Source organism: Astatotilapia calliptera, chromosome 19 (genome assembly GCF_900246225.1).
Source record: "Astatotilapia calliptera chromosome 19, fAstCal1.2, whole genome shotgun sequence".
Taxonomy (NCBI): Eukaryota; Metazoa; Chordata; class Actinopteri; order Cichliformes; family Cichlidae; genus Astatotilapia; species Astatotilapia calliptera.
In genome coordinates, this window is record NC_039320.1 from 14,387,506 (window position 1) to 14,651,283 (window position 263,778).

At 40.6% G+C, this 263,778-nt stretch overlaps 15 protein-coding genes and 1 long non-coding RNA gene across 42 annotated transcripts; 10 read left to right on the forward strand and 6 right to left on the reverse strand.

Moving 5' to 3' along the window:
• Nucleotides 1–343: 343 nt before the first annotated feature.
• Nucleotides 344–16,679, forward strand: kcnk5a (potassium channel, subfamily K, member 5a). Its single transcript, XM_026151369.1, has 5 exons — nucleotides 344–939; nucleotides 12,141–12,252; nucleotides 13,568–13,734; nucleotides 13,853–14,021; nucleotides 14,130–16,679. The coding sequence occupies exons 1-5, from the start codon at nucleotides 754–756 to the stop codon at nucleotides 15,053–15,055; spliced, it is 1,560 nt and encodes a 519-aa protein (XP_026007154.1). The 5' UTR covers nucleotides 344–753; the 3' UTR covers nucleotides 15,056–16,679.
• Nucleotides 16,680–29,694: 13,015 nt separating this feature from the next.
• On the forward strand, nucleotides 29,695–42,805 carry alms1 (ALMS1 centrosome and basal body associated protein). Its single transcript, XM_026151326.1, has 18 exons — nucleotides 29,695–29,852; nucleotides 31,058–31,190; nucleotides 31,525–31,636; nucleotides 31,742–33,599; nucleotides 33,704–33,863; nucleotides 34,033–35,202; nucleotides 35,427–35,542; nucleotides 35,950–37,048; nucleotides 37,151–37,270; nucleotides 38,215–38,370; nucleotides 38,602–39,563; nucleotides 39,902–40,019; nucleotides 40,316–40,495; nucleotides 41,449–41,693; nucleotides 41,871–42,036; nucleotides 42,220–42,277; nucleotides 42,386–42,485; nucleotides 42,698–42,805. Exons 1-18 carry the CDS (start codon nucleotides 29,838–29,840, stop codon nucleotides 42,740–42,742), a joined length of 6,813 nt encoding a protein of 2,270 aa, XP_026007111.1. The 5' UTR covers nucleotides 29,695–29,837; the 3' UTR covers nucleotides 42,743–42,805.
• A 208-nt stretch (nucleotides 42,806–43,013) lies between these two features.
• Nucleotides 43,014–76,589, reverse strand: LOC113011690 (dynactin subunit 1-like). Of its 16 annotated transcripts, none has more exons than XM_026151338.1 (32): nucleotides 76,528–76,589; nucleotides 67,895–68,146; nucleotides 66,214–66,292; nucleotides 63,862–63,893; nucleotides 61,820–61,864; nucleotides 57,948–57,965; nucleotides 55,667–55,687; nucleotides 54,244–54,414; nucleotides 53,551–53,574; nucleotides 52,874–53,071; nucleotides 52,256–52,460; nucleotides 51,975–52,053; nucleotides 51,712–51,871; nucleotides 51,486–51,590; nucleotides 50,774–50,965; nucleotides 50,547–50,663; nucleotides 50,255–50,407; nucleotides 50,007–50,167; nucleotides 49,647–49,815; nucleotides 49,324–49,392; nucleotides 48,932–49,144; nucleotides 48,618–48,779; nucleotides 48,052–48,183; nucleotides 47,820–47,948; nucleotides 47,420–47,562; nucleotides 47,184–47,350; nucleotides 46,941–46,952; nucleotides 46,181–46,308; nucleotides 45,713–45,896; nucleotides 45,256–45,329; nucleotides 45,024–45,113; nucleotides 43,014–44,878 (listed from the first exon to the last, which is right to left on the reverse strand). In XM_026151338.1, the coding sequence occupies exons 2-32, from the start codon at nucleotides 68,120–68,122 to the stop codon at nucleotides 44,741–44,743; spliced, it is 3,798 nt and encodes a 1,265-aa protein (XP_026007123.1). In that variant the 5' UTR covers nucleotides 68,123–68,146; nucleotides 76,528–76,589; the 3' UTR covers nucleotides 43,014–44,740. The 16 variants fall into 16 exon arrangements, with proteins under 16 accessions (XP_026007123.1, XP_026007122.1, XP_026007117.1 ...); XM_026151337.1 differs by having other exon boundaries at nucleotides 76,520–76,583; XM_026151332.1 differs by lacking the exon at nucleotides 76,528–76,589 and adding an exon at nucleotides 73,375–73,840 and having other exon boundaries at nucleotides 54,244–54,411; nucleotides 61,844–61,864.
• LOC113011712 (uncharacterized) lies at nucleotides 73,986–78,160 on the forward strand. The gene is made up of 4 exons (XR_003270602.1): nucleotides 73,986–75,137; nucleotides 76,569–76,677; nucleotides 77,462–77,508; nucleotides 78,100–78,160. It is a non-coding gene; the product is annotated as an uncharacterized LOC113011712 (long non-coding RNA).
• Nucleotides 77,519–81,598, reverse strand: nat8 (N-acetyltransferase 8). 2 transcript variants are annotated; one of them, XM_026151380.1, is made up of 2 exons: nucleotides 81,575–81,598; nucleotides 77,519–78,972 (listed from the first exon to the last, which is right to left on the reverse strand). In XM_026151380.1, exon 2 carries the CDS (start codon nucleotides 78,959–78,961, stop codon nucleotides 78,299–78,301), a length of 663 nt encoding a protein of 220 aa, XP_026007165.1. In that variant the 5' UTR covers nucleotides 78,962–78,972; nucleotides 81,575–81,598; the 3' UTR covers nucleotides 77,519–78,298. The 2 variants fall into 2 exon arrangements, with proteins under 2 accessions (XP_026007165.1, XP_026007164.1); XM_026151379.1 differs by lacking the exon at nucleotides 81,575–81,598 and adding an exon at nucleotides 80,140–80,771.
• Nucleotides 81,599–83,788: 2,190 nt separating this feature from the next.
• Nucleotides 83,789–92,070, reverse strand: slc39a8 (solute carrier family 39 member 8). The gene is made up of 8 exons (XM_026151370.1): nucleotides 91,370–92,070; nucleotides 90,663–90,825; nucleotides 89,544–89,713; nucleotides 89,275–89,397; nucleotides 88,392–88,553; nucleotides 86,687–86,894; nucleotides 86,091–86,275; nucleotides 83,789–84,189 (listed from the first exon to the last, which is right to left on the reverse strand). The coding sequence occupies exons 1-8, from the start codon at nucleotides 91,592–91,594 to the stop codon at nucleotides 84,043–84,045; spliced, it is 1,383 nt and encodes a 460-aa protein (XP_026007155.1). The 5' UTR covers nucleotides 91,595–92,070; the 3' UTR covers nucleotides 83,789–84,042.
• Nucleotides 92,071–93,874: 1,804 nt separating this feature from the next.
• Nucleotides 93,875–101,547, reverse strand: LOC113011697 (uncharacterized). Of its 6 annotated transcripts, none has more exons than XM_026151368.1 (15): nucleotides 101,364–101,547; nucleotides 100,908–101,022; nucleotides 100,654–100,698; nucleotides 100,384–100,548; nucleotides 100,176–100,276; nucleotides 99,685–99,818; nucleotides 99,473–99,593; nucleotides 99,228–99,366; nucleotides 99,023–99,127; nucleotides 98,849–98,938; nucleotides 98,589–98,734; nucleotides 98,019–98,126; nucleotides 94,845–95,511; nucleotides 94,289–94,392; nucleotides 93,875–94,135 (listed from the first exon to the last, which is right to left on the reverse strand). In XM_026151368.1, the coding sequence occupies exons 3-15, from the start codon at nucleotides 100,693–100,695 to the stop codon at nucleotides 94,030–94,032; spliced, it is 2,028 nt and encodes a 675-aa protein (XP_026007153.1). In that variant the 5' UTR covers nucleotides 100,696–100,698; nucleotides 100,908–101,022; nucleotides 101,364–101,547; the 3' UTR covers nucleotides 93,875–94,029. The 6 variants fall into 6 exon arrangements, with proteins under 6 accessions (XP_026007153.1, XP_026007152.1, XP_026007151.1 ...); XM_026151367.1 differs by having other exon boundaries at nucleotides 99,685–99,821; XM_026151366.1 differs by having other exon boundaries at nucleotides 100,122–100,276.
• A 651-nt stretch (nucleotides 101,548–102,198) lies between these two features.
• cdkn3 (cyclin dependent kinase inhibitor 3) lies at nucleotides 102,199–108,124 on the forward strand. Its single transcript, XM_026151381.1, has 8 exons — nucleotides 102,199–102,285; nucleotides 103,222–103,321; nucleotides 103,427–103,482; nucleotides 103,590–103,634; nucleotides 104,226–104,448; nucleotides 105,579–105,610; nucleotides 105,734–105,837; nucleotides 107,467–108,124. The coding sequence occupies exons 2-8, from the start codon at nucleotides 103,245–103,247 to the stop codon at nucleotides 107,554–107,556; spliced, it is 627 nt and encodes a 208-aa protein (XP_026007166.1). The 5' UTR covers nucleotides 102,199–102,285; nucleotides 103,222–103,244; the 3' UTR covers nucleotides 107,557–108,124.
• Nucleotides 108,125–110,060: 1,936 nt separating this feature from the next.
• On the reverse strand, nucleotides 110,061–116,538 carry cnih1 (cornichon family member 1). 2 transcript variants are annotated; one of them, XM_026151383.1, is made up of 6 exons: nucleotides 116,314–116,538; nucleotides 113,527–113,595; nucleotides 113,225–113,272; nucleotides 110,993–111,105; nucleotides 110,734–110,877; nucleotides 110,061–110,383 (listed from the first exon to the last, which is right to left on the reverse strand). In XM_026151383.1, exons 1-6 carry the CDS (start codon nucleotides 116,392–116,394, stop codon nucleotides 110,356–110,358), a joined length of 483 nt encoding a protein of 160 aa, XP_026007168.1. In that variant the 5' UTR covers nucleotides 116,395–116,538; the 3' UTR covers nucleotides 110,061–110,355. The 2 variants fall into 2 exon arrangements, with proteins under 2 accessions (XP_026007168.1, XP_026007169.1); XM_026151384.1 differs by lacking the exon at nucleotides 113,225–113,272 and having other exon boundaries at nucleotides 116,314–116,535.
• Nucleotides 116,539–116,891: 353 nt separating this feature from the next.
• Nucleotides 116,892–128,909, reverse strand: gmfb (glia maturation factor, beta). The gene is given in 8 exon segments (XM_026151382.1): nucleotides 116,892–120,192; nucleotides 121,652–121,725; nucleotides 121,836–121,918; nucleotides 122,080–122,129; nucleotides 122,343–122,392; nucleotides 123,002–123,098; nucleotides 128,810–128,836; nucleotides 128,838–128,909. Coding segments are annotated over 8 exon segments (525 nt in total). The 3' UTR covers nucleotides 116,892–120,120.
• lgals3a (lectin, galactoside binding soluble 3a) lies at nucleotides 128,574–135,092 on the forward strand. Of its 3 annotated transcripts, XM_026151373.1 has the most exons (7): nucleotides 128,574–128,862; nucleotides 131,094–131,111; nucleotides 131,202–131,496; nucleotides 131,542–131,915; nucleotides 132,894–132,982; nucleotides 133,403–133,559; nucleotides 133,991–135,092. In XM_026151373.1, the coding sequence occupies exons 1-7, from the start codon at nucleotides 128,860–128,862 to the stop codon at nucleotides 134,144–134,146; spliced, it is 1,092 nt and encodes a 363-aa protein (XP_026007158.1). In that variant the 5' UTR covers nucleotides 128,574–128,859; the 3' UTR covers nucleotides 134,147–135,092. The 3 variants fall into 3 exon arrangements, with proteins under 3 accessions (XP_026007158.1, XP_026007156.1, XP_026007157.1); XM_026151371.1 differs by having other exon boundaries at nucleotides 131,202–131,915; XM_026151372.1 differs by lacking the exon at nucleotides 128,574–128,862 and adding an exon at nucleotides 130,234–130,730 and having other exon boundaries at nucleotides 131,202–131,915.
• A 1,161-nt stretch (nucleotides 135,093–136,253) lies between these two features.
• synj2bp (synaptojanin 2 binding protein) lies at nucleotides 136,254–139,875 on the forward strand. The gene is made up of 4 exons (XM_026151385.1): nucleotides 136,254–136,499; nucleotides 137,026–137,162; nucleotides 137,339–137,434; nucleotides 138,120–139,875. The coding sequence occupies exons 1-4, from the start codon at nucleotides 136,436–136,438 to the stop codon at nucleotides 138,249–138,251; spliced, it is 429 nt and encodes a 142-aa protein (XP_026007170.1). The 5' UTR covers nucleotides 136,254–136,435; the 3' UTR covers nucleotides 138,252–139,875.
• A 1,760-nt stretch (nucleotides 139,876–141,635) lies between these two features.
• Nucleotides 141,636–150,902, forward strand: LOC113011711 (deubiquitinase DESI2). The gene is made up of 5 exons (XM_026151387.1): nucleotides 141,636–141,904; nucleotides 145,347–145,419; nucleotides 146,253–146,346; nucleotides 146,439–146,580; nucleotides 148,475–150,902. Exons 1-5 carry the CDS (start codon nucleotides 141,866–141,868, stop codon nucleotides 148,718–148,720), a joined length of 594 nt encoding a protein of 197 aa, XP_026007172.1. The 5' UTR covers nucleotides 141,636–141,865; the 3' UTR covers nucleotides 148,721–150,902.
• Nucleotides 150,903–152,753: 1,851 nt separating this feature from the next.
• srsf5a (serine and arginine rich splicing factor 5a) lies at nucleotides 152,754–158,512 on the forward strand. The gene is made up of 8 exons (XM_026151376.1): nucleotides 152,754–152,897; nucleotides 154,011–154,150; nucleotides 154,243–154,313; nucleotides 154,832–154,966; nucleotides 155,510–155,579; nucleotides 156,993–157,066; nucleotides 157,147–157,251; nucleotides 157,417–158,512. The coding sequence occupies exons 2-8, from the start codon at nucleotides 154,025–154,027 to the stop codon at nucleotides 157,724–157,726; spliced, it is 891 nt and encodes a 296-aa protein (XP_026007161.1). The 5' UTR covers nucleotides 152,754–152,897; nucleotides 154,011–154,024; the 3' UTR covers nucleotides 157,727–158,512.
• Nucleotides 158,513–161,948: 3,436 nt separating this feature from the next.
• Nucleotides 161,949–232,029, forward strand: pacs2 (phosphofurin acidic cluster sorting protein 2). 3 transcript variants are annotated; one of them, XM_026151355.1, is made up of 25 exons: nucleotides 161,949–162,317; nucleotides 210,151–210,238; nucleotides 210,528–210,617; nucleotides 211,419–211,544; nucleotides 213,186–213,348; nucleotides 213,639–213,712; nucleotides 213,839–213,919; nucleotides 214,683–214,742; nucleotides 214,830–214,984; nucleotides 216,362–216,452; nucleotides 216,818–216,877; nucleotides 217,129–217,253; nucleotides 217,397–217,529; nucleotides 217,997–218,101; nucleotides 218,265–218,371; nucleotides 218,463–218,617; nucleotides 220,335–220,445; nucleotides 221,302–221,410; nucleotides 222,036–222,068; nucleotides 225,292–225,334; nucleotides 226,584–226,626; nucleotides 227,113–227,248; nucleotides 227,928–228,148; nucleotides 228,996–229,109; nucleotides 230,257–232,029. In XM_026151355.1, the coding sequence occupies exons 1-25, from the start codon at nucleotides 162,199–162,201 to the stop codon at nucleotides 230,373–230,375; spliced, it is 2,661 nt and encodes an 886-aa protein (XP_026007140.1). In that variant the 5' UTR covers nucleotides 161,949–162,198; the 3' UTR covers nucleotides 230,376–232,029. The 3 variants fall into 3 exon arrangements, with proteins under 3 accessions (XP_026007140.1, XP_026007142.1, XP_026007143.1); XM_026151357.1 differs by having other exon boundaries at nucleotides 214,686–214,742; XM_026151358.1 differs by lacking the exon at nucleotides 222,036–222,068.
• A 4,600-nt stretch (nucleotides 232,030–236,629) lies between these two features.
• On the forward strand, nucleotides 236,630–253,287 carry dcaf5 (ddb1 and cul4 associated factor 5). The gene is made up of 9 exons (XM_026151362.1): nucleotides 236,630–237,056; nucleotides 238,072–238,215; nucleotides 239,836–239,872; nucleotides 239,992–240,131; nucleotides 240,641–240,770; nucleotides 243,935–244,148; nucleotides 248,050–248,116; nucleotides 248,860–248,987; nucleotides 251,242–253,287. The coding sequence occupies exons 1-9, from the start codon at nucleotides 236,849–236,851 to the stop codon at nucleotides 252,577–252,579; spliced, it is 2,406 nt and encodes an 801-aa protein (XP_026007147.1). The 5' UTR covers nucleotides 236,630–236,848; the 3' UTR covers nucleotides 252,580–253,287.
• Nucleotides 253,288–263,778: the final 10,491 nt, after the last annotated feature.

Sequence of the window (263,778 nt, forward strand, 5' to 3'; positions counted from 1 at the left end):
TTACCACAATACAATGTATGAGGTATCTATTGGCATTGCCACAAGTAGGACAATGAAAACAGGAAATGCCAATGAAATTGACATTAAATACATAAAATAAAATACATAATAACCTGACACTGAATAAAACCATCTGTGTGAGGACCTGGGCCTGCAGGCGACCCTGAAAATCGTAGCCAGACTTTTTCTACACCAATTTTCCACACTAATTTCCTGTGGGGCCCCTTCCTCCCTTGCTCTTGGCCACCCTGTTACAAAAAAAGATGAAAAAAAAACGTGGAAACGCCCCTGCTCTGGTGATCTCTTAAAATTTTTCATTCTTTTTGACTGAAGCTTCTGCGATTTAAAGAGGTTTGGATGTGTAAACGGTGTTCAGGAGTGCACCTGTAGGAAAAGAAAACAGGGAAAGAAGGAAGCGGATTTCAGAGTGGTTCACTCGTGGGCGGTGCTCGGTCCCGTTGTTCTTCATTTGCAGTCTGCTGCTCTCAGTGCTCAGTTTACCACTGGTTGCGCACGTGGACACATTACTACTCCTGCAGCTCCACGCGCGCGCACGCTCAACGAGCTTTTTGAAGCGCTTTTTTAAAGCTTTCCCTGTCCGGAGCCCGATGCTGTCAGCTGGTCTTTCTGGGAAACTTTTGGTAAACTTGCAGAGTATGAGCTCTGCATAGTTTCGGTTCCTGCTCTTATCTGCCCCCCTCCCTCTGTCTTTTTCCCCCGTCCCGCGCGCTCTCCGAGCCTTTGTGCAGAAGTATGGTAGATAAAGGTCCCTTGTTGACCTCTGCCATCATTTTTTACCTGTCCATCGGGGCAGCCATTTTTCAGGTGCTAGAGGAGCCCAACTGGAACCAGGCTGTAAAGCAGTACAATGCCCAGAAGGACAAAATATTGGAGAAATATCCGTGCTTGTCCGGGGGGGATTTGGACAGAATATTGGAGGTATGGACATCTTCATTCAAACGTTTCATTCTGTGTTTCACAGCTGCATGAAGATAACTTCCTGTTTAGTTTTACTGGAAGGCACTGGACACTTGAGTGTTTATTGAGCCCCAGCTGGTTTGTAAGCTTTTACGACACAAACCTCCTGGCCTGATTAACCAGCTGCTGTCAGACTGGCTCGCGCAGTTTCACTAATATATAAATTCACTACTAAACGGTGCCTATTTTTAGTCCTTTATAAATCATAAAGCAACAAATTTCCACGAGAAATTGATGCAGGGAAAAAGCTTAGCAGGAGAGATAACTTAGCTTTAACTGTTTACATGCTCCCAATCTTAAAATTTACAGGACCAGAACTCATGTAATAATTATCATCAAACCGTCTTATTATCTTTGCTGGCGTCCTGTTGTCCATGCCTAATGATTAGGATAATTATTTTATTACTTGTAAACGTGACAGTGTATCTAAAGCAGTGATTATGTGGGTGTGGATGTCCTAATCTGTGACCTCAGATCTTAAAATCTGCAGTACTTGTTGTTCCATTTACTTTCTTGTCACGGTGGCAGTTTCTTTACCAAAAAACCGGGGCCACTGACCTCTGTGGTTTCCCCCGTCAGCATGGAATGACCACAATATGTCAACAATCATGTAATTTTTTTGTTTGTTTGCCCCACGCAATGCTGTTTGTTCATTTACTTTGACTGCCAGAGCTTTATGACCTTTTGGTTTCCATTTGTTGAATCTGAACTTGGAGGGAAGTCCTACACTGGAGAAGAAGAGTGCTGAAACAAACTGTTTGGCCCGTATTTGCAGTTTTCTAGCTTCCTTGAATCAGCCAAAGATCCAACTTCATCGATTAAAATGGATTTTTCATTAATTGCATTTGGGCCCCCCAAAACTGGGAATAACCCATGCTGGCTCAGCATGGGTTATAAGACTGAACTCGTGCTCCTCATGAGAACAGCAAGGCAGCTGGGCAGGGGTTGATGGTGAGCTGAAGCCACCAACTGACACCTTTTCTTGGCATGCAATGCTCCCAGCGTTAGAAGTCCTTCCAAAGGATCACCTGCAGAAACGCACTTCTTCTAGAAGGATCTTGAAGACCAAAGCTTCTCCTTTTGTCATCTTGACACTTTAGATGAGCTAAACTGTGAATGAATTTGTGCTGTGTGAAAATGAATGCTCAAAGTATGTTTTATCATCATTACATGCTTTATCACAATCCATAGCAGTCATATTTGGGACATATTCAGGCTACTTGTGGCACTTTCAGCTCTGTTTCAGTGCAGGAAAGGGGTGGAAGGGCCTGACGCATCCTGAGTGCCAACACACCCAACAAGTGGCCGATATGATCTCTCAGATTATTTCAGAGTTGGGAGCATCAATAAAGGCCACAGAATACTCCCATATTTGGGCCAGGCATTCATTGTTTTCTGGGACGCATCAGAGAAAGGAGAGAAGCCTCACCATCTGCCAGAGGTGAAAATTTAGATGGTATCTGGGTCCTGTTTCTCACATTTTGCACTTGGAACATGTCTCAACCTGTTTCTACCCCCCCCCCCCCCCCTTCCAGTATTGGGGGGATTCTCCCCCCCCTCTCCTCCTTCTGCTTCTTTGTGGGCAGTTGAAAGAGTCTCAAACAGCCAAAACCCCTGAAGCGGCCAAATCTGCATATGAATGTAGTTGAGAATAATATGGCTGAGAGATTTTGGCAGTTTCCCTTTCAGCAGCAGCTGCTGCTATAAATCAGCTGAGAGTGAGAAGTTTATTTGGTGTTAGTAGCTGCTCAGCTGCAGCAGAAATGACTCCTGCTTCTGTTTTCTCTCTGAAGTCTTAGGCAACATGGGGTGTGTGGGTGGGTGGGTGGGTGGGTGGGGGGTCACATTGACATGTTCCCCCAGCTGCGCAGACAGTTGTTCTCCTCTTGTGGTATTATGTTTTCTCTGTTGCTGTTTGCTGAAACACCTGCTGCAAAAGCATTACAGTCATTTTAATAACAAGATTTTTTTTAAGAAGCAGATTCTATTAGATTTCCACTGTGGAAACTCTGCCCAGCTCGTTAACGATTAAATCAAATGTAAGCAAGCTTAACGAGAGACTGTAACACTATTGTAAAAGTTCTGTTTTATTAACAAGGAGTTTTACTATTAACTGCAGGAGCCTTGAAGTGGTCACAGTTTGCAGATTGGATTTTATGGCCCATCAAAGTTGGCTCTTGAGAGGCTGCTAAAAGTTCAGCAGGGGGGGGGGGTGAACATTATCTCTCCCACAAAAACGACTGAAGTTTCCTGAAAGCAGTAGCTGTTATAAGAGAAGTGGAAGCAGCGTGCTTTCTGTTACAGCCCAGAATAAACAAGAGGAGGAGGAGCTGAAATTTACACATGCAGGTAAAAAGTGTTCTGAGCTGCATTTGCAGCAAGTGGTGTTTTATTTGCTCGGGTTTGGTTTTTATCTTTAAGCAATTATGGCACAAATAGAAGCACATTTTGTTGTATTCTTCATCACCACTATACACTAATCTAGTAAGAGAAAAGATGTACAATTTCCATGTGTAGCCCTGAGGCCTGTGCACACAATATTAAATAAGTGTTAAAGTTTTTAAAAAGTGTGATGCATATTCTTGGTCTGCAAAATGAATCCAGTGCCGTAATGTGGTCAATCAGCATTCTTCTTAATGGCCACCCAGGGGGTAACGTACGGGTGTAAACAAAAATCATATTGTACAAAAGTCTGAGAAAATTAGCTAAATGAATCTACAGGCTTGCAAGTTTGAAGTCTTATGCAATACGATGTGATATTAATTTTAGATCACATTATCGTCAAGAGGATGTGATTTATGACAGTGCTAACTTGAGATTGACAGTTTGCTACCATATGAATATCTTTTAGTTTGCCAGGCAGGTTCACACCTTACTTGTCACCCTCAGCTCGATGTTTCAAAACCTGCCTTCTCAAACCAGTCGGTTACATCTCAGTGGCTATATCCATCTTTTATGTACAGTCTGCAGATTTTAACCAGTTACGTCATCATTATCCTGCCTATCATATACACTGAGATGGCTTCTCGATCACTTCAAACTGTACTATGTAGCACAACAGGTAACAATTTTAGGCCTTTTCTTTTTAGCCTTCTGAAAAAAAAATCAAGAAGTCAGCCATTTTTAAGGTATGTGACATCTCTTGGAAGAAAATTTATCTTGAGATGAAATCATCCAGACTGGAACGGCTTTGGTGTTAAGTCATGTTTTTAGAAGTCTTTCATTACTCAGAAGCCCCTAAATAGTTTGGTAAGAGGTACAGCTCAGTTGTTACTCCCATTGGCTGACGCTATAAATCTGACTCCCCACAATCCCCCCCCCCCCCCCCCCCCCCCCCCCAAAAAAAAGAAGGGGAAAAAAAAACACTCCACTCAAACTCTGTGTGGTTAGAATTCTGCAGTAAAATGACTTTAAATGATCTTGGAAAAAGGTGTCCACTTCCTGAAAATGCAAGTGAATTACAGGATTTTTGTTTGTTTCAAATGACTGGCTCCAGACAAACATACAAATTGTAGTGCTTGTATCCTCTGATTATCTGCTGCGTTGCCAGGTTAACCTTCAGTCTAAGGTGGGATTATGCTCTGTTGTAAACATGGAAAACTGCAGATAACCAGACCAGTGGTCACTCTTTGAAGTCCACTTGAAGAATGCATGTGTAGTTGGTGCTTTAAAGTGCAGTCTCTCCATGGATGAGTCCGAGTTTTAAAAGAAACTGGCAGGCACACAGCCATCCACACTAGCAAATTCACTAACATATATTTTAAGATTTAAGTATTTTTGAGTCTCTGATGGAAAGGTTTTTTTTTGTTTGTTTGTTTGTTTGTTTTTCTCTTTTTCTTGCTAAGAAAATTGGTATTTTTAGTTTTGGGGGGGGGGGGGGTGTCTTTTTTTTTTGAACTTTTAAAGAAAGAAATTTGAGTCTGAACAAGACGTTTTTAGCGCTTTCACGTAGGACGATATACGTTGTCTTGATATTTATTTTTTAAAGCCATAAAGTAAGAACAAAAAGAGTTCTTAGTCAAAGCTGTGTCCCAGATCTCACACAGGCACTTTTATTAACATACAGTGTAGATGTACATGAAAAAAATTACTCAGAAATAAATTATCAGCATTTATTAAATAATAATGCTCCATAAATAAAATAATGTTTTTGTGCATAACAAAAAACTCAGAACTGTGCAGTTAAATCTAAACTAAAAGACGCTGAGCATAATAACAAAGACCGATTTCGCAGCTGCTCTGTTCCCAAGTTCTACTGTGTGACTGACAGCCTTGAGTTTGAAATCCTCTTTGCAACCATGTCTCTTACAGGTGCCATTTGTGGTCCGTATATGCACACAATACAGTAATATTACGTTGAAGCACAGTACGTATCACTCCACGAGGCTCCTGACTACGATAGCCGTAATGCTCCGACAATCCATCAAGTGGTGCGACTTCGCAGCTTACCAAAGTCGTACTAAAACATTTTTTGACAGATTGCTGAGCACCACATAAAATCGGTTCGAGGTCAGTAAACACAACCAGAATTCATACATAAGGCTCGCTGTCGATTTTTGAGAAAATGAAAGGATTTTAGGCCTTGCAGCCCCCGTGTGTGGGAGAGACAAAAGTAGACGAAAGAGAAGCAAACTTGCGTCTCCACAAGTATAATTATGACGTAACATAGACTATCGATTTAAACTATATTGTTATATCTCAAATAAAAATATAAAGATATATTTAAAAACTCGATATATCGCCCAGTCCTGCTTTCACGCGTTTGGCAAGAAATTCAAAAGAAGCAGAAAAGAGAAGTGGCTCTCTGTTTTAGGGGACAGCTTATTTTGTCATGTTCCTGGAAATGTTGTCCACCGGTCACTGACTTGTGATAACCAAGACTTGGTTCCTCATTTTGGAAAGTGAAGAAATCACAGGGTGCGGCCCTGTAAGTTTCTGTAGGGTGTCGGTGACTCCCTTTAGGTGCTCTTCAAAACTCATACATTAGTCTCCAGGAGGTTAAACTGAGCTGAGTCCCAATTAAAGCCAGGATTGTTCTCCATCATGGGTGAGCACATGATTAGTTGTAGACACTGATCTAAAGGAGCCTTGAGTCTTAAATATTTGTACATTTTCAAGTGTGACATAAAGTTGGTAGTTGTTTGCGCTGACTAACATTAGGGCCAAAAATATGGAGTCCGGACTCATTCAAAAACAAAATCAAAACATGTGATTATCTAGTGCTCTAACAAATACAGTATTCATTCTCTAACGAAGCACAGCATCATAACATCTCGTGGAAATGGGATCTGTTTGTTTGTGTACATGGACAGAGGTGCCAGTGGGACCAAATTTTTTTTTATTTATTTATTTTTTTTTAAACTTTGGCCATGTTTAATATGAAAACCTGCCGTTTCACCAGGATATCTGAAAGAAAATGTGGGCAAGCAGAGTAGTTCAACAGAAATTTGTACATTAAGGTTTGAGGGTTGTGTTGTGCAGTAATAGCATGGGGAAACCCTGCTGAAGCAAGGATTAAATAATCTGTAGCGTTTATCCAGATAACGGCACATACTATACAGTGTCTGTACATGCTGATTCAGCATTTAGGTCAGTGCAGCCTCTCTCCAGATAAGGCCTGTTTCCTCTGAACCTTCAGTGAGCCTGGTTTAATTTACTTAAATACTAATAAACTCAATAAATTGGATAATAAAGAACGCACTGTGGTGTCAGTAAAGCAAGCCTGCTTCATGTGATGGTAACAACCTAATTCAAAGCAACCACTCACAAATCTTGATTTCACCATCTTGGATATAAAAATCTTTTCACTTTTACTGGCTTACAATTTTATTCCCCTTTTTATACATTCATTAAATCCATGAAAAAGATGGATAGTCCTTTTTTTCCTTTACTGTTACTTCATTTATCCTAAAAAAGTTTGAAGACGTTGTTGTTGTTTTTCCTCATGCTTGGATCTTTGGTTGCAGTACCGTACATGCAGTCAGATGTCAGTACTGTTACTCAGATGCATTGTTTGCAGCTTATCTGCCTCTTCCTCAGGAATAAATACATAATGAGACAGAAGAGCTTCAGTTTCTTCATTAATTGCAGCTCAGAAAGGGCTTTTGTACACTGCTGTTTGCTTCTGTTGTACTGAAAGTGGAAAAACACAGAAGAGCTGGAGTGGCATGTTGAGCTGCCGCTGTCCTGATAACAGTTTGTCATTGTGGAGGGTTTTTTTTTTTTCTTAACTGTTATTTTTGTTATCTGTGTCCTGCAGCAGAGTGGTAAACCTTCAGTTAGTTATACAGAAATGAAAGGAGCTTTTAGTAGAGGAGTGAACTGTGTTCTGTCATGCGATGTGTGTGTGATGAGTGTTAGTGTTGGGCTGGGTTGTTTGTTTTTACTTTTTTTTTGTGACACAGTGGTGTAATTTGAAATATTTAAAGATTTCATCTCTGTCTTTTCAGTGGACAAGATTGTAGCTCTGAATTACAAACAAAAAAAATGGCACACTGAAAACGTGAGACACAGAATTATGCTCTTCTCTAATTTTGGTGAAACAGATAATTGGTCCGGGAACTTTACGTGAGAGACACAAATGGTAATGTTAGTTATTTGTATATTGTGACGTAAAACGATGCACTCTAATGCTTTCAATAGTTCTGTCATTAAAGTCAAGGTGTGGTTGCTCATTACAGAAAGCGCTTGTTTGCATAGAACTGGGCTACTTTCAGTTGAAATGGAGTTGAATACAGACTTATTACATCCATCAGCTCAAGATGCATTAACATAAAGCTACATTTCTTTTTCTTTTCTTTTATTGAGGTGGAGTTGTTTCACTCCTTCTTTTGGGTGTTCAGGGGGCTGGATTAGGATGGTCCATGGGCTGATTCTGGGCCATGGGTTTTTGTTTGTTTGTTTGTTATGTGAAAAAGGTTATGGCAAGGGGTGGATTTTTTTTTTTTTTTTGGATTTTTTTTTTATTTATTTTCCTCTCTCTCTCATTTTGTGAATGAGGCAGTGGGGAGAGCGGTCGCGCACAGATCTCCATTTGGAAGATTTGAAGATATTGCCCAACTCCACAATAGTTAAATTTGTTTGTTCTTTCTCTAATTAATAAGCAGTCTTTGATTCCGACCTAACTAAAAGTGTGCCATTCAGAATTCCTCACATAAAACTTTATCATGATAGAGAGGCGTTAAAGCATGTTAAACCTGCTTAAAGTTACAAGCATCTTGCTGTCATTAATGTTATAGTCCGGTAATGCAATGAAGTCTTTGTGTGGTTCATTTTATTGAAAGCAGCATTTTATTCATTTTCCCTCATTTAATTTGTCATGTGCTCTGTGTGCAAATTGGGGAAAATGTAGTTTGCTTAACAAGATTTGCCAAATTTCTTTTTATTTTACCCTTTTTTTTTTTTTTTTTTTTTTTTTAATTTGTGCATTTAGAGATAAACGTTTTATAAATAAACTTTACATTCTGTGATCACTTTATTTGCAAAATAAGCTGCCCCGTGGGAGTTTAATCTGTGTGGTTTAGCTACTATTTGGACAGTGGCAGACATGTGATGAAGCCAGTTTAACAGCTTCCTCCTGAGCTTGTTTGGTCCCGTTTTGACACAAACACACTTTTGTGCTTTTTGCTCATTCCTCATGCTCATTAGTGACCTGAGGTGGCCTCTGGCTGACCTTTTAACCTTTCACGGACTTTTAGCTCTGCAGAGCTTGTTCGAGAGAAAGTTTAGTTGTGGAAACACAAGAAATTTGAAGACTTGCATTTTCAGTCTGCTTTAATTTTAGATGTCATCACATTTTCTATTTGACTGACATACACCGGAGGTATGTGGTACTTGCTTCCATGCGTCAGCCTTTGCTGTGCTCATTCCATTCAGGTGAATCAGTAGCTTTATATGTGCTAAACTTGAGCCATGTATATCTGCCAGACAGACTATGAACATCCTCAGATCTTCTGTATAATGCGAGAATGAGGTGAAGAGTTCACATCAGTTTCAGAGTAATGAACGAATCGCTTATTATTTATTGCTTCATCTTGAGATTAAATATCCACCATGATTTCCAGAAAGTTAGCTGTGTTATTAGAAATGCCATCACTCTGCATTAAAGCAGCCCAAGCTATCAAAGTCTGACAAAGAACAAAAACCAGACAGGTTTTTCAGGTCTAAAAAGTGCATTGCTCAGATTAGAGCTGTGTTTGTTGCGCATATTAGATTCTTGGAGAGTCGTCGTCATCATCTAGAAGATGACACGTTATATCTGTATCTAGAATTTATAAGGTTAAAGAGACCTTTGTTGATCAGCTGAATAGGTGCATTTTTTTTAATACACTCTATGACACAGCCTTTGAAAAGATTAGTGAGTAGTACTGTGGAACAAAGCACCTATGTGGGAGTCTCTGTTACACTTTCTAACATGATTCACATGCCTGGTAAGCTAGCTAATACCATGTGTTTTTCCCATCTGTTCATTTAGAGGCTGCAAAGCATCCTTCATCTTATTCAGGTTCCTCAGCTTGCTGGTTTCGGTGCCACCTGTTTTGTTCATCGAGAGAGGAGATCTGTACATAGATCTCTCCACCCTGGCAGCTTGCGTAATAGCTTTTTAACATGTGTTAAAACTTTCTAGTTTTTTTTGCCGACAGTGCAGCGATTGGGGATATGTTGCACAAGCATGGATGTGCAATGCATGCAAGAATTCAAAATCCTCAAACTTTTAGGGATCCTTTGATTGTGGGGGAAAAAGTGGACAAAAGTGAAAGAAAAATGGATCGCACTGTAGTCGCACGCGAGTGTAGGTGTACAGCTCTCCACTCAAGGTCAGCAAAATAAAAAGGATGATGGAATTAGCATATTTTTATACGTGCCCAAAAAAAGGCTGACCGTAGACTTGACCAAACATTGTTTATATCCAGCCAATTAGCCTGTTTATCTGTGACACATATTCTAAAAATCCTCTTAGATCCTAAACTCTTTTTCCTACCTCTAACCAAGAGGAGTCTGATACAATTAGGGATGGGTATCGTTTAGGTTTTATCCGATACCGGTGCCAAATCGCTACTTTTGAAACTGTGCCGGTGCTTAAACGGTGCTCGAACCGGTGCTTAAAGAATGGAGAACACAAACTTTGTCCAAAAACCTCCCATGTTCAGCTGTTTTGTTTTGTTTTTGTAAAAAGATAACAATGTGTGCCTTTTCTGCAGCTATGGGGCATATATGGTATCACTCTTGGCTGGAAGCAGTGCTTAAACAATGGAAAAAAAACACAAACTTTGTCCAAAAACCTCTCATGTTCAGCTGTTTCCCACTTTTTCTTTGGTCATTTTAGCCTTTTTGGCCAGGGTGAAGGGAGTATCTGCTATCAAACAAGAAGACAGCCGCATGTAGCTATGATGATGTTTGCTAGTTCACCTTACATGCATTAATGTAATAACGTGGTTAGCCTACTCAACGTAAATTACACACGAACAACATGAAGCTACTCACGCAGAGAAGAACGGCTGCTGCTGCATCATCATCCTCATCATTTCTGCTACACTGGCAGGGCTAGGGGCCAGGACTCTATTCTTCGGGTTTTTGGGGGATGTTGCTCCGGGTCCGATAACAGGCAACCCACCCAACGTGCACAGTGTGAGGTCTCGCAGCAAGCTATCAAATACGGCGCATTTCTCGGCTTTTAAAAAAAAACCGCTATGCGTCGCCAGGTGTTTCATCAGTTTCGAGGTGTTACCTCCTTTGACAGTATCACAGTATCAGCTTAAAGCACTTGTTGCAGGCTGCTGAGTTTGCATCTTTTGCTGTGAAGTACAACCAGACTTTTGACCGCTTCGCCTTGGACATTTTTAATCTGTAGCTCTGCTCTAACTGAACGTACGTACCTGGACCCGCCTACTATCCTGGGAAACGTAAAATGATTGGCTAGAAGTGTATCACAGCTCAGGAAAAAAAAGCACCGAAATAAAGCACCGAAATGTGCGCTGCTTTTCGGTCTGGTTACTACCGTTTATGTCAGACACCGGTACCCATCCCTAGATACAATACTACATTTTCTTTCTTTTATGCAGGTAGATTATTCTCTAAGTTAGATGCTTGCTCTGATCATCTGGTACATGCAGTTGCAGTTCCTGTAATCAGTTTTATGCAAGCAAAATTTAAGCCTCAACATGGCCAATAAGTAGTTTACCTCATGCATATAAATGTAAGCAGTCATTAGATGTGCTGGGTTGCTGGGAGGATTGGCAAAAGTGCGTAAGCGAACAGCAAACGACTGAGGTTTTTCCTCTTTAATTTCTAGTCATGGATTGAAAACAAACTTGGTCATCACCGCTGTCATCCTAAAGCCCAACAGTCCAACTGTGTTGTTTCAGAAGACAAAAGACTGGCCTCCCCTTGTTCTGGTAATTACAGAGGAGAACTGTAACAGGCCTGTTATTATTAGAGAACCAAGCATCTTTCAGGACTTGAGGGCTTATGTGAATTTTGCCAACGCCTGCACATTTCCCCCCTTTTCAGCCCTCTGGGAGAGAGAGCGTGGGGTAGTGCATTGTCCCGGCACACATGGTTGGGTGTTTGCTAATTCCCAGGAGGAAAAATTCAGTTTTTGTTGTGGTTGCGGATGGACACGTATGGTTGGGGATGATTGATTAAGCGCCTTTTGCCTCATCATCTGGATTTCAAAATGTCATTGAAAGAGTTGGCTGACATATTCCACACATAACTTGGTTAAACCGGGTTTTTGGGTCTTGGGAAAAGGAAAAACAGTCCAACAAAAGAACTGCTTTCAAACTACCTGATCTTTTTAATGCTGCATAATCATGCGATTATGAAATGGGTGTTTAGGTTTGCAGTGCTTGCCTTCCTGTTTCTCTACCAAAGTAAGCAAAGGCTTAGACTTAGAAGCCCTCAGGTTAAAGATGAGTCTCAAGGGTGCCAGAGTGACGTTTAAGCTCATCAGTAGTACTCTAGATACTGTCAGCATATCACAGGAAGGATGTGCTAGAAGAAACGCAGGTTGCACAGGATGCACTTCCTGCGTTCTTGTACTGAGCTCGGTGGACTGTTTTCTAAATGCTGGTTGATAGCACCCATCTGTTGTTCTATCTTTAATTCTCTCTAAGACAAAGTCCAGCCTTTTCTCATGCACAGTCTATGTTTATTGTCCCCAGGTGGTGTCAGATGCTGCAGGCCAAGGGGTCACAATAACAGGCAATAAGACTTTCAATAACTGGAACTGGCCAAATGCCGTTATCTTTGCCGCTACAGTTATTACCACCATCGGTAAGTTCTTCTGGATGTTTGACAGCTGGATTTATAAAACGGATGCAGGATCACTTTAGAGCTGGGCTCTTGGTGGTTTTTATATTTTAAATGTCTTTATATTTACACTCAAATTTAATCTTAAAGGAGCACCGTGTAAACTTAGAGGACAGTTATTAATGACACCAGATCGTGCTCGTTTGTATCAGTCAAAGCGACGAGATATACAGTCTGTCCTGTTTGTAGTGTATGTCATGCAACCACTTAGAGACTGAGCCGAGTATCAGCATATTGACGGCAGAGTTTACTTGGACATTGTGAAGCTACTGATCTCAGATGGTTTTGTGATTATGTAGCCAAGTAACAGATTGATGGGTAACAGTTTGCTGTAGAAAGCCAGTTTTAGTTGCTTTTCTTTGTTTTGTGCCATTACGTGATTTCTAAAATCAGTACTGTAGAGTTAAATATTGAAGTAATTTGGCAAACTAGTCAACTAGTGTTTCCACTCGGATATGCTTTTTCTTTTGCTGGTGATATCGTGAGCCAGCAAGCTTTTGGTGACTGGAAAATGGGCAGCTGAGTTGGTAGGGCAGATGCTAGCTAACATTTTAGCAAAATCTATGTTTTTAGTGTTGTCCTTTTAAGGACTTCGTGTTGTCCCGGGAGCTGAATGTTTGTTCGCATTTGTGATTAGTGAAGTGTTGCTCACTGTTGAAGCTGTAAGTGGAAGAGACACTTGGGAACAAACCTAAAAGCTTCACATCCTTTGGATTCCATTACACTGAATTTAGTCCAAAAGCTCTTGGAGGCAACAGAGCAACTTACAATCCATTCAGATGTGAACAGTAAAATTGTTTATTGCTTGAAAGTAACATTACATCATGCATTTTTATACGTTTCAGCAGTGTGCTTATCTTCAAATTGTAAGAGATGCTCAAGTGGCGTCTTGGAGTCTTTTATAACTTGCTTACCTCTAATGTAGGACTCTCAAATCCTCTTAAATTATCTTTGCATGTTTCATTAAATGGCCTCTTGTTTTCTGATTATACAACGCAGGACATTTCAGGGAGTAGTCAGGAACCAATAGGTTGTCCAAATGTAAGCATGCTGTTAGGAATGATAATAAAAGTAAATTCAAAGATAAATCAGAAAAACAAATTATTTACAAATTAGCCAACAGGAGTATCAGATGTTGTAACTCTGACGGTAGTCAGTCCGCATAGTTTTGCAGATTTGATCATGAGCCACTTATTTGTATAATACAATGGAGGTTGTTTTGGGGTTTTTTTTTGTTTGTTTGTTTTTTACCCCCCTCTCTCTCTCTCTCTCTCTTAAGGCTATGGGAACATTTCTCCGAAAACATCAGCAGGACGTGTGTTTTGCATCTTCTATGGCCTGTTTGGTGTGCCCTTGTGTCTTACCTGGATCAGTGAACTGGGGAAGTTTTTTGGCGGTAGAGCCAAGCACCTGGGCCTATTTTTAACCAAAAAAGGCCTATCACTGGTATGCTGATACTCCTTTTTTTTTTTTTTTTTCCCCCTCACTCCCTTCTTTAATTTCTTTGAAAAGTACTTTAATCTGTTGTTCAGCTGAAGTAACTTTTTTTTTTTCTTCCCTCCAGAGGAAATCTCAGTTTACCTGCACGGCTATCTTTCTTCTTTGGGGTGTCCTGATCCATTTAGTCCTCCCGCCTTTAGTCTTCATGTCTCAGGAGGGTTGGAGTTACATTGATGGCTTGTACTTCTCATTTGTTACCTTGACCACAATTGGATTTGGAGACATGGTGGCAGGTAAGCTGGCTTCTAAAATTTAGACAGTTAAGTTAGTATAGTAAAAGGTGCCTCTTGATGACCTTGAACTTCAATGCAAATCACTCACACTGTTCTTTGTCCATGCAGGTGTGGATCCAAACAAACAATATCCACCTCTGTATCGTTACTTTGTGGAGGTTTGGATTTATCTAGGCTTGGCCTGGCTTTCTTTGTTCTTTAACTGGAAAGTTCGGATGGTGATTGAAGCCCACAAAGCCCTGAAGAAACGCCGCAAGCTGCGCAAGCTATCTCTCGAAGAGCTCCGCCACTACAAAGAGTCTAACAAAGTTTCCCCTACTTCGCCTCCCACTCTGAATGATGTCAACATTTTCAGCTTCTTGTCCAAGAAGAAGGAAGGCTACAATGACCTGATTAAACAGATTGGCAACAAAAAAGATGGCAGCAAAACGGTCTGTAACTCTAAAGAGATCGGTCGCTCGAAGAGTTGCACCGATGCTCCTATGTTTAACGGCCATACCATCCTCAGCCTGGACCGCTCGCCACGTCAAAAGAGGCGCTATAGCTTTAGTGACTGCGTCACTGTTGCATTTTCTAAGTCTAAGAACTACCTCCTGGGCTCAGACAATGGTTTACTGCTAAAGGAAGATCAGGTGGAGGGTGACCTAGAACTAAACCATGATCAAATGTTTGAGAACCAGCTTGACAAGGATGTGAATCTGGAGAATGGAGGAGAGAGAGAATGTGTATCAGTCGGTCACAGGGCGTGGGACTCCAAGGAGTACCATTCTCTAATGTTCCAAAATGCCAACATCACCTTTATCGACGAGGAGAACTTCCTCAGCAATAACTCTGAGGAGCTCGAGGACGACGACGACGATTCTAAAGCAAAACTCTCCATCACCACGTGCGACGAAAACATTGAGACGAACTCCAAGGAGGAGCAAAGCTCCGAGTCCGAAGGATCTGTCTTCACGAGTGACGGTTCAGAACACAGCCACTCGTACGAGAAACTGGTAGAGGAATATGCAAAGGAGGAAAACACAGACTCCTGACACGTGAAGGCAACACACGTGAAGCATTGTAATGTGAAGTGTTTGAGAGGAAAGTTGCATTGCACTTTGAAGGGGTCTGATCATGAGAAGTCAAGATCAAATTTCAAATCAAACTCTTGAGCACGTGTTCTTTGTCTTGCTGAATCTGAACTGCAAAGTACGTGACACATAACCCCAGGAGTATTTAACGACTGATCTGTTTCTTTGTTTTATACGGTTTGGAAAAACTCTAAGCAACATTTTGTCATGTCCAAAGAAGCAAGTATTTCTTTGTTTTGTTTTTTTCTACTTTCACATGGGATTTCTTCTGATTTCCTGTATTTTCATGTATTTATAATCACCATATTGGTGTTTTGTTTTGGTTTTTAATATATTTATTCAAATGAAGGAAAGGGTAGCTTTTATTCAGTGGCTACGTGGGTTTATGTTTCCCGTTGCACAATTCCACCAAGTGAGGATAGACCAAAGTTCATCCCAGTGCACATTGTTCTTTATATAATCTGAGCCAAGCATGTCTTAAAAAAAATGAAGGGCCAAATCTTATTGCTGTGTCTGAGATTTCAATTTATTTTGACTGTAAGAAACAGATATGACTGTACTCTGCTACACATGCGTCCTAGAACAAACGTCTTTGTGAACAGACTCCAAACTTGTGAAGTTGTGGGGCGGTGTTGTGGTTTTGTGCACATCTGTTCGATCCCTCCTTAGGCATTTGCTTCCTAAAGTTGGTATTTTGACTTGGGATGGCGCTGCCTGACTGGAACAAGCCTTTAACAGTAAAAACATTCCTCCTTACCACTCTTACACGATTTTTATTTGCCATGTAAATATTGGCTGAAGGCCCGTCAGTAGCCTCAAACATGGCTCGGGCTTGGGACGCGGCCTTGCTACTCATGTTTGCCTTCGGGGGGCTCGCACTGCCGTCAATGATTGAAGTGCCACTTGTGAAAGGGAGCCAAGGTTAACTCGGAGCAGATCGATCCTCTTTGACGCATGTTTCAGCCGTGCCTGCACAGGCCTGTCAGTTGTTGATGTCTGATGCGTCTCAGCCTTAATTATTTCTGCCTTTTTTGCACGTGAACTGGCACACAAACTTGAAACAGTATTACTCCGAATGGTAAAATGGCAGAGATCCAGTGCCACAAAGGGCTACTTTAAATCTAAAGCCAACTAAATTTAGTAAAGTTCATTAAAAACTCATAAAATACACATTAAAACGTTTTGTTTTGTTTTCCTCATGTAAACATGAAAACTGCCTTGCAGGTGACCGCCATCACCTGAAATGGCTTTAAATCCACTGTGAAGCAGTAGATGAACATCACTGTAACATCTGTTGAATGTGACTCACTGAAAAGTTCTTTCACACTGGGTGAAAGAAGATGAGGAAATAAGTTCTGCTTCCTCTCTTGTGTTTCATCAGAGCCACTTTTTATTTTTCTTTCTTTTCACATTTTCTGAGATGTGTTAGTGCAGCATTGGTGTGTGTGTGTGTTTGTGTGTGTGTGGACTGAATTTCTAGCAAAAAATGATTACTTAAGAACAAGTTAGGTAGATTTAGGGCCATTGTTCATTGTTTCCTTCCTAATGTTGCTCCATGGTGTAATAAAACTCCATTATACTCGTCTGTAAGTTTCTTTTTGTTATGATTAAGTTATTCATGTTTTTGTGTAAATTTTGTATATGAGTTCTGAACAAAACTGTATATTTCGTTAAAAATAAACACTGAATGAAATCTTGAGGTTTGTTTGTTTTTTGTTTTTTTTTGTTTTTTTTCCCCCTCCATTTATTGGACTGGTAATGCATTGATGTCTTTTCCAGTGGTGGAGGTATGAGGTAGCTCTTAGTTCATGGTTGGCTGTGGCCATGCATCATATAACTGAAAGAGGGAGGGGGGGGGCATTTTGGTGCAGATATTTTAAGTTTTTGAATGTAACTTTGCACTGCCCTTTGTTTTGAAGGGCATTTCCTCTGCGCAGGTAGTAATACACAGTTCAAATTATGCTACATTTGTAAACCCTATTTTCACAAATAAGGAAAAACAGTTGGATACACCAAATATCCTTTCCATCACTAGCTGCATTCCAAATGTTGTAGTCATGGGTGGTTTAGGGGATTAAATAGTCCTGTATTTTTTGTGTATGCTGCCCAAAAATGACCACAAATCTATCCTGGTCACCCCACTGTGTGTGTTTTGTTTTTTTTTGGGGGGGGGGGTTTCCTGCTCATATCATGAAATGATCTCAGATGGTTTCCTCACGTCTTCATGTCTCAGCTCTTGAGTCATGCCACAATAGACGAACGGTGTTTTAAAAACTGTGCTGTTGTAAAATTTTGGCAACCATAACATGCAGGTTATGGTTGTATAGCTAAAAATAAAAGTGCTTTGTTCTTGGTAACACTTGCTCGACTAAATGTACTTCAGAGGGCAAGTTACTTAAAAAAAAAAATAATTACCCCTATGTATTTATGAGAGAAGTTGAAATTTTGGATTAATGTTCTTTTATACTTCAGCAAGCCATGCTAATTGTGTGGATGCTTTAAGCATCCACACTATTGAGTTCCTCTTGGGACTTCCGTACACTTTTTGGCACTTAACTACTTCCACAATTTTCAGCCGATTTTCACCGTTCAAATTTTAAAATATTCTGCTATTTCTGCTAATTCCTGCTATGTCTTTTGGTATTTTTCACTATTATACTTTTTAAAACATTAAGCTTAATTTGTCCCATTGAAATGAATGGGAAACTTCTGCAATTCTGCTAAAATTTGCTTGTTTCTGAAACTTAACTACTTCCTCATATTTTCACGTAGAACAACCATTCAAACTTTAAAATGTTCTCAAATTATTGGGCTATTCAGGTATGATTCAGCTTTTTCAAATCTTTTACCGTTTTACCTTTATGCCTCTTAAAGTTTTCAGTTGCAAAATTGTGATTTTTCACAAAATACATGCGTTGTTATGGTTGCTATGCACTTGGCTTCCAGTCTGCCACTGAAGGTTTTGCAGTCTTCTCTTCATGTCCGAACAACTTCTTGCTACTTGCTCAATCTTCACTCAACTTCCACAAATTATACATCAAAACGTAGGTATTTTTGCTGGGTTTCCGAAAATGTCACTATCATTGTTGTGGGGTTTATAGAATTTTGGCAAATCTCCTCAGACCAACACAAAGTCGCAAAACTCTCCATAGAAAGTCAATGGAGAGCTTGTTCAAAATCACCGCTTGATTTCTGTAATGAGAGGCATATTCGAATCGTCATATCTCCTTAACGAAGCAAAGTTAAGACATAAGGCTTGTCCCGATATATCTTCAGACACTCCTGATGCTCACAATTCAAGAATTATTTTCTCACCTATTACCGTTCTGAGATGAGTTAGACTTGTTTGAGGGAAGGAAATTTGTCCCTCGCTCAGATTTCATCAGATTTCAAACTCTGGAAATGAGGCACTTTTTTCTCTCATCATATCTTTTTGATGGATTTCCACAGAGCCCTGAAAATTTCCATGACTGTTCACCAAAGCCTGCTGTTTCTTACGGTGAAAGAATGATTTTGATGCTCCATATAGATTTAGAGTAACCAAAGGTTGTTTGAGAGCAAGTCAAGGCAGTTTTTGCTTCGCCTCTACTCAGTTACAATGTATTACAAGTCATATATCTTTAATAATTTATATTTTATCTCTGAATTATGAAGACCTGAAGATTCCCCCATCTCTTCTGAACAAAACGATGTCTGAATGACCGTTCTAGCCTCTACGGTTAGGAAATTATGGCCATTTGTTCGAGGGGAATCCTGAATGTCAGAAATACACTGAAGAAAACTCACACCTCTCTCTGTGTCTGTGTGTGTAAGGGCTGACTACAGCAGGTGCAGCTAATTTAACTGACCTACATATACCAAGCCCAGACTCTCCACAGCTCCTGTTCCCTTTACTGTCTATGTATGTGTGTCTGTGTATCAGTATTTCTCCTATGTTTAAGTATTACTCCTCAATCATAGTATTTCTGCTAAAGCAAAGTACTTCTACTACATCTTAGTACTTCTGCTAAATCATAGTATTTCTGCTAATTCATAGTATTTTTGCAAAAATCATGGTATTTGTGCAAAATTATGGTTTTGAGGCCAAATCATAATATTTCTGTTATTTTATAATATATGTGCTGAATATATTATATGTGCCAAATCATAGTATTTATCCCAAATTATAGTATTTATGCCAAATTACAGTATTTCTGCTAAAAAGCAGAAATAGTCCTTTTTAGCAGGAATTTCTGCCAAAAGATAGTATTTATGTTAAAACATAGTATTTCTGCTAAATCATAGTATTTGTACTGAAACATAGTACTTCTGCCCAATCATAGTATTTGTACTAAATGATAGTACTTGTGCCAAATCATAGTATTTGTGCCAAAGCATCGTATTTGTATGGAGTCATAGTATTTTTTCTAAATCATAGTATTTCAATCAAATCTCAGTAGTTGTTGTTAAAACGCAGTATTATTGCCAAATCATAGTATTTGTACCCAATCATAGTATTTCTGCTAAATCATAGCATTTGTGCCAAATCATGGTATTTGTGCAAAAACATAGTATGTCTGCAAAACCATAGTATATCTCTTATGTTATAGTATTACTACTAAGGCATAGTATTTCTGCCAAATCATAGTATTTGTACTAAATCATAGTACTTGTGCCAAATCATAGTATTTGTTGCACATCATAGTATTGGAACCAAAACATAGTATTTGTCCCAAAGCATCGTATTTGTATGGAGTAATAGTATTTCTTCTAAATCATAGTATTTCAATCAAATATCAGTAGTTGTGTTAAAATGCAGTATTATTGCCAAATCATAGTATTTGTACCCAATCATAGTATTTTTGCCAAATCGTGGTATTTGTGCCCAATTAATAATTCTGTTATGTTATAGTATTACTACTAAGTCGTAGAATATCTGTTATGTTATAGTGTATCTGCGGAATATAGTATGTGTGCCAAATCGTAGTATTTATACCAAATCACAGTATTTGTGCTAAAACATAGTGTTTCTGCCATATTGTGGTATTTGTGCAAGAACATTGAACTGTTATGTTATAGTATTACTACTAAGTCATAGTATTTCTGCGTTGTTATAGTATTTGTGCTATAACAACACAAAAACATGTTTGAGGGGTGGAAATATGTCCTCCTCTCATTTTTCAAACTCCAAAAATGAAGCCGTTTCTTCTCTCGTCATATCTCCGCGACGGATATACAAAGAGCTATGTAAATCGCAGTCAAAGTACACCAAAGTCCGCTGATTCACCCAGTGCAAGAATTATGCTTCTATCCCACCTAGTTTTTGAGTTACACAACGTTTTGTAACTCCAAAAAACGGCGTTTTTCGCATCTCACCGCGATCTAATTCTGACTCCTCATCACCCTTTTTTTCGAGGCACCCTGCCCCCTTAGAGGCGCCGCGATTGGTAATGACACGGCTCTTCAGACCAAAGGTTATGGGTTCGATTCCACTTTGGCCCACATGTTTTTTTTTAACTACAAATTTATACACTATCACAGACCGGTAATTCATATTGATAATTTATTACAATTCTGCAAAGTTTAATAATTTTAGCAGCTTTTCTAATATGGACCTCAGATTCTTGTTAACAGTCTATGGCAGAAATACATACAAGTACACAGCCTGATGAAGCAGACAGAAGCAGTACCTCTGATTGGTTCAGCATTTTCACCTCTTATCAGCACAAATCTCTGCCTCTTCTGCTGTTTTCATTAGAATTTGAAGCTTTTCCACCTTTTTTCAGTTACGTGAGAACCAGTTTGGCTCAATGAGTAGCTGAAAAATATCAGCCTCTTGTGCTGTTTTAGCAGGATTTCAGAGTTCAGCTTTTTCACTTGTTTTAAGCACAGATTTCAGTTTCTTTACCTCATTTCACAACAAAGTTCTTCCTCTTCACCTCTTTTCTGCTAATTTGAGCTTCTGCTCCACAGTGCACATTTTCCGTCTCATCATATCTTTGCTTGTGACCAGAACTCGTTTGGCTCAGAGGGTAGGGCAGCTGCCGTGAGACCCGGTGGCAGAAGTTCGAATCCTACCTGTGACAGTTGCTACACATGTTCCCTGCTTGCATGCGCTCTGCTTTCTTGACACTCTCCAGTGTGTCATTACACATACAGCCATCTGCAGCAAGCACTTCTGCTTCTACACCTCTTTTCAGCTCATCTTTTTGCTTCTTTACCTCTTTTCAGCAGAAATTCTTCTGATTCACCTCTTTTCTGCAAAGTCTTCAGCCTTTCCACCTCTTATCAGCACAATTCTGAGTCTCTTCTGCTCATTTCAGCACAATTGTCAGTCTCTCCACCTCTTCTTTGTGAGAAAGAGTTTTTTGTTTTTTCAACTTTTTCAGCTTTTTTCAGCAGACATCTTCAGCGTTAAGGCATCCACACAGCATTTTCGCAGGAAATGCAAATTTTTCTAGTTGCCAGATGAGTTCCACAGTATTCCCACTTCCATGAATGACAAAATTAAACTGGATGGTGAATCCTCAATGAATTGAATGCTTCCATGTTTGCAGACAATAAATTCCAGGGATGGTATCATTTCAATGATGAGTGACCGTGTAATCTGCCATTTCCCATTTTGTAACAATTTCATACCAGTTGTAGCTCAAGCCTAAATATAAACTGGTCAGAGATCTAAAGCATTTGGTGTTGCATGCTGCAAAATTTGGACATTTAAACACGCAAGTCTGGGCATTGACTCACTTTTGGAGCCAGCCTCAAGTGGCCGTTAGAGGGAAAAGTCCAGCTTTTGGCATTGTGCACCCATTATAGCTTTCTTCTTCTTCTGTTATTTATCTATGCTAGGAGCAAAAAAATGGATTGCAAACATGTTTTTAACACCATCTTTGCTATGCAGCCCCAGAAGTTGTGTAGCACACATAGACTATCCATTAAAGTGGGCATAATTTGTTTTTCCTTCTCAACACCTAATTTATGGAGTGAGTCAAGGACACTCACTAGTTCCAACCATTTTCTGTTCTATCTTATGATAGTGAGAGCCAGTCGATCAGAAGAAAGTTGGCTTAAAATACTAAACTAAGGATTCAATAAAATTATGAGATAAATAATACTAAATTGATAATTTACTTTGAGTTGTGAATCTTGCAAAGCTACTCTGGAAATGAGCAGAATGACTTCCTTTTAAACTGAATCCATATTGGAATGCATCTTAAGTATCCTTCAAAGGTTTAATGATACTTTCATTTCATCTTCTACAGTCTGTCCTTTATTATAAGAACGTAACGCTTCAAGTTACATTTACAGTATTAAAAATACTGTAATTGTGTTATTTCCCCCCTTTTTTTGGAAACACTAATTCAGTCTGTACAGGGTCATGGTCATGCTGGCAGACAACAAGTAAACACAGACACAGCAGCTAAAAGCAATAAAAGCAGCTATGATAATGACACTCAGTTTATTCATAAGGGTGGAGCCAGGCTGCTGACATCTCCTGATCTGCTAAAAGAACATAAGGTTAATGTTTGCTTGACAACCAGTTTTTGTTGGCACAGTCGCCCACAGAAACTATGATCGTCTTCCACTTACAAGAAATCTGCTCAGAGAGCCTCCAAAAAGTTGTAGAAAAGGCTTAAAACGGACAGCGGCTGATATTTTTAATCTCTATTTAAAACTTTTTTTCTTTTTCTTTTGTTGCGTCTCCGTTTGAAGGTGTGTGAAAATGGTGTAAGATGAACATCATGTAGTTGGGGGAAATTAATAAAACAGCACACTGACACTGAGCAATAGTGGAGCAGTGGTTAGAACTGTTGCATCATATTAACAAGGTCATGGGTTCAAATCCACCATCTCAGAGGTTATAACAGGGGGTTTTACTCAGAAGTGAGAATAATGAGTTTCTTAACTGTTGTTATGTCCACTGACCTTTTAGCCTCTTCTTAGAAGAGAGCTGCTCTCCCTCCCTCCCTCTCTGTTCCAGGTTACCACACCCGTTTGCCACAGCAGAGCAGCATCAAGATCATTTGTGGAAAAGTACATATAGCTCTAGCAACAAGTGCTTCGCCCTCTCTTTTAACCATTAAGTGCTGGGAAGTGTTGCGTTAGTCCTGTCTAGCTTCAGTTGTTATTGAAGATTAAGGTGGCAAATTTGTGGGACGTAGTTTGTTTCTCCTGTTTTGTGGCCAGCCAGTGTGCCCCCTATACTTCACAGACAAGGGAGGGGTCATAACACCTGTCTTTCTCACTTGATGGGAGAAAATGTTGCAAGTGGCACCAAGTGTAATTACATAGTTAATGAAATCACTGAAATAATACTCATCGTTCAAACACTTAGATAAACTATTAACGTTAGAACAGATTATTATTCATACATATCTGCTACACTGTAGAGTTACTGCATGAGCTGTGACAGATTTCCCGTATCTGTCGTTTGGGTAGCGGAGCCGAAACACAATTTAAAGATCCGAAAGTGCTCACACTTTGAATATGAGCCGATGCTGAGCACTGATGATTCTCACTGAACCGAACTAAAAGGAGAGCTCAGCATGAAAACGTGCTGAGCGTGGCAGAAACACAAACGTCTCCTATTACAGTGCGGTTGAAGCAAAACTTAAATCATCACTCTGCAACTTCGTCAAAACGACTCAGTCTGAGTTTTTTGAATCAATTTCTTAAGTGGTCAGTTCAATTAAAATCAACAAAGTCTTAAAACAAATGTTGCCACCTCTAAATAAGCACATTTTCTATGCAATAACTCTTGCATATCTAACTCACAGAAGTATACGGGGGTGGCTTGAAATGTTCCACTTTTTCATTCAAACTTTGAGTATTTTTGAGCCTTAGATTCTTGTTTTATCTTGGTTTATTCTGTGGATACTTTCATATCAAGAAAACAAATTCAAAGTCAAATTAAAACAAAGGGGAATATAAGTACCATCTGCGTAAATGCTTACACTCCCTGTGCCATATGTAACAAACTATTAAATATCTCAAATCTAAACTTTTACATATTATATAGCTACTATACCCAAACAAGAGTAGGTAAAAGTTTACCACTTCTAGAGATCTAGTCCTTTATAAGTTAATAAGTACATGATTTATCCATATGAAAAAGGTCAGGACAGAAAAAAAAGATTTCAATCGCTTTAAAAATCAGGGAGAAAAAAAGTCTTACACTCACTCCAATCGTTACCATAAATCGAAGCATCAAAATAATGGGCTATAACATAAACATTAAACAGCAATGATGTATAATGGCTGTGAGATGAAGTAACAGAAACAAGCTTTGGTGCTCTGGATGTTCGATCCAGTTTCTGATATGCACTGAAGGAAGATTCAAAAAGTGCATTTCAAGGGTCACATCACCATATGAGATGGGCTGCTGGTTAAAACAGGTTCTATCATATGAAAGGCCTCATTTTTACCTACAGTTTGTTACCCGGCTATCCTCCAGTTGTGATTCCATTCTAAAATAGGCATCGTTTAACACTTGCAAATAAAGCTGTGAAATGGAGAAACATCATCACTCCTCCTGTGTTTAGACATATTCATTAAGAAAATCAATTAATGTCATTTATTCAATGATCCATTTGTTCTCTTTTCTTTGCCCTCACCCTCCAATCAGTTGTTATAGATGGCTGGCCCTTCACAAGTCTGCCTCTGCTGGAGATCTCTTTCTGTTAAATGGGAGTTCTTCATCCCACTGTCACCAACTGCTGTTCAAAGTGGATTGATTGACTGATCTGATCCTCTTACCTGAAAGCAACTCTTATGAATTATTGCTACAAAAACAAAATTGAATTGGAAGGTTTTTAAAAGCTACGATCAGAAAAACAGCACTTTGTCTGCAAGTCTGAAAAAAATATAGTCTGAAATACTGTCTATTTACCATCTGAATGTGCAGCTAAAAGAGCCTCAATCGTACTGCATGTACGTGAGCAATTATTTCATGGTTTTATTATTAGAGCCAGGAATACCAGGCAGTTGTGGAGAGGCAGCACGTGTTGAACATCACAGTACAAATGTGTGCAAAGAGTGTATTCAAGGCTTTTCTCTTCATCATAAGAGTAACTGCAATGTGCAAGATGCCTTCGGGATACTTGGCATTTGGTCTGAGACAAGTCTCAGTTGGTCTCTGTGATTGGACTCAAAGAGTCAGTGTTGTCTGGCACTCGGCTCAAAAGGGAGCAGCTTGTTTGGTGGCTGTGTGTGCCGTCATGCTCATGGGGCGATAACCACAGGTGAAGGAGGATCAGAGGGTCTCGTGTCTTTGGTTTCATGGTGCTTACGCTTCACACATTTTATCACAATGTCAGCCATGAAGATTTTATATGGTTAGGGGATTTTTGGAGTCAGATTAGATCAGGGTGAGAGGTTTGTTTGCACTTTAGATAGAACATGCCTCCATCAAGTGTGCTGGCTCTATCTGGAAACTTGAATCTGAGCCACACTAAATACCCTAAGGTTTATGGTCCAAAGTTTATAAAGTTTATGTTATAATTAGAAGTAATATAAAGCAAAAGGGTTGCACATTGGCACTTGTCACCTAGAATCTCAACTTGTAAAGTTCAGAGTTCACCTGTCATAAAAGAGTCTGACCTTTGAATCTACATTCCTGCAGCTTTTTATAAGCTCATAAAGAACAAAGACGCACAAAACAGGATCAAATATTCAGCGGGTATTTTAGATATTCTGATCACATCATGGAAAAAAGAAATCATGTGTATCAATTTGAAGTTAATATCTCTATATAATGTCATAAAATTACTTTCTACATGAAACAGTGGAACAAATCAAGACTATAAGAGAATTTAAAAACACAAACACCTTTCTCTAGGTGTAGAGGGCGTGGTGGAAAATCAAACCTGTATCGGTCCTCCATGGATAGCCACAAAGTAGCAATGATGAGATAAAGTTTAACTGCTAATACTCAAATAATTATAGCTATATTACAGTAAAACTTTAACTTTATCCTTGTTTAGCACATCAAATGACCTGCATGTTTTCCATTCTTCATGGGTGTGCTCTGTGCTGTTCGTTTAGGGAGTACGATAATGCAAGAATGACCTAAACCACGCTTCAAAGCCTCCTCTGTCTATCCCATCAGCAAAGCACCTTCTGGCACAGCTTCCTTATTAGCTTGTGTAATAGATTACAGTAAGACAGCAGCTGCAAGACTTCTGGGAAAACATTTAGAATCACACTGAAGCCTATCACCTTTTACAAAGTTTACCCGCTTTGTAAAATGCAGATTCAAGCGAGATAGAGTGATTTAAGATATAATGACAGCATATCATAGACTGAAGCTGAAATGTTATTATTCATTTCAAAAGCGCTTCCTTCCTTGCACTGCTGCGACAGTTATTTGAAGCTGTTTCAAAAGACCAGAAAACAAAGAAAAGATCAGGTTAAATACTCAAATGAAGAGACTCAAGAACACCTAAAAGCTGCACAGCTTTTTTACTTTATATAATTATATGGTTGTGATATGGTTATGCAAGGACCTGCACCCTGCAGAGTTTCCTTAAAAGGTTTTTGTTTAACATTGCAGATTTCATGTGAAACGATTGTGAAATGTCAAAGACTGCTTAGCAAGCTCTTTCTGTCAGAAAACTGAAACCTTTGGTGACCTCGTTACAAAACGGGTTTGGAGTTAAGCAGAATAGTGTGTGTGTGTGGGGGGTGTGTGTGTGTGGGGGGGGGGGGGTAAATAGAAAAAAAAACAAGTTGTTTAAGTGGGGGCTTGGTATTGTACTTTTACCTTGTTTGATATATCAGGTGCTTGACAGTTTGGTGCCTCCCTTGTCCTTACTTACTTTGTATAATGTTTCTTATGGGCCTGGAGTCTTTTACTGTGCAGAATGCATGAAAACCTTTATTATTAAGTTTATTATTGTCTTGCTGAAACACATCTGTAGCATATGCTCCCCACAAACCTGTACACATCAGTTAGCATTAATGGTGCCTTCGCAGATGTACAAGTTATCTATGAAAAGTGTACTAATGACCACCCGCCACACCTTCACCAATGCTGATAACAAGCTAGCTGGTCCCTTTTCTGCAGCATCCATGGGACGTGTTTCCAGAGAAGGTGGCTGATAGCATTTCATGTTCTTTTTAGTCTTTGTTTTCCCTTTGCACGCTAAAGTTTGAATCTAAATTTTGGACTATGCTCACTGACAATGGTTTTTAGACGTCTTCCTGTTAAGATGTAGTTTAAATTGGGCCATCATATGGCAGACTAGGATGCCAAATACAAAAAAGACCAAAAGTAATTACACCAAAAATACTGAGTTGAAAAAAAGCATGGGAAATAGGCATAACAAAACTAACATGAAGGAAACTGGAGGTCAAGCAGATGAGGAAGGAAGATGTGACTAATCATGTCTAAATGCCTGAATGCACTGAGCTGCTGCCATGCAATTACATACTGCATTTAGAACAATGAGCATATGAGCAAGTAAACCTAGAACAAAGAGTGTACATTATTTAATAAAACTATAGCTCTGTCAGTTTCAGATTTTTACACATTCTCTTTTTACTGTTTTAAATCAAATGTGGAATTTTAATGACAAAGTGATAAAAAAAAAAACTTTGTTTGTTTGTTTTTTTTACCTCTATTTACTTTTTACACATTGTTCCAACCCAAAATGTGGTAGAGAACAACTTAACATGCCATTAAAAAAAATTAGTTATTTTGTTTTATTTTAATAACACAACAAAAGTCTGAATGGCACCTATGACGTTACACATGTTTGTCTAGAACCTGCAAAACAAAAGCCAAAAGCTCAAAGCGGTGGCTAATAGCATGTATAAATACATAAATGCCATCTTCCATTGTGTATCAGCAGCACATTCATCCTGAGACAGAATGATGCCAGCACGCTCTCCTGTCAACAAAGGAAGACGGGGAACCAGATGGAGAGTTGTTTCTGCTGCCTGGAAAACAGCAACGACACTTCAGGAGGGAGCGAATACTCCATGGACCTCTCTGACACCCAATTGTTTCCTGAGTTTCTGTGTCCGGCCTTCCGGACCGGAAACTTTTGGGCACCCCTCGGGGGCTTGCTTTGCATGTGTGTACTCATGTGTTCATGCACTCCACCGGGCGTTAGTGTGCGAGCGTGCTGTGGATGTGAGAGAGTGCAAATGAAGACGCAAAAAGTACACTGGCACGTTGCCCAGTGCTTTTTAAAGAAAGGGATGGGAAAGAAAGAAATGGAGCAGCTTTCAACACTGCCGGTAACAGCTGCTTATGTTGACCACAAGCTTCCAGGAAGGGAAGTGGCAGCTTTGACCTTTGACCTGACAAGATCCTCACTGAAATTATGCTCTATGTCTTCAGTAAAGTTAAAAAAGCAGAAAAGGAAACACGCTGAAAGAACCTAATGTGCTGCATAAATCCTTTAGTAAAGTTAAGGATTATAGCTGATCACTGGTGTATTGCACTGTATTACCCTGAGACTTTAGTGTGTCTATCACTTAGATTTATAAACTTACAAGGGCTGGAAAAAATACAGACAAGGGCCTACAACCTGCAAAAAAAAAAAAAAAAGCAGCTGATTCTTAGTCACACAGCTTTAGTAGACAAAGATTCAAACCAATGACTGTATAAAGGGACAATGAACCCCAGTCTTTTATTGTTTAGTTTCTTAACACAATAGCTTTTCTGTCATATCTAACTTGTCAGGCTATTAAGGACTACAGGTGGAAATGTATTTATGATTATAATCTGGTTCAAAGCATCTTCTGCTTCTCATGACAGGAGGAGTTTGGTGTATGTGTGCTCTGTCCCAATCAAATAAACCCAGTAAACTAAAATAAATTACTAAAACCAAGCCAATTATGTGATATTACATTAAAATACCAGTTTATATTTCCGAGATTTAATTCAATTTCAGTGGCTTATGGTGGGATAAGGTGAACTGCTAACTCAATTTACCCCTTAGCTCACTCACAGCCCTTGGCTGCTGTTTTGGAAAAAGATGTAGCAGATGTTACATCTGGTACATCAAACTTTTACTCTGACAAGCCAAAAGGAAAAGTTTCTGAGTAAACTTATTAAAGTTTTAGTTACTCATAATGTTGTAGATTTTAAAATAGAAATATTCAGATTTACAATGCTGTGTTAGTGTTGATAAATTAGCTGGTCTCATCATTTAAGCGGGCTAATTCATGACTTGTAATTGATTTGGGACCAGTTATTAAGGATAGGAGCTGAAATATGTTTGAGTCTTAGGTGAATTCATTTATTTTATGCAGCACCGCCACCTGCTGCTCAAACTAATTAACTACCAGATAGAGAGATAGATCTTTGTCTAATATTAAACATTTATTTGATTATCTGAATAATGTAAGTGGGACAAGTATGCACAAAAAAATAATAATAAAAAATCATTTATGACTATTATAACATGTATCAGGAGCATGTCTTCATTCCTGAGTGCTGTAAAACAAGACCCAACTATACAAAGTTCGGAGATACTGGACATCAATCTAAAAGTGAGCTCGTCTGTCTGTGGATCAGTGGAGGGAATGGGACTTTTTCACGAATATAAATTACGACTGAAAGAATCAAAAGGAGGCAGTAAGATAACATAAGGAGATGTAAAGTGCCAAGTGCCAACACCACAGAAGAAGAAGAACGTCCCTTGCTGAGGAGCTTGTATTTCCTAGCAACGCCCCTTGTTGCTAGGAAAAGGTGGAGGCGCGCTCGTTGTGGCGGACTGTCAGCAGTAACAACAACAACAACAAAAACGACAGCATGGAACCTCCAGAGGTAATTTGCACGATTGCAGCTTGTCTTCTGGTGTGATAATATTGGAACTCGTGGTTCGGGAGCCTTTAAAGTAATTCTCAAGGCGGGAAATGTGAATATAATCACAGTGTTGGCGATATTAGTAGCTAGCTGGCTAGCTAGCTAAATGCTAACCGCTTTGCTAACTAGCATTTAACGTTACCCAAGTCTCTCCAGTATAATGTTCCTTGTTCCATGTCCAGTTGCAACAAACGTAAAGAATATGCACATTAGTCAGTGGTTAGTCTCTTGAGTTACACCAGGTTAAATGTAACCTGTTGCTTCTAGTTTGTCAGTCCATTTAGTCTGTTAGTTATAAATAAATCACTTTGATGACTAAATGCTGCTAATGTGCCGACTCGAAAAACCGCAGATTTGTTTATAAAATTAACTGAGATAGAGATGTTAGATTACAATAATGCTTTGTTTATATAGTTAAAAAAAAAAACCAAAAAACACAGACTTGCTATGAGGATCATTACAGTCTGTAGCTATCCACCATCATTTCTAAAAGGAAGAACTCCAAAAATTTTACGAATGAAGAAACGAGGAGAAGAGCGTGTTCTTTATCCAAAATAGAAGAGTGTCGATAATTGTATTATGTACTGAGATGATCAGCAACAATACTCAGGTAAACTGCGGTGTTTAAATGATGCTCATTTGGTAAGAAAGGACCCACCTGAAACCAAACCAAACAACGTTTTTCTCGTCTTATTTTGTCCCGTTTGGGTGAGCCCGTTGCAGACTTTGGTTTCAGTTTCTTGCTTTCCTGTGATACCAAAGGCACGTGGTCTGGTCTTGCTGGTCCTACCGTAGCTTATTTGTTAAAGGTTTCATGTATTGTACATCTTCTGCATACTTTGGTTGTAACAAACACTTGTTTGAGTTGCTGTTGCCTTCCTATCAGCTCAAATCAGTCTGGGAATTTTCCTCTGACTTCTGACTGACAACAGTGTAATACTGGTGTAATCAAACTGGAATCAGAGCTGCATGGGATGAATGTATGAACTTTCTGCTTTCCACTTTGCTCATCAAGTAACAGACGTTTTTCTCAACAGACATTGGCTTGTCTCAAGCAGAGTTATTGATTGCTCAGTTTCGTTTGATGCCCTCAAACCACCATGTAGTAATGCGGGACCTCCTGTAAATGAAATGCTGCCAGAATTAAAGTGTGATTCTTTTCACAGAGGAGGGCAGCATCTCCTGAGTTGACAGCAGATGAAGATGTGAGCCGTTCTGCTGGACAAACACACATAAGCCAACTAGGAACACAAAGACATTCTGAACTTCAGCAGCCAAGAACACCTGCTCTACAGTTAGGTATGGATATTAACACAGTAATGATTGTAGATTGCAATGCTATCAGTATATTAAACCCCTATTTCCTCTGCATGATACATTTGGTAGATTTGGTATAGACAAAGTAGAGTTTGCAGATTGTATACTACTGGAGTGTCAGCAGAGCTTTAATCTCTTCATCTTTTGCAAGTGTCTCAGCCCACTTAACTCTGACTTTGTCATCAAACAGATTTTGTTTGATGTATGATTTATTCATGACAACAGGAGGCTGCCAACACTGATGGGTCTTACCATAGTTTTATGTTAGATTGCTGCTTTTTTTATTTGTGTGTGTTCATTCTGAACTTTCTGTTAGATTTTCAGGACAGTAACATGTCTCCAGCCCTTTCCCTATTACCTGGAGTTGATCACAACCTCACTGAGTTTTCTTTATTACAACAAAGTGAGACAGAATTTGCCCCTCTAAGGTAAGAAAAAAAAGTCATCTTAATCGCTTGCTCTGTGTGCATAGTTTTCTACATATTGTGTGAATGTATAACATGTAGATGGATAATTATTATTTACGTTTTAAGGGCATACCCTGATGTTTCCATGGCTTCAGAGCGGTTTCAGTTTTTATCCCAGGATCACACCACTTGTACCTCTGAGCGTGGCTCATTATCCCAGCACCCATTGGCCCAGGCAAGCATCCTTTCTGAAGAAGGAGAAAGCAGCTGCTGCTCCCTCTCTCAGCACAGTCTATCACCAGGGGAGCAAAGTAAACGAGAGGAAAGGGTTCATCCCCCAGTGATTGTCATTGATATGAGTAGCAGAGAGAAGGACCTAGAGACCTTGATTAAACCTGGAGCAAAGCTAGAAGGAGAACCTGTTGAAGATGAGACTTTCTTTCTGAGTAAGAATATACCTGCTCAGCATCTTCTGAAGCTCCTGCAGAAAGATGTTGGGATGCTTAGCAGCAATAGCAGTGCTACTTCCTCTGCCTCTGAAACCTCTGTGAAGAGAACAGAGCCTTCTACAGAAGAGTCTAAAAGTACTGAGGTTTGTGAACTGACCACTCAGCAAACTACTGATGTAAGAGAACACCCTCCAGGTGAAGTCTCTTTTCCCCAGCAGCAGACACAACAGCAGCACAAAGTTTCAGATCCTGACCAACCACAAACAGTGTTATCTGAAGTGTCTAACATCACTGTGGGTTCCCGCAGTACTCAGCCTGATGAGAGTAGTGAAATGTTACATAGAGAGCTGCTCTCTGAAGTAGAGAAACGCAGCAGGATTGAAGCTGAATCCAAAAACAAACAGCAAAAACGTCCTACGCCACCTGGTCCATCTCTCACACCTAATCTCAAACAGATGTCTGAGGGGAAGCCAAGTGCGAGTAGAACAAATGTGGTTGGTATGCAATGGACAGGGCCATTTTCAACAGGTGTTGAACGGGTTTGCAGAGAGCAAGACCTCTGGTCCTCAGGAAACCATACAGGGTTGGATGGCTCCTACCTGGGTTTTCTTCCACAGTCTCAGTCCACTCCAGGGATTTTTAATGCCCCAACCAAATCCAGTGTTAAGGATAAATTGGGGCACCTTTCCTCCATTGAATCTAGTAAAGAGAACTCTTATCAGTCAGTCACAAAAATTTCTCAACAACCAGCTTTTCCTGTAGTTTGCACCCATAACACAAACACAGCCACTCAGTGCCAAGAGGATGCTGCCTCTGCAAAAGTCCAGTCCCTCCCAAGTCTAAACTATATGCAGAAAGTAGATGCGTGGAGGGCAAATCAGAGTTCAGGCAAGGTGTCTTTGTTTGATAGACTGTCACTGCAGGGATTTTCTAGCATCCCCTCTAAACAGAAAGGTTATGACGCAGTATCTGGCAGCCTGAATGAACTGGTTAGTCAGAAGATTAGGAGTTTACAGCAGCCTCTTGTTTCAGGTGCTGCCACACAGACCTCCTCAACAGCACCTTCTGGCTATTCTTCTCCAAGAAGAACGGAGGCAGTGGGCAGTGCTCTTGCTGATGAGGAGAACACGGGGTCTGCAGTACCACCCTCTGCCTCACCCCTAGGCAGGTCACAGTCTCACTCTTCTCTTAGCACAGTTGTGATGTCAGTTCAAAAAGATCAGCAGATCGACAGCCCTTCAGAAAGAGACAAGAGTCAAAACCAGGATGATGATGCTCATCATCATGATCAAACCAATACAATTCAAACCTCACATCTCACAAGCCTCGGTCACTTCAGTGATGTGTCACTTGATCGAGACTTGACACTTTCGAGTTCTCAAGATAGTTGCAGCGGAGTAAAGTTAGGAACTTCCATTGGGACGTCATCTGTTGTCAGCCTAGAAATTGATAACTACGTACCCTCGTGGACTTCAAAACTGTCAACACCACCTCTCCCCAAGCCTCGAGAGCTCAACATTGATGAACGAATTCCGGTAAATTTAAAAAAAAAAAAAAAAAAAAACAACCTGGGAAAAATACTCTATGTTTAGACTTACACTTTATTATCTGGTCTTCTCTCTGTTTTTTTTTTTTTCAGTTGTATCTTCGTAACTTGGGTATAGACCAGTCTCCATCTACAATCCTGACTCCGTTTGTGCCCAGGGGACCAATCAGAGAGCCTGAATTCTCTCCCACTGAGTTCTGCACAATTAAAGGATCTACTGGAACCCCAACTAAAAGCACTCAACCCTCCGAGGGTATCTAACCTCAACAATTACTATTACAAGTTTACTTTTATGAAAAGCTGTTGAGATTTTAAAAATTCCTCAGGCAATGAAAATATGGTCATATATCCTGTTCACACACCCATTTAAGTACCCAAATTTGAGGGGTTTTACAGTTTGAAATATGGTATTGTGTTTTCAGGTGGCAGTCCCCACAAAGAGGAGTTTTCCCAGTCCAGCATTCTGTCAGTAGACTCCAGCATATCCATACCGTTCAGCCTGGACAGTCTCTGTCCAGCGGCAACTATCCCAGAGCAGGCCAGGTGGACTTCTCCTACATCACATACAGAAGCTAGACAGAGTAAACACAAACTGGCACCTTACACCTCACCCAATGAAAACACTCGTTCTTCCATACCGCAGCCTTGCCAACAGCAGAAGGACAGCAGTTTAAGCAGCAGTGGGGGAATCAGCCAGGTAGAAGACAAATTTAACCCTGACATGCCACCAGCTGTCAAGGAGAGGCACAGAGAAAGAAGCTTGGAGTTGCTTTTACAAACGAGTCGTAGTGCAGATCAAAGTGCAGAAGATTCTTTCGTTAGCTCCAAGGCCTTGTTGGAAATCCGTAAACTGGTCTCTCATACAGAGACCATAATGTCCACTGGGTCTTCTGCGGCTTCCTCAACCTCCCCCATTAGCCCCCGTCTTCTCCCCGATCAGGACATATCCCCATTACTGAAGAAGAAAACCAGCAGACTTGAGGATTTGTCCTCGTCCTCTACAACTGGAGACCAAAGAACATGTTCCTCACTGCTTTGGACCAGATCCTCCTCTGACTCCATGCTGACCTCAGAGAAGATGAGGAAAAGCTCTTTTGGTCAGAAAGGTGTAAATCGATCGTTGCAATCTGATTATTTATCCACACAAGCTGTTTTTACTGCACCAACCAAAGTGGCATACAAAACACCACAAGATAGCAATGTTAATGGTGCAGGGATGTCACTTGTCCTCTCCAAATCAGCCTTCCGGACAGAGCCTGAGGGCTGCAGTGCTGCACCTCCTGACAAAGCCCCCACACAGCCGGTGGCCATCAAACCTCCACCAGCTGTGAGTACACAAGAGCTCACTTCTACGCCTACAGATTCAGTTGATGTCCCAGAGGAGGAGGAGGAAAACACTCCCTCTGAAGGTGCTTCACAGAGCAGGTCCTCCTCACCCATCCTCAAGGATGCTGATCAAGGAGTGATGAGTGATGGGAGCTGTGAAAGCTCACTGACAGCCAGAGTGGCCAAGTTGCTGCAGAGTGAATCTCCATCCACCATGGTCTCCAGTACACCGAGCATTTCAGACCAAGAGGAGAGCAAAGCTAGAGGTAAAACAATTAACATACACTCATGAATGAGTTTCTTACATCTAAGGTTTTAACATTTTAGATAATTTCAAAAATTCACCTGCCGCACTGACCACTAGCTGCACAACTTGACCCTTCAGATTTGTTTAGATTTGATCTAGTTTAAATTGTGATCCTATTTAAATTGTAGCTTAAGACATCAAAGACGTCTTTGTCAGATGAAAAAGCGTGTCTTAATGTTGCAGAATGGATTAAGCTGAAGCTATCAGGACAGCAGTGTGAGCCTCTGCAGCTGGACGAAGAAGATAGAAGGCGGATAGAAGAGATCAAGCGAGAACTGCTGTTAAAAAATCCCATAAAGGTAATTATTATAAGAACGACTCTTAATTACTGCACTTTACAAAGTAGGCAACCGCCGTATGTAATTTGTAGCAATGTACTTAAATATAGTGAATTATAAAATGTAAATACGTACGTTTGTATGCATTTTAAACTAAATTTGTGTAAACGTTTATTTATCATCTGCTAAACGTGTCTGGACAGCTCTCATACTCAAGGTAACTGGTGTGTTGCAGGACTGCTGTGGGCAAATGTTAATTTGTTGTAGACAAATTATAATAATAATAAAACTGTCACCAGTTATGGTTCACATGCAGGTTTGCAGTGCAAAAATATTTGATGTGTGGTGAATGAAGAACACGTATAACACCAACAATGTCCTTTCCTGGTCTCCCTATTTGACACAGACTTGTTTTTTGCCTCTTTCAGAGCCAGTTCAGCACAGATACAGAGAGCAGTGTAGCATCCAGTGTTAAAATCTCGAGGGAGCTTGATCCATCTCAATCTGCGGAGACGTTTGCTGTTCCTAGGGATGCTATAAATGAGCCAATCCAGCTGCTGCACAGCCTGAGCAGGACCACCCGCGACTCCAGGACACTGCTACAAACTGCTCTTCAGTCAGACCTAGAAGCTCGAGTGTGTGAAATTGCTGCCAGAGAAGGAGTGACGCTTCCTACTAAAAAACCTCAGGTCTTCACATCCATCACTATCGCCACCCACAGAAGCTCCACCTCCCCCTCAAATTCCACTTCCCCACCTCCCATCAGCCCAGCCCCAGAGCCCCTCCGCCTGACCGAGCTCTCATCAGGAGCCGTCAGAACCACAACAACAGACAGGCAACTGACTGAAGAGCATGGGGTTGATTTACTACAAACAACAACCAGGGAACAATCATCAGTGCATGGACCTAGTAACAGTTTGCACAGCACGAATCAAAATGTGACTCAGTCTGCACCAGCCAATCAGAAGAGGCAAGACACTGAGGGAGGCCAGTTTGAAGAGCCGCTTCCTCCCTCACAGGGTTTAGATAAAGTAGATGTGACTGTCAGATACAACAGCACACAGTCATTCAGGCCAGATAGTAAGTTATCTGCTTCTGGTATGGGTGTTAGTCATGCTTTAGATCAGGCCACAGGCTCATCTGTAGTTGAAACCTCCGCCCATACAGGTCACAGCTCACATGTCGATCTCACTCTGCCCCCCAAAGCTACAGATCCCAGCTTCACCTCTATAGTCTACTCCAGTCAGGCTGATGTAATCTCAAGGCTGCCACCTAATGAATGTCTCAGGGGGACAAATTCTTTATCAGCCGCCAGCAGTCCGGATGAAGGTGTCGGTTTGTCCAGTCCACCTGAGTGGTGCGACACCAGAGAGCCATCACGACAGCGGCTGCCTGAAAGATCCAACAGCTCTACTGTTTTTAAAACTGTTGTGCCTCAGGAGAGGATGACCACCACGTCTGCACAGCCCTTTACACCACGTGAAAGATCTGAAATTTCAACAAGACCCTTTAACACCGAAACCCCAGGTAGTTTTTTTTTTTCCCTTTTTTAATTGTCTGTAATTTCAGCAATAATAAATTTCAGTCATAATACCAACTGATTCCAACTGCATCTCCCTCCTACTTCAGTGCCTGTCCTGCTGCCTTATAAACCTCATGGCAGTGAGGAGGTCTTCTATGTCCCTCACATAGAGGCTGATCTCTCCTCCACAGAGGCATCTGACACCACCATGGAGAGCACCCACACAGGTACATTTATCACAGATTTTTTTTTCTTTTTCAGCCTTGTTCCCATATTGCTGTGCTGAAGTGTCACAAGATGAGGATTTTAACATCTGCAGTTCAGCTCGCAGCTTGTAGTCTGTTCACACTGTTAGATCTTAAACCACAGTTTCATACCTGGTGAGTTTAGGGTGGTTTTTTTCTTTTCTTTGAACAAAATTCAATTCAATTCAATTTTATTTATATAGCGCCAAATCACAACATAAGTCGCCTCAAGGCGCTTCATAGATACAGAGAAAAACCCAACAATCATATGACCCCCTATGAGCAAGCACTTTGGCAACAGTGGGGAGGAAAAACTCCCTTTTAACAGGAAGAAACCTCCGGCAGAACCAGGCTCAGGGAGGGGCGGCCATCTGCTGCGACCGGTTGGGGTGAGAGAAGGAAGACAGGATAAAAGACACGCTGTGGAAGAGAGACAGAGGTTAATAACAGATATGATTCAATGCAGAGAGGTCTGTTAATATATATTATTAATAAAATATATTATTTATGTCTATAACGTGAATTTTTGGGGCCATCTTTAATGCTTTCGTAAATCACACTGCAAGCTGTAAAACATGTTCAAAGGATTAGAAATAAGAATTCAGAGGCATGCTGGGAATTGAATTGTGAGCTCTCATTTCTCCTGTGCTTGAATGGGTAGCAGCTGGTTCTTTGTAATGTACACCAAGCAGCACATTAATTATTCATGTTCAGGGGCTGGGTGAAACAAAGGCAGGGCTGAGACCCTGAGACGACAAGCGCAGGCTGTCCCTGAACATCTTTTCAAAATATTTACCCAAAATATTTCGCTTACTTTTTTTAACTGGTTTTTTTTGTTGTTGTTTTGCTTTTACAAGAAGAATAGTCGTGTTTTGCTCTGAATGCCACTCCTCATGAGATAACAGAGAGTATTGAATTCTAACTAGGCTCAGACGACGCCGTGCCTCCTCACTTTAGCAGTGACGTCCTCGGGAACAAGGACCCAGGGTTGGACCGCGGAGTGACCATCAGACACACAGAGGGCATCTACAGCAAGAGGCTGAAAACTGCCAACTTGACCATGGAAGAAAATAGGAAGAGAGGTAACCTGAACACGACGCATGCATATTCACACTGGATACCTCCTTTATTTCTTTGGTTTGATTCTGAAACATTATGTTACTAGTATGTGGAAAAAAGGTAATCATGTGAGTTCATTAATTTTTTTGAAGTTGCTGTAAATGTTAAGTTGGACAGTTTTGTGTCTGAAAACTAGCTGGTTCTTGGTGTCCTGTTACTGTGTGTAATTTTTCTGTGTGTGTGTCCCCTGACAGATGCCTCTACAACATCGAATAAAAGCTTGCAGACTGTGAGCCAAAGACTAAAGCCTTCTTCTCAGGTTTCTGTCACTTTTATCGAGGAATCGTTACTGAGGAATCAAGAAACCTTCAAGAGAGACCAGGGGACCAGCCCAATCCAGTTCACCCAACACCATCAAAGCGAGTCTCACCCTGAGAGGTTTCAGCCGTTTATTTCTGAAATGGACTACGGTAAAGGAAACAATCACTGGGTCCAAACCTCTGAGCCTCAGACAGGAAGCGAGCAGCAGAGGGGTTCTGAGCACCCTCTGGACCAGTTGTGGCAAAAGTTCTGCGATCAGTGGACCACGGAGGAGTTGCATCCCAGCAGTGACAGAGAAGCATCACTTCTGGAGCGTTTAGAGCACCTTTCTCGCCTTATTCAAAGTGCAAGGGGATTTAATGTGTGTGATGCACAGAAGGTGACTGGTTATCATCCAGAACAGGAGAGGAGGAGAGAGGATGTGTCAAAGAGGAAGAAAGAAATAAAGCAGACTTTGGGGGAGATTAAGAGGAGTGTAGGAGGTGAAGTCAGAGAAGATGGGAGTAAATTAAGAGGACAGAGAAAAACTGAATCTCCCATTCAACTGAGCTTTCGTGTTGATGAAACCTGCCGGTCTACAGAGGATGGCAGCCATGCCTCCCTCACCTCCAGCTTCTCCCACAGCTCCTCCCCGAGCCAGTACGCCTCTCCCAGAGACAGACATGTGTTGGAGACCCTGTCTACCACGTCTGGCTCCATGTCCACTGTGGACACAGCCCGACTGATCCGAGTCTTTGGCCCCCACAAAGTACAGCACCTGAAAAGCGCCCCAAGCCTCAGTAAACTGTACAACACCATCAACAAGCAAAAAGAAGAGAGGAAGGACAGTGGAGGAAGAAACAGAAAGCCTCCTCACGCCTCTGCACTGTCAGTGACAACCAGCACTGATCAGTCGGTATGTATATCTGCGTGCTGCTGAGTAAGAGATTATTAAACCGATCTTAAGGAATGTTCACTAATCTGTAAAGCAAAAGTAAACACTAGAGATGGTTGTGTTTCAGTAGATCAGCAAGTTCTGAAATACTTTGACTAGCCCGTCTGGTACCAACAAGTTTGAATTTCAGCGAGTCATTTTGACCATCTCCACATGCCTAAAAGCACAAAGTTGTTGCCATATAATTGACTAATTAGATATTTACAATAATGAGTAGTTGAACATTACCTAACAAAGTGGCAGGTGAGTGAAAAATTATAACTTTTTATAACATTTGATGTTACTGTATTCGTCTTCAGGTTGCTGCTGACTCTGTATCGTCGACCAGCACTTACAGCGTCCCTTCACACCACGGGCCTTCCCGGAGTCTGCCGGGTAGGAAGGCCATTAAACTGGTGAACAAAAGAATCCAGGCAGGTCAGAGAAGACGCATGTCCCACTGATTCATCAGATTTAGTTAAAATTGTGATATACAAGAACATTCTGGTCCTTTTTGTAAAGGTTTATTGGCACCAGCTGCTGGTGCTGTAAAATCTTTGTGAAATCATCTGTGCTAAGATTACATTTCTGTTAAAATTCCTTGGCATAAAATGTATTCATTTGTGTTTGTCACGCTTTTAAGGCTTTCTCCTGAAAATAAGGCAGGAGTGTTTTTTAACACGAGTGAAGCACATGTGATGGAGTTAATATACATTCAGTCCAAATTCACACAGGTGACCTGGAGATTGTTCATAACGGGACTCGACGACACACCAGAGATGTTGGAACCACGTTCCCTTCCCCGGGAGGAGCTAGAGCTTTCAAGCAGATCTCGTTGTCTTCGTCCAGCGTAGTGAGAGAAAGAGGAGGGCGGAGGAGGAGCAAGAGAACCCCACCAAAGCCTTACCCTAAAGGTTTGTAAACTAGCAACGATTTGTAGCTAGGGGTGGGTATCGTTTAGGTTTTATCGATACCGGTGTCAAACCAGTACTTTTGAAACGGTGCCGGTGTTTAAAGAATGGAGAACACAAACTTTGTCCAAAAACCTCTCATGTTTAGCTGTTTTCTACTTTTTCTTTGGTCATTTTAGCCTTTTGGCCAGGGTGAAGAGAGTATCTGCCATCAAACAAGAAGACAGCCGCATGTAACTACGACGGTGTTTGCTAGTTCACCTTACGTGCATTAATGTAATAACGTGGTTAGCCTACTCAACGTAAAATACACACGAACAACATTAAGCTACTCACGCAGAGAAGAACAGCTGCTGCTGCCATCATCATCCATCATCATTTCTGCTACACTGGCAGGGCTAGGGACCAGGACTCTCGTCTTCGGGTTCTTGGGGGATGTTGCTAACTCCGGGTCCGATAACAGGTGCACACCCCACACCTGCACTCGGTGTGAGGTCTTGCAGCAAGTTATCAAATACGGTGCATTTTTCGGCTTTTAAAAATAACGCTATGCTTCGCCAGGTGTTTCATCAGATTCGAGGTGTTACCTCCTTTGCACAGTATCACCTTAAAGCACTTGTTGCAGGCTGCTGAGTTTGCATCTTTTGCTGTGAAGTACAGCCAGACTTTGACCGCTTCGCCTTGGACATTTTTAATCTGTAGCTCTGCTCTAAAAGAACGTATGTACCTGGGCCCGCCTACTACGCTTGCAAGGGTAAAATGATTGGCTAGAATTAAAAGTGTACGGCATCTCAGGGAAAAAAATCTCAGGAAATGTGCGCTGCTTTTCGGTCTGGTTACTACCGTTTATGTTAGAACCGGTGCCCATCCCTGTTTGTAGCTAACTGTAAATTTTCATTTTCTAAATTAAATCCTTGTTTTATTCTTGGTTAAATTTTTTCTGTGGGCTTTTTCAGCCGTTTCATGGTTCATCTCTGCTGACGGCCTGCTGTCAGAGGCAAGGAAGGAGAACCAGCCGGAGGAAGAGAGACCAAACATCGCCTGGTTTGAACCGTACAGCAGAATCAACCCATGGAGACAGCCGCTCAGACAGAGACAAGTGCATGAGGACACAAACAAACATCACTCTGAGCCTGAACTGGAGCCGGAGCCTGATCCTAAACACATGATGTCTTCTGGTCCAGCATACATGTCACTTCAGGTTAGCTTATATTCCTCTTTAGAGAATTATAGTCGTAGGAATTGTATGAAAAGATTTGAATTTCAGACGTGTAACTTACCTACTTAAAGGCTTCTATCATGGGTGTCAGCAAGATAAACTTTACCATCATAATGCCAATTAAAAAGGTAACACTGTCGGTTTCCTGTTACTTTGCAGGAGGCCTTGGAGATGCATCGTCCAGAGTTTATTTCCCGGTCCATGCAGAGGGTGAATCGTCTGTTTCTGCAGGTGGAGGAGAGGAAGCTACAAGCTGCTTTAATCCAAGAGAGGGGGGATCTATTTAACCACCCAGGAGGAGCTGGGAGGCTGCCAAGGCCTGCAGGTACCAAACAGGGGAGGGGATGGATGCTGCTCAAAAAACTTTTAGTTTACTGAGCTGATAATCTGTCCACTTGTCCTTCTTATATCCAGTAAATGTTACCTGAGGGACTATAAGGTCTTTTTTGATTTAGCTTAGAGAGTTATTCAGTTAGTTTTTAATTATGGTTTGTTTCTCTCTCTGAAGGCGCTGCTCTGCTCCAGAGGGCCGTTCCCAGGAAGGAGATGATCCAGAGGTCCAAACAGTAAGCTGCTGTTATGATTCATTTTATGTGACGACATCAGAACCATAACTGTACCTCACACAGTATCAGTGTCAGTCTATCTTCTACTGAACACTGTCTCTCCGTCAGGATATACGAGAATCTGCCAGAGGTGCAGAGGAGGAGAGAGGAGGAACGAAGGAAAGCAGAGTATCACACTTACCGACTGAATGCACAACTTTTCAACAAGGTACAAACACCTTTTGTCATTCATGTGTCCGTGCTTCGAGCACTCCAATTACATGTTCCTATAAATAAGCCTCACGCGCTCAAATTAGAAGAAAGTTGTGTGTTAAAGCAGTTTGTATGATTGAAACCACAGATGTCTTTAAGACTGCTTGCTGTGTCAAACTGTAACGTTGTGTGAATCGAATCAATGACTGTGTTTTGTGTCTCTTTTAGAGAATCGCAAACAGACTCCTGGGCAGAAGATCAGCGTGGCAATAATCAGAACAAGAGACTGGATATTGAAATCAACGACGTGAAACTATTTTTTACACTTTTAATGTACATATTTTTAATTTAAAGATTATGTTGAAATTAGAATTACATTTAAATGGAAACATCTCTGATGTTTTTGTTTGTTTGTTTTTAAGGTCAAATTCGCAACTAGAAAATGTTTTTATGTTAAAATAAACAAAATTTGAACAAATTTACATGTTTTAGATGTAAATTATTGTTTTTGCTTAACCCACAGTAGATTCAAGACGGTGAAATGCTTGTTTTAATGTCTTTATTGATCAGTTATTGGTTGTGCATGAGCAAGAAGCCACACAAGGAAAAAGGTAAGACAAGCTGCAGTTTCAGTACATCAGCTGCTCACTGAGAGCACAGATAAATATTACAACCAATAAATAAGAGATGTCTGCATTTCCCTCTTTAACTACAGTTACTTAGATTCCCATTAATAAATAAAACTTCAAGTTATGACAGCACTGTGTAAACAAAACAGTCTATTAGACAAATTAATAATAAATTAAAAGCTCCTTGAAAATCAAACATGGCAGATGTGAAGAGAAGAAAAACAAAGACTCTTTGGCAAAGATGTTGCTTTGCTTAAACAATGTTTGGTTGAAACAAATTGAAAATAAGGCAGGTGACTGATCTTTACCAAAAGGCTCTCTGCAGGTTTAAGGCTCGGACAAAGTTTACAAAATCTACAGCAACGGGAAGCTCGGCAGAACACAAGCAATGCAGTCGAATATCACCAGTGCGACCAGTGTGTCATTTATACCAAGCCAATAAAGTACACAGTTACAGGTTACACCAAAAGTGTAGTATATGTGAAATCATTTAAACCATGTAATGCTCTGGCTAAAGTGCAGCCAGATTGTGTGTAAATCTGCAGAAGAATTTCAGGAAAACCACTGAGCTTAATGTTTTTGTTTTATTTTTCTGTTCTGTGCAGCCAGCAAAGCCACAGAGGTAAACACTAAAACCCTCAGTTTGTATTTAACTTCAGAAGGCTCAGTATTTAAATTAAATGTGCAAAAAAACCCCAAAAAAACAGTGTCAATGCCCGCTCACTTAAACTGGCAAATCCATCATTTCAGTGCTCCTTTCCTTTTACAGCAATGTTCTTAAAACGGAGAACGTCACTGTGACACCTCATGAAAGTTTACAGCACAGGCTCATGATTCTTCACATCTCGTTAGGCAATAACTGCAAACGGGAAATATGAAACAACATCCAATGTTCTGGCCAAATATAAACCACACCAGGGTGCAGGAGGAGGCTGGCTCATTTTCTACTACATAGATTTGGTGAATCTGGGCAGCATGCAAGAGCATTGTCGCTTGTATCTCTGTTTTTCTGGCCATAAAACAAAATCTAGACGTAAATTACAAGGATGGCATCACAATCTCATCATCCAGGTTCCAATTTACAGCCAGCAAGGCCTCAGTCAAATGCAGAGTTGCCTGAAACAAGTCACATGTGCAAAGATGTGCAGTCTGATTTTGGCTGTGTGAAAAAACAGAACAGTCCTTCTCTTTAGCCTCTGACCTGGACTGAAAGTAATCACTAGTAGTTAATCTCCCCAGTTATTTTCTCAGTTCTTTTAAAATGTCTTAAAATAGGAATAATTACAATAAATGTTTTTCAAGCCATCAGTGTAGATTCCACTGATATTCAAATAACACATGAAAACCCTCGACATTTAAAAACGCTAAAAATCTGAGGAAGACTTCTCAGTCTTCAAAACTTAATGTGACAATGACTAACACAGTTGCCAATAAGCTGCTTGTCAGTCGACTAACAAATTCAGACTTCTATATTTCTACGTTTTAGCCTTCACCTGTGCACTTTGATGCCAGAGCTGCAGGTTGTAATCTCATAGCTAATAACCTAAAAAGCCTCCTGGTTTGACTTGTTTGGCCCTGGAGAAAAAGCTGATGGTGGTGGAGTGTTTTGGTGCGGCTGGCGGGAAGGCGGGGCATGTGATGTTTAGGTCCGCAGCAGACTGTGAACTCGCCAAAGCTCCGACTGTGACAGGACGAGGCGGTGGACCTGCTCCTGACCGCGGGGACACGGCACCATGACCCTTCCCACCAGCACAGTGTCACCCTTCTTCTCCTCCTTCACCTAAACACAGAAAAGCAGTCGGCTTTAGAACTTTAAATTCACAAGTATTTACCCTGTTGCTACTGTGAGACCGCCAAAAGCTTTCATTCATCCACCTCCAAGTCAAAACAGAGCTTTACCAGAGTGCATGGACCAGCAGACTTACCTTAACAAATGAGGTCGAAGGGAACGTGGCGAAATCAGATGAGACTCGGGCTCCGGGCTGCAGGTTGACGACATGTTCTGCTACCTCGTCCTGACAGAAGCAGAAGAGATGAAGACTAAGGTGAGTACTTCAAGTTCAGCATCAGCTTGAACAGTAATGTTTTAATGTAACTTTTGTGCATTTTTATCAGCTTATTCTCTCTGTGCTTCACAGCTTTGTGTTTTATTTGCACCTTCAGTCTGTCCAGAGTGTCATTCAGGGACTGCAGTCTAGCTGTCTGTTCCAGAAGCTGAGCACCAGGGGTCACTGCAGGGCAAAAACAAAATGAGAAAATCTCTGAAATCAGTGCCCAACAATCAGTTCTAAATATTTGCACATGATTTCTGGTGTAATTAAGTTAAGATCATCCAGGATTCTATAGATTTAGCAGACAACACAAACAATACAAGGCAAATATTATGAAGACTTCCTGTTACCTAACCTGCTTTAGCCTACAGAAATGGGAAAATGCCAGTTTAATCAAAATAATTACTCTTGGTGGTGAGATATCAGGTAGGAGAACATTTTAGTTTTCTTTGCACATTAATTCTTCACTCAGCTAAAAGTTATTCAGTCTAACTGTGCTGCTTTTGACACTGTCGTGTCAAATATTTATGAATTCCTTTCCTCGAGGAAGAAATGTCACATACCAGGAGATTTTCCAGTGATGTCCACCACCTTGACATTGGCACTCATTTGCAGCAGTGTTTCAAGGAGCTGATCGGTCTTACGGTAGAGGGCGCTGGAGAGCACTTCAGGACGTCCGTCTTTGGAGGGAAGCTTGGTCACATTGAGAGGAGGCAGAGAGGCGAGCTGAGCACGCATCTTCTCAGCCTGTTGGAGAACACATGTTGATGGTGAATAAAAATAATCCATCTAATTTTAGGTGTGGTGATCTTAACTCAAAAAGCCTCAAACCATGTGGAAGTCGAAGTAAAATCTCAGCTTTGAAAATCTACAAGTTTGGTTTTTTTTTTTAACCATATTTGTTGTGTTTAATGAAGGAATAATTTCACTCTTCAGTTATTTGTGTAGCCTCTGCAGGTTCTTTGACCTCTAAAGTGTGACTTCACTGTTGCATCCGTCGCATGCTGAGGTGGTGGAGAGGCATTCGTTACCTTCAGCCTGTTGTTCTCGTTCTTCAGGTGTTTGATGCAGAGCCTCTGAGCTTCGATCTGCTGAGTCAGCAGAGGTGAGTCGATCACTTGAACGCCCGATCCAGAGCCGACACCTGACACCATGTTTGCTGTGAACGATAACAGGAACGCCTTATGAGTATTTGAGTGCAGCCAAAGCTTTATTTAAACCTGAATGTTGGCAGTATTTTCACATTCGTTTGACCCTCTGACCACAGCTTTGCACTCTCGTCTTTAACATTGAGTTCTGATGAAAAAGTAAATAATCCTCTTGCATGCTAGAGGTGCACGGCGGTGGAAGCAAAAATACATTTGACTTTTTATTCCACTGCATTTACTTGGCAGATGCCATTCCTGTGCATTCTGACTGACTTGCATACAAACATATGCATAAATAATAAGCAGATGTCCTTAAAGACATGGGAGGGATATGGTGTGCATGCCAAAACAATGCATATACACAAAAATGAGTTCCTACAAGGTTTACTAAGACTTTTAGATACTGAGTACAACACAAACAATATGATGCTGTTTGATCCACCGTCAGATTATTTATTTCAATTTAATTCAAAGCTCTTTCTTGTGCTACAACGTCCTGGTTTAGTGGTATTATTATTTGTAGTGACACATGCATGTCATGTTTAACTCCTCTCATATCATGCGAGTGAACCACTAAAGGTAAAAAAATAAAATAAATAAGCATGCATCATCACATCAGATGCCAATAGAAGCAAGTAGATACCTTTTTGTTCCTCTGAAGAATGAGTAGGTGAAAATAAGAGGAATTAAAGCAGAGTTATACGGAGAGAAGAATCATTGGTTGTTGAGGAAAGGTATTAAACTGGAGTTAAAATAATGATATATAACCACAAAATTCAGTATCAATCCTGCAGTGTGATTATCAGGTAGGTTAGTTAAAGTGGGAATTTATCTATTACCAGAGAACCACCAAACTAAGAGCATGTTATGCAGCTGCTTCACTCACCTCCGGCCATTCCTGTGACAATGGAAGCGATTCCTGACGGCCCGGTTCCTCTCAGCCCATCGATGGTCATCTTTGATTGGCTGTTGATTCTCTGCTTCAGTTCGGCCTTCTCTGCCTCAAGCTGATCGATGTCGGCCTGCAGAGCGTCCATCGTCTCCTCGAACTCTCTGCAGAGGAGAGGACAACATCACACAATTGTAGATCTCAGTAATCTACAGACGTGTTCTTATTCTTACTTCTCCTTCTTCTTCAGCAGAGTCTGGGCTTCATCCAGTCGAGTCTGGATCTTCTCAACACGTTCGTCTGCATCTTTGGATGAACTGTCCAGCTTCTTTTCTAGCAGACTGAGACGCACGTTCGCCTCGCTCAGCTCTTCTCCCTGAAAAAGCACACATACCCCCCTAAATCAAAACACTGTGTCTCTGCAGAATTTGTGACTTTTCTTCAGATATTTTGGAGCAGATTCCCTCAGTGTGTACAGATGTGAACGTTGACCAGTTCAGAAAACACGATTACACAATAAACTCCAGATACATACCTATCATTTCAGCTGCATGAGCTCTAACCTGACAAAAGATTCGGCAGTTCTGTGTTTTTAATGTTTTTATTCACAGTGAATTTGCTGCTTCTCTCTACCTTGATCTTGAGAGACTTCTTCAGCTCCTTGATGACCGTCTCTCTGTCCTCCAGCTTCAAGCCGAGTCCTTCTGCATCTGTGATTTCTGCTCGAAGAGCTGCCGCTCGCACATCTACTGGCGGAGGGTTCTGGAAGAAAAACGGAGTAATATGAAAATAATATTCTGGGTTCACAAAGCCAGAACTAAAATACCGACACACCTTCACAGTGGCCCCAGACTGAGCTAATTACCTTGTTTTGAGGCTTCTCTGAGTCATACTCTCCCTCCTGCATAGCAGTCGCCATCTTGTTCATGGTTGCTATGACGATGCTACAGGACTGTCGCAGATACTCGTAGGGGTTGGCACCCTGGGATCCATAGATCTGAAAACGAAAGTATGATTGTCCAGGAGGCTGTCAAAACAGTTGTCCATAAACATGCTCAGACACACAACAAAAGTCAAAGTGCATGAACTCCTCGATTAGCAGGTGAGACTTTTATAATAGTTTCCGTTACATAAACACTTTCTCAGCTCACATTGAGTTCATTCAAAAAATTGCTGGCTTGCAAAATTTCCAATAATTCCTGCTGCAAGATGACTTCTAATGGAAACTGTTGTCACTGTGTCACTGCATTGTTTTTAATTCATTTAATTGAAATATTCTGCTATAAAAGAATTTTTGCACCTAAATCAATATTACTTTTTGTTGTCAGCCACAATTCTGAATTACAAATGACTCTAAGCAGTGTCCTGGACATACGTCTCAGCCAGGTCACTTGGCCTTTATTAATTAAGTACTAATGTAATGTAATGTACTTGTTCTCCAGCTTTGAACGCCACGTCCTCCAGTTTGACGGCCGACAGCCCCTCCTGTTCACCGAGAGGTGACATCATCTGAGCTCCGGCTGCTGCCACTTCTTGCAGGACTGCCACCACCCAGGTCAGGTGTTTCCTGCAGTCTGAAAGGGTGTCTGACACCTGTTGGGTAAAAAGGTAAAAACGAACATGAAATGAAAAAAAGATTTTAAAAAAATTTATTTTTTTTACTGTGACTTTCACCATAGATCTGGGGTTCTTGTTGTTTTGGGGTGTTTTTTTTTTTAACTTGATGGTTTGGTCACTATGGTTACCTGCTGTCCGAAGCTAAGTGCCGCTGGGATGCCGGGCGCGTCAGTTCCAGGCATTCTGCGACGGATCTTCTTGCAGAACTGCCTGATGTCACTACAGGATGTCTCCAGATCCTTCAGCAGCACGGCGAGATCGGCTTTTTCCTGACCCGCGTGCAGGAATGCCCGCAGACGACCCACCTCCACAGCCATGCAGTCCAAGGCACTCTGGGTAAACTGCACATGAACATAAGCCACGAGTAACCAGTGAAGTCTATTTTCTTTAGGCAGCAGAAACAGAAGCATCTTAATAAAAATACATGAAAAAAGATTGAAACAAAGCTGGATTGAGGGCCGATGGGGTTTATAAACCTCCTACAGATTCCTCGGAGACTGCAGGTGATGTCGATACTCACTCTGATGTGATCAGCGAGCTGCATGGTGCAGTCCTCATTCTGATCTGCCAGGTGGATGCTGTACAGGTGCTGAAAAAGGACAAATATCATTAAACAAGCAGTAGGACTATAAATTGCATGTTTTCATCATAATGCAAATGAATTTTGTAATACAATATAGAAAAATATACCATAATATATTGAAAATGTATTATAGTATAAAAATAAATAATATAAATATAATGAAAATAAGGCAGAATATTAGACATTAAATACTTTATGTTTTAATAAAACACAGTTATATTAAACTGCAGTAATCACGCATTACGCTTGTTTGTGTGTACCTGATAATATTTAATGGCCTTGGTGAGCGGCTCCACATTGACCGTCTCATCCAGCTGGTCTTTGTGCAGCAGGTCAATAAGGAAGTCCAGAGATCGCTCATGGACGCTCATCTCTGGGTACAGAGAGCCGATCTTCTTATAGACCTCCACGCTGCACTGAGACAGAGCTCTGACAAGCACAAGAAGAGCGTATGGAGGAGTTACTCTAATGATAAGCAACCCCTGAAAAAATTCTTTATTTGGAAGCAGTGAAACAGCGTCCGGCACAGCCAGGACATTAACACTGAAAATACAGTTACAACTTAAAAAACTGATAGAATAGTTGTTAATCTTTAGTTTAGAGTCTGTGGTGAAACTTACTGCTCATATTTGTGCAGAGTGGCCTGCAGCAGACTGAGCGAGTAGACGAGACCACCCGCGAAGCTCAGCTGCTCACCCAAAGCTCCCTTCAAGCCGGCTCGCTCCACACAGTTTTCATTCAGGTCAAATTTCTCCTGTGCCTGTTTGCTGATCAGCTCGGCCTAAAAGACATGTAAACAGTTACAAAAACATATTTAAACCTCACGAAGAGCAAGTCTCCAGTTTCTAAAAGATGCAGTGGCTTTTACCTTGCAGATGAGTCTGGGGATGAGCAACAACACCAGGATGCAGTCGTGGTCTCCACCGTGACGGAGGAAGGACTCTGGCATGAAGGAGGTCAGAAGAGAAACGTGTCTGTTGGCCTGACCCACCTCCATCTTCCTCAGCTCCATCTCAATAGCCTAAAACATACACAGACATTAGAAGTTTTGTTTAGCTCCAAAGTTAAAATCAGAAGTTTTGATTTAAAACCTGTAAACACGTGAAAAGAGGATGAGAGCTACTTATTATTCAGACCAAAACCCTGTGATTGTTTCTGACCTTGGCGTAGGCCTTCGTCTCTGCAAATTTAATCTTGAAATCAAACATCTCTGCTGGCGGCTGCTGCTGCAGCTCTGCTGAGGCTTCCTGCTGGCTGGTCAGCTCTCTGTTCACCTCCTGCAGCAAACACATGAGAACAATCGTGACTGACTGACTGTAGGACACCAACACGTGATTAACAGGTTAGATGTGAAAACACATTTTACATATTTCCTCTACATGTTTACCTGTAGGTGAGCTGTGAGCTCGCGGTACTTCTTGATGGTCTGCTGGTAATCGGCTACGGTCTCCTGTGCGGCTTCAACTCGTTTCTCTGCCTCTCGGACTCTCGCTGCTCCCAGATCCAGCATCTCCCTCAGCTCCAGCTCCGTCTCTCTGGCGTTCTCCTGCAGCTCGTCGTTCATCTCATTTATAGCTTCCTGCACAAAGGAGATGTGCACACAAACAATCAGGGCCACCTCCTTTTTTTGAATTTGATTTTTGAAATCTGTCTCTGTTTTTCTAGATCAATTAATTCTTGTGGGATAATAATGAGATTTTGCAGCTTGTATAAACTCATGTTTTGTTTATTCTTGGAAAAAACAACGTTCTTTAATGACAGGCACAAGACAGACGAGTTTCTTGTGTAGGATCATATGATCATTGTTCTAGGTCAGTGCACACCAAAGGAGCACTTTAATCCAACAAAAGCTGCAGTGATGACAAACACCAGATGGCTCCAAATGCATATTAATGACCCCGGCCCCATATTATTAATGAAATGAGTCAGCAAACAGCAATACTTCAATTTTTTCAGACCTTATTACTATGAATGTATGCAGGTAGGCCAGTCTGAGCAGTAAAACGAGATAGTGAGAAATAAATCAGAGTGTTTATGGACTGAAAATCACTTTGGGATTTTTTTTTTAGCCATGTTTGTTCTGGGCGATTGTCACTCACCAGATCTGTGACTGTCTCTCTCAGCTCTCTGACTTTCTCCTCCAGGTCCAAGTTCCTCTCTGTCAGAGTCTCCACCATCTCCTCTGCGCCTAAGGCTGCATCCACCTGAAACAGAGCACATGTTGTTTTTCTGCTGTTATCCATCCCACGAATTAAAAGATCACAGGCCTGGGGGGAGCTACCTTTCACTTCCTCTACATACAGCTGAGTCATAAGGTCCACTGACCTGCTCTTTCAGCTCATCGATGGTCTTTTCTGCCGCTTTCATCTCTTCCTGCAGTTTCTCCTTCTGGCTTCTCAAACAGTCAAGTTCCACGTTCTTCTTCTCCATCTGCTTCTGCAACTTCACGTGTTCCTGCTTCTCTGACGCAGACAGGTCACGCATCCTGGACACAAAAACACGCATCAGTGTTTTGGAGCTTGTAAAGTTCTGAATTAAAGTTCAGTTCAGTATAATTGTGGCTTTCATGAAGACATCAGCGGACCTACCTGACCAGAGCTTCCTTCAACCTGCTGTTCTGCTCCTCCAGCTGTTTCACATGGTAACTGGAGGCGGCACCATCTGAGCCTGACAGAAACCCAAAAACAATACAAAAAAGAAAAGCTCGTCATTAAAGCTTGCAAACTTTTCACTCTAAATTGATGTTCATTTTACATACTTTAAAACCCAGACTCAAACTTCAGTATTTGTATTGATTGTTCATGTCCTGATTTAACAGAAATGAGGCCTGGATACAACATCTGCAATGATAAAATCAGCTCTTCAGTACCTTTCTCCTCAATCTCATGCTTGAGGATCTCCAGGTCCATGGTGAGCTCATCCACTTTCTCCTTGAGGGAATCCACCTCCAGCTGCAGAGACTCTGCTCTCTCCTCAGCCATCTCCTTATCCAGCGTCGCCATCTCGATGGCGTCCGCTGTGTCCGACATTTCCTCCATATAACGCTCCTTTGCCTCCAGAGCTTCTTTAGCCTCCTACACACAGAAAAGCTTAGTTTCAACAAAGTATTACATAACTGCATGTTATTTAAACTGCATGCAAATCGTATACTTTTCCCCTTATTCCCCTTTAATAATAATTTTACAGAAAGTAAGAAGGTATGTGGCAGCCAGGTGCTGTTAATCAAACACACTGTGAACACTTCACCAAAATAAATAAATAATCTGCAATAAAGGTTGAGATGAGTTTAGGCCCAATAATCTCAAAACCTACAGACTTAAATTAAGAGTAATTAATAAGATTTTTAAATTTGTAGTTCATTGGAAGCTAAGGAAGGAATGCAATTGCTGGATAGTTTTTGTTAGCAGTCAACTGCTGCTTTTTAACACTTTTTCAGCTGAGCCTGAGCATCTACACTCCCCTCCCTCCTCCATCTGTGGCTCCTTACCCTCTTGGCCTCCTTGAGCTGCTTCTGCAGTTCGGCCTGCTGCTCTTGCATCTTGGTCTTCCACTCCTGCAGCTGCTCCAGCTGGATCTTGTGCTTCTCCAGCTCCTTCAGTTTTGCTTTGTCCTCCGTGCGCTTCATCTTCAGGGTCTCCAGCTTCTCCTCCAGATCCTTCACTTGATTACGCAGCGCCTCCTCTTCCTGGGTAACAGTTATATGGACAAGATGAAGGGGAAAAGTGAGATTTAAATAAACACATATTAGAGGAAACTCTCTAAAACACAAAAGGAGGATTCAAACTTCCATTTTCTTTTCTTTTTATGAATCATTTCTCTTTAATGATTCTTCAGAGTGAAGACCGAAAGCAGTGAATCAGGTTTAAAGTCTTGTGTTAGAAGCACTTACGCATTAAATATTAAACCTGCAGAAAATTCACCTGTGGAGAGAAAACACACGCACACACACACATGCTGTATTACACATCCAGTGTGCACACACAGATAATCACACTCCTCTAAACACTCTCTGAATCCTGTGATAAACGTGCAGCAGAGACAATCACTGCACACACACAGGTTAAAAAAGGAGCCACGCCTCAGCTGATTAAAACGTTAGTGAGAGCAGAACAACACTTCAATACTTCAAGTGCAGAAACATCACATCACACCACCTCGCTGCACCTGTGTTTCCATAGTGACATCTTCCTGAGGGGACAAAATACCAATTAGACTGATTATTCCGACTTTAACATTTCATTAAAAAAAAACAAAAAAAACAACAACACACTCAGAAGGCGATTTTTACAAAAGGTTGATGTGATAATCTCTGATGTTTAAATACAACTTAATATGCAAAAGAAAACGAGAGACACAGATAAAATCTTGGTGTTGATTTGTTATCAGCACATTAACAGGCAGATAATTCACAAAAACAAAGGTAAATTCTGTCACGTTGCCTAAAAAGCGTTTCAGGCCTTGGGCTCTCGTTCTGACTCTGCTGGATGATGTCAACACAAAGTGACAGCTGGGTCAAAAAATACACTTAAATTTAGAGGAGAGATACTGACAACGTTGTCACATCTGATTTTACTCCTTGTGTGGGTTATACTCAGAGTCCACTGACTGTGGTGGTACATTAAATCCTGCTAAACAAAATGTATGAATGAATTAATGTGACTATGGGTAGTGCCTTTTTAAGCAGGCTTTGCTCATTCGCATAAATACTTGTTGTGGACTAAGTGCTGCCACAGAAGCTTCCTTCATAATGGGTCAATAAGCATTCAAAGAAAAGAAAAATGTATAGATAAACAGTAAAACACATCAGATCTGTCCAACGCAGGGTGAATAGAACTTCTGATCCAGACACACACTGACCTTGCTGGGGATGGGAGCTGGAGGGTTTCCAGGGGAGTGGAGGGTGGGGATGACCGGAGCAGCCAGGGGGGTCTGTGCCGGCGTGCTGGGCTCGCTGCTGCTCATCTCCCCAGCAGAGGCTGAAGCCGAGCCAGACGCGGCCCCCTTCCCTCCTGCAGGTCGGCTGGGCTGCTGAAGGAATCGAGAAAAAAGTCCAATCAACAACAAGAATTACATTTTTTTTTTTTTAAAGAGAGAAACACTTTGCAAAAAGCAGCTAAGAGTAAATCATTTGTGTGGATGAGGCCAAAAAAGGTGTCCCTCTGCAAGCTGACTGCATTTAATTATTGTAGTTGGGGTTTTTTTGGCTTGACAGCTGTGATTCAGGATGTGGTGTCTACAAGCAACATGAGAAGAAGCACCATGAGAAATGTTAATAGCTGCATCTGACTGAGTTACAGTGCTGTGGAAAAGTCTTCCCTCATTTCTTTATATTTTCTTTCCAAGGATCCCGATTAAACAGGACAACTTTTAAACTGTACCATTAAGCACGTTGTTACTAACAGACTGCAAAAAAAATGTATAGCTCAATAAAATAAATATGTTGAAGAATAAAACATGGTCATAACAACACGGTCTTTAAAATTGTACGAACTCTGCCATAGATGCTGCATTTTCTTTCATGTTTGTGCATGATTTAATTAATCACTGCACCTCTTTCTCTTTCCAAGCGAAATGTAAAGACATTGGGTAAAGTTCACCACTTTTGCACTGTGCTCTTAATTTAACTCAACTTTGGGGCTGGATTTAGCTTCTCTATAAAATCACCTACATCAAAATAATTGTTAAATTATTTATCATTACATTTTTTTATTCTACTAGCTGAGACCTGAACATCTGTATAATATTAAATGTCTATACAGTATATTAACAGATATTTGATTATTCATGCTCATTGTTTTGTTAGCTTCAGACCTTAAAAAGAGAATTTCAGTTTATCTAAAAATTGACTGAGTTGTTTATTAGCTGTTGTAAATTTCCCAAAGAAATATACAAATGGGCCCTTCTTCAGTAGAACTCAATAGTGACCTCAGACACAATTAAGACCTTAAAATAGAGAAAACAAATACCGATGTAATACTAAATGAGAAGTGCTAAAAATATATGAAAAAAGGTGTGCAGCAGATGGAAAGCAATAAGAAATAAAGCAAACTTTAGATGAATAAATGTAGTGTTGACATAAACATAAGATGTTTTAAAAAGTGTAAAATCTGTAAGATTAAAGTGGACCATCTTTTATGCTTTTGAACAAAAATATGATTCGTGTTATGAGTTATGTGCATAAATCTGATCTGCCTCGTGAAGTGAAAATAATAATCGCATGTTCAAATAACGCAGGCTGACAAAAGGTGGAAACCCTGATGATGTTGAAGACTGGGCTCACCTTTGGCCTTCTGGCCGTGGTCTGAAGAAGAGGAGAGGAAGCAGGTAAAGGTCAAAGGGCAGCAGGAGGAGAGGAGGGAAGGGAAGGAAACAAACAACCAGGGTTAGTAATTCAAGGCAAAGTCATAGTAAAGAAAGATTCCAAAAAAATAAAAAGTAAGAATGAGTGGATGAAGCTGATATGACTTTAGGCCATTGTTGAATATTTGCTGCTTCACTCACAGTTGAAACCCTGTTAATGTATTCTTCTTGACAAGACGCCCCTACTTATATTACTATCATCTATCATAATAACATCTACACAGATCTCTGCTCTGTTTCTCTAATGATCTTTATTGTCTTAACTCATCTCTGGGCCTCATCTCATCCACCCATATGACCACAGTCTTGGCAACAACAGAGACACTGACTGGTACTGCCGCTGTGACCTCAATGACCGCATTGTATCTCAGTTAGCTTCATCTATGTCGAACTACACTCATACTGCTGAGGTACCAGCAGCATTCAGGTACAACATGTGTTTCAGACATGCTACACCGCAGGGTGGATGACAAGATTTGCAGTTGAGCTTGTAAAGAAACACTTTGCACTGTATAACACACATGGGTTACACTATTTTTGATTTCCTACCTCGAGGATGACAATGACAAATGCAGTTAAACTATAGATTCCCTGGTAACTTGTCCACAAGTCTTCAGTCACCCAGGCCTATAGACTAGCCAACAATCCCCTGTGAGGAATGTGTATTCCTCAGTGGGTTGGAGAGTGGTTTTTGAAACCAGTTGCAAAGTTGCTGCAACACAAATGCCCTTGTGATTGGTTTTGGTAGCAGACTACCACGGCCGACTACAGTTTTCATGGAAGATACCAACTTGTCTGCAAACACTTGCCATCTAACCACTACCAGTAGTAAAACTTATGCAAACTGGGAATGCCTCCAAAATAAGAGATTGAAAGCAATACATTTTAAAACTTTTACTTTGGTGGTCTCCATTTATGGTTTGTGTTACACTCTGTAGTTTTACGACTGCTTAGCAAGTATTTGGGGAGTATATGCAGACAAGCTGGCATCTTTCATAAGTCTGCAAGGAGGTGCTCGGTACAGCACTGTAACCCAACTTCACCTACTAACAGCAAAAAACCTCCAACATTCGACTGGTAGAAATACATTTTTCCCCAACTAACCAAAGGTTATCAGGGCTTCATAGACTGATCTCTAGGCCCAGGTTACATGACCTAATTATTTTCCAGCGACATGAAACTGAGAAACTGAGTCGCTATTCAGCAGATTAAAATCATAGTCTGTTTTTCTACAACATACTAAAGTTCAAATTATTTTCTTTAAAGATCCTGGAAGTAAGTCTTGCGACTAGTAAGTCTAGATTTGCACATGGAAAAGATTTCTAATATATTACAAATGTACCAATTAACCATTGTCTCTGTTACCTGTAATTAGTGTTAAATTACAGAGGAAACAATCTTTGACGATACCAGAAAATTCTGAAGCATTCAGGCACTGCTACAATAAATCTACAGTTAACAATATTAATCTTTTCTTGTGACTATCACTTCATATTAAAGTACGTCTATGATGATGATTTAAACTTAACCCAAGCCTGACCAGACACTTGTATACTTTCTACCATATTCATGTAAAATGATCTGTTGCATCCAATTATCTTCCACTATCTGCCCTCAGTACACTCAATCAATATCCATCTCCATCTGGGCTTTGGCTTGTTATTGTTCTTTATTGGATTAAAGCACTACCATCCAACAGAAACTTGCCCAAGCTTATAGCTGTACCACCTAAGATCTGTCAGTCCTCTTAAACCACCATGTTGTGCTATAGTTGCCAGAACAAACTGTACTCAAACCACATCTGCCTGCCTGCCACATCTGCAAACAGTGATGGAAATCAACGTATAGTCTTGAGTAAGACATAGCTTCTGTATGATGAGGCTAAATAAAACAATAAATATGATACAAGGCAACTCAACAACTGCAAACACATGTAGAAGCATGGACAGCTACCGACAGCATGGGCAAAATAAACTTAGAAGTCAAAGAAAGAGCACAGCTGAGCTGCAAACACTTTTACTTTTATGCTGGGAATATTAAATATCAATGGTCTGGGGAAAAAAATGGGAAAAAAGGCAATTCCACCTTAAACAAAATGAGGACACATGACCTTTACAACAGCTCTGCCAACAAAACGAAAAGGATGATAACATCAACACAAGAAACCCAACAGAAAAAGAGCATCACATGGAGTTCTGTACCTTCCGGGGTGCAGGAGTCTGTCTCATCATTTTTGCAAGGGAAGAAGACATACACACACACGGTCACCCAGAAACATACAAACACACACACACAAACAGGAAGCTGATAAAACAGGCAAAGATCCACAGACAGCGGGTTCAGAACAGACAGGCGGAAAGCTGAAGCTGAACAGTCAGACAGGCAGCGGCTCAGGCCGGGGAGCTGCAGTGGTGCAAATGGCCGCGGCGATTTATTCCCAGGCTCCCCCTCCCTCCTTCTGTTCGTCCCTTCCTCCTGCTATCGTCCTCCTTTATGTCCTCTTTCTCTCATAATCCATTTGCCGGCGCCCTCTGTCAGCACCTCTCTTCTGCTCTCGCCTCTGATTAGGACTCGAACATCCCTCTGCCACGAGCCTCCAGCCTGCTGCCGTTTCCTGCTACACCGGAGACGCCTCTCCTCCCCTAACCTCTCTCTCCAACCCTCTGTCTCATTTCCCCCCCTCTTCTCTCTCTCGCTTGTTGGGATTTGTCAGCTGCTCCTGCATTACATCACTGTGTGCCCTCCTCCCTCCCTGCTGCTCACCCACTCATCACCACCTCTAACACAGACAGACAGGGGGGAGGGAGGGAGAGGGGGAGGGAGGGATGGGTGTAAAGTGGTGATTGGGGACAGACAGGGGAGGAAAGGGATGATGTGAGGGAGAGGAGGGCGGGACTGTAAATGGAGGTGAGAGGGGAAAATGAGCAGCCATGCTGATGCAAGCCTCTCTTATCTCCTAGCAACGCTGGCAGATCCTCAAAAAGGTTCATTAAAATGAGGCTGATGAAAACAAAAGGGGTGGGGGGGGGGGGGGGGGGGGCGACACCTGAGCGGCTTTATGAGGTCTACCTTTCTTAGTGAGTCTTGCTATTTTTGAACTGCGCCTAACCGTGCTTTACATAGACACATACCCAGAGTACAGAGGTTAAGAAAGCCTCACATAAAAACTCAGAAATGCAAACATCATGACAGCCAGAGATAAGAGCCGAACTTTAAAAGTAACATTAACTGTAGCAAAAGGATTTTTTTTTTTTATTTAAAAGGGAGATTTAATAGTTCGACAGTCTCCTAAAGAGCCGTCTAAGGAAGCAATCGTGATACCTTCCTCACTAATCTGTTGCTCTGCACCAACAGCTCAGCAGGAAGAGAGAGGGATATCTAAGAGGATTAATCCACAAAGTATAAGATACTCTGATTAGTTGTGAGCTTTAAACCTCGAATACTTTCACGTCATGGGCAAAAATAACATGGGGAGAAAATGTCCAATGAGGTTTTAGTAAACGGGCGATGTTTAAGAGTATTAGGAATCTGATTGTGGAGAGAAAAAAAACAAAACAAGCAACAGGACGTCAGGCAGCAGAGGCAGAAAGAAAAACAGCTTATGAGTATCTATTACAGAGCAGCTTAGAGAAAACTGTCCTGTTCAAATATTAAACATATCTTTTCATAATCCACTCAAATTCTCTCCAGCACACAGACTAAGTGCTACTCTGAGAGCGATGGAGTGAGAGCGGCCGACAGACAGAGTGGATGCGGAGATGGGTGGAGATGTATCAGGTTCCTGCTTTCCCAGCACACAGAGGGAGGATCGCTGCCTCCGAGGTCACTGCAATGCAGCTTCAACGAAACGAAAGGAGATAAAATTACTGTCCAGAAAGCATAAATAAGCCCAAAACCTTAGCTGAGAAAAATAATGGCTTATGGGTCAAGCTTCAGAACAGCAGTACAAAAGCATTTTACTTTGCTTTTCCTTCGCTGAGTTTCCATTTTGGTCTTGTCTAACATTTCCTACTCTTCCTCAGTTTCACCGGCTCTGTGACTGAACATTTGATCCTCCTGCTTTAAAGTTCCCTCCTGATGTTCAAAGTCAGCTTGCCAAGGAGGAGATGCAGACCAGGAGACGATAAAGAAGAACCGAGCTGACGGGAAATCTATACTCTGCAGGTTACTGCAGGCAGGAGGGCAGCTCATTTCACCTCAGTCGCATTCTGACATTTTCAAGGAACGCCTGCATGTATGAGTCAGCCAGGAATGACAAAGAGCAGCGGACAGCCAGCTTGGATCTCATGATAGACGTGTGGGAACAAATACAATATTATAAGGAAATTATATTTTCTAACTTTGTGGCTGGTCTCAAAATTATTGTGTAACAGGATAATGTACACACCACCCTGTCTTTAATAAAGACCTTTATTAACAAGAGTAATAGGGAGTGGTGCAACAGATGGTCCAGCCCTCACAGAGCAGTGAAGTCAGCATCATGCAGTCAGTGTAGGATTACATGAAAAGACAGAAGAACTGCAGTTCTCTAAGATGCTTAAAACAACCTTGGAAACTTGGTGACGGTCACACCAAAGACTGGTTTAATTTAGTTTGTTCTCTTAATACTAATGCTTTAGTTAGTAATAAATTAAAGTGATTTAGTAAGGCTTTCATTCAAGAATCAAAGGCTGAATCACTGGACTTTTCAACAACAACCGAACTAATCCATCTCATTCACAAAAACAGAGACTTCAGGGTTTAATATAAAAGTGTTAACTTCCATAATAGGTTGCAAGATATGTTAATGTTATCAAAAATGCGTGAATATACAACTTAGTATCTAGACTGAGCAGAAATATCCCAAAAGTGACAGAGGAGTGAATGAGAGGGCAGGACCAAAACCCATGAACCCCAAAACATGTCCTGATCTTTACAGTTATTTTTATTTCATGCAATTAATCTGCTGCAAAAAATATCTATTGCCAACCAAAAAGTCCAAAGCTAAGGTGTAGAACATAAGATCCAGAAACGGCCTGGCAAAGACTCAAATCTGGCCGGTCTTTGGAGAATGTGACGGAGGATATACATTTTTGAAAGTATTTTTTACAACATTTCCTACTAAACAAAGACCTCCCCATGGCCATTCATTCAACACCAAAGTAATTAACCAATAGAAAAACAGTTAAGTAAGACAATTTCCTGTTTTTTCATTGTCTACTATACATTTTTTTTAAAAGTGTGTCTGTGAATTAACAAAAACATTGTGCTTTACAATTACAGGACAGTGTGGGTAACATGCTGCCACAACTTCTACACCTTTTACAGCCTGTAAGACACAGGTGACCCTCCCCTCCCATACAAACCAAACAGCAGACCATGGCTTTAACGGGTGGGGGGAGATCGTAACAGTTGTGTTGACAGATTTCTTTATCATGTAGAAAACCTGAGACATACTGTTAAAATCATACTTCTTTTTCTTAATTTGATATTGCGGAGATTAAATGTGCAGTTAAACTTCTTTACATCGACACAAAGAGGATTTTCACCACTGTGGCCCATCCAAAAAGTGCTGTATGTGGTGCATAATGTAAAATCTGTTTGACATCCCTGGTCAGAAGCCTAAGATAGTTACATGATAATGATGGACTGCTTTTTGTCCTTTTTGTTAGCTCGTGTGTGTCATTTTACTTTTATAGATGCAACCTTGCAGAGGAAGTAGGTGGTAAGTGGTAACCATTATTGTTAAAAAACAATGGTTCCATGCAGGAACCACTGCACGTTCACAGAGCCTCTGAAAAACCTTTGGACACTTAGCAAACTTAGCATGTTTGAATGTGCACAGAAAGCAGAAGACCAAGCAGACAATGTTGGACAGAGCTGCACCGAACAGAGAGCAGAGAGGGCGGTGAGGTGATGGGACACAGCTTTCATTCATACAAACACAGAGCGCTTCAGTACAGAGACCAGAGATGGCTGCGAGGAGTCATGGGTAAAATGAGGGGTGAGGCTCTGTTGCCATGCAGCAGCGAGGCCATTCAGAGCCACGGTTACCACGGTTACTACGGTCATCATCATAACATTACCACTGTACCGAGGTTAGAGAAACATGCAGCACCTTTTTGGGTTTCACTCCTCGCTGCGTCGGTCAAAGGAGGTAAGGAGACGAGGAAAGGAAGGAGGAGGGAGGGAGGGTGAAGGTTAAAGATCAGGAGTTTGTCAGCAGCATGCCAGAGGTGATGGGAACTGTGGTGGTTTGGACCTGTGTGTTGGACCTCAATAACTTTCACAAACACAAATCTCTTCATACTTACTTCTTCATTCTCATTTTGTTCATTTTCTCCACATTAAAAACACATTAAACTACACTTTCGTGTAAAAATATTTTCATTGCCTATTATTAAAATAATTTGAGCCATTCTCCCATGGCTGGTCAACAAAAAAAATTATTCTTCCATTTTCTATGACACAAGCAATAAAAATGGAAACAATGAGATCCTACAAATACAGTATATGTAAACATGAAGTACTACTTCTTTCAAGGGTAAGGTTTTACATATTAGGACATAAAAGATTATCTGGTCATTACCAGGTATTAAAATTAGATCAACACAACCTGAGATGAACAATAAACAGGACACAGTACAAGTTGTAATATATTTAACAAAAACTGAGTGAAAAATCAGAAGCAGCCTGTGAAAAACAGAAGCACACCCCATGATTCAGTACCTTGTAAAACCACCAACAGCAACAAAAACCTGAAGTGACTGTTTTCACTTTATCACTTACTAAGGACCAGATTATTTTCATTATGTCCTCATACATGAAACCTTACAGTTAACTTTCTTTTTACAATGACCGTACAATTTGCATAAATAAAACAACATATCTGGTCATAGAAAAAAGTCATTTAAATGTGACTAATTTGGAATATACTTTTTAAATCAAATGCCTCCGTTCTGGTTTCCACTTGACAGAGTGAACTTATCATTACAGGTTATTCCCTGTGCAAAGATTCTCTCAAAATGCTGACATTTGAATCCAGGACTGTCAGTGGATTAACCTTTAACAGCAAAGAGATTTTTTTTTCCTTGATGTGTACAACTTTAAAGTTTAATTCAAACCCAAAACTTCTCAAAATTCCTTTAAATCCAGATATCCATACATCACTATAGTCACATCCATAAACCATGTTTGCTTTTGCTCTTTTCATCAAAAGTGAACTCACACCATATTAACAGACTGCAGGTTTAAGGTAAATTTAACCAGTATACTTCTCTTCAGCACCAGATTTCTATTAAAACATATAACAATTCCTATGAAAAATTACTGCAATGGATTTAAGTGTCAGTTTGACGTGAAGGCAAAAGTCAAACACACTAAATAAATTATTAGTTAGATCAGTGCTTTTTTACTCCTGAGTCATGGCTCTGATGTGCTGGATTCTTTCTACATTTTTCTTAGTGTCTACCAAACATGCAGAGTAACACTGGACTTACGTGAGTAAACGGCGCCCTCTACTGGACAGAGAGAACTCATTCAGCTCTAGAGCTACAATTTGGTTTAGCACATTTCTGAATTTGGTAAACTCAGATTAAACTGTAATTGCATTAAGATGAATTAAATGGAAATATTTACAGATGTAAATATGCAAGAGCCTCATATAATATTGCATATTGTTTAATAATCCCATTACTTTATTTTTTTATTGTAAATTAAAACTAATTACCACATCACAGTGTTATGTTACACTAGTTTCATGTAGGAATCACCTTTTAAATTCCCAGCCATGCTATGATGAAGCCAAATTAAATGTTAATCTACTGCAGGCACTTTCCCCAAACACCTGATCCTAACAAAACCTAACAAAACAGCAGCCGTCAGAAATAAATTAAATATCTCACATATGAATCTCCCTGCAGAGTGCAAATCGCCAAACAATAAACACCAACACATAGCACTTACTTTAGTACGTCTATGTGTGAGTGTGTGTGTGTGTGTGTGTGCAGGTGGAAGTCTGTATGCATGAATGTGTGTACGTGCAGTGTGGGTGTGTGTGTATTCAGGTGTCAGGCGGCACGTTTGCCTCGGCTTTCCTGCAAACTTTGCGTCACAGTGCAGCGTTATCTGACTCACCAGTTTAGCAGACTTGGCTGACTCCAGGATTTCTGACGAGATAAAGAAGAAACACATTCCCAGAACATTAAGATAAAAATCTTTAAGAGTTATAAAAGTCCCACAGCAGGCTATGGCGCAAACAGAGTCAACATAATTTATTGTTCATTCACCAGATGGTCAAACCTGACTGGCAGCTGTTGAAACCTGTATGCACCCTTATTTAAAATTCACTTCTCCATGCCCTTTTTTCCCTACTCAAGTTATTGAGGGAAAGTGTTATTTGCATGCTGGTGATCTCACCGTCACTTTCAGAGCCCCATTTACTTTCAGACAAAAGCCAGATCGTAAGACAATAACTTTTCTTTCTGGCTTTCAGGCTGGCAGAGTTCCAAATTAAAGGCCCTAACTCACATAATGGCTGCAGCAGCAGGTAAGAGAGACAAAAATCTGCATCCTGGAAGATTTGTGTAATAGTAATAATCTGAATAATGTCTCTTTCTTCCACTCACACAAAATAAAACTAATAGAAATGTGATTGTGGTTTACAAACTTGCGTGTCAGAGATTATTATGAAAGGGCGACAGAACCGGATGTTCCAATGCCGATATTTTCTTGTTTTCAGTTGGCTGATTGATTTCATTTGTGTCTTGGAGGCCCTTCATGTTTAAAAATAAGAAAATATTGGCAATAAGGCAGAGGTAAAATTACAATGTGTACAATGTGTACAATGTGCCTTGCCGCAAATTAGCAACAACAGGCAAAACAAGAGAAAACTGTAAAGTTGAGACCCACAGAGGCTGAATATATTTGAAGATATGAAGATGTAATATGGGAAGACTTGGGAAGGCATGTTATAAGAATTCAATAACATTGAATGGATAACGGTAAAGCCAGAGTGGATATAAAACTCACTGAAAAAGGTACCAGAACAAGAGACAGACATTTTTTAAATATATTTATGGGGTGTAAAAAAAAGTAGCTCACCTAAATAGACTGGAGCCTTTTGAATGTTATTACTTATACCTGTCAGCTACACTTACTGCTCATCTTTCCCTTTGCATTTTGGTGCATAGCAGCATTTACAGAAGCACTCAGCGTTTCAAGGCCTTTTCTTCGCGTCACTGCTTTAAATGAAAAAGTGTCTTGTTGCCAGGTTACATCTGAATCAACTGTCCAGTCTCATTTAATCTGCCTTTTCATGGCCCAGATGTCCATCAAAAATCTCACAAAAAAAGTGTTTACCACTGAAACATCACGAGTTTAGTGGGGAGAAAATAATGTGTTATCCACATATATGTGTGTTAAGATCTCAAATCCACATTGGGATCCACATTCATAATTCCCTCACTTGATAAGACATGACATGATAACATATTTCCTCGTAATGTTAATCTGCTGTAGATCGTTTTATGTTTTTTAGACCTGCCACTTCTTTTGTCCTTCATTTATCCAGTTTCCTAATTTTTCTAAGGACATGCTACACACCAAGTTTTCAGCTAATAAGTCTTTCGAAATCACCTTATTTGTGCAAAAAAAATAAATTTTATGCCTGTTAAACTATGTTATCTTTAACATTTTATATAGATTCAAGAAGTGGAGCACATTACATGTTCTTGTGACAGGCTGTTAGTAACAACATGCATAAAATGGGAATTTAAAGTTTGTTCTGTGCCAAGTTATCTGTAATGCGTAGAGACATAGACACAAGTTAAGTGCCTTTTTTATGCTTGAGCGATTTACGGGTCAGTGTTACGTGACTTTAAAAAAATAAATATATAAAAACATTCCTCTGAAAACAGCCAGAGAAATGACGTTTGGAGAACTACTGCTCAAAAGATTTGCAAAAAAGTCGGGCTCCTTAGAAGACAAATACAAAGATATGAGGGGTGGCTCAAGATATAGCAAAGTACTCTTAAATAAAGACACAGCTATTGTTTAAACTGTGGCACGATCATCACCTTTATCTATAAAGCACTTTAAAACAACCACCGATAAAGATTTTGACATCTGGTGGTGGCTAACTTACCGTACGTGGGATTCAAATCCACAATTTTTACTTGTTATTCACTCATCACATAAGTAAAACCAGGCAGCATCCCTGTAATAAGATACTAAATGTACCAAAGTGCTTTTATATCTTAGATCTTCAGCTGTCTATCTAAACTACAGCAGGAGAGCAGGTGAGAATAAACCCTGCTTATTGGTTTCAAATATGGCATGCACACTTACTATCAGGCTCTATAAGGACAGGATAGACTGGATTTTACTGTGTTTGGGCATTTTTTTTAATTTTACTGATAAAGCAGTACCAGCAGAATACTAAAGACGACCTGCAAATATGACCATCTGGATGTGTGTGTGCGTTCTCACCTCGTTTGGGAACCTTGCCAGTGCCGGGCTCAGGTGTCTCAGGAGACGTTGTGTCTGCCCCATCATCTACCAGCTGGATCTGAGACAGCGGGAGAGAGACGTTTAGTCATGTCTTCCAAAAACACAACTGTGAGTGCTGCTGTTAAATGAAAGAGGTGACAGAGAAGAAGAGGCACAAGCGAGCCTTTTAAGCCAAGCAGGAGACACGCTGAAGAGGATTAGTGACACAACTGCTAATCTACAGTAAAGCTGAATCTTATGCATAAACGTGTAATTCTACATAGGTTTGATGTTTCTTTTTAGCATTAAATTCGTATCACTTTTTTTCAGCACAGTCAAAAGGTAAAAAGCTTTAACAGTTACTGGTAACTGTAACAGAACACACAAAGTATAAACTGTTCTCTGCTAACATTTAAGTACAACCACCATCACATTAATTGGTAATGATTTTTTAGCCCTGAAGTGGATGGATTTGACGAGCAGCCAAAGAGTGATTGATGTGTTTGGATTCAGCAATGTAGACATCTCGTTCTGATTTGATGACTGCAACAACTTTGTGTAATTTGATCATAATAAGCTACCGTAAAATGGTGCTTGTCCCAGCACTAAAACAAATAGAATTAAACTGACAGTCACAAAGACCGATATGACAATACTGCAAGTTACATTACACTGACTGTTTATTATTGTGAGCCCGCACATAAGAGATATCCTGCAGGTACCATTTCTTCCAATCTTTTGACTTTTTCTTTTTAGTAGTAACAGTCCAGTTCCACATTAGGTTGGCAACCCTAGAGATGTAGATTACAGTCATATGATTAACATAAACCTCACTGTAAACTTGCTCCTCCCAAACAGATTTATTTATTTATTGCCAGACTCAGTGTGGCCTATTCTCTTAGCGCTACTTATGAAGGATAAAACAGGTAAAGTAAGCCATCGTAATAATCACAGGTCCATAACCTTAGCCAGTATAATATTTCAGAAAGACTTTTGCAGGATAAATACATTTTTTAAATTTAAACCCAAACATGGAACTGGTCTGTGTATGTATATTTTGAAGGAAATTATAAACAAACACAAGAAAAGAAGTCATCAGTTTGTATTTGTTTTATTTCTATGCCTGTAATCATAACCAAGCTTCCATTAATGAATATTTAATGCATGTAAGGACAGAGTGAAGATCTCTTTATTTAGAGCATATTGTACACCTATACCCGTTTCTCTGAGCTTGAACGGTTGCTGTGCATTAGTTCTATGTAAATAAAATGGAACTGAATTAAACCCTCTGCAACTCTGATCAGGTTCAGCAGTTATATATAGATGGACGGTTTCACAAGAAAGAAGTTTTAATTTACAAAAAAACCAAAAAACATAAGTAGCAAAAAAGTTAAACTATTGTAATTTTAGTTTATTCTATCATCTCCTCCAGGTCACTATAGTTGAATTATGGTCACATTATGCAGAATTTTGAGGGAGAGAAACTCGGAGCTGTTGCAGATCAAAAAGAATAACCAAAGACCCCGAAGCAACAAAAACCAAAAGCACCACAGAAGACAATAAAGGAAAATATCAGCCCACACACACAGCACACTGCGCCACATAAAAGGAAAACAAAATCTCTTATGTGTTAAAAAAAATAACTGGGGTAAAGACATTTACTTAATACACCTGTATTTACCTGTGACTGTCTCACAAAAATCCCATGATTCTCTTCACAGGTGAAGTAACGCTTTCCCTGTACGGTGCCGTCATTTTTGCCCTTGGCTTCATCCAGGATGACCCCCACCCATTTTCCAGAGGCAAAGAGGGTGGTCCCGATGTAGGCCACTGTGCCACGCTGCCCCTTCCCAATCACCTCCACCAGGGAGCCCACTTTGACGGGCCGCCCGCCCCCGTCTGAGCTCATCCTGCTGCTGCCACTGCTGGTGGTCTGGGTGGGATGAGGAAAGAAAACACAGACCTGGGCTGTTAAAACAGGCATTTATAATCAGCTCAACATCACAGGTGATTTAGTTTGAGTGGTATTAAGAGGTATTTAATGTTTAGCATTAGATTTAGGTTAATGTATTTATGTTAAATGCTACTGTTTAGTTTACTTTGAAAGAACCATTTTCCACATTGTGTTGGCAAAGGTTTGCAAAAAATTGATGTTTCACATTCAATAGATTGTCAAGATGACTGAACTGGTTGTGTTCTGGTTATATTTCTATATAAAAGTAAGGTCGCCAAACACTTGTGTCCTTTTGCAGTTAAATCATAGTCATGCAGAAACTCTGTCACAATTTGTGAGGGAACGTCTGAATTTCTTTAAAAAATAAAAATAAAATAAAAAGTTCAAATGAATTTGAAATTGTGATTTTCCCCAATTTATCACAGTTAATCATCACATTATAACAAACAACTGCATGTAACTACCAACTTAACCCAATTTAATCTGATAGCAGACTGACAGCAAACTGACTCAGTCTTATTGTTATTTTCTTGCACTCCTGATGCACCTAAGACCCTTAGAAGAGAGTAACTGACCGCGAGTGGTCACAGGCGTGGTCGCCGACCTTAACAGGCAACAATATTGCAAGATGATTGCACATGTTAATAGTAATTTTTGGTCAAGTTGCTGTTTTCAATCACTGTGTGACTGTAGCAAAGACCGATTAGCTCAGGGATTAGGGTTGGTTGGGTGATACAACAGCGGGTGCTTTTATGAGACACAGTGGCTCACCTTTGAGGGACAGAGGACCAGGCCTCATCCTGATGCTGCTCTCTCTAAATGTCAGTGCACGCTTGAACAGCACTGCTCTTTCTTTCTAGCTGAGGAGGCAAACTTTATGGTAATTCCATGGCAACAAACACCTGAGACGTCACAATGCAATTTGGATGTGTGAAGAACAAAATGCACACAAGAACGTTTTCAAATTGGCTTCAGCTACAATATTTTGTAATCAAATAATACTGCATAACCCAATTTACAGAGCAATGTCCTAGAATTGATGGTGACTCAGCAGAACAGTGCAGAGAGGAGCAGATATCATTCTCTGCTTCAGCTAAACACACACTGTCTATGTGTTGCTGTTTAACTTAAAGGTTAAACTACACAAAAACCTTTGTGAAAGTTTAACCAAAAACAGAAAAACACCTATAGCATGAAGACTCTTCGACAGACACTGTATCCTCTGCTGTCACTACTGCTGCAAGAAGCTGTGCTGTTATGTTAATTTGGGGCTTTTAATGATTTCTTAGAAGTGTTCATTTTCAGAGTGGAATGATAGTACATCGTACATCTTTACTGACTTTAACAAACAAGAGTTGCGTGCACAAGTTTTTTATCTAGTTTATTTTGGAATAACTGTAATCTACGCATGTTGAAAAGTATACAGCCTTAAATATATACATAAACTCGCTCAAATCTGGTAACAAGTGGTGATGAAGGTTCTAAAAAGAGGTCTGTGTCTTTTAACTTGATAATGCCAAGCCCTATTAACTTGTCGTTAGCGATCATGACTGACAGGAACTGATAGTTTTGCTTTGTCTGCATCTCACTGGACTGCCCAATAGTCATATAGGCACAGTATTAAAGTCGAACAAACTCAGTGAAGATCGAAGAATGAGTACAATTGCTTGACCTGATGATCCCGATGTTATTTGGATGAGTCACCACTCTGCCTTTGTCTGGAAAAAGACCTAAACTGTTATCATCAGTTGTGGGAAAATTGGTTAGGATCAACCCAGGAACCACCAAGGCTCAAGCCTGCCATGAGCTGAAAACTACAGGAACACCAGCATCTGTCATGGTCCTGGGACTGCTGACTCAGTGTTTTTGTTTTGATTAAGAGTTGCTTATGTTTCTGATTAATTCTTATTAAGATTTGCTAGTTCCTAGGTTTGATTTCTGTGCTCCCTCTGTTTAGTGTCTAGTCTGTGTCTCGGTGCCTGCCCTGGTCCCACATCTCCTGTCTAAGTTCCCTCTGTACCGTGTCAGTATCGGGTCTCTGAGTCTGTAAGTTCAGTTGTTGTGCTTCCTGTTTTACTTTGAAAGTCTGTGTCTGTATTCTGTGTTGCTTCCCTTGTCTTATCCTGCAGAATTAGTCCCAGCTGTGTTTCCCTTCTGTCTCCCGTTCTTGATTACCCCTGTCATCCCCAGCTTGTTGTCATGTCGTACCCTTTCCCTGTTGTGTCTTCACCGCTGTGTTACGATAGTTTTCTAGTTCTCCGTTCAAAGCTTAGCTTTCCAGTTTCCAAGGTAATGCTTAGTGCTTTGAGTTCTTGTTTTTTTGCCCTGTATTCATGAAGAGTTCGTCCAGCAATAAATGCTGCACTTTAGTTTAACCTTTTCCGAGTCCTGCATTTGGGTCCAATCTCCTGCCTTCCACGCAGCACAACATGACAGCGTCACTGTCCACAGTGAAGCCAGTTTCACGTTGCAATGGACTAAGAGCCATCTTTTGTGCCACCCAAGAAAGAAACCTCTGCTTCAAATCCACTACACATTGGGCCTGTGTAAAATCAACACCTTTAAGCTTGATTTAAATTTGTAGCTGCCCACATTAATAAATCAAACTAATTCTGGAGAAAGGTTTTTTTTGGTCAGACAGAACAAAGACAGCACTATTTGGTCACGACAAAAGGTATGTTTGAAAGAGTAAAGGTGAGGTTTTCAAACCTAAGTACACTGTACCAACTGTAGCATCATGCTCTGGGGCTGTTCTGCTGACAGTGGTACTGGTACACTGAAAAAAGTAAATGGAACAATGAAGGAAGAGGACTACCTCCAAATCCTTCAACTTCACCTCAAATCAACAGCTACGGTTGAAACTTGAACACAGTATTCTAACAGGACAATCATCTCAAACACACATCAAAACTGGTTTGGAATTTAAAAAAAGCAGGCTGACATTAAGTTTCTGGAACAGCCTTCCCAAAAGGAAGGCAATAAACCAGTTTAAAATGTAAATGAACTCTACCAATTTTTCCAAGAAATGTTGTCAAATATTCAGCCAAAGCACCTGGTCAAGGTGCAACCTGCTAAGGGACATTTAACCAAACTGGAGGTGGTTGTAACTTTTTTTGCCCTGTGTGGAATAGAGAAAGTCCAAAATAAATTTAAACTTGTGTTCCCAGTTCTTGCTTTTAAAGTCAATGAAGATGTATGCTGTACAATTATTCCACTCTGCAAAAAGAACAATTTAAAGAAATAATTCAAAGCCCTGTGACATGTATGTCCACAATGAGTCAATGTAAATTTCTGAACACAAATGTACATTATGGTCATTCTAGTTCTAAACATAAACCTCAAACATTTGACTTTACTTCTTGTTTTCTGTGACACACTCGCTCCAAAAATGTCCAAACAGTTAACACCAGCTGAACAAGTTTTCCAGTCCTGTTTTAGTGAGCCTCAGTTAATGTCCTCTCTGGCCTGCATGGTGATTAAAGTGGCGTCTAAGTCTACAGTGAAGGTCCTCAATAAAGGCAAAACGTATTATGAACAGGTGTCTACTCTCTTCAAAAGAAATCAACACAAGTACACTGGACTGCCATTTGTTCTTCAGATAGCAAAAGCTTCAAAAACAGTTGATGTGATTTATGGACCAAGACACACATTTTGTTAACTGGATTATAATTTCATGCGTTCAAGGAAACCCCTTTATTCAAACATGTGGCTTACCGTACTACATATTTGGTATAAGTTTGAACTTGTTAGCTTTTAGGTCTTCAAAATCTAATCTGATCATCTGCTCCACATAAAGCATGAAGCTTCCACTACATTGTGCATTATTCTTGAGTTTCAGTATTCATGAAAACATTAAAACATAAAATCTGGTTAAACCACATGCCTAAAGGTCTTAGACAATCAGTACCCTAATGTAAGGTCACTGAAACTTTGCAAAGTATACATTGGAATGCTGTAAAGTAAGGAGCGCTTTGCACAATCACTCCAAGAATTTTAATGGTCATAAAATCCTGGCTTGAAAAACATATTTAAGTATAAAGTTGGTGTTTCAATGATTTAAAGGCACTTACCTCACACTGAATGAAAGTTACATACATGTATCTTTATTATAAACAACTATAGCTCCTCACACATAAAGTCAGACAGTCACTGCTGATATTCACTTAAGTGGCAGCTTTTATTCAAAGCCTGGATCCCCTTAATTGTTTAAAGTCGAATTAACTCCTCTTATAATTCATGACCAACATGGAGCGAGACATTTTAACTAGTCATGAGCAATAAATGATGCTTCCACAGTTTCTACGTCACAGCTGAGTCCTTGAAGCTTTTACTTAAAGCGTCAAATCACTTCAGTCTACATGGCTTCACAGGGCAACACAGCTCAACAATCTGCAATCACACATCCATCAGGGGATTATACTTGAAGTCATAATGAAAACTTGAAAGCTAACGAGTCTGTAATGATGTATTCACCGATGTTCAGTCATTGCTTAGAACCGTTTGCCATGTGCTGGAGGCAGAAGACCCAAGGAGGGCGTGCTGAATTATTTAGTGCCACTCTACTCTTACAACACACGCAAGGCTCGCACTGACTTTAAAGCTGAAATAAGATGAAAAACACGCATGTAGCTTTCTGATTGTCAGCACGATGTTGTATTTAAGCAAGAAAAGCTGTCATATGCGTGCTTGCCACAGACCGCCTCCATATAAGTTAAAATCCATACAGTCTAGGAGCTATTTTTGCTTAGTAAGCTGACATGTAAGATCACACACTGATGTCATCCCTCCCATTGACAGCAAAGTCGCCTGACTCAGACACGGATGACAAACAGGAAGTCTTCTGGGCTCATGGATTGTGTGTTTAGCTGATAACAAAAAGCGAGCCAACTACCTACCTACTAGTTCACAGGTCGTCAGAGTCAAGTCATAGCAAAGGTATGAGCTCTCAACATCGCAGCAGCAATGTTGATATTGCCCCAGAGGGGCATTTGAGCCGAACAAAGAGGCGACAATTCAGACAGAGGAATGCAGCAGTGAAATGGATTAGAAACCCTCCTATTGAAGGCAGGAATTGACAAGCAGGGGATGACAGAGTGAAACAAATCAAAGAAACCTTACAGAAACAATGGCCCGCTGAGCAGGACAAACTTAAACGCCACTCAGACCGTTCATTCAACTACCTTGAGCGTATATATATATCCACTCACCCGGGTGTACGTATTCCTCCTAGTGTGTGACATGATTTCTGGTTGCTGAGCCCCCCACTCAAAACTGCCAGTCTTGACTGAAAGAGCGTGTTATTGGGGAGAGCGTCAGCCAGACAGAAGGGGGTCGAGGAGAGGGGAGTGGGGTTCAGTGATGCTGCCGGAGCGTCTCCCTCTTCCTCTCTGTCTCCTTGCAGAATCACACCATCCCTCTCCTATTGCTCACAGTACAGCCCGAGCTCCCAAAACTCCACCGTCCCGCCTCTCTGCTGCCCACAAGCCAAAGTCTGCGGGAGCTTTTTTCACCATATCAGGAAGTCTCTGCTGGGGAGGATGCTGCCAATCCAGCCCTCTGATTAAAGGTGCCAAAGGCGAACAGCAGCGATATGAAGACGGGGGAAAAAAATAAAGCCAAGCTGGGTCTGCTGTGAGCGCATCAGCTGAGGGGCAGCACTGCACTGTGCTGTGTCTAAGCTGGCTTCTGCAGGAGGGAGGGTGGTTTAGGCCCAGACAGTGCTGCTGGGTCCTAAAGCCTGCAGACATGCTTCTCAAAATAGACAGCTATTATTCCCGTGCATGCCCTCATTGTTTAGGATGATGCAGAGGTTCAGGCTTGTTTTTTACTTCTTATCATGAGTGCACTGATCAAAGGCTACTTTCAGCCTCGGCAACAGACTTTTAAGGTAAAAATTAATAATATTGACTCAAGTTATGATTAATCAGTCAGGGAATGGAAAAAGAAAAAACATACGGGGTCGTAAATACATCAAAAGAAAAGGCTGAAATTACACTAAACCTAATTTCTCGCTGCACTGCAGCCTATAATGGATTTCCAGGGTTTTTTTGTGTGTTTTTTTTTATTACAAAGCATTCCACTTTCTTTCATCTGCTAGAGTGAGAACTGGGAGGGGGGGAAAGTCAAGAAAAAAACAGGTGCTAAGCATTTTTCATCCAGTGGGAGGTGAACCAGTTCAAGTTAATCAACTGCTGTTTCATTGTGGTTGAACACAAAAGGTCCAGGTGATGCTCCATAACACAGCACATTGTAAGCAAAAAGCAGCAGAGGTTGCATTAGGGTCCAGCCTAAAACTGTGGCCCATCACAGAGCAAGGATTAGTTCTTTTATCTGCTAACTGCATGGCTGGAGCTTTTCAACTCCCAGTCATCTCTGTTTCTCTGCTGTCATCTCTTTGCAATGGAAGCAAGCGCTGCAGGGTTTCTGTGTAAAAGCTTTCAGCTTAGAGGCTGATGAGAAACGCTGGCACCCAAGTCTTCAAGAGGAGAATATTTTTCCTTTCAAAATGATGCAGGACATATTAAGCTTCAGCAACAAACATGGGCCAGGATAACAACAAAAACCAGCCATATATGCAATCCACAGACTAATATTTCAGCTGGGGGATAGCTGGGGATGTTTAGGGACAAAACAAACCTCTGCAGTGTCTTTGCACCCTTTTATGCAAATGATGGAGGCAGAACCAAAAAACGGGGGTGTTGGGCATTTGTGGGAAGAAATAGAGAAGGGGAGCCTCTTATCTCTCTAAAGACTAGCAGACAGTCTAATTCAAAGCTCGTCCTCCTTATAGAAGATGATGGAAGGGAAACTGAGAAAGAGGCGGTGCTGCTGCTTTGAGCCCACTCAGACCAGCGAACGGGAAGGACGCAGGAACAGAGGTGACACTCTGGGATTTTAAGCAGGAAAATTACAGCCACACTGCACCTCTGTCTGTCTGTCCGGGAGGAACAAATCAATATCACTCAACAAGGTAAAAACGAGCATAACTATTGCTCCAAGGCAGCTTTTATTTAGCACAAGCTTGGCTTATATGACACAAATTTTGCCAATATGGACACAGCAGCTGACGGTCGACTGAAAAAGAAACTGCAGCATCATCCAGGTAGAGTTTTAGAGGTGACCATTTTTAAAAGGAGACACTACGTTAAAGAAAAGAAACTAACTGAAATAAATTGAATAAATAATTTGTTCATTTTAGGTCAGGAAATATTGAGGTTACTGTGATTATTTTTAGCTTGGTTTATTAATCTTTATGTGAATAACAAACATAATTAATGGACTTACTTGAGTCACTGAATTATACATTTAAATTGTAATCAGTGTAGTTGAGCAGTGTCACTCAAGTTTATTTGAAGTGAGATTAAAACAGCAGATGTGACCATGCAAACCTTTTTTCAAACAATGTTTTTAAATGTGTCTAATTGCTGGAGAATACTGGGGGAATTACAGCCTGTAATGCTTGCATGTCAATGATATTCAGGATGGTCTCATCACTGAGCAATGCATAAAAGAAAAGTAGGTCATCAGTTGAATAGTTGTGTAAAGCCAGCACTTCAACCCTGTATGCATTCAATTAGGATTTGAGTGCATAAAACACAAAGCACCCTTAGTATAAACTGGTATAAAGTATTTATAGTGTGCATGTCTATAGTCTGTACCATATGTTTACATATGTAATCTGGTGCCATCTAGTGTGTATAAAATCTACTGAAGGCTGAAATTCTGCTGCAATAATCGGGACATACAATGATATCTTATTTATACATGTATTACTGGGAAAGAATTAAGATACTACTACACATTAAAATAATAACTATATACATTTCTGCGTATTGCTTCTGCTGGTAATCACAATAAATCACAGCATGGGTGTGGCTGAAGCCCTACAGGACATTTTCTCCCGACAGATTAACCAAACTGGATGACAAATTAAGAAAAACAATCTGGATTAGAAGATTATTTAATTTAACCGAGAATAATCATCCCTTTAGGATTGGATATCGACACAGCCGCCTTAATAGCAAGCAAGGCTCATTACACTTGCCATGTTCTTCATTATTAGTCGTTTTAATGTGAGAACATTTAATTTTAACAGCTGTAACTAATACTAAACCTTAATTTTAACGCTCACATTTGGTGCTGTCAACTGTCAGGCAGACACTCCCTGATCAGCTGCTAGCAGCAACGTTCGTTAGCTTCGTTTGGCAATTTCAATAAATGAATAAAAATAATAATATCCAAGAGATAATATTAAGAAACCCCACAAGCTTATAGTTTAAGACAGGTGTGTGTGTGTGTGTATTCTGAGTTAAAACCCCGACGGTCAGATGATAAATATGCACTAATACCTACCTGCTTACGTCAAAATATCCGGCTAACTGCTCCGCTTCGTCCCTGACAGGCTACATCCATCCATGGAGGTCTGGCCGGACACATCCGCTTCGAGGTGGCCGAGCTGCTGCCTGACTCAGCCCGCCTGACACAAACTCAGGGGCCCGATGAAAACTCAAGTATTTAAACGAGCTCAGCAGCACAAAGATGACACGGTTTAAACACATACAGACTGAGGCTATATCAATAAAAAATGAAATAACTTTTTAATTTAAATTTTGCTTTTTTCTGTCATTTTTGTGCTATTTATCGTGGCATTATTTTGTACTTATTTCCTGATTACAGGCAAGTACAAAAGTACCTTATATCACAATTTAAGTATAAATTTTAAATGAAACAAAAATACTCTTCACAGCTTTAATTATTTTTTTAAGGAATAAAACAACAACCTGACACAGGTGAGCATCATTGAGGTGGTAGTCATTTACAGCGAGGCATATAGCATGTAAAATAAACTCAAACCAAAGCAGTGACCCAAAATATCTGTTTGGGTTCTTCACCCTGCAGCCACAACCTCCCCCTGGCCCACAGTAGACACTGTTGGGCTGAACAGCTGTCAGCTTCCTTTTTGGGCCTCCAGCAGTACAATCTATAGTCTCAACACTCTGCTCAGAGGACCATAGAAATAAAGATGACTTCAGGTAGTTTTCCATGCATAGAGGTATTAAGTGATTTGTACATATATGAGTGTATTTCTGGATAAAACAGAAGTAGTGCATGCACTGTAACATTACACACCACTGTGCAAAAGTCCTAAGCTACCCCTCACTTATCTATATTTTACTCCAAGCAGCCAGACTATCTTAACATTTTTAAGAGGGCCTTGAGGAATACTTCTTCAAGGTTTCTAAAGTTCTTTTAAAGTTTTCTGTCGGCATTGACTGCTTTTTCGTGTATTTTCAGTCCAGTCTTTGTACCTGACCAGTGGAAAAGTGGCTGTCAAGGATAAGGTATGGCAAATGATATAAGAACTGGACTGAAAATCAGTGGTAACAGGTCGAAGGAGATGATGGAGAGATTATTCCAAATTAGAAAATGTTTCAATACATATATGGAGGAGGTAAGGAGAGACATGCAACAGTGAGAGTGTAGAGCCATCTGTTAAAAACAGTGGAGGCTCTCTCATTGTTTGGACCTAGCTAACATCTGGTGATGTTAAAGATCTTGTCCAAATTAATAGAATTATGAACACAGAAAAGTACAGTGAGAGAAATTTATAACCAAACTATTATGAATATTTTAATGACACCAGAGATTGTTGTGGCTAAGTTACTAAAAGGGCCTCTAGTGATCTCCTGTATTGGATCAATGCATCACAAACTGAGCAAAAACAACAGATTTGAAATAACACTGCAAAAGTGATCGCAGCTTTTGTGTTCAGATGTATACATTTATTGTTAAAATCATGTACAAGTTAAATAAAATGACAAATCAACACAAAACCCTTAACAAAAGCTGAGTTTTTCTACTTTAACATTTTGTGGAACCAACTATTTTACACACAAATAAAACAGTAACGATCTTGTGTGTGTTTGAAACAGGAGAAAACACAACTGGACCAGCTCTACAAGTGTTGAGTAAACACGCCCCCATCTCAACCCCCCATGCCCGACCTGTCCAGAGTGTTTCTGCCTCAATCAAATACATGCTGGGAAAACACAGAGTGGAGGAACTAGATAAATGTGTTGTACTGCTGCCCTGAAATGGTTGTCAGTGTTTATATCTGATTCAGTCCATTCTTCAGTCCTGCTGTAAATCAAGTCTGTACTCAAGCAGGGTGAAGTTTAGGATTTTGGCAAGAAACTCTGGAACGACAAACTCTCTTATCTTTTTGTAGCCCATGTGCTCGTACAGCTTCTGAGCATCTGTCTGCACCACAGAAGTCTGCAGTATTACAGCTCCGTAACCCCTGTCGCGAGTAAATTCAGCCACTGTACGACACAGAGCCTTTGCGATGCCCATCCCGCGGTGACTGCGGCGGACCGACATGCGTTTCAGCTTCAAGCAACCAGGAGCATCCTCAGCAGGAAGACAAGCCACCGAACCCACTACCCGGCCATCGCTATCAGCCACCCAAAAGCATGAGTCTTTCCCTTTCAGGTAGGTCTCACTGATGTTGTTGAGGTCCTTTCTGAGCGTGGATTCGATGTATTTGTTGAACATGTAGACGACCATCTGCCGGGCTCCAGCCAGGCAGAAGGTGACGGCCAAGACGGGAAGCAAGAAGGACTTAGAGCTGGTCAGGAGAGCGCAGAACATGCACATGAGGACCATCTGGGTCAGTGGCTGCTTCAGAACGTGCACAAAGGATGAAGGCACATGCTCACTCATCCCCAAGGTGAAGAGCTCCTTCACAACATCAGCATCTTCATCATTAAACTTCCGGATCTGAATGTTGTCCATGGCTCGTTCAGCTTTTCAATCACAGAGGTAAAGACATGAGAGATGTCAAAATACAAGCAGGGATCAAACAAATCTGCAATACAAAATCACTTTTTTCACTCTGACAAAAGCTTTCTTTATCTCAGGCGAAAACAATCATTTTCTGTAGTAATTAGTGGTAGTAAAGACATCTAATCATCAACACTTGAATGCAATTCAATTTCCAGAAAAATATATTTTGTCTTTGCAGAAATTATAACCTAAAAATACAGACACCAATATATTTCAGTGAGATAATACACTCAACATCTGCTTTATTAGGTACACCTTTCTGGTATCGGGTTAGACACCGATTTGCCTTTAGAATTCCCTTAATTCTTCTTCTTTGGTCCATGTTGACACGACAGCATCACACAGCTGTTGCAGATTTATCGGTCGCACACCCGTGATGCAAATGCCCTGTTCCGTTACCTCTTTTTTAAGACACAGCTGATCACGTTGTTTCACCAACTCTTCTGCACAAGGCATATTGTACAGGGTAAAACAGCCGTGGCACTTGAAACAACAAATGCAATCTCCACATTTTGACTTTATTCTCGAAATAAATGTTAATAATAATGAAATCCTCCATCGGATGGCTTGATTTATTGTAATGTGAGTACAATAACAGAGTCATTAAGACACTTGCAGAACAGGTTTCTTCTTTATTTCATATGCAACCCCTTTATAAATCCTGTTGACTGTAGTCTATTTCCAAATATAAGCGAAAATGTCGACCATCACAAAGATTAAGAAAACCCTGCTGGCTTAAATGACTCGTAAAGTATGCACCAGAATAAACAGTGTAAACATAAATAAACAAACACGGTGTGGCTGGAGTTGGAAGCTATTTTAAAAATTAAACAGTTTCATCTCTGATCGAAATGTCCGTTAAACACACCTGAAGGCACATCACATGAGTTAGCCCAAAACCGAAATAAGCTTTAGTAATGCTAACTGTCCGCTATTTGACCAGATATTAGACGGGACACGTTCACATATTAAACTCGTCGTGTCCTTTCAGAAAAGGTGAATAAACAATCCAGATTAGCCAACAGAAGCTAGCATCAGTGCTAACCTCACAAAGGCGCTGAGGATTAGACTGCAGTTTGCTCTGATATTTTATGACTCACAAAAACCACAAAATAAATGCGACTTACCTGTTTTATGCCAGTCCTTGAAAGTGGAGTGTAAATTCAGTTTACCCAAGTCAAAAGCCCTTCATTTCGCTTGGCTCCTAAACTACTTCCTCATGTCTACCGTGCTACATTCAGGGATCGTCGGAAGAACTTTGAAAGCTGGCGTGAAAGTGTTTTAGGGTTGATATTAATGCATTTAATGTATTAATGTATTTTTACTGTTACTGTTTTAGGCTGTTGCTACAGCCTTTTTGGAGATATTGTTCCAGATATGGAGATAATGTTGGGTAAAGTTTAAATCTTTACTTGCAATATCATTGTAATATCACAGTTTTGCAGTGGTGCACTGCCAGGTTTCCTGCTACGTTTCCAAACAACTTCACTACATTACAAGGATAAATAGTATCCCTAGCCTTCTCTGTGATGTGTAAGTTGTATTGCAGATTCAGAAGTACACTGCATATACATGTTACTGCTTAAGAGTATTGTTTTGAAGACTCACCTTCATGAGTTAAAAAATTAAGATGTCCTCACACATCAACTATGTATAGCCCTAATATGCAGTATTCTTCTGCTCAATCACTGTTTATATCCTCAGATACACATATACTTATGTAATCAGCATTTTTTTGTACATTTCATGATTTCATAGTCTGTATCAGAGGTGGGACCAAGTCATTGTTTTGCAAGTCTCAAGTAAGTCTCAAGTCTTTATCCTCAAGTCTCAAGTAATGTCAGGCAAGTCAGAGTCGAGTCTCAAGTCACTGGTGTAAAAGTCCGAGTCAAGTCACAAGTCTGAAACTTTGAATTTCAAGTCCTTTCGAGTCTTTAAAAAAAACCCGAAAAAAATCATGTTGCAGTTATGCTAAATGTAAATATTAGACCATGTAATTTTTTAATCTGTGTTTTTCTCAACACATGACAAAATAGTGAACTTAGAAAATATACACAAATTGTGAAATTGCACCTCTTTAAAATGCAGCTCAATTAAACTTAGCTCCAAGAATAATTTTCACCGACAGTTCTGAGATAAGCTGCATGTTATTCTTGGATGCGGTTGTAGGACCGGCTTTAAAATCGCATGACAAAAATATCATACATATTAAAAAAAACTGAATCACCAACGTAGCCTGGAAAACATTTGCTAGTTAGATGAAGTCAGCTATCTCATCGTAGCATATTTATATGCATATTTATAATCATACGGTTCTTGGAGTGAGTGCATACATTCATGAAGTTTAGTAACTTCCGGTCACTGCAACAAGCCCAGGTACAGTTTACCGACGGATGGGTGCAGGACCTTGAAATGCACCGTGTAGAACGAAAGACCATCGTACGTATCATAAGTTTACCAGTCTCACAAATCGTCGTCATAAATACACATTCGTTAACCGTTTATTAATAGGACCTTTGAGCTCAACGGTAATTAATTAGTAGTGGAAATAATTTCTGGTACCTGAAGGAAACTGTTTCCAGGGCCTAATCCGTGGATCGACTTCCTTCGAGGCGTGGACGTCTATCAGCAGAGAATGTACCTTCACCTATCAGCAGAGAATGTCCCTTAGTCTGTAACACAGTCAAATATATTCTCAAGTAATATTCAAGCATGCCATTCAGCGTGTTAGTACGAGCTCGGGAGCAGCTTGGGAGAACAAGAAAACAGAGACTGCTTTAGATTGTCTTCCCAAAGTGACTCAACTTTATTCACAAGTACAACAGTTTATATAGAGGGTAAAATTCATGAGACAGCAGATTTATCAGTTTAAACCAGTACAGACCAAGATAAGGCAGCGTCTTCCTGCCCTTGGGTGAAGAAGCATCCTTTGTGTAGTGTATCAGTTCAGCTACAATTGTGATTATCTCAGCGACATATTTTCAAGGCACAAAACGAAGAGTTCTTTCATTAGTGAAATCTGAAACAAACCATTTGGCCTTCAACAGGCGTCTAAAAGATTAAGAAACTAATGTAGCTGAGGGAGTGATCTCTGTGGTATTTCAACCTTGTACCAGCCTGTGATTCTCACACATCAATTCTTGGGTCAAAGAGAAAAATAACTAAAACAAAGGGGCCTTATTGAATGACAGAGTTTTCCTGTATAATGTCACTATAAAACAATATCCAGTAAATGCTACCATGGTACTAAAATACCTAACAGTACCCATCACAGAAATGTAGCAGTGACAATAATACTGTATGCTGTAATCGCACTGGGCAATTAGTGATACAAAAAACCTGTTTTATCCTGTGAATAAAAGTATATGTTTTTGTCAATGTACCATAATAACAGAAGCGAAACGCAATATTGTGTCAGGACAATTCACTATTCATGCACAATAAACACAATAAATAAAGGAGCATAGCGCGACAATTTCTGTTCAGCGCCAGACTTGCTTGTAACCTATATCACCAATTATGTTATGAAAATGACGTATTAAGTACTAAAAGACACTGACCTTCGTGTAAATGCTTGGAGCAGACTAACCTGTGAGCTGGAGGGTTCTGGGACGTTATATTTGATCTTTGAATGGCTGCAATCCAGACCATCCGTCGCGTCTTTGTTACTTCGGAAACATGGCTCGAACAATTTCTCTTCAACGACGTAATCCGATAACAACCGATCTCTTTACCCGTCGGCTTCCCGTGGCTGTCATGCGACCGGCTATTGCAGTTAATAATACAACAGCTTCTTGACATTTTTGTGTTTCTTTTTATCGCTGTGTGACTGATTTTAATTGAAAGCCTGCGTGCGCTAGTACCGCTTGCCACGAGTTCCCAGAATCCTTTGCGGTTCTACCCGTGAATGACGTCACATTTTCAATCTCTATATAATATGCATGTTAAGTTTTATATTTGGGGTGAAATATCAAGTCTTTTCAAGTAAACCGGTTCAAGTCCAATTCAAGTCCCAAGTCATTGGTGTAAAAGTCCAAGTCAAGTCACAAGTCTTAGAACATTTTTTCAAGTCAAGTCTAAAGTCATAAAATTAATGACTCGAGTCTGACTCGAGTCCAAGTCATGTGACTCGAGTCCACACCTCTGGTCTGTATATAGAAACCATTTTTAAAATTTTTCATTGCAAAGTAATTTATTTTTTAAAGTGTCACACATATTACGATAATCACTTTTTATTTCATTTCTGAAAATATTTGAATGCTTTAACTTAACAAAGACAGTGAAGAGAGATGGGAAATGAGGGTATTTAGAGGATGGATAGGGGAGCAGACAGCCCAGCTAAACAGGAACCACCACTGAAGGCATTTTCTCCCATGTCTTATGTGTCCTAATCACTCCATTGTCAGGTCACCCTGAGGATAATGAAGAGAGCTCATAAAAAAGTAAGAAAACATATTCTGATAAGCTTTTTTGTTATATGTCTTTGTCCAGTGGAGCATAATAACTAGGTTATATTGTGCTACATTAATTGCTGTATTAAAAGAGTTGCTATATCAATCACAGTTCAGTCTTGGTGTAATTATCATTCAGTTAAATCCCTAAACGAGAAAGGGCAGCGAAAAGAAATCTGCACGTTTGAAATACAGCCGCAGCAACACAACCTGGAAAAGGTCAGAGAGGTCAAACATTTTCATTTTCCTGCCACAAAGGGAAACAAAAAATTTGGTTTACAGTGTAGCACTGAAAAGGTTAAAAAATAAAATAGTTCACAATACATGAAGGCTGAAAAAATAATTTATTGTCTCCTTAAAATACATCTAGATTTCATACATGACGATGTAAAGGTATTCCCTTTTTATGGAGTAAACACTTCCACTATATTGATTGTACAAAGGTAGAAAAGTATTGTTTTAACTTTTAACATCAGGATTTCACTTTAAATTTACTTTGCAGTCCAGCTCTGTGAGCTGTGAGCAGAAACAGAAGCAGCTCGAATCTATTTTTATTTCCAGCTTTTGTCTCTGTGTCCTCTAGCCCAGGTTGATCTCTCCTGCGAACATGGTGATCAGAAGTATGATGGTAAACCCGGTTAGCAGCCCTGCATTTTGGATCAGGAAGAAAACAATCTTCGTAGAAGGTTTTTTTTGTTCCCGTGCTATGCTGTCCATCTCTGGGAACTGAAATGAGGAATAGCAATTAGCAAGGTTGAGGTTTAGATTTGGGAAGCAACAATATAAAAAGAAGAAGTGTAAATATTCAGGTTTGTATGGCTACAGTTATATTGTTCTCATGTGGTTCATATGAAACGAGGGAAGTTTTCTCATTGTTAACAAATTCCATGAAAACCAAAACTAAATAAATTGCCCTTCTTAAATACGTTCCTTTACATGAAACAGCTGAAGGTTTGAGTTGATTAACAAAACAGGAACAAAAACAAAGTTCTTCACACAACACATTGTACTTATAATACCAAATACTGCAGTGAATATTTTTATTTCACTGGCCTTAATTAACCAAACTTAAAAGGTAGAAAAGGCACTGACAGCTTACAGAAATACAGGAAAATATAAGGTTATTTGGTGCCATACACATTTCTGAACCTTTTAATTAAATATGTATTTTTGACTTAATTTTAAACCTACACTTGAATATTACCAGGATACTGCTATATTTGCTGGCCACTTTATTAGGTATTAGGTGTTAGTACCAGTTCAGCGTCTTTTTCCTTCAGAAAAACTGGCATAGATTCAACAAGTTGCTGGAAACATTCCTCATAAATTATGGTGCATATTGACATAACAGTATCACACAGTTGTAGCTGTACAGCTGTACATCAATAATATGAATCTCCCATTCCACCACATCCTAAAAGTGTTCTGTTACATTGAGCTCTGACTGTGGAGCACATTTGAGTACCGAGAACTCACTGTTTTGATCAAGAAACTAGTTTCAGAAGATCTGAGCTTTGGGACATGGTGCATTAACCTGCTGAAAGAAGCCATCATCAGAATGGACACACTGTGGTCATAAAGGGGTGGAGATGGTTGGCAATAGTAGTCTGCCATGTTTAAACAATGCTCACTTGGTACTAAGGAGTCAAGAAATGTTCTCCCTCACCTTCCCATGTTTTCAAGTTGTATATGTGCACAAACTCACTGTTTTCAAGTTGTTAATAGTTGTTTCAAGTTGTTGACATGCTCTTCCAACCAGATTTTCCTTTCTATTGTCCAATATTGGTGAGCCCACACAAAATGCAGGCTCAGTTTCCTGTTCTTTCATTTTGCCTTTTGTTTCTAAAGACTATCAGAGATGCTCTTCTGCATACCTTGGTTTTGAATTACTGCCACCTTACTATCAACTTGAAGAACTCTTAGCATTCTCCTCTGATTTCTGATATCAACAAGGTATTTTATTTTAAATGTTAGAGATGGTTGTGGAGGAAAATCCCAGTAAATCAGCACCTTCTGCAAAACTCATACCATTGAAAGTAATTTAAATCACCATTCAGATGCTGGGTTTAAACTTCAGCAGTTCTTTTTTGATCCTAAATGAATCAAGGTTAACGAGCAGCTGAATAGCTGTACCTAACATAGTGGTCACAGAGTGTAACTGACATATATTATCATATTATATAAGCTGGCATACTGAATTTTTTATCAAACCATCCACAGCTGACAGTCTCTCCAGTATCTGCTAAAGATAGGTCCAATATGTTCTCTACTTTTAATTCACATGAAATGTTTGTCTTAATGCTCCATTTTGGTCACAGCGTGTTTGAACAGGAGGAGTGTACACAGAGTTTACAGGTATCAGAGGCTTCACACAGATAGCACACAACTTTTTCTAGGAATAACACTGATAAACTCAACACGAGCGATTTTAAGCTGAAAAGTTGTGCATTGTAAAACAAAGACAATGGAGCTGAATGATCATAAAAAACTACATGCAGACAACCATGAAACCCATCAGTAATTTAATAGAGTGGAAGCCTCGAACATGTTGGGGAAGTCCAGTGACTGACTAAATAAATGTTGGTTCTGCTTTTTTTTGTATCTGCCATCAAGAGAACTCAACTCACCATGTCCGCCAGAGCGATATACAGAAACATTCCTCCTGCAATGGCAAAGATCGCATTGGGGGCAAAGTTGCTGCCGAGCAGGATGCCAAACACAAGGCCGATGTAACACGACACGGCTGACAACAGGTTGAAGAAAATGGCTTGCGGGATGCTCATTCCAGCATTCAGCAGGATGACGAAGTCACCTTGAGAGGACAAAATAGCTCTTTTACACAAGCAGATTGAACATTATACTTAAAGCAACATTTTTTCTTTCTGTCTTGTCTGTTAGTCACATTTCCCCCTTTAAAGCGAGCTACAGTATATTTCATGAAAAGATTTATTTTCATTTTTATACCCAGAAAGCAAGTTTGAACTCTAACTGTAAATATATACATGTTCCTTCCACTCATGTCTTTTCTGAAGTTTTTTAGTTGCAAGTAATATTTTCCATTATTTCTAAGAACATGTATTCTTGGGGGACTTCTGCAGCTTGTCTCTACATGCCCATAGATACAGGATGTACAGGCACATTCAATGCAAAGTTTGGCTGCACAGCAGAGTTTGGAATGACTCATGAGGAGGCTGAAACTGATTTTCCGCTACATATCACTCACCCAGCTCATGGGGAAACTCCTCACACACGATGGCAGTGGATGTACTGAACCCTGTCAAGACAGACACTGTGAAGGAAGCGCCGATAGCCAGACCATCTATGAAGTTATGGAGTGCGTCACTTAGAGTTATCATCCACGCCACAGTCTTGATGCTGCGGATGCGCTGGCCCCGCAACCAGCGGCACATGACATCAGGCACCTCGGCATCCTGGAAGAGTGGCAGGAGAAGTTACACATACACGGCTACGACTAATGCCTGATTGTGTTTTGATAGTGAGTGTGAAAGACAACATGTAGCTACATCACATACTTTCACAGTGAGAGGAAAGCACATCCTCTTTCAATTCTAAGGTTTTATATTATCATGACACAATAAAAATGATCTTGTTCTAACAGGATCAGATAAATAGAACCTCACATGAATAAGAACACAACAACAACAGAACTTATTATTATTATTTACAAACCTGCCATAGTCTTTTGAGGAAATGAGGATAGCTATAAAGTCATATCAAAGACTAAACACACCCACCAGGAAAATGCTGCCCCCTGTTGGTGAATGTTTCGGATAATTATAAAAAGTAAACTAAGCGTTAATATAGTTTGACATCTTAGTTTGGAAAGTTAAATTCTGACTGAATTATGATGCTAATGCCAATGTTGTTGCAATCCACTGTAAAGGATACACACAAATCTTGATATTAAACGATTTCATCCAGTTCTTACGACATTTACCACAGAACATGGACATGATGCTAAATGAATGTGTGTTTCTAAGAAATTTATGAGCAGTCCTATTAATAGTTGGATCTCAAGGTTGAGCGATAGTTACACAGTCATAGAAAGAGTAACGCAGCTAGAAAGTCCAAAAATAAAGATGGTACTAAAGGCTTTAATCATGAAAGAGTCTTCATCTTTAACCCACAGAATAATACTGATTAATTGAAAACAGGAAATATTTTCTCTAAGTGGATGCACTGCATTACTCACACAACTCCTCGCTTACACATATAATGGCACGCGTGCTGTTAATAGGAAACCTGAGAACATGCGGACACAAACAGCGCCTTTGGGATTTGATTAAAGACATTCTGCAGTAACAATAAACCCCTTTTACTAGCAGTGGGCACACAAGGAGTCTTTGTGCTCCTTTGACAATTCCAGCGTTTAGACCGAGGGGAAAGACCTGAAGCTTGGTTTCGCTGCTCGGTCCCTTCTTGTCATCAGCAAGTCTGTTTGCTTGGCCTCCATATGGCACAAGAAATGTTGTTAAATATTAACAGACACGCCAATCAGCCTGAAAACAGCTCAATAAACGGCTCCAGGAAAAAAACTATCGCTGTTTACTTATTAAATATTTTTAAATATTGCCTACCTTTTCAATTTATTTATGCATATCACACATCCTAACAGCATATCATGATTGCTTCCTGTGAGGTGTGTCTTTTATAGCAAAATTTGCTGGACAGCAAGTCTCTATCAATCAAACACATGCTGTAGATATAATTTCAACGGAGGTTCAGTAGATTGACAAGCTTATCATAAGCTGATAAAAACAAAACATTTGAGCTACTCTAGATAAAATGTCTTTGATTATAAAATTGATTGTTCCATAGGTTGATGTGACCTAGAGCTGATACCTGTTGGCTTCCAAACCTGCGCAGTTTATTCTGCTGTTAAAGAGCAATCATGTGTCAAATGTTACCTGAGAAGTTTCCACGTTTGGATCTAGGATTGGGCTGCTCTTGTCTGTAGCGATGGTGGTGATGGCAGTTAAAATGATGGAGTCCTTTGTTGCCACCACGTCTCCGTTGTGGATAGAGTTTTCCTGAGATGTCTCTGAAAGTGTGAAGTGGCTGTGGCCGTGCTAAAAAGACAGACATCAAATTCAGGTTAAAGAAGCCTTTTCCACTTCAGGAACTTAAAAACACATTACATTTAGGCTATTTTAGGTGTTTACTTGTTATCTGTGTCATGATTTATGGTTTTGGTGGGTTTCCTCATGTTTTCTTTTTCTTCTAGTTTCGATTTTGCATACTACCGCTTTGTTATTTTCCACATCTTTTCTCCTTTTGTACAACTTTTGGACTGCTCTTTGAACACTCTTTGAGTGATCATGTGTGGATGACCCAAAAGATAAAGATTTCAGTGTTGGACTTTTGCCCTAAATGTGCCCTAAATATACGATTACTCGTGCTAAACATGGGCTGGGTTTCAAATAATAAGGTCAGCATGCAGTTAGATCCATGAATAATGAGACAATGACACATTTTTTATTTTGCAGATTTGCCTCACTACATCATCATAGTGTATTTTAAAACAGTCAGTCTAGTCACTGTAATGTGCACATACTGCAGAAACTGTGTCACTGTCCAAACTGTAAATGCACCTAATTGCTGTGAACTTCAATATCTCGCGTGTCATTTCTGATAAGAAATTATTTATGTACACATGACTACCTTGAAGTGTTATTAGAGTGATCAAATTATCCAATAAAACAGACATACTCAATGTCAGATGTAAAACAGGAGGGAATGAGAACATTATAGTTCTTTGAACCTGAGAAACTTCCTGCACTGTTATCTTACCTCGTGGTCCATCCGGAGGCATAATTTCAGTATCTTTTCCACAAAGAACAGGAGGTAAAACCCTCCAAATATTGCAGCTGCATTTGTCGCATAGTGATCCACTTTAGGATCAAACCCCAGGGCCTATGGAAAAAACAAGAATGTCAGTGGTGCAGAGGAGACTTCTAGAGTGTGTGTGTGCATTCATAGGTATTATTCTATGAAACAATTAAACATCTCTCAAAAAACCAGTGACAAGCTTAATTTTACTCACTCATCCATTTACAAACCTCTGGTATGAGCTGAAGAACAGCATTAGAGAAAAGCGTCCCGATGGCCAGACCAATGAAGTAGGTCAGCACTTTGGGGAAATAAGGCTTCTTGATGAACGGGATGAGCAGGAGACCAAGCAGGGATGCCAGGTTGATCACAGTAACGGCCAGAAACCCATAACCCCACACTGTCACGGCACAAAACGAAAAGAAAAGGTTCTCGAGAATTCAAGGTTTTTACTTCTTTCTGGACTCTTAAATGCAGCCTCGATACCTCCAACATACCTACTAAAATGGGGCCTGGCAATGTGACAAGAACCTGGAATGTGCAACCTGTGAAACACTGCAGTATTAAACCCTAGCTAACCAAACTCACCTGCAGAAATAAATATACCTTCTTAAATGCATTTGTAACACCATCTGCAAATGTGTGTGTTTTATTGTTTTTGAAAAATTGCCAGTTTTTTTTAAAAGAACTTCAATAAATGTGCCAGACATTGTTATTAGACCAGCAATAATGCTATTTAGTGAAATATGACGATATAAGTTATTATTTTAATGTGGGCACAAATTACTTTTCTTAAATATAATCTAATGGTGAATAGATTTTCTTATTTTCAGTGCCAGGCCTCTTTTATTTCGAGATTTTAAAACATACTATTACTATTTATTTGCCTGAGAGAAATTCTTCTCAGGCCAGCAGAGGAAACAGCATGATTCGGGAACAACATGCTGAACAACAGTCACAGTTGGCTATAACTGTGTCAACAGCACTGAGCAGGACTGTTGATATGGCCGATATCTGCGAGGTCAGTGGCTCCGTGAGTCCGACAATGTGGCGCGTTATAGCTTCACAACTACAACATTCTTCTTCTGCACTGTCCAGCAGGAATAAATTATTATTACCATTCTCAAACCATCTCTAAGCAATCAGAATCAAGAATGTCCCACATTTTCTTTATCAGGGTCAGTATAAGAAAAAAAACCTATCAACAGCAGCTTTAAAAATCATTCGCCATAAATGGGACTGTCCACAAAAATTTTCTTGACCCAATTCAAGTAAACAAGCAAACCCTGGCAAATTATTTAATTTACAGAGGTCTTGACAAATAGACACGTTGGGATGATTTGGCTCACCAGAGTAGTCCACATGAAGCAGTTCCTCGGGGGCAATGTAAGGGCAGGAAGGCAGCAGCACCTGGGTCAACACAGCAGGGCAGATCTTCTCCAGATGTTCCACAGTCAGCTGACTGACATTATTGTAGCCAAACTGGGATAAGATCTGCTTTGCAGAGAGACACTGAGGGACAGAAAGTTGTTATTAGACATAATTTTCATGCATTTAAATATAAATGTACCGGCTTCTTTTCTGAAGCCCTTTGTGATGCATGTACTTGGATATGCTGTGTAATTAAAACTTTCATTATAAGTGGCAGAAGAGACATGCAGTAAAGAAATATTTGAAGACAATTCTGCTCAGTAATGAAAGTTTAAGGTCATTTAGAGTCTTTTTAAAGGCAGAAATGATACCATATGGCACATGGAGAAACTTTGAGGACTTGAGTAAAAATGTAAAAAAAATAAAAAAAAATAATGATAATAAAAAGTAATAAAATAAAGGTTAAAATGTTCTATAATTGCATATATGGGGGTAAGAAATGAGTAATTACACTACAAGACTACTCATATATCATTGCTACACAATATTTCAAGGATTACATGCAAGGTCAAATAGTGTGTGGTTGTAAGCCCCAGAGAAACATTCTTGGTCGTAAGCAACTTTAATGATCAATAACTTTAAATAATAAAAACTGCAGTATATAGGAAATAGAATACGTTTGTACCTCTTGCTCTTCCAGTGGATTTTCCTTACTTATTAAGTCAGATCGTCTGGCTGAGATCAACAGCAGTAAATCTTCAAGATTCGTTGTTGTAATGGAATTATTTTCACCATAGTAGTGGATAATATTCTCCAAAAACGCGTCTCCATCAGTGACATTCCCACGCACACTCTGGGAAGTTGTGATAAAAGCCAAGACGCACGTTAGAAAACATATGAGGTTCAACATTGTCTACTTTTAAGCGATGTAGTTTCTACTTTTACGCGATGTAGTTTCTTCTAGTGGACATAAATCTTTTTTCTTTTTTTTCTTTTTTTTACTTCTGCTTTACTCAAAGCATTTCACCGATCCTCCAGGAAATAAGAATTAGGCTGTCCGTGGAAACCGCACGCAGCGCAGAGGCAGATCCATTCCAGGGTCGGAGATATCGGGGTTTTATCCAGTTGCCTAAATTATTATAGAGGTACAATTTCCGCTGCGGTGCTCTGAGTAATCTGTGTGGAGTTAACGAGGTTCAAAGATCAGCCATGAAAGGAAAAAACGGAGGTGGAGGTCGACAGCGTGCGCTCACTGTTTGAGTACTTTCTTTTGTGACTGACTTTCTCCCCACAGAGCCACACAAACACACACGCAAGAGGGGAAAAATAGTGTGTTTCTGTCTCGGTGACTATCTGTGTGAGGTAACAGTGAAGTGTTAGAAAGCGCATGCGGGATATCTTACTCAGAGTTGCTCAGCTCACAGCTGTGGCCCCGTCCTTTTGATCAATGGTGAAACAGCTGGAGGTAAACATAAACATGTGATTTGTTTTTGTTTTTTTTTAGGTATTTCTGTCGCCCTCCGGTGGCATCTGATGAACAACGCAGGATACAGGCAGTAAGTTTGTAATATGTAAAAAATTACGAGTGATAGAATACTGCGTGAGCCACCTCACTTTAACACTGCTTTAGTGGTACAGAAAAAACATTTGTGTTGTGGAGATCTGGAGAAAGACAGCTGGACTTTTAACTTGTGGTGCAGTTTATTTATCTGAATTTTCCACCTACAATTTCAATAAATGATAATTTGTTGTTAGTTGTGTCTGCCTCTCTATCCTCTACCACATCTTCAAACTGGGAGAACTTACCAATATAATTTGTTACGACATGGTTTCTCATTCATCCTGGATTTTTTTTTACTATACAGTAACTAAATAATGGGTACAGTTGTTAAAAAAACAAGAATTAGGTGCAGAAGTTGAGATTTTTATGTATTTGAACTCAAATACACTCATAACTCCGCCCACTAATATTTGGTGAAATGTCCTATAACAAGTTGCACCTTCATCAGATGCTTTTTGTAGCCATCAACAAGCTTCTGACATAATTGTTTGGATATTTGATCATCCTTCTTGAAGGAATTGAGATCATTTATTTAAATTGGTTGGGTTCCTGGCATGTACCTTTTGGGAAGGCCATTCTAGAAGCTTAGTGTTAGCCTGCTTGATCCATTTCAAAACCACTTTTGATGGGTTTAGTCATGACTGTCATTTTTGTCCAAGTTTTAAACATCTAGCCACTGATCTAAGTAAAAATTTAATGCTTTGGAGGTAGTTCTTCTTAGTCGTTATTCCCTTCACCTTGTGCAATGTACCAGTACCACTGGAAGCAAAGATCTCAAATTTGGACTCATCAGACCAAAGCTCAGATTTCCACTGGTCTAATGTCCATTCCTTGTGTTTCTTAGCCCAGACAAATCTCTTCTGCTCTTTGCTTCTCCTTAGTAGTGGTTTCTTAACAGCTATTTGACCATAAGGGCCTGATTCCCCCAGTCTCCTCTGATCAGTTGCTGTAGAGATTCCTCTCATACTGGAACTCTGAGGCATTTCTCTGGGCTCTAATCTGAGGTGCTGTTAACTTGCGATTTCTGAGGCTGGTGACTCAGATTAATTTATCCTCAGCAGCAGAGGTGACTCTTGGTCTTCCTTTCCTGGGGCCATCCTCATGCGAGACAGTTTCATCGTAGTGCTCGATGGTTTTTGCAACTGCATTTGGGGACACATTCAAAGTTTTTGCAGTTTTACGGACTGAATGATCTTTAGTTCTTAAAGTAACAATGGACTGTCGTTTCTCTTTAAGTAGCTGATTGGTTCTTGCCATAATATGAATTCTAACAGTTTTCAAATAGCACATGAAGCTCATTAAGAGAAGGCCAAGGGTTTACAGCGCTGTACAAGACTTGAGTAAAAGACCACAGATATTAGCAGGTCAGTGAGAGTTGTTTTCTTTTATGTAGTAAAGGACTTTAGGTAAATATTAAAGTAAATCATTTTTTAAGCTATGCAACCTGTTTAAATTGTCTCATTGGGACCATTAAAGTCTTTCAAGCATGAAATCCTGATGAAACATCTGATTATTGCTGCTTTTTGTTTTTTCTTTCTCTTCCACAGTGAGTTGAACCTGGGCTTAAGCGTGATCCTGCCCACATAAAAAAGTGTAATCCTGAAAAGACAAGACATAAAGAACAAAGAGTTCTGCAGAGCTCAATCAAGCTTTAATTTAACATCAAATCCAAAAACAGTCCCTGATTGTTAGTTGCTCATTGCTCATTCATGCACTTCACAACTTTAGAGGCCTTGTGGAAAAACGCTTGTGCTCAGGTTTTGGATTTTTTTAAATGGCAGTTATCAAACAGTGCTGCAGGGTCCCTCGCTGTCCTCACTGTCATCCCACAATCCTCCACTGCTCGTGGCTGCTGCTGCATGGTTCACTCGCTGCTGAGCCAGCCCTGTCCTGAAGAGATGGGAAATGTGTTAGGAAAGTCAGCTTAGTGATCATATTTAGATTCATTCAATCGCAAATAATCGCAGTGCAATTTCCCCGAGCATGTTTGATCAACTTGCCTTGGAGAAAGGTTCACTGGTATCACATATTTCATACTCTTACCTCAAATTTTCTCTGCTCGGGTTGAAATTCTGAAAGTTTTGCCTCGCTGGAGCCTGAATCGGAATGAAACCTTGCCTGTTGTCTTTCTCTGGGGCTGAATCAGCCTGCGTCATGAAGACACGTGAAGTGCAGGTATATATTAAAGCATTAACAGGCTGGAGAATCAGTCATGTGGAGATACTTCAAATTAAAACAATTCTCCACCATTTCACAATGATGCCTCAGATGACTGTCTTTAACATCTGTTTAGGTAAGACACCCAAACAAATTGACAGTTCTGAATGATTTGATCGATGGTCTGACTATTGATATTGATATATTCTCCAACAGATTTTCTAAATGGCAAAATCGTTAAGACATTATAGAGAATTTTCTGATCCCCTATTTGATCGAGGTCACTATGTGCAGAATATCAAAGGTTGTTTTGATAGCATTTTCCACATAAATAAAGAATAAGATGATCTCAGTGGGAGCTGTTGCAGCACTATACCGCCTGGAAGGGACAAACTCTGCAAAAAAACAGCACTGAAAGGTGTATTAAATTAAAAGTGAATACCTGCTTTGACGGATCATCCCAGATTGGCCTGAAGGCACTTTTCGGGTGAAGAGGAGGCGATCCCTTTCTAACGCTGACTAACCTCTTCCCGTAGGAGCTGACGAGACACGGCGTTGGCCCGTCCATGTGGGGTCCTGATGGGTTCCTCAGAGGAGGGTGAGGGGTCAGTCTTGGAATCTGCCACCTCAGACACACAGTCCTCTCTCTTGGTGTCTCTTTGACCTGCTGCTGCTGACTGTATGAGGGCTTTAACAGCACTGGCACCTGGCTGTCTTCCTCTTCATCCTCCCCGCTGTTGCTACCGGTCATTTCTCTGCGCAGAGTGCCATCAGGGCTACATGAGGTGACTGAGGAATAGTCAAAGGCAGAGGTGTCATCGGGGTCTGTCTCACAGTCTTCCAGGCTGTGGTTCGTGCGAGGTGCCTCTAGCTCGTTGGTGCCTTTCCCCGTGGGCTGGCTGAAGGTGCCCTGGCCTGAGTCGCTGTTGTCTCCCCATCCTGCTGTGTCTGGAGTGAGGAGGGAGCAGTAGGCATGTCCACAGTCATGGGCCGGCTGGTTCAGGAGGGCTCGGTCTCTTCTCACAGGGCTGCAGGACCAACACTCCACACGCATTGACTGGCAGCCATTCACGCCATTGCTGAGGCCGACAGCTATCTGCTCTTCTCTGCTGGCAAAAGTAATAAGATGACCCCACCATGACATCTACATCCACTGGAAGAAAGCACTCTGCGTGGTACTCATGTAGAGTGCTCTAACAAGATTTTTTTTTCCTTTGTGTATTTCCCACAATGAAATGTTTCAAATTATCAAACAGATTAGACATTAGACAAATATGACCTAGACAAATGACAAAATGCTATTTTTTTAAAGAAAAATTAAGAGAAAAAAAGCTATGCAAATCTACCTGACCCTATGTGAAAAGATTATTTCACCCTAAACCTAATAACTGGTTGTTCTACCCTTGGCAACAAGGACTTCGATCAAGCATTTGTGATAACTGGTAATAAGAGTGTCACACGACTGTGGAAGAATTTTGGCCCACTCTGATACAGAATTGTGTTAATAAAGCCACACTGGTGGGTTTCAAACATGAATAGCTTGTTTACATCAAGCCATGTCCACTGGGTTGAAGTCTGAACTTTGACTAGGGCACTACAAATGTTTCATGCTGTTTTTGTTGTTGTTGGTTTTGTTTTTTTAGCCATTCACAGTTGACCTGCTGCAGATTTCATGGTTCCATCAGCTGATATTACAGTGGGGCAAAAAAGTATTTAGTCAGCCACCGATTGTGCAAGTTCCCCCACTTAAAATGATGACAGAGGTCAGTAATTTGCACCAGAGGTACACTTCAACTGTGAGAGACAGAATGTGAAAAAAAAATCCATGAATTCACATGGTAGGATTTGTAAAGAATTTATTTGTAAATCAGGGTGGAAAATAAGTATTTGGTCACCTCAAACAAGGAAAATCTCTGGCTCTCACAGACCTGTAACGTCTTCTGTAAGAAGCTTTTCTGTCCCCCACTCGTTACCTGTATGAATGGCACCTGTTTGAACTCATCATCTGTATAAAAGACACCTGTCCACAGCCTCAAACAGTCAGACTCCAAACTCCGCCATGGCCAAGACCAAAGAGCTTTCGAAGGACACCAGGAAAAGTATTGTAGACCTGCACCAGACTGGGAAGAGTGAATCTACAATAGGCAAGCAGCTTGGTGTGAAAAAATCAACTGTGGGAGCAATCATCAGAAAATGGAAGACATACAAGACCACTGATAATCTCCCTCGATCTTTGAAACCAAAGTAGAACTTTTTGGTATAAACTCAACTCGTCGTGTTTGGAGGAAGAAGAATACTGAGTTGCATCCCAAGAACACCATACCTACTGTGAAGCATGGGGGTGGAAACATCATGCTATGGGGCTGTTTTTCTGCCAAGGGGACAGGACGACTGATCCGTGTTAAGGACAGAATGAATGGGGCCATGTATCGTGAGATTTTGAGCCAAAACCTCCTTCCATCAGTGAGAACTTTGAAGATGAAACGAGGCTGGGTCTTCCAACATGACAATGATCCAAAACACACCGCCCGGGCAACAAAGGAGTGGAGTGGCCTAGCCAGTCTCCAGACCTCAACCCCATAGAAAATCTGTGGCGGGAGTTGAAAGTCCGTGTTGCTCGGCGACAGCCCCAAAACATCACTGCTCTCGAGAAGATCTGCATGGAGGAATGGGCCAAAATACCAGCTACTGTGTGTGCAAACCTGGTAAAGACCTATAGTAAACGTTTGACCTCTGTTATTGCCAACAAAGGTTATGTTACAAAGTATTGGGTTGTATTTTTGTTATTGACCAAATACTTATTTTCCACCCTGATTTACGAATAAATTCTTTACAAATCCTACCATGTGGATTCATGGATTTATTTATTTTTTCTTCACATTCTGTCTCTCACAGTTGAAGTGTACCTCTGGTGCAAATTACTGACCTCTGTCATCATTTTAAGTGGGGGAACTTGCACAATCGGTGGCTGACTAAATACTTTTTTGCCCCACTGTAAGTCTTCCAGGTCCTAAAACAGCAAAGCAGCTATAGACTGTCATACTACCACCATCACATTTGACTGGCTGGATGATGTTCTTATTATGAAATGCTGTGTTAGTTTTACACCATATGTAACAGGACTCAGATGTTCCGAAAAGTTAAACTTTTGCTTCATCAGTCCATAGGACATTTTCCCAGAAGTCTAAGGGATGATCAAGATGGGGTGGGGTTTTTTTTGGTTTGTGTGTTTGTTTGTTTGTGTTGTTTTTTTTTGTTTTTTTTTTTTTGGGGGGGGGGTTGGGGTTGTTTTAATAAATGAAAACATCATTTAAAAGCTAATTTTTGTGGTTATTTGGGTTATCTTTGTCTAGTGTTAAAATGTGATTGTTTGATGATCTGAAACATGTAAGTGTGACAAATATCTAAAAAACAAACAAAAAAAGGAAATCAGGAAAGGTTCGAATGCCTTTTCACAGCAATGTGAACCTGTACAGTTTAAAGTAAAAACATGCAAAACATTTTTGCAGATAAATGCCACTGAAATAGGCTGTTGCTTGATTTTGAGCAACACTTTGTGCCACAGCTGTTCTCGTGCATGCTGTATTGTCTGACGTCCGATGCGGGTGTCACTGACCTCTGAGCAGCAGCGTTTGACTCTTCCCTGGCCTGCTGAGACTCTCTGGTGTGCTGGCTCCTCGTGCAACAGTTTGCAGCAGAAACGCCAGCCCCAGCATCAGAGGTGCTTTTTATGCAAAGAACAAGTTTACTTGCAAAACTCTAAATGCAGACAAATGCAGGTGGAGCTATTGTGCTCTTCTGTATTTTCTCACACATATAATGTACTGTGTTATGATGGAAAAAGTTTCAGATAATGAGGTCAGCATATGTGGAATCCCTGTGAGTGAAAAGCTCAAAGCACTGCACCAAATGCTTGTTTCTAGACAGTTTTTCTACTCATGGAGCTTTATCATGTGAATGACAGTGGATATCCTTACTACGATCATCTCGGGCACATAACCACAACCACCTGTTTACAGCGGGCAGCCAATAATATTTTGAACTATGATTCATGCAAAACTAGTCTAATAAAGTCCAAAAATAAAAACATGGAGATGAAAACTAGCAAATAGGTCCTCTGTGAGACTTCCACATCAGCAACCCAAATCTGAAACAAATAATCTGACATCTTTGATAATGCTCTTACCTTTGTCCAGCTACTTCTCCTTCTTCCCACCGGACGTCTTCCTCGAGAATTACATGACAGCGGGATAAAATGCTCCTCAGAGCTCGCTCAGTTCCCAACAACAGGCTGCAGTCAGGATGCTCTTTACCAGTCCACTGCAAGAGGTTCTGGAGAAGGAAGAGTAAGCTGTCAAGTCAAATCCTTACTAAATTAACTTAAATGAATACACTGAAAGTATCTGTAGATCTTCAAAACTGGATTTGCTCTGGCTGCTGACTCACCTGAATGTGACTCAGGTAGCTGTGTATGCGCGCGACAGGTGCCAAAAGCAAGGAGAGCAGTTTCATTTCCTCTCTCTCCATCTGGCTGCCCTGTAAAACAAGACACAAAGCGTCTTTCTGGTGTCCTTGGTGGATTTTAGCTGAACAATGTTAATGGTAAATCTCTTGAAATACCTGCAAAATTTGACTCTTGTCAGGATGATTGAGTCTCTTGAACTCAAGTGAGAGGAATGACGCCAGGGTCGTTGTGTATCCGAGGTACATGTCTGAAAAAGCTGTCTGGACAACACAAATGAGGAAGAATATGAAAACCTGTGTATCAGTGGAAATGAAAGATAGACTTAAATCATAAAAACGTCACAACAGAACATAGGCTTACATCGTTGTGGCCAATAAGCTGCACCAGGATGTCTCCAATCAGAGATTTCCAGTGTTCAGCTGATAACCGCTCCTGCAGTGTATTTCTGAAGAGCAGATGGCGCTGTAACAGCTGCTCCACAAACTTCAAATAGGTCTGACTGGATCACAGAAAACACACACGCATACACAGAATCTTTTACCACAAATGGAAACTTCTGTAACTCGCAGTGGAAAAAAGGGTCACAAATCCTCTCCAGCACTTACTATGGTTCTGCAGTCATGTGGTGAGCCGGTGGGGTCTTGTATTTGTCATACAGCTGGTTTAAGGTTGACACATATTCCCACTCAGAGTGCAGGAGCTGCATCGTGACCTGATGGCGTGCATCTGTAAAACCCAAAGAAAAAAGAAAAGGATGATGAATCTGCAAAATCAGAAGAAAATACTCTGCATCTATACAAGTGACGTGTGAGCTCACCTGTGCCTTCACTGAGACCAGCTTTGAGGCCCTGCAGGAAACAGTGAAGAAGCAGTTTTCCTCTGGACAGACAGGCAGGTGGAGCAGATGAACAATCACACTGACGCTGTACACGCTGCGGCTCAGCTGGATCGCTGCTGCACAGCAATGAACAAATGACAGCATTTACTACTTATAATCTTACCTAAAAATGTTTACAGTCTCTACTGTGCATTCACATCATGAATCTAATTGCTTTATAACTCAAGGTTTGCAAAACTGGAAAAAGGTGTTACTCCTATGGATAAAATGTTGGAGAAATGAGCTTGCATTGACTAATAAAGGTCCAAACGACTCATGAGGCAAAGATGAGATGTAAGGATGAGGTTAATGATGGACTGTTCGAGGCTAAAAATCATCTGAGCTGTGCTTTAATGATACCATGCTGAATTTTTTACCGAGGTATGTCAGCAATAGCAATGCATTCTTCCAGGGTCGTGGTACATGTGTACCTTTCTCTTTGCTTGGATGTGGAGCTTTTTCCATCCTGCTGAGGTCTGTGTCTGTTGCTGTACAGCTGCACGATCTGACACCTCATCACACTGAGTTCCTCCTGTAGTTGACAAAGCACTGACGCTGAGCTTTCGATCTAGAAGTAGCTGAGCATCATCACTTGTGGAGAAATATGAGAAACCCTTCGGGTTAATTTTTAAGTCTTACCCTCAGTGAGTCGACTAGAGCCTCCAGCCTTAAAGCTTTTTTCTGACAGCTCCTCCTGTTCTCCTCCAGCTCCTCTCTCAGGTATGTGTCTCCATGTTGGATCTGACTGAGCTCCAGCAGAGCGCTGGTGAACCCCGACTTCAGCTCCGAGACCATGCATTGTAACTGGAGGGGATGACATAGTATCGTCTAAACGCTATTTTGGTCATCAAAGTTCAACTAATATGTCTCACAAATCCAGGCTGGCTGATGAGGGAAGGTTCAGCGTACCTTGGAGATTTCAGTAACAAGCTCTGCCTCCTGAGGCTTCATGACCTGTGCAGGGAGACAAACACAAACACATTAATAATCAGTGTGTTTGCTGACACTCACAGTCATCTTTCTGATTTACATAATCCAAAAAAACTCAGATGGAGACCAAGCACGCAAGTCAATCTATCTCTCTTTCAGCAAACTAAACCTATTTTTCTTATTATTCAAAGAACCTGATTTAATAACTTCTGCGTCTTGTTTGTTTGTGGTACCTGCTCAGATGTTGCCCCTGCCAGCAGTCCCTCTGCTAAGGAAATGGCAAGCCAGCCAAAGAGCTCAGCCCTGCAGGGGAAATGGCTGCAGGAGCCAAGATCCCTCCTTATAAGTCTGCTGACAGAAGGAGAGGCAGGGATCATCAAAAAAAAAGACAAATTAAACATGCATTGGATTCATTTTTTAAATATCAAATAAACCAGATACGATCACTTTATTATAGAGATTCATTATAGCCTTACAATTATTTCTAATTCTTTGAAATAATGCACATCATGGGTTTTTTATTCCAGGATGCCAGACTGTGATTTACAGAAACAAAAAAAAATTAAAAAAAATTTATGAACACATATACATGTTAGGGATGTCCAAACATCAATCAAACCACTCACAATACATGAGAGAAAAGCTGATTATTGAAGCAAACAATGTAAAAGAAGGCTAAAGCAGCTCACCTTAGTCAGAGCTCCTCAACAGTGTTTCTTCAGACATCCGAAAGAGGTCCAGTAAATCCTAAAAACCTCCAGGTCTCCGCTTTTCTGCTGTTCTAACGTCAGAACTGGTTTGCAGCGTGAAGGGTCGTGAGGCTCTGTGTGCTGCTCTGTGCAGACAGCAGATGTCCTGCGTGACGCTCAGTGAACTATGAAGCAAGTGTTGCTTCATAGTGGATTGCCCGTTTGGTGCTGTTGTGCAAATGTGCTCTGTTTTTCAATTTATTAAACATATTTAAATTGTTGTAATGCCTATATTTTATTGGCATGAAACTTAAATATACGTCCAAGGGTTTTCAATATGTAAATGGAAAAATTACAAATTTTTATCTGTTTGTTCATTTAAAAGGGACAATAAAGTTTGACATAGCAAAGAGCACGAAAATGTGTTTCGCGCACCTGGCTGCCACCTGGTGCCTGTTGTGTGTGTTTTACAGTAAGTAAATAACAACATTTCCTCGTTAAATTGATGCAGAAATTGGCGCACAAGAATTCACCACAATGCAGAAAATGGCCACAATTTCTTTTACCTACCCCATTGTGTGTACAATACATTACGAAAATACGCTTAACTGAAATATGAACATTAGTATGGGAATATTATATGTGTATATACTGTACACCCCACCCTGTAAGACCCAGTCTGTTTAATTCTAAGAATATCCGATTTTGTGTAATTTCTAGTCGTATGTTTATTCCGCCCGCCTCGATGACTCCTCTAGTTAAATCGAACGCACAAGCCCCTGTTTTGTTTTGCCCTGGGGTGTGGCCAAGGGTCATTGCTCGAATCTGATTGGCTGCGTGCTTCATGGAGTTTTTAAATTGTTGCAGCTGCCGACAGACTTACAGGGCTGTCAAAACAGTCGCGAGGAAGATCGCGTGACTGGTGAGAAATCACGACACTACTCCGATATTCTGAATACTTACTCACAGACATGTATTTCCTTAAAGCTACGGAGCTTTCTGTTTATTTTGGGCGACAGTAAGATGGTGGTTTTATTTAATTTTGGTCTTGTTGTTATCGTGTTCTGATATGAGCTGCACAGCTAGCGTTAGCTGGGTTCGATGTGAAATAAACCGTCAGTTCTGATAATAATGTTCATAATAAATCAAACTTTATATTTATCGGAAATTTTATACCTGCAAAATATTGGAGAATCAAGTGTGTAGATATTTTGTTTACCTTGAGGCTGAAGGATTGGTTTGAAGCCTCCTTAGAGAATCATATATCAGAATAAGAATACTTTATTAATCCCTAAGGAAATTATATCCACACATTAACCTGACTTCTACATAAACCTCTTAAATGCCTTAATAATGGCAGGCCTAATATCAGGGCAGTTGCATTGTGTTTGAATATCATTTACTTTACATCATCATTGGCAGTATGACTTGACGTGGAGATATATTTTTTGTTAATAAAATGGTCAGAAAAAACATGATCAGGCATAGAGTTCTGCTAAATGATTACACACATTTATTACCTTTACTGTGGGTTTTGATAATGCTCAACACAGTTAGTCACCACCTGAAAAAAAATCCATTGTGACACTGGAAAACTCTTCAACTAAAAGCAGGGAGCCTAGCCTTTTTGAAAACAAAAAAACCTACTACAGCAAGCTTGTTATGGCAGTAAATATATTACATTTTGGTATTGCAATGGAAATTTTTAGTAATCTCTGCATGTCTGACATTACAGTGATGTGAATTTATGTGGCGATTATTCAAGACGGTATAATTCATGATATATTGTTGAATATTATCAGGACCGGTAAAGTGTCAGTTGCCAAACGTAAGTAAACTTTAGTGTGTCGCTTCTCAGCTGTTTAGGGGGGGGCTGAAGAAATGAGGACAAGCGAGTTTGACTCTTCATCTGAAGATGAGGTCGGAGAAGAGGAGCTGACTCCACTGCACATCTCCTGGTAAGTTTTGATCAATTTAAAAGCTGTGTGGATGTCTACGTGTTCTTGCTGACATGGACACAAACAAATATCACCCTGCTAATATTGGTTTTCATTGGTTTTAAGGTTGCCGCTATCCATAGTAGGGTGCCCGCAGTTTCTTGGAATATGTGCACTACCAGGTGAAACAATTTGTCTACTGTATTTACTGCATCGTATATTGAATTTTGGTTTTTTTCTGACTTTTTTTTGTTTTTGCTCTTTTTTGTTTTGTTTTTGTTGACTAAAGGTTGCAAATACAAAGAAATCCGCAGATGTCTGCAAAGAGATATTGGTAAGTTGGTGCTGATCCTGATTTTACCAGATGTAATTAGCATTCACAAGCAGATGTTTGAATCTAACCACTTAATTAAGAAGCAAGATTTCAACATATATTTTAAATGTTGAAAAATAGTCTTTACTGTAAGATGTAGAAAACCTTGACTTTGTAATAATAATTAACAATCCTTGTTGTCATTGCACATGTACAATAGTATTGAATGCAACCCTGTCTGTGCAAAAATCTGTCAATTTAGAGCATGTTGAGTATGGTTTTTTTTGAGTCAAAGTCAGTCAGTGAGTGTTGTCATCTTATACAGCCTACAGTAATTAACTGTATAGATACCTTCTAATTAGCGCACATTAAAATTTTTATAAAATACTAGAACTGAACTCACCAGAAGTCAAGCACAAACTTGATAGTGGATGCTTTTTTAACTTTATGCAAAACATTTTATTCGCTTAGCTATCTGATTTATGATTTCATTTTTTCACAGTATTTTATAAATAGTATGTTTATGCAGAAATTAGCCTTAAGTGGTGGAAAAAATGTGGATAACCTGGGGTTTTCCCGTTTTACAAGAGAAACTTCTCTTCTTGTTTACAGAGGAGCTCCAGAACCAGGGGGTGCAGGATGTGTTTGTTTTCTGCACAAGAGGAGAGCTTAGCAAATACAGGGTTCCCTCACTGCTGGAGGTCTACCAGCAGCGGGGCTTCAGGGTTCACCACATGCCTTTTCTAGATGGAGACGCACCTGAGCTGAACCAGTGCTGCCAGATCCTTGATGAGCTGCAGATCAGCCTCAAGAATGACAGGAGGACGGTGATCCAGTAAGTCAAAACTGAGTTCAGTTTAATGTTCCACACAGTGCGTGATGTCTACCTGCTAATTAATACAGACAAAGCAGAGAGGAGAGTTAGCATGTAGTACTGTGCAAAAATCTTAAGATTTTTTTTTAAATCTTTTGCTAGTAAAATGGGGGATGTATTAAAATGTGAAACATGTAAACACAATAGAAGAGGAAGAAAACAGAGTTTGTACAATTTGAACAAGCTCGAAAGTCAGTATTTGGCGTGACCACCTTCGTTCTTCAACACATCCTGAGCTAACTTGAGGAAAATATCTTGTTTGTAGTTTCATGAAGAGTTCTCCAGGCTTCTTGTACAACATTCAAAGCTCTTCTTTCGATGTTGGCTGCCTTTGGTTCCATTGTGTCAAGATGATCCCACCCTGCTTTAAAAATGTTGAGCTCCAGGCTCTGTGGAGGCCAATCCATGACCGATGGTGTTCCACTGTGTGCTTTTCTATCCAAGAATACTTTTCTTGCTATGGATGTGTATTTTGGATCATTGCCTTGTGTAACGTTTAATAGCTGTTTCGGACTCACCTTGTTGGTGCAATTATGTTATATTTGGCATTTTCTGTAGATATGATGAAAGAAAACCTTCTGAAAATGTTCAGGTACAAGGACTGGATTCAAAACGAGTGAAAAAGAAGCACTTTTTACACATGACCAGGGTTAAACAGAGTTACCTACAAAAGCAGATCAGATTGGATAGTAAAGAGAGGTTTTTGTGTCGCTCTATAAAACCAGGAGATCTGAAGTGAGCAGAGCTTTTACTGTTGTTACTAAAAGGCCCCTGAGAAGCTCTCCACTCTCCCAGAGAGCTTATAAAGCTGCTCGCTAGGCAACAGGAGGAAACTGGTTGTCCTGAACTTGTATGATATGAGTGGGTTTTAATTTTAATGCTGAGAGGTATCGCTACCACAGTATTCCCTGTCCAATAAAGGACACCTTGGTATCATAAAACTTTGAAGTGCCAAATGGCATCATATCACCACAAATACATCTGTTTTTAGCTCCTCGGGACACCTTTCATTATACAATACAACAGTTTTTTTTTTCTTTAGCTGTCAATTTCATTGGATTTTGTCATTTTCCTTTTCCCTATCTCCTCAGCTGCTACGGGGGCCTGGGACGCTCAGCATTAAGTAAGATTATTATTCTTTTATTTTGAAGTTTTCTATCGAACATTCTCTGTCCAACATTAGAAATGTCATGTAACCTAATTTAATGTCACTGCTCCCATCACATGGCTGTTGTTTGCCCTGCAGTCGCTGCCTGCCTGCTGCTTCAGCTCTCTTCCACAATGACGCCAAACAAAGCCATCGAAATCCTCAGGCACCACAGAGGAGGAGGAGCAATACAAACAGTGAGGGTGAGTCGCTGCTTTTCTTCCTCTTCATCTATAGTTTTTAAGGGGTCATTTTGCTGCTTTTGTTAGTTTATTATAAACTCGTGTTTTTGTTGGTTTGTACCTTGCAGAGACATTTGATGGTCTAAAATTGCTGCGATTAATAAATTAGATTAGAATAGAATTTTTTAGCCCTGCGACAGCCTGGCGACCTGTCCAGGGTGTATCCTGCCTCTCCCCCTAAGCGGGCTATACAGACAGCTGGGATAGGCTCCAGCCCCCCTGCGACCCTGACAAGGATAAGCGAAAAGAGAATGGATGGATAGAATTTATTGTCATTGTACAGGCACAACAAAATTGTAATTAAAAATTAACTCTAACATCAAAACGCTCAATTGAATCTGCTCGAGAAAAGAAAAGCATAAACGTGGAAGAACTGCATGTAAAAAATGGATGTAGCTACTGAGCCTCCAACCTCAGCCTCAGCTTTGGCAGATGTCGCAAGCAAGCGGTGGATCTGATGAGAAACTGTAAATACTGTTACATACCTATATGAAAGCAGTTTGCTATTCACCTTATTCTAAGTCTGATCATTCACTGCTATGTCACTGTTACTCTAAACAGATTGCAATAAGATCTGTAACTAGTGATTAAAACCAGAACCTCATGATTTTCAGGTAACTTGCTGCTAGAAGAGTCTTGGGGATCTAATTTATAAATGGAAAAAAAAAAGAAAAAATGTTGCTTATGTAAAATAATCAATTTACACCCAACTGTCACTTTATTAGGTACAGCTTGTTAGTACCTGATATTGGGTACTTGCAACGGACCCCTTTGCCTTCATACCTGTCTTAGTTCTTCATTCATCAGATTCAACAAGGTGCTGGAAACACTTCTCAGAGATTTTAGTCCACATTGACACAGTTCCTGGAGATTAGATTGACATCTTGTGACTATGGAGGCCATTTGAATACAGTGAACTCAATGATATGTTCAAGAAACCTTTATAAGACACTTTGTGACATGGTGTCATCCTGGAAACACTCATTGGAAGATGGGTACACTGGTCATATAGGGATGAACATGGTCAGTAATAATTCAGGTATGAAGGGACTCAAATTGTGCCAAGAAAGCGTCCCGTTCACCATTATTCCACCGCCAGGAGCCTGTACCACTAATACAAGGCAGACTAGAGCCATTCTTTCATGCTGTTTACCCCAAATTCTGACCCTACCCCAGGAATCTTGCAGCAGAAATTGAGATTCATGAGACCAGGCAACATTTTTACAGTCCTCTCGATGTGTGAGCATGTGTGAATTGTAGTTTCACTTCCTGTCCTGCTGAGAGAAGTGACATAAAGAGAAGTGACAAGTGTGGTCTTCTGCTGATGTACACTGTCAGAGATGCTTTTCTACATTCCTTGGATGTGGTTATTTGATTTGTTTTTGTTTTCAGTCTATTCTCTGTAAACCCCAGAGATGGCTGTGTCAACTGCCAGTCAATCAAAACACCATAAATTATAAATAAAGCCTCTGAATTCATGAAGAAAGTATCATCACAGCATTATATAGTCTCTGATTTATTAAAACTTTAGTCTTTCTGTTGTGTGATCCCTAATTTTCCATTTACCAGCATCTTTTTACTTTTTTGTAGCAATACAACTTCCTTCACGAGTTTCGGGAAAAGTACACAGCCTACCAAAGTGAAAGTGAAGCTCGCTCGGAGCGCTCGGTGTCTCGGTGATTACTGCTCCTTTCTACAGAGCTGGAAAAGTCTCGAGTTCCTCAAGCTTGCTTGTTTGCCAGTGATGCTTTCCTGATTGTGTGGTGGTATGATTATATTCTTGAGAAATGCACTTTAGAATGAACACTGTAATATATTGCTTTTTATCATCCTCATTATAATTAATTAAAGACTTGATGAGGAGATACTGCTTTATGTTATTAGATGGAAAATGTTGTTTCGTTTATATTGCAAATAAAATAATGGTGTGTGTTAGAAGTGCTATGTCAGCTGGGCAATATATGTGTGTACTTTCCAATGGTCTTTTTATTTAAGGGGAATAAAACTGCACAACAGCTTTTCAGACATCAAGTCTGTCTCTAAATGTGAAGCTTATCAGTTATTTCTAAAATTTCTAAGTTACTTTCTTCATTGAAACCAGAAATTACTCAAATGGGGTCTTTGTGAACTAAATCTAATGATGAAATTAGGCTTGTATGAACTGTAATGGTTCCTTCCTTGTAGCACAAAATCTAATGCTGCAAAGTTATGTTTTATTTTTCATCGTATTAAAATATCCCACAATTTATATTTTTCTATCTACATTTTGTGACTCATACCACTTGCAGCAGTGAAATGCCAATAACGTTTGCATTGGATTATTAGTCCAGTTCTTGTATAATTTAGCATACCTCAGCCTTTTCTATTGCTCCTCTTTAAGAACGGCTTCTTGACAGCCACCCTTATCTTTTTAAGTGCAATAGATTTTAATAGATTCAACTAAAGATAGGAACATTGTGTTTTGATGACAGGGTACGAGTAACTAAATTTTTTTTTGGGGGGGGGGGGCGTGGTTTGTGGACAACACTTGCTGCCTTTTTATACTTATAATAATAATAATGGATTGAATTTATATAGCGCTTTACAATGCCACTATTCATTCACTCTCACATTCGGTGGAGGCAAGCTACAGTTGTAGCCACAGCTGCCCTGGGGCAGACTGACAGAAGCAAGGCTGCCACATTGCGCCATCGTCCCCTCTGGCCAACACCAGTAGGCGGTAGGTGAAGTGTCTTGCCCAAGGACACAACGACCAGGACAGAGTGCCCGGGGATCAAACTGGTGACCTTCCGGTTACAGATACGCTTCCCACTTTGAATAATTACAAGTCTCGCTCCTTAGAGGCAAAATATAAAGACATGAGGGCTGTCTTAAGGTTTTTTGTTGACATTTGCATAGAAATAACACTCCAGTCCACATTAACAGAGCAGGATAGTTTATTTAGATTTAAATAAACAATTTCCTAGATGTAATTTGATGTGATCTAACACATAAAAACTTCTTTATTTGAATGTGACAAATGATAATCCTTTTCCCTGATAAATTTACATGTTAAACATGACAATAAATACTCTAACATGAATGAAATTTTTTTTGCAGTGGCCTAAAACATCAGTCTAGATTCTGATTCTGGAGATGAGCGATACTGCAAGGAGTGCTTGATATTCTGAAGAATTACTAAAAACAAGAAAAAAGGTCAAATTGAAAACATGAAAAATAAAACGTTGGATCTTCTAACAATGTGGAATATTTGGTGTTGAAATTAAAACGCACAACGACAAAAAGAAATTCAAAGGTACATTCAACAGTATGGCACATCAGCTGATGTCGATCAAAACTTGAATGCCGAAAGGAAAGAGGAGGATAGTGTTCCTTCCTAACGGTGAATACATTAAAGCAGCGGTCCCCAACCCCCGGGCCGGTACCGGTCCGTGGCCCGAGAGAGTTGAGACTCTGGTGTGAAATGTATGGTTTTCAGGGTTTTTAGCGTTATTTTGTTATCGTTTTTTTTGTTAACTCTGTTTTCCTGGGTCTTTTCACGTGTGTTATGAATAAATCTGTTTTCAGTACCGGTACTAGTTTTTTGTTGTATTTATCCGCGACACCTTAAAGGCCGGTCCGTGAAAATATTGTCGGGCTCAAACCAGTCCGTGGGAACCGCTGCATTATAGTACTGTTGAGTCTACCTTTTATTTACAGATACCTGCAAGGACGGGTCTACAGATCACACACATGGCGGTCCACACTTAAGAAAACATATCAGCAATAGTTTGACAGGGATGCATGGAAACAATACATCAGATAGCTTGAAAGGTGATAACCGACAACCAGACTACTACAGTCCTTGTGCGACACGTTTCGTTAACATGCACTTCAGCCCTCAAAGTGTCACGTTATAAGACCTTCTGCATCTGCGGGCAAGAACAAAAGTCTGTTTTACACTCCGCTGTTCATTTTAGTCATGGTAATGAGTCACGTGGCAGGTGTAAATTGGCTTTTAAAGCCCGGGATCTTATTCACAGAAAAAGCTAATGCAGTTCAGCACACAGCTTAGATTCTCACAGATAAATGCACACCTGAAAATGTCTACCTAGTCTGTAAACACTCAACAGTTGGGAAACGTGATGAAAAAAAAGCAAACTTTATTTTCAATCCCAAGCATAAAAAAACAAAAAACAAAAAACAAAAAAAACACTATTAAAAAAAACAGGGAAAAAAGAAGAGAGAGAAAGATGTGTCCATTCAGGTCTGTCCGTATTTTCCATAAAAGCTTTGTAACTATAGTGCTATGAGAGGAACACTGCAACCAGGATTCTCTTAAAACTGGCTAAATGTTTCTGAAATGACAGGTTTGTCCACTTGGAAATGGCGTCTTGTGTTGCTGAAAGGTGGTCTCCAGCAGGTCCAGTGCTCCAGCACTAAGATCATAGTGTCTGGTCGTTTACTGTACATGCAGGTCCTTTTGCTTCATCGCACCATTTAAGAGCTCACCAGAACGTAGATCATCCTGTTGGAGAGAACAAGAGGAATATCTAAATAAGCATCAAGACTGGTACATAAATCCAAAAATTGTTGTTTGACAAAGGAAGACTGAGCGCCTTTTTAAAAGCTGCTGGTAGGCAGATTTTAGACAGAGCCATGCTGTGCTGCTCTCCTGTCACTACTGACTGCCTCTACCTTTCAACGAACAAATAAAGTGGTGTCCGCCTCTCTGACAAAACTACCCCAGGATCAACATATCTTCATATCCACACATTTTTTGCACTGCAAACAATAGCCGCCGTAATGAAGTCTAAGTCTCAAAGATACAAATGAAAAGTAAAGTAAAGAGCAGAAAAATACAAGTGAAAAACATACCCGTAGAGATAGTAGAAGAATGACAGGAGGTAGAAAGCCAGTTTGCACCAGCCTTCTTTTTGACAGTACGCCAGGATGTCAGCGTTCATGATGGTTGTTGGGTCGTAAAGTCCTGGACAGCTCATCACAGGTCTGCTCATATACCTGCAGAAAGGCAAACATGAAAGCAGCGAGTTACACGCAGATGTGACTTGTTTACAAAGGTTTAGTTAAGTAAAACCAGGTGTTGACTCTAGGATCAGTGTTTTCGAATACGTACCTCCAGACATGATAAGCCAGCAGTGGTAAGTTGAGACAGAGGGTGAGCCACTCGGCCGCACAGAAGAACATCACGCAGAAGAAGAAGTGGATAAGATACTCTGGGAGCACCAGCTAAAGGAGCCAAGGAAGAAGACATGTCAATATTCACATACAGCTGATAGTTCAATTCTCTTGTTCTAATTCTGACTTAGTAATGTACTGTCTAAACAAAGTTAATCAATCCACTCAATGTGTGGAATAAATGCAGAGACTTAGAAATTGAAGCACACTGATCAGAGGACAACACAATGTGATGTAACGAATCCTCAAAGGTAATGAGTCCTTTTTACAAGGAGAAAGCGGCGCTATTTAAAGAAGCAGACGTCTAAAAATTGCAGTAGCTGAAAGAATACAAGAGAAGGACTGAATCACAAATGAACTCTGGTTAAGCTATAATTTTGTGCTTTACATGTGCTATACAGGCCTTTAGTGAGGTCCAGCTTCATCTTATATTATGTAAAACACATAAACACTGCCTTATTTTAACACATGAAACAGGGTGAAAAATTAAAATCATCCATATGCAGATTTTAAGCCATTCCTCACTTGTTTAATGCTTACAAAAGGTGCCACAGTGAAGCCATATGTGGCTACGCATTGAGAAAATTAATTTGTATAATCGCCTCTTTTAGTCACTGAAGAAACATGTGGTGCTTGCATAATTTTTTTTTTAATAAACTGTTGCAAATGGATAGAGAACATGGTTAATTTCCCACCCTGGTTATGTCATGCATTATCAAGTGTGACCACAATTAAAGGGGGACAAATTGCTCTGAAGAATATCTGCGCATCCCAACATCGACATTTTCTGCAGTGAGGGTGAACCTACAGATCATTCCACTTCCTGACAAGCGCACTGGACAACACACCAGAGAAGGACCATGCTGTGAGCACGCTTAGCATTGTCGATGCAGCAGTCTGCCTCAGGTTGACAGAGTTCGAGCTGGTTGCGGGGTTCAGGGGGGCAGATGGAGGCGCCACATGGAAGCCATGCATTAAAAATAAGAGCAGAGGGCGGAGAGGAGGGGGCAACCAACAGCCCACAGATGGAAGGGTGAGGGGTATGTGGGAAAGAGGAAGTTGCAGGAAGGACGGGACGGGCTTTAAATGTGCTGAAATCCTGCACTGTGCTGCCAAATACAAAACAACTGCACAAAAAAATAAATAAATTTATTGTGCCAACTGAGCTGAGAAAAAAAGAGGCCAAAACTGCAAATCGGACTGTGGAGCATGTCAAGGCTTAAACGTAGAGGAACCTTCACTTTTCAGCTACGAATCACTGACCAATCAGGAGCTCTAAATATTGCTGAGCTGGAGAGTGTTTGGATTCTGCAGCCATCTGTTCTGAACCGCAGGTGATGCGGGTTAGAGCCAACACTGAGATCATAAACAGTGGCCTAGGTCTGCTAATTGCTGACTCAAATTGTAGCATTCACCTTGCAAAAAAACAAGTTGTGACATGCATTTAAGAAAACCGATGATTGAAGAATAAAACAAGCTGTCTTGGAAAAATCAAACACGCAAAGTATTAAAAAAAAAAAAAAAGGGGGGGGGGGGTTTTACAAAATCAAAAGACTAGTGTTCGGGCTGCTGTGATTCTATACCATCCTAACAGTTATGTGCAAGCTCTGCCAGAACTGCTGTTTCAAATGGAAAACAAGATACCCATCTCTCAGAGTTTCCTGGGAATACTCTATACTTGTAACTATATGCAAACAAAGGGTAGGTTGTAGTAAAGATCATGCATGTTTTGAGCATTTGCAAGTCTTTTCAGTTAACAGCTATTCTTAATTCATAATCAATAAGGAGGACTGTTCGTCCAAGAGTATAGTGCTTACCCACTGTTAGATATCCATTTGCTTCTACGGCCAAAAAAAGGTAGTTCAAGAAAGCTGAAAACATGCCTGTTAGCCAGTGCAATCAGTCTGAAGCTGAACTTTGAGGCGTACAGGAGAGAAATACAAAGAAGAGATTGAAAAGCCAAAAATAAAACTATAACGACCGTGTAGGTGGGGGGAGGAAATAAAAAGGATACAGGTGAGGCACAGGTGGCATGTTGTCTAATCCCGAGCTGAACCCTGACCTAAAGATTAGTTAACTGAAAAGACGTTTGCAAACACTTCCCCGTGCAAAATGACAAGACTGCAGACTGAGTTGGACTTGAGCGGGCATTTTAAAGATTGGTACAAACCTTTAATGCAATTTTGACTCTTTTAATCTTTTTGACCTTTTCAACTGTCTTTTTGTCGTTAAAAGTGGTTTAAAAAAAAAAAAAAAAAGCAGATAAGGAAAAACAAAAAGGCTGTTAGAGTTTGACAGCTGACAAGATCACTGAAGTTATAACAGGCAGGTTATTTAGCATAACAGTGCAGAGAAATGAGAGAAAAAGACAGATAGGTGGATAAAGTTGTACTAAAATAAAGAGAACATCTTTCATCAGAGCATATCTGCATGCAAGGAAGGTATGATAGCTGAAGAGGTGAGATCACTTACCGGATTTAAAGTGTTACATTGATCTATAGGATTCTTGTAGTCAGTCTTCAGCTCATCGAAAGCGATTATCTGAAGGACCAAGGTGATCAATGGTAAAATGTTAAAAACAGAGACTCAGAGGACAGCAGGTGCAATAATATTTTACCAGGTTACACTACCCATACTGCTCTTATATACCTTCACAATAAAATTTGATTTAATATGGATAATGCCTTGTATACTGGTGCTGTATTTACTGACTTTCAAATGGCTTTTAATACTGTGGATGAATATAAAAGCAATAGATTTAATCAATAGGTGACAAAAGGTCACCAGCTGGAAATGTTACTTGTGGTGTACCACAAGGATCTATTTCAGGTCTATTACTTTTCCCCATCTACATTAATAACAGGTCTGAAGCTCTGTATTGTGAACTTTTTCCCCCTAATCCTAACAATATTTAACTAAAATTCTAATCTGTTAGCCTCTGACTACAGGAAAATAAGCTTTGACTTCCTCTTAGGAAAACTGAAGTTATGCTTTTTGCCAGTAACTGCAAACATAACAACGGTAGAATTCTGTTAGCCAAATGTGACTCTGTTTGAAATTAGCTCAACTAATCATTTAACACATCTAGGAGAAACTAAAAATGTATCATGTATAAGGTAACTGCAAAAATTCCACTCCTATAGACAAAATATTAATTCATCTCAGTAAAACAAAGGCAAATGATAAATGATCTGTTCTAGTCCAACCAAACTATGACTATGCATGTCACTCATGGTTAATGGCTTTCAGAAAAGACTAAACCCCAAGTTATAATCAGCTCAAACAAACTCATCTGCTATACCCTCAGCTATACCCTCAGCTTTGTGGCTGGGGCGATTGTGGCTCAAGAGTTGGGAGTTCGCCTTGTAATCGGAAGGTTGCCGGTTCGAGCCCCGGCTTGGACAGTCTCGGTCGTTGTGTTCTTGGGCAAGACACTTCACCCGTTGCCTACTGGTGGTGGTCAGAGGGCCCGGTGGCGCCAGTGTCCGGCAGTCTCGCCTCTGTCAGTGCGCCCCAGGGTGGCTGTGGCTACAATGTAGCTTGCCATCACCAGTGTGTGAATGTGTGTATGAATGGGTGGATGACTGGTTGTGTAAAACGCTTTGGGGTCCTTAGGGACTAGTAAAGCGCTATATAAATACAGGCCAGGCCATTTGACAAACTTTAGCATAGAATAAAAGCTACTTTTACCACATTTTTGATTTGGCAGAGTCTTTATGCTGGATGTCCTTCCTGACACAGCCCCAAAGGGATTTCTATCTCCTCCCGAAATCAAACAGAGGATCATTTGCTTGTTAGTAAATGATTCCTCTGCATCAGGGGTGTCAAACTCAAATACACAGTGGGCCAAAATTCAAAACTGAAACAAAGTCGCGAGTTAACGTTAATATTTATTGAAATATATTTATTGAAATATATTTATTCCAATATATTTATTCCTCCAGATATAAGAATGAATCTTTTCTAATGGACTCAAACACGTTTTGCTGAAAAACTGAATATGGAACAAGCAAAGCTTAATACTAAACAATATATATATTAGCTGTATAATACCTGTAGGCCAGCTCTAATAGTAATTTGGTATGGCTTTGCGGGCCAAATGTAACTAGGCTGCGGGCCAAATTTGGCCCACGGGCCAGAGTTTGACACCTATGCTCTACATTAAAGTGGTAAAATATCCCAATAACACGTATAATATTCACACCAAAACTGCTCCCTTATTCTTTCGCTTGCAGTAACCAGAGACATGTTAAAAAACAGGAACAAAAAAACTTTAAGATGCAGCACCATCTTTAAAAAAAAAAAGAAAGCAGAATCTAAACAAAATAGGTCATTTTATAGAAAATTAATTTACTACATCTTCGGGTATTGGGTAGGTTGTGGCTCAGGTGATAGAATACTTGTCAGGTATCCTTCGGCAAAATACTGAACCCTGATTTCAAGTGTGGATACAATCAGATAAGCTAAATTCTCATATTTAACTTATTTGTGAGGCTGATTTGTTTGAAACATGGTTTGAAATACTTAGAGAGGGTCTTTTACAGAAAGGAGTAAGATTACCTTGTATGATTGTATTACTTCAAATAAGCTTTTTAATCAGTGATATGAATGAAAATCAAAGAAAATTAGTATTTGGTTTGCATTCAAAAGCAAATTGCATGTTCTCTGTCTTCAAGTTATTTATTCACAATACAACAGGTAAGTTCTCCAATATGACCAGCCAGAAGCAGAAAACTGAAGATATCCAAACTGGAAAGTTTATTTATCTATTTATTTATTATTTATTATTTATCCCAAGCCACGTCACTGATTACCTCAATCTAGTAAATGACTGAACAGCTAGTTAATTATTTACAGCTAGTGCTCCAAACTCCCCATGCTTACGTTGGGGTTGTGACTGCAAAACCTGGCGGTATTACACAATGCAGAGATGTGACATGTCGATAAACACATGACAGCCAAACGTTAGCTTAGCATGCTAACTAGCCAACACTGCACTCTGAGCTGGCAAGCGATACAAACAAAATAAAGGGGTATAAAACATGTAAAAGTGGTGTTGAGCTCTATATGGATGATGGGAAATAGTTTATTAAAAACACGTCTTGGTGTTAAAACTGCTAACTTGTTGTCCTAGCCGACCGGACAGGGTGTGTGCCATTCATTCCCAGGCTTCGTTAGCTCACTGTTAGCCCGTCTTTCTCATTCTTTCTACTTTTACGTCCGCACCGTTTGGCAGGCGACCTAGAAATGTGTACTTACATGCCAGATAGCGAAGAAGATAAGCGCGGCCGTTAGCAGCAGTGCGAGCATGTAGCAAAAGGCCGCGAATGTGAACGCCATTTTTCTCCGGTTCTGCTGGTCGGTTCCTGGCTCGATCGGCAGATGATGCAGGCAGCTTCCCAACCGATTACTGCTTCTTCCCCTTCTTCTTTGAGTGTTAGTGGCTGCAAGTCAACCATCTTACAGCAGGGTGCGTTACCGCCACCTACTGGACCATTTACTTATCTGAAATCACTTTTAACATGCATTAGCGCCATCTCCTGGAATTTCTTTCTGAACTTCGGTGTTTTCTTTGTCTCCTGGAGTCCCACAGTTTCAGGAATAGTGTCCATTGTGTGGTTTTCTATCCAGGTATGCTTTTACTGCATTGGTAGTGTGTTTATGATCATTGTTGTGCCTAAAAATGAAGTCAGGGCCAATCAGATGTTGTCCAGATGGTATTACATGATGGATCAAATTCTGATGGTACTTTTCTGTGTTCAGACACCAAGACCATCTCTGATGAAGCTCATATGACCATTTCAGTTTGAAAACAGCAGTCTCTGGAAACACATGGGTAAACATCACTGTCATTTTATTTGGACAACAGGACAAGACACTTTTATAAAGTATGGGAAAATACAAATATCTCAAGTTTCACTGATGCCACGAGGCAGCTGGTTATGACAGATGTTTCAGGTGGTTTTTTTAGTAAAAAGGAAAGAAAATAGAATAGGCATTTAATCAGAGGACACCGAGCGCTGACAACACAATTGCAGGTTAAAGTAAAAAAAACAAAAAAAACCACTAGAGGCCAAAAACTATATGCGTTCACCACATAAAGATAAAAAGCTGTTAGAGATCCACAGGACATAACCAGATACATGGCTCATAACCAAAGGGGGCTCTTAGTTAACTGGACCTTACATTAGGGAGACTGAGTTTGATACACGATGAATGGACAGTTTCTTATACATCCCATTTAAAATAGCAACAGCAGAGGCTTTCTTTTAGAGAAATTAATGTCAGTTTGGGCACACTTCAGATATCACACCTGACGACTGTGATGCAAACCTTTTATAGCGTTCATGTGCAAATAAACGATGTCAGAGACTTTGTGTAGCTGTTCAGAAAGCATCGGTAAAGCCTTCTGTAAGGCTTACTTACTTTAAAGCATACACTTCTTCTACAGTAGCTCTCCACATTTTAGAGGTCTTTAGAATTTAGAAAGATAAATATATTCACATCTAACCCAGTACATTGCACATTTCAATTGCATTGAATAAACAGTGTTCATTTCAAGCTGTGCATATTCCTGAATTTACAGACTTTCTGAAGGGTTTTTCAGGTCATATAAAGGTCATTTAATCTAGTGGATTTGTGTTTTTCTGCTATTAGTAGACATTAAAACAAGTGATTACACTTATGTCCCCTTTGCTCCTGTTGGATAAAACCCTGCCCTTACGAATGATGCACGTGGAGCAGTTTGATTGTATGAAAACATCTTTGAGCCAGATCTCTGGGAGAGTTTCTGTTGTTTATGAGGGCATAGACGCCATCAGAGAAAAACAGGTTTTGGCCTTGCAGCATGGCCTTGGTATGGTAGCCTTTGCAATATAATATCATGCACTATCTGGAGAATTTCTGGGCTTTAATTCAGCAATATAATTCAGGGTAAAAGTGGACATTTGTAGTATTATAAATTAAAAAAAGAAGTCTGCTACTCGGGTCACTTACTACTGAGGTTACTCCTGTTTTATCACAATAAAACCAGTCTGTATTATCTGCAATACATGCATAGTACATTCTTATACAGCTTTAACTATCTGGGGCTGGTCATGCTGCTACTAATCCTTTGGGTAGTGTGCTGCACTGGCTTAAATACTGACAATATTCAGCAGGGAACCAAAAGCCAGGAAAAAATGCTGTCCCTTTGGGGCATGAAAAGCCAAATACATCCGTTTGTAAAGTGTTTGAGCTGTGTGCTCCAGCACAATGTATTTTAAAAATGCTCAAAGCTAAGAAAAATTGGGTAAACAAAAACTACAGACTGAGCTGAGGATATTAGACATTGGCACAAAAATGAGCTGCTGGCACATTCAATACATAAATATCAGCCTTTCAAAGAAAAAGCTACACCGGTCAAATCCCGCGTCTGCATGGAGAATGTAAATCGGCCAGATGCTGTCATTTACCTGCCAATTCTGGCACATCTGGCGTTTGGAGAAATCGCAGCCGTCATTCTCAAGGCTGCGACAACCATGAAGCAATTCACGTGGCTTTACATACGGATTTAAGTACGACATTCATAAACACCAATAACAGTAAGAGCTATAATGCACGATAGGAGCTAACAATCACCCTAAAGACACAGTAACCCATTTAAACAGAGTTGCCCAGTAGATTAAAATGAGGGCGGGAACTACCGCCCTGTGTAATGCAGTGTAATCATCACTGTCATGGTCGCTAGACAGAGGTTTTTGTGTGTAACTGTTCACATCTGGAATGTTTCAGTGGAAAAATATCGTTTTCCTGGAGTGTTGGATTCTTGTAATAAACATGCAGGTCGAACGCATTACCCACAATTCACACTGTTTTTTTCTCTCCTCTAAACAGAGATTTAAAAAAAAAAAACAACCTGATGACAGACTAACAGGGTTACATCTGCAGCTAAATAAGCACCACTCAAGGGCTTCTGCCAGCTTGTGTTCTTGTGCACAGGAGAAGGTGCAACGCATATCATATAGATAGATGTATTAGTGTTACTGTAAATTATAACTGAAATGCCCTTGACTAAAGGAGAGACGGAGTAAAACAAAACAGAATTGTAGCTATGATTGTTCCGAGGTTCTGGCAGGAAGTTTGTCTTTCACAATAAAAGAAATGAAATGAATATAAAGTATATACTTAGCTAACCCTAGAGACACCAGAAATAACTAAATATTAAAAAAAGACTCTCAGATTATTAAAATCTAATGAACATAAAACGGTAAAACTTAGGAGGTTCTGAGTGTAAACATCTAGAAGAAACAGAAAGTGTTGTTAAAAAGTGTTCGAATTCTTTTGAATTGTAGAAATGGTCAATTTCTGCACTTGAAGAGCAATGAGAACATTAATTCTAGGGCTGCCCCCCCAAACAAAGACTTTCTTAGTCGAGTAGAAGTTGCAATTATATGTTTCTCATATTAATTTAAGTATTTAAATGTGTATTTTAGGAGGGAGGGCTGAGAAAGAAAAGTGATAGCACAGTAATAACACTTATCCTATTATCTCAAAGTAATCCCACCCTTTAGATTTCCTGTTCATAATATGCAACTATCAGCCAAAGAGCTCAGGGAGTAGCTGTGTAAACAATAGTATCTGGCACAAATAACTGAGTGTCAGTGTCAATTAATCATGACTTGAGTCTTTGGTTGACTAATGGGGGCAGCCCTCGTTAATTCAAAACAGACACGTAAGAGAAATATGGAGAGATTGTATGGAGACAATAACAGACCTGCTTCAAACAGTATGGTCAGTTTTAGGCTGCCAGATCGGTGAGGTTTAATAAGTGCCAGAAATGTTGGCAGTCACAGAGAAGCATTCAAACTCTTGTAATTGTGTGCACCTTCTGGCATCTTATGAGTTGTACTGAGCGTTAAACGCCACCGAGCAGGCCTAAAACAGACAACTGCAAACACTATTTAAATCAGGTCTGATGCAGGGAGGAGGGAAAGGTTAACTGTGGTGTGTTGTCTCCAAGAGATGTCACGAGTTGTGCAATCAGGATTCTCCTCGTATCCCAGACCCCTGGAGGAGGTGATGGGTTTAGCGAAAGAATCCAAGTTTCTCTCTAAGCCATTCCTCTGTGAGGTCCTCTGTGTTTCTGATCTCAAACACCTTGAAAAGAAAAGGAAGGACTATCACTTTCTCACACGGCTGTGGGGGAGTTTTCACCCATTTTTCTTTACAACATTGCTTCAGTTTATTGAGTTTGCAGGTATGAGTTTATGCACAGCTCTCTTAAACTCCCACCCCACATTTCCCTGCATTTCAATCTAGTTAAGGTCTGATCTTTGACTGGGTCATTGCAACGCCTTGATTCTTTTCTTTTTCAGCCATTCTGTTGTAGATTTGCTGCTGATGTTGGGATCACTGTCCTGTTGCATGACCCAGTTTGGGTTAAGCTTTAGCCGTTGAACAGATGGCCTCACATTCGACTCTAGAATACTTTGGCATACAGAGGAGTTCACCGTGCAGACCCACTGACTGAAAGGTGCCCAAATCATCACCCCTCCACCGCCGTGCTAACAGCTGGTACAAGGTGTTTGTGTGTCTTTCTGCCTAAAGGATATTGTTCCAGACGTCTTGTGATTTCTTTAGATTCTGCTTTGCAGACATAAGTTGTGCTGCCATGTTCTTTTTAGAGACAAGATGCTTTCTCCTGGTAGCCCTTCAAAACAAGCCATACTTTTTCAGTTTTCTCTGATGAACATTTGAAATGCATAGTGAGGCCTCTATGGACTGAGATGTAGCTCTTAATTTATTTGCAATTTTTCTTAGCATCGCATGCTCTGATCAGATTTGCTGCTATCAGTTGATCAAGTGATTAGCAGCACTCCCCACTTACTCTGTGTGTAGGGGAGTACTTAGTTTTTCACAAGGCTACACAGACCCTGTGAAACTTTCTTTTTCATATGACTACATTACATGGCAATCTACACAGCAGTTCTTGACATATTTCAGTTTGGACCACAGTGGTGGGCTGCACTGCGCGTCGATAGATCTATGCAGTTAACACAACTGATAGAAGTAATTCAAATTTATACTACCAGTTTATTTAATTTTAAACATTAATGTGGCAAATACAAGAATATAAGAGCTGCACCAAATACACCCATGACACTGGCTCATTTCATGAAAAAAATATCCCAAATATGGACAAAAAATATTCTCAACTACCTCCTCCTTTAAGTTGATTTTTTTAAATACAGTGTTTTAAGCATTTCTAAAAATTTACAAGGTCTCAAAGTCACATGGATTTTTATACATTTTAATTTGTGTTATTTCTTTTTGAGCCCTCATAATTTCATAGGTAGAGGAAATAGCCACATTACATTTAGAGTGGGCTATATCATTTCACCAGTTTGATGTCAGCAAAGTGACATTAAACTGGTGTATCATAAAAGTCAAGTCAATTTATATATAAGCACATTTAGAAACAACAGGGATTGACCTAAGTGCTATACAACTAAATTGAATAAATCAGAAAAGGAAAAATACAGAAAAATAGAAAACAAATAACACAGAAACAAAAGAAAAATATCAAAACTCAGTCTTATTTAAAACCTTTACTAACCTTGGTCAGCTCGACAGTCTGCACCAGCTTGTTTTTGCTTCCTGCGTACATCATCTGCTGCTCTGGTCTGCAACCTGCCAAACACAAAATCAGCAACTTTGACAAAAGTTTAGCAAACAGTAGTTACCTAAGTTTTGCTCTAAGTGTACGTATATTTAAAAAGTAATCTCAGAGAGGTTCATACCCACGGGGCTGGAGAAGATGAAGCAGAGGGGATAAGACACACGCCCGTCGTCATGTTCGTACTTATAACTGTAGACGATAAATGTTCCTGGTGCTAAGGACTGAAACTAACCAACATAGATAGATCACATGTAAGACAAACCCACCGCCTAACCGTTCCATGTGACATATAGGCTGCTTACAACGATTATAATTCATTTTATGCTGATAAAATATTGTTAAAATAAGATCTATTCAAAGGATATCTTGGCTGTCTCTCTGGCAGCTCGTCCTTTAGATCATCAGGAGAAATATCCTAAAACAAACAGAAAGAGTTCAGTTGACATTATCAAGAAAAGCAATCATCTACTAACATCCAGCACCTGGCAGGCTGTCAGGTCAGAGCTTAATGAGTTCACCGTCACTTCTTTCAAACCATACACTGCTATCTAATTAAACATTTAAATTTTAAACCTGATTTTTAAATATTGTTGAATGTATTTGAAAGATAGAGTAATATAAAGCTCACCTTATGCTCTTCCTCCAGAATAACCAGCTGCTTGTCTTTATCAATCTTCACTGAATGGTACAACAAGAATATAAAAGCTGCATTAAAACAGTCACATTTTACAAGCAGTTGTTTAGTGCTTCAAAAATGATGATGATCAAGGGGGGAAAAATCAATATTTTGGGCTGCAAAGCTCTAAAACGTGACCGTGAGTCTGAGTCCATGTCGTGCAAACAAACGGCTAATCCCATTTGACATTTTGATCCAGAGATGGATCAGGTTTGATACACACAGCCTGCTGAATTCGGAGGCAACTCATTCTTTCCTGCATACAGAACAGCAGCTACCTTAAAGTTGTATCTAATACCAGGAACATTTTCTTTTGTGCTATATTTATAACATTTGACTTTAACTGCAACAAACCACAGAGAATTGTACAATCCATGTCAAACCACAGAATGCTCACAATTACGTTGTAACCACTGCTGATTGAACTGCTGCCCATCTTGCCGAGGACACTCTTTTTTGAATCTCAAGAGTCACACAAGTTAGCAATCTAGAAGCTCTACGAGTATTAAAAGCTCCCTAGTGGAAAACAAAAAACGAATTTCAAGTTACTCCGATTTTTATGACTCAGATTAAAAATTCAGGAGAGACACTGCTCAGAGTCTGTGACTTACTGATGATCGCTGCATTGTTGGTCTCCTTCCGGAAACGAAACTCCTTCAGCTTTTTAACCAGATCTTCATCCACTTCACACACTACCAGTGATTCACTCTGATCCGGTGTGGGAAAACAAGGCAATGGAAACAAATAAATGAATTTCAAATACATTAACAATTTAATATACAAGTCACTCGACACACAAATTAAACTGTATATTACTTCTTTGGGGGTTGATGCAAAGTTAAACAAAAGTTTATTATCTTTATTTTTTATTTTGTGTGATAAGCAGTTGACATATTAATCATTCAAGCATTTAAAAGGGCACCTATGAAGGAATTACAGTCAACTTAGCAAAGAACTATCATATATCTACAGCTGATGAATGGTATTTTAAAGAAACAGGAAAAGAATCCACCAAAGACCTGTAACTCAAGACCAGAGATATGCATCTGGCCCTTCACCTGAATCCTCATACTTTTCACTCAATCCTGATCAGCAATGGCCTCAGTGGAAGGGCAACTGTCAAGAAACCATTTCTAACAAAAACAGCTACGGTGGAGCTACGGTGTTGGTGATGTTGTCAAAAGTGTTAGTGTCAGATTTTGATCCTACCATCTAGAAATCAACTGATATGCAACAGCTGATTTTTTTATATGACAATGATCCCAAAGGAACTGTCAACATTACTGAAGCAGTGTGGGATCATCATGGCAGAGAACAGAAGAAAAGGCAGGCAGATTTCAAAGAAGAGCTTTGAATAACTTTCAATAACCCTGGAGAACTATTCCGAAAATTACTGTTGTGGGATTTCTCTTTAGTGTATTGTCCTGTAATGTATTGTCTTGCTTTCATGTTACTTAGTTTAGTATGGGTTGTGGGATCTCTCTTTAATGTATTGTCTTGATGAAATGCCTTCATGTTACTTAGTTAGTATTAGAGATGGCACCATACCACTTTTTTATGTCCGATACCGATATCATAAATTTGAATATCTGCCGATACCGATATGAATCCAATATAGGGTTTTTTAATCAACAAAACTGTTTTTTAAATATCTTGCTGCATTTTGTATAAGTTCATACTCAAGTTTAAAACAACAACTACACTAAAGCTATTCTGTTATACCTGTATGCAAAAAAAAAATATTTCATAGTTCAGCAATACTGATCAATCTAATAAACTTAGACCTACACCATCCTCCCTATTCTGGTATTTTAAAGAGTACTTAGCATAAATATTAAGCAACCTAACTAATAGGGCTCCAACTCCCAGCAACAACAAAAATAAATAAATAAAAAATAGGGAACCACCCCTCACGCGCCACTTCATGATGCTTAATCGACGTAATCAACCTTAATTTGATGCAGTGTGAAAAAAAATGCACAGAAATCAATTATTTTTCAAGAAATATTAAATAGATTCAACATCTTTCTTCAACAAAATTGCAGACTGCACAGATGGTACCTTCCCAAAGGGAAAAGTACTATAGCTTACTAGGGTATATTAGACTTAATAGTTACTATATACAGTAATTGACTTCTATTCATTTTACATCAAATTAAAACTTTGGGTGTCAGATAATTATTTATTAAAAGCTCGACATTTTAAATGAGAATAAGAAAGAAAAGTATGTCTTTGTGCCCCCTTTTCCCTGTTAATGCCCTATCGGCCCCCCTGGCTAAACTTTGCTAGATCCGCCCCTGCACAGTTACCAGCGTCAGCTACGTAGAAAACGATCCTCGAGTAGAAAGTAATATTAAATACATTCTAACAACAGCTGATCAAGCTTAAACGTTCTGCTGTTGTTCAGCCGCTGGTTTCCTCTTTCTGGTGCAAAGTGGGCCAAAAGCAAACAAGAGACACGACTGGCGACAGAAAAGCCGATCAGCTGATCGTTAAGCAGTTTCATGATTGAAGTAGCAGCAAGAAGAGGCAGTCACTCCATATATCGTTTGTTAAGCTTAACGCAGGAATGCTTTACAAACATTCAGAGATGGACTTACACACTTGCTTTACTTCTCTCGGGGATAACTTTGTCGGAGATGAAATTCCGGGTTGCTAGCGAAGCTCCAAATGCTATCCAGACCACCCACAGGTCCTGCATGCCACAGCCGCTCTATCACGTGATGCATACTGCTCCGACGTGCTAACGTTCTGAGGTGAGTTACGGCGTGTTGCAAGTTTTGTGAGGTGCTTTCATGATATTTAATGGATCGGATTACATTTTTTATTTTTCTCCGATATCCGATCCAGTAATTTAGGTCAGTATCGGACTGATACCGATACGTAATATCGGATCGGTCCATCTCTAGTATGTCTGGTTCACACCTCATTCACGCTGGGAAACAGACGGTGAGAAACTGGTGAATGTCTCCCAGGATGCGGAAGCTGATAGAGAGTCTGTCTGTTTAGAGCCAAGGTGTGAACTGCAACTGTAAAAGCCTTTTGTTCTGTGACTGTAAAAGGACCTGAACTGTTCATTGTCAGAGACGACTTTCAGTGCCCCCTGACTGACTTCCCTCCTTAGGCATGAGATAGCTGAAATAAAGGTGTTGTTACAACTCATCGTGTCTGCAGGCTTTGGTAATTAAAATTTCCACAACAGTACTAAAAGAAATCACAAGAGAGCTTGGCTAAAAGAGTTCAGACTGAAGAATAAAGGCAGTATTAAGTATTCACATAATTAAGTTCATTAGAATTGTACAAACTCTGTTTTTGCCTTACATACTGTAATTCCATGCATGTTTGCACATTTCAATAAACTGCCACACACATTTCACGTTTCACAAAACATAAAGACATGAGGGGGGCAGCCTAAAGTACTGTAAAGCAAATATTCTAGCAGCGCCATGATGAAGTCAGAACATTCATATATGATTGACTTTTTCCTGATGTGAGGTAGATGATTTTATATAGTCAATGATACTGTGGTTTAATAGTTCCAGACTGCCGGGGGATTACCATGATGCATGGGTCTGCTGGAGGTTTCTACCTGTTAAAGGGAGTTTTTCCTTCCCACTGTCGCCAAAGCGCTTCTTATAGGTGCTCATATGATTTTACCTGTTGTATTATTGTAGGGTCTATCTTACAATATAAAGCGCCTTGAGGCAACTGTTGTTGTGATTTGGTGCTGTATAAATAAAACGGAATTGAATTGAATAATGAAGTGGAAAACAGAAAACACCGCTATTACTGCATTGATGTGATATTAGTAACAAAACACAGTTGCAGTAGTACATATAAAGAGCATCTTACACACTGTGACATTCAAGCAGAAAATGAAATCAGCAGAAATTTTACATTCATCCTAATCTACTGCTATATGTGTTAATTTTAATTAATATTTGAAGACAGCTTATCGGTAAGAAAGACAGCTGCAGAGTCACAGATTGTGGCTTTAAGTGGTTTTCATGCAATTTACTACTTTGTCATAGCAGCTATATCCTGAATTAGTGAGCCAGGGTAAAAAAAAAAAAAAAAAAAAAGAACAAAAAAACCCACCAATGCTGGTGCAATTTTTTGTTTTGTGTAAATATTTCTGTCATGTTTACAGTTCCAACCTCAAAACGGAAACTCCATGTTTTGGATTTAAAAGATTTGTACTTTCGTGAGGAGCTTCACGTCTTCTTGACCTCTGCTTAACTTTGCTGTGTCTTTGTGAGATATGTTATCCTGTGTTTGTGTATAGTAGTGTAATAGAGAAAGAAAGGAAAAAATTATAAAACAGAGGCTTTTTAAGAACACCGAATAATCAGCATGTCTCTTCCTGCAAAAGTCCAATATGATGCACAGGATTTCATCCAAAAAACAAATAAATCGATTAAATTAAATGAAAAATCAATGCACCAGCCTGAACAGGATTTCATTTCTCTGAACCTTTGTCACGTCCACACACAACATTACATAACACCATCATAAAGACATGAACTCTCCACGAGTCTCTTCAGACTCTCTGAAATCTATAATTACACCTTGGAGAACAGATGGCTGGTGGGAGTCAGGATTTCACTGAGCTCAAGGAAAGATCTTCATAGATTAAGAGGAGGCTGGAGTGTCTGTCGCTGCTGGGACTCTTTAAAAACAGGATGCATGGGGAAGGGATTAGGGACAGCCAGGACAATGAAAGCTGGGGATGGCCAAAGGGTTACTTCTGGTTCAAATTCCTCCAGTCAATGACAGCTAGCTCATGAGTTTGGCTGCCAATTCAACCAGGAAATGAGAGCCAGTTAACTTAAACCACCAGTTAATAATGGACCCGGTGTGTTTATGCAGTAAATCAGTAACACTGCTCTAATGAAGATAGCTGAACTGCCATGACACGCAGCGAAAGACCCAGAGGGAAACGAGATTCATCTGGACAAACAGCCGAGCTAACGTTAAGGCAGCTCCCAAAACCCAGACGTGTTGAAGCACATCAATGCAGACTGCTGCATCAAGCCACCCGCGCCCAGCTGCAGGAAGTGCAACAGCTTCGCCTTCAAAATATAAACATGCACAAACTTGCTCTAACCTCATACTAAATAATGTCTTGTTTTCTTCATTTAAACACCTAAACTACAAATGTTTAGTTGACAATTAAAAACAAAAACCAAAGAAACGTCACTTCTACACCTCATGAACTTAAACTACTCTTTTTTTTTTTTGCCTTTTCTATTTTTATTATTAAATATATTGCAATGTTCTCCTGAATTATAATCAGGCTGCTCTAAAATGTCCTTGGAAAGGTTTCAGTTGAATAAGTTAACTGAGACGAGGGAGAGAGCGAGAGAGAGACAATATTTCTCCCATACTGGCTTCCCTTGATTGGCTCCCTGTTAAATCCAGAATTCACTCTCAAACGACTTATTTACTTGTGGTTCCCAAAGTTTCTTAAAGTAGAATGGGAGGCAAAGCCTTCGGCTTTCAGGTCCCTCTTCTTTGGAACCAGCTACCTGTTTGGAATCAGGAGACAGACATCCCGTCCATTTTTAAGATTAGACTCTAAACTTTCCTTTTTTTTTATAAAGCATATATGTAGGGCTGTATCAGGTGACCCTGAGTCCTGGTTTAGTTAGTCTGCTGAGGGATGCACTGAGTATTTCTTATTCATTCACCTCTATTCACTCTCTGTTTATCCACCACTTTGCATTTAATCATTAGTTATTATTAATCTCTGGCTCTCTTCCACAGCTTGTCTTTTGCCCTGTCTCCTTCCCCTCCTCCCAAATGATCATGTCAGATCGGCTGGCCCTCCTTTAACTTGGTTTAACTGGAGGTTTCTTATTGTTAAAAGGGAGCTTTTCTTTCTCACGGTCACCAAGTGTTGAGGTTTCTTTCTAATATTGAAAAGTCACTAAAATATAAAGTCCCTTGGACTAATTTTTGTAACTGTTATTGTATTTAATAAGTGGTATATTCAAGAAAGTTAAATTTTAATCATTGAGTGCTAAAATTAAGACTATGTGTCTTACAAATTCATAATTTAGTGGAGATAAGCACCACAGTGAAAACGTACAAAGCACAAAATAATCTTGATCCAAACTGGATTCAGATGTTGTGTGAAAATAGAAAGACAACGTGTGAATTCAGAGGGAAAGGTCACCTGAAAAAAGGAAAAAACAGCGTTCTGGGTTTTTTATTTTGAAATTCATGGCAGGAAACGCGTCACTTATGCTACGGCTGACTTGACAGGGTGGAACTAATGCCATGCTAGCAGGCTAAAGCTAGCCAATCTGCGACCTTACTTTTTCCTCAATAAACTCCGCATCTGCCAACAGCACACGATTAAAACGCAACGACGAAGCTCGCAGCAGCTCACTTGCAAAGAAAACCGAGTAACTTACCATTGTTGTGGAGTTAATAAATTCCCCCGGAGCTGCAGCGGCTGTTCTGAATGGTAGGGACGCTTTCAGTGTTTTTTCGTTTTTTTCCACCTCACATCATCTTGTGACTGGTTTGACCAATCCCATACAGGCGCCCCCTCCTTCAAAAGTTTCCTGTAAATCTGTGCTCAGTCTAATTTAGAGTTAAATTTGAGTTTGAAATCCAGCGTCTTACGTTAAAAACACTGCTAAGTCATTTTTAAACGACTCATACTCGTTACTATTTAAAACAGTTGATACTTCTGCTTATTGATTCCCACCTAGGCTGTATTTCCTGCTGGGACATCAATACTGTTTCAGTGTAGTTAATTCAATATGACCTCAACTGAGAAATGATTACTTATGCTTTTACTTGGAATGCATGATTAGAACCTTCAGAGTATTTCACTAAATTAATTTGGTAATTATTTTAAACAAAGTGAGATTACTTATTCTTAAAAATTATGTTAAGACATGACAAACAGTGTTTGGATGAATAAAAGTGAGGCTTTCAAACTGTAACTAAAAGGAGAAGTGTTCTGTAGTTTTATAGAGGGTGGTAGGAAATATTTCCTTTATATTAGCTCAGCAAGTCTGTGGCCACACTTCAGAACAATATTCATTATATAAAAACTATTTCCTTTTATGTCTACAGGCTCAGTCTCTTCAGAGTGTAATATTATTAATCAAAGTATAATAATAAACTATTATTAATTTATTATATTTTAATGTTATGTGGAATATTTTAATTATTTTTAATCAAAGCTGAGTACCAGATTCCACACAGTTTCCGCTAAAGCATAACATCAATTTTTTAATGCTAACATTGAGTTGTTTTGCTTTGTGCGCACATATACTAGAGATCCCGGTAGAGCAATTGAGACCCGATTTCAAAATAAAAGTGATCTCTAGGTTAACCAGCACATTTACATGAGTCCAATATGAATCCTATAATCATGAAATAAATAACAATAGAGAAATAAAAATTATTTTAAAAAAGGTGATATTACAAATAACAGAAATATTTGAATATTACACATAGTAACTATAATCACATTTAAAAAATAACATTTAATGAGATGTGTACGGCAATTACAAGTAAAACCACTGTCCAACAGACTAATTTTAAAATTAAAAACCAGACTTCTGTGGAAACAGAAAACAGTAATTTTGATTGACAGTAAAATTGATATTTTGTAATATTTGCATTTCTGTAATGTTATGTTTTTTATATGATTGATAACGTGTTGGTTAATGTTAAACTCACGTTCGCCTTAAGATTGCTTTTGTTTTGAAATCGGGTGTCAGTTTCTCTTGCCGTAGAACTTAGTATATACACACAACGCAAACCAATTTGTGTGCTGGTTTGTGCTCGAAAGCGACCATTTCTTACCGTAATTCCTAGAATACATACACATAACACAACTGACGACATTTGTCCCCTAACCTTTAGACTAGTTTTCCTCTGGCTCTCACTGTGTCGTCCCCAGCTTTAAAAGGCAAACCTGACACACCTTAACAGGCTGACACGGAGTTTTAAAGTTATGTCTGCAATCGTGTTTAGTTAGGGTTAGTTTATTGGTTTGTTTTAGGTATGTGTGGTCGTGATGTTGAGGGGTTAGGGAGTAAACTGTACCAGCGAGAGCTCTTACAAAGATAGAAGGCGACCGGCTGTCTGTGTGTTTTCCAGCCTGAACGCGCCCACCCTTCACAATACGTCATCAGTGAAGCGCGTGTGCGTGCCTCCTTTTCAAGAGTTGTAGTTGTGAAAGCAGATAAATCGTTAGCTTCTACTTGTGTACCTCGGCAGGCTAAGTTAGCGAGCTAACTGGTTCCCACAGCTGAAGAAATCCTCGCTGCTACCCGCCGTCTTTCTTTGGAGAGGAGTCCATCTTCTAGCGAGGTAGCATCAAAATCTAGCTTTCAGCAGTTTTTTCCTCAGGCACCATGAAGCTAAAAATAAACAAACGAGCCAGCGTTAACTAACAGTTAGCTGCTGCCAGCTAGCTCGCTAGCCAACTCTAATTTAATTTATGACAGTTTTTGTGACTCTCTGCCCTGATTTGTAGCCTGGACTCAGTGTAACATCTGTATGTCTTGCCTTAGTAATCTTTCATTGAGCTGGAGTTTTGTCAGAAAGGTTTTTGAGGATGGAAATATTGAGTGTGTTGTTACTCAGAGCCTTTGTGTGCCACCACTGTTTGACAACTTGTTATTGTCAGTTGTTATAACTACCTAATAAAGCTTGTCTCTTGTTTTGTTGTAGATCATGGATGATTTCTCGGTGAGTTCAAACAAATACACATTTTATTTTTATTATGTTCAATTAGCTTACAGTTTATTGTACAAGTCACTTCCTTTTACTCTTTTATAGCTAGCAGATGCCTTAGGAGATGATACTACAAGCCAGGCTAAGAAAATAGGCAACAACAACCCATCTGCCCCCACTAGCAATCCTGCACCTCCTTCAAACCCAGGATGGCCTAGTTCAGCTCCTGGAGCCCCCACCCAGCCCTCTGCTCCACTCGACTACCACGGTGGATCATCTGGCCCAGGGGCACCAGGGCAGTTTCCCTTCCCTTCAGGTCCTGGAGCACCAGGGCAATACCCTGGACCTCCTTCAGCACCTGGTGGGTTCCCCCCTGGTCCTGGGATACCTGGACAATATCCACCTGCACCAGGAGCTCCAGGTCAGTTTCCTTCCGGCCCTGGAGCTCCTGGGCAGTACCCTGGGCAGTATCCACCAGAAGGAGCTCCAGGACAGATACCTGGAGGCGCTGCTCCTTACCCAATGGGACCATTTCCTTCGGGCCCCGGAGCTCCCCCTGGCCCTTATCCAAGTGTGCCTTTCCCAGGTGGCCAGCCAGGAGGCAATGGCATGTATGGGCCAGGTGGTCCAGGTGCATTCCCACCTGCAGCTGGACCTGGTGCTTTCCCTGCATTCCCCAGCGGAGGCTTTCCCCCGATACCACCCGGTTCTTGGGGACCACCAGCAGGTGGAGGCTTCCCAGCTGCCCCTGGTCCCTTTGGCCCTGGTCCGGGGCCTATGGGTCCATATGGTGGGCCTGCTGCCCCAGGAGGGACACTGGTGAGTACTGGTACTTTAATGCAATATTGCTTGCTGCATTTTCCTGCTTGTGTGCTTCTCTGGTGTGCAGTGGAGCATCTGGTGTGAAATTCTTTTAGAGTAACATAATCCTGTAAGTGGTGGATAAAGGAAGTTAGTCTTATTTCTTTGCTGCTGAAGGAGGGTTAATGTATTTATTTATGTTTTTCAATAACGGCGGAATTGGGATGATTATTTCTGTCTCTTTGGCTCTGCTGGGGTGCTAAACAAATATAAAACAGAATAATACAGTATTCAGAAGCAGTTCTGAAAAATGTATTCTTGTCTTTCAGCCCAGATATAGGCCACCGTATTAAGCAATGAGCAATGAACTCAGCTTTTCAGTTGGACAAGGACATCACTTCCAGAATCAACATATGGTTTGATTAGTGCCAAAGACTCAATATATACATAATATTCAACTAAATTGCTCAATGTATTGTCTTAATTAAGTGCAATATGATATAATTTACACTTTTACTTGACCCGTGTTTACGGCATCATGACGCCTTTTATGATCTCTAATAAAATTATGAATTGATCAAAACACACTTGTAAGTTGTTTCCATGATAATAATAAATGGGGTTTTTTTGTTTTCTTTTACTTTGCTCAGCTGTTGTAAAAATATAGTGAATGTACTTTTCTGTCATTGCCATGACCCGTCAATGCTACTTGTGTAATAGTGCTGGAATAACCGAAGGATATAATGACTCACTTGGGTGTTGCTGTAGGAATGTGGGCAGGGTCAAAGTTTTGAACAGTGCTTAAATAAAATTCTCTATTATACGTCATTCGGCATGCTGCTGTGAATTGCCAATTTAAGACTCAGTGATCAAATGTTTTATATGTGCATATTTTTCTTGGAAATCATAGAATTGCATTGTGACACATAAACTTAATATCTACACTGAGAACAGTACATATATTGTCACGGTTTAAAATGGAAGTATTTCTTGCAGATGGTGCCCTACGATCTCCCTCTTCATGCTGGAATAATGCCGCGACTTTTAATCACAATAATAGGGGAGCCTCTTCCCTGTGCAGACAGGTACAGTAATCATCCAACATCTGTGCCTGCTAATAGCAATCCGAAACCTGATTCCTTCAACTCATACTTACATAATAAAGGGGACCTAGTATACTTATTTTCAGCTCCAAATGTTTATTCTTGGACGCTTCTAGAGTAGAATAGTTCAAAACAATCCTTATTTGTCATGTACTGAGCCTTGGTATAGGATAAATCTATTTTAACACCTTAAGCTTCTGATTGGCTACCCCTGTTTGAACAGCAGGTACCTTTATATGACCATGTTATATGAAGTGAGGTGTAATAGGTCTCCTTTAAAACACATCTATGATTTGCACTGTGGGAATACTCTTTAAAATGTTTACCACCATATTATGTTAAACTGATTAGCAGCAGCATTTCTTTCTGCTAATGCTTTGCTTATATGGGTTTTTTTTGCAGGTTCAATGTTGACTTTATCAAAGGTCCAGACGTAGTCTTTCACTTCAACCCTCGTTTTAACGAGCAAACAATTGTTAGAAACTCCAACTTAGGCGGATACTGGGGACCTGAAGAGCGGGAAGGAGGGTTTCCATTTGTTCAGGGACAACGTTTTGAGGTAAGTTAGTATAAAATCTTTTTCTTTTCTTTCTTTTTAAAATTAGCTGATTAGATTAGGGAGATGACATTTAACAGAGCCCTTGAATTTAACCAAGGATTTTGTTCAGCTTACACCAGTATAATTTTTCCTTCATGTCAGTGTGATATGGGCATAAATGAGCATGTTTATGCACATTTTTATGTGGTAGAGCTCTGACTTCAGTGCAGAAAGTGAGGCTTTAGGTGAGGAAGAAGTGGGTGGTGTAGAAATAATGGAGGACAGAGACATAAGGAGAAGGAGTTGATGAAAATATGATGATGAAAAGATACAAGTACAAATGTTAAATGGGGAGATAAAGCATACTATGCACGTTGCTGGACTCTAGCCACATACTAGCTACGTTCTGTCAGTCTACCAACCAATTAATTAGCAACTGGTGTCCCCTACAGCTGAAGATCCTTGTGGAAGAAGACATGTTCAAAGTGGCGGTGGACGGCACACACCTGTTGGAGTACGAGCACAGAGTCGGTGGCCTGGAGGAAGTGAACCTCGTGCGAGTGTGCGGAGACCTCGTCCTCTACAGCGCTGCCCCGAGCATGATCTGAACCCACAGCTGAAGCACATGCTGTACAGGCGACCTGAGTCAAACTTTACCACTGTATTTGAAATCCTTTTTAAATACTTGGTCGCATTGCAAAGCGCAATCGTTGCCTACCTGGCACATTTGTCACAGAACAGCTGTACGCCATAATCCTTTTCTCTTTTTTTTAATAGTTGCTCCAATCCAATTAATTTGGTCACATATGAGAATTTTTAGTGGTAAAAGAGTTTAAAAGCATTTAAAATAGGTATTTTTGGGAGAAAAATTAATTTATACTTAATGAAAAGATTGTAGGCTAAGAAGAAAGGCATGACAAGTCCCAAACATTTCAAATATTTTCCACTGGTATCTTGTTTTTCCGTTTACATGTAATCATTCTAAGTCTCTGTAATTGCATGAGAGTGTGATGCTGAAAATCATTTCTTTTTTATCTGCTGGCCTGCAGACGTGCTGTACAGTGGAACAATGATGAGGTTTCTTAAAATGCACAGAGTAATATAAAGAGAATGTGTACTCAGGCTGGAGGGTCAAGAAAAGATTTAAAGAATTATGATTTCATGTTGAAGTCAAAACCCTGATGGTAAAAAGACATATTAAAGGCTGGTATTAAAGAAAAATGTGGAGGGATGGGGTCTCTGTTTGTTGCCAGCACTGACACTGTTGAGGTTATAAATTGAAAGGAGCAACAAACAAGAAAAATGACTGATGGAAGAAGATTGTTTACTTCCCCTGAGCTTCTGACGTGCACTTATAATAAATACAGGTTACCCCATGTAGTGTTTCTGAATCTAAAGCCAGGGAATCAGTTCCTGTGTTACTGATGGTGTAAGTTTGTGTGTTTGACTGAATTTATATATCGTGCCCCCTGTGGTGCAAGTGCCAGATTCTGATGTTAATAGATTTGACTACAGTTATGCCACTCAGTACAAAATAAAAACATTTCAACCTTGGACACTTTGCTTACTTATGCAACTCACGAGGGACTCTTGTATGTGTTGCATGTATTTCTTGTGTCTTCATGGCTGTCTTTGGGCCACACATTGCAGATCATGTTTTGGTTGCTACTGTATCTATAACAGGATTTAGACCAGAAACATCCACCATTCAAGATGATTTTTTACCTAATTTCTGAGATGAAAAACTCAAAATCAAATTTGATGTTTTTCACAGCAGTAACCGCCATTTGTGTTGAACCTGATTGAACCTTAATGACAGGGTGCCTCATGCTGTGGGCAGAAAGACCATCCAGGTTAACAGTTTTCTGGTATTTTCAGTGCTGCTACATAACCCGAGTGAGCTTAAGTTTCAGGGCACAAACTGATAGCCAGACGTTCTCCTTCAGGATTTCCTGGTAGAGAGCAGAACTGTTACTTTAGGGGTCACCACAGAGATCATCTTAACCCTCTACATATCTTCCTTTACTACATTCATGAACCTTCTCTATTTGGGTTTTCTGCCATATTCCATGTCCTTTGTCCCTCCTCTTCTCCACCCACTTCTCCCTGCCTGCACTTTGTTCTTAAGCTCTCTTGTGCACCGTCCATTGCTTTGGATGGTTGGCTGTAGGTATTTAACTCATCCAACTTCACTACCTCTATCCCTTGCAGCTTCACTGTTACACCTGTCTCCTTCTCGTTCACACACATGTATTCTGCCTTGCTTCTACTCACTTTAATTTCTTATCACACCAGAGCATACATCCACCTCTCCAGACTCTCTTCCACTGGCCTCCTACTCTCAGTAGGGCTCACAATCTCATCGTTCACAGAGCCTGCTACTGGACTTCATTTGTCAACCTGTCCATCAACACTGCTTTGCACATCACTTTTATTCGTGGAAATCTGTACCAGTACATTTTCCACTGCCTAGCTATCTATACAGGTATGTCACCAACACCCTTTCCACTCTTTACATCTGTTCTCACTTCCTCCTTACTAATTCTCTTCACTCCCTGATTCACTAACTGACCTCCATCTGCCCTCCTTTCTCTTTTATGTCTTTTATTCATCAACTCCTCAAAGCACTCCTTGCACCTCCTCAGCCCATTCCCTTCACTCATTAACTCTGATATTGAGTATTTTTTAATAACTTGTCTCTGATTTGCCTCCCTGCCCTGTAATTCGAAAATCAGCCTGGAGTTCAGCCTCTTGCCGTCAGGGGGCACTGTTACAGCTCTGTCTGCGCCGGTGGTGGCCAAAAAGCAAATCGAAACTCCTCAATGAGTTCACCTTCAGATACATAGTTTGTCCCTCTTCTCTAAAGATTTATTTTACCAGGTTGACGTTTGGACACAATGAACGGCTCTCTGGACACTTCTTCCAAAGTGGAAACCATAAGGCTGAAGCGAGGACCGGCTGGTAAGGAGATAATTAGTGGGACTGTTACCAGTGGATAGCACCACTAGCTAGCTGCGAAAGCTAGCAAAAATCATCGCTGTCAGGCTGTGCTCAGTGTCCTGAAGCTAAAGGCTAATTTGCAAATAAAAGCGACCAAACCTCCGCGTCGTTGTGGCGTAAATGGAGGAAGTAGATTATCGAGGCCAACTGAGTATTAGCAGCTGCCTTATTTGCAAAGGAAAAGCTGATTTATGCACTTTGACCCAGTGTTAAAATCTTTAAAAGTTATCGGCCCTATCACGCTGATGGACAGCTCGTTCATAGACACCAGTGGTTTATTTATTTTACAGACTCGCTTACACTCGGTTATGTAACATTTTGTCAGGTTGGTCTTGCTTTTAATCTGCTCGTCTAAGTAGCAGTGCAGCTTTGGAAGATTTCCTCTTGAACTTTGATCTACTTGGATAAATATTATTGATTGGGTCAGCAGCTGCTGGTCTGGTGAACCTGATTATATACTGATTACACTAATGTGTTTTCTTTTGAGGCTTGGGTTTCAATATAGTTGGGGGCGTGGACCAGCAGTATGTGTACAATGACAGTGGTGTATACGTGTCTAAAATCAAAGAAGATGGAGCTGCAGGCCAGGACGGAAGACTACAGGAGGGCGACAAGATCCTCTCGGTAATAAAAGCGTCATGTTTTTGCTTTGGACTGAAAAAGACACATTTGAAGAGATGTCATGCATTCACCATGGCCTTTTCTCTTAACAGCTCACTAATAGAAAATGAAACCAAATATATGCTGCAGAACGGGTTGGAAGTGAGCTTTTATTTATTTATTAACTTTAATATTTCTAGATAAACGGAGCTGTGCTAGAAGGCCGGACACACAAAGCCGTGGTGGAGCTGTTTCGGACAGCTGGGGAGGAAGTGGAGCTCCTTATACAGAAAAAGGTCAGGAGTCAGGAGCTACACTCTCAGATCAGAGAGACTGACTGCTTGTTATGTGGTCTCAGTAGCTCTAGAGCATTATTGTTTCAAGCTTTATGTTATTAAGACAATTTTAAAATTAATTCTGAATTTCACTGGTAACAAGAGTAGTGGTGATGTGCGAGTGTCAGCAGGTTTTTATAAACAGTCTCACTGCTGCAAGCTAAGGAGGACGGAGAGGTGCATCATGCAAAACAAGTCTGTAAAAGTTTATAGCTCTGCTGGAGGAATTTAAATTGCTGATTGCCCTTTAGCATCTTTTAATGTTTCTTGAATTCAAAGTGAGAAATAAGCAAAAAATAAGTCTGGCAATGCCAATACAAACAAAAAACACCAAAACATAAAGAAGAACTGCTACCAGTTAGTGCAGTACAGTGCGCCTCCAAGCGTATCAGATCCTTTCTGTTAAAACTGTTTCCTGACGGTTATGCAAATCAGTGATGTCATGAACATACCTGTAGAGATAAGCATCTTTAAACTGCGCGTGAGAGTTTTACTTTCCGTCGGTTGTTGAGCTTAAAATAAGTGTGCGTATGTGCACGCATGTATAAACAACCACAGAAGATAAGTTTTCTCTGTCCACCACAAACATTTGTGTCAGTATCCCCTCAGTGCAACTTTAATCTTTGCTCCTTTTTATGTCTTGCAGGAATCCCACCACATGAACGGCTCCACAGGCTCTGAGTCCGAACACCAGTCTCCTGCGTCTATTCTGGGATTACTGGCAGTGTTAACGGGAGCTGCCGCAATCCTCTTTTACATTTACAGGCGGCGCGCTTAGAAAGCGCAATGTCTGTACATAATTTTTAGGATCAAAAACCATTGCTAAATGCCAACTACATGAGAGAGGGAACAAAATGTGAAAAGTAGATCTTGTTTTTGCGATTAGCAGGTGCTGGTGTCACTGATGAGGTCCCCCCCACACACATACGTGCATATTTTGTGATTAATGATAGCTTTTTGATACCCCTCCTATGCAAAAAGTCTTACCACAGAGATGAGATAACTTTTATTAGGTAGCTTTACGATGGTAAGTAAAAGAAGGGTGTATACATTCCTGCTGCTGGACTGAGTTTCTCAGGCAGAAAAAAATGGCTGCTTGTATATGCAAAACTATTTAATCTTTGGATAGAGTCTGACTGCTTGAACCTGATCATTATAAACTGAAAGAGTGTTTAGGTTCAGTCACTTGTAGGCATCTAAGCCTCCATCATTGAATGGGGGATCTCTCTGAACTCTACCTTCATGCTTCACACACATAGGTTTGATTTTCATTTTGAAGTGTTGCACAGAATTGTGGGAGGAGCAGCACCCTAATGTGGTGTTTATCAGGAGCTGTGGCAACTGATGAAAGCAGTTGCTGTGATAAAAGCTCATAATGGACTTTTTTTTTGTGTGCCTTTTTCCTGTTTGCAAAGAAACGGAGGAGATTGCGTTGCTTCATTTTGCTCTCAAAATGAAAATCAGACCCATCCGCCCTCACTGTAGCCTGTTAAAAGACCAGAACCTATAATGAGCCAGTCGTCTCTCTTAAATGTTTAAAAATAGACATCAGATATATTATTACATAAAAAAAAATATTTTATTTAAAGACTTCTGGTGACTGAAATTTATTGAAAACCTTACTCAAGCAGGAGGAAATGGTGTATTTATTGGGGACTGTTTTCAGCTGCAGATGAATACACATTCAGTGTTCTAATGAGCATTCCAAGTACAGGAAGTTGTGTGTGGGATTAACATTACTTGGTGCAACAGAGCAGCTGGATGACAGCGTAGAGCCCTGTGGCTCAGACAGCTAACCTATGAGAAGATGGGTTAGTGAAATCACCTAATATTTGGTTATTAGTCTGTGACACTTGTCCACAGTTTGGTAATATGAACTCAGTAGTATGAATTTGGTACCTTAGAAAAAAACTCTTGGTCAGGCCACTCAGGGTGAACCGCTGATCTGAAATCAGGCTCATTTCTTCAGGCTGAAACACTCATCTTATTGCGATTTGAGGCCAGTGTGTATAAAGACACTAAACCTCCTGCTGAGCTTGAACATAGATGAACATACGAAAGAAATTGTTTGTATTTGTCTGACGGACCAAACAGCAGCTCGACACTGAAACGCAGCTAAGAAACGATTTGCTGTCAGCCTCTGTAGATGTTTTTACGTTTCTTCTTGCACTAGCCACAATCATGCAACTCCTCCATTAAGGACCATAGTGCAAGTAAAGAAGAAGTGAATCGTGTCCACTGTGGTGGTGTGTGGTCTGTAAATACATTTCATGTTGCTCTGCTGAGTGAGACGGTAGGATGTAAAGTATCTCAGAGAAAGAGATGTGAAAAGTGTAATAAAATATGCAAATACTGTGTGTTTGTCATCCAGCAGGCAACTATTAAAATTCATGAAGAATTAACTGGTGTGTGTGTGTGTGGGTGGGGGGGGGGTTGTGATTTTTAGTTTGGGGTTATTTGGGGGGGGGGAGGTCGATCTTTAAGGCAAGTAATGTTTTACTTAAGTGAATAAAAACAAGATGCTAGTGGAAGATTGCACAAAATAAAAAGTACTCAATAAGGAACGTCAGAGAGAACTGCAAATTCAGGATGTTTAGAATTGTGAGCCATTTAATTATAAACTACAATGTTGTGTTTAGCTTTGAGGGTCAAACCTGAGGTGACTTTAAGCAGGTGAATTACTAATTCAAGGGGGAGGTTGAGTTTTAATATATATATATATATAAATATATACGTTTAAAGCAAATATAGCAAGTTAGTATATGTTTCATCATCATCTGCATGTGTATTAATTGTGCTATCCTATTTCATGTAATCCTCTCTGTAGATTGAAAATAGTTTGATCTGTAATTGTATTTATTTGTTCCAAACAAAGTGCCCATCCAGCCATTATACTTTATCATAAGCGGATTAATTTATTCATCCAAATTTACTTCTAAGTTTCTAAAATGATAGTAAATTAGGAATGCGTGCACATCTTAAGTTTTTAATGTAGTCTAAGTAGGTTTTTTTTCATGTTTTTTTATTTAAAGTTATTGGTTAGTGAGTTTCGTTTTTTTAAAACTGAGATTTCCGAAACACGAAAACAAATAATTTCATTATTTGACATTAAAGAGAAATTATAAATTATCTCTTTTTTCCTTTTTATTTCTTTTTTTTGTTGGAATTTTGGACGTTGACCAACACCGGATGTGGTCTGTTTGTTTTTCAAAGTAAAAGTGGATTTGCGAATATTAAGAGTATTTTTTTTCCTTTTTGTGTCAAAGTGTAGCACCAGTTGAGTTTTTTTTTAAGTACACAAAACGCTGAAATTGTTTCTCTCACTTTAAACCCTAAATCGGTGTAAGTTGGAGGTGGAACATTAAGAGCATTTCAGTCTGTCGAGCGGGCTGACAGAAATAGTAAAGAGGTGTCTTTTGTAACAAAATGTGCTCCTGTACTCCCACCAGCGGCTCTGTCTCCCATCAGCTGTTGGAGGATGCCTTGCAGGCACATATGATGTAATCAACCGGGGAGGCAGAGCCAGAGCTGGATAATAGCCGCACAATACGGATGCATCTCGGCCGCTTCGGGACTTGGTGAAACCGATTTGGAAGCCTTCGTGGAGCGGTCTCGGGGAGAGGATTGGCGATGTTTTGGGGGTCGTATCGCGGAGGTTTGAGTCTGCTGTCCTCCCTTCTCTACGAAGAGGATGTTTGATGCTGACCAGCAGTAGCAGCAGCACCGGCTGGGGATGCTCCTGCTGAACTTGACTCCCCTATCAGCTGTAATTAACCGCCATGGCCCAGGAGTCTTTCCCTCCCGCAGTTGCTCCATCATCCTCCGCGTGAAAATGGCCCGCACTCCGCCTCCATCCTCGACTTCCATCTGCTCTAGCTGTCGCCTTTTCGCTCATGATGACAGGAGGGCACCCGCCTCGGATTTCAGCGCATGCAGGGCCTTCGTGTCGACTATGGATCACATCATCACCCCTGATCTGATGCTGTGAGCTGAGTGCCGTGGTTGCTGTTATTACGCAAAGGCGCCTGCTGCCACCATCGATTTCCCTTAACAGCTGATTATATTTCGGGGCTCGGAGATGGGCCTCTTTCATTGCTGCACCTCGCTTTGCCCTGCTCGGATCTGAGTTCCTGACCGTACTTGCCGTAATGGCTCTGTGACATCTATCTCAGCCCTCAGCTGCCCACTTTCTTTAGACTTTTACGCGCGGAGCTGCGTCCATGCAGTTTTGTTGCCTTGTGGGGGAATGAGCATCGGCCGTCCCTCCTGCAGAGGTCTGCCCGTTGCAGCTCCTGCCTTCCACCGTGTGGCCCTGTGACTCCACCGGGTGAGGAGGTGCTGACAACCTTAAAACGCGGACTAAGGTTTGCCTTTCCAGCTCAGGTTAAAACCATGGCTAATGAACCCGTCATCCTTAACGTGTATGATATGGTAAGGATCCACCTGAACCAAAGTGCACTCACTTTCTGTTTTCTTTTTAGTCACTGTCCTCTGTTTGGTATTTACACTCAGAACAATGGCTTGGGGAGTGAAGGAATCCACATGTGCTCATGCTTTGAAAACCAGGGAGTGGGGTACCTGCAGCAAAGTCCACTCCTACAGTATCACTTTTAAAGCTGAGGTTTCCACTTCACATTCTTGTAGTGTCACACTAAAACAAAGCATTTTTTTGTATACTTTTTTGCTGTTACACCCACCTTCAAAGATTTACTGCAACGCCAAGTGAAGAAGCGCCTGGGTGGTTTCGTAGACGCTCAGCATGTAGGTTGGTCTGCTGCAGACGTGACTACATTGTTTTATTCTAGGCATTATTTAACTGTGAGCCCCATTTGGCAGGTGGAATCATTTATCTCTGACATTTAAATTGAAGAAAGTAAGAAAGAAAAGAAGAATGATAGGAAAATTTTGTTTTATAGGCCACTAGGCAACCACAGACCTGTGAAACAAGAGACTCCCTCAATCTTCTGACCTCTGTCTCTGTGCCTGGGATTCACATCATATGTATACACAAACACACCAGCAAAGGACAAGGGTCCTCATTCAGACTTGGACCCAGTGGCTGTTTTCGCATACTGTACTGCTGAGCAGTGTCCTGTGTGAATCTTGTGCAGAATTCCTCCATTTAGATTGAAACAATGTTATCATTTAGCAGCATGCAGACAAATAAAATACGATTCTGTGCAACAACAAACACAGAATGTGTTGTAAATTCAGGGATTTCACTCAGTATCCAAGACAAAGTTTGATAATAAAGCAAAATGGTGGACTTTAGCTACATCTCAAAGCCAGGACAGAAGAGAATTTTAAAAATATATATATATAAAAAAACATTCATGAGTAATTAAGTAATTTGCAGAAATCTTGAGGCATGTGTCATTTCTTTATATTTTGAGGATCCCGACTTTCTTGTAAACTTTAAAGTGGTCATCAGCAATAGTTCTCCAAGCTTTCTGAAGGTCCTTCAGAGTTTTTCTGTAGACATTTGGTGCGTTTTCACTCATTTTCAGGCCACTTTTTATACACGACTGTTTTCAGAAGTGTTTTTTGTTTTTTTTAATCCACTTACCACAGACCTATGAATCATTCAAGCATAAAAAAAGCATTTAACTCAAGGGATGAACCAGACGGACAGCTTAGCAAAGAACCCATTTTAAACTGTATCTTTAGGCACTTTTGTTACTAACAGCCTGTCATGAAAAAAATTGTTCTTTTGTTGACTCTATGAAAAATGGCAAATATAAAACAATTTGACAGGCATAACATTTTTTGTACTAATAAGGCACCAAAACAGCTATCAGTCAAAACCTTGTCATATCTCAGGATGCTGTACAATGTGTTCTTTAAAAAATAAGATAAGTGGACAAGTGGAGGACAAAAGAAGTGTCAGCCTTAAAAACTATCTACAGCAGATTAAAAGTATGTGAAAGTTATTAAGAATTAGGGGGAATCCAACAAAGACCTGACACAGGTCAGAGAAAAGTACCATCATATTGTGAGACACCATGTAATACCACGTGGAAAGCATCTGACAGCACCTTCATTTTTCAGCATGACAGTAATCCCACTGTATATGCAGTAAAAACCTGGATAGAAAAAACATGCAAGAGTCATAGACTGGTCTCCACAAAGCCTGGAGAACTGTTCCTGAAGATTTCTTAAAGGGAAGGTTCTCACTTGTAAAATAAAACTGTAGAGCTTATATTTAAAGCAAGAAATTTCCCCACTAGGTATTTGAATCCCACATTTTTCTATTCTTAGTGAAGTTAAATATTTCAACAAGTGCTTTCATCTCCAAGCTTTAAGACTGTTTGGAGAAGGAATACAGTCATGATTCACACCAGAACTGAGAGTGTATACTGGCACGCACTTGCGTACAACCACAAACGAAGCCAGGTGCAGCTTTGGACCTGGCAGCTTCCTCCTGATAACTTCAAACTATCTCACAGATGAGGATCTCATTGTGACAGCAGAAGTAACAGCTGCTTAAACAGCTGATTAAATTCCAGGGTGGTGGCTCCACTGGGCTGGGACTTAACAGGTCATGTTGTTGTTGTTAAACTGGGAGAAAGTGATCACGAGGGCGGTGACAGCCAAAGTCAGCCTTAAATAATTTGTGGGGAATTCAGCACGACAAGAAGAGGAAGCAGCAGGATGAGAGTAAATCGACGAGGATGATGAATCAATCATCTCTGAAATGAAATCTAAGCGATTTGTAGATGTGTGCAGCGATGCATGCTTTATCTGCAAAGGCAGGAAATAAAAGAAAGCTCCGCTAATGGGACTCAGTTGTTTGTGCACTCTCGGGGAAGTCAAGTCATTGGACATGTTTGTCCTTGTAGACTGTTTCCTTCTGGTTGTATTATTCTTCCATCCCTCATGTGAGAGCTAAAAGGCAGGAGGTCACTGCAAAAACATGAGGAGAGCCTGCTGACACGAAGCAGTGCGGTGGAAATGCTTTTATTGTATTATTCTACGTCCGGAAACATGATTTATTATTAATAAGGGACAGCTGGGGTAGCAAAGATGGCTCTTAGCATGTTTTCCCTGGGGTGTCTGAGGATAGGGGAGTGTCGGTGGGTGTTGGGTGAGGGAGCTTTGGACCTTCAGTGAATTATCTCATAACTGTCTGCAGTGAAGGGCAAGCAGGTTGGCTCACAACACCACCATCAAAGGATGATGGGTAAAATTTCCTCCCGTAGTCCAGTCTGTGATTGATCGCAATGCTGTTCTGTGGCAAATCTATCCATCACTGGGCATTCTCAGTGGATGCTGGTATGCCAATGCTTTTGCAATCTGAATAGAAATGTGTAGGTAAAGCCAACAAATGCACTGATTCGTGCTCTAAAGTGCAGGTAAATTAAATTAAATACTTTCTACCAACAGTAGGAGGAATTGTAGTATTCTGCTACAGGACAAGCATTTTATGCTAAACTAAAAACCTTGCAACAGTCAGATGACCTGCACACAACATGGAGAAATAAAGCACATAGACATGTGCTAATAGGAATCCTCACATCACTGACACGCAAATTAAATCTGCACATTTGTTGGTTTAATTGAACATTATAAAAAAGTGAACTTTAGAGCCGCTGGCGGGAAGGCTTCGTCACCTTTGTACAGAGCAAGCTTCTGGTATAGCTTTACTGCACAGGCCTATACAAACAGTACAGAGAGTAAGTGTATTCTAAAAATGCCAAGAAAGTTGAAAAATGTCCAAAATGCACTAAAAGATGCATGTGCAGTCAAAGCCGTTCACTTCTTATTTGGTAATAAAGTATAAGACAGTGCTATTATAGATCGCAGTGTGATTCTGCAGGGCAGCCGCATGGTTTCTCCTTCCTGACTCTTTCCTTCTCTCTGTGTTTCTCTGCAGTATTGGATAAACGAATACACGTCCAATCTGGGCATTGGTGTCTTCCACTCAGGCATTGAGATTTATGGGAGAGGTAAGAATGGAGCTTCCTGTATGTCTCTGAAATCCAAGTTAGTGGCATCAGAATAACACTACGAGTGGAAACTCGGAGCGGTGCATCACTGCACAGATGAAGTCTGGTTTTAAAAATGGAATAACGGGTTATGTTCCTAATATCATGACCCCATTTCCCTGGGTTGAGTCATCACTGACTCACTGTGTGTGTGTGTGTGTGTGTGTGTGTGTGTGTGTGTGTGTGTGTGTGTGTGTGTGTGTGTGTGTGTGTGTGTGTGTGTTTGGTTTTAAAATAGAGGCAGAAACCAGCATGAAACCAGATCACTGGGAATCCATTACATCCTTGCAACTGGAAATATTGGCTCTCTGCACAGAGAAATATGATGATAGCGAAAATATGGGCTTTACTAGGAGAGGAAATGACTCCATTAATGGAATTTACTCATAATAACCTGAGTTTGAATTAATGACCCATGAATTAAATATACTGCCACTGATCTAACGCTACTTTGGACCTAATAATAAAGTATAAAACGCGTAGACTTGGTTGCATTTAGTCCATCTTTTGGACAAAATCAGGTGGAGGTTTTATTGGTGTAGTTTAGTTAACTTAGTATTTACTAACTTGCATTTAGCTACATGTTTAAGCATCTCTATGCAATACTTTGTTGATCACAGTTTTTCCTAAGAAGGCTGTAAACAAAGGGCTGAGAGACCTGCAATTAAACAGGCCTAATGATTTAAGAACAGTGTGTCTGTGATTAATTGTGTGCTTCTGTGTAATTACAGTTGCTCAGTGCTTTCATTCAAAGCGCTAACCTGTGTTTTGCCTCTTTGTCCTCTGCCACACAGAATTTGCATATGGAGGCCATCCATACCCTTTCAGTGGCATCTTTGAAATCAACCCCGGCAATGCTGCCGAACTGGGAGAGACATTCAAATTCAAGTGAGCGTGCTCCATTTTAGCATACAGTGCACTGTGATGCTGTTAATGGTGGAGGTGAGTGTGCTCACGTAACTCTTTCTGCTTTTAAACAGGGAGGCCATTGTTTTGGGCACCACTGACTTCACAGAGGAGGACATAGATAAAATCATGGAGGAGCTCGGTAAAGAGTTCAAAGGGAACGCCTACCATCTAATGCACAAAAACTGCAACCACTTCTCCTCCTCGCTGTCTGAGGTCAGTCTCATACAACTATGTTCCTCTAGGTCTAAGTAAAAACCTGTAAAAAAGACAAAAGAAATCTTCCTTTTCAAGCGAAAATTTGTGCACAGGAATACATTTAGAGCTACACATCGAAGGTCAGTTAAGTCATTACAAGCAGTCTTAGTGAAAGTTGTAAAAGTGCCTTCTGTGGTTCAGGAGGTTCATTCAGCATCAAACTACCACAGGAGAAGAACAATAAAAGGACAAACAGTTTAGTAGTTGTAAAGCATCCAGCTTTGGGGTTTTATATCTAGATAAAGATATTCAGACGTTAACACGAAGACACAGACAAAGAAGGCCTGCAGGTCAAAGACAAAAGAGAAGGATGAGGCAGAGGAAGGAAAAATTAGGGAAACCCTGAGGGAAGTAAACACATGAAGAACAATAAACTCAAAGTAGAAACTGTAATTCCATGGAAACTAGACTATAACACTGTCTGTAAAAGAATAATTTAAAAAACAGAAGCATTCTATAAAGGAAGAAAAACAGAAACTCAAAATTAAAGCTATGCAAGAAGTCCCGAGTCACAATAATCGAAAAATAGCAAAGACCCTAGGATTATGACAGATAGAAGGTTATCACCTTTGCTAAGATAACTTAATATGTTTTGTTTAACAACACATTGCCTGTTTGTAATTTTTTAGTAATGCTTTGTAAGCATCGTGTCAAGCAGTCATACCACCAAAATCCACACTAGGAATTTCAGTCATGAATGAAATGGTATTTGTTGAGGTAGGAACTTTTTGAAGACAACCCTTGCTGTCCTTTTCCTCCGGCACCATTATGAGGTCAGCAATTTGGGGTTTTGGGGTTCGTGTAGTATTATGCAAATGTTCTTTTCAAACACGTGCCTGCAAAGTTAACTATGAGGTATGAAATATGTCTGTGAAGGTTCTCAGTCATCCAGGTCATCGTAGTCAAAGGAGCTTGCAAAGAAAAGCGACCCAGCAACACGCTCAGACAAAAACTGGTTCACCCGAAAGACAAAACGCCAAAACACAGACTTAGCAATGTGGTGTATGCTGCACAGTGCAGCGAGGAATGCCCAGACCTCTACATTGGAGAGACCAAACAGCCACTTCACAAGCGCATGGCACAACACAGAAGAGCCACCTCCACAGGACAAGACTCAGCAGTCCATCTGCATCTGAAGGATAAAGGACACTCTTTCAAGGATGCCAATGTTCACATTTTGGACAGAGAGGACAGATGGTTTGAAAGAGGAGTGAAAGAAGTCCACTGTGAGCGGCCATCTTTGAACAGAGGCGGTGGTTTACGACACCAACTCTCTGCCATCTATAATCCAGTTTTGAGATCCCTTCCCAGACCTGGGTCACTTTCGCATGTGGTCCTGAATCCGATACATATCTGATGTTTTAGAAAGCGACTGTTGTTTGAACGGTCATGTCGCATTAAATCCGTCTTTTACGTCACTGACACAAGACAGACGCCAATTATCAGTGCCGGAGAAGACAACGTGAACGCTTCCTGGCCATCCAGTGTAGATAGTGAAACTGTTTGGAAGACAACGTTGGAGAAACGTGAACATTTTATTTGTACTGTATAATCTGCAGATTCTGACAGAAATCTGCAACTATCCTTTGAAGCACTGCTCCTCTAAAACAGCAATACGGATAATTATTAGGCCATACTGAGGTCTTGGGCCATGGTCCATTTACTGAGGTCTGCTAGTCAGCCGCTAGACTTTAACTTCATTATACATAAAGAGAAATAAGGAACACATCCACATAACCGTCTATAACCACATTTTCTTCTAATGTTTAAATGCCTTATGCTCTAAAACAGCTAAAACAAAGACAGTATGTGGGATACAGCTCTTATCATCACTTATTCAAACTTTTTTCAGTTGCTGTGTGGACGGGAAATCCCCCGCTGGGTCAACAGACTGGCGTACTTCAGCTCCTGCATCCCTTTCCTGCAGAGCTGCCTACCCAAGGAGTGGTTAACCCCAGCCGCCCTGCAGAGCCACATCAGCCTCGGCCTTCACAAAGAGGAGCATAACGAGTCGAGCGACGAGGACCCTTCGTCGCCGTCTGGAGCCACAGCCGCTGGCTCGGGCTCCTCCCACAGCTGTCGTCACACCAGAGTGTGACGTGACCTCTGGACCTTCTCACCACTGCTTCTGATGGCATTTGTAGGCTTGAACAACCACCTGACCTCATACTGTTTGTCCTCTGCGTAAAAGAGGCAGGAAAAGAAGAGTTTCCTTTTTGAAAAGAGAGCTGCTGCCAGAGACTTCAGGCCTACAGACTTACAGAGAAGCCGTTTGTCCTTTCAGCAGACGACAGCATGACGAGGGCGTGCTTTTCCCTGAGCCCTGAAGTGCGTGTCTGATTTTGACAGTGACTACTTGTAGATCTGAAGTTTGTAGTATGTTATTATTAGTCTTTTCCACAAACTTTGAAATCTTTGTCAGCCTTGTTCCCTGCCCTGCCTTCAGAGCTGCTTTTGTAGAATGACCACATAGACACTGGATGGTTACGTCAGCAGGAATCTGCTCGACTCCAACAAGTTCTCGTTCGATAACCTCTATGTGGCCTTTGCCTGATGTTGTTGATTCGGCTTTCTTTGTTTGGAACTTTTCTTTGGCCATTTTAGAGGGTTAACGGGTAAAAAAAAAAAAGGAAAAAGATTTGATTGTTCCCTGAGTTCAATCTGAGTGAGTAAAAGTCCTGCATGTGGAAAGAAATTAACAAAAGATCCCACTTAACTTACTTCAGATAGAAGCTCCTTCTTCTATTTTTTAAAGCGATTACCTTCGTTCAAGCTTGTTTTAAACATAGACGGTTTGAAACAATCAAGGGCAAACAGTGCCGCTGTGCACACAGCCTCGGACAGCCCAGTCACGACCTGTGAACATCTCAGAGACACAAACACAAAGAAAGTCAAGCTGCTACTCTGACAAATATTGACTTTGTGACCCAGAACACATTTTGTCTATACTTTTATATCCAAGTGATCTTTATATTATAAAGGTGCGTTAACTTACAGAAAGGGAAAATAGACATTTACAGACAGATTTCCCCTGGATGACATCTTTTTCACCTTTGAGACCGAGCTGCCACGAGAAAGAACGACAGACATTCAGTGTTTCCTCTAAATTGCAGAAGTCATTAAAGATAATGTTCTTTTTAAATACCCCCGTTGGCTCTCTTGCCTAGATTTAAAATACAACATAAAGTCCATGTTATGCCTCTACAGTTAATATTGAGTTACAGCCAGCAGGTAAACATCACTGAAGCTCACAGTTATATTGTGTTTGTTTAATCAGACTAAGGCGTAGGACTGGAAAAAAAGACCTGTGGGTCTTTTTCTTGACTGGGACCAGTCACAGAGAGACACACAGTGTTTGTGAGTATTAAACAAGCCATATACAACATGTTAGAGGTGTTAGCGGAGGATTATGTGACCTTTTTACAGAACCATGCTAGTCCTTGTAACTAGTTCCTGTCATGCTAAACTGAGGTAGACAGTTTCTTAGATATGAATCCTATGAACATTAGACTGGTGATAATATCGCAACAGTATAAAAGAGCATTTTTCCTAATATAAAACTGTTAACTAAGTACATATTATATTGATTGATTTCCCCAGTGATGTTTTTACAGAAAGTATTTGAGCCTTTTAAAATAATGAGTCATTATGAGGAGATAGAGAGAGAGAAGCTCACGTTCTCAGAGGGGGGGAATTGTGATGTCGTAAAATTAGTTCCAGTCACTGCAGGTTTAGCATACATGTCAGTAAAAGACGACATCAATGACTTTGGACCCTGATTAAGAAACTGTTACAACGATGAAGACCTGCTCCTTGCTTGAAGAAGACGAGGCCACGTGTTTGAATCTTTGTTCCCCACCTCTCCTGCTGTGGTGCGTTGAAGGACAGCTTTCTTTTTCTCAGGAAGGAAATCACATACTTGTAGTAGTGACAGTCATCCCGTTCATAAATGGGCTCAAAAGTGCAAATTAACTTTTTCATTTTATTTTCTTCTTGTTCATAAATAAGCTACCGTATCTCCCTATATGTTGGCATATTCTTAGTTTTTTTGAAGTGTGCTGTGATCAACTTTTTGGTTCATTTTGAGTTGATAGGGAGAGGGAGTGTACAGTGATCAGTACTACATGCTCAAAAGTCTTCAACACTTTCTACAAAGCAAACCAGACAGGTTTTTTTTTTTCTGTTGTACTGTGTCAACCTAAACCTTGTATTTGTTTTTCCTAACCCAGGACAATTTTAACAATGATGATAGTGCTAGAATAAAAGAGATGGAATCCTAAGTGATGCCTGGCTTCTTCTGTTATAGTCCAAAATATGGGCACTGGAGGACCATAACACATATATTTGTATATTTCAAATTATCATTCACATTTTTAGTATAAAATACTTATTCTTTTATCTTTTGGATGTTCAGTACTGTGAAAGAATCATGAACCACCCCTCATTTCTTTATATTTTAATAGGAAAAGGTGAAAGAGGTGCAGCAATTTATTTAAATGTGCAAAGATACATGGAAATACAAGAACAGGGTTTGTACAGTTTTAATGAGTTTGTTGAAGCAGAGAAATTGATGACAATGTTGCAAGAAAGAAGCCATTAAGAAAAGACAGGAAGGAAGGTCTGACTGAAGAAACTGAAACAAACAAAGAGAAAGTTAGAAAAAAGGCACAGCTTTCCAAAATGTTTCCACGGGAGTGTTAATAGTTAAAGAAAAATAATTTAAAAATGTTTGCAGTGCAGTAAGAATAACACATTTTTGGTCAACTTGAAAGAAATGCATATGTGAAAATAAAAGAGAGATCAGAGGTCAATTGGGACAATCCATGTGATACTTAGAATCCCAGTTTACCAGTATTGTTTCCTAAATGTTGCCAATACAAAGAAAGGCTGTGGGATTTTAAGCATAGTGTTAAAGATAAAAGTCATTTTTTGTAAGTCTGGCCATATTTGACCTTGAAGAAGAGGTCAGAGGTCAATTGTGACATAATATTTCAAATCTTTTAAGGTATTTTTTTTATATGTCGACAATACACACGAAACAGGTTACAAGACTTTTTGTCAGCTGTTGACCAATAAATCATTAAGTTCACCTTGAAGACATCAGTGGATGTGAGACAGATTTTAATGGATCATTAACATGAACTCACTCTACACCCCTACAAAGTTTTATCAGAATTAATTCAAAACTTTTCAAACTGTCTTGTTTACAGACAGAATGACAGGCACTCATGCAAATAATATCGAACGTGGAAGTAATAAACAGGAAGCCAGATAAAGTTAAAGAAAAAAAAGAACGTGGATTGCAATAAAAAGTCATTTTCAATGAAAGGTGTGCTAGTTTAAGATTTGATATGAAATAAGGAATACAAGAAAAAGATTTAAATTAAAAGGTCAAAGTCTATGCCTTTACATGCAGTATTTTGTATTTTTACATGCAATTCTATTTTTTACTCTTATTATTTTATTTTAACTGCAATTGTATGCATTGCCTTTTGGTATTTTGGAAAAACGTATTATTATTAGTAGTAGTAGTAATTATTTTAAAGACTTGCGTTTTAACTTCCTAACACAGCCAGGCTTTCATTTGTTCATGCCATGGTAAGAGGTACTTATAAATTGGTTTATAAAGAACAAATTCAATATTGATAAACAGAGTAAGAGTTTTGTGAGTGGCAAGTTTACGCTTAGGTTTGTGCTTCAGCACGGTTAGGAAATGAGGCCTGTAGGGCTTGCGATACAGGATGTGAAAAAATGTTTTAATTTTCTTGAAAACTAACCCTACTTGTGATATATTATGTACAAATTTTAATAATCCTTAAGGAAATAATATCATAAAGGAGTAAAATCATTGCAACTAGTATGAAAATTACTTAAGATTAAGGCATGCAGAACGCTGCGTACCCAAGAATAGGCTGATATGAGTTGCCAGATCTGTGTCTTATCCTCCTTTCAAGTATTCGAAGACGCTAACCTTAATGCATGTACTCGTTTGTCGTTTGCACACATTCTTTGTTATTTTATGTGGATGGTTTATTATTTTAGCTGTAAATATTACTGGGGGTAAAGCCCATGGCTCTAACAGCGTAAACCTAGTTAAGCGTTACCTGCTGCAATCACGTGACACTGTGAGGGCAGCAACGCATTTTGCGGTCTCTGCTCTTTTTATGCTCACTCGCCATTTTGATTCAGCACAGTCGGTGACCTACTTTGAGCAGGAGCGAGCCAGCAGCGAAAGCAACAAGGCCCAAGCAGCTCTATTAGGAACAAAGAAACAGGTGAGCGGTTATTAAAGCGTATTTGTGTTATTTCAAGGATTTTGCGATTTTTGTCAAACGTTAAATTGGCGCGTTCTTCGCGCTGAAACCGAAGTTAGGTCACAGGCTAGCTTCGGCTAGCTGGGGATGACCTCGAGGCGAGCGTCAAGAGCGAAATTGTGATGAGGCCTGCTTGTGCTTACTGTTACCCAGCTAATATAGCACATTATTTGTCAGATCCGCAGTCTTTTACATCCCCTTACCAGCGATCCTCTAATTTAAGGTAGGATTGCAATAATAATCGACGCCGATGGTTTATCTGAGGCCGATTGGCAAGGCCCCAAGTCATTTTTCTGGTGTCTCATAATCGGAGAGAATCGATTATTTAATCATTACTGATTACCTGCAATGCAATCGGACTATTTTTTTTTTCTCCTTTGATGCAGATCCATTGAGCTGTTTTAACGGGCCCCTTGATCGCCGTTGTTGTGCTGTCTGCACATTTCATATCGCATAAGAAGAAAATGTGTGGAAATACCTGTAAATATTGATAAACGCACTTTAAATTACAATTTAGCCGTGAGAATGATTGTACGGTTTCAGTCAATAGCTCCATACAAAACCGTTTTCCATTTTGAGCTCGATGATGCAAATAGCCTGCGAACCGTCGGGGTACGCTAAGCCCAGTTTTTTTTTTTGCTTACAAGCTAAACTACACTCGTTTAAACCGGAGAGGGATCATGGTGCGTGTTCCGATCCTGTTGAGCTTTGTTCAGTTTGCCAGGGGCCTGTTTTTCACCCTAGCTTGAGTGTATTGCAAGTCTCTTTACGTTATTTGTCATGCAAATCTAAAACGGATTAACATAATTAATTTTGCTAAAGTTTCATAAAATACATGTAGTTTAAACTATCTGCTTTTTTTTTCTTTTTGTGGTTAATATTTAATTTAGAAAATGGTTGATTAACTTGTATTTTTGCAGCGGATGTGACCTTTGTTTCAAGGGGTGTGGCCTGCTTATCTTGGCCATAAAAGGCAGCACATGACTAGCACATAAATAAAAAGCAACGAGTAAACACTTTGTGCGGTAAAAGCGCTGAGCTAGATGCTGTTAACTAATTACTCTTTCATCTCAGCTGATAAAATCATCATGAGTGGCTGCCGTGTCTTCATTGGACGCTTGAGTCCTCACGCCAGAGAGAGAGATGTGGAGAAGTTTTTCAAGGGCTATGGTCGCATCCGTGAGATCAACTTGAAGAATGGTTTTGGCTTTGTGGTGAGTTTGAGCATTTTTTTTTTTTTTGTGCAAAGTGAGAGTTTTCAAAGTGTTTTTGCTTATACATAATCACATTTTCCTCTTCCTTTCAGGAATTTGATGACCACAGAGATGCAGATGATGCTGTGTATGAGCTAAATGGCAAAGAACTGTGTAGTGAACGGTAATGATGTTGTCTTTATGTCTTATTTGGTGGGTGTGGGTCGGTTACATTTGACTTTTTTCCAGCAAGATATAATTGCTACTTTATCGCAGCTTATTAAATTTATTTTTTGAGAACCTTACAAGCTGTTTATACTCTATGACCGAGCAGCTTCTTCATTTTATAAGTAAATTTCCTTGGCTGGTCCCGGTTCCTCTTTCTGTGCTGTTAGACTGCCACAGACCTTTTAAAGGCTCATTTGTGAGTGTTTGACACAACTCAGGAGGCCCTTCAAAACAAGAAGTAAACATTCAGACAGTGGCTGGAAAGGAGAACTAGTTCCTAGTTATTAAGAATAATTTCTCTGAGCTGATAACTTCTTTTTCCTCAGTCTTGCTTATCGCAAAATAATGACGTCAGGCTCCCTGTGGTGGAGCTGTCGCATGCCTGAGTCACATGGAGCACACACATTTAATCAGATATAATTACTTTGTATATAATCTGATAACACTGATTGAACCTCTTTTTTTGCCCATCAGGGTCACTATTGAGCATGCTCGCTCCAGAAGAGGAAGAGGTGGCGGCCCTGGAATGGGACGTTTCGGAGGCGGCGGCGGCGGTGGTGGTGGTGGTGGCGGCGGCGGCTATCGTCAGTCTCGCAGCAGTGGATCCAGGTACAGCACATTTTCAGTAGCTTCCTTTAAAACAAAGTAATAATTTTATAAAAAGCACTTAAAGATAATATTCATGTAAAAAGAAATAATGATGTTAAATAAATAAAATTCTAATAAATGGACAGATGCAGATTAAATATTGATATTAGGTTGTAAACCTCTGACACGTGATAACAGATCCTGTTACGTGGAAACTGGGTGTGACAATAGTTTATCTGGTCCAAAGTCAAATACAGTCCTGTGACAGCTCAACCAATATTATACAAGCTGGAAAGATACACATACAAATTTGCATACATGTGGCAGGAAAGTAGGATTGAGAGTCTCTAATGGACTACACTAAAATAGGATTGGCCAGTGTTGAGTTTCACCTCTGAAGCAAACTCAAATATTTACAGAACCCTAAGGTAGACGGTGAACGTGACGAGACACCAGCCGTGTTTTCAGGCACAAAGGCAGATCCGGATGTGGATGCATTCACCGGATCTGTGCTCCTTACAGAAAATGTAATCAAAGCTGTGCTGGTGTTTGTTGCCTCTGCAGATATGGCCCTCCAGTGCGGACTGACCACAGACTCGTTGTGGAGAACTTGTCTTCGCGGACGAGCTGGCAGGTAAGAGACAACAGGACACAAGCTTTTTAAAAATGACCTAGTTTTGTAAAGGAGCAAAATTAATTTTATTGGCCGGGTCAGTTTCTTTAAACACACAAGGTACAGAAAACAACACATACCAGGCAATTTTCTATTTACTATAGGAAGCCCCCTAGTGTTTATAAATACTTTTTCCTTTTAAACACTTTTTTTTTTTCTTTTTTTTTCTCCACACAAAAGCACATGTTATTACTGATGCCAGGCATTCTAACAAAAACATTTAACTGTTTTTATTTATTTTATTTTTTTTCAAACAGCTGCTCTGATATGGTTTCCTTTGTATCAGAGGTAAATGCACACCCTCCACTGGGTGTCACAAGTGTGTAGCGCCCTCTGCTGGTTGTTTTTCTGAATAGTGTCCATTTGGTGCCTTTCCTTACACGCAGTTGCCGCTGATGTAAAGTCTTGGCTGGGCCCAGTAACGGGTGAGAGTGGTCTAGCGCAGGATACGGTAGCCTTAGGAGGTCCGTAGCCACAGTCTGGAGGTTCTGTGGGCTGGCACTCCCGACTGATGTAACCCCCCTCAAATCCACGGTCCCTACACTCTCCCATTTGGGTCTTTTTCTGTTGCTGATGGAGCTGTGGGGGGTGTTGGGTCGGGCGCACACCCCTCCTCCTTGATCTCTGGTGGTTCCTTACTTGTGGAGGCCGGATGCTGAGTCAAGGCCGAGGGCGTTTCTCAAGGGCTTAACACTGCATTGGTTCCCATTTGCTATTTGGACAAGTGGCTCTATGCTAATATCTTCCTGGGTATGGAGCGGTAAGTAGCATAAAACTCATGTGATTGGGTTTGTTTAGGGTCGGGTGGTAACGGGGTGTAGAGTTACAGTCCTAAAGGGGACTCACGTAAACAGTGTATCTCTGTTGAGCCAAATCTCTTTAGAACTAATACATCAACAAAAAGGAAGTCCACATTAGGGTTTTTTTCCACCTACCCATAGTTTTGCCTGTAAGTACATAGCATTATCTCAATCGTATAAATAGTTGGCATACAGAAATTCATCCGTTCACCCAAAAAAACCAAACACAGTTCTATGTTACCCTTCAGGCGTTTTATAATACAATTCAATCTGGTTTTGTTTGATGTGCTTAAAAATATAATTTAAGGGTACAAAAGGAATTTAAAAGAATAAATAAATGAAAAAGCAACACTTGTCCACTCTCAAAATGCAATTTGTGTGGCTCTTTTGTTTACGTGGCCTCCACTGAAATGGAAGCTTATCACTAAGTGACAAACGTCAGGACTAGATGACCCAAGTTTCAGTGGTTTCTTGCTGCCTGTTCATTTCTCTCCCTCCAGGTCTGAGAAGGCTCTCACTGACACCTCAGGTTTCATTCCCCGTTGCTAACCCGCCTTTATGCTTTTAAAAATAGGACCTGAAGGACCTGATGAGGAAAGCAGGGGAAGTTACCTTTGTGGACGCTCACAGACCCACCAAAAACGAAGGGTGAGTTGCTGTTTTTTGAGTTGAGCCTTTCTGTATTCCTAATGTGAACTGTTTGTCCACTAATTTCTCTTTTCATGCAGGGTGGTTGAGTTTGCATCCCGCAGTGACATGAAGAATGCCATATCCAAGCTTGATGGGACAGAACTGAATGGTCGCAAGCTGAAGATGTTTGAGGACAGCAGAAAGTAAGGTTTTTTAATTTATTTTAGGTTGTATCCATAAATTGTTCAGGAATTTGCGAGGTTTCAAGTCAGTTTGACAAACTGTTAAGAGATTTAATATTTTATTTTGAAAAGCCGAAACATTGTGTTGTAATTGCGTGCTCTCTCTCTCTCTCTCTCTCCCCGCAGTCACAGCAAGAGCCGCTCTCGCTCCCGCAGCTACTCCCGCTCAAAGAGTCGCTCCAGGAGCCGCAACCGCTCCAGGAGCCGATCCAGATCCGCCAGCCGGACTCCCGAGAAGAAGACGTCAGGAGGGGGCAAGGCCTCAGCCAGATCCCCGTCCCGCTCCAAGTCTCGCTCCAAGTCGCGCTCCAGATCTCGCTCGCGTTCACCTGCACCGGCTCAGGACAAACAGTCTCCCCGCTCTCGTTCCCGCTCTCGCTCTCGCTCCCAGTCCCGCTCTCGTTCCCGCTCCGCCTCAGCAGACAGCAAACACTGAGATGGGTACACCTGTATGTTGTAACATAGACTTGTAGTTGCTCGGTGTGGGTCTAAGTCTTTTTCCTTTCTTTTTTTTCCTTCTTTGTTTTAGTGAAGGGGATGCATTGCCTTTTTATATGGCTTCTTTTGAAATAAAGACTGTCATTAATGACACTTTCGTGTTTATTATTTGTAAATCTTAATTTTGGATGCGTCTCCGTAGAAGGAAGTTTTGTTTTTGTGAGATTTATGTATCCCATCTTTGTACAGGCATTTCATATATACGAAATACTCAGTTGGTGATGATGCCCGTTACAGTCTAAGCTGTCTGCCATGTTTTGATTCCATCCAGCACTCTGTGGCTTTTGGTCACGTCATTGATTCTCCAAAATGTTGACGAGTATGTTTTGGTAATGCGAGCTCCCGGTTGTTGCTGTGATTACGCTTGTGATGACGTATTTGTACACGTTTCATTCACTGCCCTGATATGTGAATCTGCAAAGACTTCAGCTAGTTATTTGTCTGGATTTTTTTTCTTTCATTTTTGTAATGGATTTAGATTTGTTTTTAAATCATGGCCTTATTCCACCTGCTGAGTTTTCTTAATCTCCACCCTATTGGGTGTTGAGGGCCTGAACACGTTTGTCTCTAAATAAGTTTATAATTTGATACTAATAAAATGCCCACTGCATTTCCTTTCCTTTTTTTATGTCAGTTTTTTAAAATACTTTGTGAATGTGGTTCAAGAGATTCACATACGCATTAAAATTTCTGCGATTGAACTCAATAAAGCTTCACAACTGTTAATTCTGTTCGTTTGTCGTTTCTCAAGTCAGTATTGAGCAACATTAATTAAAATTGGAGGGTTTGCAGTGCAGGTGCTGCAGCTTTCTTGTGTGCACATACAGTAGTGGATAAGCTTGAGAGTGAAGATTAAGCCAAGCTCATAACTACCACAAGATCCTGTTTGAACACGTGTGGCTCAAACCTTGCTGTAATGAAGCTGATATAGCAAAGTGCAAACATTTATGGGTTGTATTAAGATTTTGACTTTATTTCAAGTCCTCTGATACAATTCAAGGCTTTTTGTTTAGATATTCTATGTATTGTACAATGAAGAGGCACACAGGGTGAAAGTCAATGGCTCTTAGGTGTAATAAAACTGCAGTTGTGTTCGAAGTTTACATACACACACATAGGCATGGATGTGGTAATTTGCTGCTTTCCATGATTTCTTTGAACGGTTCTTTTTTTCGGTGTGGATACAGAATATATCTTTAATGACTTTAAAAACAATTCTGAATTTATTTTTGGCTCAGTTATATAAACATATTTCAGATATTTGGTTAAATCCCCCTTAGCAGGTTACACCTCAATTAGATGCTTTTGGTAGCCACAAACAAGCTTCTTGCTTAATTCTGGCTCGATATTTGACCACTACTCTTGGTAGAATTGTTAAATTGATTGCATTTCCTGCTACTGACCTGTTGAGGGTACTTGAGTTGAGATCAGGATTTGGGAAGACCATTCCAGAGTGTTAGCTTGCTCTATTCATTTACACAACCAGTATCTTTGAATGTATCTTTGGGATCATTGTTTTTTTGGAACCCCAGATTGTGTCGAAGTTTCAACCATCTAGCTTTTGATTTGAGGTGAAGTTTCTGTGTACATTATACCACCTGCTTTATGCAGTGCCAAATCCTAAATAAATGCAAACTTGTGCACCCAACTCTTATTTTTTAAGAAGCACTTGTTTTTGACTTTTGGGGCTGGTCCCAAAAGCGAGTCACTCCCCATAGACTTCCATGTTAAAGGGCCCAACTTTACAGGATTATAAAAGCTAACTATAACGACATCATGGGGCCAAATGTATTTGGAATACATCTGAATACTGGGCACACATTTGACTAACAGGTGTTCCAACAAAGACATCTGTACCTGGTGTGTGCTAACTGGACCTCTCTGCTATGTTTGGGCTGTTGGTGCATTTTGCAGTTTATAACTTATTGCTCCTCCCTTTCATCCACATATGATCACTTCTGGCTCCAGTGGTGACTACATCCACTTTTTTGTACAGTCTTTGGCTCTGACGGCCTTTATACTGAGAAAAACCTGATTTTGAACAGTAAAAAATTAATTAAAGTTCATTTTTTTCGCTTGTTCAAGGGGACAGAGGGGCGATTACTGAGCAAATATGATTATAGACAAGCTTTCTGAGGATTAATATAGTAACAGCTTATCCAGGAGCTCATGCTAATCCTTAAAGTGGCCACGTGCTTTAAAGATGAGTGGTTTCTCTTTACGTTACTCACCGTTAAAGAGTAAAACATGTTTGTTGCGGTCTTGGTTAAATGCAAGCAGTTTTTATTACTTTGGCTTTAATCCCATTCATCGTGGTCACCACATGGTGGCAGTGTCTACTCGCATTGCAAAGTCGCTGCATGGCTGTACATGAGTGATCCACCATTAGGGATGACAATAATCAGGACATGATTTTCCAGGTGAATGAATGGAAATAATTTACGCAGGTAAACTGCTGTGATTTTAAGAGTGAAAGATGTAATCACGCAACTCGAGCCGTTGAAATGGAATTTAACATGGAGTTTTTGCATATCTATCTATCTATCTATCTATCTATCTATCTATCTATCTATCTATCTATCTATCTATCTATCTATCTATCTATCTATCTATCTATCTATCTATCTATCTATCCATCCATATATGATTATCTATCTGTAGTTCAATGTTGCTCCACCCCCAGCTGCTCTCACAGCAAAGCTTTGTTGTTGTTATTGTTGTATCACTCAGGTATCACTCTACCTGCCACTGCAGGGAAGGAAGTCCTGCGGTGACGTTTTGTTCTGGAGAGAAATATATGAGGGATAATTAATGCCCTGTTGAAGCGCAATGAATGCAAAGGCAGTCAAATTTAAGTGCCAGACTTATAGAAGGAAATGAATGCCATATTTTAAAAACAAAAACAAAAACAAAGGTTTTGCATATAATGACTTAATCTTAGTGAGATACTAAAAGCTGTATGCTTTCTTACCACTGCAGTATCTTTGCAGTAATAAAGCTCCTTGAGTCTCTCAGTGGAGGAAGTATGATACTCAGACACTCGTTTTGCCTTCAAGGAAATGGTCTTTGTTATATGGTAATAAACACTTACTTTATTAGGTATTCATCTTGTTTATGTCTAATTCTGGCCCTACCATCCAAATGTGTCATTAGAACTGAAAAAAACTAAATAACACACATCTCTTGCTGTATAAGTAACATCCTAACACTTTCCTTTTTAAATAAACAGTGTCACTGTGGTATTACAAAATGCTGTTTCATCAGTCTGAAACGCACCAACTTCCTCAAAATGCCTCGTTTATCTCACAGCGACACTGATCCAACATACAATAAAACTTAACGCTATTTGATGTCAGTGTTGCTAAGCTTTTAGCTGAACTGCAATCGGTAGAAATGATTATCTGGAATAACTGCCACTACGCCACTATTTGAGCTTTTATGGTTTCACATCAGTTGGAGGGTTTCGTGATGTAAGGTTGTGATAGTTATAGTGTTCTATCTGAAGTTGGTGTACTGGGTTTAACAGCTGCTGATAGATTTAATTTCCTTTTGTTTATGGATACACTGATTTTGCTTTTTTGGAGAAAGACACGACTCGTGGTGCATATTTGCAGGACTCGGCTTGATAAAATAAATTTACTGTACTGCAAAGATGAGTCCAACTGTGGGGTGGACTAAACCATTTTACCATCTGTTTCCATCCATCCTTTTCCACTTATCTAGTTAACCTAACATACAACTCCACAGAGAAAAGGCCCAGCAGGCTGGTGGATTTCAAATCTGTATCTCTAAATATGGAAATGCAAAACTGCAAACAAAACAGGCTTTGGAGGACTCCTGCCACTGTCTGTCCTTAGGTAGTCTCTCCCACTCACTCCACCCCACCTCAGCAACTAGGGCCCCCTGGTAAAAGCACTGAGTTACTCCCATCTGATTGGTTGATTAAATATTTACATTAACATGCAGTTATACAAGTGCATGCTCTCTTACCACAGTTTTATCATATAGCTGGCATCATATGTCATATCATACATGCTTTTCCTTTACAAGACACATTTTATTATCTGGTGCAAAAACAAAAACACAATGCAATGAATGCTGTGAATAAGTGTGTGAGTGGGTAAAACGTTCCCCTCCCTCCCGCAACAGGGCGGCACGAATCGCCCTCCATACACTCAGAGCAGCGTGGTAGGCACAACAAGCTCAGCGGTGGCTCCGCTGCAGTCCCTCCCTGGCACAGAGGACCACACCGGAGAAATGAGCTCGTCCTCCGCCGTCTGCACTGCATTAACGTGAGTGCGTAACGGCTCTTTTTCACGGAAACACACGCGTATACAGAGGACCTGCACCGGTCTGCTGTTTCCAACCCCCCCAGCTTGGTGTCGGATAGTCCCACCGGCAGCTCGGACCATGGCGGAAAGAAGCGGCCGGCTGAGTTTCCCCGGGAGCGGGGCTCTCAACAGACCGGTTCCCATGAACCTGTTTGCAACGTGGGAGATAGACGGATCGTCCCCGAACTGCATCCCGAGGTAAAACGCGGCTGGCGCCGTATCTCGGTGTCCTTTTAAACTTTAAATGCGACGCTTGCACCGTGCCATACGCGCAAGCTGTCAGTTGTCAGTTGGCTAACGTTACGCTTGCACCAGCTAGCTGTATCATCATGCCAAGTGGATGCCCATGCAGGCAGGCCCTGCACCGGGATCCTCCATCCATCTGCAGCACTGTTTGAATGTAAATATTGCAAAGGGAGGGTAAACTGTGCCTTGTTGGTAGGCTACAAAAACAAACACGTTCAGTGCAAGGTTACATCCCACCGTGAAGGTGTGTGTTCTGCAGAAGAATGAAAGGTAACCAGCCCCGTGCCAGATCACTGTGCCCCGCTTCATGCATCATGGAGACCCAGTGGGTTCATTGGGTTCTTGTGAGCCCCCCCCCCATCCTCCACCCTCCACCCTCGAGGAGACTTAAATGCAGTGTGCATTCCAAGGTTGCCCCGATTTGGGTGCATTTCTATGATTTCTAGTGTTCCTCATCTCAGCACTGGTAACATTTCACCCATGATAGGAGAGCAGCTCACAACAATTTTCACTATTGATTGTCTTCTGCCAGAAAGTATAGTTTAATACCTTCACAGACAATAATATCTCAAAGTCTCTGGAGGCTTTGGCATTGTTTTTAGTTTACTGCCTCATATCTCCCACTATGTAAACATACTGTAAAAAACAAAAAACAGCCAAGAAACTTCAAAATGTCATTTCTGTAACTTCTCTTTAAATTTGTGTGTGCAGCTGCTGAAAAAGCAACAAGCAATTTTAATTTTCCTTTGTTGCCTATTTGTTTTTCAATACTCAAAACAAAAAAAGCTCTGTGTAGGTGTGTTTGGTTCTTTTAAACTTATGCCTTGCCCTCAGGTTGCAAACAGAACAGAGCAGTGTTTGTGTAGTTGTTCTCAGCTGGAGTGTCACTGTGGTTTTACTGGACTGCGCTCCTAAAACCCAACAATGTCTAATTATACGGTGATTCAAAAGGGAGAAAAAAACCAGCAAATTTTCACTTTTCTGATGCTGGAGTTAATTACAGTAGCGTAAACGGTTCATTCATTATTCAAATGAACATGGGTATATAATTAAGGCTATAGTAAATACAGGAATATATGAGATTTCCTCCTCCTCTGAATATATTTGTCTGTTAGGCTTTTCCATATATAGTCATGGTAAAAAGAAAGTACAGTTTTAATGTCTAACATATCAGGACATAACAAAAATATCCTGGCCCTTAACAGGTCTTAATATTTGGTAAATACAACTTCAGGTGAACAGAAACGCATGACCTATCATGCTTTTATTTATCAGCTTGACTCATGCACTTGAGTAACTGATCATCAGTAAACGTGAGCTCCTTTATAAAAGCTAAAGTTTTGGTGGTCTGGAGCATTCAGGTGTGGTTTAAAAGAGAATTTACATCACCACTGAACCAATCTTTCCTGTTCATCAATCTGGGTGGACAGATTGATGAACAGGAAGTTGTTTAAAAGGCCATTTCCAAACGATTTGAAGTCCATCATTCTACAATGAGAAAGATTATTCACAAGTGGAAAACAAGACGTTTGGACGGGCATCCCAGCAAATTCACCCCAACAAAAAAGAAGTTAGTTACTATGTTAAATGTTAAACTTATTAACGGTACAAATTTCCAGGAGAAAGCATTTCTAAAAAGAACAAACCACAAGACTTTGGCAGCAGCGTCCAAAAGACAAATTAGGCCAAAGTAGTTATGACTGGTTATAGTGAAAAGAGAAGGGAAACATCAGCAGAAGCACATCACACCAAGCACGGTGGTGGAGGGTTGATGATTTGGGCTTGTTTTGCTCCCAGAGGACTTTGGGACCTTACAGTCACTGAGTCAACCATGAACTCAGATGTATATTAAAGTATACTGGAGTCAAATGTGAGTCCATCTATCCAACAGCTACAGCTTGGGCAAAACTTCATGCAACAGGACAACGATCCCAAGCACAGCAGCAAATCTGCAACAGAATGACTGAATTGTTTTGATGGGCCGTTACAAAAGCTGTTCATAAACAAATGCCCACAAACCTCAATGAACTGAAATGACATAAAAATAGTGGGCAAAAATCCCCCACAATGATTAGAGAAATTGATAAAGTCAGACAGGAAACTGATTACTTGAAGTTGCTGCTGCTAAAAGTGAGTCAACAAGCTACTGAATCATGGGGTGTACTTAGTTTTGTTAGTTTTTCAGATGCTGTTTCAATAGACACAGTGTAATATGTCATGTGTTGTCATTCATCTTGGCTTGTAGTTACCTAATTTTAAGACCAGCTAAGGAGCAGTTGATTGTTCACTGTGGCGTTATGCATAAAACCTTATAATTGAAAGAGGGTTTAGTTTCGTTTTGCTATAACTCTGTGTTTGAAAGCCTAATGCAAATGTTCAGTTTGAGAATAATAATTCTGAGTGTCAGACCTTGAGCTCAAACGCTGGGTTATCGCACAAAATAGTCGGTCTGATTATGAAGTGGCATTGAATTAAACCACAGCCTTGGTATAAAACCTTGGTCAGCAGTTCTACAAACTATCCTTTAAACCTGATCTCTTCCGATATTTAATGTTGTAACTATCAGCACAAGCATGTAATGTGGTTAGATATTTTTTTGAATTAAAAACAGATATGAGGCATTTCAGTACGAGTATAACTGTAAATAAATCTATGTTTACAGGCATATAATCAAATAAAGTTGTATTTTTCCCCCCATAAAATCAGAGCCAAAACCTCATTAGAGGAGGTCAGAAAAGAAATCTTTTTTTTTAATGGTCGTATATCAGATTAAAATACGGTAACTATTCAGCACTTGGATGCAACACAGACAAAATCCTGCTGTCAGACTTCGGTCAGCATCTGTCAGGCTGCAGAGAAGAGGGAAAACGCTGCAACTGATACAGAATATGGAGGAGTATGTTTGTGTGTTTATTTACTTTTTTTAAAACTCTCTCTCTTCAGCCTCGATCTATCCTCTTAAGTTAATACCTTCAGTGGGCATTAAATTGCATGGCTTTTAGCTGAAATAAAACTAATTCATTTCCAGGAATAGCATAGTTGAGATGTTATTCAGCTGAGTGGACAAGTGGATAAAAAGGTTCCTGTAACTAAAAAGTCCCGGGTTCAATCTGCACCGACCCTGCACGTCTGTCAGCAACAAGAGCAGCGTGGGCTGGCGTATGAAGCTGCTTTACAGAGTGGATTTACTTCGCTTAATGTGTTCGTGGGCTCAGACACTGCAGCAACTCGCCTGCTAGTGTGAAGTGAATTCAAGACCTTTAAAGGCTGTAGCTCTCTATTGACTGCTGTCTGTCAGAGTTTAGACAGGAGGAACTCAGCTTGTTAACCAGGTGTCAAATCAACTGTCTTCCTCTGTCAGTCTCACACGGGAACTAAATAAACTGAACGCCTCACTGCCTGCACTACTATCTACTTCTTTTAGTATTTAGTTGTTTTTTGCTGAAACAATGGAGAGGCTCTTCTTTCAGTTTTCTTTTCATGTAGTATAATTCATGGTTATGATAATTAAAAATTTAGCTTTGGATAAATAGTGTGAAAAATGAACTTGGTTGTTTCTATTATTCCAAAACATAGACTGTATATAAAAGATGGATCGGGAAATGCAGAAGACCTTTAAACCTGCGTTTCTTTCCCCTAATGGTCAGCAGGAGGTCTTTTTTTTTTTTCCACTTACAAAAAGAAGTCTGATTGAGAAAAGACCAGTAAATACATTCGCATTAAATGTAATAATCTTCAGCGGTAGCTTCAGATCATGAAATGTGTTAATGCTCATTTTGTAAATTGTATGCTTTAGGGCATGGGCACCTTATGTGTGACAAATCAGTCAGGGTCTAGAGTTCATCATTCACTGCTATGCAGATGATACCCATTTATATTTATCTATGAGGTTGAAAGACCAAAATAAATTAGCTCAGTTAAAGCTATAAAGCCTCTGATGACTGCCAATTTCCTACTATAGACACAACTAAAAATCTTTGCAACATTATGTCTAACCAGATACTTACTGTAGATAGGCCTTGGCTTCCAGCAGCGCTGTGAGGAAACTTTCAGTCATTTCTAATCAGGATATATCCTTCACCATGCACATTAAACAACTATTTAAGATTGCTTGCTTTTATTTGATTCTAGCTAATGTATTAATTGCTTCTAGTGTGGCTATTTAATTCATTATTATCAGGTTGTTCTAAAAAATTCCCTTACAAGCATTGTATCTTCTATTTTCCACTCCCAACCAGGTGACTGCCCCTCCCCGAGCCCTCCCGGAGGTCTATTCCTGTTTAGAAGGGAGTTTTTCCTTCCCACCTTCTCAAAGAGCTCTTATTAGAGAATCATCAAATTTAGAGGGTTTTTTTTTTCTCTAATGCTGTAGGGTCTTTACCTTAGTATCTGCCGGTTCGTGACAAAAATTGAGAAATATTTTTGTCGATAGCTAAAATGTTAAGAGCAACTCTGCAAACTAGTGGATGATGGTAGCTGTGTACATCTTTTACATACAGTCTATGGTAAACGACTGAAATCTAATTGTTATCATATTTGCTTCCTTTCTCAAAAATGTGAGCTCTCAATAAAAACTGAATGCATGTTAAGTTTTATTAACTGCCATCTGTCATCCTAATTTTTGCAGTTGTACAAGCAAGCCTTCAGCTTATGCATTGTAATAAGAAAAACAGTGCAGTTCTTGTCAGCAGCGACCATGACAAGTTAGTGGATTCTCTATGCGAGACAGAGGTATTATGAAGGGAAGAGTACTTAGCATGAAAAGTGATTTTTTAAAATTGTAAACACATCTCCTTTTTAGTCCTCAGGAGCCAGAGTTTAATTTTTTATGGGGAAATCAGGTTTGGTGTGAAGAGAGTCGGTAACATGGTTCCACAGAGCTGTACTCATTATACTGTTCTGTTGCCAGAATGAGGATTTAAATTAGTAAACTTGTATACAGTGCTAATCAGATCCTGGCATCCCTTTACCTCACATGGGTTCATTACATTTCTAAAAATCAGCCAAGCTACTGTTTGTAACATGGGACCAAGCAGCATTTTTAATTTGAACTAGCATATGTGCTCTTCTCCTGATTTTTATCATTTTATCCTGTACCTTCCTCATCCTTCCACAAATACTGCTCGCAGTGGCTCGGAGGTCTCTGAAGCCCAAAGGCTATTAGCCTGGGAGGCTTATAGAAGTGCTGCCTCGGCACTGATCTCACGTTTCCTAGAGTCACTTCAGGACACGTGCCTCTCCACGCTGAGATACTTCATAATCACCTACCTCAGGAGAGGTAGGGGGCCTTAAACACATAACGTAGAGGTTGGTGGGTTGTGAAAATCCAGATGTGAGATCTAAAAGTGGCCGCAGTTTTTATGAGGTAGCACTAAGTGGTTATGAGGCTCTGATCCGTGCTTACTAATAATGCTAAGAAAGGAAGCAAAGAACATGATAGGTACAATGAAGGCTCCTCTTATATTCTCAGCATCCTCCTTAAGTGATCCCAACTCTGAATGTGAAATGTAGTGGTAAGTCCTGTCACCTCATCGTGAGAGGCATTTGAATGAGCACCAAATGCGCTGTTTCATTGCTCAGGGCATCTGAACGCTGTGCTATAATTGCACACTTGTTCCTAAAGATGCTTGTGTCTTCTAAGAGCCTCTTAAGACCCCTATCATGCATGTAAAATCAATCAGCTGCTGATGCTACATCTGCTCTTAAGAGCCAAGGGCAAGGAGCTGTGTTTCATTTTGGTATTTTTGAAGTGGGCATCAGCTGCATTTCTGCACATCAGCCCACAGGCGTGTGGCTAAGTGCTACAAGAGACGGGGCCAATCTCAGAGACAGAGCAGGGATTGAACGGGCCCTCGAATGGCAGCTGGAGCCAGTAGGCAGTCATATTTGGGCCTGTTGGAGGCGAGACTGCTGAGATGTCGCTTTGAGCAGCAGCGAGACACTTGCTCTTTTGTCCCCTGGCTGCCTGGGATGGTCACACTGCGGGAATTTAGAGTAGGATGAATGAGGGGTAGTTAAAGCCTCTCATTGTTTTTTGTTCCCTTTGTTGTTCTTGTTGTCCTGCACTCGGTGCTTGTTCTGTACCAATGTTTGTGAGTTTTAACAAGGCTAAGAGGCTGCAACTATGCCAGAAGCCCTGTGAAGCTGTGCTTAGGAAGTTTTTTGAGCTAAATGATAACGTGCCTAGAATAACAATGCTTGCGTGCGGATCTCCAGCAAGTATAGTGTTTACCATCCTAGCTTTGCATGCAAGAGTGATAAAATCAATAGCAGAGGTTAGCAAATGGTTTTTATTCTGAGGGTAACAACTGGAATTTTTTTCTTATTATAACAACTTCAAAACATTTCAACAAAAAGTAGGTTTCATCATCTGGGAGCACATTTGTCCCTTCTTTCCTGCAAGTGTTGCCATTTTTTATTGGTTAAGTCAGAGGGTTTAAGTTTCTTGTGGTGATATATAAAATGCCAGATGTTCAGAAGATGTATATACATTCATATATCCTCTTGGGACCATGAATGAACCAATTTCATGGCAAAAGTGTGAACAGTCATTGAGACATTTCATTAAAAGAAAAAATAGCAAAATCTCACCCTAGTGGTGGTTGTAGATTAGGTCTCAGTCACGCAGCCCCAGAGACTCGTTGCTAGGGAAAGTATGGAGATCACTGGATGTCACTGGATACAAATTAGTCACATAAAGGGTTTTACACTACGAATCATCTCTGGGTTGCGATGGTCACTTGCAGATTGCTGCTGTCACCCATAGTTTGCACAGGAGATGTCGACTTGCTTGCAAATATTTGCTAACTGAACCACAGAACGGCAGTTAAACAACACAATTGACAGACTTGACATAAGTTCACCTTCAAAATAAAAGTCTTACTGTACCTCACTGTAGAAATCAACATTTTAAACCGTACAACTTTTAAAATGTCTATTAGTGATGAAAGCAATCACCAGGTGCTGCTCAGCGCAGCATCGCATACCTCTTTACATCTAGTTTCACCTAGCATCAGCAGGCAGCCTCCTGCAGACATTTGCCAAACTGTTTGGGGAATACACAATCTCTAGCTGCGGATGGGTGCCAGGCAGACCTGTGCAAACCATGAACTAAATTTCTTGGCAGTTGGTTGATTATGTTTATGCCAGGCGCACAGGCACAGAAAAGGAGGCAGGAATTAGAAACTGTATTTATTGCAGTGTTATGGGAAGCTGGGGAGCAGGTTTGGGAAAGCTTGTGCTGGTAGCACTGGTTGGCTGGATTAACGAGAGGAGCTGTGTTTGAGGCCTGAGAAGCTGCCCTGAGGGAACAAAGAAGACAGAAGTGCAGCAATACTGATGTGCAGCAGATTCTACTGCTAAAGGATCTTAAAAGCAAAGATGTGGAGCGCCAGTGGACTGACACTGCCATACACAGAGCCCCAAATGCTCTGATGATTTCCACACTTTAAACAGACACCTTTGTAGAGTCATTCTCCTACCATGCTCTTTGAATGTTAACTTAGAAGGTCTTATGTAAGAGATCCCCCCTGAATCTTGCTGATGCAGAGCATCCTGTAGGACAGACAGGGCAGGACAGGAAAGGGCAGTTGTCTCCTCACTGCAACACACACACACACCCTCCAAACACACATTTGAGATGCTTTGTGACTCTGCAGGCCGATCAATTTTGCCTACAGCTTACTTCACTCATGCCTCAGCGCCCAGCTCCATGCTTGACTGCCTGCTTTTTGTGCTCCTCTTTTATTTCCCCAGACAATATTAGATTTCTATGAACCTGCGTTGATAATATCTGTTTTGCTTTCCTGCAGAATGAGATTACGAGCATGAAAAAAAATGCTGCATGGCAGCCTGTATAGGTTCTGTTTGCACAATATGGGATTGCTTACATTGAATCTAGATGGTGGAAGAACAAGCCTGTGTTAAAGAACAAGTTAAATGTCAAGGCCTGCAGAAGAAAGATGATAAAGTGCAGACATAAACATCAAATTACTGTAAATGGCCCAATGTAACCCAGGTTGGTAGGGTAGCTCAAAAATGAAAGACAGTTCAGGAGAAAAAAACTGCTATAATATGCTGCATGCACCCGCAGCACTGATGTCGCATTAACATATGCACCACAAATGAATTTCATGCTAACCGGGAAACAGAACATGGAAAATTACATTTCTTCTACAATTCTTGGGCTCTTCTTGCAAGAAAATGCGAGCCCCAATGAAACAAATGTAAAACAACCATCGCCGCCATCTATGTTCTTGAAATCTTCAGTCCAGGGACACAGCGTTGTCTTTAGCGGGTCTTTTAGTCTAAATAAGATGTCTAAAGACTAAACGGTGTCCTGCTGAACCCAACACATAATAAAAATGTCTTAATAAGACAATATCAGCAAAACTGGCACAGGAAATGTTACGTCTACTACTGATTTCCACACAGACTGATAAATGTATCTGAATGTGGCATTTTTATCATTTGAAAGACTGATCTTTTGCAACTTTCGCAAAAGTTTTCTTTTCAGAGTAGGTGACGGTGAGGTGAGCGCCCTCATCATTCATTTCTGAAATCCTATGATGGTGTCAGCAACACCCACCGCAGTGATAACCTAGATAGGATGGAGGAGGAGCTTGTTGCTGGTGGGAAATATTGCCCTGCAACATGTGGTTAATGTTGTGAAAGGAAGTGAGAAGCGATTAGAAGTAGTGTTTGTTAAAGTAGTGAACTGTGTGTTCAATATCCCCTTTGGGAACTAGTGTGTTGTGGTTGAAGTTGTGTGTGCTTGATCTTTAGTAACATGAGGCTTTTCTCCTGTAAGTGTGGACTTTGTGGATTTTATATTGAGAACAGCCATAAATGACTTTTTTCATATTTCTTGAAGGTGTAAATACATTTTTTTAAACTTCTTGAACTTTTACAGTACTTTATATTTTCTTGCAAGGAGCCAGACTTTCTTGTCATTTTTAAGGTGGTCTTGAGCAATAGTTCTGCAGGTTTTCTGAAGGTCTTTCAGAGTCTGGCTGCTTTTTCACCCATTTTCAGTCCGATCATTGTACCTGACCATTTTCAGAGGAATGTTTTTGTTTGCTGTTGAACCACTTAACACTGGCCTATGAGTCAAGCTTAAAAAATGCATCTGACTCAACAGATGAACCAGTGTTGTTTTTACACATAACAGACAAAGTTAGCAGTTTTAAACATATCTTCTGGCGCTTTGTTACTGAATCTATGAAACATATCACAGAAAGTATTTTTGCACCAAAAAAATTATTCTCAAAGAGTTAATAGAGGAATACTTGAAATCTTTCTTCATTGTTTGTCCTAAAATATTTAAGGAAACTGGACCAGTGGAGAATAAAAGAAGAAGTGACAGGCCTAAAAAAAAAGTTGTTTACAACATATGAGCAGTTTCTGAAGGGAAACGAGGAGAAAGGCTGAAGTATGCCAAATTACGCAAGAACTGGACTCAACATCAGTAATCTGCAAAATACAGTGGATGCTATCTCATAGTTTCGGGCTACATTTCAGCCAGTTGTGTCAAAATTCATGAAATTATAAATGCAGAAAGATCCCAATAGATTTTGATCCACCGTGCAATACCATCTGAGAAGTGCCTGATTGGCAACAGCTTCATTTTTCAGCTTGATAATTATCACAAGAGTGATAGAGTCCGAACTTCAACATTACTGAGTCAGTGTGGGATCATCTTGACAGTGAATAGAACAAAAGACAGCGACTTCCAAAGAAGAGATTTTAAAGGGCTCGGGAAGCCTGAAGATCTGTTCCTGCACCCATTTCCCATTTTCTCAACAAAATGTATAGAATTGGGGTGGCTCACAATACTAAAGCTCTTGTACTTTGGTTAAACTAACAGTTTCCTGTAGCTTCATTTGCTTTTGCAGAGTTTCTCCTTGTCTTCATTAGCCTTTGCATAGTTTTTAAGCCTATAAGACGCTTGTTTCCGGGCCTTGAGTTGATTAATTCTGTTGAAAAGGTAACATTGTTACGCAGCGCTCATTACTTTCATACCCTGTTATGTAAGTGTGATAATGCTCCATTCTGTTACAACAATGCCCGCTTCGTTTCTGCACCCAAATCCACAATTCTGCTAATAGATGAGTTCCATTTCTAAAGAACATCACTGTGTAAAACTGGATTTTCTGTGATTGCTGGAGGTGACCTTATTTCCAAATGTGGCTCAAATTATTGAAATAGCTCCGTGATTACACAGGCCACCATGGGGCCTGTTTACTTTATCCCATGTTCCAGTATTATTTTTTTATGTGTAATGCAGGAATAAAAAAAAGAGGTTAACAGGCTGAAAATAGAGCGAGAGACATGTCAAAAATTTGTGCTAGATGTAGATGAGATTTCAGCTCGTCCCGCTCTGATTCAAGATGTCTTTGTAGCCCAGAGGAAAAATATTGATTAGTCTATTTCCTCTAATCAGGGTGATAAAGTTTGGTTAACGAGACAACAGAAATGCAGATTTAATCATTACTGTCACAAAAATGTACAGAAAATTAACAACAAGAATCGATGTCTCAGGCTTAAAGTAAATTTTCTGCCTCGCTAGTGATGTAACCTCAACTGGCTGTCTGAAGAAGTTTTATATTTACACTTTGGCTTCTTTGCGGCATTAGTATTCATCGAGCACCTAGCTTTGATTTACTTGATTTGTTCCCTCGTTTTCATGCTAGTGTTTTTTGTTTTCGGTTTTTTTTTTATCCTGCAGAAAAGTGAATTTCTGTGCTGAACGGACTTATTGTTTCTTACTACGACCTTATTTCCAGTGTAGCTGTGTGGTTTTTGATTTGTGTGTCCAAACAGTGGCTTCCAGGGAAATCCTCGTAATACATTAATCACTGATTTCCTTAGCAGCAGTGTTTGTGTCGCGTTTCCTTTTGGCAGCAGGTAAATCTGACATTGTTTGTTGATCATTAATGTCATATGTGCCTCGTGCCTTCCTTCCCTGCATTTTTGTGCGGTCTCTCATGAGCGCACCCTTTCATTCTTGCGGTTTTGCAGGAGGACCCTGTAGGCTGTATTGTGAGCGTGGCTCCTGCAGCACTTGGCGTGAGAAGCAGTTGCTATTTCGGTTCTCCCTTCACAGAGACTTAAAGAACTTTTTTTTCTGAATTCAGAGCATGCAGGAGAAATGTAGGTCAGGTTTCTCTGGAAAACTTGCAGCCGTGAGGACAGCTTAGAAGGTTTTACATATTGTAGTAATTAGGAAAGCTGCTATGCCACATCTGGCATCTCACTCCTGGGTGGTTGAGTCATATGACCTCGTTCGTGTTTCCACCGAGCTCCTCCCTGATGGCTGGACAGATGGACACGGTGAAAATCCTGAGGTTGGCACTAGCAGCTAAAACCTCTCATGTGTCCCTGGATAACTGTAGAAATGAACGTTCATTATCACTGCCAGTCAAAAGTAAAGCGTAGCTTGACAAGCCTGTGAACATAACCTTTTTGACCTCCTGGACGCTGAGCAAGCTTCGACAGCGCAGCCCTGTTAATCTGCTCCAGTACGGATGGTCAATAAAGTTGTGGGGATTTTAACAACGGAGATCAGTGATTCAAATTATTCATCAAGTCTGCTATGATATTTTTTTTAATAAAAAGCTTTGTTTTGTCCAGAAGGAGAGGATTTTTAGTCTCTGACCTGACTGTTAAATAGCGCTTCACCTCTTTAATCCATTTTTGTTTGAGCAGACAGACGACATTAAAAGCTTCTCTTACAGCTCAGACAGGCTCGTTCTTTTCTTTGAAATGGGTTACCGTGTGATGTGTGACCCCATAAAGGAAATATTGTGCTCTGACAAAAGGCAGCTGAGCCTCCGTGAAGCTGAAGCAAGTCACAAATGTAGAGCCGATTGTCCAAAAAAATGGTGCAGAGGGTGACCTATAAAAATGAAACGGAGATGACTGTTTAGCTCACCGGGTACACCAGATGACACATATGCCATAAGGTTCAAATCCACCCCGAGGCCATTTAATGCAGGTCTTACTCATAGCTTTCCTGTCTTGGAAAATCAGAAAATTGAAGAAAAAAGTGACTATATTGCAAAAAAGTTTTAAAACTTGCTAAATAATTGGCTGCAGGAATGAGAACTGCTGTCAAATAATATAAAGTCAGATTTTAAGGTAATTTTTTAAATGATTCGCAGATTTTGATGCTAACCTTCTCCAGTGATCCACTGCACAGTTTGCACCACTGGTTGTTTATTTTGATGACTACTTATATCCAGATAAAAGTACTGGATCCCAGTGGGCTTCAGTTGCCATTTTCCTCTATCATTTAAAATTTCTCTACATTTAGATGCAACACAAGCTGTCTTAAGTGTTACAGAAAACTACAGTTGCACTGAGCTTGAGTTAATAGCACTTAGCACGGATTCCAGAGGTTTCCTAGCTTTGAAAATGAACTTGCTCATGCTTTTACCTTTTCTCATTCAAACTCCTTTAACGGGCTTTTTACTTCACATATTTTGGCTATTCTTCGTTTGTTGACAGTTAATTATTAGAATTCATTTTAAAATGTTAGCTTTAACTTTTAGAGCCCTACGTGGTCGAGCCTCCCAGTATGTTTCTGACCTGCTGAAGCCTCGTTCTTCTTCCTGAGCTCTTGCGTCATTGGCTCAAAGGTTGCTGCTTTCCTGGCGAGGATCGGGCTTTTCAGACAGCCTTTATGTTGTATAGACTCCACTGAGTCTGTTAAAAAGCAGCTGAAACATTTGTATACAGATAGTCTTTTGTTTAAGTTGTTATATGTTATACTTTTATTCCTTGTGTGTGATTTTAAAGTACTTTTTTTTTTTTTTTTTTTTACTATCGGCCAACTCTGAAATATCTATTTTTAGTTTACTACAAAATACTCTGCAGCTTTTGATTCTTCTTCAAAAAATACAGGACTTTATGAGAGGGTGAGAAGAAGGGTGAAGCATGCTTTTAAAATGTTGACTGGAACATTTGTCCATCTGAATTCATGAGATCTGTTGTGCATCTGCTATTATCAGCTACTGCAGGGAGGAGCTTCCCTAAAGGAAGACTTCTATTTCTTATCATTACTAAATTTGTGCATTCTGTGCTTTAATAAGATGAATTCTTTTTGATGTTTGCTGGATTTTTTTTCTGTAAATGAAGCAGTCTTTCGTTCTCATTTATATCCAGAAGTTATTTTATTTGGAGTATCCATTTTCAAATGGCGTTCTGAACATACTGCGTTACGTTCAACATCCACTTTAGCCACAAAACGCACACTCGCGTGCAGTTCATACACTCTCACGGGCCATTTGACTAAAACAGTCAGAGGTCCAGGTGGCCACAGTGTGACCCTTTCAGCCACTTCAGTCAAAAAACATTCATATAATTGCACAGAGCGCCCTGCTCGTCCATTTTCAGCTCCCCTATAATGCAGAAACCTGTCAGAGCAACAATATGAGATCTGCACGAAAGCGCCCTTCAGCTGAAGAACATGGTGAATACAGCAAATGTGCCTTCTCTGTTGTGACTGCGCAGTTAATTTGCTCCATAATTACACAGGCGAAAGAGCTCCCAAACTCTCGACTGGTATGAAAATCATTATGTTGGACACTTCAGACTGGCTGCAGTGGAATCTGAAGTGTCTGCTGTTTGTTTAATGCATCTTTAGATTGGATTTTTAACCCCAGCATGGTGAAATGAAAGTTCTGGCAAGATCTGAGGCTTTTTAAAAATGATTGAGTGAATCATTCTCAGTCATATTTTGCAAAAACTAAAAATTTGTGATTTTTTTTCCCCTTTCCTGCATTGCCATTCCTGTTTGTGCAAAGCCAAGTACTTAAAGAGATCTTTTTCCTGTTGTGCAAGACGTTAACTAGCCTGTACAGATTCCAGACCTCAAACACATCCAACACCTTTGGGAGGAATTGGACAAGTGGGAGCCAGGCATTGCTGCCAGACATCAGTGATGGATCTCACTAATGCTCCTGTGGCTGAATGTGAGCAGCCAGATTGTTTTTAAAGTTGCTTTTTCTTCGTCCTTCTGGACTAGCAGAGACTCTGACAACAATCTTGTGCAATATATGTTGTCTCAGTGTACCAAAATCGAAATTTTCATATCAGAGATAAGCCCACAGGCCAGACTCACACAGCATATGCAAATGTTTTGCGGTAGTGTGGCAGCTGAAAGTTTCGTGTGGATTAAAATGACTTCACGAGATCATCTTGTTTTGAAAAGTCCTGGATATGGACACTGGTCTCAGACATGCTGTAAATACCAGGATTTGACAGCCTAGAGATGATTAAAGTGGGTGTCCAGAAAGCTGGCATCATAAGAGGAGTGTGTGCAGCACGTTGCTGCATACAAATCTTTTTTTTTTCCTGCTCCCAGAGGCCACAGATCATTTTATTCTTTAGTGCATCAGTTTCTCTGCACTTTGGCTGCAAAACATGAAACAAAGACTTTGCTTTGGGCTGCCTGCTTCATGTTTGTCTGCTGTTCTGTACCTCAAAGCCAACTCAGAACCTATATACTTTATCCTTTTATACATACACATTTTTTCCCCCAGACACTCTTCCTTACAAAGCAGACACATCTCCCTGGAGATAAATCGGTTTTCGTATCCATCGTGCTTTTAATTGTTTCTAGGTCATTCAGACTCTGAGCTGATGTAAAACATAGAATTCAAATCTTCCTGTCCTGCATATTTAATGGAGCACATTTATTATAGATTTTTTTTTTTAACATTGTGAATATAGCTCTAATAGGTCAGTGTTTTCTCACTCGACCATCAAATTTCATGGTAGAGGATATCGTGGGGTAGATAGCAGATGTGAGAAAATTTGATTATTGGGCCGTTTCTGTCTGTCTGGCCCTTCATTAGGCAACACACTGTTATAGTGTGCTATTTCTGTGTGATGCTTAGAGAAACTGCAATAAAAACAGGATCTCAGACTCTACAGGCTTCAGTTAGCATATTGAATGTTAAAGTTAATGACAGTATAATTAGAAAAAGACTAAAGAAGTGTGTATTGTGTTGAAGGATCGCCTCTTTAAAAAAAACAAAAAAACAAAAACACACCAACAAGAAAAACATGGCAGCACAGCTTAGGTTTGGAAAGTTGCTTCTGAACAAACCACATGACACCTGGAACAAAGTCCTCTTGGACAGACTAGACCAAAGTAATGTTTGGCCCTAACACACAACATGTTTTGAGAAAACCAATGCAGCACTAACACCTCATACCAGCTGTCAAACACAGTGGTGGAGGGTTGATGATTTGGGCTTGTTTTGCAGCCAGAGAATCTGGGAACCTCGCAGTCATTGAGTCGACGATGAACTCTTCTGTATACCAACGTGTTCTAGAGTGTAATGTGAGGCCATCTGTCCGACAGCTACAGCTTGGCCAAAACTGGGTCATGCAACAGGACAATGATCCCAAGTGCAAATCTACAACAGAATGACTGAAAAATTTAAAAAAATCAAGGTGTTTTGAGTCCAGACTTCAATCTGACTGAAATGCTGTAGAGACAGCTGTGCACAAATAGATGCCTGCAAACCTCAATGAACTGAAATAACATTGTAAAGAAGAGTCGAGCAAATTAATTACGAAACATCGTCTGACTTTGGAGTTTCCGGGGATTTTCACTCTCCGTCAGACTTCTCTGGAGCCCGCTGCTTGCGTTGTCATAATGAAAGTCTGATGATATATAACAAAAGAGCAGTCAACAGTGAGTATTACACAGCGGCTGTTTTTCAAGAGCGATATATTGAAATTTATATTAAAGCTATTTATTGCGCACTATATCTGATCCTCCTTTTGTCCAAAAACGTCTTCTGGCCAGCTTGATGGCTAAATGTGTGCTCTTGTTTCAGTGCACCTTTTCTCCCATGCTTTTATGGGAGCATGAACCTCTCCCCGCTGGTTTACTGTGATTTCATTCAACAGCTCTGGTGTCTGCAGGTACTAAAAGCCATAAACCACCATCAGCCTGACGTCCAGTGTACACAGACTGGGAGATAGGGAGGGAGACTGCTATTGATTACTTTGTGGGGCTTTTTTACTTCAGGGTGCAGGGAAGGTTAGCCTGCTCAATACTGTCTTCTAAGTTCACAAATTTACAGTGCAACTATTGGCTGTTGCTGGTCAGTTGGGAAGCTAGTTAATGTGCATCCAAAGCCTTTTTTGATAGAAAGTAATGCATTATTTATTCGAGGAGGCTGTTACTACAACTTTGAACTTCCATGTCAGTCTCATTTAGTGTTCCATAGCATCATGCGTTTGAGGTTACACCTAGTAAGGATCCATTTTTGCTGTTCTGTTTTAGAAATGGTGTGTATGTCAGGGTGGCAGCGTCTGTCAATCCAGGATGAAAAATCTCAAAAACCAGTGGAAGGATTTCTGTGAAGCTTTTTCAAGATATTCGTGTTCTCCAGAGGATGACCCCTAACATGTTCAATGATCACACCCCGGGGTTTCTCACTGATGTTTGATTTAAAATGATTTAAAACCTAAATCCAACCAAACGGTCATGCTTGTTTGAGGTGATTTCAGCTTAGACTTGTTAAATCCAAACAAATATAGAATGTCTCAAGAGTTTATTAATACAGTGCTCACACTGATGCTAGTATTGCTTTGGACAGTGCAAGAATTGTTTGTGCATGATTGCAGGCATAACTGTGTCATTGACGCAGTCATTCCCATTTAATTGTCTCAATATACACATAAAATGTAATAAAAGCACATCTTTGTTTCTTTTGTCCCCCATCACACCTCCTTAAATGTCGACTTTCAGCCTTCACGAGTGATTGAGTTTGCTCTTTGATCGATGGCCGTCTCTCCCTTTGTCTCTGCTCCTTCTTTCAGCTTGAACTGGGACAACGTCAGTGAAGCAATCAAGCGTGAGTGTTGGCAAACCTCGAATTTGTTATCTCGAGATAATGAGGCACAGGCTTTACTTTGCTGAAGGAATATGTTTGATATCTACAGCCCCTTTGAAGAATACACACACCTGCCTCAGTCTCTGCAGCCTTTGCAAAATATGATTACAGCTCTTTTTTTTTTTTAACCTCAAAAGAGACGTTTCAGGAAATGAAATGAACCCATTCATTCCCTCCTGCTTCTGTGATGATAGCCTTGCTTCTGCACTGTCTAACATGTACCACCACAGTGACGGTGAAGACTCCTCTGTTGTGCGTGAGGCTAATTAAGAGGCCGTGTTACAGTGAAGCGTTGAGCAGATGCCAGAATATGAGACAATAAGAAAGAGGTGTCTCGTGTGAAGGCCGGCGGTGCTTTGTCTCGGCGCACACACACAGTGAAGCGCCGACGTGGCCTCGTGGCCTAATGGATCTCTCTATTAATAAAAGATAAGCAGTCAATTATTGAGCTGTCAAAATGACTTTTGGGACGACACGAGCTGGAGGGCTAAGGGGAGGCGAAGAGCCAGAGTTTTAAGTAGAAAAGGGAGTGTCTATCCTCAGAGACTGTCACCTTTAGCACTCTGTTGCCTTCTTTCTCCTTCCTCTTTTACATTTTTCCCCCTTTTTCTGCATAAACTAGTCCCCAAATTAAATCCGCCTTCTTCCTCTTCTCTTCATATTTCATGTATAAAATGAATGAAACTGCATTTAAACTGCTTGCGACTGCTGCTGCTGCTTTGGTTCGTTTTTAAAGTAGTTTTGCTTTCATTTCAGTCTAATTCGGTTTAGCTGTGAGTGCTGTGACTTAACTGTTGTTTTTCTCTTTCAGTTCCATTTTTCACATGAATTTTACGGTTTACACGGCAGGGAGTTACGCTTTTGAAGCTTGCGCAATTACTTTTTGTGCTCATTATTACCCTGCTGTGCAATTAAAAATTTAAATTCTCTCTCACACAATCACTAACACAACTCCAGTTTATTTAGTCCAAACCAGATGCAGAAATACTACTTTAATTATGTTTTCGTGCTTTCGTTTTTCTTTCTACTTTATCTTTCATGTGCACCCATTCACTCCTACTGGCTTCCCTTTATGCCGTGTCCTCCCTTTGAGCCAATTAGGAAATACCAAGCTACAATCCTAGCATACAGTTTTTTCCCCACTGCCATGTAAAGATAAAAATCTGAAGTGCTCTTTCTCGCTATTTTTTCCTCGACCTAATAAGTAATGGCATTCCTGTGTTTGGCAGTGTTGAGGAGAGCCTCAGCCAGCATTTCCTCCTCACCACCTTTCATGATAAAAGCATGCTGTTGTGCAGACAGAAGTGGAGGTGTGAAGAAGCCAGAGCGGAGCTGAATGTATCTCCTGCCGCTGCGCTGGCCTTCAAAGCTTAATGATCTACTGACACAGATTCACTGAGCAAATACGAGCGTGATTTATATGGAGGGAGGGCGCGGAGGTTCAGGATGGAGTTTAGACTTTGCCTCAGTCGTCTGTTTATTATTCATGAGCGACTTCAAACAAGGGATGAATGTGTATGAGTGTATGAGTACATGTGTGTGTGCTTTTGTTGTGGACTGTATGGGTTCAGCTTGTATGAGGAATGATCTGATCACAGTTTCCATTTGTGTCCTGCACATCTGTCACTACTGAATACTTAAAAACATGGCTGATCTTAGACCGGCTCTGCTAGTTTTATGTTTAACAGATAGAGATGAGGATGATGTTCATCTTCTGTACTAACTCATCGCCAACATGTTTAACTTGGCGTGTTTGTGTGCGTGCGTGTGCACTTCAGCGCTCATTCATTCACAGACTTGTACTCTTGTTGTCAAAGCTGTCTTCTCTTGTCAGAAGGGTTGAAATCAAATCTATTTTAAGCTCTGTTTGTCCTGAGCTTCATGACCAACACACACACTTACACACAGACGCGCACACACCCACACACCTACTAGGCTTTGCTCTGTCACTTCACTGCATCTTCTCCTTAGCCAGCCAGTAAACCCCGCAGCTGAATATTGCATGAGCAGCTGAGCGCTCGAGGGCCTCCGGCACACGCCTGAATAATGGCAAAGAACCGCAGCAGATTGATTATAGCGTGCGTGGTGTGACTGCTTGGTCTGCCTACCATGGCAAAACTCTGGACCTTTATTGTGTATAGAAACTTACAACTTCCATATATGTATCTGTGACACTCTGTAATGAGGGTGTTAGTATCTCCTGATCAGGTACTCTAACATTGCAGTGGATAAGATTCAGCTCCTACTTGGTCGGCAGATACTTTGATCATTTCAGTTGTTGCTGCACTCATTTTTATCTTTATACACTATATGAATTTATTGTGGGACTTCACTGGATTAGGCCTCAGTCACACAGGCCAAGAGCTCTGTCATGTGGTAACCATTGGTCCAGACTGGTATTGAAATAGTAGTCAAACACTGAAATTTGGACACAAACTGGAAACCAGTAACGTTTGCCATCAGGGTAAAAGCTGGCCTTTTGAAATGTGTTGGTGTAAACTTTACTTCAAAGGCATTTGAAGCTGCTCATGAATAATAAACAGACGACTGAGGCGAAGTCTAAACTCCGTTCGGGTTTGCATCACACTTTTTCAAGTTTTACTACAGCTAAATGGAGCAAAAAGGCAAGTGTTTGCAAACAGCTGAGCGTCTTAGATGCAAACCATAAGCAAAGTCAGCAGTCACTGAAAAGCGAAGCAATGGGATTGTTTCGCTTTTCAGTGATTGCTGACTTTGCACCTGATTTAACCCGGCAACAGTCAGAAACTTGCAACAATCTCACCTTACAGTTGAGGAATGCTCATCTTTCCCTAGCAACTAAAGGTTACCAGGGCATTGCGAACCTGTTTTTGAGTAACTGAGGCCTAAGCTTTACACAGCTTCTGTATTATGTGTCTTGTCAATTTCTGGAAGCCAGTCCATGGGCAGCTAGCAGTATTTGTATTATATCCTGTACATTTGTGTGTATGCTCTCCATTTAGAAAATAACATGATGAATAACATGAACATCTCCAACCTGATTGGCTACTCGTAATATTCTAACCTTTTTCCACGCCCAAGATGCTGGCCTCAGACTTGAAGCGGGCTCTGCACAGTGTTTGCCTGCTGCTAATTAACAGTTCAGAGAAGTCGAAAGGACAAATTCCCCAACAGGCTAACAAACTGAAAATGTGCTGACGCAGCGCCATGATGTTCCCAGGCATTTCTTAGATGTCATGACAGAAGCAAAGGACTCAATGGTGCATGAAAATTGTATCTGTGGTCAATTAAATACCAAATAAAATAAGACACTTTGCACTCTGTGGGTAAAACAAGAAATCCATATTTCTTTGGTGGGAAGGCATGCAAACATTGGAAAGAAACTTTCTTTTTACAAGTCGTTCCACAGCACAAGTGACAGGCTGCATCTTTGCAGCATGCTAGTACAGCACAAGCTGGGGGTTTCCTCAATCCTACTAATAAGTTTTGACAACATCCATTACCCTCTTATCTCTCCGACTGCAGCTGTCAATCTTCATGCGGGGATGGAGGATGTTTTCTTTCCTAACCATTTGTCATTGCATGAAAACTAGTGACTTTCTTAAATCACTGCACTGATGTTTTCATGCTTTACTGTATACATTTAAGCGTGACTAAATGTTATTATGAGCCCGAGTGGGAGCCCACAGGGTTTGCTCTCTGCTCTGATTCTGACATCCGGGATTAACATTACACTCTCTGAGTGAATGTGTAGTCAACGGAGACAGCTGTAAGCTTGTACAGTTGATGGTTGATGTCTGAACTAATGATGTTGTGGGTTTAGTCACTGCCAGTTCATTCCTGAAGCACCCAAAAGGTTGTCATGTCCAGTGAGACTCGCTTTAGTGTCTCCAACAACCTGCCAGATGCTTCTCAATGTGCCAGAAACTTTGCTGTATGTCAGTTTGTGTGAGAACTTGTTTGTGCACTCATTAAAAGCAAATACACACTTTAAAAGGGACTTGCAGTTTTTAATACATAATAACTTACTTATTTCATTTTAAGCTGGTATGCGCTTTATTTCTGAAGTTAGGTAACCACTGGACCTGTGGTAGAAAATTTACATAGTCGTCGACTACACACAATCACTGACTTTGAATAGTTCGTTAGATCTTCTGTCTCTTTAGCTTCAGCTCCATCTGACAGTCTTTATCAGCCACTACATGGCTCTCTTCTCTGGGATGGTGGATCACTTCATCTCCCTTAGACCTCAGTCACACAAGCTGGGCTATCTTGATCGCTACCAGGCTGCCATTGTCACCCATCCAAGATGCCTCTTATTTCCAAACTAATCACCAAATGGTAGTGAAACCATGAACTCACACACTTGCAGGGCAACACACTCTTCTTCATTGGATAATACTTATGCAAAAGTGTGCAAGGTTTTCATGTATGCACATCTAGTTTTGTGTATATTCGATTTTTAGTGTAACTTCCTAGAATATATGCATTGTTTTCACAATTACTGAACAAATAGTTTGACTGAAGGATGCAACAAGGACGTGCAGGGGGTTGGCGTGATGGAGGAGGATGCTAGGGATAGGGTGAGGTGGAGGAAGATGATCCGCATGGTGACCTCCAAAGGGAGCAGCTGAAAGAAGAAGAAGGACTCAACAAGGCTAATAACGGACAGGAGTCAGTGGAGGTTTTCGAACTTTATAGTATTTTATGTTCTGCGGTCAGCCTTTAGTTCACCGCCTGTCGCTGCCTCATGTGCCACAGAAGCTATCCTAGCAGTAAATCCCAGAGTAGTCCCAGACTGAGCGAAAAATAACCTTTTCTTGGCAAAGTTTTATTTTTGACTTGCTGCTTTAAGTTTCCTCAAGAAGGTGCAGTAATTGAGAGTTATAGGCTGGCAGATGTCAGTGCTTGAAACCAAAACCCTGAGAAAGAGCATCTGGCTGTCAAATCTGTTTTTGCACCATCTAAAATAAGTTGTTGCATCTGTGCAAGCACTGCCCTCCTTCTCTTTCTGTCTTTGGTGTGCTTTCACTCTCATTATAAAGCTTTTCTTTTCTAGCTTTACTCTCCCCCCCTTCTCCCTCTCTCTCTCTCCTTTCTCTGGTCTCGCTGAGTATAAATTCATCCTGCCTCTCTCCCAAAATTGCAGCCTCATGCACATTTGTAAAGCTCAGAGATGTAAAAGCAGTGTTTTAGGGGGCAGCCTGGGCACTGATCCAGCTGAGGACTCCCTCCCTCCATCCTAAGGCTTCCTGGCGTCTCACCATGTGCCTCACTCTATCAGGATAATACTATCCAACAGGAGAGAAGAAAAACAAGAAGAAATTGCCTGATCATCAGTCTGAACCACTCTCTTTCTGGACTTGAATTGGTTTATAGCTTTTACAAATTAAGCATTCGGTCTCACAGCTGCTTTGGGTGATTTAAAAACTGGAGCTGATTCATCTTTGAGGGGAAACAGCAGACAGACACTAACATGGCAATTAACAAAGGTCAGAGTTTACATACAGTCGTCCATAACCTGAAACAGGACTCATGTCATGCTTCCATAGTGGTGAACTTTATTATAGAGAAAGAAACTGTCAAATCTGAAGAAGAAGATCAAGTGAATAAGGTCCCAGTTACACAGGGGTAAAGACCAGTCTGCAACCATTTGGCAACTGGTGGTCGTGGAGGGAAGAATCAGTATTCCCCGACTGGTTGTGAATGGTTGCTGGGAATTGAGGGTACTTGCTGTGAAATTTATTGCTAAAGCCTTACTCATAGACTGGTCAGTGAACTGGCCAACTGAGTCTGATCGTATGGAGATTTATATGAAAATCATAAAGAATACACGAGAAGCTCAGATGACACCGCTTTGGAGATTGTTTTCAATTCTCTGTTTCACTTCAGCTCTTTGTACATAATAATTTAGCTCTTCTTTGTGGTTGGCTGATAGACCAACAACAGGGAAGCAAGAGTAGCCCACAGTCCAGTTGTCTGTGACACTGCCCCCTGGTGGCAGTAAACAGCTACAACATGTAAACGCCAGAAAAGCTGAACCTACCTGCTGCAACTAATTTATAATTAAAATGACTTCACAATAAGAGCTTCGCTGGTAGTGATGAGAAATGGTTGGAGGGAGGTTTGTTCTTTTTTTTGAATGAAGGATGGATATTGAACTTTCAGTTCTTAGCATTGACTTAAACCTGAGGTAGGCAGAAATATTCCAAATATTGTACTTTAAACCGAAAGCATCTTTTTTGAAATTATATTTTTGCTAAGTCAGTTGTTAAGTCAATAATCTGAGTCTTTGCACGTAACACTGTTTAGATGAGAATAAACAAAAGTTTTTGATATTTTGTGGGGGGGTTTTTCTTTGGGGGGGGGAATACACACAACAACTTCAAGCGTGGTCGATCATTCCTGTCATAAATCCACCACTCTCACTCATCTTTCCTGTCTGTAATGCTCACCAACCAGAAATGTCTAGAAAATCCAAATCATCCAGTCTTGTTTACCAGCTTCAGCTTCTGACTACAGAGGCGGGTGAGGCATGCGGGGGTTGGGAGTGGGGGGGGGGGTGATGCCTGTGGTGTTACAGAAGCTTGTGCGTGGCATGTTTACAGTAGGATGACACCAAACCCAACTGTGTGTGTGTGTACAGAGGGAATCTAAATAGCTGGAATGCAGTATTCCTCTGCGACGTATGTGTCTCAGATTTCGTTGTGAGCCTGGCAGACAGGCAGGACACTGTGTCCCCTGTGACCGCTGCTGCTTCTTCTCTCTTTGATTTCACAGCACGCTAACAGATCTGCTTTCAGTATTTACACTGTATTGTGCATGTACCATATGCTGCAGTATGTATAATCCCAGTGCCCTCAGTGACAGTAACCCACCAATCAGCCGCTGCATGTCTGACTTCAGAGTGTGACAGGTGCGAGACGCATCCTCGTCAAATCTAGCGCTTAACTTTTGAAAGGATGTGATGAAGTGGCCGCCTCGCCTCATCGGAGAGGAGACGCAGATGTGTGAACAGACCAGTCGTGCTGTTGGGGAGATGAACAAGCAGCAATTACAATCGCACCCTAAATGTTTATTTCAGGCACACAGGCATTTAAAAAAGGATTGCATCTTATGAAGTCTGCCATTTTCTCACAGATGTGTGGCTAATAATAAAGGATTGATTTTCTTTCTGTAAGATGCTGGAAGAAACATTAGCTCATTCACAACAACTTTGTAAGCAGGTGGGACCACTTAAGATTAAAGACTGTAACTATAACTTTAATGAAGGTTTAGGTTCGACTTGTCAGCAACTCAAATCTCTAACCCACTTCATATAAAAGTTTAAAATGACTCAAAATGTGTTAAAAATCAAAAAATATACGGACGAGGGATTCAGAGAATCCATCTTCAATCCATTTGCTGCTGCTCATCCAGATCTGGGTCACAGAGGCAAGAGGTTTAAGCAGAAAGGCCCAGACTTACCTCTCCTGGGTCACCTCCTCCAGCTAAGTACGAGAGATGTAATCACTCCAGCAATTTCTGGGTCTTCCCCAGGACCTCTTCCCGGTAGGACATGGCTGAAACAAACAGGAGGCATTCCTTGTCAGATTTCCGAACCAGGGGAGAGTGGAGCTCTTCTCCTTGTCGCTAAGGGGGAACCCAGACCCCATTTAAAGGAAGCTTGTATCTGTTTGTTTGTATCTGTGATCTCACTCTTTTGGTCATTATCCAGAGTTCATGACCAGGTGAAGGTAGGGATGTAAATTGGCCGGCAAATCGCCACCTTTCACGTTCAGCTCTTTATCACAAAAGATTGTTAGAGCGTGCGCAACACTGCCAACGGTGGACCAGTTCATTCCTCAGTCTCACGCTCAACTCATGAGCAAGCGTGGGAATCCTGACCCAGAGTGGACACTCCACTTTTTTCCCAGCTGAGAATCACAACCACAGACTCGGAGCTCCAGTGTGAGCTGGAGGCCATGACTCGATTAAGCGAAAAAGTAGAGACGAGGTGCTGAGACCACCAAATCTGAAGCCCTCCACCCCACAGCTGCACCTCGAAAGTCTGTCGATAAAAGTTCTGAACAGTATCTGCGACCTACTCAAAGAAAATAAAACATAAAAATAGTTTTTTTCCCATAAGTTTTTACTTTATTAATACTCTTTGCACAGATTTGTTCACCGTTTACATTTTTTCCCTGCAAATAACATACAGCTGTCCATTGCTGAGGTTCTTATACACTTAAACATGATTATTCAGTCCAAACAAGCTCCTTTTGTTACCTGTTAGACTGCAGATTGACTTGTTGAGTGGTTTGAGTGGATGTTTTTTTTTTCTTCCGAAATTATTTTAGTTTTAATACGATCGCACAGGTGGTACTTATGTGTCAGAGAAAGAAAAGCGAATTGGAGCGATCTTCAACCATTTTCTTTCATCGTTGATGGAAAGTGCTGCTCTTAATGTTGTTACTAACTTTAAAAAAATGCATTTTCAGCAGACTGTTTTTATTACGCTGCCCTGTATTTGTGTGTCAGGAATTGACTGTCATTATGCTTTAAGAGGTTGTATTTATTAGGATCGAAATGTTATGTATTTGCACTGTCGGAAAAAGTATTTTTCTGGAATATCAAATAAAAAAATTAATAATAAAACACATCTTTTTTTGATGTAGGGTTGGATTTGACCTATGAGCTATGATTTTTTTTTTTTTAGTTTTTGCCCCCATCACTGCCCTAACACAAAGACTAGATATATAGGTCGTTATCCTTGAGTCTCGCTGAGATTACAATCTCTCTTTCAAGAGGGCCTTGGACATAAGAACATAACAAAAAAAGAAAAGCACCTGAACCGATAGTCAGTTCAGACAAGTGACCGCAAACATGCAAATCATGTGCAGTAACAGATCATTACAAGAGCATTAACCAGACATTAAAAGTAGTCAAACCGACCCAAAGGCACAGACTGGTTACATTCTCGAATGTAACCAGTTCTGACAATTTCAGCTCTTTCTGTAGATTATTCCAAGAAATTGGGTCCACGTATTTAAAAGCAGGGTTTTTTTTGTAAAGCACAATGATGGGCAGCATCCAAACTCTCTAGGGACTGGTGAGGTGATTGATAAATTCTTAATAAAAAAATAATGGTAAAAATAAAAGCCTGCAGTGATCAAGCCCTTGAATGGTTTGGCTCTCTTTGCCATTTGAGAAAAACATGATTTACCTTCATTTAACACCAACTCAAGTAGAGTTAAATGAGATGGAACAACATCCATAGATCCAGATAATTCCGTCAGGGAAATTCAAGTGTAGCTCTCAAACAATAACGGTTAAATAAGGAGAGTTCACTTTAAAGAAGTGAGGTGGAGATGAGAGTTTGAAAGGGAGAATGACCAAGAGCACAGATTTAAACGACACAGAGTGGTGGCTGATTGGCTCTAAGAAGGAAGGCAAGAAGGTGATTGGACAACAGTAATGGTGTCAGTGTCTTCCTTGTGGAAATGATAAGAAAGCAACAAAACAAAAACTGAATAAAATAAATGGTAAACAATAAAAATCAGTTAGTTGTCTTGGAAGATAGTCATGACCAAGCTGTGAGTCTCTTGCACTGAGCAGGAACTTCCAGTAATAATAATTCTAATAATAATGATAATAATAATATATTTAATTTGTTGGCACCTTAAAAAAAACGACATATGGACACGTGTAGAACATTTCTCAAAACCTGTTTAATTTTTAATAATTAATGAGGCATTTCTTTCTGTGTGTAGTGTGTAGTTTCCTGCATTATTAGACACACAAAACAGATGCTGCACCTTCCCAGACTGTGGTTGGTAAGCCTTGTTAAGCCTGTGTCGGTGCAGACTCGCTGTTTGATGGTTAAGTAACACTTCCACAGAACTACTTGGTTTTAAAGAGCACTTAATTTGGTGGATCCTCCACTCAAAGCACAGAGTGAGTGTGTGGAGGGAGAGGCTCCAGGGGCCGGATTGGAATTGGGCCACAGGGAGGTTTAATGTTCCACAGGTGAACTTAATCAGACACTAACAATGGGAAGAAAACAACAGAGCCACACGAGGCAGTACCCTTAAAAAAAATGAAGCGTAAACCGTGGGTCCCTCCCATGTGACATTTTTGGTCTCTGACAGGTGAAAGGTGTGCGGTTGGTGCATCCGACAGTTGCCTTTCTTAAACTGCACACAGCATTCTCCAGCTGAGGAGTTGTGTTGGTGATTGCAGACTTCTTTCTCAATGAGTCATAAAGCTGGAGATGGGTTGAGTGTGACTAACTGAACGAGAGAGGGAGAGCATGATTACCTTAATGAAAGAAGGATGGGCTGACACAAGAGGACGTGGATTTTCCAGAATCCCGGGAGACGTGAGAATGTAGGTCAATCTAGCCCTGTGACATGCAGCATTTGTACACAGGGAGGAAAATCAACACTGCACGAGAGGCTGGGACAGGCAGGGACCTGGCCGTGATGTTCTCTAGCACATACGGTCGTATTTATGCCAGACCGGAGAATATCGAAAACAGTCAGATTTCCATTTGTTCCTAATCACAAAGAAAAATGTACCGACTGCAAAAAACCCCAAACAACTGCCATTGAAACAGTGTTCAGGACCTTTGGTCAGAAAGGACTGTGCAGAGGTAGATGGCAAACAAGTGAAAGGACAGGGGAGCGACATTTCTCCCTACTTCAGAATCAAATCTTTGGAGGGCTTCCACATTAAAACCAGATTTTAATACCAATAAAATATTAGTTATAGCTCATATTCCTAAATAAACTCGCATTTCATCCCTTTCAGCAAACATGAGTCGGAGATCATGGGACCCTCTCACTCCAGGGCCGGTTGGTAGGTTGGAGAATTAACAGGAGAATTACTGTAATCGGACTACAGAGCGCACCTGAGTAAAAGCCGCATTCTCTAATTTTAGAAAGAAAATCAATTTTGTACTTGCACCGGATTTTAAGCTGTATGCGTTTCACTCGTAATATGAGATATTTACACAGAAATGTTACACGTGAGGATTTTTAACGTTTAATTTAATCCGTAAGGTAACATAAACGTGGTAACATAAACGTTATGGTAACATACAAAAATACATACTGCAAATGCTTTTTTTCCTCGAACAGCGCCTGTAACACGGCTACCTTTAAGTATACGTACGTATCAGTAACACACAATTACGTAGCTTATGGTTTTTTACGGAACAGTGCACAAACATTACGTCTCTTAACAACCGGTAAAAATATATACCGTATATATACTACTTATCAATTTTCTTGGTCGTTACCAGGCAAAATGTTTTTGGCCGCATGAAAAAAAAATGCATTAGCCGCACGTCAGTATAAGCCGCAGTGTTCACAGTGTGGGGAAAAGTAGCGGCTTGTGACCTGAAAACTACGGTAGGCCTACACGTTGTCTTGCTTCTTGTATTCTCTCGAAAGCTGTGTAATTACCAGAAAATAATACATAAATCCATAGCCAGGGTGGTACCATGGATGAAACACCCAAAAAGAGGAAAAAAATAAGAAAAAATGTTGTTGTTTTTTAACTGTTGCTACACACATACAGCAAGTTTGAACATGGAAAGTCACTGCGGCAGTGAAACGAGTGAGACATTAACACAATGCAGCTGAGCTCACATCGCAGAACAGTTATAATTTACAACAGGGTTCCACCGCAGCGGGTAGAAACCTTTCCTGTTCATGGTTAATAACCACCTAAAACTTCTCCAGCTGGCTTAGACACATTAGCCCATTGCAAACAAACAAGGCTGAAACCCTGATATCATCTCCTCGGTCAAAAAAGTCATTATACGACAGCAAAAACTGAACCATAGACAGACGGATGTTATTTGCACGCAGAATGGAGGTCAGGTCAGAACGTTTTTTACAACGCCTGAAATATAGATCACATTTTTCTTTAAATAAACATTTTTAGTTTTTTTTTTAAATCATTTCACACATTTAAATTCTATTTTATTTTTATCTGATTGCTTGGACTCTTGCAATCATCCCCTCTGTGCCTGTGATGTCTGAATCATTTTGGAAAAGCTGCTAGAAAATTATTTGTGTGCAAACTTTCTCTTACTAGCAGGTGTAACAGTGAGGTCTATGCGCCCCTCCCTGAGCCTGGTTCCTTCCCACTGTCACCAAGTGGTTGCTCATAGGTGTCGTCTGTATTATTGTAGGCTCTTTATCTTGCAATATTAAGTGTCTTGAGGCGTCTGTTGTTGTGATAAAAATTGAATTGAATAATATCCTCTGTGTTTTGAACACTGTCCTCATACTGCACATTGTGTCTTCAGCTAAAAGCTCTGTGGGAATCTTTTTCCTGCAAAAATATAATTTTTATGCCTGTCAAACTGTTACATTTTGCATTTTCTTCACACATATTCATACTAAAAAATGAAAACAAGTGGTGTATTTTGGTAAAAGGTTGCTAATAACAAAGTGTCTAAACATTTAACATCTAAACATGCAGTTTAAAATATTTTGTGTTGACACAACACAAGTTAGGTGTAGTCTTTATGCTTTAATGAGTCACATGCCAGGGTTAAATGATTTCGTTTGACCTTTGAAAACGTCAGGCACAAGGACTGAAAACCTTCGAAAGACCTTCATGAAGCCTGGAGAACTATTGATCAAGACCACTTTAGTATAATATGAGAAAGTCTGACTCCCTGGAAGTGAAATATAAGGATTTGTGCACAGAACTGCAAGTGCTTAAAAACTTAAATAAATGGATACCAATTATCTATAAATAGATAAATGGTTGAAACAGTCAAAAACCTATTGAACAGTACATAAAGTTACATGAATTACTCTGTAAATATAATGTACTGTTCTCCCTCCAAACTGCAGCAATAAAAATCCAAACTTTGACTTTTCAGCTGATTCAGTTGTGGTAGCATTGGTTTAATATGAAATCAGATGGATACATTTGAAGCATGATGGGTGTTGGAGCTTATCAGACAGGCCCGTGGGAGCATATCTAACAAAAATAGTTGGGAGTTACATGTTTGGATAACATTCTGCACCAAGACAGGATAAACCTCAGTGTAGCATCTAGTCACACTTTGTCCAATATTAGTTTTTTCCAAGTTTTTTGTAGATACTTGTACTTTCAGGATGTGTCAGTTTCCAAACAGATTTACTTTGATAAACATGCAACATAGGACACATAAATGCTGTAGTAAAATATATGATATCAGCTGTTCGCTTAAGCCTTTCACAGTGCTGGCTGTACTCATAGAAATGTCAGACCAGGAGAAGTGCATCAGTATGACACACATCAAACTGGCTCTTAATGCATTCCAGCCTGCAAAGCAGCGAGCACTCAAAATCATTGCTTACGCACACGCTCGCATGGTCTGCACTCTACTTTATTCATAACTGATGGCTGCCTGTTAACCTACATTAGACGCAGAGAAACAAAACAATTCCCTGGCAGGCCGGAAAATTCATGCTGCAAACTAAAGTGTCTGAATTAAAAAGGATTATCAGAGACTGTCCAACTGCCACTGCCATCAGTTTGTTTCCCATCAGTCCTGGGTTCATGCTTGCGCAGCTGTCGCATGTTTGGCTCGGTCTGCCTGCATGGAGCGGGCTAATGCACCAACTTTGCAGGCAGAAAATTTAAGACCCATGCACTTTATCTCCATCTAAAGATCATTAATTACCCTCCTGTATACAAGCAAACGGATACAGCATGCTTCCTCTGTGTCTTGAGAGCTCAGTAGTACATTGAACAACAGCCAAACTGCAGGTGAAACGCTTTTAAGTGTTGCTAATAAAAAAATGCTGCTTTATGCTGCAGAGGCAAGTCGTTCCCTTTGGCTCCCAGCTGTGAGTTAAATACTCATTTTATTAGTGAGGAAAGAATCCCAAACACGGATCAAATCCACACGCTGAGTAAAGACAGGAAAGAGCAATGACCGCTGACAAGTGTGGCTTCTTCTTTCCACCGCCGCCTGTAGATTCTCAAATATGATAAAACCTGAACAATTAATGGAATTAGAGTGTAATGAGATTATTTTTTATTAATAAATACTACCCTGGAGAATAACCCCAGATCAGATTTCAGTTTCTGAGGAAAAGACTGCGTTGTGAACTGGAAAGGAAAGGTTTTGTGGTACAATTTGGTGCAGTCTGCTTCGCTGGCTCAGCCAGCCTGAGGTTGGAGTGCTGAAGGTGTAGAAGAGCTGCAGCTATAGTGCTTTGTGCAGCTTTGAAATCCTTCTTTCTGCTCAGCCCTGAAGTGTGAACATTACAAGGCTGGCTCAAGTCCATTATCAGTTCGACACATTCAGAAATTGGATTTTCTCTTAGTGATTGAAAGATGCAGAAAGCATGACACGGCCTGTGTCGTGTGATGAGATTGACTGGCTTGTTATTTAAGAGTGAATTTGTGTTTCACCATAAAAAATTTCTGCACTGATGGGGAAAAATGATTCTCCACCGCTCCTCTAAGAAAAATATTGAGTTCTCTCCAAGCTTTTAATAAAAAAGCATACTGCTATATGGTAAACCCTTTACTTTGTCATTTGCTTCATGGTCTAAGACTCAGTTTCTACAAAAGCAGCATGTGGTACATTATTGTTGAAGCTGGATTGTATTGTATTAGCTTACACGTTGTATTAGCTTACACGAAGGCAGAGTACCCACTGTCTTGTAGAACCCACCAGACCCCTGAGATTGTTTCACTCATGAAATCAGAAATCTGATATTGTTACCTAATTCCTATATCATGCTCTACCATCTATTTTAAGTGCCTTGGTGTGTGGGTGGAATGTGGGGCAAAAGGGCAGGAAGTCACAGTGTGAAATAGGAAATCTCATTATCGATGCAGTTTGCTGCTCAATGCTGCAGAGCTCCCAGTGTCCAGTTGCTCAATTCACACTATTAACAGAAGGTGAAAATCCAGGAGTTGAAACTGAACCTCAAGTCTCTGCTGTTGTGCTCTTCCCTTGCCTCCGTGAGTGTGCTTTTTTTTAAAGAATTTAGTTTTAAAATGATTCCTTAAAAGAAATTATAGATTTTATTTCACTGAATCCATAACACAATTATTTCTATCTTGAGATGCGGTTCTGAACACATAATAGAGCGGGACTCGGTGAAAGCAATGACACAGAAAAAGTCAGATACATTATGAAAGGAGCAGCTGGGGTTAGGACGGCTTGCAAAGTGGCTTGCAGAGCCTTTAAAAAAAAAGGGAGAGATACTTCTCTGAGCTGATCTGCCACGTTTGTACTTAACTTGTCTTTTGCCTGTTTAAGCTAATGCTGTGCTCGACTAAAGAAACAAAACATCAGCTTTCATTTAAATTCCAGTAAAATTTAAATGCTTTCCCGTGTAAAGATGCCAATATGCAGCTGCGTCTATTAATAAAATGCAACCTAGCTCCTTTTTGAAAGTTGCAAAGTGCTGTATATTCAGTTGTATAGTATTTGTTAGAGTTGTGCTTGAGAATTTTGTAAAAATTCTGAGTAACCTCAGTGTTTGCTGGCTTGTTGTTAAGTTATTTATAGTCTCGATTAAGGAGAAGAAGCTGGTTGATGAGCACCAGAACAGCAGTGACCCCCTGTTTCCATCCAAGGGGTCTGTGTGAGATGAAGGATTACAAATACCCCAGTATTTGGAAAAAGTAGAAGCCCTCTGCGAGAAGGGTTGAAGTCATTCCTTTCTCAGATGACTGAGGTCTTTTAATATCTGCTGGGCGATTTTCTGGATGTTTTATTAGTCTGTGGAGATCCTCTATGCTGTGGAGTGCTGGGCCAGCAGTCAGAGCAGCACACACCAGCAGACTGATCCTCAGTGCCAGTAATGTTGTGGGTGTGGAGCTTGACTGTGATGGCAGAGTCAGAAAGGAGCATGCTGTGCAAATTACAGACAGTATTGGACAATCCTTCACACCCTTTCCATAAAGTGCTGACCAGTTACTGGAGGATGTTCAGCCAAAACTCATTCCACCACAGAGTGGCAGTCACAGAAAACTAGCAATCACCTCCATAAATTAACTGAGCATTTCCCCAGAGCGTACACATGAAAGGAGTCATGCTGGCAGCATCTGATCAATCACAGTTATGTGTAAGTTCACTGGCAGAAGAGCAGCTGATGTTACAAATGAAGTAAAAAAAACTATACGAAGAGATTAAACACATAATACAGACTGAAAGCGACACAGCTGCTGCAGACAATGAAGAAGAGCTGGGGTGAGAGGAAGAGTGTGCAGTAGTTTGTGTAAATGACCTTTAAATTTGGTAAATATTTTTTACGATTGTTTGAAAGGCACTTCGGTTTTATTTTGAAATCCATGCTTTTATTTTGAAACAGGAAACTGGCACAAAACCGTTAAAGGGCTGTTAGTAACGTTTCTTTTAGGATATGATAAATAGTGTGCCTTAAAGTGAAAAATATGTACGTTTACTTTGCCAATTAGTACCTGGCTGACAGTGGCACAAGGTTTGTTAATGTTTTCTTTAACGGAATAAGTTACATGCAATCAAAATGTCGTTTAATAGAGTTTATGTTGTTAACCTTGACCTTAGTGAGGTGATATAATGAATTGAGTGATGTAAATTTGATGTATATGCTATATGTGAGCAGGAGAAATTTGTTTCCTTTGATGTTATGGTATTAATATTGCTGGTTTTGTTTTGCTCCTAGCTATCAAAATCAAATCAAATCACTTTTTATTGTCACATCACATGTGCAGGCACACTGGCACAGCACATGCGAGTGAAATTCTTGTGTGCGAGCCCCACAAGCAACAGAGATGTGCAAACACAACAACACAAACGAGCAAAATACAAGAATGGCCAACCTGAAACTAATAAATATATGTACAATATATAATAGTGTATGCATTTCTGGATGTGTATACTAAATATTTTCCTGCGTGTGTGTGTGTGTGTGTGTGTGTGTGTGTGTGTGTGTGTGTGTGTGTGTGTATACACATTTTTACAAATTAAATAGTAAAAAAATAAAATAAAATAATAATAATAATAATAAAATATATAAAATATACAGAGTTGAATATGTGCAAAACAAGTGGCATTTATATACAGTGTGGAGTGCATAATGTTGAAGTTCCAGTAGTGAAGCTGAGGTGTCTATGACGTGTTCAGCAGTCTGATGGCCTGATGGAAAAAGCTGTCTCTCAGTCTGCTGGTTCGGGACCGGATGCTGCAGAACCTCCTTCCTGATGGAAGCAGTCTGAACAGTTTATGGCTGGGGTGACTGGAGTCCTTGATGATCCTCCCCGCTTTCCTCAGGCACCGCTTCCTGTAGATGTCTTGGAGGGAGGGAAGCTCACCTCCAATTATCCGTTCAGAGCACCGCACTACTCGCTGGAGAGCTTTGCAGTTGTAGGCGGTGCTGTTGCCATACCAGGTGGTGATGCATCCAGTGAGGATGCTCTCAATGGCACAGCGATAGAAGGTCCTGAGGATGCGGGGGCTCATGCCGAATCTTTTCAGTCTCCTGAGAAAGAAGAGGCGCTGCTGCGCCTTCTTCACTGTTTTGTTTGTGTGTACTGACCACGTAAGATCCTCAGCCAGGTGTACGCCAAGGAACCGGAAGCTGCTCACTCTCTCCACAGCAGCGCCGTTGATGGTGATGGGGGTGTGTACTTCTCTGCACCTCCGGAAGTCCACTATCAACTCCTTTGTCTTTGCGACGTTGAGGGTGAGATGGTTGTCTTGACACCAGTGGGTCAGGGCGCTGACCTCCTCCCTGTAGGCCGTCTCATCACCGTTGGTGATAAGACCCACCACTGTAGTGTCGTCCGCAAACTTCACAATGATGTTGGAGCTGTTAGTGGCTGTGCAGTCGTAGGTGTAGAGTGAGTACAGGAGAGGGCTCAGTACACACCCCTGTGGAGCACCAGTGTTCAGTGTGATGGGGGATGAGGTGATGCTGCCCAGTCTGACCACCTGGCGTCTGTCAGACAGGAAGCTAAGGATCCAGCTGCAGAGGGAGCTGCTCAGTCCTAGATCCTGCAGTTTCCTGTCCAGCTTCGAGGGAACGATGGTATTGAATGCTGAGCTGTAATCTACAAACAGCATCCTCACATACGTGTCTCTCTTCTCCAGGTGTGACAGGGCAGTGTGTAGTGTCAGGGCTATGGCATCATCAGTGGACCTGTTGTGGCAGTATGCAAACTGTAGAGGGTCCAGTGAGTCGGGTAGTGCAGAGCAGATGAAGTCCCTGACCAGCTTCTCGAAGCATTTGCTTACGATGGGGGTCAGGGCTACAGGTCGCCAGTCGTTCAATGAGGAGATGGTGGAGGATTTGGGTACAGGGACGATGGTGGCCATTTTGAAGCAGGCTGGGACTACAGACAGAGAGAGGGAAAGGTTGAAGATGTGCGTGAACACTCCAGCCAGCTGAGCCGCGCATGACCTGAGGACGCGGCCGGAAACTCTTACAGTGTCTTCACTGAATGTTTCAATAAAAACATTTCCAATAAAACCTCTGTGAAGCATCAGTATAAGAGACCATCATTCAGCCAGGGATGCTACAGTAAGAGCTTCAGCCTCACGAGTTTCACCTGACTGCCAAAGTCTATGATGAAAGAAGAGGGATTCATTGTGATGGTCTAAATGTGACACTCGCTCAAAATGGAAGCATCTCAGATATTAACTGCAGAAGCAGAAGGCTCAGATCAAATAAAAGACATCTGTCAAGCAAGCAAGGATGAGGAACTTCGCAGATCTGATCGCCCAAGAAATCCCACGGAGAAGATGCTTACATTTCAGAGAGAGGAGGCATACAAAAGGGAGAAGCGGCTCATGCACCTTTATGATCAATGGAAGATCCAGGCACGTAAGGCAAGAAATCAGCTAAAGCTAGACATTCCAGAAAGTGAAATCGCAGCTCTCATTGATATCTTAGAGAAATGCATGAATGATATTACGGACATTTATGTACAAATCAGAGATCACCTCACACCATCCAGTGAAACGAGACGTCGTGTTGATGCATGTGAGGCCGTAACAAAGGACATTATTAAAATTGCATATGAAAGAATATCAGGCATAGACGAAGACTATGATAGTGAAGCAGTCAAAGAACGCCTTCGTGAGCTCCTTAACAGAGACTATGCTCATTCCATATATGGATCCACAGTTTCACCTCCAAGTCAACACACTATAGACTCCATTGTCGCAGTAAAAAGAGCAGATGCTGCAGCAGAATTAGCAGCAAAGGAAGCAGAATATGAGTTGTTATTGGCGGAAGGAAAACAAAAGGAAAGGATCCAGCTCTTAGTAGAGCAACAGAAAAGGGATCTTGAAGCTCAAAAACATGAACTAGAAAGACTAAGGGCTGAAAAGGATATAAGAGCAGCACGAGCAAGATTGTCAATTTACAACCAAGATGTAATGCAGGAGGGCAGCTTGTGCTCTGCTAACAGCAAACTAAGGAACCAGGAACATATGCACCCACATCAAGCTGTGTCTCTGGCTCCAGTTCAGCATCTCATAAGATTTCCAGCTTCACCTCCACAGACAGATGTGTCCCACTTAGCTCAAGCAGTACAAGACAGCATAGCCATGAACAGACTTCCAATGCCAGAGCCACCTGTATTCACCGGCGACCCAATCCAGTTCATTGAATGGAAATCTTCATTCATATCCCTCATAGATAAAAGGAACATATGTTCAGCTGACAAACTGCATTACTTGAGAAGATATGTGGGAGGTCCTGCACGAAAGACACTTGATGGTATCTTTTACAGGGAGGATGATGAAGCGTATAAGGATGCATGGGATCGCCTTAATAGCAGGTACGGTCAACCATTCGTCTTGCAGAGAGCTTTCAGAGAAAAACTAGCTAGCTGGCCAAAGATCCACTCAAAGGATGCAGAACAACTCAGAGCATTCGCCGACTTCCTACATGCATGTCAGCAAGCCATGCCTCATATTAAAGGGCTGGACATTCTGAATGACTGTGAAGAGAATCAAAAGCTGGTCCAAAAGTTACCTGATTGGGCAGCTTCAAGGTGGAACCGCAAGGTGACCCAGTTTATGAAGGACAGACAGGAATTTCCAGCCTTTCAGGACTTTGTCAACTTCATGTCATTAGAAGCAGAGATTGCCTGTAACCCAGTAACTTCCCTCCATGCATTACGTTTATCAGACTTACCTACAGAGAAACATCATCTGAAAGAAAGGAAAAATAAATCTACTGTTCTCCATACACAGACACTTACAGAGAATGAGAAGAATGTACCATCCAAGACAAGCTTAAAGCCCCCTTGTACATTCTGTCATGATAACAAACACCGCCTACATAGTTGTCCAGAGTTTAAAGGAACGCCTCTGGAAGAGAAAAGAAAGTATGTAAGGGAAAACAAACTCTGCTATGGTTGTCTGAAACCAGGCCATAATGTTAAAGACTGCCGCCACAGACACTTATGTGATATCTGTAAGGGACGACACCCAACTTGCCTTCATGACGACAGATATTCCAACATGAATGCTGTGTTAGCCTCTAATCAGAATACAGACGAAGCAGTTACGACATTGTCTCTCAATACAGAGACTGAGCACACATCTACAACTACATCCATGATTTTGCCAGTCTGGGTTTCCTCTTCCAACAACCCAGGAATAGAAAGGCTTGTCTATGCTCTGCTTGACACCCAGAGTGACACTGTGTTTATTGATGAAGATGTTAGTCGTAGCTTGACAACCAAGACCTATCCTGTAAGGCTAAAGCTAACCACCATGATCGGAAAGGACACAGTAACACACAGTGAAAGAGTCTCAGGTCTCAGAGTGCGTGGCTATACCTCCACAAATCACATTGATCTCCCTCCTGCCTATACCAAAGACTGCATACCAGTGAATCGAAGGCACATTCCTACCAGTGAAACGGCGAGGCATTGGAATCATCTCAAAGCAATAGCAGATGATATTCCACCACATTTAGACTGTGAAGTTGGTCTTCTAATAGGTTATAACTGCTCACAGGCACTAGCACCAAGACAGGTCATCCTAGGAAGAGATAATGAACCTTATGCAGTCCGCACAGACCTAGGATGGAGCATCATAGGCTGCTCACCACCTCACCTTGAATCTCCTCCTGTCGCCAACATATGCCATAGAGTAACTGTCAAAGAGCTTCCTCCAGTGATGCCATCCGATGCCATTAAAGTACTTGAGTCTGACTTTAAGGACATCAGCAAGGACAGCAGAACAGTGTCTCAAGATGACGTCCTCTTCCTCAATATGCTAAAGGAAAGCATTTACATGAACGCCCATGGTCACTATGAGATGCCTCTCCCTTTTAAAGAGAGACCCTACCTTCCCAACAACAAGCAGTTAGCTATCATCCGGCTCAACCATCTCAAACGAAAGCTGCTGAACAACAAGAACTACAAGACTCACTACGTAACGTTTTTGAATGAGGTAATTAAAAACAATGATGCTGAAGAAGTTCTCTGTGAAGAGAAGGAAGGTGAAACATGGTATATTCCACACCACGGAGTTTATCATTCCAAAAAACCAGAGAAGCTCAGAGTGGTTTTTGATTGCTCGGCTAAGTACAAGGGAACTTGCCTAAATGATCATCTCCTGTCGGGCCCAGATTTGACAAATACTCTAACTGGTGTTCTTATCAGATTTCGACAGAACCATGTTGCTCTGATGTGCGACATCGAAAGGATGTTTCATCAGTTTCATGTGCGCGAAGCGGATAGAGACTACCTACGTTTCCTGTGGTGGAAGGATGGGAACTTCAGTGTGGAGCCACAGGAATTCCGTATGAAAGTTCACCTTTTCGGTGCTGCATCTTCACCGGGATGTGCCAACTATGGGTTGAAACATCTCGCTAAGGAGAACGAGAGCCTGTTTCCTCTGGGCTCCCAATTCATTATGAGGGACTTCTATGTGGATGATGGTGTCACAAGCATAGCAGATGTAGATGAGGCTATTCAGCTTGCAAAAGAAGCCCAAAGGCTCTGTGCTATGGGTGGTCTGCAACTACACAAATTTGTGTGTAACAATGCGAAGGTGCTTGAGAGTATAGCACCATCTGAGCGTGCCACTGAAGTAAAGGCTCTTGATCTTGCCTTTAGTGATTCATCGCTGGAAAGAGCCTTAGGAATCCACTGGCACATTGAGTCAGACAGTTTCAGGTTTCATGCCCGTTTGAAGGACCAACCAGAAACCAGGCGTGGTATACTATCCACTGTTGCCTCTCTTTATGACCCACTCGGGCTTATTGCTCCTTTCCTGCTAACTGGGAAAAGGGTTCTTCAAGAAATGTGTAGGCATGGTACAGGTTGGGATGACCCACTCATCAGTAAACTGCAACCAGTCTGGAGATCCTGGAAGAGTGATCTGGCAAATTTGGATAAAATCACCATACCCCGATGCTATGTACCAGCTGACTTTGGAAAGGTCACAAAGAGAGAGCTACATCACTTCTCTGATGCAAGCACGTATGGTTATGGCCAGTGCTCATGTGAATGACATGTGAATGGAAATGGAACTGTTCATTGTGCTCTGATTATGGCAAAGTCCAGAGTTGCTCCAATCAAAGCTGTGACCATCCCCAGGTTAGAACTGACTGCTGCTGTTGTATCAGTTGCAGCAAGCAATACTCTAAAGGAAGAACTGGGAATTTCAGGGATTGATGAATACTTCTGGACAGACTCCAAGGTTGTACTGGGGTACATTAACAACGAGTCACGTCGCTTCCACACATTTGTATCAAATAGGATTCAGAAAATACATCTCAGTACAACTCCTCAGCAGTGGCGATATGTTTCTACTGACAAGAATCCTGCAGACCTTGCTTCGAGAGGTTCTAGTGCAAGCAAGCTTCTGACATCGAACTGGTTTACTGGACCCAAGTTCTTATGGGAGAAAGAGGTATCACCAGAGGTAGAGGTAATCCCAGAAATCCCAGTTGGGGACCCTGAAGTTAAAAGGGTTCAAGCACTAAATTTGGAGTCTGCAGAACAAGTGACTCTTCCAGACCGCTTGTCAAAGTTTTCTTCATGGTGTAAGGTCAAACAAGCTGTTGCGCGACTTCTTCGCCGAACCAAGAGTGACAAGTCAACAAGTCACAGCACAGTTCAGGAGCGAGAGGATGCACAGCGCATCATTATAAGAGATTTACAGAAACGAGTGTATCGAGATGAGATCCAGCTACTTAGTAATGGCTTACAACTTTCACGGCAGAGTAAACTGTTTCGATTGGATGCCTTCCTTGACAAAGATGGAATCCTCAAGGTGGGAGGAAGACTGAAAAATGCATCTCTCCCTGCCTCTCAGAAACATCCAATGATCATTCCAAAGGACCACCACATAACGAGGATGATAATAGCTCATCATCATGAACAGGTTACACACCAAGGAAGGGGTATAACCCTCAACGAGATCAGATCAAATGGATACTGGATCCCAGGAATGAACAGAGCTGTTGCATCTTATGTGCATCAGTGTGTCAAATGCAGGAAACTCAGGGGATCAGTGGAAGAGCAACGAATGGCAGACCTGCCATCTGAGCGGGTGGATCCATCTCCACCTTTCACTTATTGCGGAATGGACTGTTTTGGGCCATTTTTTACAAAGCAAGGGCGTAAGGTGAATAAGCGTTATGGTCTGCTTTTCACATGCCTTTGTTGTAGAGCAATTCACATTGAAATGGTGAATGATATGTCAGCAGATGCTTTCATTAATGGCCTCCGATGTTTTGTCTCCATAAGAGGAGCAGTACGACAAATAAGATGTGACCAAGGAAGCAATTTTGTTGGAGGTAAGAATGAAATGTATAATGCGCTGAAACAGATGGATGTCAATCATCTGACTGCATTCTTGGCTGAGAGGCAGTGCGACTTCATTATGAATGCTCCCCATTCAAGCCATGTTGGAGGTGTCTGGGAGAGACAGATCAGAACAGTAAGAAATGTACTTCGGTCCACTCTTTCACTCTCACCTGGAAGATTAGATGATGCCTGTTTGAGGACATTGTTTTACGAAGCAATGTCTATTGTGAACAGCCGTCCACTCACTGTGGATAACCTGAATGATCCAAATGGTCCAGAACCGCTGACTCCTAATCACCTACTCACTGTGAAACCGACTGGAGCCTTACCGCCTCCTGGGACGTTCATCAGAGAAGACATGTATGCTCGTAAAAGATGGCGCCATATCCAGTATCTAGCAGAGCAATTCTGGAACCGCTGGAGAAGAGAGTATCTCTCTAATATTGCCACTAGACAACGTTGGCATATTTCTAGAAGGAATCTGAAAGTTGGTGACATAGTCATCGAAAGGATGGATGATCTGCCACGGAACGAGTGGAGATTAGCCAGAGTTGAAGAAACAGTCGCTGATAAAGATGGGCTTGTGAGGAAAGTTAAGATTCGTCTTGGAGACCAGAAAATGAAAAGGGAGGGTCAATGTTCTGGCAAGCCATCTATAGTTGAACGGCCCATTCAGAAACTGATCTTGCTTTAAGAGGCTGTCTAAGACAATGACTATATCCTTTATTGTATGAAGACTTGTGGACATTACCTGCAGGCTCATGCATGGATAATTCTTTGTTTTCGTTATGTAAAAGGCCTTGTGGTTCAGGTCATTTGTTTTTAAAAATCATTTGTGTTATGGTTCTCCCTTTTGTTAAAACACTCATGATTTGGTGGGAGTGTAAATGACCTTTAAATTTGGTAAACATTTTTTACGATTGTTTGAAAGGCACTTCGGTTTTATTTTGAAATCCATGCTTTTATTTTGAAACAGGAAACTGGCACAAAACCGTTAAAGGGCTGTTAGTAACGTTTCTTTTAGGATATGATAAATAGTGTGCCTTAAAGTGAAAAATATGTACATTTACTTTGCCAATTAGTACCTGGCTGACAGTGGCACAAGGTTTGTTAATGTTTTCTTTAACGGAATAAGTTACATGCAATCAAAATGTCGTTTAATAGAGTTTATGTTGTTAACCTTGACCTTGACCTTTATGTGTAGTTGTAAGTTAGTGAGGTGATATAATGAATTGAGTGATGTAAATTTGATGTATATGCTATATGTGAGCAGGAGAAATTTGTTTCCTTTGATGTTATGGTATTAATATTGCTGGTTTTGTTTTGCTCCTAGCTCTTACGGTGTCTTCACTGAATGTTTCAATAAAAACATTTCCAATAAAACCTCTGTGAAGCATCAGTATAAGAGACCATCATTCAGCCAGGGATGCTACAGTTTGACATTAAGAGTGCTGAATGAATGAGTGAGCAATTTAAGTGCTTTGGTCAGTGAGACTGGAGAAGAGATGCCAACTGCCTAAGTTAACAGACTTATCAAGATCACAGCCTTATCTTTAAATGACAGGAGAATCTGATGGATTATAAATTGAGGATTTCATTAAACTAATGTCTAAAGGACAGTTTTAGTTTTTATTCTTTTGATTGCAGCCCTGAGAGCAATAAAAGATAAATATCAAATAGACTACACTTTAATTCTGTGTGCAAATTGGGTATAAGATCAGCACCTGGAAATAGGTACTCTGTTTTAGGATGACATGTTAATGCTTAGAGGAGTGGGTGGTAAAATCCATCTGTACTATCCACACACAGAAGTCAGAAAGATCCTCCAGGATATTTAATAATTTTCAATTAAATGTTATAAAGTTCATAGATACGTATCAGCCAGAACCTTCTTCAAGGACAAGATTTACAACTATACAAACAGAGCAGTTATAGAGTACTGAGATAGATACTGCACATATCTTGAATAAGACATTGTCATGGCAACAATAGATGCAAACTGAGCAATGTAGCTAAAACGATGGTATTACACTAAGTGGTTTTAACATCTTTCCATCTGAAAATGTGATTTTCTGTCCACTATGCAGTATCAGGGTCTTTATCCTGTTATTTTGCTCCTTTATTCTTTTTTTAACAGGGTAGGTTCAGTGATCCAAATGAAAAAGTTCATGATTCATAATAGACACATTTCAGGACATTTCTTGTAGTGTGTGGTATCAATATGATTCTGTCCTGTTTCACCAGTGAATGGTGTTTATTTTCAGTGACACCAAAACAAATTCCTGTCGGAGTGTTGCTGTTGGCAGAAGAAGCAAATGTGATGGTGCTATCACAGCACCACACTGGGCCCGATGCTAATTCCCTCTGCCAGAGCATCTGTGCCGAGCTTGGCCACTGGATCGGGATTTGGCAGGCAACGCTCGAGGCAGCAGGCCGTGTGTTTCTTAAGGCCGGAGTCTCCCCTGGGGTGACAGAGAGGGGACAGAACAGGGAACAGGTTTCTTTGCTCCAGCGCCAGCAGCACGGCTGTGTGTGAGCACGAGTGTCGATGTGTGCACTCACTTGCGGGAGATGGCGAAGTGGTGGGAACGCCTTCGAGTTCAATGCAGAGTGAAAAAGGCAGCAGCTGCTGAGTGAAACGCCAGCACTGTGCATTGTTGTCATATATTGTTCTTTGGAACAGTGAAGCTGTTCAGGCTGAGTCGGATACTCCTCACGGCCTCACCAACTTTTACAGCCTTCAAGCAAACTAATGGAAGCTTCCTGGAGTTATGTTATTGGTAAAACCACTGTATTAATATTAATTATCAATTAACATTATTAAGTCCGGTGCAATTGTCGATTTTCTTTATGTCTTTACAACATATGACATTCAGAAATTATAAAAATGACGTCTATCGTTTTTCCTTGTTAGCATCAATGACCAGTAACTTTTCACTTGGAAGCTTCCCTCTGAAAGGGCAATTATCAGATCATGATTTACAATATGTTACAGTGCTTCACTGTTAAAGGCTTCCTGAGAGTCTGTGCACTGCACAGAAACAGAGCTATTAACCTTTTTAGTCCTGGCTTCATACTCAACTGAATGAAATTATGCACTTAACATTCAAGGCTGAGCTGACGACAGTTTCTCCTGCCCATACGTCACAGTGTTATAGCACAGAGCGGTAATGGGATTGCATAATGTAAAAATGGCCCAATTAACACTAAAGTGGACAAAGTGAATGGTAACGTTTACGTCTGCATTTAGATTTACTGCTTGACATCTTAAGTGCTGCATTTTTGTTGGCTTTGTAGTAATAGGTTTGCAGTTTCAGGCCTAAGAAGATGCCCGCTCCAGTCTTTCTTTTCTGTCTTTTTGTTTAGTTTTGTTCTGCGATGGGGGGAAAACATGGATGAGCAGAACATCAGACATATGTAGGCGGTACCACAGATGTCTCGTACCAGGCTACATGGAGTTTGCTCAGGCAGAGATGGGAATTATGCGAAAATAAATACAATACATTTTCTTAGGAACAACACAATGTTGTCATATAGTATCTAACGTATAGAGCAAAAGTCATTAACCACCCCTCATTTTTATCATTTCTTTGATTGAATCTCTGAAAACTATCAACGATAACAGCTTGACAGACAGAAAATATTATTATTTCAAAAGCACGGTGATTCCAAAAGAAGTATTAGTCAAAAGCTTGGCATATGTTTGTAGAGTGTGCAGGGTGACTTTAAATTTTTAATGAAACTGGACAAGTGGAGGAAAAAAGAAGTGGCAGACAAACAAAAAAACTATCTGCAGCAGGTGAACGGTATCTAAAAGTCATGTCCTTAAGAAACAGAAAATAAAAACCACAGGACTCAAAAGGGATGCTGTCAACAAGAAGCCATTCTTAAGGTAGGGAAAGGGGGGAACGGTCGATTAATGCCAAATTATAACAGAACAGTTTTTGCCTTATATACTGTATTTCCACATGTGTTAGCACATTTTAATACATATTGCACCTATTTCCCGTTTTTATCCCAAAATATAAAGAAATGGGGGTTGTCCAAGTATTTGCATAGTACTGTATATAGATGGGTATATTTGGTACACTTTTTTCAGATTCGATGCAATCCAATGCAACAGCTGTGCAATAGATTCTACATTTGCAAAGCTTATACATTTTCACTCCACTGCTTAGTGAAAGGGCCAAAAATGTGACCACTGTTACTCAGCGAAGAAAGTCAAACAAACGTCAGAGGGTTGTTTGACCAGTCGTGTGATATCAGTGGTTGACTTTAGTTCCATTAAGTAGATTTGACCCCAATGCTGCAAAATAGGACAAAAAAGCCAAATGTGCAGTCTGTGCAGCAGGTATCATTCAGCTGTCAGTGCCTACTCAAATCAACATCTAGACACCTATAGCATAGCTCAGACAGATGCTGTTGTTGGCTTGGGACCAATGGGAACAGGGTAGAATACAAAACAGGAGTACAAGAATGCTGCATATTGTCTGTGTGTGAGGCAGCTCGCACACAATGCGAGCCTTCATTTGGTTTGCTTCCATTGTGCCTGGGATTTCTTGGGTCCTGTCTCAGCTGAAGAACAGAAAAGTCTTCATTCAGCCTGCTAGGGCTTCTTCAGACCTGCCATTGTCGTGGCATCTCGTCTCTCTGTCGCAGTGTTTTCCTTTCCCTCGAGGATGATTGATACCTCTCCGCTGCAGAGACACGACTTTATAATTGTCGCTCAGCAGACTGTGCGGTTTGGAAGCTTCTGACTGATACCGGTGCTGCCTCACCTCTTCGTTTCCTGTTCTCAAAATAGGAAAGTCAGAGAGGATTGAGATTACTTACAAGGTCAATGAGGCTGTCTTGCTAAACGATACTGAATTTGGTTGATGGTTTAATAATGCAGCCGCCTTGGACTTTCACTCAGACATTTCTCTCTTCCGTGCCTCCCATGGCTGTTTTAACCAACAAAACTTGGTGAATAGCTACTTTTACTCCTGAATGCACCCGAATAATTTAGGAGTGATGTCATTCGAAGTAGCAGCACTGTGAACACACTGTTTAATTTTGCCGTAAAAAGGAGAGCCAGATGATAATTGGTTGACCTCCAGACTGAGCCTGCTCTGAATGATTTAGTCAAAGCAGCCAAAGTGCCTCGAAAGAATGGCTCCTTTAGGGGGAAAAAACACAGACACACACACACAAAACTTTTCTTCTTCTTACGTTTTCTGAGGAAGTGCCTGAAAAAAGTCGTGACAGGCTTGTTAAAGCAGCCCCCCCCTCCTCAACACACACCACCCTAACAATGCTACCCCGCCACTGTTCTCCTTCACTGTTGCTCTTCTGCTCTACTGGTTGATGACGACTAAGAGGATTTAGCTCAGCCTGCTGCAAAACCCTTGGTTCCCTTCAAGTTAGACTAAGAAGTGTAGGAAAATGTTCGTGTGAACTTCACTTTCAGTTAGATGGGATTTTCTTTTGTCGTTATTCTGAACGGAGATCACTTTTAGGTGCTCACGGGCCACTTCTGGTCACATGTTTGATTGCAACCTCGAAATTAATTAAAAAGCCAAAGTTCCTAAATGTGTATATTTGGTTGACACTTGGATCAAATAGAAGAGTAAGGGGCTCATAATACCCGCTATCCGGCTTACATCAAAATAATATCACATTAGCTGTTATAAGCCGCCGTGTCTGCCGGTCGTGCACGTCTCGATTTCAGACAAATTTTACACATCAGCACTGGAAGTGAAAACCCAAAGCAAAGACATACTTTTGCAACACCTCCCTCTGCATAATCTGTGAATCCCCGAGTTTCTGTACTGATATGTCATTAAATCTGTGGTAAAAATCAACACGATCATACACTTGTGTCTTATGTACACTGTATATAATGGCAGCTAATCCCCCACTCTAGAAAGCGACAGCTCTAAGAAGACTTATCAATATTTGCAGGAGTGCCTATTATGCAGGAGATGTCCATTAAAGTCAAAGTTAAAGAGTTCTAAAAGAAAAATGTCAACAGAAGTTTAAATGAAAGTCTTTCTGGCAACATGGCCTAAAGGCAGTTTTTTTTTTCTTCTTCTCTTCTACTAAATGTGTCAATGCTACAACCCACAAACGTTTCTACAGAGTCTCAGGAGGTAGAGTGGGTCGGTGGCTCGATCACGCCGGCAGCATCTTTGGGCAAAATACAGAGGATCCTTTCTGTTTCGAAAATGGGAAATTTTTGAAACGTGTTCAAACAAACATGGAAAAACAGTGTGACATTATTTTTCTGTGTTCATAAACCTATTAGTTTTGGCACGATCCCCAACACCACTGGGTCCAATGTAGCCCCAAACAATGACAGAGCTTCGACCAGACATTCACGGTCTCTCCTGACCTCCTCCACACACATATTGATAACAATTAATAGGTCAGGAGAGTTAAAATTTGGATTCAAAAGACCTGTTTCCATCATTGGAGTCCACTTCTTGTGTAATCTGGCATACGTCAGCCATAAAAATAGCTACTTGAAAGCCACTGAGACAATTTCTGATGAGGCTTTATTGAACACTAGCTGGATCAACTGAAGGGCGGGATGAATCTTGCACGTCTTGTGTTAAGTCTTTACTGGATTTTTTCCTATTCCTTTAATGACATGAATATTAGATACTGTTCATTTGCTGGAGATAGCTCTTTGGGAATCATCTTAGTGCAAAAATCTTATTTTTATGCCTGTCAAACTGTGTTATGTGTTGCATTTTTTTTAATAGTTAGGTGCAGTTTTTATGCTTGAATGAGTCACAGGTTATACGACTGATCTGAAAATAAGATAAAAAGCAGCCGGTGTTCAAAGAAAAACTTTGATAGACCATCAGAAAGCCTGGGGAACTATAAATTACAAGAAAATCTGACTCCATGGATGGAAACCTGAAGAAGTAAAGGGTGGCTCGAGACCTTTGCGCAGTTCTGTACGTGTTCTGTGCAATTGTTGGCCGTCATCTCTTTTCCTGAGCGTGTTTAGTAAACTCACCATCTGGGTTGTTGTGAATGACTCATGTGTTTGTGCTTATTAAAAACACCCCAGCAGTACTAAACTAAACATGTTTTCCTGCCTTCATCTCTTTCTGCGTGTCTGTGTTTAGATTGTGCAGTCTGACCCTGAAGAAGCTGGTCGTCATGAGGGAACTTGATAAAGAGCTGATTTCTGTGGTCATAGCAGTAAAAATCCAGGTACGCTCTACATACAGTTATAAACACAACACAACAGAATGTGGTTTGTGTGTCCTGGTTGAGGTAGTCATGTTGATTGATCTCATTTTGGTCATTTAAAGAAATGTTTTGTTTTAAATGGTAGTACGCATCATTTTAGGTCCTTCATATGCACACTCTATAAAGTGTTGCAAAGTAAGTAGCAGCTTTCAGAGAGAGTGCATACTTTCAGCATATAGTGCTCATTAAATGAAACACCAAAGGGTTAGTATTTTTTAAATTATTTAAATATTCATGTGTGTTTTTGCAGGGCTCCAAACGGATTTTAAGGTCCCATGAGATTGTGCTGCCACCCAGTGGGTCTGTGGAGACTGATCTGGCTCTCACCTTCTCGCTGCAGGTAAAGGAGAAAAAAAAAAATCATCACCTTAAAAAAAACAACAATGAGAAAACTCAAACATATGTTCCCAAATAAACCATATGGGAACAGGTCTTAACTCTGCATTTGTTCTTCTTCTCCGAGGTAACATCTGACATTGTTAACTATGCGTGGGATGAGGTTTATTGCCATAGTTGCCATGGTAACACAGTTCCATTATAGATCATTTTGAGTATTGTAAGAAATGAAGAAATGTATTTTCCGCAGTGCTGAAAGCATGTATTAGTCTTTGAGCGTGCACAGATATTAAGCCTGGCAACAACAAAATCTGCATCAATTTGTGCACGCACACGCGTTCACTACAAGCTGGAGGCTGAGGCAAACTTTAATGGCGTGTCTCTGGACTATTTTCAGTCAGCTCGGTTTCAAAAACAAACCCACAGGGTGATGAAGAGGCAGATTAGGCGACTTTTAATTGAGGATGTTTGAATTGCTCGTAATGCTGTAATTAGCATTTGTCATTTTAAGTGAACAGTTCATCAGTTTATGATTATGTGCAGCTGACTCGAAGGAAAACTACAGCACCTCTCTAATGGAGGAACTGTCCCGCAGTGCTCCAGTTTGCCTCGCTGATGGTTTCGAACACCAGTGCTGGCTTTTTCTATGTATTTGTTTTTGTTTTTTTGTCTTTTTATGGACTTTGAGTGAAATATAGAATATCAACAGACCTTTGCTCAAATCTATACTCCAAGCTGTGGGTCCAAGTATGAATGAGTAACTTACACTTTTTCCTCCTTGTTTTCCTGTTTCTCTCACACTCAGTACCCACACTTCTTAAAGCGGGAAGGAAACAAGCTGCAGATCATGCTCCAGCGGCGGAAAAGATACAAGAACCGAACCATTTTAGGCTACAAGACTCTCGCGATTGGATCTATCGATATGTCAGAGGTACAGTCTTGCCCTGCATATATGCTCATGTTCTTCGCCTCAAGTGTTAACAGTGGGTTCAGGAGCTCTGCTGCACTTGTGTTCTGAAGACTCTTTAATAGCAGAAAAGTGCCGGTCATTTTTCTACCATCGTCCCAAAACACTTAAAACACTTAAAAATAAGTAATAATTGAAAGCCTTAAATTATCCTTAACATGTCCCTCTGTGTGGATACAGTTCTTTTTTTTCCCCGTTTCAACCCAGATTATGATTTTTATTAAATAAATACACATTTTATTGTTGTTCAAATTAGAGGCTTATAAGTTCTAATAAAAGTATCTTCTGAATTAGGGCTCATAACCCAAAGAGATGTTGGGCAGCTTTTTGTGCTCATCCAAAAACCAAGTGACTGATTATGAGCCCTTGGCACAGACTTGTAAAAGATCCTGTCCTATATAGACTCTCAAACTTAAAGAAACACACAGCGACCTCAAATCTCAAACCACAAGTCAAGCTGTTGGTGTTGTTGTTGCGTTGGTTGTCTGTGGTCATTCTCTTTGCAGTGGTTTGGCTTTTACTTTAATAAATTTTGTGTCTTTGTTGTTTGCAAGTCATTTTGTGCATTGTGTTGTTGTTTGTAGGCATTTTTTAGTTTCTTTTTGTGTTTATGGTGAGAATTTATAGTCAGTTTTGGATTTCTTAGCAGTTTTTTTTAAATAATTTTGAGTTTCTTTGCTGCTGCTTTGAATTATGCTGAGGCTGAGTACAGTAATATATCATATCTTTGTCATGCCTTGTACCTCGTTGTGGTAGTGAACAGCTGCTTCACAGACTCTGTACTGAATGTTGTCCAGCAGGCCTGTTTTTTTCCCCCCATCTTTTCAAAATCCAAATAAAAAGAAGGTAACTTCTCTTTGAAAATTTTCTGTAACCACCATGAAGAAAATTGACAGTTTAATAGCAATAACACAGGTTTAATGCATTTATTCTCTTATACTTTTAGTAGATGAATCTTTTATGTTTTAGGTGCAGTTCCATGATCTTTGCATAAGATATTAAGCATTTGTAAAATCATCAAACATATGTACAGCGGCATCAGAAAGACGCTAAAAATGGAGGAAAAAATAGAAACAGGCTTTTTGTGTTTTAAGAAAACCTTGAAGACACAAATGAATGGCTTGATTTCACTGCACATGATGCTGATCCACCAAGCAGTTCCCATTTGGCTGACAAAGCTCAGCGGAGCTTATTAAGGTCACATCTCGGCAGCTGAGAGAAGGATAAAAAAAGCATTAATGCAGCTGAGATTGGGGGGGGGAAAGAAGAAGCACAGAGCTGTACTGACTCGAAAGAAAGAAACAGTCCCTACAGTTTCAGCTAAAGGATTTAAATCTGTGAACAAAACCTACCACATAGGATACAGTGTAAGCTGCTGCAAGGGGATGTATGCAGTCTCGTGAGACTGTTGGAACAGAAAGGATCGGTCTGATTTTCAGCAGTATTGTCCTTAAGTGACCTGGGTTTGTTCTCTGCTTAGGTGCTGTGGAAGAAGGCATTTGACCTTCAGCTGTTTGTGTGAAGCCTCTTAGGTAGTGTAGTACCTGCAGGAGGTGACTGAACTGGGCATTTCCTCTCTCGCTCATGATGTTTGGCCTCTCGCAGGTGATGCAGCACCCGACAGAGGGAGGCCAGGTTCTGCCTCTCTGCAGCAACCAGAAAGACATGCTTGGAAAAGTGGCAGAGATCTGGATCTTTTCCCTGTCCAGTCAGCCAATAGACCATGAGGAGGCAGCCCTGCAGGGGGGACAGAAGATCAAATGCTCTGGTATGCTTTGCTTCTCATTACCCCTGATGCTCTGAGGCAAAAACAGCGTGACGCCATCACAATCACCTAATATGCTTGATGAGTTAAACAGAGTGGCGTTTCACAGGGTTTAGAGTGTTTTTTTCCCCCACTTCTCTTTCTCTAATCACCATGAAAGCAATAAAATCCAGGTAGCATGCAACATCATGCATATATTTAGAAACTGGCTGGTTGTCAAATTTTAAAGGGGTCATCGAAAAATGTATGAAGCATCTTCTACACTCAGTCTTTAATCTGCCTGCTGTCTCCAGATAACTACTCAGAAGAAGAGTACGAGAGCTTCTCCTCAGAGCAGGAGGCCAGCGATGACGCCGTGCAGCCACAGGTGATTTTATTTATTTGTTTATTTTTAAAGGCTTTTGCAGTTTGGGGGGATAACATGTTTTACATTATTCAGGTCAGTCTGTATTCTCTCTGTATTGGTTTAAACATGTGTCCTTCATGTTTTCAGGATCTCGAGGATGACGAGTATGACGTGAGAAAACCAAAGAAGCAAAGGAGGTCGATTGTAAGGACTCCCTCCATCACCAGAGTAAGAGATGTGAAACAGCAACTGCAGATCTACTCTGAACATCCTGCCTGCAGGGAAACAAAGCTTTCTCTGTGACAGTGGATGTGTGGTTAATTCTCCATCCAACCACAGCGTGACAACTTAAATTTTAAGAGTTTGGCCTGATGAAGAAAGCCGTGTTAATTAGAGAGCTTTAGATTAATTTTGTCGCCATTTTCACCTTTCTGCACTCTAACAGCTTAACCAAGGTTAATTGGCTTCTCTTGTAAAGATAATTTAGTTTCTTTCTTTATCTTGGCACGTGTCCTGAACCGCAAAAAAATTATTCCAGATTCTGTTGAAGCTCTGTTGCTGCACTGGGCCTGGGAGTCCAGTTGACTCGTGGGTTTTACTTTTCATTTGTTTATACCTGAGGTAAAACTACTACATAGTGCAAGAAGGTTCTGGATGCAGAAAACTGCTATAAAAAAAGCGCCACACCTATAATTAGCTGCTTTTCAACAAACCTAAACAGCAGATGATGGATGTTATAAGGCTCAGCAAGCCAGAGCAGCAGATGAAAGCCTCAGAAAGCAGATGGAGGATGATGTTGCTTGATTATTGATTTACATGAGCACACACTGCAAAATCGATACCCGGCCAACACTGCAAATGTATCTACTGCTGGTAAAATTACTAAGTTGGGCTCAGCAGTGGCTGCAGCTGTTTTTTGCACTGGCCGAAGTAATTCAGAACTAGGTCACAATCTGACTTGCGGTTCTGCGTTTGTTCTCCTGTGTTTTAGCAGCAGAACTTTAAGCAGCGTGTGGTGGCTCTTCTGAAGAGGTTCAGAGTTTCAGATGAGGTGAGTGTCACTGTCTTGCGTTGGTCTGGTCGTCTGACTGTGGAGCTGCAGAGCCATCGGATATGTGATGTTTTTGTATTTGTGAAGGTGTTGGACTCGGAGCAAGATCCTGCAGAGCCACCTCCCGATGTGGAGGAGGAGGATGTGGACCTGGACAGCGTGGAGTTTGAGAACCCCAGCGACAGCGGCCCAGACATGGATGATGACGACAGCGTCCTCAGCACGCCGAAACCTAAACTCAAGTGAGTGACACACTTATCCATGGTGTTCATGGATTTCCTGCTGGTTAGACTACATGGACTGTATATAGCTTCTGTATGTAGCTTCTGGTCTTTCTAATCGCCAGCAGGGGGCAGTCCTCTTGTTGCAGACATATCTTTTATTGTATATAAATCTGTAAGAAAAGCACCTTTTGCTCACTTTAATCTGTGACCTCAATTGAGTTTATGTTCTCCTTTGTACGGTGGCCCTGAGAGGCCAAAAGGACTGCAACTTAAGAAAACTCCAGCAATAAGAAAAATGCTGCAAAAGCACACAAAACACAACGCAAATGGGAAAAACGACAACGGAAATAGGAAAAAACAGATTTCCAAAAGCACAAGGGAAGTGTTTCTGGGGAGACAATAACCCGACGGACCGGTTGCAGGAACCAAAATATGCTAATAATTGCGCTGGGAGACACTTAAAAGAAGTGGAGGATCTATTGGTTTTGTGAGGAAAGAAAAGATGAGAGGTAAGTTAGTGTTAGCCTAACTATTAGCCTAAAAATCCGTCATCAGTATTATATGAATCGTGATAAAACACACCTACTATGGTTTGGGTTCCTGCAACTGGTCCGTCGGGTTATTGTCTCCCCAGAAACACTTCCCTGGAGTTTTCTTAAGTTGCAGTCTGTTTGGCCTCTCAGAGCCACCGTACCTTTACAAGTTTCAGCTCTTTGTTAATACAGCACAATGTTTATTTTGTAAATAGTTTTCCCGTTTACAAGATATTCCCTCAAATATTCCTTAAAATAGACAACAAAGGAGGGGCGCGCTTTAGGATGTGGCCTCTTTGTGACTGACAAGGTGTGAATCTGCGATTTACTTGGTGTATCAGTCAAATCTGGCTTCTCTGTGTAAGTCAGCAAACCAGTTCACAGCAGCTGCGTCTATTTTACCTGCTCTAATGTAACGTTGGCAGAAATTCTTTTTAATTTGTTACAGTTGGTCCATATTTTTCCAAAAATATTCTGAATAGTGAAAATGTTTAAAAACGATTTATAAAACGGTCCAAAAGACTCATGTGTTTATGTGTGGGAAACAGGTGCAGAGTTTATTGGGACATGTGCAAACTTACTTGGAAATATAATATGCAAGTCAAAACAGAGTTTGCACAACTCAAACGTTCAGATTTGGATTCCTCACTCCATAAGACTGATTTTCAGTCCAGTTCTTGTGTAATTTGGCATAGATCAGCCGTTTCGCCCTGTTTCTCTTTCTTAGGAATGGATGCTTGACAGACTGAACTCATTTCTGGCCGTGTACTTACCCCCTCACTCAGAGGAGACTGCCAAGTCAATAAACCTCAGCAGGTATATTTACATGATGTGAAACAAATGTATTTTTCTTCTGTTTCAGGCCATATTTCGAGGGTCTCTCCCTCTCGAGCTCTCAGACTGAGATTGGCAGCATCCACAGCACTCGGAGCCACAGGGAGCCTCCCAGCCCGGTGAGACCCCCGACAGACGAGCACATTGTGAAACACCAAATGGCCTCCAGTAGTTTCTGCTTATCTTCCACATTAATTGATTTCAAATCTCCTCCTTCACTTAAACAAATGAGTTAAGTAACATGTGAGTGAACAGCTGGAGGCAGGTGAGCTGCTCTGATGGCTTCTCCGGCTCAGGTTTTTCCTTCAGCCTTCAGGTTTATCCCTCTGGTTGCCTGTTTGCGAAACTGTAGGGCTTCAGTTGAACTAACAATTCATGATGATATGTCGAGTCAGACAATGCTTTACTTTCTCTGAAATTAAAGTTTCCCAGAGTCCATCAAATCCAGGTGATGTTTATTATTCTTCCCACAACCTCACTCCAGGTTGACCCAGATAAAACCAAGTGCACCGGGGATGACGGCGTGTCTGATAACATCCCTTTTGTGAGTGTGAATCTAAGCTTTTTCAGATTGATGCACTGACTCAATATTGTATTTTTATTATATGTAAGAAAGGCTAAAGAAGATCTCCTGTGTTCTCTGTAAGACTGTCAATAAAACCTGTAATCCAAAGACGATCCTTAAGGCATTTAAGATGTGAAAAAGTGTTGAAGAGCAAGAATGCAGAAACACATCTGCCAGCTCTTAGCTCATAAACACTGTTCCAGTTTTTCTCTGCTTCTGTTTCCCCTCAGGAGCAGCCAGAGGCGGTGACCCCAACCACAGAGCTGGAGATGGACAACATGGACACGTTTTTAGAGAGACTCCCACCGAGTGGCAAAATGACCAAAACAGAGTCTCTTATCATTTCATCCAACAGGTAAATATACATAATTTAATGATAACACACTTATTTCAAGCCTGTAAAGGCAACGCTGTAAATGCGCACGCATGATTCTTCATGTCTGAATGCAAAGAATTGTTTAACTTGTCTCTCTCTTCCTTTGCTTTTTTTGCTTTTAGGCAGGAACCAAAGTTGGCAGGGAGGCGAGGCAGGAGCACATCGCTGAAGGAGCGCCAACCCAGCAGGCCCCAGAATGAGAGGGCCAACAGCCTGGACAATGAGCGGTCTCTGGATACCAGATGCCACCTACAGGTAGGAGGGTAGAAGTGCAGGGGAAACCAAAAACAAACCAAAAACTATGAGTTTTCTTGTATTCACAGGCGTGGGAAAGATTTTCTGAATATTAAAGATTTTGGCATTTAGCCTTTATTTGACAGCGGGGAAAAATAGACAAGAAAGGAGGGAAAACGTGTCGAGGGAAGACACATAACAAAGGGTAGCAGGGTGAACTCAAAACCAGGCCGCCTAATTTCAGCCAGAAAGCATAAGCCAGTGCACAGGAATGTTAAAACAGTTAATATGAAGATAATTCTCAATTCAGGCAAGAGAGTCACTGTTTTGGCAGCATATATGTATAGGACAGAGGTGCTTATTGTAATGACCGTCCGTGTGTTAATGTATTCATAGACATGTCTAATAGATTGTGCCGGAAAAGAAAAGTATGAGATCTTACATTAACATGAACCTAACATTAAGGTTTACCTATTTTACTTCCCTAGATTCCCAGAAAGACAGTGTATGACCAACTTAACCACATCCTGGTATCTGATAACCACCTCCCTGATAGTATCATCCTCATCAACACGTCTGACTGGCAGGGCCAGGTAAGCAGCAGGCCTTTTCAAAGATAAAGGTCTTACTTACTTGTATACAATTTTCATTTAGGTCATTTAATTAATTAAATTTTCTTTGACCAGTAGTTTTTAAGTGTTTAAAGATTTACAGAGCATTAATTATTGGTTTATAATGGAGTCCCTCCTCTCTCAGTATCTTTCAGACATGCTGCAAAACCACCATCTGCCAGTGGTCTGCACCTGCACCACGGCTGACATCCAAGCTGCGTTCAACACCATCGTCTCCCGCATACAGAGATTGTAAGTCTGCCTCCCATGCTTTATGAAAGCACGCACTCTCTGGATTAATGTTGCAGTAATGCAGAGCTGCGCTGCTCGTTTTTCTCCCTAGCTGCAACTGTAACTCCCAGACGCCTGTTCCTATAAAGATAGCGGTGGCCGGAGCGCAGCACTACCTCAGTGCAGTTCTGAGGCTTTTTGTGGACCACCTGTCCCACAAAACTCCTGACTGGCTCGGCTACATGAGGTTCCTCATCATCCCTCTAGGTTTGTGACGGCGTAGCTCTCGTCTCTTCTGTTGTTAGGTGCACCAGTGAGGTCATGTTTTTGTTTAGTGGGATTAGGCAAAAGCTACTTTGATGATTTTCTTTAAAGTTGGTACAGAGGTCGAGCACGGACAAACGGAGGCCCATTAAACTTCAGGTGGCGCTTACAGCAGAAGCAAATGGTTAGCATGGGTGGAGGACTGGGGGCTAGAGGTGGAGCTAGACTGTTAAGCAAGATTATCCATGTAACCATCACGTACGCTATATGGACAGAAGCGTTGGGCCACCTACACATTACACCGACAGGAACTGCGAGGCTATACTGTGAAGCTCCCGGCACACAGTTTTTGTGCTGATGTTAATGCCAGAGCTGCTTTAGAGCTCTGCAGTTAGAGATTCAGCAGAGCTTGGGCGACGTTTACACACTCTACACCTCAGCACTCTGCAGTTGAGCTGAGCTGCTGTGGTTCCTAAATGCTTCCACTTTTCTTCAAGAGGAGGCGCAGCTTCCCTCGAAGGGCTATACTAAAACGTTGATGTTTTATGTTTTTATAACAACATGCTGACCTATGTGCTAGAAGCATTACATACTAAAATGATGTAATTTATTATCTTCATATCCATATGATTGGAGCAGAATCGGCTGAAATCTTTGCCTTCTATAAGCTGTAAACACTTTTTAAAGATATATTCATTTGTGACTGCAAACTGAAACTACTGCTACTTACTTGGAAAAAATTACTTTATATGATTTCTCACATAAGTTATTTTATTGGGTTTTGCTTTCCAGACCCATTTTCTGTCAGTCAGTCAGAATCAGCTGTGAAGCTGCTAAACAGGAAGTCATACAAGGCTCCTTTCTCAGTTCTCAGTTTGTGCCTTCTCGATTCCTTTCCTCACATCTTAGTCCCTTCAACCAGGGAAGAAAGAAGGAGAGAGGAGCTGAGGCGACACACATTTATCAAAATCCTTAGACATCCTTGCTTCAAAGTCTGCTGTATCCCTGATATAACTGTGTTTGTGACTTTTTTATTTTTAAGGCTACTTCTAATAAAAATCAAATAGTTGACCAATTTATAAATAACTCAAACACTTTATGAATAGACATAAATTATTCTGCTCCTTCCCTGGTTTATATATCCCAGCTGTGTGCAACTCTGTTATACGCTGCAAAAATACTTCTGCAGAGGATGTAAGTGTGCATCCTCAATTATATCTCCTCAGGCAAGCCTCCTCTGTCCTCCGACCTCTGACCTCCAGATAGATGTTGGGATCCAGTAACATCTCTTAGCATGGCATACAGAGGCACAGGCAGGAGGACTGAGGACAGAGGAGACAAGGAGGCACAAATGACAGAAATGAGAAAGCGACGTGCACTCAGGGCCTCACTGTAAGGAAGCAAAAGCAACTTTGTGGGATTTGACCACTAAAGCTAAAAACTTTCATGAGCCGTCTGGATATTTCAAATTTTCTGTTTGTTTTTTTTTCATATTCGCACATTTGTGAAAAGCAGACCAGCAGCTTTTTCAGAGCTCTTGTGCTCTACTAATTTTTCAATATTTAAAAGTGCTGTATTTGTGTAAATTGCAGTGCTGCTTGTTAATATTAGTTTTAACCTTGTTGTAGTGGAAACGCGGTGGTGATATTGATGTCAAACTGCAGCAGCTCTGCACTGTTTTTTTTAAATCATGACTCTCTCTCTTTTCCATTGGCTTTAGGTGCACATCCAGTCTCCAAGTATCTCGGCACTATTGACTATCGATACAACAGTTTGTTCCAAGATGCTGCCTGGAGGGACCTGTTTCACAAATCAGAGGCTCCAGTTGTTGGTGGGCTGTCACGCTTTTCTTTGAACAACATAACACTCATTTGTTCAAAGTTTAAAGAGCTCTTAAAGAGCCACTGAAATTATTTTAACCAGAAACATAATTATGATGTTACATGCTCACTAGCCACTTTATTAGGTACACCTATTTGCTTGTTAACACAAATATCTAATAAGGCATTGACCTGCTGAAGCTCAAAATTTAAACTCAAAATGAGGGAGAAAGGGGATTTAAGGGACTTTGAATGTGTCATGGTCGATGATGCCATCTACTTCCCATGCAACCATCTCTAGGGTTTTACAGAGAATGGTCAGGGAAAAGAAAAAACAACATTCAGTGAGTGGCAGATTTTCTTTGAGCTGCCTGGACAGTAACACTGAAGAGCATCTCTAAATGCACAACACGCCAGACACTGAAGAAGAGCACACCAGATGCTTCTCCTGTCAACTCAGAACATTAAACCGAGGCTACAGTTTGCACCAAAGTTGGACAACAGACGAATGCTGCGTGTCTGGTGGTCTCAATTTAAGCTCCTACGTTCGCTCAGATCATCTCAAAGGAGTTTATTGAACATGACAGAAAGTTTTCTATAGTCAAATGGCTTCCACAGTCACTGGATCATAGTCCAGTGAAGCACCTGTGAGATGTGGGGGAACTGGACTTTCTCATCAGGGGTGTGTAGCCCACATATCAAAATCTCCAGCACCTTGTCGAATCTATAACAAGTATTATGGTAATTCTGAAGGCAACAGTTGACCCATACCGGTACCAGTAAAGTATACCTAATAAAATGGCTGGTGAATGAATACTGTATGTTGCTGACTCTGTAATCAGGTACTAATCACCGTCTCCTTTACAGTCCAGGAGAACCCAGATGTAGTTTCCAGGGTAACACAGTATATGGTGGGAGCTAACGGAGCTCACCAGCTCCCTATCGCAGAGGCCATGCTCACCTACAAGCAGAAGAGGTACGTGCTTTTTTTCTCAGGATTTCACCCTCATTTAATGACAAAATAAAGTTACAATCTAGTTGTTATCAGAGATGCATGGAAGCCTTTGTTTTAGGCGTTACAGTCAAAAAATCGGAGTCTATGTTTGCTCTAACATATGCTTCTAATGCAGAGCTTTCAGTATTTTTAAACGGGGTTTCAAATGTTTATTTAAAGAGAAATCCACAGTGATAAGTTACTAGAATCTCCCTGAACATTACAAATTGAATTAAAAATACCTGCACTGCATATATTATTACGTATATGCTGTAAGTATGCTTCTGTGGTGCAAGTTACTCACACGCACAAGAAGGTTTTAAAGCAAACATTAACTACGGAGAGTAGATTATTAGACATTTGCTAGTAGTAAACAGCCAGCTTAGCTCAGGCGAAGATTAAAGGCCACAGAAATGAGGTGCACCTTCTGGTTTCCATTCAGCCCCTTTTTGAAAGAAATACTGAGTGAATAGTTTCACTAATGTTGCAGGGTTTGTCTGTTTGTGTGGGGGTGGGTAGTGTGTCTTCTAAGCATCACTGTGTTTCCATCACTGTGTGAGTGAATAACATGATTTATCTTTGTGTTGTATGTTTTCTTTCTTTGAAGGAAAAAGAGCTTTCATTTTGATTTTGCAGTAAGGTATTGTGAACGATAGTCTGTTTCTCATGTAGCCTGGTGATTCATGCGCTTTCTCTGTGGTTCACGCATTTCTCCTTGAACCCTCTCATTGTTTTTTGGATCTTGTCGCTTTAACAGCTGGCTAAATTATCAAAAGTTTCAATGTAAGCTTTCCAGAGTAAAGCTGCAACGACACAGAAGCAGTATGAGATGTTTGAAGCTGCACCAGATGAAGTTTTGATTTTGACGTTTTTATGAAATCAGCCAGTGGGATGCAAAGGAGCTTTATACACTGATTACATTTCTCAGCATATAAAGATATTTAAAAATAAATAAAATAACCACATTAGTTAGGATGTTGTGTAAAATATATATGTAACAGGAGCACGGTGACCACTGTGTGTGTTTTCTATAAGTTTCAAAGTTAAATGTTTCCCCATTTCTCAGTTCAGATCCTCCTTTGTTGCAATTCTCCCTTCTGGCAGCATAGGTTGTTCAAAAACATGTGTATCTCATTCAGCATTGGAGCTTCCACACATGTGCATATTTCCCTATGTCTGGTGCACTAATGTGATAGCATCTCTACTAATATGCATGCTCTCGTTTGAGCTCTGAACTCGTACAAAGCCAGATGGGTCCCCCTCTTGTTTGGTCCAGAGGACGTCAATTTAAAAAAGGAATTCAAGTTTTGATTGGTCAGGCCAAAAGACTTTCTGGTACATATATCAAATGAGCACTGCCTCATGTATTTTATTAACATGTAGAGGTTTAACGGTTCTTCAGAACTGCTTTTCACACCATGTGGTTATTTCCACTGCTGTGCATGTTTGTTTTTAATGCAGTGCCATCTGAAGATAATTTTTTTAGCCTTGCATCTTGATATTTCCCCTGATTCTTGGAATCAGATGTTTAAAAACCCTAAATTCTTTAATTAATTGACCAACTTTAGTGGTAGATGTTGGAATAGCTGTTTACTTTCTCATTCTTTAGTTGCCCACTGTTTTTGCAAACAAGGCTGTTGTGGTAGAGAGAGTAATAGCTTCGTAGTGCAGTGTTTAACACAACAGTCAAAAGTCATTTTGTAGTAATAGAGAGGGGACGATTTATATATCATTTCTATCTGCTCATAAAGAAACAACTATTGGGTGATTAGTAAACTGAGCTGAGCGCATCTCTGTGCTAAATGTGCTAAAAGCTAACGAAAACTGTTTTAAATGGATGTTACAGCAGTAATAACCCTGCACATAATCCTCTGTCAAACCAGGAATTGGCATGGTTTGGTATGGATTTAATAACCATGATTTAATATTTTAATTAGTGAACTTTTAATGTGCAGGAAGTAGATTCAGTTCCTTTTGATTGGACCAATGTTTTAATAATTAAATTTTATCAGCATCCACTGAAGAGCTTTTAGTGCTGCATGTATGCAGGCGTTTGCTGAAACAGAACAATTCATTCTCAGCGCTGAGCCGCCGTAATTTTCAAGGAACAATTGTGCTGTTAAAGTGGCAGGTGAACATTTACAATCAGCCTCTTTTGTTTCTCCCTCCCTGCTGTTTCATGCTTCCCGGCCAATCATGTCTGTCTGTTATTTATCTACTAAGATGTATGAGATGTGGATACTGTCAGTAAAAATAGGGTGTTATGTTGATGCACTCTTCTTTTATTTAATTATGAGCTGCAACCACCAACAACATTGTTTGGTTGAATCCAGTTTAATATCGGACAAACATATTTATACATGTACACACAAATTACACATACAAGTCTGTAGGGCTTTAATAGCTAAACAGGCATTTTATTGTATGAATATTATTTATTTCTAAATTATTTTAATAGGCTGTGTCTTGGAGAGGCTCAGGTGATTTGATTATTTTTATTTTATTTAATGGAATAGCTCAATAAGCACAACTATATATCCATTTATTTTGGAGAGCATCACTCTTTCTATGCGCTTGTCTGTAGGTAAATATCCATGCACAAATTTGAGGTAAATCTTTAGACGATCCTGCTGGATGTTCAATAAATAATTTTAATAACTTACTGGAAATTGTGCAAATTTGTTTCAGTGAGAATTATTAAGAAAATATTTGGAGATTATTGAGATCATTGAGAAGTGCCATTCTTGGACATGGAAAAAGCTTATTTTAATTAGAGGAGTATAAATGCTTCTATAAAGTGCATGTTCATAATTCAGCTGTCTTCAACTGTTTACATGGGTTGATGTGCATGTGCATCTTTCAGATATCAAACATTAAATTTAATGAATGGATGAAGTGGCTCAAACAATACTCACGTACTCTGTCGTGGTCCATACCAGGCAGACATCAGGCTCTCTCTCTCTCCGGCTGCTTTGAAGTGATTACAGCAGAGATGTGTTTGTGTTGGAAAAACAAACTGTTACCTACTGTAGGCTGTCTCTCTCTCTCCCCCCCTCCTCTTTAGTCTCTCTGTTTCTTCCCTGGGGGGGCGATGGCAGGTTTCTTCAAGGCAAGAGCAACGACCTTTCGTGTCGCTGAACATCTTTACATTCAGAACACGTAGACCTACAGAACAGTAGAACTTTATTCCGGCTATTTTTCTGGGTATTTCCGGGAAAATAGTTCACACAGTAGAAGGCTTGTTAAATGTTGTAATGCACTACCTCTGACAGGTAGTGCATGGAGCCAAAAGGTTTTGGACTTAGGTTGGTGCTCTTCCTTTTCATCGACTCCTTTATGACTCTAGTTGACTTGTTCCCCTGATGGACTTGCTGCCTTGCTGAACGCCCTCATGACTCTGTTTGGGTCGATCCAGTCTGGTGCTGCAGTGATTTGATGGCTTTGCTCGAGGCCCCAAATCGGCCAAAAGCTTGCATGTTTTGCTCTCTGCTTCTCCAACTCCAATCAGAGGCCTGCCGTCAGGAAGTGAACCCGTTTTAGTGGAGGTTAAATCCAAGCAGCATGTGCAGCTGAGCTTTGCATAGTCCCCTATGCAAGAGAGGACTCAGTTATTTCCAGATGTAAAACAATGGAAATCAGCATCACCCAAAGTCATTATGCACAAGCTACTAATGACTAGATTTCAATGTTACTAACTTTAGATTTACATTTCTTCAAATTATAATCTTAATTTCTTTTAGTACTCTTTGTAGCCAAGTTTAGGAAATGCTTGTAGCATGTATTCCCTTTAGAGCTGGCTACTTTATTTTGATCAAACTCTAATTTCTCTCCTTGTGCCTTCTTGTTACCTGCACTCGTTACAGCCCAGATGAGGATTCATGTCAGAAATTCATTCCTTTTATCGGGGTAAGTATTATCTCTCTCTCTGCCTAAATACACTGATCAGGCATAGCATTATGACCACTGACAGGTGACGTTTACCTCTTTATCGTGACACACGTTAGTCAGTGGGATATATCAGGGAGCGTGTGAACATGTTGTCCTAAAAGTTGATGTGTTAGAAGCAGGAAAGGGCTTGAGGATTTGTGCGAGTTTGACAAAAGGTCAAATTGTGAAAGCTAGACGACTGGGTCTCCAAAACTACAGCTCTTGTGGGGTTTTCTTGGTCTGCAGTGGTCAGTGTCTATCAAAAGCAATCCAAAGAAGGAACAGTGGTGAACCAGCGACAGGGTCATGGGTGGCCAAGGCTCACTGATGCACATGGGGAGTGAAGGCTGGCCCGTGTGGTCCAACAGACCGCAAATGAGCTACTGTTGTGGAAAAACTTGATGCTGGTTCTGATTGAAAGGTGTCAAAGATTACACAGTGCATCGTATTTTTGTTATGCGTGAGGCTGCATAGCTTCAGACCAGTCAGGGTGTCCTTGCTGACCCCGTCTACCGGTGAAAGCACCAACAATGGCCAAGTGAATAACAAAAGATGATCACGGAGCAATGGAGGAAGGTCTGGTCTAATGAATCACAGTTTCTCTTGCATCACCGGGTGTGTATGCATCGCTTACCTGGGGAACATCTTTCTGTGAATAGAAGGTAACCAGGCGAAGGCAATGCAATGCTTTGGGCAATGTTTTGCTGGGAAACCTTGGCTTCTCCCATTCATGTGCATGTTACTTGGACAGGTACCACACCTAGCATTGCTGCAGAGGATGCACCCTCTTTCATGGAAATTGCATTCCCATCCTCTTTCAGCAGGATAATGTGCCCTGCCACAGAGAAAAAATTTGATCAGGGATGATTTGAGGAGCACAGAAGCGAGTTTAAGGTGTTGACTTGACGTCCAGATTCCCCAGATGTCAATCCAAGTGAGCATCTGTGTGATGTGCAGGACAAATAAGTGTAGGTGTGAGGGATCTGTTGCTAACATCTAGGTGACAGATACCACAGCATGCCTCCAGGGGTCTACTGGAGTCCATGCCTCGAGTACTCAGGGCTGTTGTAGCAGTAAATGAGTGACCAGCACAATTTTAACCAGGCAGTCACAGTGTTATGTCTGATTGATGCAAATGCTGCACTTTTCAGTTTATCTGTGGGTTTTTGTGGCACTTTGAAGTGGTGCTTAAAGTGATAAACCTTTGCTTTTCCATTCTGTTCTTCAGATGGTGAAAGTTGGCATTGTGGAGCAAACAGCTGCAACATCAGGTACACCACTGTTTGGCCACTTTGTGGTTGTTGAATATTAAAAGAGATGTTTTGTCATAGGCTGCATGTTAAACCTTTATATAAGACTTCATTAGACAGCTTTACTGAATGAAGTGAGCAGCATTGCCATATCTACATTCCTGTTGATCCTTATGAGCTTATTAGATGTAAATATATTCTCAAGGCATTAATAATCAATTCCAGAAGGACTTGTTGATTTATACTGTAGCAATTAATCCTGTGAGCCTGATGTTATATCATCTTTGTTATGCTGAGACTTTGAATAAATAAAAAGCTTCATGTTAGTGTTGCAAGTCAACAAGAAGACATTTTTGTGTTTAAAGTCATTTAAATGGAGAGATGGCTAGTTTACTGATTGTAGGTATGATGCAATCTAACAATATTTCAAAAGAAATTGCAAGAAATTGTTATTCCTGATGCTGCTTGCCTCCTTTCACAGCTCTTTTTTGCTTTTTCCTTTCTCAGGAGACTCTGATGATGCAGCGCCTCTGGGCTCCTCGCTGCTCTCCTCCACCCCTCCACAGGTATCACCCGCTTTCAAAGAGGCATCGCCCACGCCGCCCTCGTCTCCCTCTGTCAACACCAGCTTTTGTGCTTACAGGTAAGATGTGCTGCCTGCTGGAGGGAAATTACATCAAGTTCTTTTTTACTAATGTCCTTGTAAATCAAAGCAACGTCTCTGCACAAAGTTTAAAATTAAATGTTTGAGCCAGAAGATATTTCATCTTCTGAGACTCTATACAAAGTCTAAGAGCAAAACTGGCACATTGCAAGAAGCTTTATGCAACGCAGTCTCTTTGAGGGGTCCCAGCTTTCAGATTCAAAGCTACTGATGCAAATTCTTTACAAAAATCTGTAACGTTTTACGACTTGTACGTGTATTCCACAGCTGTATATTTGTCTTTCATTTGTTTCATTTAAGCACATCTTTCCTTTAAAGTCTGAAGTTTCACATATCAGGATATAAAAATCTGGTTTTTTGCAGCTTCTAAAATGTAGAAATATTTGAGTGTGTCATTGTTTATTTAACAAAGAATCAAAAGAGAGAAGCAGTGTGAATAAACTAGAGAGATTAATTATTTTAAAAATGAATACCATGTTCGTGTACTTATATAGTGCTGTATTTATGTACATTTTCCTAAAGACAATGACTGCGTGAATTCCTTCTATACGATACTGCTCAATTCTCTATATTATCTCATATTGTTTTTATGTAATTTATGCAATAAAGTTTAAAATTAAAGCCTTTTCACAGTATCAACATTGCTGTTTTCCTGCAGCTCTGGTGGTCAGGTGGAGCTCATGGGGCTTCAGGTGGACTACTGGGTGGCTCCGACAGAAAGGAAGAAAGATGTGGAGAAGCGAGACTCCTCCTCCAAAAACACTCTCAAGTGCAATTTCCGCTCGCTGCAGGTCAGCCGGCTGCCACTGGGGGGCGCAGAGCCAAGCTCCCAGCCCACCATGTCTATGACTGTGGTGACCAAGGAGAAGAATAAGAAGGGTATGTTGTATGACTGTGTTGTCACGGTGCGCTGAGGCAGTCGTGGGAAGCCCAAAGGTAGGGGTGTCAAACTAATTTTGCAAACAGCCCACTTTGATCTTACAGTAAGGGGGCCGGTCCTGTGAAACTCCGCCTTTCTGTCAGTATAAAGAAGTTTAACTACATAATATCTTAGTATAAAAAAAGCACAATTTCAAACATAAATCTCGGGTTTTCTACATGAAAAAGAAAAAGCTGCTGTGGCAAAGAAAGAGATCTGTGAGCATGACTCCTCGGGCTTAAACTGAGAAATAAATGTGCAAAATCACAGAAAATAGTAGCTCGTTGTTCAGACCGCCTTGTAACTATAAAACAGAAATATTTTGTTAATTCACAGAAAATGTCATATTCTTTTTTGTAGTCCCTTTGTATGAAAATGAATTTCTGTAGTTGATAGAACACATTTTTTGTTTTGTTTTTTACTATAATTTAATTGTTTATCTATTGATTAATTACTTTGGTGTAATATGAAAAGCCATGGGAGAGGTCTTAATCAGGTTGAAAATACATTTAAAAGTCCAAAATGTATGCCCTTCTTCACTCATTCCAGAGCCATCTAGTGGCCCGTATTAGAGGCTTCACTGGGCCAATTCTGGCCCCCGGGCCTCATGTTTGACACCCCTACCCTAAGGGTAGACTTTGGTTGTGAATGAACCCTGAAAAAGTCAATAAACTCTATAGTAGTCATTAAGAAAACAGTGTAAAATGATTAAATCCAGTCTTGCAAAAATGTTTTCACATACGACTCCTGAGAGACCAGAAAGATTCTGAGATCACAGTGTGCATCTCTGTTGTTCCCTTCTACCAGTCATGTTCCTGCCAAAAAAGAGCAAAGACAAGGAGGTGGAGTCAAAGAGTCAAGTGATTGAGGGCATCAGCCGCCTCATCTGCACTGCCAAGCACCAGCAGACCATGCTGAGAGGTAATTTTCTGCACAGACCTCCTGCTCGGTTTACTCTTCTTGCTCAGCGGCCCAGACATCCTCAGACAGACCACAGCTGCTTCTATTTTGACTGATTACTCACATTTTAAAAAGATCAGATCAGGAGTTGTTCCTCGCCGACCACTTCGTACTAATCAATATCTAATCAGTCAATCACATGGTGGCATTTAGGCATGTAGACATGTTCAAGATGACAAGATGGCATGGTTGTCGGTGCTGGACAAGCTGGTCTGAGTATTCCACAAGCTGCCGATCTACTGATCCGCATAGAAACAGCTGCGTTTTCAAAGATGCCCGTGTAGGTGTGGACTTAGCGTAAAAGAGTTAGTAGTGTATTACTACCTGATTGAATTTTTGAGGTGTGAAATAAACCGCAATGGAGTTTTACAACAAAATATGGGTGTGTGTGGCTGGAGGATGTTTGTGTGCGGGGGGGGGGTGTCCCCAACTCTGGGAACCTAATCAATGCAAAAATCTATCTGGTCTATTGTGGAACTACTTTATTAACTTCTGTTGTAGCTCCAATAAGCAACTTTGCAAAGTTTAAAGTTTAAAATTTGCATGAGCCGTGGAACTGAGACCAATAACCACTTTCATACTGAGAGCACTTTTTGTTCCGTGTACTGCGGTGTGGCAGTTTGGCAGTTAATATGTACATTTGAAAGCAGTAACACCTGTTACATCATGAAGAGGACCGTGTGAATTTCAGCGAAAAGCAATGTTTATTTTTATGGGAGGGGCGTTCATATCTGGTGATTCAGATCTTAAGACAAGAGGAATACTTGTTCAGCATTTATTCCCAAACTTTAGCGTCACTCATATCAACAGGAAATGAATCCATAAAAATTGTGAGCTATTTGAAGAGTAGTACTGGATAATGCAAAATAATGCATGCCTTGCACATACCTAGAAGGAGTATTTGTTATTCAAGGACCCTCGTTAAGAGTTTAAAAAAAGCCATTTCATAATGAACTCCAAAGAAGACCACGACCATGTGCTTTTACACATTCACTCAGCTGCTAACTCAAAACCCTAAAGTGCCATGAATGGGTGAAGTGTGTCACCTCTTGCTAGATTTGCAGGTAGAAATACTTCGGCGTGTAACCGTTTGTCTCTTCCTCCGCAGTGCTGATCGACGGCGTCGAGTGGAACGATGTCAAGTTTTTCCAGCTGGCTGCTCAGTGGTCCTCACACGTCAAACATTTCCCCATTGGGATCTTTGGACACACGAAAGGCCCTTATTAGCAGCACCTAAGAGACTGAAACATGGAGGACAGCAAACCCACCCTCCCTGCCTCCCTCCCTCGTGCCAAGAGCTCTTAACCCCCTTCCTCCTACCTTCGCCTGCACAGTTCCTCCTATTCTGCTGTCTTAATTTAAACTCCTGCTTTCCACACTTGCATTGTCCCCGTTATTTAATCTTTTGCGTGTTTTTTGTTTTGTTTTGTTTTTTAATTTTCTATTTATGTAAACACATCTCAAGGCAGAGCTGCTATGAGAATATTTCTTTACTTGGCTTTTTAAAACAAAAATCCTGCTGACGTTTTATAGACTTTTGAGGAAAAAACATTAATTGAATAACAACTAGAAATGACTTCTAACCTTTAACATAATGAGTGCTCTGGTTTCACTTGGCCATCAGTTTTTTCGTTGTTGTTTCTTTCCTTTTCAAATTCGATGAGGATGGTTTTAAACACTTGGCCAGCACAATTAATCACAGCTATATTATAAAAAAGAGCCATCTGCCTCATAATAAAGGTCATATTTTCTAATTACAGAGAAGAAATTTTGGATTTACAGCCACAGAGACTGTTGGCAGTTCATTGTCTTAAGCCAGAGGGAGAAAGGATAAACGGCCTCCGTGAAGAAGTGTAATGTGCAATAGACGAAATATTGTGTGAATGCGATTCTGCTAGAAGATTTCACACTGCTCTTAGTGGTGATTTTCACTCTTTGCATCCCTTCTCTTCTTTACTTTACCCTCCTGATAAACTAGTTCAAGGTTTGAAGAGAAGCTTTTTATATTAGAATTACGAGCGCAGTTAACCACAAACTTACAGGAAAAACTTTGGGAAATGCTATCTTGTTGAGAATTGAATGAGAAGATTAATACCTCTTATTTTTTATGGTAAATTTGAAGCTATAGTTGTTTACAGTAGAGTAAATAGGTACCCTTGTTCTTTTGAAAAGTAAAAGAATAACTACTTACCAGCACTTCTGAACCTCACTTAATTAAAACCTTATATCTTGTATGTTTAACCCCTATAGAAACTGAGCCAACCTAACCGTTTCTATGTTTAGTAGAGTAAGAATGGGGCATTGTGGTTTTATGGCTGGCACATAATGCACCCTCCCTCCATCACACACAAAATAAATAAATCAGGTTTTATACATTCTATATAAAGCTAAGCTAATGGTTAATGACTGACCCGGCTCTAAACAAACGGAACAAAATCTTCTTACCAGCATCTCCAGATCTCACCGTCTATCAAACATCCACATAGAAAATGAGACAGGGTAGCTATTGCTCTGTTTGCAGCGCTGAGCTACGCTAATTGGCTGCTTACACATCTGGTATCAACTACAGTACTGTGCAAAGGTTTTGAGGCACCTCTCATTTCTTTATACTTTGCAGGAAAATTAGAAATATGTGCAGTGAGTTATTGAAAAACGAAGCACAAAACAGAATATGCATCATTCTAATGAGCTTGAAAGTCAATATTTGGTATGACTATCTTTGTTCTTCAACACATCCTGAACTCTGTTAGGCAAGATTTCTTGTCATTTATTTAAGTAGTTTTCAGGAATAGTTCTCCACGACATTCATAGCTCTTCTCTAGATGTAGACATTGCTTTCCAGATGATATTGCACGGTGGATTAAAATCTGACTGTACTTTTTCTGTGTTCATAATTCCCTCCATTTTTCCATCAACAACTGGCTGAAATGCAGCCCCAAACCATGACAGAGCCTCCACTATGTTTTACAGATGGCTGTAGACACTCACAGTTGTACCTCTTTGCTCTCTCTTTGTACATATTTGAGAGTATTTATTACTCCATATGACCTGTTGCCACAGATTTTTTGTGTAGTTCTTGTGTAATTTGACTTACTTCAGCCTTTTCTCCCTGTTTCCCTTCTTTATAAATCACTTCGTGACAACCACCGTTCCAACATTTCTGATGATAAGCAAACAGCAGATGGATAAACTCACTTTTTATAGATTCAGCTAAAGAAAATTCGAAAAAAATATGTGTTTATGACAGGCTGACAGTAACACAGGGCCTCAAAAAATTTAAAACTTCTTGTTTTTATGTTCTGACACAACACTGGTTCATCCCTTAAATTTTGATTTTATTTTTTTTCATGCTTGAATGATTCATAGTTCAGTTTTTGGTACCACAAAAAAACGTTCCTCTGAAAATAATCAAGCGCAAGGGCTGAACTGAACAGGAGTTACAAACCACCCAATGTCCAAAGAAAAACTTTGAAAACTCTTCAGAAATTCTGGAGAACTATTTCTCAATACCACTTAAAAAACATTCCAAGAAAATCTGTCTCCTTGGAAGCAAAATATAAAGACACGAGGGGTAGTTCAAGACTTTTGCACAGTACTGTACTTGAGAAAGTTGGAGCCCAATGTCCACTGTGTTTCCTAAGAGTTATCTGATGGATTAGATTCTGCACAAGTGTGGCACACATCAGCTCAGCCAAAATTAGGAAATGCCCCACTGATTATTGGAAAAAAATTGACCACTTCCTGTTTTGTTTTAGTTTTTTTTTTTTTTTTTTTTTTACTATAATAAAATCAATAAATAATCTATTGAAGCCATGGGAGAGGTCATTATCAGGACAAAAATACATATATGCCCTTTACATTTATACCCTTCTTCACTCATTCCAGAGCCATCCAGTGGCCCGAATTAGAGCCTTCGCTGGGCTGATTCTGGCCCCCGGGCCTCATGTTCGACACCCCTACCCTAAGGGTAGATTTTGGTTGTGAATGAACCCTGAAAAAGTCAATAAACTCTATAGTAGTCATTAAGAAAACAGTGTAAAAATGATTAAATCCAGTCTTGCAAAAATGTTTTCACACACGACTCCTTAATGAAACCGGTATCACTCTTTTAAATGTGTCTCTTAATGAAGCCATGTATGACACAAGAATCCTACTTAAATTAAACAGAAGTCATCACAGTTCTTTGGTGTGTATGCAGCAGCCATAATCTGCAGGCAGGTCAAATACCAGTGCACAACGCTCATGATTAATCATATTTAGGCATGGTGCAGACTAATGTCACCTCATCTCAAAATGTGTGGTGCTGTGGCAGTGGTACTGATCTTCTCATTTAACTCGGCAAAGAAAGCAAAAACAGCATATCTCTCGAAATGCCAAACTGTCCTTTAAGATCAGCATACAAGGTGAAACAAAAGCGGAGAGTGTATTACATTACATTCATGAATTCTTCCTCCTTGAGCCCCACACTCCTCCATACACTCCATATGTTCCGCTAAAAGCAAATGTTACTTTTGCCAAAGGAAACGCTCAAGAACTGCAGCTCACTCATTACTTGTGTGGTATTATAGATGACTTCATAATGTAGAGGTGAATGTATTGACGGTACCTTAATGTAAAGCACTTTTAAATGTTTGTCCAGTATAGATTAGTATGTTACACCCTGGGAACCTGCAGGTACTGTTGGCTGTCTGCCGTTATGTCTGAGCAAAGTAAAACAAGCATCCGTGTCTCCTCAGTGCTGTAAAAGCAAAGTTCATGCTCGGCTTGAGGCCTCGTCAAACTATTTTAGATTTTAGTTACATGTTCTGTGAGGTAAGCCTAGAAAGTGTATGTGGATTACGTCTGTAGATTTTGCTCCATCTTTAATTCACTTTTAAGACTGAGTAGTATTTTGCTTAAATTTCTTTCAGTAGCAGTGTCATCATAACCTTTACCAGTTTCTTGATAAGTGCCTAAATTGCTTAATTTTGACAAATCAACTGAAGTAAATATCCCTGGCTGAAATGGTGCTGATTCGAGCCCGGACAACAACAAAATATCTCAGTACAGCACATTGATTTCGCAACACAAACACGTGCGGTGTGCATCGGTGGGAAGTAAAGTCACACTTGACCAGCTGATTATCAGTAGTTTAAAGAACACTACGGTCCATTCATGGCGAGCATACATTTGTTGTTTCTCTGTTTAGAGAATATTTTAGATGTTTTTTTTTCCATGTTGTCTCAGAAAAGGCTTGTTGAAAGTTCCCTAAAGACTACCACTGTAATCCCAACAACTGGGAGTAATAAAACTACTATACACACTAAAATGTAGTTTTCATGTGTGGGTTACTTGACTTGGTTGGTGCTCCAGAACTGATAAATTTAAAATAAGAATATGTGATTACAAACTTTATATATCTCGTTCGCCCTACTTCTTAAGAGGACCTATAAAAGGCTGCGACTGTATATATAAATGTCCATGTGATAAAGCTTACGTGGACTTTTTGCACCATCTTGTGGTACAAACTGGTTTTAAACAAAAGTACCGTCCAGCCCTAGTTCAACTTTCCTCGATATCTTCAACACAATACGCAGGGGTTTTTTTTTCAGATTTAGCATTGCATTCACAATAACTAGCTAATCATAATACATTTGATTTCTAGGTGCTGTTCATGACACTCAAGGATGCCTTACAAGCCATTAAAAAACAAAATCATGGTATAGAAACCAGTCTATGGAAGATAAAAATAAAATTAGACAGAAAAGGAAAACCTTGTGTTTTAAGGCTGGCCTTGCGAGGCGATCTACGTTTTGTATGTGGTGCATAGGGGGCCACTCAGCTGAAAGCTCTTAAACCCATGGTGGTCAGGTGGGGAGATACTACAATGAGGGTAGAGGAGGTGGATCTGAGAGTACAGCCAGGGACGGTGATGTGTAGAAGATCATAGAGATGTATAGGTGTGAGATTGTGGAGAGACTTGAAAGCAAGGAGCGGAATCTTAAGATTAATGCGATATTACACAGGAACAGGAGGAGGACAGGAGTAATAAGGAAGGAAGGGATTCTGGTAATGCCACGAGCAGAAGAAGTCTATGAAGAAGTTTGTATGGTAAGGTTAGATGGAGAGGACAGAATTATAATAATCAATACGAGATGCAACCAGAGCATGTACAAGAATAGCACAACTGTTAGCTATAAAGAATGGGCACAGCTAACAAATCCTGCGTAGGTGGAAATAATGCAGAAAGAGCTATATTACTAATGTGTTTCAAAATCTAAGGTGGGAAAGATGACACTTTTGTCACTGTTTATTTAATAAAAACAACTATTTAAAGGCATCTACCTGTTAATCAAACCTGATAATTTTTATTAACAGACCAACTACCAAATAAACTGAGGGGCTGTTTTCAACATCTATAATAAACTCAAAACCAAGAATTCATTATACTTCTCAAAAATGTGAAGATCTACATATCTGGTGAGGACCATGTGAATGAAAGTGCAAGAAAAAATTTGGTGATCTTTATTGCACCAGTCTGTTAGTAGCAATGGTGGAAAAAGTGCAAAGTGATACAAATACAAAGAACTACAGGGAGTGTGTGCATAAGAATTGGGAACAAATCCAGGAAAGACCTGGCACATCTGACCCTTTAGTTGATCCATCTACTGTTCACTGAAGCTTCATCGGAAATGAGAAACGATCTGGGTGGAAGGGTGGCTGTCAAGAAGCCATTCATAAGGAAGGAAAATAGGGAGGAAAAGCTGGGGTATGCCAATGATATATGCATGTGTTTCTAAAGCTCAGCTCCTGGGAGTCCTTCCCTAGGACTGTACTGTTCTTTACAGAGACCTGGAATCTGCTGGATCTATTTGTCCAACTTGGGGTTTACAGCTTCAAACACTCCTATTACCACTGAGATCACTTTGGACTTCACCTTCCACATACGCCAGTTGTTCCGTTTCCTGTACTTCTCTTTATAACCCTCTATTTACTCCTCCTTTCTGTATGCTGGGATTGTTACGTCTTCTGCTCCTTGTCAAGCACCACTGCGTCTTGCTGGTTGGCCGGCAGCTGCTTGTCTATCTGGAATATAACTACAGAAAACTACACAGTTTTGATCTATAACAAGGTATTGCATAATAAATAGATACATAAATATACTGATCAATTTGGCAATAAGAAGAAAGTAATATACTTCATACCTATACGGGAATAGATAAACCATTATAGTGTAAGTACCAGAATAAGAAGCACTAAAAAGTAAATACAAAGATCTCAATTAATTAATTGCCACTCTCTTGTGTAACATTTGCATTAATTATTAACCTGTAATAAGAATAATAAGAATAATTAGCGGCATTTGTGCGTCACATGGATAGCAAACTAAAATATTAAAATGGTACAAACTTGACAGAGGGTAGTTCAATGGTAAAATGTGAGCTGAATGGTGTGAATTAAAGGGACTGGAGTGCTGGCTGGTGGTGCCGAGTGACAGCCAGGGGGAGAGAGAGGTCCTCCTCCACCGGAGCAGGAAGCTGCTGCTGGGACTGGCGAGAAGACAGAGGAGGTGCGAAATAACGTCGACATCAGCAGGCAGCGGGGTATCCACCATAATGTAGACCCAACAGTGCGCCACATCTTCCCCACAGTGTGAGCAGATGTCCCGGGTGCAGTAGTGAAAACAAAAGCAGAGCGGGCCGTATTCGTGCACGGTGAAAATGAAGGAGCTGAAGGGCTGCGCTATGCGCTCCTCACTGGGCTTTCTGTCCCGCAGAGAGCTGACTGGGCAGCCGCTCCTGAAGGAGGAATTCCAGAGGCGCAGGCTGGCAGGCTGCACCAGCCTCTACAAGAAGGATATGCTCGGACATTTCGGCTGTGTCAACGCCATTGAGTTCTCCAACAACGGCGGGGAATGGCTGGTGTCTGGTAAGTTGTCAAACCCTCCTCTTCTTCCTCTAGCTTGCACTGTTTTAATTTGTTAGCATGCTAACGCTAGCTAGCCAGGCAGTCAGCTGTAACCGTAGCCGATGCTAAGTTAGCCTAGCTTTTCTTGATGGCTAGTGGGAGTCAAACAGTCAGAGGGGGCAGCAGCAGCAGCTACCTCGGACCGGTCCCATCTTCTGTCAGTGCAGAAGACGACCCATGTGGGCTCTGAAGTGGACATTTTTACCTCTCATGAGTCAAATCATGGCGACCTCATGGAAGCTGTTAGTGTCCTGAGAGGATTAAAAACAATCATCTGGCCTAGCGTGACAGCCTGTGGCTTGCCATTTTGAGTCTACAGTTTACATTGCACCGTGGGATTCCAGCATGTTAGCATGAGTCTGCCTTATGACACGCATCTGTTTATCTGCCACAATAAAAAGTAAAAGATGCATACAACACAAACTTGGCTAGAGTTAATTAGTATGTAAGGTTCTTGCATGAAATGCAAATCACTGGTGTTTTAGTCTTGCTGGTATGCAGGCGGTGATATAGAGACTTGAAGGGAGTTGGGAGACAAATGTATCTCATTGCAATCCTGTGAATTTGGATAAGGAAAATATTGTAACAGGGAAACAGTGGTTCCAGGACAAGCAAGGTCCAGTCATGTTGTTGGGGTCGCATTCAGGTTTTCTCTGGCAAAATGTGATTAGTGTTAAGGGTAAATATGTAGTTCATGTCTGCTTAGTTTAGTACCCCAAACACTTTCTGTTGCAAGTCTCAATACATTCATACAATACTGCCATGTATGTCTAAGCACTTTGTTTGGTCTGCTAAACAACATATAGAAAATATTTTTATTTTATCTAGTATTTTTGCTCAAAGTTCTGTCACTATTCTGTTACTTGTTGCACTGATTTCACGAAGAGTTTCTTTCCTGAAAGCTCATTTATCTGGAACCCGTGAGAAAGCGTTGTTTTTTAAAAGTTTGGTCGTAATGCTCCATCTTTACTTGCAGGTGGAGATGACCGTCGGGTGCTTCTGTGGCACATGGAGAAAGCCATCCACGGCCGCTCCAAGCCTGTGAAGCTGAAGGGGGAGCACCTCTCTAACATCTTCTGTCTGGCCTTTGACAGCACCAACAAAAAAGTCTTCTCTGGTGGTAAGAAAAAGACAAGTACTATCTGATCCCTGCTGGACGTAACTACTCTTTTTAACCTTTGAGCTGGAAGTGTTTGTGGGACGTGTACAGCAAACAGAATTTAAAAAGTATTCAGACAGATAAAATGTTTAATAGAGACTTTGATGTGCACTGTGGAAAAGGCTGAGCTTGATTCACTGCACATGAACGATGTTGAGTATAAATAATAGATGGGGGGAAAAAATTAAATTAGCTGCAGGAGTTGCTGATTTCAGTCTGGCTGCTATGCAAAAGAGTCCAGAGACTCTAAAGTTCTGTCAGGCTTTACTGAGCTATTATTTGAGAATAAAATAACTATAGTATCTAACACACCCTTTAAAAGAAAACTACAGTTGTGGTCAGAAGTTTACATCCAGTCATTATGGGCATGAACTTCATGGTAATTTTGAGCTTTTAATGGTTTCTTTGAACTGTTCTTTACCTCAGTGAAATGATTGTACAGCATACATCTTACACTTACTTAAATCTTTTAATAAGTGGTGCTAAAGGTTCTACAATCACTGATCAAGATTGATTACAACTAGTAGTTTGTCTTTGCAGCATAAAAAAGGAATTATTTCACAGCACTCACTGGACTGACCAATACTCAGAGCAATGTTAAAGTCCAAGGAACTCTGTGCTGATCTAAGAAGGAGAACTGCAGATTTATACATTGGTAAGGTCTCTTCCAGTCATTTCTAAACAACTGAAGACTCTAATCATCAGTTCAAAAACTGAGTTTTACATCGTCATGGGTGGGTGTCGACTAAGAAAGAAGGCCCTACTCCAAAATGGACTTATTCACGCTTGAGTGAACTTTCCAGCTGCCCACATGGACAAGCCAGATGCCTTCTACAGAATAATAGCTAGTTATTTTTGGATAATTAAAAGTAAGGCTTTGAAACCTGTGTAAAGTACACCAGCTCTAAAGCATGATGGTGGTAGCATTATTCTCTGAGGTTGTTTTGCTCCTACTGGTAGTAAATTGCCAAAGTGGATTGAATAATGAAGGAGGGCCACCTCCAAATCCTTCAACTTCACTTCAGATCAACAGCTAGTTGGTTGAAATCTGTGCACAATTGGTTGTTCCAACAGGATAATGATCCCTAAACATGCATCAAAACTGGTTATGGAGTAAATTAAACATGCTAACATTAAACTTCTGGAATAACCATTCCAAGGTGTCTGTGCCAGGAATCCAACCAGTTAAAATGAACTCTACCAATTCTACCAAGGAGAGTGGTTAAATATCCAGCCAGAATTCTACCAAAAGCTTTTTCATGGCTTTAGAAAGCATGTGGTTGAGGTGCAACTCGAACATTTACCAAATATTTTTTAGCAGTGTTTGTACATATTTGAGTCTGTATGTATACTCTGACCCTGTGTGGACTGGAGAACATTCAAATCACTTTCAAATTTGCTATACAATCATTCCACCCTGGGAAAAAGAACAGCTCAAAGAAACGACTTAAAGCTCAAAATTACTACGACATTCATGCATGTGACTGTATGTTAACTTCTGACTACAGCTGTAGCTTGAAGTTTAAAATGTATTCTTTTCCTTCACCTTGTAACCTGCTTTATGTATTTGTTGTTGAACAGGAAATGATGAACAGGTGATTCTTCACGATGTGGAGAGGTGGGTAAAATGACCCTTGTTACTGTAGTATCAAAATGTTTTGATGAGCTCATAGCCATCATGAAAAGGTCAGCGATTTAACCGCGCTAACAAAATGATTAACGCTTGACTTCCTGCAGGAGGGAAACTCTGAACGTGTTCCTGCATATCGATGCTGTGTACAGCTTGTCCGTCAGCCCGGTCAATGACAATGTGTTTGCCAGCTCATCCGATGACGGACGGGTGCTTATTTGGGACACTCGCGAACCGCCTCATGGAGGTAAGAGCAGTTGGATTAGATGATGAATAAGTTTGTATAGATCAGTTCGAAATCCCATGCATTTCGCACATTGGACGTTTCAGACACCGATCTCTTATGTTTGCTGTCATGGTTGTAATTGATAAAGCTGCTAATATCCAGTCACACGGTGTATTTTAAGTGCGTGTGTGTGATGGGTCTTGGTGAGACTTGTTGATATTTTTACAAATGCAGTGGATCATCTTGCATGACGTCTCCATCCTGCTATTTTAGAAGCCTTCCTTGTGACCAAGTTGGCCTGATAATACATTTAGCAACATTGGGCTTCCTTTTCTGCCTGCAGGCTTTTTTTTCACCTGCTGTAGTCCAAAAAAATGTTTTTGCGTTCCTCTCATGATGGATCCAATCATAATTTCCACTGTATGCAGAAACCCCTGTGCTGCTATTTGAATGATTGAGTGTGATTGTTTGAAATGTAACATTCCTTTATTAAAAACTGCTGTGAATATGAAAATCTTCTCTCCCTGTAGAGCCCTTCTGCTTGGCCAGCTACCCCTCAGCCTTCCACAGTGTAATGTTTAACCCCGTGGAGCCCAGATTGCTCGCCACGGCCAATTCCAAGGAGGGTGTTGGATTGTGGGACATCCGCAAGCCGCGCAGGTCAGACATGCTTCTCTTTTCTTTGTCTTTAAGAGATTAACATTTGTTCTTCTCGAAGAATAAATTGACTCAGCAGTGGAAATTATTATGATGTTGAAGCATAAAAATAAGATGGCGTCTGCTTGTATTTTGTCCATTGTAGTAAGAGCCTTTCATGCAGTAAAACTTTTTTTACTGAAATGGAAAAAACCTGAATCTAGCTTTAAAAAAAAAAAAAAAAAAATCTTTGTGGTTTCACATAAAGCAGTCTAAGCCAGAAAATTATTAAGTAACAGATTTACCTGACAATCTCCACCAGATGGCACTGTAACATCACCATTAAACTAACACCTGCTTTTCCTCTTCCAATAGCACAACTGTATGGTGGCCCTGAGAGGCCAAACGGACTCAAACTTAAGAAAACACCAGCAAATTTTAAAAAAAAAATGCTGCAAAAATATAAAACAAAAGGTTATAAAAAAATAAGCGACAAAAACTGAAGTGTTTGTGGAAACAAAATGAGTTGATGAATCAGATATGGAAGTGAAAAGCTACCAGTAAACATAAGTGTCTTAATTCATATAGAATGGATATCAGAGGCTCAAAGAAGCTAATTTTTGCTAAATGGGGCTTAGAAGGCAGTTGATACAAACACATAACATCCTTACAATATATGGTGTAACACTATAGATAAACTTGCCTCAAAATATATAAAGCATATTAAGATCTGCAGCAATAACATGCAACAAACAGCTATACTATTAATCCATATCCAGGCATATTCATATAACTGAAGAAAAAGAAATAGTGACATTTATTTTTAGGTATGGGTCCAAACTACACTGTGGTCATTAAGGATGTTGTTGTTTTAACTTGTTTTAATGCTTTGTATCTTATTCTGTTTAATATGAACAAGCACCGAAAAGTGAAGTCAGTGATCACTGTCGGTCTCACTGGGTTTTTATTACCGCTGTTCATTTGCAGCACGTTTTAAAGCTCAGTTTTTAAAACCTTAGGATGTAGCTACAGCACAGGGCTCATTGCTCGCCAGACACCAGATAAAAGAATGACTCTGAGGATAACAAAGATTTGAAAGGAACAGGAGTTTTATATAGCGAGTAATGCTAGCATTCACAAATTGTCTGCATTTTTCAGCACCTTCTGTTTGTGGATTAACTGGCATTAATTATCCATAAAATTGTGCTTTTACAGCATTTTTCTATTTGCTGGTGTTTTTTTGTTTGTTTGTTTTCAAGTTGCAGTTCATTTGGCCTCTCAGGGCCACCGTAGGACTCTCCCCCCACTGCAAAACAAAAACAAATGTTTGCACCAATAAAAATGTGTCTGTGAAAACACTGAACTGAATGGCGCTGAGTGTGAGTTTAGACATACTTGGGATTTTAGCGCAGAGATGATGGCCAGTAAAAGTAAACACTGAGTCATTTCTCCCCCACCGGTGTTGGCTCTGCTTCTCTGCAGCGAGGGGGATGTTTAGAGACGCTCCTTAGAAATGTCCTCAGTTCACTATCAAGTTTAAAAATAGCTTCCAGCTAAAAGGTGTTTCATGAAATATTTAATTTACTTAGCCAGAGTAATTTAACAGTCTCCCCTTGGCTAAAGGGCAGACATGCTTTCTAATGATGTCATTTTCATCGAGATTATGATGTACAGTAATGTGCAAAAGTCCTGAGCCACCCTCATTCTTTTTATTTTGCAGCTAGACTTTCTTATAATTTCTAAAGTGGTTTTTAGCTGTAATCTCCAGACTTTCTGAAGTTTTTCAAAGTTTTTCTTTTTGGCTGCTTTTTCACTCATTTTCAGTCCAGTCATTGTATGTGACCATTTTCAGAATAATGTTTTCACCCATCTAAAAAAGCACCTAACTCCAGGGATGAATCTTTTTTTGTGTACACAGACAACTTAGCAATGAGCCAATTTTCAATTGTATCTTTAACTAGCAGCCTGTCATAAAAACACAGCAGTTGCTCCCATTTGCCAAAGATAACAAAGTTTGAGAGACATAAAAAAGTATGTTTGCACCAACTAGGTGATTTCCAAAGAGCTACTAGCTGAAAACTTTCAATTTGTCTTCATTGTGTCCAGTATGTCCAGTGGTAGCCCTTAAGAAAAAAACCCCACAGCAGATGAATAACATATGGATGTTATGTCCTTAACAAAAAGGAAACTTTTCAGGAACGACTCCAGACCTGAGACATGTATCTGACCCTTCAGTTGATTGATCTTTTTGCTTAAAGCCCCAGTAGACATGGAGTGAGTGAAAGGATGGATGGCAAGAAGCCGTTCTTAATGAAGGGAAATGAGGACAAAAGGCTAAGATCTGCTAAATTACACAAGAACTGGATTGAAAATCAGTGGCAACAGTTCTTATGGAGTGAGGGATCCAAGTTTAACTTTTTCTTTTATACAAAAACACACTGTGGAACATTATCAGTCAGTGGCCTTTCCAGAGACTGAACCTCAACATTATTGAAGTTTTGGATCATCTAAAGGCATCCAAACATCCACAGACTAGCTTTGAGAGCTTTTCCCGAAGGCTATAAAGAATTACAAGAAAGCTTGACTATGAGAGTTCAGGGTGTGTTGAATAAAGGTGTTTATCCCAAATATGGACTTTCAAGCTCATTAGAATTGTACAAATGCAGTTTTTGATTTATATACTGTATTTTCATGTATATTTGCAAATGTTTGGGTAAGTCACTGCACCCATTTCCCATTTTCTTAGCAAAGTATAAAGAATTTACTCAAGTCTTGCACAGAATTGTATCTTTCTCTCGCTGTTTTCTCGTGGGGAGTTCTTTCAAAGGTGCCAAAGTATGTGGAAAAGTATGAAGATCAGTACTTAGAAATTGTGTAATGCTGTTTTAGTAAACTTTCACAGCATGTTAAAGTTAAACCACAAGAAAAAGTCGTGCTATTCATCTGTCTGAATAATGACTCATCAGCACTGTTGTTTCTCTTAAATAAATACTTAAATATTTTGGCTCTCATTATTGGAACTACAAGATATTTATTTTGGGATTACTTATGTAGTGAAAATCACCTTGTTTTATCCTCATCTGGTTGTTTAAAAAAGCGGTTACCTACATATTCTTGCTGTCTTCTGTGATTGTAGTACTGTGAACAATGAGACGGGTATTATCATTTCTCTCCTCTCGCCCTCTCAGCTCGCTGCTCCGTTATGGAGGCAGTATGTCCCTGCAGAGCGCCATGAGTGTTCGCTTCAACAGCACCGGCACCCAGCTGCTGGCTCTGCGGCGCCGCCTGCCGCCGGTCCTCTACGAGCTGCACTCCCGGCTTCCCAGCTTCCAGTTCGATAACCAGGGCTACTTCAACTCCTGCACCATGAAGAGCTGCTGCTTCGCCGGGGACAAGGATCAGGTCAGTAAACAGATCATATGTGTTTACCGACCCGTGTTTTAAATGATACACGGGACAGCTGATTTTCTCGAGTGGGATTTAGCAACATAGAACAGTGATTGTTTTAACTGACTTTGTGGATACCTCAAATGAAATTTAAGGAGGGTATTTGGAGACACAATGAAAATAGAATATATTAGTTCCTTCTGTGAAACTGGGACTTTTGAGTGCTGGAGGAGCACCAGAAGCCCTTGGCCTCAGTCACTGATCCTCCTGTTGGTCCTCTTCAGACATGACATCAGCCTCTAGTCATGTTTATTACGTTAACATTTGCCTTTGGTGTCAGTTAGGCTCAGAAAGGCTTAAAAAAGATCTGAAGGTAGTTCAAAGAGTGCAGAATCGGGTCAGGACAGCACAATAAGGTTTGAATTTCCTCAGCTGCTGATGGAATGGAATTTCTTTAATACCTACACAGCAGTCGCGAACTTTTCTAGACATTAATTGATGAAGGCACATGTGAGGAGGCAAATTTCCAACCCAGCCAAGTCCGATATCTAAGTCTTTGACCTGCTAGCTCCTTAATACAAAGACTGTAAATTCTGATTTGCACAGATGTGAGATCAGTGCAGGTAGTTGTCCAATGAAATCACAGCTTGTAAGTGTATTTCTCGTGTCCTGCTTCAACCCCCTCCACTCAGAAAACACTGTTGCCTAAATTGCTTGATTTTTGACCAGCGAGAATGCATCTGACAGGAACTGTTTCCTGCTCTGTGTCAAAATTCAAGAAGAAAAACAGACTTTGAACAGTCTTCCTGCCTCTTTCTGATATTTTCCAGAGTTCATTAGTGGACTCATTAATCTAGAATTTGCAGAGTTCCAGATAATATTTTAAGATGATTCATTTTTATTGAACTATTCTCAAAATTTACTGATAAAATCAACCTTTCACTTTATTGGAAAACAATTACATATGCAGTAATAACATGCATTAGGTTCCAACTATGTTTAATTTGTAATCAGGGATGTAACGACTTTCAAATTGTCAGGTGTACATTCACATAATCATGACCTGAGCTGTACTAACCTGTTTGTGCAGCAGCTGTTCTGGGCCTGTTTAATCACAAATCATTTCCCTGTGTTTAATATTTAGCAGGTTTTCATGAAAACTTACTTGCTGACTTGTTTGACATAAACAAAGCAGAAGGCATCTTGCAAAGGGTTATTATATACACAGTGAGCCATCTGTGTAGCTATTTTTTGCCATAATCAGTTTATCTTTTTTTTTTTTCAGGAAAAGCACTGCATCATAATTACATTGATATTTTAAAACTGAGTTTACTGAGCCTCTGAGTAAATGGTAAATGGCCTGCATTTGTATAGCGCTTTTCTAGTCCCTAAGGACCCCAAAGCGCTTCACACTACATTCAGTCATTCACCCATTCACACACACATTCATACACTGGCGATGGCAAGCTACATTGTAGCCACAGCTGCCCTGGGGCGCACTGACAGAGGCGAGGCTGCCGGACACTGGCGCCACCGGGCCCTCTGACCACCACCACCAGTAGGCAAACATGGGGTTAGTATCTTGCCCAAGGATATTTGGCATGCAGCCAGGAGGTAGCCTGGGATCGAACCACCGACCTTCAGATTAGTGGCTGACCTGCTCTGCCACCTGAGCTACAGGTGTGTGAGTGCAGTTTGAGAATTTCCTAAGCCAAGTAGAATACTCTCAGCTTCTTGTACTAGGTGTACTAATTACACAATGGATGTTGGAGGATAATGAGAAGAAGTGGTATAAGAAACCAAGCAACTGACAGGATGTGATGGAGGTTTGACCAAATGTAGCAGCTGTAACCGAGTAGCTCTTTTTTTCATGCAGGCTCTGCTTGTAGTAGAGGATTTTCTCAGAATGGTGTGAGAGCAGAAGAGCTGAGTGGTGACTTGCTGCATGAAGCTGATAGAAAGGAAAGAGGGGAGTTAGTTTTGGGCACAAAATTCCTTTCCTGATGTGTCCTCTGGGAACGGGAGGCAAAGCACACAGGTGTTGAGCTAAAAATGTGTCCATGCCCAGCAGCTAAACTAATCTCACCGTCTCAGCCTCAGGCATGATTACTTTTCATCCCTGTTGATCATTTTATGTAGGACTTCTCTTAGATGAAGACATGGGTTTTCTGAAAGCATGCATATAATGTTGGAAAAGAACTGTGTAAAAACAGTGGACAGTAAAACCCTGTGAAGAAAAATGCACCGGCGCAGACCGGCAGAATGTTTACAGAAGGAAATTGAAGACATTCATTTAAAGTAATTTGCTGATGAAACACCACAAAAATGTTCCACAGTTTGACAGACTGTAAGGAGCAGATGACGATGCCTTAAAGCGAATGTGAATTATTTTATCACAAAAGAATTTGCCTCCTCTTGTAAAATGGGGCTTGAAAGCCATTCCCATTAAATAAAAATCTGCTAAAGAGAAATGCAAAGATGTAGATTTTGTTTTTTTTGATTCTTTGAACACTGCTGCTGGTTACCTGAATAGGGTAACATCTGCATATGCAAAATATGCATTCACTGGCTGCTTTATAAGCTGTTTGTTCATGCAAAAATGAGCCAAATCTAATGTCTGCAAGTTAATGCATTTAGGCTTGTAACCATGGTCAAGATGACCCGCTGAAGTTTAAACTGAGCATCAAAATGGGGAAGAAAGGTTATTTAAGTAACTCTGAACTTGGTGCAGTTGTTGGTGCCAGACTGGTGTGAATACTTCAGAAACTGCTGATGTACTGGGATTTTCCCACACACCCATTTTCAGGATTTATAGAGAACGTTCTGAAAAAGAGGAAATATCCAGTGAGCGTCTGTTCTCTGGATGAAAGCGCATTGTTGATGCCTTAGGTCAGAGGAGAATGGCCAAACTGCTGAAGGCAACAGTAACTCAAATAACCAGTAATTACAACCAAGATATGCAGAAGAGCATCTCTGAATCAACATCCCATAAAACCTTGAAGCAGACGGCTTACATCAGCAGAAGACCGCACTGGTTTTCACTCCTCTCAGCTCAGCACAGGAAACTGAGGATTTAAGTCATACTGACTCAACACAATTGGACAAGAGAAGATTGGAGCAATGTTGCCTGGTCTGAGGCTCAATTTCTGCTGCGTTGTTCACAGGTTAGGGTCAGAATTTGGCATAAACAACATGAAAACATCTTTCCCTCCTGCCTTGAATCATCGGTTTAGGCTGGTTGTGAGGATGATTAAATGCCACATCCTACCTGAGTACTGTTGTGGATCACAGCCATTCCTCTATGAAGGCTTTTTCCAGCAGGATAATGTAACTTGTCACATAGCTGAAATCATCTGAAACAGGTTTTTTGAACATTAGAAAGAGCTTACTCTACACAAATCCCTTTCTTTTTTCTAAAACTCTAAAGTCTGGTTAACATCACCAGGACATGTAATGCAGTGGATATGCTAGCTGTAAATGGGTTTTAACCATAAAGTAATTCTTCATTCTAGTCTTTCCTTCTTCATGCTGTTTTAAGTCATACGTATAAGAACATAGAGCACCCCCACCCCGACTCTGTCAAAGCCTACCTTAAGCAACAGGTTCAAGTGGAACCATCTGTTCCCAAAATCCAACAACAGTCAAGACGGGCAGCAGGAGCTCTGTTGGGGTCAGACTGCCGTGTCGTGTGAAGGCGGCATTTGATCGCACATTATGAGACACGGTGTCGCGATAAGATCGGTTGTTTTTGTGCTACGTATTGCCCAACCACCCAAATTCCCCATGGTTCATTACTCCCAGCATACATACGCATGTCAGCAATTTTCTCTTTATAGCTGAAATGGAAAGTTTAAGTCATACAAACTGGGGCAGATTGCAATCTAAACATCCTTTTGTTTTCCCCTTTCTCCTTCAGTACATCTTGTCTGGGTCAGACGACTTCAACCTCTACATGTGGAAAATCCCAAAGGATCCAGAAGCAGGTGAGTTATTGGATCTAACTGCACCGATGGCATATTTATGTCTTTGCGCTGTTATGTTGAGCAGGATTTATTGCATTTTTGACATTTTGGTGCAACAAAAGAAGTGAAATGATTTGATAATCTATATCCCAGTGTGAGATTGTCTTCTGTCTAGTCAGCACATTAAGCCTGACAACGTTTTGCATTTGGAGACATCATCAGGGCAGACTGTGGTTTACCCTCAGCTCATTTGGTTATAATAGACTTTCCAGGCACGAGTAACTACAGAATAACCTGTAGCTAAGCTTCAATGCAATGTCAAATTAACGTTGAATGTTTCCACCTGCTCACACGAACTAAAAACAATTTAGAAATTACTGCTCGATATATTCTTACAGTGAAAATGCCTCAGATATAATTACTCCAGGAGGAAAATCCCCAGAAATGCAGCAATCCAAGAATGTGGTATTTGTAGCTCTGTAACACCACCTGCCATATTTATGACTTTTCAAGGAGTTACTCACATTTGAAATATGCACACAGAGCCTTTTTGTTTGTCAGGCTAATGGTATATTATAAAGATTAGAACTGCTATATTTCACAGTCTGCATTTTCTGTCTCAGGAGATCAAGAATCAGGCTGAATTGCTGTATAACCGAATGTTTTTCTTCTTTAATGAGTCCCTGTTGTAGTCTTTCATTTCTGTGGCTCTGAACGATGTGTTTTGTGTGCCGGTAACATGTTAACAAAGCTTTTCTTTTAAGGAGGCCCTGGTCGTGTTGTTAACGGAGCTTTCATGGTCCTGAAGGGTCACCGCTCCATAGTCAACCAGGTCCGCTTCAACCCTCACACATACATGATCTGCTCCTCCGGTGTGGAGAAAGTCATCAAGGTAAGTAAAGGAACCTTTATACTGTGATTTGTTTTTCTGATTTTACTAACTGCATATAAGAAATGTTTGCTGCAGACACTAAAACATTCTGACCAGGCTGTAAATATAAAATAAAACAGGCAGTTTAACAGGGAATCTCCTGGGATTGACTCGCTCTTTGAGCCCACCTCAAATGGACGTTTGAGGAACTGCAGTTTTTGGCGTCAGCTCTTCTTTCGGGCTTCGTGTTGGTGCACAGATGTGTCTCTTCCATTTTCTGCAGCTTCAGGGTGACGAGCGGTTAGAGAAATGATCCTGTTAGTGGACTGTCCCAACATCCGAGTCTCAGCATCATCTGTTGCTTGGACAGCAAACGTGCCCTTAAGTGAGACATTGGTCTCCAATGACACCACTGAGTAACTGACTGAGCTCTAACGTCCCGCTTGTGCAGTGGGGATTGAAAACGGATGGATTTCCCCGATCACTATTGTCGACTGAAGCAGATGATGTTGGGCGGTGTTCATAAAGTGGGTCATGAAAGATGTGAGAGGTTCTACACATACAGTATTTCTGAAACCAGAGCTAGACTATATTATGAAATACAACAAGGCTTTCTAAAATCTTTGCAGTTTAAGGCAGCTAAAGGTTGTGTAAGCGTTGAAATAAACACGTATTATTGTTAAACTCTTCACTTGAGCTCAAGCTTGATTAAGCTGCAGTATCAGTTAAATGGTAAATGGCCTGTATTTATATAGCGCTTTACTAGTCCCTAAGGACCCCAAAGCGCTTTACATATCCAGTCATCCACCCATTCACGCACACATTCACACACAATTAAATATTGTAGTTAAAATAAAATAAAAACTGAGGCTTCTCATTAAGTTCTCTCAGTCTGCTGAAGCCATTTGTTTTCATCTGTGTATCACATCGAATCTGGTTGTCTGCAGATAGTGAATCATTTGGTACAGCATGATTTTATAATATTAGAATTAGAGCTGCGTTTCTGTATTATCTTATGAGAAAATATGCTGCTCATGTTCTCAGTAAACCAGGCAAGCAGTATTTGAAGTTTGCTTCATGTCTCAAAGTTAATAACACAGCTTTGCATCATCAGTTTGCTTCTCCCCATAGAAGCGGTTGTTTTATCCTCTTTGCTTGTGTGTGTAAGTGGTCCACATCCTTGGATGTGTGTTTCTCAAAAAATCCTGAAAGTAGAGGAGGTGGGGTTGTAAACATGCAGTACTCTGCAATAATCTTGAGCTACGCCTTATTTCTTTATAATTTGTTTTGAAAATGGTTGCATCATCTTATTTAAACATGTGCAAACATTCATGGAAACAAACATATCAGGCAAATTAGAAAGTGAAACCTTTTATTCTTCAGCACAGTGTGAACTCTCTTTGGCAGCTTTCTTGTAATTTAAGAATCTTCAGGAATAGTTCTCCAGGCTTCTTGAAAGACATTCAGCGCTCTTCTTTGGATGTAAAATGTTTTACATTATTTTTGACACTACCTCCCAACACCACTGTAACCCCAAACAATACAAATGCACATACAATTATTTCAATTTAAAACAGACGTCTCGCTAAGTTGTCTGTTATGTGCAGACCCAATACTGAGTCATCTCTTGAGCTCTGTGCAATATTTCTGCATGAATGATTCAGAGGTCAGTGTTAAGTAGCTTGACAAAAACAAACAAACAAAAAAAATCCTCTCAAAATAGTTGGGTATCGGAGCTGCAGTGAAAAAGCAGGCATAACCTTGTAAGGCCTTCCAATATCCTGGAAAACTGTTGCTCAGCACCACTTTGAATGATTCAGGAACGTTTGGCTGCTTTGAAGCAAAATATAAAGAAATGAGGAGTGGCTCAAGACTTTTGCACAGTACAGTTATACCTGTGCATGATAATAAGCAGACTGCTAGCATACAACATAGCCTAGCTGAGCTCTAAACTTTTTGTATTAGTTTATATATTATATAAAAATTAAAAATGGCTTCTTCGGTTTAAGAAATTCTGTCATTGATGGTGACAAAAGCCAGCTTCTCTTTTTTTGTTATTTTGGTTACACAAACTTGTACGTCACTGCTCTGAGTGGAAGTCGATACAGGTACAGGTGTTATAACCTGATCCTGGCTCACTCTTCCTACTCCTCACTTTCTCTCTGTCATCTCATATGTTTTTGTGTGTTTTTTAACTGCATCTTTCCCTTTTCCTTCCTTCTACTTCACCCTCCACTCACCCACCTTTACCCTTTTATGTTTCTGCCCATCTTAGGTGTGGAGTCCCTACCAGCAGCCTGACAGTCTGGGAGATCTGGAGGGTCGTGTGGAGGACAAATCCCGCAGCCTCTACACTCACGAGGAGTACATCACCCTGGTTCTCAACAGCGGCAGTGGTCTGTCCCACGATTATGTCAGCCAGTCTATCCAGGAGGACCCCCGCATGATGGCTTTCTTCGACTCATTGGTGCGTCGGGAGATTGAGGGCTGGAGCTCAGACTCTGACACTGACCTAAGTGAGGAGGCCATCATGCAGCTCCACGCCCGGGGACGCCGCTCCACACGAACCACACCAACCGCTCCTACTGCTGCCTCTGCTGCGGGTCACCACAGCAACTCTGATAACTCCTCCTCCTCCTCCTCCCTGGCTGGACCTGATGCTTCAGGAGCGGAAGAGCAAGCCGGAGACGAGGGGGAGGAACGACCCAGGAGACGAAGCAGACATCAGCGCCATCAATCTGGCTTCCTGGTGAATGAGGACTCAGACTCCAGCGAATTTTGGCTCGACCCAATGCCCCGGCCTCGATCCCCAAGCCCCAGGGACAACTCCACAATTTCCAGTCCCACCTCCTCTCCTTCGCTTCCCGCTGGAGCCTCTAGCTCCTCCACATCCACTTCCAGTTCCAGCAGCGACGACGAGGAGCGCCGTAGCGCCGTGAGGCGGCGTAACGTCATGAGGCGCAGACGCATGCATGTTGTCTCCAGAGCTGGGGATCGTCCCGAGTCCGTGCAAGCTCTCTTTTCCGCCATCGACTCTTGCAGTTACCCATCAATCTCCATCGATGACCTGTCTTCCTCCTCGTCAGGCGAGGAACAAAACGCCCTCGAAATCAAGCCCCGAACCGGCGGCGCCACAGAGGAGGAAAAATGTCTGAGCCCTTCGGACTTTGTGTGTCTGAGCCCAGTAATGTCTCCTGAGAGCCAAGAGAATGAGGAAGGGAGTGACAGGACTGAGCTGGAAAGACATCCAGCTGCATCTCCTCAGTCACTGGATGGATGCAGGACTGAAGGGAGGGCTGCTACAGAGCCAGTTTTAGACAGCTCTGATAGCGGAGAAGCGTGTGGCAGCTCACCGGCTGTAGACCGCACCTCCCAGAGCCGATGCACCCTCGGAGTGAACGGGCAGCACCGGACTGTGGCACCAATGGGAGAGTACACGACTGAGGGCCCACATGTTGCCTCAGATCCAGAGGAAGAGACTGGCGTTCCACCTGAAGACAAGTGGCCACAGAGAGAAAAAGTCCCTGCACTGAGTGCTCTAAAGCGGACTCACGTGGGATCAGACGAAGCAGAGTCGGCCTCCTCGCCCTCAGAAAAGAAGCTAAAAACATAGTGATGCTTTCTCGCCCTGGAAAGAAACTGTTAAGAGACTTCATTTGGGAAGTGGGTTTTCTATGCGTTTTTACAACTCAGCTTTTCTCCTCTGTTTTTTTTGTCATGTGACACACACTAACTGCTTACGAGCAGAAGGCGCTAGGAAGCTAAAAAAAATGACAGTAATTCGTTTTTTGTTTGAGAACAAATCAGTCAGACGTTGTCGTCATTCTTCAGGTCGAACCACAGATGACATTAAGAGATGTATAACATAAGCTTAATATTGTTGATAACAGTGAGACGTGTTTAAGTGAGACGCATTTATTTTCATGCATCATCAGTGTTTCTTTCTCAAGCTCTGGTTGTTGCACAAAACTCCACCCTGGATTTGGAGCTCTTCCAACCATAACAACAAAACAGTCTTTTGTAGGAAAGAAGCTTGGCGGAATTTTAATTTCTGTGATTTCACACTGAGTGTAAATCTGGTTAGGCTTATTCTCATTTTTAAGTGATTCTCGGCTCAGACTGCTTCAGGGGGGCCTGAAGAATTGACTGCCTCCATAGAAATCCTGAGGAGCACCGTTTGTATAAGCTGTGTATTGAAATGATGCTTTCATTGTCTCAACCAGCTGTTCTTGGTCTCATTATCCAGCCCATGGGTACCATTACAAGCCAGCTCGCTTTTGTTTTCTTGCAATTAAAGAATAATTTGTTCTCTAGTGACAAAGCAACAGCGTCTTCCTAAGGCTGACTCGCCGATGGGTGAAACATTTACTCTTTCTGACACATGTCTGTCTGAGGTAATGGAAAACGAGTCATTTTATTGTAGATATCGGCTACTCTACTGCTGTGAGCTTACGGAGTTGCCATGGCAACGCAACCTCAACTCTCCCGTGAAAGAAACGTGACCCTGTGCAAACCGTATCAGTCCGAGTAGAATCTTTTATTGACTTAACCAAAAAGCTGCATTTATTTAGGAGAGTGAGTTCAGTCAATTATGATCAGTCTGCTAATACTGCAGATTTACATGTCAACACAAGTGATTAATTTCTGAAAAACACTGGAGTGGGACAGGACCGAAGTCTTGGATTTCACTCTTAAGGAACTAGATTGGGATCAAGGATAAAAAACAAACAAACTATATTTTCAGTCCACGAATTTCCAGAATTTAGAGGAAAAATGCCAGAAGAAAGTCTTTTTTTTTCTTCTTAATTCACAGAACTACAAAAAAAAGCCAGAATTTTTCCCACATGAAAGTCTGACTCTGTTCCACGCAAGTCTGAATTTATTAGCCAAATTCTAAATATCTATATATTTTCCTGTGGAAGTCTAATTTAGTCACAGAAGACAGTTTATTATATGACTTTGTTTCACAGACTTGACTTTTTTCTTAGAATTCTGACTTTATTTACAATTTTTTCCACAGAAGTCCAACTTTATCACAAAACACTATTCTCAGAATTCTGATTTGTCTTCAAAATAGATTTGCAGCAAGTCTGACTTAAATTCTGGGAGGGATAAAAAAATAAAAATAAAAAAAAAAAGCCAGGACTTCCACTGGGGGGGGGGGCAATTGCAAATACTGCAATTAGTGGACAACCCACTCAACCACCTGAGCCAAAACCACCCCTAAAACAACTGCATTAAAGCTGCATTTAACACAGCTAACAACACAAATTCACCACAAGCTCCATGTTTCTTATTTCACGTCACATGATGTGTTACCCACTTGGCACATGGATACGTTCCGGTATTCTGAATGTTTTAATGGCTTTTCATCCACCTTGACTTAAAAATGTTATCAATTTTAATATAAGCGATATTAGAGAGCCAAGTCAAGACAAGTCAAGTTGGCTTTATTGTCACTTCAACCATATACAGTTTAACAGTACACAGTGAGGCGAAACAACGTTCCTCCAGGAACCAAGGTGCTACATGCAACATAAATTAACAGAAAACTCTAAACTAGCTAACTAAGAGGCCTAGTTAGCTGGCTAGCAGAGACAAGACAGACTGACCTAACATAAATTACAACATAAATTAACAAAAAACTATCTAACTATCTAAGGTAGACTTTTTTTTTGTTATCAGACAGCAGACAACAAAGTGCACGTGCAAATGTGCAAACAAGAGCAGCAAGTGACAGTGTGACAAAAAAAAAAACACAACGTAACATAATAATAAGGTTTTGTGATGATGAATTGAGGTAGTGGAGGAACAGTAAACATTCCTTAGTGTAGCAGCAAAAATTAGGAAGTGCAGAAGTTAGTGCAGAAAGTCCAGTAATAATATTGTGCAAAAGAGCATTTACAGGTTGGTGTGTACGATGGTTTGGTGGTGTAGGTCAGTATGTTTGCGCTTGTGTTGATTAGTCAGTCCAGTCTCAATGTTTTGAGGTAGTTGAGTTAAGCTGAGTGATAATGTTTGTGTGTGTATGTGTGTATGTGTGCGTGTTTATCAGTCAGTCCCTTTTTGCTGAGGAGAAGGATGGCTTGTGGAAAAAAGCTGTTGCACAGTCTGGATGTGTGTGCCCGAATGCTTCGGTACCTTTTTCCAGATGGCAGGAGTGTGAAGAGTGTGTGAGAGGGGTGTGTCCGATCAGCCACAATGCTGGTGGCTTTGCGAATGCATCATGTGGTGTAGATGTCCTCAATAGAGGGGAGAGAGACCCCGATGATCTTCTCTGCTGTTCCCATTATCCGCGTACAACACATTGACCAATCAAAAGCTTCAGAATAGCTTGTTTGTTGCTTACCTTTACACTTTATTGTATGACTGATCATTGACAATTTATTGTACTTTGGCCATGTCTACCTTTGAGTATATTTAAAAGGTTGCTTTCCCAGCTGGTCAACATTTTGACAAACTCTGTGCTAACAGAAAGATTTGGGGAAAAGTAATAAAAGTAGTCATTAAAGGCAGTAGTGTTTCATAAATGGTAAGTTTTACATCAATAGCTTCCATTGGAGCATAATCCCCCCCCCCCCCCCAAAAACATCAGAAATGCAGATTTCTAGGGATCTGGCTATATATAAACAGCCATATCAGGTATATATAATTTGAGTAATTAGACCTTTTTTATTATTTACAAGACCTAAAATGCCAGCTCAGTCATGGACATGATCAAGATACTTTGAAAAAGCTGTACTGCAATTAATAGGCAATTTGTTTTTGTTCCTGTATCGTCTTTTGAAATAGTTTTGAAATCGTTTCACAGCAGTAGGCTCATTAAGCCTCGTGCTGCTTAGATACCAGCCGGGAAACCAGCATTAGAAAGTTTAAAACAGCCATGTGGGATACTCATTATGGCTTTGGAAGTTTTGTATGGACTTGGATAATTACCACAATATGTTTTTATGCTCGGAAGAAGATGAGTAATGCGGTTTTCTGCCTTTCAGGCTACTGTGAGGATTCACATTTAGAAACAATTAGATTGTCTTTCTGATACAGGTCGTGGTTTCTGCCACAGCTGTCACCCATCTGGCTTGTACCCTTTAGTGCCAAGCAACATGCCACCAAAATGAGGTAGACAAGAGATGGACTCAGATCCTGAGATTTTCTTGTTTGTATTAAGCTCCACTTAATGAATCTTTCCCTAAACACAGTGTCCCCACAATCACATTCTTTATACACAGAAACTGTCCGTTTTTCAAACACCAAGATTTTTTCGCATACAATAAATTATATTTGTGTTCTTTAAACTGTAATGTAGACATCAATCAGCAGCCCAGGAGGTAAAGCATGACATTTTTAACCCGATATGAGAAAGTTCTGTATATCCAGCATTGCAGAACAACATTATCATTCATATAAATGGTCTCGTCACACTCCTGTAGCTCTGTTTTTGGTCTCTACCATCTCCAAAAATGGACTTGGTTGGTTCACTGTGTCTAAAGCAGCTCCCAGCTGTGTTAGTCAGGTGTTTGGTGCTGAGCAGGAACTTTAAGGTAGATTTTAGAGCTTTTTTTTGCCAGAAATAGACAAAAAGGAGAGTCTATTTTAGTATATGCCCAAATATTTTCAGCAGATAGCCACACCACGCCCCCTCTGACTACCACTCAGCTCTTCTAACAGTGTAGCGATTGTCCATGAAGCATGCAACGTCATTATTTTCTGAGGAAACTGGCATCCTGTCTCCGCTTGAACGATGAGACTCTTCTGCCAGGCGAAAGCAGACTAACAGAGGGCTCACCGGCAGCTGTCGAGAAAGATTACAAAAGAAAGCACAACACAAGGCATCACAGTCTCGGGCTGGTGGTGAAGTGGTAATCTGAGGGCAGGCTTATCCAGCTGCCTGCACAGCTTTCTTGTCAAAATAATTTCCTTTTCTTCTTACTACTGGCTGTCACTTATCTGCAGGAAGTAGACACCCTCGTTTAACCCATGCTTCTCCTCGTACAAGTATTCAAGTTGCAATATTATATGCTTTGGAGCTGTTTCTGTTTTGCTAGGCGTGCGCCTGCTGGGTGCATGTGGCTTAATGATTAATTACAGACTACAGGCACACACGGGGTCTTTCCCTGTTTTATGAGCTAATTGTACTGTTTCACACATTGATGTCAATCTAAATTATGTGGACAGTTAAGAAACCCGAAAAAGGTCACACACGTCACAGAAAACTCAAGTGTCCTTGGGTGGTCACATTAGGAGGAGAACTGCACTTGTTTGTGAACTCTTTATCTGTATTTGTTCAGGGAAGGTTAACTGGCTCTCTGTTCCCTTTCCTTCCCTCATAGAGGGCCACTCGAGCCAAAGCCTTTGAGGACTTCCACTGGAGCAGGAATGGGTTTAATCACATGTATTGTACTGGCCTGGGAGGAGACACCGTGTCAGTTTAAGTTACATAAAAGTCTTGAAAATCTAATTTTCCCATTAGCCTCCTTGTGGAGTGTTATGCTCTTACACAAAACATCTTTTTCTGACAGTTTTGGTCGTTTCTGATGAGGGATTTCTATATTTTCAATTAAATTTTATTTATATTGCGCCAAATCACAGCAACAGTTGCCTCAAGGTGCTTTATATTGTAAGGTAGACTCTACAATAATATATACAAAGAAAAAATACAGAAATCATATGACCCGGTATGAGCAAGCACTTTGGCGATAGTGGGAAGGAAAAACTCCCTTTTAACAGGAAGAAACCTCCCAGCTAAGGGAGGGGCGGGGCCATCTGCTGCAACCAGTTGGGGTGAGAGAAGGAAAACAGGATAAAAGACATGCCTTGGAATAGAAACAGAGATTAACAAGTGTGATTCAATGCAGAGAGGTTTATTAACACATGTTGATTTAGAAAGGTGACTGAAAAAGAAATATTCAATGCATCTTGCATATTTTGTCTTTCTCATCATCAAGTAAGGATTTAGCAATATCTCCATATATATATTTATTGGAAACTCAGTCCAATTAAAACCAACTAAATTCAGTCTCAATGGCATAATCAGGCTGTTGAATGCTTGAAATATGAGATTTCTGTAGGTCTGACATTACAGGCAATAAACACTTTTTCCCCTGGTTTAAATCTGCAAACTGCATTAGCCACTGTTCAAGGTGGCAACTTTCTAATTCATAACATCAATCTAATTGAGCTGCTAAGCCTTTTTAGATTTATTCAGATAAGTTGCCTAAAAACTTGGCCTATTGCAGGCATAATTATCCAAGGACACTGGTCCTGCTTTGTTTAAGAGGTACAGATTTTAAACCATGTTTTTAGGAGCTTTGTCCAATGTCGTTTTTTTTTATCCTGAGCTCTCAGTTAAAATCAGCTCCTGCAAGTTGCTGCAAATCTGTACGCTAAAAGCACCAACCTTTTGTTTTGGACCGAGTCGTGCTGTTCTCTATCCTGTTCCTGCAGTATGTTTCTTTTGATCCCAGATGGTGTTTTGGCTCCTGATGTTTGACCACAAACCCAAACACATGTACAACTCAATAGGATTATCATGGTTGTGCTGCAGTATCCCATACATGGCTCAGCTTTAACAGCAAGGACAGCTATTTAAGAATTCCCCTCCCGACATGACTGGAATACCTTGGGAACTTGCCAGAGACCAGACTGAGCCAAACGCACCAGCTCTTCACATGACCCGTGTGCCTCAGAAAGCAGGCCCGAGCGTCTTTGCACCACTAACTCTTCAGAAGATATTCTGGGATTCTGCTGAATGTTGACGTCAAGCAGTCGGACCGCACAGAAATTCCCCTTGTCTGCCCACCCAAACTGTGTGGCGTGGAGTGTGCCACCAGAGTAATTATACATATTTCAGCGGTTAATTAGAATGGGTTAACTGATGCGTTTAATAAGCCATCATTTGCAGCACTGAGAGGACGAGCCTCTTTTGTCAGACGGCCAATTAGAGCTCCTGTTGCTGCTCTCTGGGGTGGACTTCTATTAGTTTTGGCTGTATTTTAAAGCATAAAAATAGAAACCTTATTAGCCCTGCTAGCAGTATAGCTGTAGAGATCACAATGTTGGTCAGTTCACTAGTTTGAAATGGCTCAACAACTTAAAGTGTCCTGATTTTTGGAGAATAAAATAAAATACTCCCTCTTTCAAGTCTAAGGTTTCAGGTCATAATAAAAATTGTCTCGTCCTTACCAGATTCTAAAATGATTTAAATCCAACTTTAGATGGACAACACTATACAGCATATTGGATGTTATTATTTATCAAAGAAAAATTAAGTCAAAATACTGCAACAGAGTGTGAAAAGTACACCCCATAATGCCACAGCTGGTAAAACCACCTTCAGCAGACTTTGTCAGTCTCTCACGTCACTCTCGAGGAATTTTGGCTTCTTTTCAATGGGATTCAGTTCATTGAGGTTTGCAGGCATCTGTTTATACACAGCACTTTTAAGGTCCCACCACAGCATTTTAATCATGTTGAGGTTTGGACTTTGACTGGCCATTGCAGCGCCTTCATTTTTTTCTTTAGTGCTGTACTTGAGATCATTGTCGTGTTGCATGACCCAATTTCAGCCAAGCTATAGCTGCCAGACAAACTCTCTCCTCTATAGCGGAGTTCATGGTCAAGTCGATGACTTCAAGGTGCCCGGGTCATGTGACTGCAAAAAAAGCCCAAATCGTCACACCACCACTGCCGTGCTGATAGTTGGTTTGAGGTGTTTGTGCTAATATGCTATGTTTTTGGTTTTCACTAAACATGGTGATGTGCATTATGGACAGAAATCAGTCACATCTGTCTAAAATTTTGTTGCAGAGGTATTGTGGTTTCATCCCTTGCAGCTTTGCAAATCTAAGCAGTTCTTTTTAGACAGATGACACTTTCTCTTGGTAATCCTGTCCAAACAAGCCATACTTGTTCAGTCTTTTTCTAATTGTGCTTTTGTGGAGTTTAGCATTTAACATGCTGACTTAGGCCTGGGGAGTCTGAGATGTAGCTCTTGGATTGGATTTTTTTTTGTTTTTGTTTGTTTGTTTTTTTGTTTTTTTTGCAGTGTTGCATAGTCTGACCTTGGGGTGAAATTGGGACATCTACTCCTGTGAAGACTGGTAACCGTCTTGAATGTTTTCCACTTGTTTATATTCTTTTTCGCTGTGGAATGGTGGACTTCAAGTTGTTTGGAAAGACCTTGAGAACAACACATATCTGGATGCTCCAGACTAGAAAGCTGCCAAAACATCTGTGTTTTATAGAGGAGCTCACACTCCCTGAGGAAGTTTATTTGATTGACACAGCGAGGCTGTATTTATCTATTATAAAACCTGCTAAGGACAAGATGATTTGTTTTATTACGTTGAGAAATGTGAAATCATAGAATTTAAAGAATGTCTACTTTCTTTTTTCCATGAATTTGATAGCAGCAGCATCCATTAATAACAAATGTCCTCTTAAATGCTCTTTTTTTTTTTTTCCAGGTAGGATTTTTTTCACACTTTAGCTGATTTCACTATCATTCTCAAAGTTTGGAAAGCTTGTTCATGTTACAAGAGGAGGACATCATAAAACTGGAAAGAGACTGAGAAGCTTGTCATAAGTAATCTCAACTTCCCTTCAGGGTCAAAATATACTTTCCCATCATTTTGGCTGCATTGTGTGTTCTGGTCCTTTAATTGAAAGCAACCAGAGTTCCTTTTTTTAGTTCACGTCTTATCTGAGAGACTTCTTCAGATATAAAAACTCTCGGACTCCCACCGCCCACTGGAACAAAAACTTGGTTATCATGACCTCGCACTGCTGAGCAGAGAGTGTTTCCTCTTAGGCACGAGGGACAGAAAAGGGACACACAGCACATTAAGAGAGCACTTAAAATATGTGGTTATTAAACTTGGCCTTGGAAAAGATATTAACCAGGGAGAAGCAGAACAGCAGGAGGAACAACACTGGCGTTCTTTATGTGGCAGGTTTGTCGGAAAAACTCAAAATTTTGTCCAAACATCACATTCGGCGTGCTTCAGACCCAGCAACAGCCTCAGACAAAATCTGGTTCATCCCAAGGACAAAATACACAAACAAGCTAAACAATAAAACATATGCTGTGCAAGAGAGTTTGGGCCTTTACATAGAAACAGCTCCTCAAAGCAAGACTGAGCTTTAAATCTGCACCTAAAGGAGAAAGGACACCATCGCTGAAAAGAGGTGGTGCCCTATAGGACACAAAATATCAGCCACCTATAATGCACTCTTGAAATCTCTTTCCCCATCATTCGCACGTTGACTGCTCCTTAGCAAAGCAGAGCCAGTTATGCATTACTAGCAATACAGCTTGATGGCTACTTTCAGCTCCTTCCTTTCCACAAAGGTAGCTTTTTACACCAGATGCCCTTCCAGACACAACCCTAAAGAGAATTTTCATTTCTGGGTGAAACTGAAGTAGATGCCTTTTTGATTGCTAAATGAACATGTTAACCACTGCACCACTAGAGCCATGCTCACTAACAATATGGTGTAACACTTGTTTGTGCTTCAGCACACTCATGGATAGCAGCTGGTCTGTGTTGTGAGTAATATACAACAGTAGCAGTACAGACTTTGTAGAATTTTACTGCTGTTTATGTGCACTGCTGTCATCTTGGGTTGTGGAGTCTGGGGTGGGGTAGCATTACTCTGACTTTTGGAGTTGGAACTCCAACTCAAGTGGGAGGGGTTTCCAGTTGAAAATTCTGATTGGGAACTTGGTATTTCGGATTTCTAAATTCAAATTGAATGCCCCAAGATTTAGATCTTTGCTCATGTGATCCAAAATTTAGGAGTGGGGGAAGAAGTCCAGTTGCTTTGAATTTTAGCCCTGACTTTGAGAACCTACACAGGCATGCTAAATATAAAGTATCAGCTTACTAACATTGGATAGCATATAACTGTTAGCTTCAAGACCTGAAGATGCAAACGGTGTGGCTGCAGGCTCTGCTTTCTTAATTAAATCATTAGTCTGCAAATGACTTATCAAACAGAGTTAGTTCACATAGATAATAACCACTGTTTCACCTTTTAGCCAGCTGTTTCTGGAATTATATTAAAAGTAAATGTAATGAATTGCTTTGCTCTTCAAATGGCTGTAGGCTAATTAGCTAATGGGAGTGTGTATGAGTCCAAACTCTTTAGTAAAAGCTGCAGCCAACTGCCTCCATCTTTGAGCCACAGAGCTGCTGCTGCATGCCTCTTTCTGCTCCTTTGTAGGTGCAGAGCAGTGGCAGGCAGCTTCCTTTTGGCTGGGGACTGCAGGCAGTGAGCTGGCAGCCTGCTCTCTGACTGTGACATCACTTTTCCAAACACTTACCACTGGAAGGTTGTCCATATATGGAAGAGCTCCACTTTCTCCAGACTGTCAGGTCTATCCCGCTTTCCTGCATTGTGTATGTGTGTGTGTGTGTGTGACAGAGAAAGATATAGCCGGTTTTACCTTACAAGGCAGACAGACTTGGCCATCTCTTCACATGTTTGCAGGAGCTTTGTGGTGACTCATCTTTCTACTCACAGCTCTCATACTGTAGTAAATGGATGGATTATGAGATTAGCAGCACTGGGGCTCAGACAAAAGGAACCCCCTTACCCACCTTGTCCAATAATCTATTATTTTTATAGCATGATGTTGGATTTAATTTTGTTGTTTTTACATCTCATTGTTATCCAACCTTGCTCATACCAGGTTGGACTTAAGAATGGACTTAATTCTTTGTGGCATAGAATTACAAAGGTGCAGAAAACATTCTGCACCTTTGTAATTTTGGTTAACATGATAGCATCACACAGTTGCTCCAGATTTGTAAGCTGCACATCCATGATGAGAAGTTTCTGTTCCGCCACTTCCCAAAGGTGATCTGTTGGATTGAGATCTGGTGACTGTGAAGGCCATTTGAATGCAGTGAGCTCAGCTCGGTCCAATAACCATACCAGATTCAAAGTCACTAAAATCAACTTTCTTTAACTTTAACTCTCAGTTGTGGATGGCTAAGTGAATTGTGTCACAGATGCTAATTTCTGAAGTGTTTCTGAGCCACAGAATTGTCCCTGTTTAGTAGGACCATTTTTTTCTTTGTCCACACTCACTAATTTACAACACGTTTGCATGGAGTGTCAGACTGGTTTCATTCATCCACACTTTGCATCATTCTTTGCATTTGCCAAGTGTGATGTGTGAACAGGCATCAGTTTTGGCAATGATTTTATTATTTATGCATGATCTCTCTTGGATTGTGCTTCTTTTCATTTTTAAGCGACTGTACGATCTTATGACCTCCTCTTGGATGTCAAATATTTTCTCCAAACTTTAGTTGGAGTTGGTTCATGTCATTGGATCCCAACTTATGACTAAACAGATTGAAAGAGGAGCTTCGTTCCTGCTGGATAATATCAAAACTGTTGGAAAGCATCTCAATAGTGACCGAAATTTTTAACACAACACCACAACATGAATGCAGCCCTCTTTGAAACCACTCCTTTATGTTTGCTTTACAGTCACACAAATAATTCCAGTTTGCTTAAAATATAAATGTAGTAAATATTTTTAAAGATATCCTGCTTATGTGTTACTGCCTGAACAATAATGAAAACATTTAAAGCAGTACCAGTACATGATATTCTGCATAATGAGGGGACTACTTTACTTTTAATACCTATATAGCCTTTTAAATTCAAAGTGTGGCATTTGGTATAACTGCAATGCACTCTGCAAAACAACCTACCAAAATATGACTGGTCCCCTGGTGCCCCATCCACCAAAGCTACTGGACTGGAGTACTGTTACTTAGACACGTGGTTTTTCCAT

Coding starts and splice junctions, on each gene's coding strand:
- cdkn3 (XM_026151381.1), top strand. CDS start 103,245: ATGAGGACAAGCGAGTTTGACTCTTCATCTGAAGATGAGGTCGGAGAA. Junction 105,611..105,733: donor CCTGGGACGCTCAGCATTAA/GTAAGATTATTA, acceptor TTTGCCCTGCAG/TCGCTGCCTGCCTGCTGCTT. Junction 105,838..107,466: donor GAGCAATACAAACAGTGAGG/GTGAGTCGCTGC, acceptor ACTTTTTTGTAG/CAATACAACTTCCTTCACGA.
- LOC113011690 (XM_026151327.1), bottom strand. CDS start 73,407: ATGTCACACACTAGGAGGAATACGTACACCCGG. Junction 52,054..52,255: donor GCATGAGATTGAGGAGAAAG/GTACTGAAGAGC, acceptor GGTTTCTGTCAG/GCTCAGATGGTGCCGCCTCC. Junction 47,949..48,051: donor CAGAGAAGCCTCAAAACAAG/GTAATTAGCTCA, acceptor TTTTTCTTCCAG/AACCCTCCGCCAGTAGATGT.
- LOC113011697 (XM_026151363.1), bottom strand. CDS start 100,695: ATGAAGCCTCAGGAGGCAGAGCTTGTTACTGAAATCTCCAAG. Junction 100,549..100,653: donor TTGTTACTGAAATCTCCAAG/GTACGCTGAACC, acceptor CATCCCCTCCAG/TTACAATGCATGGTCTCGGA. Junction 99,594..99,684: donor TGGTCTCAGTGAAGGCACAG/GTGAGCTCACAC, acceptor TGGGTTTTACAG/ATGCACGCCATCAGGTCACG.
- pacs2 (XM_026151355.1), top strand. CDS start 162,199: ATGGCGGAAAGAAGCGGCCGGCTGAGTTTCCCCGGGAGCGGGGCTCTC. Junction 162,318..210,150: donor TCCCCGAACTGCATCCCGAG/GTAAAACGCGGC, acceptor GTCTGTGTTTAG/ATTGTGCAGTCTGACCCTGA. Junction 211,545..213,185: donor GATCTATCGATATGTCAGAG/GTACAGTCTTGC, acceptor GGCCTCTCGCAG/GTGATGCAGCACCCGACAGA.
- alms1 (XM_026151326.1), top strand. Junction 31,637..31,741: donor ACAGAATTTGCCCCTCTAAG/GTAAGAAAAAAA, acceptor TTACGTTTTAAG/GGCATACCCTGATGTTTCCA. Junction 35,543..35,949: donor TGTTAAAAAATCCCATAAAG/GTAATTATTATA, acceptor TGCCTCTTTCAG/AGCCAGTTCAGCACAGATAC.
- cnih1 (XM_026151383.1), bottom strand. CDS start 116,394: ATGGCGTTCACATTCGCGGCCTTTTGCTACATGCTCGCACTGCTGCTA. Junction 111,106..113,224: donor GAGTCAAAATTGCATTAAAG/GTTTGTACCAAT, acceptor TGGCTCCTTTAG/CTGGTGCTCCCAGAGTATCT. Junction 110,878..110,992: donor CTGGCTTATCATGTCTGGAG/GTACGTATTCGA, acceptor GCCTTTCTGCAG/GTATATGAGCAGACCTGTGA.
- synj2bp (XM_026151385.1), top strand. CDS start 136,436: ATGAACGGCTCTCTGGACACTTCTTCCAAAGTGGAAACCATAAGGCTG. Junction 136,500..137,025: donor GCTGAAGCGAGGACCGGCTG/GTAAGGAGATAA, acceptor TTTTCTTTTGAG/GCTTGGGTTTCAATATAGTT. Junction 137,435..138,119: donor AGCTCCTTATACAGAAAAAG/GTCAGGAGTCAG, acceptor TATGTCTTGCAG/GAATCCCACCACATGAACGG.
- srsf5a (XM_026151376.1), top strand. CDS start 154,025: ATGAGTGGCTGCCGTGTCTTCATTGGACGCTTGAGTCCTCACGCCAGA. Junction 154,314..154,831: donor AAAGAACTGTGTAGTGAACG/GTAATGATGTTG, acceptor TTTGCCCATCAG/GGTCACTATTGAGCATGCTC. Junction 157,067..157,146: donor AGACCCACCAAAAACGAAGG/GTGAGTTGCTGT, acceptor CTTTTCATGCAG/GGTGGTTGAGTTTGCATCCC.
- kcnk5a (XM_026151369.1), top strand. CDS start 754: ATGGTAGATAAAGGTCCCTTGTTGACCTCTGCCATCATTTTTTACCTG. Junction 13,735..13,852: donor CCAAAAAAGGCCTATCACTG/GTATGCTGATAC, acceptor TCTTCCCTCCAG/AGGAAATCTCAGTTTACCTG. Junction 14,022..14,129: donor ATTTGGAGACATGGTGGCAG/GTAAGCTGGCTT, acceptor TTGTCCATGCAG/GTGTGGATCCAAACAAACAA.
- LOC113011711 (XM_026151387.1), top strand. CDS start 141,866: ATGGCTAATGAACCCGTCATCCTTAACGTGTATGATATG. Junction 145,420..146,252: donor CATTGAGATTTATGGGAGAG/GTAAGAATGGAG, acceptor TCTGCCACACAG/AATTTGCATATGGAGGCCAT. Junction 146,347..146,438: donor GGAGAGACATTCAAATTCAA/GTGAGCGTGCTC, acceptor GCTTTTAAACAG/GGAGGCCATTGTTTTGGGCA.
- slc39a8 (XM_026151370.1), bottom strand. CDS start 91,594: ATGTTGAACCTCATATGTTTTCTAACGTGCGTCTTGGCTTTTATCACA. Junction 89,714..90,662: donor GCTTCATGTGGACTACTCTG/GTGAGCCAAATC, acceptor GTGCCGTGACAG/TGTGGGGTTATGGGTTTCTG. Junction 84,190..86,090: donor ATATCGCTCTGGCGGACATG/GTGAGTTGAGTT, acceptor TCCTCATTTCAG/TTCCCAGAGATGGACAGCAT.
- nat8 (XM_026151380.1), bottom strand. CDS start 78,961: ATGGACAACATTCAGATCCGGAAGTTTAATGATGAAGATGCTGATGTT.
- dcaf5 (XM_026151362.1), top strand. CDS start 236,849: ATGAAGGAGCTGAAGGGCTGCGCTATGCGCTCCTCACTGGGCTTTCTG. Junction 237,057..238,071: donor CGGGGAATGGCTGGTGTCTG/GTAAGTTGTCAA, acceptor CTTTACTTGCAG/GTGGAGATGACCGTCGGGTG. Junction 239,873..239,991: donor ATTCTTCACGATGTGGAGAG/GTGGGTAAAATG, acceptor GACTTCCTGCAG/GAGGGAAACTCTGAACGTGT.
- lgals3a (XM_026151371.1), top strand. Junction 132,983..133,402: donor CCTCTTCCCTGTGCAGACAG/GTACAGTAATCA, acceptor TTTTTTTTGCAG/GTTCAATGTTGACTTTATCA. Junction 133,560..133,990: donor TTCAGGGACAACGTTTTGAG/GTAAGTTAGTAT, acceptor TGTCCCCTACAG/CTGAAGATCCTTGTGGAAGA.